Source organism: Acomys russatus, chromosome 4 (assembly GCF_903995435.1).
Source record: "Acomys russatus chromosome 4, mAcoRus1.1, whole genome shotgun sequence".
NCBI classification, from domain to species: Eukaryota; Metazoa; Chordata; class Mammalia; order Rodentia; family Muridae; genus Acomys; species Acomys russatus.
In genome coordinates, this window is record NC_067140.1 from 5,116,318 (window position 1) to 5,399,817 (window position 283,500).

Genomic DNA, 283,500 nt, shown 5'->3' on the forward strand with positions numbered 1-283,500 from the left:
CAGCAATATACGTTAACGATCAAAAATTACTGTTGTTGCCTCATTGTTTCCGTCCAGGACTCTGGTGTGTAAGGATGGTGCTCGGCAAACAGCTATTGCTGCTAACCAGTGGTGTCTGTGACCGGCCCTAGCTTGATGGGACAGCGCCCTGTGTAAATTAGTCCTGTGGAGGATCCGCCTCCAGCTGAGCTCCGGCTGCTTACATCCAGGCAGGGGAGATCCTGGAGCCGCGGGAGGGGAGAGGAAGCCAGCATCCAGTCACCAGAGGAAGCATCTTACCAACAGAAGAGCAAGAGCTGCAGCGCAGTCAACAGCTACTCAAGGCCGTTTCCCCTCCCAGCTATACACCTGCCGTTTTACTAGGAATCACACCAGAAAAACCCATTTTTCAGGGAAGGGGCATGTGCCTTGTGCAGCACTAATGGCCCCTGGCTTTACCTTGTCGGATTCTAATTTCATCAAAATTACCTCTAAACCTGGACTATAATCTCACTTACCAAAGGAAGGGGGTCGGGGGTGGGGACAGGCGTGGTGGCTCTGTGCCTAGGAGAGCTGGGCGGTCCTTACAGACGACCTGGGTTTGAGTCCAGAACCTACAACAGTGCCTCACAACCTTTCTAACTTCAGTTCCAAAAGGATCCAGTGCCGTCTTCCTGGCCCCACGGCACCAGGCCAGCCAACAGTGCATATATGTACATGCAGACAAACCATTCACATACAACATAATAAGTAAATGTTTAAAAGTGAGAGAGGAGAGAAAGAAGGGAAGAGCCTTTAGCAACTTCAAATTATATAATTATTTTTGTATGCATGTGTATGTGTGTATGTGTATGTGTGTGAGTGTGCATGTGTGTGTGCCTGTGCGTTGTGTGTGTGTTGTGGTGTGTGTGTGTGTGAGAGAGAGAGAGAGAGAGAGAGAGAGAGAGAGAGGAGAGAGAGAGAGAGAGAGATCTAACTTAGACCAGCAGAGCTGTGTGAAAGCATCTCCTCCCGGCTGAGCCATCTCACTTATCCACTTTTTGAGATGTAACTTGAGAGCCACCAAGATGGTCTACATGGTTAACGCTAAGACTGTTTAGTTGTGAGTCTCCCTTGAGGATCCCAGAGTTACTCACATATATTTTACTTTCTTTTCCCCTGGACAAGGTTTTCACAGGGTAGCCTTCCATGGCTGCCCCGGAAGCAGCTCTGTAGACCAGGCTGGCCTCGAACTCACAAATAATATCCACCTACCTCTGCCTCCTGAGTTGTGGGGTTAAAGGCAATGCACCACCATTCAGCTTCCTCTCTTTCCTTGTACTTAAGCCTACAGAAATTATCTTCAGTGCCAAAGCCATGAAGCCTGGTTGAGCCCAGATCAAGATCTCTAAAACCCTAGGGAAACCCGAGTGTCACTCCAGAGGGTGACGATGTGGAACTGGGGCCCCCCATCCCACGCACCACTGACACCACTCTCCATTCCAAATTGGCTGCTGCGTATGGATGTCGGTTGAGGGGCTCAGTTCATTCCCTCCATCCCCAAATGCTTCTCAAGCCCTCAAGGGACAGAGAAGCCAAAGCAAAGAGACGCACAAGCTCATTAGGAATCAGAGAAATGTAAAGTCAAAGCAAACCCAAGTGCCATTTTACACCACCCACCTGGTGCTACCAGGGGCTGGCAAGGATGTAGCGCAGGGAACTTACACACCGCCCGGAATGCAAATTAGCACACGTCTTTGTAAAAATTTTGGCAGCATCTACCCAATTGAAACCCATGCACCCAGTGACTCAGCAAGTCCACGCCCAGGTTCGCAGCTACACAAACTCTCCCATCTATACACAGAAAATCATGAACAGAATGCACATGCCAGCACGGTTCATAAAGTGCAGAAAAATAAATAAACCTAAGTGTCAGGATGGGGAGATGTCGCAGTCAAAGACCTGTTTGCCTTTCAATCTTGGGACCTGTGGCTGGCTGGCCAGCGGGACTCCAGCATCCCAGGAGAAAGCCCGGGCTGGCAGGGTGCACTTGTAATCCCATCACTGGGAAGCAGAGACAGGAGGGTCCCTTGCTGGCCAGGCAGTCAGTAAGCTCCGGGTTCAGTGAGAGACCCTGTCCTGATGAAAGCGCTCGCTTTGGCAGCACATATACTAAAACTGGGATGAAAAATAAGGTGAAAGGCTGAGAGAAATGGCTTAGCAGTTAAAATGCAGAGCCCCAGAACCCAGGCATAACAGCATGCCTGTAATTCTAGCCTCCGCAGGTGGAGACAGAGGATGCGCCCCCCCCCCCACACCCCGCCCTCAGAGCAAGCTGGCTAGTGAGACTAGCGTTAATCAAGCTCTGGGTTTGAAAAAAAAAATTAAATTTAGGGCTGGAGAGATGGCTCAGCAGTTAAGAGCACTGACTACTCTTCTGGAGGTCCTGAGTTCAAGTCCCAGCAACCACATGGTGGCTCACAACCATCTATAATGTGACCTGATGCCCTTTTCTGGCCTGCAGGTGTACATGCAGGCAGAGCACTACAGATACATTAAAAAATTTTTTTTTAAATTAGTTGTGGGAGGCTTGTGCATACCAGATCAGTTCTTATCCTTCCACCATGTGGTCCCTACGAAGCAACTCAGATGTCAGGCCTGGTGTTCAATGTCTTAACCTGCTGAGCCGGATCACTGGCCTCAAGGCCCAGGTGACTGAGTGAGCCTGACACAGACCAAGGGTGAAGGATGATCAAAGAAGATTCCCAGCATCAGCCTTGGGCCTCTGAATACATATGTACCACATCATGCACCCTTTCACACTCATATGTGCCCATATACATGTGAACATGAATGCACACAGAAATACATACACATATGAACAAACACAAAAATGTAAATCTAATACCAGATGAATAAATAGTGATTTATTTATTTACTTATTTTTACCTTATGCGTTATGTGTTTTTGCCCTGCATGTGTTGGTCTTTGCACCCTGTGCATACCTGGTGGCCTAAGAAGGTCAGAAGAGGCTGTTGAATTTCCTGGAGTTGAGTTACAGACTGTGAGCATAGTCACATCTGTGAGCTACTTTGTGGGAAATAAACCTGGGTCATCTGGAAGAGCAGCCAGTGTTCTCTTTTCTGTTTGTTTGTTTGTTTTGTTTTTCAAGACAGGGTTTCTCTGTGTAACCTTGGTTGTCCTAGACTCGTTTTGTAGACCAGGCTGGCCCTTGAACTCACAGTGGTCCGCCTGCCTCTGCCTCCCCGGTGCTAGGATTAAAGGCGTGCGCTACCACACCCGGACGCAAGCCAGTGCTCTTAACTGCAGACTCAGCTTTCCAGCCCCCAGTGGTGGTATACATATTAAAATGAAATATGATAAAAGCTATGGCAATAGCTGCACCTATGCACAACAAGTGAGAGAGGCAGGTTGCAGAGGACTAACGCATGCTAGTGTCATTCCCACAAAGGGGAAGATACCCCTCGATCCAGATCCTGAGGCAGGATGACACACACTTTTGATCTGGATCTTGGAGGCAGAAAGACACACGCCTTTAATCCAGATTTGAGTTGGGGAAGACACACCTTTTAACCTGGGCCACACCTTCTGCTTAAAGTCTCCAGGAAGACACGGAGGAAGGAAGCCTTCCCTCTCTGCCTGCTTGCCCTCACCTTGCTACACGTCCATTCCTCACTGGCATTGGAGCCTACTCCTTTGGGGATTCCAGCTTATACAGAAGACCAGCTGAGACATCCAGCCTTATGAACTGAACAGCTGCTAGAATCCTTGCTTGTTTGCTTGGGTTTCTTGAGACAGGGTTCTCTGTGTATAGCCTGGCTGTCCTAGACTCGCTTTGTACCAGGCTGGCCTTGAACTCACAGAGTGTGCCTGCCTCTGCCTCCCAAGTGCTAGGGTTAAAGGCGTGCGCCACCACACCTGGTTAGATCCTTGGACTTCTGTTCACAGCCAGCATTGTTGGATTAGTTGGAATATAGCCTGTAAGTCACTCCAATGAATTCCTTTACACACACACACACACACACCACACACACACACATACACACACACAACACGATTTTCCAGTGTAAAAGACTTTAACTTTATTTTTCCAGAGAGCTTGGACTATAAACTTGTCATAACACATACCCTGTGGCAGCAGACTCGGGCTGAAAATTCTATATTTTAACTGGAAAAGTTAAAGTTAAAATTGGGGGTCCATCTTATATGCCAGTTATACATGTAATTTCCAATAAGTTCTTGTGACTCTAGAGAACTCTGATTATACCACTGTGTCATTCGGGATGCATGTACATATGGCATAAACATACAGAAATGCAAAGAAATGGACATAGCCAATTTCCATCTTCATTTGATGTTATTAATTCAGGAATCAATGCAGGAAGAAGGACTACAGCTGTGGATGAGTTGATATAGTGTCGGGTACATTTGTAACAGGTCTCTTCTAGTTGGTAGAGATAATGTGTGTAGAATGTAATTCTACAAACACGAAGTAATAATTCTCAAGGCAGTTCATAATCGTTTTTAAAAATTCAAGGCAGTGTCACTGGTTACAAACTTAAATCGCTCACTTTGAAGCCCAGTGCCCTCCACCCAGAGCAAGATGCTGCCGTGAAGTCTGCAACAACAGAGGGGGGAAAGCCTGGGAGTCTTACACAGGCTGGGTTCAGAGAATGGGAGCCTGTGCAGACCACGGCGACACCAAGAAGGATATAAAGTAAAACGTTAAAATCCCTCTCCTTGGACACTTGAACCCATTCTGTTCCCCAGAGGAAACCTGAGCCATAGTCATGCTCCTGTGCATTCAAACAGACAGACAGACACATAGGAGATAGGATGACATTAGAAATGTATTGCAACACGGGGTGTGCTATGGTTTCCCTGTATTTGGTCCACATTACTGCTGCTCCCCGCCCCATCAATGTCTCATGGATCTTTCTCTGTCTCCCTGTTCTGCCACCCTTTCCCACACACAAACTATCCAGTATAAAGATGTACCATAACCTGTTATTTAAATTTCTTCTTCTTCTTCTTCTTCTCTTTTTCTTCTTCTTCTTCTTCTTCTTCTTCTTCTTCTTTCTCTTCTTCTTCTTCTTCTTCTTTCTTCTTCTTCTTCTTGAGACATGCTTTATCTATGTAGTTTGGCTGTCCTGGAAGAACCCCGCCCTCTGTAGACCAGGCTGGCCTTGAACTCACAGAGATTCACCTGCCTTGCCACTGTGCAGCTAAAATTGTTATTTTTAGTTAAACAGGAAATATATGATTATATTCTAAATATAAAATTAACCATTTAAAAGAATACATTTAAAATGAGAAAAACCCTTTACAAAATAATGGCAAACGTTTTTGCAAGATTTTCCATCCCTCTCTGCAGTCTTAGTCTCTCTCTCCATTCCTCTGTCCCTCTCTCCTTCCCTCTCCTCCCCTCTCCCCCTTCCGCTCCCCTCCCTGGAAATAAACCATTGCTTTACCTAATACATAGTCTTCTAGATTCATTTGCTCCCATACAGAAGCAGGTGTGCTCGGTTGTTGTGTAGCTGAGATGAACAGATGGTTCCGAGCTGCATCTAGTGATCTATAACTTACTGCAAGAGATATGTGCACATCATCACAACCTCATTCTGTCACTCACTTAGCTGGTGTTTATGCGTGATGTGCACCATTGGATCAGGGTAGAGCAAGATGGACAGCCTCTCTATCCCCATGGAGCTTTCATTTTGTCGGGAAATTCACACAACAAATGTGTGAATAAGTACAAATTATTCTAAGCAATATGAAAATGAAGTGGGGATTTTGCAAGGGAAGTTTTTGTTGTTGTTGTTTTTGCTTTTGCTTCTGAGTAGTATTTCACCATAAGGACTTTCCTAAATTGGGAGAGTGACTTTTTTTGTTTGTTTTATTTTTGTTTTTTAAACAGGGTTTTCTCTGTTACACAGAGCCCTGGCTGTCCTAGACTCTCTTTTTAGACCAGGCTGGCCTCTAACTCACAGAAATCCACCTGCCTCTGCCTGGGAGACTGGCTTTAAACCACTCTACTTGCTTCCTAACATAAGATCTACATTCCCACCCCTCTACCCCCCCCCCCTCAGTGAGACAAGGTTTCTGTGTGTAGCTTCGCCTGTCCTGGATTCACTTTATAGACCAGGCAGAGTGATCCCCTGCCTCTGCCTCCTGAGTGCTGGGGATAAGGCCTGTACCACTACACCTGGCTAAGATCTGCATTTTATACTTGCTGTCCAAAGCCCACCACAGAATCACGCCCGCACATCATCACACAGGAATGGATAAAGAGCATGTGGTGTATAAACACTATGGAATTCTACATAGCAAAAAAAAAAAAGGGGGGGGGGATTAAATTTGCAACATTTACAGAAAACAAATGGAACTGCAGGTCATCCTGTTAAGTGAAATAATTAGATTCAGAAAGACAAATACCACATATTTTCTCCTGTGTGTGGAATCTAGGTGTGTGTGTGGGGTGTGTGTGTGTGGGTGTGTGTGTGCGCGTGCCTGTGAGGTCGCATTTAAAGTGTAAGGGGATGGAAGGGATGGGCAATGGAAGGAGACCAGAGAGAGGAGCAAGGGCAAGTAAGACAGAAGGAGGAGGATGTCTACGAACAAAGTATAATGACATAGATGGATGAAAATGCCATAATGAACACCATCGCTGTGCATGGTAACTTAAATATGCCTAAGAGGCCAGGCATGGTGGCTCATGTCTTTAATCCCAGCACTCATGAGGTAGGGGCAGCTGGATCTCTGTGAGTCTGAGGCCAGCCTAAATATAGATAGGGGAGATCCTGTTTTTTAAAAATAGGAAAATGCATAGCCCAAAACGCCTTATTTTTCAGGGTGAACACATATTTCAGAAAACATTGCTTTTTAAGGATTGATGCACCAATTTTCTTATTCTGTTCTACTTGCTTAAAAAAAAAAAAACAAAAACAAAAACCAAAAACCCATACTATTTGTGATGTCACTGTCCACTAAATGACTATGACCTGTTTGATGCGAGATTTATCTAGATCACTCATAAATCTCTGCTACAAATTATGAGGTCCTTTATACTCACTCGTTTCCGTGACTATTTCTGAGCGTCAACCCACCCTCACCCCCGCCCCCCGATTGTGTAATTCCTACGTACTTAAAACTTCTGATAAAATGTAGGCAGTTTATCCTGGAAAGCTAAGTTCCAATCCTGGATCTGCCGTCATCCACGACATACAAACTCTCGGCAAGTCTCTACATCTCTTAGGACCTCAGTTCCTTCCCCGTCAGTAACATAATGATCTCTTACATTCTTGGAGTCGCCAAACATCGAAAACAGACGCCCCACCCCCTGACTCAGCGCCTACCGGACTTCTCACCAAGCCTTTCTCCCCCTTTTCCGCTCCTCCTCAAGCCTCGGAAGCCGGAGAAGGGAACAGGCAGGTCTAGGCAGGAGGGCCCAAGGCTGGGAGGGGCCGAGGCAAGCCGGCCCCCTAGTAGGAAATGAGACAGAGAGCAGCAACACTTTAAAAAGCCTTGCCTCTCTGTTCCTCCACACATTGCCTGGTCTCTTTGCATCCTCGGCTTCGCTCCCACCGGTGCCCGGACAGCGCCCCCTTCTCTTTGCTAATCTCAGCTTGCGGAGCGCTCAGGTAGGACCCAGCAGACTTCAGCTCCTCCAGGATGTTGACGGCGTTTTCTCTCACTGCTGCTTCCTGTGGCTGCCTGCCTGTGCCGTTTGTAATCAGGAAGACTCGGATGGTGAGTTAGGGACAGGGCTCCTGCCCGAGGGTGTTCTGGGGACTTGGGTGTGTTTGGGAACTTTGACAAGATTGTAGGACAGTTAAGCCCACCGCATGCTGGGTCATGGGCATTGGTTTGTGCTGCAAAGATATGGTGAGGGCTTTGCGGGGGGGGGGGGGGGTGCGGGGGAGATGGGAGGGGAAGGGAGGGGAAAGGGGGGCTGGTGGATGGGACCCTGTGGAGAGAGTGAGAATGAAGTGAAAAGGCAGTGTCCTGTCTAAGGAGATAGGAAAAAGGTAAGATGAGATGGAGGGACCAGTAAGACACTGAGACGAGTTTGAGGCTTGAGATGCGGAGGTTGGAGGTCGGGACGGAGGAGAAAGATTGCGAGGTGGGACGGGGCGGGGGGGGGGGCGGTGCTGGGGGGGTTGGGGGGGTGGGGGGGGGGGTGGGCTCACACCACACACTGCCGTGCCCAGCTCCCCTCCCCTAGTTTCTATAGCTTGAGTCTCCCCCTCAGAGGATCAGTGTTCAGAGTGCTTACCGTGTTTAATACACACATTGACTCGATTATCCACCACGGTGGGCAATGTTATCACATGGACGCCAACGCTAGGAATCGCACGAAATCTGTGGCTGACGCAACCCGCTCTGCCCAGACCCAAGCGAAAAGGAGGAAAGACAGGCATCAGCAAAGCGCTCCAAGGAGAAGGCAACAGAGCTGGGTCTTGAATTTGCCTGACAGAACAAGGGCAAGAGAGCAGCCAGACAGGCCTCATGATACAGTGGCCAAAAGCCACCATGAGGAGCCCCAAAGCCATTCGATAAAACTAAACACTGAGATTCACCAGAAAAGCAGCCAGGGCCAGGTCACCTTGCTGTGGATCTCAAAACTGGGGCCAGACTCTGAAATCTGTCCTATGGATAGGTGTCCTATGGGGGGAGGCAGTGACTTCAGACACAGGCGAGTAGGTTTCAGCTACCAGTAGTCAAATCTTGCCTTAAGATTCCATATACAGGGTTAATAATAGTAGCTACCATGTTAAGGCATTAGGAGGAAGGCATATAAAGTTAATATATGTGTATAAACAAACAGTGCCCAGGGCGTGACAAGCACTTCATGGGTATTAGCTATTATTATTTGGGAGGGGTAGGGTATGTCCCTGGAGGGCCTTTAAGGGCTTTGGGTCAGATGGAGAGCCAGTAAGAAGAATGAAACTGAGCCCAGTGTGTTGGCATACGACTTTAATCTCAGGACCTCGGGAGACAGAGCCGAGCGAGCCGATCTTTGAGTTGGGATGGAGGCCCGGATAGGCCGGGCTACACAGAGAAATCCCGTCTCGAAAACAAACAGACAAAAAAAAGAACGAAGTTGAGAAATGAGTATTCCGTGGCACCCCCCACGGGTAGGTAACAGTGGCCCAGGAGAAGAGGGAGGGTACATGGGCTGGAGTTGGTATCTTATCGGAGGCAAGGCTTGACAGACAGGACAGTGGGTGAAGGAGGAGGTAAAGGCACCGAGGGATGCCTTTTCCATCTGCCGACCTCTGTTTCCTCATCTATAAAGCAAAGATAATAATCCCCGCTCTCTCCTGGTAGGGTTATTGTGAGCATCAAATGGGGTCGGGGTGGGGCAGGTAGGTGAGTGTTTTATGGGACTGAGAAGTGGGCGGCAGGCTTCTGGGTAAGGGGTTATTATTTCTGGCTGTCGGTTACCCCTTCCTTCGCTGACGGTCCTGACGCACAGACTCTGCCCTCAGGCTCCCAAGGCTTGCACATGCTCCAGGTCTCCTACTTCCCAGACCCCCATCACGTGAGGCATCAGGGCAACGCCACGCTGGGGAAACTCCTGACGCACACGCTGGAAGGCCCTTTGGAAGGTCCTTTGGAAGGCCAGAGCAACAACGTCACCATCCTCCAGCTGCAACCCTGGCAGGATGCGGAGAGCTGGGCTCGTACAAAAAGCGGCCTGAAGCTCTACCTTTCCCAGTTCCGCAGTCTGGTCCAACTGGTGTATCGTGAGCGCAGGAGCAGCGTAGGCTGTGAGTCGGGGGCGTGCCAGGTCGGGCTGGGGGAGCCCTGGAGGATGGGAGGGCCTGAAGGGGCTTGCGGTGGAGCTTGTGCGCTAAGGCTAAGGTTTTAGACAGCAGATCTTTGTGACTGGGAAGGGGTGGGCGTGGCCTTTGAGCTGGGCTTCTCTGAAGAACCCTGACCCTTGGAGTTTGTTCTGTAGGAGAAAAGCAGACGTCCTAACTGTAAGAAACCTCTGTCAGAGCCGGGCGGGCGTGGTGGTTCATGCCTTTAATCTCAGCACTCGGGAGGCAGAGGCAGGCGGATCGCTGTGAGTTCGAGGCCAGCCTGGTCTACAAAGGGAGTCCAGGACAGCCAAAGCTACACAGAGAAACACTGTCTCGAAAAACCAAAAAAGAAAGAAAGAAACCTCTGTCGATAGATAGATAGATAGATAGATAGATAGATAGATAGATAGATAGATAGATAGAATCTATCATCTACTTCTCAGGCCTGCATGGCATCTTGGAGCAAACCTTCTTGGGAGACCCTTTCCCTGATCCACCTTGACCCCCAAAGTTTTACTGAAGACTGCTAACTCCTTCCCCTACCCTTTTTTTTTTTTTTTTTTTTTTTTTTTTTGAGACAGGGTTTCTCTGTGTAGCCTTGCCTATCCTGGACTCCCTTTGGAGACCAGGCTGGCCTCGACTCAGGTCGATTCGCCTGCCTCTGACTCTCGAGTGCCGAGATTAAAGGCGTGCGCCACCACACCCGGCCTACCCTTCTCTTTATACAGCCTGAGGCACCTTGCCCTCAGCCTCCACCTCCTCTTCCCACAGTTGTTGCTGGTTCACCCACAGCTCTCACAACCCCAAGTTTCCTCTCAAAGGCCCAGTTTCTTGCCTGGGAAGCCCACCACTCTTTCAACAACCCTTCTCTGCTCCTTTCTTTCCAGTAGTCCCAAGTTTCCTTCATTGGCTCCTCTTACACAGGCTCCAACAATCGAACCCCAGCACTTTTCAGACAGACCACCGCCCCCTCTTGTGTCCTCAGGCCCCCCATCCTTTCTCCTCTCCGGTTCCCCTTTGCGCCTGGTGAAACACCCCCCGCCCCCACCCGACACCTGTCACCTTCTGGAAGCCAGCACCGGGAACTGACCTGACCCTCCTCCGCCTCTTCACAGTTCCCCTCACAGTCAGTTGCTCCCTGGGCTGCGAGCTGCCCGCCAAGGAGGGCTCCGAAGAAGCCCACGTCTACTTCGATGTGGCTGTGAACGGAAGTGCCTTTGTCAGTTTCCAACCAAAGTCCGCCTTGTGGGTAACAGGCTCCCAGAAGCCCTCTGAAGCAATCACTTTCACCCTGAAGCAACTCAATGCCTACAATCGAACTCGGTACGAATTGCAGGAATTTCTCCAGGACACCTGTGTCCAGTACTTGGAGAGCCATCTCGCCACGCAAAACATGAAAGGTATGAGGGGATTCTGGCCCTGCCTGTCCCAGGCAAGGGGATGGTGGACATGAGGGATCCCTTGAGCAACAAAAGGAGGGGGTTGGAGACTGGGGAGAGGGCTCTATCACAGAGCTTAAGTCATTGGGTGAGTTCCTTTGACCTTATAGATGCTTTGGGGTTTGACCCCACACACTTTAGACTCCTTGGAGTATGCTCTTAAACTCCTTCTCTCCTGTTCTGTAGGGAGCCAAACAGGCCCGCTCTTACACCTCGCTGGTCCTGGGCATCCTGATGGGCTGTTTCATCATATGCCGGTGTGGCAGTGGGCATCTTCATGTGCACAGGTGGACGGCGTTGCTAATTACTCTCCAGTCCCCTCGGAGAAAAAGGCTGGACCGAAGGGGGCTTGGTAAGGGAAGGTCGCAGCTCATATGAAGGCAACCTGACTCCCCCGGCGGGCCACCATATCTCAGGAGGTTTAGTGCAACAAAACTTCCCTGTTCCTCCTGTGTCTGCCAAGGAAGAGTGTGAGGGAGGGATGTAAGGAGGGTATGTCGGCAGAGTAAGGACTTGAAAATGTGCATGTTTTGTGTAGCTGGTCTGAGAAGTGGGTGCTTAGCTGTGGAAATCAGAGGATAGACTAGGGGTGAGGGGGGCTGGGGGTTGTCTCTGACCTCCCTGCAAAGGCAAATTCACTGGAAACATTGAAAACATCTAGCTAAATAAAATGAGTTGTCTGTAACCAAAATAATAATAATAAAAAATATTTAATGTGTCTAGGTGTGTCCAACTTGGGAAGGGGGCACTGATATGACAGGGAAGAAAGAACCAGAGAAATGTCACGGTTGTAAGAACAAAGAGCAGGGGAGCAGTGGGTTAATAATAGATGAAATAGGGGCTGGAGAGATGGCTCAGAGGTTAGGCTCATTGGCTGCTCTTTCAGAGATCCTGAGTTCAATTCCCAGCAACCACATGGTGGCTCACAACTATCTATAATGTGAGCTGATGCCCTCTTCTGGCCTGCAGGTGTACATGCAGGCAGAGCACTATATAAATAAATAAATAAATAAATAAATAAATAAATAAATAAATCGTTAAAAAATAATTATTAAATTTCTTATTTATGTAAAAGGTGTAATTATGTCCTCTATTTTATTAAAACTTCTGAAAACAATATCCTGTTTCCTCATCTGTCAATCACTCAGTAACCAACAGCGGCATGGCCTCTCTATGAAGTGCGCAAAGATCACCAGTGGGTTGTCACGGTCACCATCCTCATCTGTAATGTGTGAGCTGGAAACCTTCTTTATGCTTCCCTTCTGACACACTGTAACTCACACACAGTGTTCTGGAACTCTTTCAACCCATCCATCCACTCACCTTGGAGATGCTGTCTTCCTCTAAATGCCTTTTCTTTTCTTTTTTTTTGTTTTTGTTTGTTTGTTTGTGGGGGTCAAACACTGACTTCCAGGCCTTCAGATATCTATTCAGTGGAGAAACAATACAATTTAATATTTAAGAATGTGTGTTCGGGGCTGGAGAAATGACTCAGCAGTTATGAGAGCTTGCTGTTCTTTCAGAAGACCAGAGTTGGGTTCCCAGCACACACATTGCCAGTGGCTTACAACTGCCTGTAACTTCAGCTACAAGGGACCTGGTACCTTCTTCTGGCCTCCTGGGGAAGCAACACACAAACACAGATATGCACAGACATACACAAACTGAATATTTTTCATGATTTTTTTTTTCTTTTTCAGACAGGGGTTTTCTGTGATGCTCTGGCTGTCCTGGAACTTACTATGTAGACCAGGCTGGCCTCGAACTCAGAGATCCACCTGCCTTTACCTCCCAAGTGCTGGGACTAAAGGCAGGAGTAACCACCCCAGGTTTAAGAACATTTTAAAATCAGACCTCAGTTTTAAATCTTGGAGGCAGGTATTTAACTTCTCCAAATCTTCCTTCCTTCACAAAAAGAATAAGAAAATATACAAAAAGGATGTAAGGAAGATATCTCCAGAAGACATTATGAGTATTAGGTAAATTAATACAAGTAAGGTAATACATGTACAGTTCATGAACACAATAGAGCCTACCACTCTAAATTTCCCAGGGAACCAACTTCAAGGCTTCACAAAGGCTAGGCAGCCCTGGACTAGCTCCTTTTATGGTTTTTTGTTTGTTTGTTTGTTTGTTTTGTTTTGTTTTTCAAGACAGGGTTTCTCTGTGTAGCCTTGGCTGTCCTGCACTCACTTTGTAAACCAGGCTGGCCTCCAACTCACAGTGATCCACGTGCCTCTGCCTCCTGAGTGCTGGGATTAAAGGTATGTGCCACCACGCCTGGCCTTCTTTTATGTTTTGCTTTGTTTGTTTTAGGCAGGGTCTCACTATGTAGGCCAGGCTAGCCTTGAACCTGTGATCCTCCTCACTCAGTCCCTCCAAGGTGTGGATTACAAGCATGCCTACGACAGCCAGCTCCCTTGAACATGGTTTCTACCTTAATATCTTGAGGATATTCAAAGTCACCATATGAGAAATCTATTTTGTTTTTGCTTTTGTTTTTGTTTCTCTGTGTAGCCCTGGCTGTCCTAGACATGCTTTGTAGACCAGGCTGGCTTTGAACTCACAGCGATCCACCTGCCTCTCTGCCTCCTGAGTGCTGGGATTAAAGGAGTGCACCTGGTGAAAAATCTATTTTACCACCTGTTTTCTCTCTCCTGTTATTATATGTCTAGTAATAGGTAAAAGAAATACATCTGCATGTTATCAATAGAGAGACCTCAGTGGTAAGCTTTATTTACTTACTTTTCTTTATTCCCACTGATGAAATAAAAATCCTTAGCATCTATTTTCTCCTTCCTCTTCTCTGTGGGAAGCACAGAAGTGTGCCACTTAGTTCAACCTTCAGACAGGCCTTCAGGGAGTACAGGCAGCAGGGGAGCCTCTGGGTACTTCAGTTCCCAAGTGTAGCACCCCCTGTCCTGTGACTGCCCTCCTCCTGTGACTGGGCACAGCAGAGGTGTAAACACTCAGCCATGCCCAGTTACCCCACAGCTCCCTGCCAGGTGGTCTGGCCAGTGTGGGGTCTGTGGCCAAGTTTGACTTTTTCCTCCACTTGAACCTGCTTCCTCCGCCAGTAAACATCCTGCATCTCCAGCTTGCTCCCTCAGCATCTGCTTCCAGAAAACTCAAAACTCAACATGCAAGTGTGCGTGCCCCTTCCCCCAGACATGTGTCTCTCCCTCCCCCACTTATCCCAAATTGAGAAAGATCCACAGTTTTGTTTTGGTTTTTGGTTTTTTTGAGGCAGGGTTTCTCTAAGTAACAGAGCCCTGGCTGTCCTGAACTCACTTTGTAGACCAGGTTGGCCTCGAACCACAGAGATCCACCCGCTTCTGCCTTCTGAGTGCCGGGATTAAAGGTGTGTTCCACCATGTCCAGCCCAATCCATAGTAATATGGACCGTGGCAAAAGCTTTCTCCTAAGTTCCTCTTGTTTATATGTTTTTCCTTGTTCTAAGTAATCTTCTACATGGCAATTAAAAAAAGTTAACAAAGATTTGAAAAGTCTGTGACGTTTTTGTTTGCTTGTTTATTAATTTCCCGTTCTCCTTGAATAGGACACACACACAGAGACACAGACACAGACACACACACACACACACACACACACACACACACACACACACACACACTGCCCAGCCACACACTCATTACTAGCAGGCATTGGTGAGAATGGTCCTGATTTCAGTTGTGGTGTTCTTAACCAGACCACTGTCTTGCAGCTGTGCTGGCAGTTGCTAGTTCTGTTTTCTAAGCTTGATTGATTACCGCCATTATCAGTTTATTTACTTACCCAGGAAATGTCCATACATAGATTTGATGCTTTGTGCATTGGAAGATACAAGAAGAAAAGACACATATACATAACCTCTGCACAAGGCAGGGTATCCTAAGGGAACCCAGGTTTAGCAAGGCACATAAAAATATCAATGCAGTTGTGATTTACAGTCCTGGCTATTGTTTATATGCTGTTTATAATTGTTTATAATTCTTTAGTGTGGATTTGTCATTTAGTACTCAGTGAGGTCTCCCAAGGCTCATATTCTCAGGTGACAGGAGGGACCAGCAGGTAAAGCTGTTTACCACATCTGTGGTCCATTTTGGAACCCATAGAAAAGGAGGAGGGAGAGAACCAACTTTAGCAAGTTATCGTTTGGCTTTCACACATGTGCCATGGCCCACCCACTCTCACACTCACATACACACACACACACATTCACACACACACACATACTCACACACACACTCTTACACACACACACACACTGTACCTACACAACAATAATAAATTAAAAAGATTTCAAAAAGATACATATTACCCTTCTTAGGAAACATGCTACCAACAATAAATAAAGTATGTGGCAAGACAGGGTTCAAGGCCATGCCCCGTGTCCTGACATTGATGCTTCTTCCATCTCCTAAAACCCAGGGAATCAGGGCAATTTCTAGAGGAGGGAACGAGGGCCTGTGAGTGTGTTCACACCCACAAGACATACACATGATTAAATATAAAATAATCTTTAAAAAGAAGAATGGCAGCCGGGTGTGGTGGCGCACGCCTTTAACCCCAGCACTCGGGAGGACAGAGGCAGGAGGAAGGCTGTGAGTTTAAGGCCAGCCTGGTCTACAAAGCGAGTCCAGGACAGCCAAGGCTAACACAGAGAGACCCTGTCACAAAAAACAAAAAAACAAAACAAACAAACAAAAAAACAAGGAAGAAAAAGGAAGAGGAAGAAGAGGAGAAGGAGAAAGGAGAAGAAGAAAAATCGCCAACTGGAGAGATGGCTCAGTGGTTAAGAGCATTAGCTTCTCTTCCAGAGGTCCTGAGTTCAATTCCAGCACCCATATCGTGGCTCACAGCCATTTATAATAGAATCTGATGCCCGTTTCTGGGGCACAGGCACATATGCAGGTAGAGCTCTCAAATATATAACACAAATAAGTAGATCTTAAGAAAAAGAAGAGGAGGAGGAGCCAAAGGGCTTTGCTGGGAGTGGAAATCCACACGTTTAGCTGCAGTGTTAAGAAGTCTCTAGCTGGCTCTCTGTGAGTTTGAGTCCAACCTGATATACATAGCAAGTCCCAGACGAGCTGCATAGAGACACCCTGTCTCAGTGCAGGAGGGGTGGGGAGAAGCAAAGGATATAAGCAGTCACTTCTCAAAAAAAAAAAAAAAAAAAAAAAAAAAAAAAAGCACACACTCCCACACCTATTGGCTAATAAGCACATGAAAAGACACTCAGCATCATTGCTTATTGAGGAAAGGCAAATCAGATCTGTCATGTAACTTGCTGCCATCAATAATGGCTATCATTTTAAAGTAAATGTGTTGGTAAAAATGTGGAAAGAGGGGCTGGAGAGATGGCTCAGCAGTTAAGAGCACTGACTGCTCTTCCAGAGGTCACGAGTTCAATTCCCAGCAACCACATGGTAGCTTATAATCATCCACAATGAGATCTGGTGCCCTCTTCTGGCCTGCAGGTGTACATACAAACAGAACACTATACATAATAAATAAATACTTAAAAAACAACAACAAGTTAACATTAAAAAAAAAAAAGAATGTAGAAAGATTGGAAACCACATACCTTCCTGGTAAAAACATAAAATCTTACAGCCAAGTTTAAATTTTTGCTTGGGGGCCTGGGTGAGGAAGTGCCCGAGCACCTCCCTGAGACAAGGAGCCAGAAAGAGCAGGAGGTGGTACAGGGACAACGGCTTTTGCTTAATAAAAAGCCACCCCACCTGAGCAGTGCAGGAGATAGGTGGGGCTGAGAGAGGGGGGCGGGGGATTCTGAAAAAAGAAAAAAGATCGCCATGCGAAAAAGGAGACAGACCTAAAGTGAAGAGAGGAAGGCCGCCATGGGTTAGCTAGAAGAGAAGCACATGGCCGGCGTGGATGGAGAATCCGGCCCAGATGAAGAACATGAACAAGGATTTGGGATTATGGATGGGAGGTAGCTTGATAGAAGTTATTAGAAACAGATGGCGTGGGATTGAGGCAGGGATCCCATGGCTGCCCCACTATGGGAGGTAGTTTAGAGAATTGATATCTGCCCTGCCCCAGGGTAACTAAGGCTATTTTAAAATAAAACAAGTGACCGGGTGTGGTGGCGCCCACCTTTAATCCCAGCACTCAGGAGGCAGAGGCAGGCGGATCGCTGTGAGTTCGAGGCCAGCCTGGTCTACAGAGTGAGTCCAGGACAGCCAAGGCTACACAGAGAAACCCTGTCTCGAAAAAACCAAATAAATAAATAAATAAAAGAAAAGAAAACAAGTGTCTGTGTCTTGATTGATCCCTAGCCGGGCCTCCAGGTAATACAGATCAATTTTAAAAACAATAGATGTCTAACAGCTGAAGCAGAGAAAGAGTTAACTCTTGTAGAACAAAGACTCCCAGATGCATATATGGATCAAATCGATCCTACAGTTGATTTTATTTTAGTCAATTTGCCTTCACCTCAATCTCCTGCTGGGCCCAGCATGCAAAGGGAAGATGCTCTTATGGAAAGGATCATCTTAGCTCATGAACAGAGTGAAAATATCTCTTACCAATGCTGAGATTATGTCAGCATGGGGGATTGGTGAAGATTGGCAAAGAGCTTGTAGTAACTACGTGGGAGAAATTAATAACAAATATCTGAAAAGCAAATGTATATAGTCTATAAAAATAATTAAATGGATTCTTCCATGTATTATAAAGAAAACACCAATTCCAGAGGCACCAACATTCTATACTGATGCAAACAGGATGGGAATGGCAGGTTATAAGTCAGACAAAATAAGTAAGGTGATCAAAAGTCCATATAACTCAGTTCAAAAATCACGATTGTATGCAATCTTTACGGCATTATTAAATTTTCCTGAATCTCTTAATATCACTACTGATTCATTGTAGGCAGAAAGAGTTGTTTAGCATATAGAGGCTGCTGAATTTGTTCCTGATAACTCAAAATTAACTTTGTTATTTATGCAGTTGCAGCAGTCCATCAGAAGAAGAAACCATCTATTATATATTACTCAAATTCAGTTTCGTACAGGTTTGCCAGGTCCATTGGCCCAAGGAAATGGAGAAATTGATCAATCATTAATAGGAAATATGTTAGAAGCCTCAAATTTTCATGAGAAATATCATATTAATGGGAAAGCTTTAAAGAAAAAATTTCTACCACTTAGCAACAAGCAAAAGAAATAATAATAATAAAAAAAAATGTCCTACCTGTTCTCTATACAACCAAACTCCTTTACCTGATGGTAGTAACTCTAGGGGTACCAAAAAAAGGAAAAGAAAAAAAGAAAAAAGAAAAAAAAATCTGGCGAATGGATGTTTTTAATTCTGTAGAATTTGGAAAGCAAATGTATATGCACCATACCATTGACACATACTCAGGAAAAGGCTACTTGTGTAATTATTGAAAATAATGGCAATTATGGGATACCTGCACAAATTAAGACTGGCAATGCTCCCGCAGATGTATCCAATAAGATGAAGAAATTTTTTGCATATTATAATACAAAGCACAGTACTGGTATACCACACAATCCCACAAGACAAGCAGTTGTAGAAAGAGCCAATCATACCTTAAAAAGAGATGCTTATTAAACAAAAAGGAGGAGTAAATACCCCCAGGGGCAGACTAGATAGTGCTTTGTTAACTCTACATTTTCTTAATGTTAGTGAAAAAGGAACAATAGGAGCTGAGAGATACTGGGTTATCAAAAAACAAAAACAAAAAAAAAAACAAGAAACTAGGCCAACCAATATACTATAAGGATGTGTTGACATTAGAATGAAAACCTACAATTTAATCCCAGCATTCTGGGAGGCAGAGGCAGGAGGATCACTGTGAGTTCAAGGCCAGCCTGGTTTACAAAGCGAGTCTAGGACAGCCAAGGCTACACAGAGAAACCCTGTCTCGAAAAACCAAAACAACAACAACAGCAACAAAATACTATATCATGACATGTTAGATGGCATTACATGGCAGGACTGTGTGCCACAGAGATCTCCCAGAGAGAGGGAAAGCAAGAGATGGGGAAAGACTCACTGTCTCATAACTGCTGCTCTCATGGGAACTAACCCACTTCTGTACAGTCTAACTCGCTCCTTGAGACCTGCATGAATCCTTTCCCGTCAACGTCATAGCCAGGTCACCTCCCACTACAGCCCCACCTACTAAAGGCTTTATAAAGCTAGGCTTTAACATGAGTGCTGGCCAGTGATCCCAAAGAGGGTCCTCGGAGCCTTCATGACCATATGAAGAAGCAGAGTCACTTCAGCAGCTCAGGAAGAAGGCTTGGTCCCTCGCCTCCTTCAGTGTCTGCCAAGAGAATGGTGGCTGGAAACGCAGCTGACATTCCTAAGCAGCTTTCGTGGCTGTGTGGCCGTGTGGCCATGTGGCCATGGACCAGCCACTACTGCCGTGGGAAGGAGCAGATGGTTTCTGTGATGTCTGCCAGCTCTCATAATCAGGGTTCTAACTGCAGATGGCTGACATTTGGGCAAACTCTTAAGGATCTTTGATGTTCCATCCATCTTCAGAGAGTGACCTCAGGATGTTTGCCTTAGGTCTGAGCCCTGCCAGCCGAACTACTGGAAGTCCAGTTGTAGTTTACATGAGAAGTAAACAACTCTGGAACATACTTAAACAAGTAACTCCTAAGAGCATTCTAAAAAACTCTCCTTCTGGGTGACCTAGCCATAGTCCCCACACCTAGCATTAAACATGGCTGTCCTCACTATACACAATCTGCCAGGTAGCCTGAGGTCCAAATGTCTGTATTCCATTTTCCCCTCCTTTTCTTCCTTCCTTCCTTCTTTCCTTCCCTCTTTCTTTCTTTCTATCTATCTATCTATCTATCTATCTATCTGCCTACCTATCTTTCTATCTTTTTTCCTAAAAAGCAGGGTTTCACTATATAGCTCTGGCTGGCCTGTCATTTGCTCTGTAGGACCATGCTGGCCTCAAACTCACCATCTGCCTCTTGAGTGCTGGGATTAAAAGTGCACCATGGCACCCGACATGTATTCCATGTTTCCAGGTTACTGTACTGCTGGTGGGGTTTGAGTCATGCTAAGCATCCTGCTGACAGCTAGTAGGGAAGGTAGAAATGGGTAAAATAGGATCCCCCTGGAAGCACTTCTAATCTAGAGGGAGAAGTCCACAAAAACAACAGAGATGCAAAGTGACAGTAGCTGCCTTCCCAGGGCAAAGACTCCCAGGAAGCCACAGATCTCATCAGGGCTTGGAAGGGGAATGATTTCCACAGTGGAAGAAGGGGGACCCACTGATCTTCGCTCATCTTTGCCTAGCACAAAAGAGTTCGGTACGCATTTGTCGAACGAATGAGTAATTAGTAGATGTTTGAATTGATGGAACAACAGCAAGGAAAAGGGAAGAGAGGAGCTAGGGAGACGGCTCCGGGAGTACACACCTGCTACACAAGTGTAAGGGCCTGAGTTCGAATCCCCAGAACCCGTGTGAAGCTAGGCACAGCGGCACACGTCTGGAATCCCAGTGCTCCTCCAGGGAGATGGGGAGTGTGAAGAAAAGAGCCTCTTTAGAAGCTTGTGGGCCAGGTAGCCTAGTGTACAGACCAGCAGCAACAACAAAACCCCAGACGGTATCTCGCGCACGATGACAGGCAAGGACCAACCCCAGGGATAGTTCTTTGACTTCCACTGTAGCACCATGGCTCATCAACACTCACGGACAGACACACACCATGCACATGGGAGGAGAAAGAAGAGGGGAAAGGAAAGGAGGGGTGTGGAGAAAGAGGGGAGGAGGTCAGTTCCCCCTACAGTGGCAACATCCAGGGTGGCTGTGGTGAGTACAGATTACATTACAAGTGGAGTGGGGCGTAAAATGGCACTAAGAGTGCTATGCTAACTCATATATACAAACAGGTTTGTGAAGACTGAAGGGCATGGCTTATCCTCATTTCCCAAAGCTCCCAGCTGTTGTTTTTTATCATATCCAGTGCCAAGGAACCAAACTCATTTTCTTTTGTCTCTCTTGTGCAACTGACACTGTTCGGAGTCTGTGTGCAGTTGCCAGGCCTCCCAGGAGTAGCTTCACTCTACTCTAACCTTACTCAGAGTTTCTTTCTTTCTTTCTTTCTTTCTTTCTTTCTTTCTTTCTTTCTTTCTTTCTTTGGCTTTTTGAGAGATGGTTATTCTCTGTGTTAGCCTTGCCTGTCCTGACTACTTTGTAGACCAGGTTGCCCTCGAACTCACAGAGATCCACCTGCCTCTGCCTCCCGAGTGCTGGATTAAAGGCGTTTTCACCACTATGCCTGGTCTTACTCAGAGTTTCTACATGTCCCCCAAATAGATGAAATTTCTGCCAGGCAGTGGTGGCGCATACCTGTAATCCCAGCACTCAGGAGGCAGAGGCAGACAGATCTTATGAGTCTGAGGCCAGCCTGGTCTACAGAGCCAGTTCCAGGACAGCCAGGGCTACACAGAAAAATTGTGTCTCAAAAAACAGAAGCTGAAGTTTTTGCAGATGCAGGGCGTCTTACCTCATGGGAAACTGAGAAAGGACCCTCACATTCTATGTAGCACAGATTTTAATCAAATTTATAAAACACTTCCTTTTTTTTTTTGTCAGGGTCTTGCTTTGTAACAGTGGCTAGCCTGGAACTTAATATGCAGACCAGGCTGGACTCAAACTTGAACTCACAGAAATCCTCCTGTCTCTGCCTCCCGAGTGCTGGACCACTTCTGTTCTTCTCCATCTCTATTGACTTTTGTTTGTTTGTTTCTTTGTTTGTTTTCTTTCACAACTTTGCAACTCTGTCCCAGAAACACAAAACCCATTATTTCCTCACGTCTCTTTTTTCAATATGTGTGTCCCTCTGTGCAAAGCAAAAGCTCCATATTTTTTATTTCTTAATTTCCTTAAATCTGCCTCTTGGTGTCTTATTCCGTGCTCTTGCTAGTGAATCCGTTTGGGGATTTCACACAGCCTGCAGCTCTGGAGGATGGGGGGTAGGGGTGGGCAGCAAACAGAGTTAATGTCATTTTCCAACACAGTAATTTAGTAACGGAACTGGCCACTTCTCATGGTTAGACACAGGCAAACACTTTCAAGTTCTGACTCTGGACAACCGTGCCCCCCCCCCCCCCCGACACACACATATTTCTAGAAACAGCCATCCAGCTTGCAAACCCTCTGTAGGTTTGACATCTTTCAGCCTTTCAGGGTTCTTTACTGCCTGTGGCATTTCACTAACCTTCAAAATTCCTCAGTTCATTATTTAAAAAAATATTTATGGAAGCCGGCGCAGTGGTACACACCTGTATTCCCCGCACTTACTCGGAAGGCAGAGGCTCTCTGATTTCTGTGAGTCCAAGGCCGGTGTGGTCTACAGAGCAAGTCCCGGGCCAGCAGGGCTGTACAGTCTCTAAACCAAAGGAAGAGGAGTGCCCTTTTCATACCAGGCATGTGCTATTTTGCTTGGTACCTTTTGATTCTAAAAACCAAACCCAGAGAAGCATGTCTTTTTTAAAAGATGTATTTTTTTCCTATCAATGATCAATACTTTTTTAAAAAATCAAAAATGAAACAAATCAAGGAGGAAAAATTAAAATTCCTAGAATCAAGTGAAAAATGAAAGTACAACTTATCAGAACCTTTGGGGTCCAGTTACGATGGTTGTTCCAGGAGGTGTGCCTGAGCTGTAAGTGAGTGAGTGAGTGCTCCCCCAAACAACTGAAGAGATCTCAAGCAAAGAATGTGAAGAGCTTGAAAGTCTCCGAAAAACAAGAACAAGTCAAACCCAGTGCAGCAGATGGCAAGAAATAATAAAGATTAGCGTGAAGTCTCTTAAACAGGGAATAAAAGAACAGTCACAGAAGTAATCAAGCAAAGAAAAGTGAAATTAGGATGTTTGCGGGAAAGTGAAAGATTCTGAACTACAAATGTTTCATGATTCTCTATGTGCAGAACCTGGGGGGGGGAAAGAGAGGGAGAGAGAGAGAGAGAGAGAGAGAGAGAGAGAGAGAGAGAGAGAGAGAGGAGAGAGAGAAAGAGAGAGTGCTGAAAAGGAGACCGGGACTAGGAGAGAAGGAAGGAGAAATCTCACAAGGGATGGGAGGCTGGAGACATGGCTCAGTGGTTAAGAGCATTTGTTCTTGCAGAGGCCACCTGAGTTTGGTTCCCAGCTCACACACCATGGCTGACAACTATTTATAATTCCAGTTTCAGATGATTCGATGCCGTCTTTTGGCCTCCACAGGCATTGCTCACACACATGGTACACAGACGTACGCGCAAGCAAAACACCTATGCGCATAAAATAAAGATAGATAGTGAGATGGTGATGGAATACATATGGTTTGAAAGCTGAAGGAGGGAGGGGAAGGAGGGAGACCAGCAAGAGGAGCAAGGGAAGCCTGTGAGAAAAGGAGCAAATAGGACAAAGCATTCTGACGTACAGAGTGCAGAAAATGCCATGGTCAAGCCCATCATTCTGTGTGTCGACTTTCAAAGTAATTTTTAAATAAAGGGCCTAAAACTCCATGATGCCAAGTGAAAGAAGGCAAGTTTTGAAGTTCCACAGTGCATCGTTCTATGAGATGTTGGGGAAGGCAGATCTAGTGAGGCTGGGTGGGTGTGGCCAGGCTAGAAGGGGAGACGGAGGCTTGGGTTCACATGATAGGGCGTGTTTTTGGAGCGTGTTTTCTACATTTTTTACTATGTGGTCACATGGTTCTAAAGCCTTTGTCAGTACCGCACTGTGTTCCCCAAACAGAAATTTCACTTGATAAAAAATTTACAAGCAATCTCTTAATATCCCAAGGAAACAGCCTCTCCCAGGTGCTGTGGATGGAGACTTACTTATTTTAGTATACTTTTAGGACTGCTATAGCTAGCCCTAGCCTTTTCTCCCGCAGGTCCCGGAAGCTCAGCTGTTGGCATTTATTCCGACTGCTCTAGCTGCCTCTTCTTCCTGGGGATGGTCCAGCTTCTGGTCCGTTGGGAATGATAAAAAAAAATACACTTTGACATTAGCACAGTCAGCATGTCAGGTTAGCTGGTAATCATAGGCTGGCGGTGAGCAGGCCTCTGAGGGGCCAGGACCCGGCACTGGGGAGGTGTGATGGGAGAAAAGGGAAGGAGGAGTGCAGGACAGAACTGCTGGAGGCCGCCACAGAAGTTGGCCATGTTCTGGGGACAGGGAGGAACTTGTGACAAGAGCTCCACTGGGTTGACCTCACAGCTTGGCTCAGGGGCTGGCTCTGGGTGTGGGCGAGTCTCCACTCCTCCTGATCTGTCGTGCCTGTAACTCACATCAGTCCTCTAGCCCACATCTTCTCCTAACTGACACTCCTGGCGCTGTTTCCTTATGCAGCACCGCAGGTTCTTTATAGCTGAGTATCTCGAATGATCCAGGGGAAGGAGAAATTGTCTTCCCTCCCAAGAGTCTACAAGTCAACCTTTAAAGAGTGCGGCCTGGGCCTTCTTCCATTGCTTATGCTTTGCTGCCCCCTACTGGAATTATAGCATAGGCACCAAATTACAAACACCAGTTCTACAGGCACCTTCTACTTATTTCTACGTGTAACAAGTAGTCACCCACAGTGTGATAGAAACAGTTCAGAAATGGTCTGTTCCCGTGGAACAGACGAAATCACACAAAATATTATAATTAAATACAGTCAGGTTATCTCTGTGAAGTAGATGGCATAGGGTATAGAATACGCTGTGTAGCCAGGTCCAGAAGTCCAGGGAGTCTGGCATGAAGTGGAATCCACAGGAAAAAGTTATTGGCTGGAAATGGGGGAGGCTAGGTGGTATCAAGGGTGCTGCCCAGGGCTCGGAGAAGATCATGCCAGATGCAATCCTGTCCCTAAACTGAGAGCGCTTAGGATGAGATGGGATTTTTGAATGACAAGAGCTTGACTTGGTCTGGTGCCATTTGGAAATTCCATGGCAGAGGAAAGCAAGTCAAGTCGGCAGCCGAGCTGCTGAGGGCATCGCTGTAGTAGAGTTGCACGTGAGCCAGTGGGAGTGGAACTTGGGAGCTGTTGTGTGTGCACAGAGGGCAGGAATGGTGTTTGAAACTGTGGTGATGGATGGACACACAGAGCAGGAAGAGGGCTTCTTTTTTCTTTTTCTTTCTGCCCCCCTTGGTTTGTTTTTGTTTTTTGTTTTTCAAGACAGTTTCTCTGTGTAGCCTTGACTGTCCTGAACGTGCTTTGTAGAGCAGGCTGGCCTCAAGTTCACAGTGATCCACCTGCCTCTGCCTCCCGAGTGCTGGGATTAAAAGGAAGAGGGTTTCTAAGCCCTCTAAGAGGTCTGGGCCAGCCTCACAAGCTTGTGATCTTTGCATTCACTGGGGTCCTATACTGTTAAAATGTTCCACTTTTACCGTCTTGAAATTCTTAGTATTTGAACTCACTTTGTAGCCAACAATGGCCATCCTCCTGCCCTTCCACTCCCAAATGATGGGTTATATTACAGGTAGAATGTGTTTTTGAGACAATGCTTCTCTTGTGTAGCCCTGGCTGTCCTGGAACTCACTTTGTAGACCAGGCTGGCCTCAAACTCAGAGATCCTCCTGCCTCCGCCTCCCAGGTGCTGAAATTGAAAGTGTGCACCACCACTGTCTGACTACAGGTGTATATCTTAACAAGTGGCTCTGGGTTCTCATTTTGCGTTGGGCCTTGTAAATCATGCGCCAGGTCCTGCATGGAGAGAGACGTAAGGCAGAAAGAAACCTATGCATGACAGGCTGCGCCTGCAATCCCAGCATTCTGGAGGCTGAAGCAGGAGGTTGCAAGTTTGAGATTTTGTATTTGGTTTTTTGTTGTTGTTTGGTTGGTTTGGATTGGTTTTGGTTTTTATTAATTGAGGATATATGCCCAAGCAAGACTGTCAAAGAGCAGTCTGGGCTAATAGAGATCCTTTTTCAAAAAGAAGGAAGAAGCGCACCTTTAATCCCAGAACTTGGGAGACAGAGGCAGGTAGATCTCTGTGAGTTCAAGACCAGCGTGGGCTACAAAGTGACTTCCAGGACAGACAGGGCTACGCAGAGAAATCTTACCTTGAAAAACAAACACGCAGAAGAAGGAGGAAGAAGAGGAAGAGGGAGGAAGGAAGGAAGGAAAGAAACAAAGAAGGAAAGAAAGAGTTCATAGCCAGGCGTGGTGGCGCACGCCTTTAATCCCAGCACTCGGGAGACAGAGAAAGGCGGATTGCTGTGAGTCTACAAAGCTAGTCTAAGACAGCCAAGGCTACACAGAGAAATCCTGTGTTGAAGAAACAAAACAAAAAAAGAAAGAAGGAAAGAATTCACAAAGACACAAAACAGTTGGTAGTAGGGCTGGAGAGATGGCTCAGTGGTTAAGAGCACTAGCTGCTCCTCCAGAGGACCCGAGTTTGAGTCCCAGCACCCACATGGTGGCTCACAGCCATCTTTAACTGTAGTGCCAGAGGATATGATGCCCCCTTCTGGGTTCCTCTGGCACTGCACACATGTGACACACATACATAAAAGGAAGGCACATAAAATAAAAATAAATCAATCGTTTTTTTTTTTTTTTTTTTTTTAAAAACGTTGTCAGTGAAAATTCTCCCTCTCATCCTGTCGTCTAGCTGTATAGCTCCCTGGCAGGACGCCATTACAGTCTACAGCTCCAGGGGCACCTTTACGGATTCTACCCACAAACAAGTAGAGGAACTCCAGCCTCTCTCCACTAGAGCACACCGTGGTGTGTACACACAGGATTCCATACCTTGGTTTTCTTCCATTCAGTATTATACTTCAGGAGCCATCAGTAGCAGCTGCAGGTCTAGACAGCCTGCACCCAGCAGGCTAAGGCTGACGTATTCAAGGCTGCTGATAGTTTGCTTTTTAAGGCTGTGATAGAAAACAGTGACCTAAAGCCACTTGAAGAGAAAAGAGTTTGTTTGGCTTACAGTTCTGATTCTAGTCCCTGATGAAGGGGAGTCAGGGCAGGAGCTCAAGTCAGGAACCAAGAGGCAGCAACTGAGGCAGAGGCCAAGGAGACATGCTGCCGACGTGCTTGCTCCTCGTGGCTTGCCCACTGTGCTTTATTATACCACCCAGGGCAAGAGGTGGCACTCTCTGCAGTGTGCTGGCTCTCCCACATCAATCGTTGACCAAGAAAATTTGGTCAGCCCAATCTGATGGAGGCATTTTCTCCCATCCAGGTATAAACCAGGCCCTACCTTGCTTAGCTTCTGTGATCACAAACCACTCAGGGTAGTATGGCTGTAGACTGGAGATGTTTTCTCGACTTAGGATTCCATTTCCCAGATGACTCCAGCCTGTGGCCAGTTGACAAAAAAACAACAACTGATAAGCTGCATAGTAAGATGTTGTTTCAAAAAACAAAACAGGCCGGGCGGTGGTGGCACATGCCTTTAATCTCAGCACTCAGGAGGCAGAGGCAGGAGGATGGATGTGAGTTCAAGGCCAGCCTGGTCTACAAAGGGAGCCCAGGACAGCCAAGGCTACACAGAGAAACCCTGTCTCGAAAAACCAAAACAAACTAACAAACAAACAAGACCAAAAACATGCTAATGCTACATTTTAAAAAGTAATTTCCTAATTAACAAAGTGCTTCCCCATTTTAAAATGGGCACATAGTGCCCCATTGTGTGTGTTCTGCTTTGCTGATGGTCTTCAGGGGAAAACTAAGCAGGAATTACCTTCAGAGCAGTTGGGCTCTGCAAACAGAAGCAGAAGATTGAAGCTGGAGGGTGGTGGGGCTCTTCCCAGCCTGGGTGGTTAATCCTTTCCTTTCCCTCAAGCCTTTGTCCTCCATATTTTGTCAATTAAAAATTCACGATCTTGAGCTGGAGAGACGGCTCATCGGTTAAAGGCTAGGCTCACAACCAAAACCTCACCATCTCTCATTGCTTGCAACTTTTAGACGCATATTCATGGTGGCTGTGTGTTACGTGGGGACGTTGTCTGGTGACACAGCCTCGTCTTCAAAGGCGCTTTCTTTTGGTCTCCTGCATTGTTCTTCAGGCAGAATGACCTCAGAGGCCTCGGAAGTTCTGAGGGACGCTGTCCTGAGCTGTGATTATGAGCCTGTCTTAGGGTACTTGGTCTTAGCCCCTCCACCAGGAGACTACCTTGTTCACCCTGTTTCCTCTCACAGAGCAGCTGTGCTCCTGACTTAGGGGGTCACAGCTTGTGTTCCAGCAAGCCAAGTTCAGTCACCCATAAAAAGCAGCTAATGCAGGCTAGTGTGGGAAGGAAAAAAATGTTCCTGGAATAAATAATGCAGGGAAAACACACACACACACACACACACACACACACACACACACACACACACACACACCTCAGTCTTTCCTCTCCATCTTTTCTTCATTTGCTTTGGGGGTAGACACCCCGAAATATACCTTTTAATCCCATCATGTTTGTCATGTTGTTACCAGACTTAGGGTTGCAGCCTGTACCCCCAACAAGCCAGATTTGGCTACCTGTCCTCAATAAGTCAACTAAAAAGGCCAAACTAATAGCAGAAAGCAAGAAAAACAACAACAACAAAACGGTGTTCAATATGGCCACATTGGAAAGATGGGAAGACTTGGGGCGGGGACCACTGCTGGCTCTCTATGCTGTCCCCCTGTCTGTCTGTCTGTCAGTGTGTCTCCCCTCCTGCCCTCCCTCCCTACTATTATTAATTTGGCTGTTGTAATTGGCTCCTTGCAGACAGGTGGCCAGGCCTGTGTTGCAGGGGCACAGCCTGTGACCCTAAGCCTGGTAACAGTTGCTTAAGTCCATTTGCAGAATTTCAAAAAATACTAATAAGTGAATAAAGGGACAAGGGCTGAGGGCACGAGCTTTGACGTCAGACACTTGGCTTCTGCTATTGCTCGCTTTCTAGGTACGTCACTGAGTAAGTCACTTCCCCTCTCGCCCTCTCCTTAGAATCCAGCACTCAGTGGAGTTGTAGGGCTGAGTGACACAATGTAGACACGTCACCTCACACACTAACACACTGAGCCCTCGTTAGCTTGTAGCTGCTCCGACAGGAATTCACAGGAAGGAAGGAGGTGGAGACGGCTTCCTGAGATGGACCAGCATCAGCCTAACCTTCATTTGTTTCCTTTCAGATTCCTAGTAAGAGCTCCACTTTTGTGGCTGGAGAGATGGCTCAGCAGTTGAGAGCGCTGGCTGCTCTTGCCGAAGACCTAGGTTCGGTTCCCAGCACCTATATTAGGTGACTCAATGACCATCTGCAATTCCAGTTCCAGAAGATCTGACACCCTCTTCTGGCCTTCATGGGCATTAGACATGTATGTGGTGCAATACATACATGTAGGCAAAACCAGTCATATATACAAAATAAAATTTTAAAAATTTACAACAAGCCGGGCGATGATGGCGCACGCCTTTAATCCCAGCGCTCGGGAGGCAGAGACAGGCTGATCACTGTGAGTTGGAGAGGCCAGCCTGGTCTACAAAGTGAGTCCAGGACAGCCAAGGATACACAGAGAAACCTTGTCTTGAAAAACAAACAAACAAACAAACAAACAAAAAATTACAACAAAATGCCTCGGTTATTACACCACCACCCCCATTTTCCCCTCCCCCTGCATGTTCTCCCCTCCCCCTCCCCCTCGGTTCTCCTCTTCCTATTTTTCTCCACACTTCCGTCTCTCCCTGTCTTTTTTTTTTTTTTTTTTTTTTTTTTTTTTTTAAATATCTCACTAGACATAAGCAGGGGGCCATCCACTGGGGTGTGGACAGTATACCAGGGGCCACACTCCTAAAGAAAATTGCCTCTCCCTAGCCCAGCAGCCATCAAATGCCAAGAGCTCCTCAGCTAGCGGTGAGGACTTCTTTTTCACATGGTTTTCTCATTTTGGCTGTTCCTTCTTAGTAGCTTTAGCTGGTTCCTCTGTTTTCTTAATTTCTGACAACAGTTGCCACAGGATTTGCTCACTGTAACTGTTTCCCTCTCTGAATGCACTAAGTCATTCCTTCTCGTCCCCTGGCTTTAAAATGTTTTTATTTTGAGACTGTCCACATCACATTCCACTCAACTTCTCTCCTGGACTGTCACCTGTATAGAAGGCGACTGTGTGCTACGCTCACCTGAGTATTTAATAGCCGTCTCCCTCTTCACACCCCCCAGATGGGGCTCTTGATAGCTCGGCTCAAGCTGTTCAAGGAAGGTTCTTTGTGTCAAATGGTGGCAGCTACATGGCAGCTGCTCAGTTCAGTTCTCTGAAGTGACTCCTGTCTCGCACCCATATCCAAAACTTCGTCAACTCAGCGTTCAAAGTCCTTTGAGAACCTGATTACATCTCACTGTTTGCACAAGGATCCACATCCCAGGTCCCGCCATCTTGTGCCTGGGTTACTGCGACGGCCAGCTCTCTGGCCTTTCTGCTTGTGGCCTTCCCAGCTGTTCTTGGCTCCATGAAACCAGTTGTTCTGTTAAGATGTCAGTCAGAAGTTGCCTCTTCGATTCTCAGAAACCTCCACTCCAACCACTCTGGGCGCCACAGCGTCACTTGACCTCTCCTGACGGCTTCTGCCCGAGTCACTTCTCCATGCTTCATCCCTTTGTTCACTCAGAAACCCATACACACACACACACACACACACACACACACACACACACACACGCACACACACACGCACACACACACATCCTTCGTATTTCAGGTCCTAACTCCCCGTTTCTACCAACAGTTACTACTATCTAAATACTTATTTTAATCGTTTTTCTTGTTGTCTGTCTCCTCTGTTTTGATATATCTTCTATGAAAACTGAGGGGTTGTTTTGTTTGGGGGAGCACACATGTGTAGAGGTCAGAGGACAGCTCATAGGACTCAGCTCTGTCCTTCCACCTTGTAGGGCCCAGGGATCAACCTCAGCTGGTCAGGTATGGCAGCAGCGACCTTTGCCCCCTGAGCCACCTTGTTGCCCCCAAAGCAGAGTTTTATTTGGTTTATTTGCTGCTGAATCATTATCACCCACAAGAGTATTCACTGCAAAGTTGGCATTTAATAAATATTCACTGAACTAAGCAAATATTTTTTAAACTTATGTCTCTCCTCTATTCATAACTCTTCAGTGATTCCCACAACAGAGTTCTTAAACCATTTGGTCTCAAGAACCCCTTTATACTCTCGAAAAGCACCGAAGACCCTAATGAGTTTCTGATATACATGTGCTGTGTGTGTGTGTGTGTGTGTGTTTATCTAAGAAATTAAAATTGAGGGTTTGGGTGGGTGTTTGGTTTGATTTGGTTTGATTTTTTTCAAGACAGGCTTTCTCTGTATACCCTTGGCTGTCCTGGACTCTTTGTACACCAAGCTGGCCTCGAACTCACAGAGATCTGCCTGCCTCCGCCTCCCCGAGTGCTAGGATTATGAGCATGCACCACGGAACCCCAGTAAAACTGAGAAATCTTTAAATGTACATATCAACCATGTAAGACGATAACGTAGGGCTCTAAGGCTAGCTCAGCAATAGAGCACACTTACCTAGCCTTTAAGGCTCTAGACTTAGCTGCTAGCACCACAAAATCTGTATATAAATAAATAATGAAATAACAACAAGTATGTTAATACAAATAAATTCTACAATAGTTTTCTAAGTAAAACATGATGAGAAGAAAAGACTGGCATTATTCACATTTTTTAAAAAACTCTGTTGCCGGGCGTGGTGGCGCACATCTTTAATCCCAGCACTCAGGAGGCAGAGGCAGGTGGATCGCTGTGAGTTTGAGGCCAGCCTGGTCTACAAAGAGAGTCTAGGACAGCCAGGGATACACAGAGAAACCCTGTCTTGAAAAAAAAATCTGTTGATAAATCTGGTTTAATAGGAGATTCCTGTGTTTCATGCCTGCTCCTGTATTGACTCTATAATATAAGCCAAGAAGCTTCTAGAAAACTGCACGGCACTGTCGTGAGAGAGTGAGAATGAATCAACATATCCACATACAACTGGGCTTCTGCACTTCCACTTCCCTCCTCCTCTACGAGGCGGGTCCTGCTGGTCACTCACAGCCCGTCTCACCTCCTGCCACCTCTAGACAGTTCATTTCCTCCCCTTGCCTCCCACAGTACACAGTGCTTTTCCCTCTCAAGGCATATATTGTGTTAGCCTCTTGTTATCTATATTAGTGCCTGTCTCCTCAGTTCCTCAGTTAACTGCCTTCCTTCAGACAGCTACCTACCCAAATCATCTTTATATCCCCAGTCCCTCCCGCAGCGTCTGGGAGTCAAGTGCTAATAGAGGTGAGGGAAGGAGTCAGGGTCTCCTTTCTCAGTGGTGACTGTCCTACAGACACATTATTTCTTCATAAGACTACAGATGTCACAGTGGTAAATATGATATGCTCAAGTGCATTACAGGTAAGTGCACATGTACGGAAATCTCATAATAAAATTATTTTGCACAATAAGTACATACTATTTGGGTTGGTTGTTTTGTTTTTTTTTTTTTTAAGGTTCCGTTGGGCATGATGGCACACCCCTTTAATCTCAGCACTGTGGAGGCAGAGGCAGTCAGATCTCTACGAGTTCAAGACCAGCCTGGTCTACATAGTTAGTTCCAGTTCCAAGTCAGCCAGGGACACATAGAAAGACCTTGTCAAAAAATAAAAATAAAAATTATCAGTCTAGGATATAACTCAGTGAGTAGAATGCTTGCCTAACAAGCACAAAGCCCTGGGTTCGATCCCCAGCACTGTATAAAGCTGATACAGCAGTGCACACCTGTACTCCAAGCTCTCTGAGGGCATGAAGAACCATGCTAACTGCAGAGTGAAACTGAGGCCAGTCTGGGCTACTTGTGACCTGGCTCAAAGAAAAAATTAGCAATTTCAATTTTTTTTCTCCTAATACTTGGTCAGTTGACCTTGCTCATAAAGTGAATCTGACCCATTATGGGGTCTTCCATAGAATCTTCCATAGATAAACTGTAGGGGGAGGGTCACAACACACTGGTTTCATGTTACAAAGAAGTAACAGGAGACTCAAGTGCCCTGAGGCACACTGAAATCAGCCACCAGGCCAGTGCTTGCATCAGGGTAGCAGACTTTTTCCATATATCCCATACCTGTCAGGGTCGTGAGAGGCTAAGAAGTCAAACAGTCCAGTGAGTACATAAGAGATTTTCTGGAGCCTTCTAAACCACCTCTGGCTTCTGTACAGACTTCACCATCCTTCCTTTTGCTAATCAGACTGTCTAAAGAATTCATGATATGCATCCGTTTGCTCTTTTTGTGTTTTGTTTCTTTTCTAATTTAAGACTTATTCTATTTTAAATCATTTGACTGTTCATGTGTGTGTGTGTGTGTGTGTGTGTGTGTGTGTGTGTGTGTGTGTATACATGAATACAGGTGCCCTTTGAAGCCAGAGGCACTGGATCCCCCTGGAGCTGAAATCATAGGTGGTAGTGGGCCACCCAACATAAATGCCGGAAACCAAACTCAGGTCCCGTGGGAGAGCAGCACAGGTGCCTCGTAGCCACCTCTGCCGGCATCCGGTTACTCTTAGTGGCTCTATCTTACCATTCCCCTGCTGCCATTCACATCCTCCATCGTGGTAGGCTAGAACACTCCACTCGGGTCATCAGTAGCCACTCACAAGGCCTTAAACATAGGCAGAGGCTCAGCTGGCTCCCTTTCTTTCCCTGAATCTTCCTTTTCTCCCGAAGCATGACCCTTCTCAAACCTTCCCAACACAGGCAACACAGGACTTTCCTTTTTTGTTTTTGTTTCTGTTTTTTTTTTTTTTTTTTTTTTTTTTCTCGAGACAGGGTTTCTCTGTGTTAGCCTCGGCTGTACTGGACTCACTTTGTAGACCAGGCTGGCCTCGAACTCACAGCGATCCGCCTGCCTCTGCCTCCTGAGTGCTGGGATTAAAGGCGCACGCCACCACTTGGTACCTTTCTCCAGCGTTTCTGCTTTCATTTCATCTCTGCCATAACTTATGTAACCTTGCTTTCCCCACCCCCCCTATCACCTCCCTAGATTGTAAGTCGTTCCATGGTTTTTTTTGCCAGTCTTCAACCTCCTTGCACTCCGGAGACTGCCAACACTTCCTTCCTTTCCCATAACTCTTCCCAATCCTGATGTTTGGGAGGTGGGGGTGTACAGTGTATATGTGGGGGGGGGTGGGGGAAAGGCTACATTTGCTCATATGGGCACCTTGGCTGTCAGAGGTGGACATCAAGATGTCTCCCTCAATCACATCTCTATCTATTTATTTATTTTTGAGACAGGGCCCTCACTAGAGCTCACCATTTTAGCTAGACTCCTTGACCAATGGGGCTCTGGGATCTACTGTTCTCTATCTAACCCCCCCCCACACACACACCCAGTGGTGCGGTTACAGACACATAACTGACTTTTAACACAGGTGCAACGGATCTGAACTCAGGTCTCATGTTTGTACGACAAACACTTTATCCACTGAGCCATCGCCCCAGCCCCAGCCCTGTTTCAGTCTTCCCCCGCCCCCCACTCCAGACTCCTTTGTAGGTTCTTCTTTTGGAAGTTTCTAGATAGGGCCCTTGGCCATTTGCTCTTTCCTACTCCCTCTTTCAGCGTCACCTGCCACACTTACTGGAAAGGTCACAGAATAGTCCTTCTTCTCCACTCACTCCTAAGCCCACCTCAGTGACCATGCAGTAGCTTCCGGTGTCCGGAAGTCTAACTCCCAACTCACTTCCCCCAAGCTACTCCTCCCCATGAGGACTCCAGTGTGTGAAGATGCCACCGCTCGCCTTCACTGGACATCACCCCAAACTCCTTCTCCCCCTTCTCCGTCGATGCCCTTCATCAAACCCCCACCGCCTGCCATCCTAGCAAACCAAATATGTTTTGAGGCCAGATGCACACTTATGAATCATACATGTTTGGCAAACATATTCAGAACCTCCACTTTATCCTAAATTGGTTTACAATAACAACCTGTTTCACAGGGCTTGTCTACGAGGCTGTGTAATTCAGTGAGGTGCTTGGTCCTGTGGCTGGCATGTAGCAGGCATTCGATAAACAGTAACTACTGTGATCTGAGTGTCCTTTTATGGAGAACTATTGAAATTCTCCCCCAATCTTCTTGTCACTCTTTACTTTGGGACTAACACTTATTAAATGCCAAAGAGCAACTGAGTACAGCAGTAAGGGCATTCATTTTATAAAAGTGAGGTGAGCCAGAGCTTGGACACAGGTCTGACTCTCACACTTGTGCCTGCGCCATACTCCAAACTACCAGACAAACACAATTTGTACATTATCCTGCTTAAGAAAACCTCCAGTCACTGCAGCATACGGGGAAAACCCAGACTGACAACTCCAACACTCAGCACCGTCACCGCTCAACGCTCAGCAGTGCTCTGTAGAAACCCTATAGGGGCCTATAGGCACTCTGCAGGACCGTCCCCAATTCCATTACACACACACACACACACACACACACACACACACACACACACACAAACACATCTCCCCTTGTTTAATTCCAGTCTTTCCTTCAGGGCTTTGCTAGAGCCCCATTTCCTCCCACATACCTTGCTCACCCCCCCAATCCCCCGTCCCCCAGCTCTCCACCCCCACCCCCACGCCCGCGCCTTGAGCCTGGACCCCTGGAATCCTTTCTGACACTTGGTAGGTAATATCCTGATTTTTTGTTTGTTTTGTGGGTTTTGTTTTTGTTTTTTAATGGCTATATTTTCTTACTAGGTATAAGGCTCTGCACCTTGGTTCGTGGGCTTTCCTTTTTGACTTAGTAGCCCAGTAGCCCAGGGCACTGCGCATAGAAGGTGTTCCATCAGTGTGGGACAATTAAGAGGTGGGTGATCACTCTCCTTCTGGAGCGTAAAGAAGCGAGCTTCCCAGGGCTATCTCCTAACCCTATTTTAAGCACTGCCCAGGTCTGTTCTTTTTGCTTCGAACCAGCACCATCCTCCGGGAAGCCTCTGAGAGCCCCCCTTCTCCCATGCCAAGCATTTCTTAGCTCATTCTCCTCCAACCCAGGCAGTCTCCCAGTCAGGCCACTTTCTCCAGCATCACTCACTCCTCAGCCCTTCTCCCAGGACTAGCCGGGACTGCAGACCCCAGGCTCTGCCGGCCGCCCCAGGGACAGCATTATTTATCTAACCTCTTCGCCCTCCCTCAGGGTTGCCCTCTTTGCACCCGGCGCCTCGAGCGAGCGCCTCCCGCAGCCCCGCCACCGCGGCCCGCAGGTCCCGCTCGGGCGCTGCCCCCGCGCCCCCGGCCGCCCCTCGCTGGGGCGGGGCGCGCGGAGGCGGGGGCGCGCGGCGGCCGAGGCGGCGGCGGCGGAGGCAGGCGGGCCAGGCGCGCGTCCGCGGCGCCGTGACTCGGCGGCTCCGCAGCGGCTGCAGCGGGAGGACCCGGCCGGAGCCGCCGCCGCCGCCGCCGCCGCCATCGCAGCCGGGCGGCCGGGCCCCCGCCGCCGGGATGCCGAGGAGCCGGGGCGGCCGCGCTGCGCCGGGCCAGGCCGCGCGCTGGAGCGGCTGGCGGGCCCCGGGGCGGCTGCTGCCGCTGCTGCCCGCGCTCTGCTGCCTCGCGGCGGCGGCGGCGGCGGCGGGGGCCGGGAAGCCGGCCGGGGCGGACGCGCCCTTCGCCGGGCAGGTGGGCAAGCGCGCGGGGTCGGGGCCGGGCAGGGGGCGGCACCGGCCGAGCCTCGTTCCGGGGGGCCTGGTGCCGGGTCAGCGCTAGGGCCGGGCGGGGCCCCGCGGGCCGGGCTCCGTTCAGCACCGCGGACAGGGGCGACGGGCGGGGGCGGAGCGGAGGGTCCGATGGCCGCGGTGGCGGCGGGGCGTGTGGCCTGCAAGGCTATGTGTGAGGGAAACCGTACGGCGCCTAGGAGTAAATAGTAAGCGCAGCCAGTGTGTTGTGGGCTGGAGAAGAAACCGAGGATGTTGGAGCTGGAGAAGGGGGAGGGCGAGGAAGGACCGGATCACTGTCTTGGTAGCTGAAGGGCCGTAGTCGGGATAGACCAGATCAGCGTGGCCTCACCGGGCAGAGCTGAGGCCAACCGACGGTGGGGGGGGGGGTGGGGGGTATGCAAGAAGGCACATTTGGGCCCAAATGCAGGAAGTTTGTAGCAATTGGAGGTGCTCAGCCAGCCCGGGAGGCGGTGAGCTGCTCATCACTGGCATGTGCAAGTCGGAGTTCCAGAGAGGATTGGACGGATGCATAACATGCATAATAACACTCATGCACTATGGGCCAGGCTTGGCGCTATGTTTGATAGGAATTAGTTCAGTTAATCCTAGCGTGTATCCTGTGAGCTAGCTGTACCACCTGCCCCCATTTTACAGATGAGGCTAGAGACCCTGAGAACTTCAGGAATTTTCCCAAGGTCACAGAGCTAGTGGGTTGACCCTCGTCTCTTCATGTTTAAGCCTTAAGTTCTCAGCGTCTCTAACCTCATCTGTAAAATGGGGGCAGGTGCTACCAACCTAGAAGCCTGCAATTCTAAAAAAAAAAAAAAAATAATGTTGGAAGAGTGTTAACGCTGCTGGAGGAAATTAGTGACTGCATGAATTACCCTGAAGGGAGAATTGTGTTTAAGTAGACAGGCTGGTTAGAAGACTCTGCCAGAACAGCAGGGTTTTTTTTTTTTTTTTAAACTGGGCAAGGGACTCAAGGGATCATAAATTCTCTGAAATTTTGCTAATTTGTGTTTATATATGAAAAATGTATGGGTTTTTTTTTTCCCTAGGAGGGAAGCTCTAGGTTTCTTCAGCCTCTCCAAAGTCAATATGTTTTTTTAAAAATTAAAATTAAAAAAAGGGGGAAAGGATGTGTGAAACAACTCTTTGCCCAGCCGACAGTGGCCTTTTAAGTGGCCTTCATAATTGTTAGCTGGCTTTCAATAAAAACTTTCTCTAGTTTGTTTGTGGCTTGAGTTCGATCACCATGCCGAAGTGATGTGATTCACAGCTTGCCACCGTAGCAAAAGTAGAATCCTTCCAGACTTCCTGAGTGTGCGCAGGGTGAGGTGCAGGAGTCTACCGTGGGGTTGAGGATGTGTGGGCTCTTGACTGACCTTGGCCACTGGTGGTTTTGTGACTTTGATCTGTCTCTTCGCTGTAGCTCTAAGCCGCCTCTGAGAGAGGGGAGGTGAATGAGCTCAGACTGGAGACCTTTTTAACGCCTGTGGCATTTTGCACAGTAAGAGGATACAGTTTGCTGAGATGGGTCAGGATTTGAAGAGAAGGTTTTGTTTTGTTTACCCAGTGCTTATCCTAACCAGCCTCGCAGGCTTCAGTTATTCCACCCCTCACAGCTTGCTCGGTTTCTAACTGAAGTTTGTCCCATGGCGAGGGGCCACCTCCCGGGAGAGTCACGTTCATCCTGGGTTTATTTTTTGTTGTTTCCTGTGGGTATCAGGAGGAGTTCATTTTCAACCTGGCCACTGTCTCCAGATGTGGAGTTCTTTCACAGAGAAAAGATAAGTTTCTTCTGTGGTTTTCGGGTCCAGCCCACACACCCTTTCCTTCCTTAGATATCCTGATCCGAGCAGATTAGGCCACGGCCTTTGGGAAACGATCCACAAAACACCCCGATCCCTTTCACGGGTCAGAACTGATAGCCTGGAACACAACACCTGCGTGTGGATTATTTTTATCTGGCTGCATTGACTTACGTTTCTCCACACTGATGTCCAACAGTGCTGCTTCGCTCCCCCCCCTTCCCCCACTCACCCCCTCCTCTTGGCATTACCATTTCCCTACCTGAAACAGTTTGAACGTGAGCTGCAGCCCAGACGTTTTGCTCTTTGCTCTACTTTTTCTGGATCACTTATTAAAAAAAAAAAAAATCCAGTCAGACGGGTCCCAGCATGCTCTCTGGGGGCCGCTTGCTCTCCTTATCCTCTCCATTCTCAGGCCTTGATGAAGGCACGGCCAGTCCACTTAAAATACCTACGCTATCAAATACGCTACCAAACACTTTGAGAAATTATTGAGATCATCTGTGGCTAATTACCCCTCACTGAACACGAGTGAGTGACATGACTGAAACTTCACCGTCGACTTTTCAGCCCACAGATAATGTTGCTCCTCTTTCTGTCTTGAGGTCCCTGGAGTCCAACCCCTCCCTACCTCCCCATTAGCAGGCCGTCTTTCCTGCCGTTCACAGACAATGCACCCTGACTGCAGACAAGCTTGCTTCTCGTGTGTACCGAGACAGGCTGCCGGGGTTCCCTGGCCATGTGTTCTTCACTGCTGCGCCCCCCCACCCCCATTCGTCAGAAGCCTTTTCTTACGGTCCCGGCTCACACCTGCCTCTCTAGAAAACTCCCTCCCTCCTCCCAGCATCATTTATTCCCCTCGGGGGAACACTTAGCGGCAGCTCCAGTCAGTGTGTCATTTAATTTTTGAAAACACACATTGTTTGGGAAGGCAGAGGTTGTGGATCTTGGGCAAGTTTCTTCCCCATCAAAATCTAACCCAATCGCAAACCTCAGACACTCATCATTAGGTTCTTTATGTCCAAGGGTTATGCTGTACTTATAGGCATATGAGTTCCAAGGCCCCTTCTAAAACCTTTCTTAGGAAATAGAGAGATGGCTCAGCTGGTAAACTGCTTGCTGTGCAAGTGTGAGACCCCAGTTCAATCCCGAGCACCCATGTAGAAAGCCTGGGGCGGCACCCATTTGTCGCCTCTGTGCTGGGGAGGAGGAAACAGGGTCCTGGGGCTTAATGGCTAGCCAGCCTATCCTGATTGTTGAACCTCAGGTTCCGATGAGAGACTCTACCTCAAAGGAAAAACCAAACCAAACAACAGCACCAACAACAAAAACAAAGACAAGATGGATGGCTCATGAGAAGTAAGACTGAAATTGAGCACATGCACATCTAAACACACACACACACACACACACACACACACACACACACACACACACACACACACGTCTGGGCTTCCCCTCCCCCCCCACCCCCGCCCCAGAACATGGCCTCACTCCTCTAGCTGTAAGCAGCAACTGCACCATCCACCTTTGAATTCTTTGGTAACTTCCTCTGTAGGATGTCATTCAATAGGGGTGACAGGCAGGGAAGAGGGGTTGAGAGGTGGCCGTCACCATGGCAACCACCCAGTAAACACAACAGCGTCATTTCACAGTTAACTTCTTCAATTGTCTTAAATGAGGTGTCCAAGGGCACAGACCTTGATTGCCAATGATTCAAACCAGAACTTGTCCCTGGCCTCCTGACTTCAAAATTGAAAGCGTTTTTCTTTACTGTCTCTGGCTTTTGATTTCCTTTCTCTGGTCTTTCATTACCAAGCCAAAGACAATTGATTCGGTTTCTGCTTTTGCTTTCTTGAGCGCTCCTTCTGCATTTTGTACGAGGGGTGAAGGAGGGGGGCGCCACCAAGCCTCTAGTTGGCTTCTTTCCTTTGGTTTACTTAAAGCATTCCTTTCTCTTAGTACTAGCCGAGGAGAACCCCCATCTAGGTTTTTGTCCTTCCTAGATATAATTTGATTTTTGAGGAAAATCAGAGTAGACAAAGATAAAGCAGTGAGCCCAGGCCACATGAGGAACAGAGTATGACTCTGAGGCTCGGGCTATAACGGAGTCCTGCCCAGGAGACTGGTTTTGAGTGATATGTTACGAGCGGATGAAAACATTCTCTTGTTTGCACCTGCAGCCAAGGGAGTGAAGAGCCCTGGGTGAGGCTGAGGCTGAGGTAGGCCTATTAAGACACACTGACAAACTCCCAAGTCTCGAATGCTTTCAGCATCATTGTAGCCTCCAAGTCATCCACTCTTGTCTGGGGGAAGAGAGCCCATTAGAAGTTCTCCCTCACCAGGTGTGGTGGCGCACACCTTTAATCCCAGCACTCGGGAGGCAGAGACAGGTGGATCACTGTGAGTTGGAGGCCAGCCTGGTCTACAAAGAGAGGCTAGGACAGCCAGGGATATACAGAGAAACTCTGTCTCGGAAAAAAAACAAAACAAAACAAACAAACAAAAAATTCTCCCTCTATGTGAACCAAACCTGTACTGGTGCCTTCTTGTGTTGCTGTGGATTTTTCTGGTGTCCTAACAGCCTCTGGTTGTGAAAGGAGCTTCGAACATTCCAGACACTGTCATGTACGTGTGGTCCTGGCAACGGCCTCATGAAGCAGCCAAGGAAGCTGTGCTCACTTTATGGGTGAGTAAACAGCGCCCAGAGAGGTGACAGGCTTCTTCTTTAGCCTCTCCAGGGACCCACCCACAGCTAATAAACAGTAAGGTGGAGACAGAGCTAGCCTCTCCGTCCTTGTGCTCCACGCTTTCCGCTCTGCACATGGCCTCGGATCTGGATTACTGGCACCGCCATTTTCCACCTTCAAGCACGCTGCACACCAGCCCTTGAAAGGTGGTAGTTTAAAAATTAGTAAGTTATACTGCTGGATGGGAACACTAACTGTATGAAATGACTTGTGTTAGGAATTGATTAGCTTTTGCAGATAATATGGAATTGTGTGAACTCCCAATGGATGAAACAGACTGAAATCATCACCCCTCGGTGCCCAGCACAGTGCCTGACACCTACCATGATGCATACTTTTAATTCTCTTGCTATGTCCCCCAACATATTCTTAGGACAGTGCTTGGTACCCAAGTATTCAGGAGTTCTCTTGAAGAATATATGTTGTCTTGGTTAGAGTTTCTATTGCTTTGATGAAACACCATGACAAAAAACCAAGTGGGGGAGGAAAGGGTTTATTTGGCTAATACATCCAGATCACAGTCCACCACTGGAGAAAGTCAGGACAGGAACTCAAACAGCACTGATGCAGAGGCCATGGAAACGTGCTGTGTACTGGCTTGCTTCACGTGGCTTGCTCAGCCTGCCTTCTTATAGAAGCCAGGATCACCAACCCAGGGATGGCACCACCGACCATGGGCTGTGCCCTCCCCCACTGATCACTAATTGAGAAAGTGTCTCACACCTGGATCTCATGGTGGCGTTTTCTCAACTGAGGCTCCTTCCTCTCTGATGGCCCTAACTTGTGTCAAGTTGATATAGAAAACCAGGCAGGCCGGGCGTGGTGGCGCACGTCTTTAATCCCAGCACTCGGGAGGCAGAGGCAGGCGGATCTCTGTGAGTTCGAGGCCAGCCTGGTCTACAAAGTGAGTCCAGGACAGTCAAGGCTACACAGAGAAACCCTGTCTCGAAAAACCAAAAAAAACCCAAAAAAACCAGGCAGGACACATGTGTAAAGGAAATATGTTCTTTTTTTATTTTTACATATGTATGCATGTATGTATGTGTTTCTTTGCTTATGTGTTTGTTTACTTATTGAGAAAGGACCTTGCTGTGGAGCCCAGACTTGCCATGAACTTTCAGTGATGACACTGCCTCAGCCTCCCCAGTGCTGGGATTACACTCGCTTTGTACTAGAGGCAAAAACAAGGTGTAGGCAAGACCTAAGGAGGGAGGGCATGCATTGACTCAGCTGAGGTTGGGGGAGTGAGCAGATGCTTAGCAGAAAACAGCAACTGAGATGACTCTCAGATGGAGGAAAGGATGGAGGGTCAGCAGTCAAGGCGGAGAAAGCCTGGAAGGAACCATAGCTTCTCCTGAGTCAGTGGCATGTTTAGGAAATGCTGGCTAATTGGATCTATCTGGGGCATTGAATTACTTGTTTCCAGTAAGAGTGAAGATGGAGAAGGGGGTGGAAAGGGAAGCTGTGAGCAGACTATAAGATTGGCTTTCACCCAGAGGCTCAGGGGCCTCATGGAAGGTATCTGAGCCGAGAAGTGGCCTGTTCAGAGCATTGTGAGGAGGCTGAGGGACCCAGATGCACTTGGCCCTCAGGTGCTCTGAGTGCTGGTTGCAGCTCGGGGTATTTTAAGCTTACTTAATAGGAGTTAGGCCTGAGTGCCCGTGGTAGGGAATGGCGTACAGATAAAAGCATGACCTTTGGCCTGCCCCCCACCATGCTTTTTCACTTCTTTATTTTGTGCTAGAGCTCAACCCAGGCCTCATGCTTGGTGCACATTAGCACTGTACCTTGAGCTACACTGCAGCGCCTGTACAGACAGTTTAGAGCCAATCGTTTTCATTTCTCTGGACTCCAGAGTTCATTTCACCCAAGTGCTGATAAGTTTTACAGCCTGACCTTGTTTTTAAAATCAACCTTGATCTATGCTTTAATAATATGTGGCAATAGCAAAGTCATGTGTGTGGATATTTGTGTACCCACAAGAATATAGGCAGATAACATTTTACAAAAGGTTATGCATGTGGTCCAACAAAGTACAGAAGAACAGACATTGTTATCCAACTTTTACTGGCAATGAATACTTTAAAAAAAAAAAACAGATCTTGCGTCAGGTTTATTGTAAAAACAGCATAGGACACTGGTCAAATGTAAATAGCGTGTAGCAGGTGTGTCACACCAGTCCATCTGTCTTCACATAGGCAGAAGCCTTTTCTATGGGGCCTTCACAGGAGCCTGGGCAGCTTTGGGAGCCTGAGCTGGGGCTGAAGCTTGGATCTTAGCTGGAGCTGCAGCCTCTGCCTTGGTTTGAACCTTGGGCTTTGAGTGGCAGAGCCTACGACCCTTGGCCATGTAGCTTCAAATCTGCTTCCCAAGATTAGGATGAGGGATGAAAGCAAGCCGGCTGAGTTTGTGGCTGGGGCCTTTGCATCTTGGGCTTAATGGCCTTAGGCTTCACAGGGACCTTAATGGCCTCTGCACGGCACTCATTGCCTCTGCGTTGTTTGCCTGCATCTTCTTCCGGCCTTTCTTGTTGTCCTTCTTGGCAAAGCGCGTGTTCCTCAGGACCTTGGGGTCAACCCCCTTCAGAGACTCGTATCTTTGTGCCTGGAGTTTCTTGATGCCATTTCTGTGCAATTTGTGGGACTGGTTGTGTGTGGTGGGGTTCTTGGACTTGGCCGCATCTGCACGGTAACCCGAGGCTCCCATAGTGCTGGAAGCAATGAATGCTTTTATTTTGTTTTGTTTTGTTTTGTTGGTTTTTCGAGACAGGGTTTCTCTGTGTAGTCTTGGCTGTCCTAGACTCACTTTGTAGTCCAGGCTGGCCCCAAACTCACAGCGATCCGCCTACCTCTGTGTCCAGAATGCTGGGATTAAAGGTGTGCGCCACCACGCCCGGCCTCAATGAATACTTTTAAATTCAATCCTGTACCACAAACATTTAGGGTTTCCCAAAGCAGGAGTGTTCTTTTTAATATTTATTTATTTATTTAATGTATACAGTGCTTTATCTGCTTGTACACTGGATGCCACAAGAGGGCATCAGATCACATCACAGATGGTTGTGAGCCACCACGTGGTTTCTGGGAATTGAACTCTGGACCTCCAGAAGAGCAGCCAGTGCTCTTAACTGCTGAGCCATCTTTCCAGCCCCTCAGGAGTGTTCTTTCACCTTGTACTCTCCCTACCCCTGCCTCATTACAGTAACAACCCTGGGCAATCGCCACATTGACTGTTTATTGCACTCAATGCTTTACACATCTACCTTAGACTAAACATCTGTCGTCTCTTATTTAACTTTAAAAACTTCCCACCTGAGCAGAAAGACCCTTCCTTAAGATAAATAAATAGATAACTTTTTAAAAAAGGAAGGGAAGGAAAAGAAAAGAAAAATCTACATGAGATCTGTATGTAAAGGCAATACACAATTCCGTGTGTATTGGCGAGTGACAGTGAGTGACTGTGAACTTTGCATGGGTCCCTAGTTTCTGTTCCCAGCACTTCATAGACTAGGTGTGGTGGCACACATCTGTAATCCCAGAACTTGGGAGGTGGAGCTAGGAAGATCAAGAAGTTCTAGATCTTGTTCATGTAGTTTGAGGCCAGCCTGGACTACAGGAGATGCCCGCCCTCTCTGTCTCTCTCTGTCTTGGTCTGTCTGTCTGTCTGTCTGTTTCTCTCTCTCTCTCTCTCTCTCTCTCTCTCTCTCTCTCTCTCTCTCTCTCTCTCTCTCATACACACACACACACACACACACACACACACAGACAGAGAGAAAGGGCAGAGACAGACAGACAGAGAAAGGAGAAATACTAAGAACAAATAAATTAAAAATTAAAATAAAAAGTAAAAAGTAAAGCCAATACAGCACGAATTACAGCCTTTCTCATACTCATGAACAAGGCTGTCCACAGCTGTCATCCCCACTGACCTCTTGCCATGGGCTTACAGTGTGGTATAAGCCATAGATATGGAAATAGTAAACACTTCATTGCAGAGTGGATGATAACTACCTGATGTTGGTTTTTATTATTTTTATGTCTTTCTGAATGTTTAGAATCTTTGGCAATAACAACAGTTTTAGTGCACTTTAATTAGACCATCTTGCTCCTACCCCCCTCTTGCTTAAATGTCTTTTAGGACAAAGACTAACCAATTATTACTAAACTGCTACTGATTTTTTAAATGATGTATTTATGTTTATTTTGTATGTATGGGTGAGTGTTTTGCCTGCACAAATGTCTGTGTACCACAGGCATTCAGTGCCCTCAGAAGCCAGAAGAGGGCATTGTATTCCCTGGGGCTGGAGTTACAGGTTGTTGGGAGCAGTTGTATGGATGCTGGGAATCGAACCTGGGTCCTCTGAAAGAGTAACTAGTGCTCTTAACCACTGAGCCATCTCTCCAGCCCCAACTGCTACTAATTTTTATTATGGAAAAATTTCAAACATGCACAAAAGTAGAAAGAACAGTGTGGTGAGCCCCTTGGGCCCAGCAGCCACAGTCAGCTACATGAGGCCTGTGAGACCCGTAAGGCCGAGTGTTTCCCCGCTCTCTTCACAGTTGTTAGACTCCAACCACCTTGGCCCACTTCCCACTTCTTTAGCCTACAAACTCCTTCTCTTTAAGAAACTGAATGGAATCTTTTTTCCTGGAACATTCACCTTTTTTTTAGTTTTCACCTTGCCTCATCTGTTCATTCACAGGTCTCCTCTGAGATGTCACATCCTTAGGGGAGGTCATCCCTGACATCATAGCCGACATCTCTGATGTGCACTTTCACAGCTCCTTGTCCTGGCCTTCCGTTCCACTTGTCACAATTGCAATGAAGTGTTTAATACTTCCGAACCTCTCTCCCACACCAGGCTGAAGCTCACAGACAAAGAGTTCAGTGGAAGCAGGGCGTGGTGGGGCACATCTTTAGTCCCAGCACTCGGGAGGCTGAGGCAGGCAGATCTCTATGAGTTCAAGGCCAGCCTGGTCTACTAATGGAGTCCAAGACAGCCAAGGCTATACAGAGAAACCCTCTCAAAAAACAAAAACAAACAAACAAATAAACAAACAAAAAGAAAACAGAGTCCAGTGGGAATGACAGGCACAGAAAGCCTTGCTGACACTACAGTATGGGACAGACCCTGAGGGATGTGATCATGCCCCTGGGAGCCCAGAGGAAGCCCACTAAGCCTGGGGCCAGTTATCTCCCTGTGGGGTAGGATGTAGGGCCATTTTGAAAGTTATCTAATAGTTCAGCAGGTCAAGGGAAATGAAAGGGAGGCTTGGCCTGCGGGATATGCTCAGGCAACCTGGGAGCTCACTGGAGCTGTAGAGGGTGGGGAGTCTGGGGACAGGTGACAAGGAAGGGCTTGGAGCTCGTTGAGATCTGGGCTTGGACTTTGCAACTGGCAATGGGGAACGAGAGGATGCAGTTTATACTCAACCCACCTGAGCTCAGATAACAGAAACTTCCTTACGAGGAAGAGACTATCCAGCTCTCTCATCTTTCCTTCAAAGAAGCAGCCTTACCCTCTGGCCTTTGTCTCCTCTCTCCTCGTTCCTTAACTCACCATTAAGCAGAGGGAGCCAGGAGGGCAATGGGGAGAGTAAGGAACACCAGGCCTCCTCCCTCCTCACAGGGGATAAGAGTATGGCCACACTCCTGGCCTTGGTCAGAGGCCTTCCCAGAATTAGAAGAGAGACATCCCAGTGCTGACCCCAAATCCCAAAGGTGCCACCTCTCCAACCTTGGTGCTTGTCTGGCTTGTGGTGGCCTCTTGGGAGTGGGCCAAGGACACTGGGTAGAGCTCCTGGGAATTCCCAGTAGTGCACTTACCACCCACTCAAGCGCCGACGGCAGCCAACAGGCAACGCTGTACCATTAAGGTGTTGTCAAGAAGCTCAGCTGGGCACTGTGGGCGATTCTGAGGTCCCTTTTTTAGACTGGCTGGAGCTGAAGAAAAAGAGAGAGAGAGGGAAAGAGAAACAACTTTTGGAAGCAGCATAGAACTAGAGTGGGGGTGTAGCAGGACAGAAGGAACCTTCCCTGGGGCCTGGGGGTGGGCCCTGGACTCCATTGCTGACTCACTTGCCAACTTGCTCTATATTTTTTAAAAAATATATTTATTCATTATTATATATACAGTGTTCCTGCCTGCATGTACACCCACAGGCCAGAAGAGGGCATCACATCACATTACAGATGGTTGTGAACCACCCTGTGGTTGCTGGGAATTGAACTCAGGGCCTTTGGAAGAGGAGGTGGTGCCCTTAACGACTGAGCCATCTCTCCAGCCCCTGCTCTATACTTTTAAAGAAGTGATTTCTCTTCTCTGCACTTCATTTTTCTCTCCCGCAAAACATGCATGTGAAGTTGCATGATCCTTTAAGTGTTCCCGAGCAGTGCATTTCTTGGGCCCTTGAATGGTTATGTATTCAGGAGGAAGTTTTTTTTAAAGGTAGTTCTAACACAGGGGGATGAGCAGCAACAGTCCTCAGTTGCAAGGCTAGAGGAGTTAATAGGACAGGAATTCAAGGGAACTGACCGAGTGACCCATCTGATCCTGGAGAACTCACCAGAGAGATTGGGACAGCAGCAGTGGCCACGGGTGCTAGTCACTGTATTGCAGAGTGTAGGCACAAGAATATGGTGACAACGCTACATATTAGTTTTCTGTTGTTACTACAACAAATTGCCACAAATTTAGCTAGTTAACATAATCTAGCTATTGGCCAGGCGTGGTATCACAGGCCTTTAATACCAGCAGAAGCAGGCTGATCTCCGTGAGTCTGATTTCAGCGTGATCTACATACCAAGATCCAAGCCAGCCAGAGCTACACAGTGAGACTTTGTCTCAATAACTATAATAATAACTATAAAGCTAATCATATAGCTCAGTTGTACAGTGCACACAGGCATTGACTTCGATTTCCAGTACCATAAAAGAATCTGGAATCACGAGTCCAAAATGGGTTTTGTAGGACTAAAGTCAAGGCATAGGCATGGCCCATTCTTTTTCGGTCTTCAGGAAAGAGTCTGTGCTGTGCTTCCTGGGTCGGTTCTCACTTCCTGGGTCTGCTCTCACTTCCTGGCTTGGGACTCTCTACTTCTCCTCACATCTCCGACTCTGGCCCTTCTGCCTCCCTACTCTAAGGATTCTCGTGGTTCCATGTCACTCTCCTTGGTGCCCCCTGCTAATCTCCCTGTTGGAAGACCCTTAACCCCACCAGGACAGTCTCTTGCTATGTGCCATTCACAGGCTTTGGGAATTTAGATGTGGCCATCTTCAAAGGCCCCTTAACAATTCTTTTTATCATCTTTTGTCACCGGATGAGGAACATGATGCACAGAGAAGTTAAGTCATTTGCTGGAAGGCCCTCAGCTAAGTTAGGTGACATTTAGTATGTGGCAATGTGTAGGTCCCAAGTGAACTATCTTCAGATAGGACCCTATCCAGCCCAAAGGTGTAAAGAGAGTTAGTGTAACTCACTGGAGGGAGCTTCCTAAATTCTAGAGTCTCAGCCAGGCACACTCCTGTAATCCCAGCACTCGGGGAGGCAGAGGCAGGCAGATCTCTGTGAATTCAAGGCCAGCCTGGTCTACAAAGCGAGTCCAGGCCAGCCAAGGCTACACAGAGAAACCCTGTCTTGAAAAAACCAAAAGAAGAGAAAAAAAATAAAGATCCCGAGTCTCTTGCATGCTAGGGACATGCTCCGCCACTGGACCAGCCCCCCAGCCCTCCTCAGTCCTCCAGAACTAGTCTTCAAATGGCCCTTTCCCACGAGATGACAACTGGAGTAGCTGGAGGACTTTGTTCTGGTCCAGAGGAAGTTGCTCAATAAACATCAGCGGAGGTGGACGGATGGTTCAGCAGTTAAGAGCAGTTATTGATCTTGCAGAGGACCCAGGCTCGGTTTCCAGCACCCACACGTCGGCTAGCCTGTAGCTCCAGTTCCACAGGGCACCACACCCATTCTGATCTTTGTGGGCTCCGGCATACATACACTCAGGCATATACGGGTGTACACTTGAAGTAAATATTTAAATTCTAAAAGATAAAAATAAATAAATATCGACTGAGCAGAAGGAAGCGGATTTGATGCCTGGGAGGCAGACCCCATACTTTTTGGTAAAACACTGGATATGAAGAGTAAAGAAGACTAAGGAGTCATGGGTCCAGTGAGGCCTCTGGTGTGGAGAACTGAGACCATGACGGTGTCATAGGTACTGTCTTAGTTGCTGTGATAAACACTGAGCAAAAGCAACTTGAGGAGAAAAGAGTTTGTTTCACCACACACCAATCACCATCCATTCAGAAGGGAAGGTGGGACAGGGACTTGGAGTTAGGAACTGAAACAGGCCAAGGAGCAGCACTGCTGACTGGATGACCCCTCATAGCTTGCTCAGCCTGCCTTCGTATCCACTCATGACCTACCCGGGGGTGGTCTCACTTCCAATGTGCTGGTCCTCCCACATCAACCAGTAACCAAGAAAATACCCTCCCCCCTGAGACTTTCCTACCCTGACTTGAATCAGACAGTTCCTCAGCTGAGGTTCCCTTTCCTCAGGTGATACTTTCTTGTGTCAAGTGAACAGAAAAACTAACAGTACAGGGGCCACAGCACAAAGGTAAACGCTGAGCACTTTAGGAGTGTGAGAAACAGGAGCCCCAGGAACGGGGAATGCTGCCTGACCACCTGGAAAGCCTCAGTCCTGCCGCTTACTAGCTTTGTAACTCTGGGCGAACCTCAGGTTTTTTTCATCTGCAATTGGGAATTGCCGTCCCTCCCTCAGGAGTTTCGACCTACTGAGTGCCAAGAGCGTCTGCAATCCTCATCAGAACTAGGCCATCTCTGACCGCCCAAAAGTTATGTCTTCTCGAGTGAAGACCTGCGCCCAGCAAGGTCTCTCATTCTGCCCTCTGTGCCAACAGCGCAGCTCGCCTTCATGAGGTCACGGTCTCCCTGAAGTCCTCCTCCGCTAGTGCAAACATCCCTGTTTGTCCTTGCAGGAAGGTTTCCCTCCAGGAGCTCCATGTGGTCTCCTTTACTCCCTACACAGATCTCTGGGATGAGACTTGAAACTCTCTTCATGAAGAAGCCTGTGCTTTGTCCCTGATGCTCACATGGGCACCAAGGTCTTGGATTTGATTGCCCAGTGTGTGTGTGTGTGTGTGTGTGTGTGTGTGTGTGTGTGTGTGTGTGTGTGTAGAGGTCAGAGGCCAACTTAGGGCATCATTTCTCAGGAGCTACCCTGTGTTTTGAGGCAGGGTTTCTCACGAGCCTGGAGCATGCCAATTAGGCTAGGCTGGTTGGTCACACACAGAGCACTGGAGCCCTGACTGTGTCTGCCTCCCCAGGACTGGGATTAGAAGCATGCATCACCACACCCAGCATTTGTACTTGGATTCTAGGAATCTAACTCTGTCTTGCTCGCCTTTACTGACTGAACACCCTAGCTCTCCAGACCTCAGACTCTTTTCTTTCTTTCTTTTGTTTGTTTTTTGTTTTTGTTTTTTTGAGACAGGGTTTCTCTGTGTAACCTTGGCTGTCCTGGACTTGCTTTGCAGACCAGGCTGGCCTCGAACTCACAGAGATCCACCTGCCTCTGCCTCCCGAGTGCTGGGATTAAAGGCATGCGCCACCACGCCCGGCTCAGACCCCAGACTCTTTGATCGCAGTCTTAGATTCTCTCTTCCTTGTTCCAACCTGGATTTTCAAATCAGACACCTTATTGTCTGGTCCTTTTCTTCTTTTTTCTTTCTTGGGGGGTGGCGGGACAGGTATCACAAAAGTTTATTTAGCAAAAAGTTTCATATGAAAATGTACATGACCCATAGCCGGGTGTGATGACACATGTCTTCAAGAGGCAGGAGGATCACTGTGAGTTCGAGGCCAGCCTGGTCTACAAAACGAGCCTAGAACTGCCAAGATAACACAGAAACCCTGTCTCAAAAAACTAAAAGAAAAAAAAAAAAAAAAAAAAAAAAGAAAGGAAGGAAGGAAGGAAGAATTCTATGTCATAATGAAGCAGGCTCTTCGGGGAGGGACGTGGGCGCCTTTGCTGAACATTGTTTAGAGTCTTTCCAAGGCTTCTAACATGATGCTGCTGTTTCCTCGGGTGACCGCCATTTCGATGTTGCTCTGTTGCCCACTAGTTGCCATTTCCACACACTCATCAATCACAAGATTCCTGAAGGGATCAAAGCCCCGCAGTATTCCTTGTCCATGTCTGCCACCATTCAATGATAACTTCTTGTCCATAAATGTCTTCAGGTTGGGAGGGTGGGCCTTGCTCGTGGCGACTCCTCAGCGGGCTCAGCACGATGGCAAAGGGGTGAGCCCACCTGGTCCTTCTTGACAGACATTGCCATTCGCCTTCCGATGATGCCGGCAGGTACTCCACTCCGCCTGACAGTCCTCCAACTCTTTCTTTCAGCTGGACCACCTGAATAGATGCGATGCTCTCAAATGCCCCCAGGGACCATCTGTTGTAACTGACCCAGCTTCTCTCCCCCTCCCCCAGGCCATCTTCGTTTTCTAGGTGCATTGCTTAGCCTCTCCACACACCCCCACCCCCAGCCCATCGCTACTTCTAACCTCACCACCACCTCTGCTGTCTGCCACTCTCTTCTCTCCTACGGCTTCATTTTTGCTCTCCTCATCCTCTGCTTCTTTCCCTGCCATCCATTCCTCAGCCCTGAGTCCCTGCGGCTGAAATCCCGCGCTGTGGCCAGCACACCGGTCACACCATTCTGTCTACGATCTCTACATCTTTGGTTCAGCCCAGCTATTTTGGTCTGCGGTACGCAATTCTTCTCACTTTGCTCTGGGTTTTACACCTCTTCTTGGCACTTGGAAGGTGTCAGACATCTTGGAGTTAGTTAACAGCTGTCAGGGTTAGCATTCTGACATGGCTGGTGATTGATTAATGGGTCAAGGTGTAAAAAGATGGAAGGTAAGGTGTCCTATTTAAAACTGAAGGAGGCTTGCTTCTTTTGGTGGGCCTTATCTTTTTTTTTTTTTTTTTTTTTTTTAGATAGGACAATGAAACCCATTGCCTCATCGGAGCAGGGAAAGCTGAGGCACGATTGATACACTTCAGAAAATAGTTTTCTACCTTTACTAGATACCAGGCTTTATGCTGGGCATCTTCACGTTCATTACTTATTAAGTCTTCTCAAGGCAAGATCCTTTTCTTGGTACTCAGACATTGCCCCCAAGCCAACTGTTCACTCATTTACTCATTCACGAACTTGGTGACTATTGAATCAGACACTGTGCTACATGCTGCAGCCGGTTTTTGTTTGTTTGTTTGTTTTAATGATAGCCTCTATTCCCCCCAGGAACTCAGTGTAGTTGGAGAAGCCAGATGCAGTCCAGGAATGGACGTGATGTGTTGTAGTAATTGCTTTTAGCTGTGTTCACAGATTACCTCAGGAATAAAGAGGGCCACCCAGCTCTACGAGGGCTTTCTAAGGAAAGCTTACTGACAGTGGGGTCACTTGAGAAAGGCCCGGAAGGATGAGTGGGTGTTTGCTACCACGTATCAAGAGAACGGGGTTTGTAGCGACCAGGAAGAGCCTGGAACTGTGAAAGGGCGGAGTGTTTGGGAGTTGGCGTGTCTTAGATCAAGGGCTTCTTCCTAGGGGAGTCAGAGGACCAAGAGAGCGGCAGTTGGGTAAGGGAGGATCCAGGCGTTCACTAGGCTCTGATCAGTGTTCCTCAGTGCTTTGATACAGGGCTTAACCTGGGGCTAAACGTTAGAGCAGGTGAGTGGGTGTGTGACTCGCCATTCCCACCTGTCAGGACTTGAGGTCTGTGACTGGTCTTGGTCCCAAAGGCCAAGTCCCAAGAGACCTTCTGCAGTATGACCACTCTGAGACTAGATCACGGAATGTTCCCCACCTCCTCCATTTCCTGCCTTCCAACCTCATCGCCTACCCTCACCCAAAGGTCTAGTCATCTATACGTATTTCTCAGAATGTGCCACTCATACCCACTAGACAGTTCAAATCTCATTTCTGCCTGGATGTCTTCCATGACCTCTTCGCCTTTCCCATCATCCCTCCACCCACTGTGAACAAGACACCGCCCCGCCCCCCTTACCCCCTGCCCCACCCCCACCCCCCCACCCCCCGCCTCCACGTAGAATGCTCTCTACTCCTGTAGTACTGTATTTCATCACAGGTTTACTTGTCAGTTTGTGAGTTCCTTTTCATTGTTGTGCCCCCCAAAACTTCGCACAGTGCCTAACATGTAATGTTTGATAATGTTCGTTGAATGACATAACGAACAACTAAAGTATATCCAACTCTGTCCTAGGCACTGGATACAGAGAAATGGAAGGAGCCTTCCCGCAAGGAGCTTAGCATCTGTAGTGATTGGACCCCAATATTATAAGATCCATAATATCTATAATAGGAGGTTTAGAGAGCACTGAGGAGAGAGAAAAATCACCTAGCCTGGGAAGTCTTCCAGAGGTAGTAATTTATGGATTGAGCATTAAAATATGAAAGGTTTTTTTTTTTTTTGCCGAACTAAGAATGCTCGGCAAAGAGAGACGTATGTGCTGAGGCGTAAGAGAGAATCGGCGTTGGGGGACTGTGAGCATTGACACTCTGCAGCGCCATTCTGAAGGGAAAACATGTTTTAGACCCGGGAGAGGGGAGGAGTCAGGCTGTCGTTCTTTTGCAGGTGTTCCAAGACTATTATTCCGGCAATTTGGCTTTTAATCAGTTTTATCACATGGCAGTGAAGATGTTATAGTCACCTTTGGTGAAAAATAAAGAGTAACTTATTTATAGTCTCCAGCAGCTGCCTTCTAAAAGTGGTCTGACTTGGCTTACAAAAAGGGACATGGTCACAGTAGAGTTGTTTGTGTAGAAACAAAACCCAGAAACATTTGGGCTAAGGATGAAGCTCAGCTGGTCAAGCGCTTGCCTTGCCCACATGAAGCTTTGGGTTCGATCCCTAGAACCCTCCCCCAAAACTAGGCATGGTAGCACGTGCTATAATACTAGCATACCTTGGAGGCAGGAGGATCAGAAAATTCAAAATCATACTTGACGACATAGCAAGCCCAAAGCCAGCCTGGTGTACACGGGAAGGGAACAATACCATTTCCCAAGGTGTCTTCCCCTGTACTCACTAATCGGCACTCAGGATGGCCCTCTGGAGGTGGGCAGAGAGTAGGATTTTCTGGCTGCAAGCCTGGCATTTGGGGATGTTCCTGATTCTAAGAATGTGGGCCTGGCGTGGTGGCACACGCCTTTAATTCCAGCACTTAGGAGGCACAGACAAGCGATCACTGTGAGCTCAAGGCCAGCTTGATCCACAAAGATAACCCAGAGAAACCCTGTCTCAAAAAACCAACAATAAAAAGAAAAAGAAAAAAAAAAAAAAGAATGTGGATATTTTCGTCGTTTTCCAGTAGACGATGTGGGACTCCTTGACTCCCATCTCTTCAGGTTCCCATCTCCTCTCATTTTGGGGAGGTGGGGGGTGTGGGGGACAGTAAGCTCTTTTACCTTGATGTGCTTTGGTCTCACTGCTTCTTTGAACATCTTCACCTAAGCTTCTTTTTGTCTCTTGCCCTTTTTATAGACACACACACCCTCACATACACATACACACGCACTCACATGCACACACTCACATACACAAACACACACACTCACACACACAAACATACACAGACTCACACACACATACACACACACTCACATACACACACTCACATACACACATACACTCACACACACTCACACACTCACATACACTCACACACACACATATACTCTCTCTCACACACACACACACACACACACACACACACACCTTTTTTTCTTTGTAGTATTTGAGATTGAACTCATGATTTTTGTGCTCACTAGTCAAAAGCCCAGCAACTGAGTCACAGCCTCAGCACTGTCACCCCCCCTCCTTTTTTTTTTTTTTTAAGAAAACTATTCCTTAGGAAAACAGAAAAGCACAAAAGAAGTCCTCCATGGCTCTCTAGCCAAAAGATACTCAGTTAGGTGGGGTTTTTTTGTTGTTGTTGTTTGGTTGGTTTGGTTTGGTTGGTTTGGTTTTTGTTTTTCATTCTTGTCATTTAATTTTGGAGGGAGCAGAGGCTATAGATGAGTAGTAACGTACATACTTAGCATACAAAAAGCCATGGATTCAATCCCCAGAGTGCGCGCGCGCGCACACACACACACACACACACACACACACACACACACACACAGGTGACATCAATTCAGGCCTTCAGGAAGTTGATAGGACCAGGACAAAGAACTGACAACCATTCCCCCCGAGTCTCCAACTGTTAGCGTTTTAACTGCATCCACGTCATCTAGCGATCTCTTTCTCTCTCTCCGAATATATTTATGCATTTATTTCAGAACCCATTAAGCACCAGTTGCAGACACCACACATTCTTATGTAAGCCTTCAATGCGTGTTTCTGAAAAGCAAGAAATTCTCTTACATAATAGATTTTTCTATGCATTTATTATTTATCTATCTATAAGAAATATGTTGCTTTGCTTGTTTATGTTAATAGTGGGTTGCCTTGTGGGGGGGGGGCAGGGTGGTTATTCTCCTGCTAACAGATATGGTGCAGTGTGAGGCTACATCGGGTTGACTTTAAGCATAATGTACTTTAGGAGGGACAGTTCCTGTGGGCTCGTCCACCTCAGTGAATTAACTGTTCCCGCGCTCCTGCATGACAGGCTTGTGCCAATGGCATGCATCAAATCCAGGAATTAAAAGGGCAGGGGGTGCCGGGCAGTGGTGGTGCACGCCTTTAATCCCAGCACTCGGCAGGCAGAGGCAGGCGGATCCCTGTGAGTTCAAGGCCAGCCTGGTCTACAAAATGAGTCCAGGACAGGCAAGGCTACACAGAGAAACCCTGTCTAGAAAGACCAAAAAACAAACAAACAAAAAGGCAGGGGGAAAGCTCTAGACATAAAGTTAGTGTCACTCTGTAGCCAGGAGAGATGCAACAAATGGTTGACTAATGGGGAGTGAGCTGGTAAGAGCTAGGTTTTCTGGCAGTTGAGCAGGTCGAGCATGGGTAAAGGCAAATCTCTGTTGCTTAGAATGGGGCTCCTCTAGCATAACTCATTGTTTTCTCTCACTTGTCTTTCAGAACTGGTTAAAATCCTACGGCTACCTGCTTCCCTATGAATCACGGGCATCTGGGTTGCATTCAGGGAAGGCCTTGCAGTCGGCAGTCTCTACTATGCAGCAGTTTTACGGGATCCCAGTCACCGGTGTGTTGGATCAGACAACAATCGAGTAAGACTTGCTTAGGGCATTCTGCCTTTGCACTTTCTGGACTCTGTTCGCATTTGTCATGGTCATGCCATGCCTATCCTACCGCCCTACACTCCTGCACTGCCACCTTGGGTTCTCTTTCTGGTTTGTCACCACCACCCTCATTTTAATTTTATGCTGTGTGACTGGAAACAAGATGCTTAACCTTGTGGGTGTGGGGGGGGGAGGGGGGAGGGGGGGAGGACGGGGACGGACTCAGTTTCCTCGTCAGGACAGGGATGGGGTGGGTGCCCTAAGATGCGTGTTCATGTCTCACTTGATACAGAGAACTCCACTTTTCCCATTTACCAGACACCTGCTGGGCGCCCGCATGTGCCAGGCGCTGTGCTTAGCCCAAGCCTCCTACTCGGCTGTTTTGTGGAAAACACAGTCATCTGACCGTGTCGTCCTAGGGCTCAGAAACACACGAACGAACCCCAGGGAGATGCTGAGAAGGCAGAACTATAAATCCAGCCACGAGAATGGTTCTCAACACTCAAGGACAGCGCAGTGGACAGAGAGAAGAGGGCTACAAGCCAGCCTAGAAGAAGTGACCAGGGAGGGGGCAGACATCATGGCAGTGGAGGGGGCATGGCCAACAGGGTTAGTTGCTGAGTGGTCCCAACAGAAAGGTGACTGAAAGGTATGGCTGGGGTTAGGCATCAAAAGCTTCTGCATAAGCTCAGGGGAATGGTGGAAACTAAGTTGGGGCAGTGAGGGGGAGAGACCTGAGCCCAGACATGGCAAGTGGTGGATAAATGTTTGAAAAGCCTGAGAACAAAGAGAAGAGGAAGAAATGGGTGGTATTCCCCCCCCCAAAGACAATGTTTTTATTTGTTTATCATGGTTTTTGTTGCACCAACCTGACAAAACTCGTTAGGTTGCTAGAACAATGTGGACTTGGTTCTCATGTTTGTGTTTACATGTATGTTCTACCATGTGCGCACACAGACAGACAGACAGATAGACACAGAGAGAGAAAGAGAGAAGCAGGGCGCTAGAGAGATGGTTCAGCAGTTAAGAGTGCTTACTATTCTTGTGACCCAGGTTCAATTCCCCTACACTCACATGGCGGCTCAACCTCCTATCACCCTGGTTCCAGGGTCCAGTACTTTCTGCTGACTTCTGAGGTCTCCTGCACTTACCTGCTGTACAAACGTACACTTGGGCACATGCATACTCCTTAAAAACACACACACACAGACAAATACTTAAAATGCAAATAAATAAAAATATAAGAAGATGAGAGCAGCTTGCTTATGTTTTAGTTTGGTTTTGCTTTGTTTCAGACAGGCTCTCTGAAACAAAGCCCAGGTTGTCCTGGAACTCACAATGTAGGCCAGGCCATCCTTGAGATAACAGATATCCTCCTGCCTCCCAAGTACCGGAATTAAAAATATCTGGCACCACTATGCCCAGCCATTTTTCTTTTTTTTTTTAATATCCATGGGCTGATAAAATGGGCCTAAAAAGTGCTTGCCATCCAGCCTAATGACCTCGGTTCAATCCCTAAGTCCCACAATGGAAGGAAAGAACCAGATCCTGAAAATCGTTTTCTGACTTTGTGTGTGCACACATACACAGTAATATAATATAAATACTATATTATCATATAATAATAATAATAACTATAAACAAGTAAAACAGCTGTAAAACTAAAAAGAAAAAATATCCATGAAAGAGGCATTCAGGCCAGGAAGGCACAGAAAGAGCAGAAGTGAATTTCCAAAGGGGGAGATAGGAGCCCACGTGAGGGTGGAAGCAGATGGCAGGGCTGGTTGAGGACACGGGAGAGCTGGCAGAAGGCAGGATGGGAAATGCACACAACTGTGGCTCGAGGAGCAGTTCATCCCTCAGACAAGTTGCTCAGCGATGGCAGCATCCCCGGCACACTCGCACACTCGGCCTGTTTATTTGCAAAGGGGAATTGTTGGGTTTGGCTTTCAAATCCCGAGTCCATTATTCCAAGCCGCAGAACTTAAAACCTGGTGATCCGTACTTCTATCCAAACAGTTCCCGGTCCTTCCTTCTCTGAGGGGCACTGTGAAATTCCCAGACAGTGCATCCTGAGGCTCCTTGGAGGCTGGAAACGGCATCCTTGGTCCCCGGCCTCCTGGGTGAGCAGCTTGTAGGAGCCTAGCCCCCTCCCTAGGCTGATGCTAATTTGAGGCTTTTGTGCAGGCTTCGCTGCAGTGTGTCCTGGGCCCTGAGCACTGGTGTCTCTGCTGAGGCTCCACCTGGCTTTGGATTTTCTCTGTTCCAGAAAGCCCCAGGCCTTCTGGACAGGCTTCAAACCAGGCAGGTGGATAAGAAAAAAGGACAAAGGAAAAGAGCTGAGGGAAGAGGCAGCGTTGCCTACCCCATTTCTGCCCACACTTCTCTTAGGAAGTTGGGAGCAATGTTCTGGACACACAGACTGGGGTGGGATGGGTAGAATTCTTAGGGCTCCACCTTAGCTCTGTGACCTTTCACGGGGCCCATCTCCTGCCATACGGCTCTCAGGTCCCACTCTGCCTTGCAGCAATAACAGAGATGGCTCCTGCCTCTCTTTCTAGCATGTGTTACTGAAAGGAACATTTTTTAAAAAATAATTTTTAGTGACTTACTTATATTTTGTGTACATTGGTGCTTTCCCTGTGTGTATGTATGTCTGTGTGAGGGTGTTGGATCCTCTGGAATTGGGATTGGAGCTCAGTTGTGGAGACAGTTGTGAGCATGGCAGCTCACAACCAAGGCTACACAGAGAAACCCTGTATTTAAAAAACAAACAAAACAAAAACAAAACACACACACACAAAAAAAAACCCCACAAAATAAATTGGGAGGAGGTGGTGCACATCTTTAATCCAGCCCTCAGGGAGGCAGAGACAAGAGGATCTCTGAGTTCCAGGCCAGCCTGGTCTACAGAACGAGTTCCAGGACAGCAAAAGCTACACAGAGAAACTGTCTTGAAAAAAACAAAAACAAAGCAACAACAACAACAACAAAACCCCACAATATAATTAACGGGTGCTATAGAAAATTGCATTCTGTGTCCTATATCCTGTTCAGAGATTTTTTTTTTTTTTTTTTTGAGTTGGTGTTGTGTAGACTAGGCTAGCCTGGAACTTTGGTCCTCTTGTCTAGACCTCCCACGTCCCAACTTTACAGCTCTGTACCTAGACATCTAGCCCTTCTTAAACACCTGTAGTGAAACAGCCACCGTCTTTTATGCTCTTCTGTTGTAGTGTTGAAGAGGTGCAATTCTCTCATTTATCCAGTCAGCCTGTTTTTGGTTAAATAATTATTGACCCCTTTCTATGTGAGGCACCCTGCCAGCCCTGAGGATACAGGCAACTCTCCTATTCTCATGCAACTCAGAATCTGGTGAGAAAAAAACAAAAACAAAAACAAAAAATGAAGAATAAACCAGAGAGCAAATGCATACATTTCGAGGATGATAATCACTATAAGGAAGCATTAAGTAAGATCATCAGTGTTGGGATACGGTTGCCCAGCCAATCAGGGAAGCTCTCTATGAAGGGCAGAGACCTTAATGAAGTAAAGGAACAAACCGCATGGCAGATTCTAGACTAGGAATGGTTGGCTGCCATTTCAGAGAACAGCAAGGCACCGCTGTGGGTAAGAAGCTGCTGGGCACATGGGCAGGGGCTAGACCCATGTGGCACACTGTAGACTGAGCTGGGGGTTAGGATTTCATTGCAGTTATGATGCTGATGAGGAAACTGGGGTTCAGGTTGGTTTGATCCCTTGCCTGGAGTCCTTGCTTGGTGAGACTAGGATTTCCCAGTGTCTGCTGGCTCCAGTCTCTTAAGCGTTTCTTAAACTCAAGGGTTTCTCCGTGGGAGTGAATGGATTCATGAATCAGTCAGTCTGTCAAATTCCCTCTGGGGGCATGCGGAGGCATGGTCCCAGAGTCGCGAAGCTGAGAATGTGCACTGCTATTTATTCTGGGGCTGAGGACTGGCCAGTGCCTTCCTAGAGTGCTTAGTAACTACAGTGTGCGTGTATGTGCGTGTGTCTGTGTCTGTCTGTCTGCTTGTGTGTGCGCTTGCATGCCTTCTCTCTACCCAGGTGGATGAAGAAGCCTCGATGTGGCGTCCCTGACCATCCCCACTTGAGCCGGAGGCGGAGAAGCAAGCGCTATGCCCTAACTGGACAGAAGTGGAGGCAGAAACATATCACCTACAGGTGCTGTGGCCCCCTCTCTTCCTCCCTGGTTTTGAACCCCACACTCAGTCTGTCTCGGGGAAGGGGAGGATCAGGACAAAGGCCAGGCGTGTGGACATCAGGGCCAGGCACAGGGAACCTGTGACCTTATTATCTTCCTTGTGACCTCCATAGGTGACCCCTGGCTTCAGGTTTCCTGGTCTTTAGTTGGGTTCTGTGTAGGCATCTACAGATTCAGTTCCTGAGCACGGGGTAGGAATTGCTTAGTTGGACTCGGCTGTGTGAAGGCCATGTTAGTGCTGGCCAACTGTTCTGCCTCAGCTGGATTCCCAGAGTCGGCCCTACAAACTTCACCCAAGGTGCTCCATGCAGAAAGAGTCTCAGCTGTCTCTGAAGGAGAGTAAGGAATGAAGACATGGGTCACAGCAGTGTCACTCCTTGTCTGGGAAACCAGGGCAGAGCAGGCTCTATCTCAAAGCCCCACAGTGACTGAGACAAGAATTTAAAAAAAAAAAAAAAAAAAAACAGAATAGCAGGGCCAGACCCCAGTGTTCACAGAAGGCTTGGACGAGGACCACGCTAGGAGAGGCCCCAATAAGTTCCCAACTCCGAGTCCATCTCAGACCAATTCCCTGGGCACAGTAAAAGGAGCAAGGATGCAGATTACTGGGTTAGAGTGAGGCTTTTCTTACTGACAAGATGTAGAGCAGGATTCCTCTCTCTCTCTCTCTCTCTCTCTCTCTCTCTCTCTCTCTCTCTCTCTGTTGGTTTTTCGAGACAGAGTTTCTTTTTGTATCCTTGGCTGTCCTGGACTCACTTTGTAGACCAGGCTGGCCTTGAACTCACAGAGATCCACCTGCCTCTGCCTCCCAAGTGCTGGGATTAAAGGTGTGCGCCACCACACCCCGCTCCTCTTTTCTTTTTTTCAAAAAGAGAAGGAAACATAAGAGGAATCTAGGTTAGACGATCCTTGGGTGTCCCAAAGACGAGGAACAGATCAAGAGAAGGGGAAAGAACCTTCTAACCCAAGTCTAGCCTTACCTTCCACTACCTTACCTCTCTAGACCTCTGCTTCCTCCCTGTGGGATGGGTAAGATGACCCACGCCCCAGGCATTGATGGGGCAGAGCGCTCATAAGTAGTAATGTTCCATTGTGGAGAGCTGTGCCCCACAGACACAGGCACCTTAAGAGAGAGCTGAATCAGGCTCTGTATTAGTTCAGGTGCTGCCCTACACTGGCCGCTGACAGACCAGCAACAGCCAGGCCCTTCCACTTGAATGCCTCTGCACTGTTTGAGTATGTTTGTGGCTTTTACACATGTACACTCCTTACATACCAGTTAGACATAGAGGAGCCGCTCTAGGATGGAGCCCCTTACGCAACAACACAAGCCTTGTCAGGAATAAAAACTCCAACAAAAATAAAGCTATCGCTGGGGAGGCAGAGGCAGGCGGATCACTATGAGTTCGAGGCCAGCCTGATCTACAAAGTGAGTCTAGGACAGCCAGAGCTACAAAGAGAAACCCTGTCTTGAAAAAACAAAAAAACAAAAAAACCCACCAACACCCTCCCAAAACAAAACAAAAACAAAAACCAAACCCAAAGCTATTTTGACTCCTGAGGTAGGGGTGGGGGTCCAGCTATTCTGACTGAGGTAGGGGTGGGGGTCCAGCTATTCTGACTGAGGTAGGGGTGGGGGTCCAGCTATTCTGACTGAGGTAGGGGTGGGGGTCCAGCTATTCTGACTGAGGTAGGGGTGGGGGTCCAGCTATTCTGACTGAGGTAGGGGTGGGGGTCCAATGCTCTTCCTTTTCAGCATATTCTCCAACCCCTGGGGCATCTCAGTAGAATTCTAGCACTCGAAATGTGAAGACTGCTGGGCCGTACTGCTCTGACATCTCTTTTAGCTCCACTCTCTCTGATTCTGTATTTCTTTCTAATGACCCCTTTCTCTCTCACCAGCATTCACAACTACACCCCAAAGGTGGGTGAGCTGGACACACGGAAAGCTATCCGCCAGGCTTTCGATGTGTGGCAGAAGGTAACCCCGCTGACCTTTGAAGAGGTGCCCTACCACGAGATCAAAAGTGACCGGAAGGAGGCAGACATCATGATCTTCTTTGCTTCTGGTTTCCATGGTGACAGCTCCCCATTTGATGGGGAAGGGGGATTCCTAGCCCATGCCTACTTCCCTGGCCCAGGGATTGGAGGAGACACTCACTTTGATTCAGATGAGCCCTGGACACTAGGAAATGCCAACCATGATGGTAAGGACATAGGGCTGGGGCTGGGGGTGGGGGAGTGCTGGGCTGTTCGGCTGTCAGGGAAAGCTGCACAAAGGAGGCATTGGCAGAACGCCATTGACAAGAGACGTGCTTCCCAGAGCTTCGTGTCTAAGAACTCAAGGATCTAAGAGTATTATCCCCTGATAATACTCAACATTCAATCTACCAGGAACAGGGCCACAAAGATGGGTGAGACCACTTAGGAGTTGGTCTGGTTGGTCTGAGGCAGGACAGCACCATGAGTAAGAAGGATGATGTTTTAGAGGCTGAAGAAACAGGTTAGAAGCCGTTCAAATAGAACTTGAGATCAGAAAAGGATGGGTCCTGGCCCTAAAGTAATTCTAAGCCATGGCAGTCACCATTCTAGCATCCTCAGATAACTCGCCCTGCACCACTGTGATTCTGTGGTGCTCAGGAAACAGCAGCAGTCAGTATGGGGCAGCGATAGCTCTCATCATTAAAGTGTTTATCCATGTGAACTCAAAAGACACTTGCTTAGCAAATGGAAAAGGACCCAGAGTTATTTGTATGTGTGCATGTTGTGTCAGTGTGTGAATGCCACAGCTCTCATGTGGAGATCAAAGACAACTTGGGGACATCAATTTTCTCCATTGTGTAGGTCTCAGGAGCCAGACTCAGGTGGTCATGCCTGGTGGCAGGTACCTTTCCCTAGAGCCCAGTAATCTATTCATTATAGTTAGTTAGTTAGTTAGTTAGTTAGTTAACACTTGTTAACTAAGTTGTACTATAGAGTTCAGAGGACAACTTGTGGGTGTCCTTTCTCTCTTTTCCACCAGGTAAGTTCCAGGGCTTGAACTTGGGTCATCAGGCTTGGTAGAGAGTGCCTGTATCTACTGAGTGATCATGCGAACTCAAGTCCATTTTTAAGATGAAGAGCTCAGGGCTCAAATGGCATAACTTGTAGGTGACAACGCTGGCGCTCAAACCCTAGTTCAACAGCGCCCTGTGTGAGGGCTAAGGATGTAGCTGAGTCTTTGCCTAGCATTCATAAATCCCCAGGTTCAATGCCCAGCATAAGTGACGGGGGGGGGGAGGGGGTGGTACACACCTGTAATCCCAGCATACAGGAAGTGGAGACAAGAGGACAGATTAGGTCATCTCTAAGGTCTCTTCCAATGATGCCGTGACGCAGAATAAAGTCCTGCAAAAGACCAAGGAGTATCTGAACATTTAATTAAGGTGGGGCAGGCAGAGTTGAGATGGCAGGTGTCTACATAGGTAACCCTGCTGAAAGCTGCAGCACGGGTGCCCAGAAAATGCAACGAGATTCAGGAGGAAGTGGGGTGGAAGGACAGAGGATTCAGCCTTTAGGTTATAATAGGTAGTAATTAGTGGGTACGTTAAGGTTCTAAGGTCCATACCAAGTGTCTTCCGAACATCATACCACAAGTACGTATTGTCACCCCCATTTTACAGATGGGCAAACAAAGGCGTAGAGAAACACTATTCTGTCTAAGGCCCTGGAGTTAGAGAGTAGTTAAGCAAGGCTTTGAGTTTGGATAGCATAGCCCTGGAGCCCATAATCTCAGCTGCCATGCTGAGCTCCCATGGATCGCAAACTACCGGGCCCATGAGGAACTTGGGTCGGCAGAGTCCAGTGTTGAGAGACATCTCTGTCCTTGACGTTTCCCTACCCAGCCTGATGGTGAGAACCACCAAAGGTCTCTTAGCACTGTGAAGTCCTGTCGCTTGAGATGCTGATCTGTAAACTGAGAAGACACCTCTTCCTGCCTCGGTGCAGCTTGTAGGTACAGGCAGGCTCTTCACAAGTCCCTCCCCTCAGAAGCTGTGTCTCGTGTAGGTAGGTGGGTTGTTCCCTTGAGGACCACTACTGTCAGGGGGACACTGACACACCACTGTGTGAGCTGGGGGTTCACTCCTCTCAGCATCTGTCCAACACTGATCCAGGAGATGGCTTGGCCAAGGTGCAGCCCGGTGCAGCCCAGAGAGTTAGAAAACGGTTCAATTTCTTTGCCCTCCTCCCTCTTCGGATTTATGCTCTGTTTCCTGTGAAGCGCGTCATCTCTCCTATGTGCTGGATAACTTTCCTGGCCTTTCATGTATACCTATTCTTCATCTTATTCTTAGTTTTGGAGTAGGTGTCAACAAATAACTGTGATGGCTGAGAAGGCATTAGGAAACAAAAAACTATCATTTTCAGGCCCTGTCATGTGCCAGGCACCATTAGCTGAAAAGGTCTCAGTTTTGGCTGTGGTGAACACAACAGGATTTTCAAAGGGTTCTTTTCCTACAGAGGCTCTAGGAAGAAATGTCCCTGCCTCTCTTTCTGCCAAGCCCCGGGGGGGTCTCCATCATCAGGCCCACTCCTGGCTTTGAATAGTTTACTGGGCTGAGTCTCCAGATACAAGATCTGGAGTATGTGGCAGGCGGAAAGGACCTGGAACCTGTGAGCGGACACCCCTGCAGCACAGCACCCCGCCTGCCGGATCACCCCATGTGTGGCAAACACCCTCCAGTTCTGATAGAAATTCCAAGAGAGCCAATGTCAGGGAGGAGCCAGTTCCCCTTAGAAGCACAGCCATAGATCCCTGGCGGCTGGGGTGAGCACGCGCACTGCCCCAAGACAGGTTTCAGCGAGTGGAAAGGAACCACAATGTGTTGAGCACCCGGACAATATGGCACCGGATTTCCACATAGGCTCAAAGAGAGGAGCAGGCTGTCCTGGGGGCTTTGGTGGCATCACTGGCTCTCTTCTTCCCTTGTGGAATATCTTCAGACTCTCTAAAGGAGGGAGACTAAGGGGTCCCCTAGAGAGCCATCGTCTGCTTCAGTGATCAGCACTGTTGCTCCCACTTACCCACCCCCTTCCTCTTTTATTTTGGAACTGAGGGTGTTTCGTTTCGCTAATTTTATCTTTATTTTATGTGTATGAGTGTTTTGCCTCCATCTAAGTGCATCACAAGCAGCATCCTCGGAGGCCAGATCAGGGTGTCAGATCTTCTGCAACTGGAATTACTGATGGTTGTAGGCTGCCATGTCGGTGCTGGGAAATGAACCCTGGGCCTCTACAAGAGCAACAAGTGCTCTTAACCACCAAGCCCTCTCTCCAGCCTCATGGCTGATGTATTTTAAAGAAAGTCCTAGCTATAAAATCATTTTATATATGACTACTTTAGTGTGTAATGTTAACAAAGGCCTAATTTTATATAACCCCCAAATCATTATTAACTTCAACAAAGTTTACAACTTCTAGTGCCCAGAGCAGTGGTAAAGTACTTGCCATGAGCTATGAAGGTCTAAGTCTGACCCTTAGAACCATGTCAAAAAGCCAAGTACGGTGTCATATGCTTGTAATCCCAGCACTGGGGAGTCAAGAGACAGGGGATCCCTGAGGCTTGCTGGCTAAGCATCCTAGCCTAGTCAGGAAGCTCCAGACCCAGGGAGATCCCCTGTCTCAAAACACAAGATGCAACAATGGCCAAGGTTAACTTCTGCCTACACATACACACACACACACACACACACACACACACACACACACATACATGTAGGTACAATACAAAAATACATATACATAATCTAATACTCAGTAGTCATCTCCTCACTTACATTAGAAGTGTCTTTTTACAGTTGTTGGCTTGAATCAGGATCCAAGCAAGATCCATACCACACATGGCTCTTTTAAAGTCTTGCGGTTTAAAATACATCCTGCCCTGACGTTTCCCTGCCTTGCACGGAAGAAACTGTCCTGAGTATGGTCATTCCACTTGATGAGTCTCAGGTTCACCTTTAACCTGTCGCTCTCCTCATGGCCCCTGAGTACTGCGGGGGAGAGTAGGCCTGGCTAGATGTAGGTTTACTTTTGGGTAGGATTTTTCCTTGGTATTGTTAAGTTCTGTTCACTACATCAGGAAACATGTATGTTTCAAGGTGTCCTGTTTAAATGAGAAGACAGACAGGAAGGAAGGAAAGAAGGAAGGAAAAGATATAGTCTATATCTGAACCCCAAACTTCCTGCATCACAATCCTCACTGCCCCAGTATTTAAAAGATTTCCTAGACTCACATCTATATTCTAGCACTCAAGAGGACGACGCAAGAAGGCTGCTGTTGTTCTGAGACCGGCCTGGAATACAGAGACTCTGTCTTGGGGGGTGGAGTGGTGAAGGACAGACAGGGGAGAAGGCTCATTGGGTAAACTGTTGGCTGTGCAAACACAGGAACCCAAATTAGGGTCCCTGGCACCCAAATAAAAGCCGGCTGTGGCAATGCACATCTGTAACCCCAAGCTGGGGGACAGAATTGGGCAGATGTTACGCGCTCACTGGCCAGCCAGGTTAGCCAAGGTAGCAAGCACTGGTTTTGCTGAGAGACCTTGTTTAAATAAACAAAAAGATGGAAAGTATTAGGGAATTCTCAACATCAATCTCTGGTCTCCACATGCATGCCCCCACAGGTAAGTATGCCTGCCACATACACAACACACACACACACACACGTGCGCTCGAGCAAAGCTCCCCAGAGGGCCGCTGAATTGTGTGTGGTTCTCATCCCCCCCCACACACACACACTGAAGAGTACAAAGGGGCAAGCTAGACCACCACCTTAAAGCCATTTTCATTAAACTTCCTCTGTCCTCATTTCGTTCAAATGAGTCAGCCAGTGAAGTCAGCAGATGCCCACTCCACCCAGCCCTCAGTGTTCCTTCCTAGAGGAAGGTGACAAACCAGGAAGAGCCTTCATGACCATCCCCGGCTTCACAGGACCAAGCCTTTCCACACTTAGGTCACTAACCCCATCCCAGCACAGGGACATGGAGGCAGCAAAGATCAAATCTCCAGTTTACAGATGATGGAATTGAAGCTCTACTGGGCGTTGAGAAAGTCACACAGCTGGAAGGCGGCAGAGCCAGATGTGAAAGTGAGATGTCACATCTTTAACAGTCCCCACAGGGGTCTGTGCAGGTGGCCCACAGACAGCACTTGGAAAACTACCCTAGTTTTTGGCGCTAGATGCTGTCACTTTACCATGTCAGACTTGGGAAACTTTGAGCCATTTTGGGGGGCTACTGTCCCCAAGAAACTCAGTCTTGGGACCGAGTATGTACCCCGTAGCTGTAATTAGTGAAGGTTGGACAGTGGCCAGTACCTAAAGCTGCCTGAGATTAAAATGCTGGCAGAGTGGAGAAGGCAGCATTCTTGGCCAGCTGGGAAAGCCAGGCTGGTTTCCTGGGAGATGGAGTGGACTTTAAAGGAAGGAGGGCGTTTAGGTGGAGGGGACAGTGCTGGGGGGGGCATTCCGGGGGGGGGGGAAGGAAATGCCTTAGGGTGATACTATCAAGAGCCAGGAACATGGGTGTCCAGTGAGGGGCTCCATCCTAAATGAGGCAAGGTCCACTGGAGTAGCCAAGCAGAGTGTCATGCTACCAGGCCCAGAGACGCCCAGAGCACACACAAGTGGGGACACTGGTCCTCTCGCCACAGCTCAACACAACAGCCAGAATGAGCGATGACCCGTCTGTGCCAGGTATGGGCATTTTGTTCACCTTGACTCATTAATCCTTGTCCCTGTTCTTATGAGGACGGCAGCCATGATTCTTTCGCTTTAGAGAAAGGGGTCGCAAAATGCCACAGTGCTGAGACATGGCAGAGCTGCAGAAACCATATTCTGATTGATGACTCTGCTTCCTGCCTCTCAGCCTCTGAGGAGTGAAGACGCTGAGGGCCTCCTCTTCATCAGGCACGCGTGGCTCTTCTCTGTAGCTGACCTCCCTCTTTACTCTGTGTCCCCTCACAAGCTCAGCGTGGCTGCTCTCCATCCCTTTCATCCCCAAAGCTCTCCTGGTTTTGTGTTATGGGATGTTGGCTTCTCAGCTTTTCTCTTACTTTCTGTCCTGGGAAGAAACCCACAGGTCTCTTTCCTTCAAGGGACTTCAATGTTCAACAGAACTGGGCACACACCAAGGACAATGGCAGAGAGTACCCAGGGGCTCCCTGGCTCCCTGATGAGGTCTCTGTGGATGATCCCAAGGAGAGGCCTGGTCAGGAGAAAGGCCCTGAACAGCTTGTCCAGGTGGATCAGCAAGTCAGGAGCAGAGCCAGGGCAGGCCGCAGGGGCGCTGAGCTGCCTTCTGGCAGCTTCAACAGCCACCTTTGTTTGCAGTGGAGCTAAAAGATGAGCTCACTGCTTCCCTGCTGCTGAAGGGACCAGGACCTGAGGAAGGAGCTGGGGGCAACCTGGCTTTTCTCCTGTCAGCCTGCCCTTCTCAGCAGAAGGCCAGCCCAGGCTTCTGGCCAACCTTGCAGTGATCTTGCCCAGCCCCCATTCCTCTCCATTGCTCAAAGGTGGCTTCATGATGACACTGTTGATGTCAACGGAGAGTTGGTCTAGATCTGGCTTATAGAGTTCTTCTCTTTTCCCAAGACCTTACTCAGAAAAGCCAGACAACTCCCACTCTCATGTGATTCTCCAGGGACCTTCATGGGCTGGCAACTCTGCCTGAGATTACTAGAGCCAGAGCAGGTAGTAAAGTCCCTGACTCCTGGTAGACTCTGAGGTAGCAGAAAGGAAGAAGACATGCCTAGGACTGGGAGATAAGAGAAAGGTCTCAGGGGGAGATAGCAGAGATCAAGCGGACAGGATCAGAACTGTTGATACAAGGCCCTGCCCAACTCCTTGGCCCTAGCATTCCTTTCCCAGTACTATGCTTACTTAGTATCCACAAATTCAGGCCTTGCCTTACCCAAGGCTTAAAAGAGAAGTTGATGATCACTGGCTTTAAGAGAATCTGGTTGCTGAAACTTGCCAACCTTTCTGGTCCATTGGGCTTGTTTCTGGTCCAGCTCAGGTGTTTTGTGTTGTAGCAACAAAGCGACCATTCCTGGCTATGCCTGTAGCTCTTCAGTCCTCACCAAGCCTTGAGGCAGGTCTGGTTTCTCCTTTCTACAAATGAGCACACTGAGGTTTGGGTGTTGATAAGTGAGGGTGAATGGTCTCGTCTCAGAGGTGCTCAAAACCACCACAGCATGCTGCCCCTTAGTTTCAGGGTCAGGATCCTGTGTTCCGCTTTCAGCACCAGGATGGTGCTCCCACCTGTTCTTGACTCCTCGATCTGAGGCAGTAGTTTCAGGCCTAGAGCCCTGCTGCCCCACATCCCGCCCTGTTCACAGCAGGCCCCCTGAAGATGACTACCAACCAGCCACCCCAAGGATTTTCTTGTCTTGTCTTACCCTCTGGCACCCTAGTATGTGCACCCCACCTTCTGAACTGGTCCTACTTTGCCTCTAATCCTTTCTCCAGTGGCAACCAGGGTGACGTCATCATGCCCCACCTCCTCTCCTGCTATCCCTGACCCCCACACCTCCCCAAGGCCAAGAAACAGATCCAAATTCCTTTGTAGGGCATCACAGAGCCCTGCCTGCCAGCCTGGCTGACCTCATCTCTCCCTGGCCCTCCCCGTGTGCTTTGTTCTAGAGCCAAGTGGAATGAACTGCTAGTCCCGGGCCTGGTTTAAAGTGGTCCCTCTGCCAGGAATGCCACTCCCTCTCTTCCCCCTAACCCTGAGTCCATTCTTCAGACCAATTCTCACCTTTCAATTCACCCTGATGGCATCTCCCACCCACCCCCCCCACCCCCGCATCTTCCTCCAATCCAAATGCGACTTAGTAGCACAGACATGCAGTCCCAGCTACTAGGAGGCTGAGGCAGGAGGACTGCAAGTTGGAGTCCTCAAAATAAAAAATAAAATAAAAAGAGGTCTGGGAATATAGCTTAGTGGTACATACAAGGCCCAGAGGTTCTATCCTTAGTTCCTTAAAAATGTTCTCAAACTTTCTACGTCTGTTAAAGCACCGAGTGCCTGAATACTGTGTAGCCATTGCAACTTCTGCATGCACCCCTCTGTATACATACACACACACACACACACACACACACACACACACACACACATACACACACACACACACACACACGTACATAAAAAGTAGTGTTTGATTTCTCTGTGTCCCCAGTGTCCAGCAGAAGGTCAGAGGCAGATCGGATATGCTAAGTGAGGGACTGACTGGCTAACACTAAGCGGGTGCCCTGGGCACCTCCTGTGTCCTCTCCACAGGCAATGACCTCTTCCTCGTGGCTGTGCACGAGCTGGGCCATGCACTGGGCCTGGAGCACTCTAACGACCCCAGTGCCATCATGGCACCCTTCTACCAGTACATGGAGACGCACAACTTCAAACTGCCCCAGGATGATCTTCAAGGCATCCAGAAGATTTACGGTGTGTGTGGTAGGGGAGAGGAGGGCCCACCATTGTGAAAATGGGCTGTGGCAGGTTGGGGGGGATCGGAGCTTCCCAATTGTCAGCATTGCTGCTGTGTCCCTATGCTGACTTTAATGAAGTCCCCTAGCACACTGGGAAACTGGAGGAGGAGCCTTGGGGGCTGGCACTGTGACTGAGAGGGCAAAGCGAGGTGAGGCCCCACCCATTCCCTCTTCTCTATCCTTTTCCACCAACCTCCCTGTCACCTCCTGTTCTCCATTGCCTCCCTCTACCAGATGGGGACCAGGCGCACTCCTGGGTGCCTCTAACCTAGGCGAGTCGCAGATGAGTAGCTAGCTTGCCGTCTTAATAAGCTATGACAGGCCTACCCTATAGGGCCATGCTGGCATGGAGGTTCTAGTCAGGTTGGTTGGAAAGGGAAGACCAGTTCATCTGAGCAAGCGCTGGTCAACAGAACACAGGGGCGGGGCTCCCTCTGGAGGAGGTGGGGCAACCAGAGCGGGAGTGGGGGGGGGGATCACAGCAGGTGAGACAGCAGGAGACAGGTGGGCAGCCAGGACTAGAAGTTATTCCAAAGGTGGGATGGACAGGATCTGCTGACAGATCAGATGTGGGATGAGGACAAGAAGGAACAGGGCAAGACATCACCAAGAGTTCTGACTTTGCTCTGGTGTAGCAGCTCAGCTGGTAAATACTTACCTAGCACATATGAAGCCCTAAATTCAACCCCCAGACCCGCAAGGACCAGACATGGCAGCTTACACCTGTAACCCCAGCCTTCTAGAGGTAGAAGGATCATCCTTTTGCGAGACCCTGTCTTAAAAACAAACAAAAAAGTGGGGGTGGGGAGCACTCTGATCTTTGTAATTGTAGAATAATAGGATTTCTCTCAGTCTGCAGTCTGTAGCCCACAGACCAGGTGGGTATTCGCTTGGGGTCTTTAGTGTATAACACATAATTACTAGTTACAAATAGCCATTGAAATGTAAATGCTAGCCAGATGGTAGTGGTGGTGGAGGAGGAGGAGGCGCAGCCATGGTACACGCCTTTAATCCCAGCACTTGGGAGGCAGAGGCAGGAGGATGGCTGAGTTTGAGGCCAGCTGGTCTACAGAGTAAATTTCAGGAGCCAGGACTGTTACACAGAGAAATCCTGTCTCGAAAAACAAAACCAAAGGAAGGAAGGAAGGACCTTTAATTTATAATATTTACACTGAAGTTTCAGCCCCTCAGCCACTAAGAACTAGTCACTCATTGTCTCTCACTGTCACTCACTGTCGTCACTCACTGTCGTCACTCAGTAGCCACGTGGGCATACAGACAGAGGCAACTATACGGACAGTGCAAACACTGGGCATTTCTATCACTGCAGTGTCAGAGGGCAGCCCTTAGGGCCTCGAGAACCAGGAACGCAGATGAGCTCCTTAGAGCAGTGACTCTCAACTAGGTTGCCCTTGGGAGTCATCTTAGGATGCTTACAGAAACACTGACACACAGCCCTCAGCCAAACATCTGAGTGAGTCCATCTGGGGAGCTTCCTGAAGCGCTGGAGTTGTAAAACTCTCCTAGGTGGTCCGCATGAGCTGCCCAAGCTGAGAGGCATTACAAAGGGAAGGAGGAAAGGAGCCCCTAAGGGTACCCTGTCTTTGGAGTAGGGTAGACACCCCTAACGATGGAAGTCAACAGAGCAGCCTCCAAGGAGCAGACAAGCGAAGGGTGCAGGGCCCTGGAAAAGGAGGAGCATGGTTCAGCGCAGATGTTTCCAAACTCTTGCTACCCAGCGTGTGGGGCTCAGGACCAGTGACATGGCTTCTCCTGAGCCCTTGAAGACATGCTGTCTGTCTCCACCCCAGACCCTCTGAATCACAACCCGCGTTACCGAGATTCCTGACGTGATTCATTCGATCCAACAAAGTTTGAGTTGATAACTCCTGGATTCCAAAATACAGAGGTCATCGGTGACCTCGCCCAGTCTTTCGGGTGGGAAACGGAGCTAAAGCTCTCTCTCTATTGAAGCTGCTACGGTGTGAGAGGTTAGGAGTAAGAGTCCATCCTGTGTGAAGGGCAGCAGCATAGGAGGATGTGGGACACTACCCTAAGGAAGGACACTGACCCTACCTAAGGGTTCTTCTTAAAAACGGAAAGAAGCCAGGCTTGGGGGTGGGAAAGCGAAGGGCCCCATCTAATGCCCACTTCCATCTATTTTCTCAAAGCCTGGGATGTAAGTCAGGAAGAAGGGAGAGGGGACAGGAAGTCAGAGGGATAGTTGGGACCTGTTGGGGCAATGGTAGATGACAGATGGGAAGGTCTGGGCCCTCCCTAAGATCCAGCCCCTCTCTCCAGGACCCCCAGCCGAGCCTCTGGAGCCCACAAGGCCCCTTCCTACACTCCCGGTCCGCAGGATCCACTCCCCATCTGAGAGGAAACATGAGCGGCAGCCCCGGCCCCCTCGGCCACCTCTAGGGGACCGACCATCCACTCCAGGTGCCAAACCCAACATCTGCGACGGCAACTTCAACACGGTGGCCCTCTTCCGGGGCGAGATGTTTGTGTTTAAGGTATGAGTAATGGCTTGGCGCTACCTAGAGCATCCCTTTCTCCGCTCGGAGCTAGGCAGACTCCAGCTCTATAAGGACCAGGACCCAGAGTCTCTACTGGTGCAAGAAAGATGCAATGACAGCTACCAACATTGCTCAGGGAAATGTTGGAGATGTAGGGGTGGGAGGGGGTGGGGACTGGGCAGGTCTGTGACCTTGGACAAGTCACTTTTCCTGTCCACACCTCAGCTATCTAACCTGGGAGAGTCATTTGTCAGGCAAAGGGTGTGTGAGGATCAGTGTCTCTGAGGAGGATGCAGGGCGGCGGCTGGTCAGGGATACAGAGTCTACAGCTCCTGCCAGGGCACGAGTGACTGGTACTGGCCAGGCTGTATCCTGTTGCCTGTTCTGAGCCTGTCATGTGGGAGCTGGCCGAGCCGTGTGTGACAGGCCAGGTCCTTGGGGAAACAGACTCCGAGACAGGGTTGGGATGAGGGGTTCTGCTTACGGAGTAAGCTGTGCACAGGTGGAGCAGGAAGCCAGTGAGGACTGAGGGAGAAGCTGAGGAGACAGAGACCTGGTGCCAACTCAGCTCCTTTATGGGAAGCGCTGGAGCCAGAATGGCCGACCAGAGTCATTCCACATTGGATACAAAATAAAACTGAATCCATCACAAAAGAGCTGAAGGCTGCCTGCTGGTACACTTCCAGCCACTAGGAAAATGCCCTTCACCAGATGGGAGCCGGAGAACAGGTCTCCATGACACTGGGTGATACCTAAGGTCTCCCCGTAGCCATGGAGGCTAGCCCCGTTTTGCCCGCCACTAAGCAACTGGCTCTAGGCATGTCCCTTGGCTTCCTAAAGACTATGCATGAGGCAGACTGACTTGACAAGAGTTGTGCAAGTCAGAGTAAAGCCTTTTAAAAACTGGACCTGAAAGTGCTTTGTGAAACACTTTTAAAATGCTGGAGCAATGCCTCAGTGGCTAGGAGCACTTACTGCTCTTGCAGAGGTCCCAAGTTCAGTTCCCAGCACGCACGTGGTAGCTCACAAGTGCCCCAACCAGTTCCAGAGACTCTGATGCCCTCTTCTGATGTCTTCAGGCGCGCGCACACACACACACACACACACACACACACTCAGGCACACACCCATATACTTAAGTGAACTTTAAAAACCCATTCTAGGTTTGCACTGTTTTCATGGGTCCTAGCACATCAGTAGCATTTCTTTGATCCTTCCGAAAGTGTTCATTTAAAAAAAAAAAAAAAAAAGCATTTTATTTAACTTTAATTTGTGTGCGTTGGTGTGAGAATGTGAGATCTTGGAGTTACAGACAGTTGTGAGCTGCTATGTGGGTGCTGGGAATTGAACCCAGGTCTTTTAGAAGAGCAGGCAATGTTCTTAACCACTGAGCCATCTCTCCAGCCCCATTTTTCTTTTTTTTTTTTTTTTTTTTTTTTTTTTTTTTTTTTTTGGTTTTTCGAGACAGGGTCTCTCTGTGTAGCCTTGGCCATCCTGGACTCACTTTGTAGACCAGGCTGGCCTCGAACTCACAGCGATTCGCCTGCCTCTGCCTCCCGAGTGCTGGGATTAAAGGCGTGCGCCACCACGCCCGGCTCCCCATTTTTCTTTTTTTTTTTTTTTTTTTTTTTTTTTTTTTTCTTTTTTTTAAACTGTGCTGGGATTCCCACCAGACCTGGGGCCCAGCCCAACTATTACCAGTGACTTTCTGCTGCCCTCCCGTGGCCACTCCAGGCCTTGGCAGCCGCAGCCTCTCTACACCTCTCCCACAGCCATCTGCTGCACCGTCTCATAGCCTCGGACAGCAGGAGGCTTAAATGAAGAGTTACATCCTGTCTTTTAAGAGTTGGAAGCAGCAGATGGACAGACTCTATGGGAGGTTGGGAGGCTGCGCCCCAGGGTTGGTGCTGGGTGGTTGGGCCTGAGCCCTGGGGCTGAGATCACTGAATTCAGAGGTAGACCTGCCACCTGCCTCTCTCCTCCCTCCTCCCAGGATCGCTGGTTCTGGCGCCTGCGCAATAACCGGGTGCAGGAGGGCTACCCCATGCAGATTGAGCAGTTCTGGAAGGGCCTGCCTGCTCGCATAGATGCAGCCTATGAGAGGGCCGATGGAAGATTCGTCTTCTTCAAAGGTAACATGGGTATTTATTTCCATGCCCCTTTTGAGGCTTCCTTTATCCTATCTAAGCCAGAAGAGGCGGGATGGGAAGCAGATGCCCCCTCCATGAACCTCACGGACACTGACTTCTAAAGGGTCAGATCCCTTCAGAGAAGAAGTGTATCATCTGGGAAAATCAAATTAAGAAAGTGGCAATGTCGATGCGGTTAAAAAAAAAAAAAAAAAATTCCATGTGCGCGAGGTACAGGGTGAGACAAGGAAGACCGGCCAGCACTCCACTAGAAGGCTAGGAAGCCGACACACTCGGCCTGGGCTAGCTCTGTTCTGAGTTGTTTCACATTGGTAACCCTGACTCGATCCTGCCTAAGCTGGGTAAGATACAGATAGTGAAATGCAAGACAGACATTCAGGGACCAGAATAACATGTCTGAATGGGAAGTAAGGTGTATGGAGGACAGTGGGAGGGCTCAGAAGCCACCTACAGCCACCCAGGCCCCACCTTGGAGAGCTAGAAGTCACATGAGGGCAGTTCCTGAAGAGTTGTGGTTGCCCGGCCAGAATTTGGTCTGGACCAGTTACGCCAAGGCCAGAAACTCACTGCAGGTTTCTGGGTAGTACAGATCCATGGGAGAGGTGGTGAGCTGGGAGGGAGGAGGGTATTGCAAAGAGTGTCACCCACAAGGCCCATGCCAGAGAGCAGGGGACAGCTGTGAAAAACCTTGGTGCCTCATGAGTGGGTGAATACTGAGAGGAAGGGAAGGGGCTCAGAGAGGGAGAAAGGTGATGAAAGCTGAAAATGGAGCCCTTCTGGTAGGATGAGGAACTCTGAAAACACAATGTTGAGCAGCCAGGGAGCATGGGAGAGCCCGGGATGTAAAGGGCTGGGGCTTTATCCTCAGAGTTACCTGTACATTACCAGATGGAGGAGTGTGAGGATCTGGGAGAGGCCTGGGTGGTGTGTAAGGACTGGGGAAGCCCTGAGTGGTGTGTAAGGACTGGGGAAGCCCTGAGTGGTGTGTAAGGACTGGGGAAGTCCTGAGTGGTGTGTGAGGACTGGGGAAGTCCTGAGTGGTGTGTGAGGACTGGGGAAGTCCTGAGTGGCGTGTAAGGACCGGGGAGGCCCTGAGTGGCGTGTAAGGACCGGGGAGGCCCTGAGTGGCGTGTAAGGACCGGGGAGGCCCTGAGTGGCGTGTAAGGACCGGGGAAGCCCTGAGTGGCGTGTAAGGACCGGGGAAGCCCTGAGTGGCGTGTAAGGACCGGGGAAGCCCTGAGTGGCGTGTAAGGACCGGGGAAGCCCTGAGTGGTGTGTAAGGACTGGGGAAGCCCTGAGTGGTGTGTAAGGACTGGGGAAGCCCTGAGTGGTGTGTAAGGCGTGGGTGACGTCCTGGGTGTGGCTGAGTGATGATATGAGCCAGTCACGTCAAAGGCCAAGGAAGTTGACAAGGGCTAAGGGAATTGGACCCATGGGAAATTCACAACTTTTTTCATTGGATCAGGCTTAGAACTGGGCAAAGCCTTGCTATGGTCCAGGTAAGAATGTTTATGAAGAATTGACCAGTGTGTGCAAAAACTAGTGACCGCAGCTTCCTCCATCCTGAGACTGCTCACCTACAAAAACTAAATCCTTCCCCATTCTGAACATAGACATGCTGATAGATAGGCTGAGGTTCTCGGGTGTCACAGAGGCAAATGCTGCGCCATCAGATACACGCACCCCACCTGACCCCAGCTGTAGGGGAACAGTAGTGTGTGTTATCACAGGAGTGCTTAAGATCACCAAAAATGAAAGAGGATTAAGACAAGTGGTTATCCAAGCATAGTGGCCACACCTGTGGCTGCAACACTCGGGAGGCAGAGGCAGGAGGACCACTGTAAGTCTGAGGCCAGGCTGGTCTACATCGTGAGTGAGTTCCAGACTAGCCAGGGATTAAAAAAAAAAAAAAAAAGACTCTGTCTCAAAAAGGAACATCAAAACAAAAGATGATGGGACAGAGGGTCTGCATAGCATGGTGCACATTGCCCAAAATCTATGATCTTCTGGGCCAAGGGCTAAGCAGACTTATATTCTGACTTTATGCGCAAAGGCGGGCAAGTGGGACCACAGCTGCCAGCACCGAGTGGCTCCTGAAGGCTGACTCTCCACTCCCTTTCCTGCAGGTGACAAGTATTGGGTGTTTAAAGAAGTGACGGTGGAACCTGGGTATCCCCACAGCTTGGGAGAGTTGGGAAGCTGCCTGCCCCGTGAAGGAATTGACACAGCTCTGCGCTGGGAACCTGTGGGCAAAACCTACTTTTTCAAAGGCGAACGGTACTGGCGCTACAGCGAGGAGCGGCGAGCCACAGACCCTGGCTACCCCAAGCCCATCACGGTGTGGAAGGGCATCCCGCAGGCTCCACAAGGGGCCTTCATCAGCAAGGAAGGATGTATGTAAGGGTCAAACTGAGGTGGGAATGGGGAGTTGATTTTATGTCATTCTCAGGGCCCAGACAAATTCTCTGGGTATCCAGATTTGAGTAATGTACGTTACTTGATAGCAGACAGCTGCCCCAAATGGACCATGTTCACATAGTAAATTAACTTGAAGTGCTGGCAATCCCCACCATGTACCATTAGGTCTCCCTACCAGATTAGAAGCGTCTCAAAGGAGGCCCATGCTTTACCAAGTGCGGGGCAAGCATCCATGACTGTCCACTGATCTGACTGAGAGCACTGACTCTTGCCCAGAGCTGCCTGGGTTCACAGAACACCCCCCACCACCACCACCACCATCACTCTAACAGTGGGCAGGTCACTGAACTTTTTGCATTCCACTATCCATGAAATAAGAATGTTCGCAGCTCTGGGCTGGGCGATACAGGATTAATAAGGTAAAATAGAGAGCGCTTAGCAGAATGCCCACCACATGGTCTGCGCTATGCCGTTTTTGTCGCCCTCCTCCTCGACTCATTATCAGTCCAGTTTGTGTCAAATGACAGGATTCAGTCATTGGCTGCATGGTAATTACTGAGAGCAAGCTCGTGTGGGAAGGGCTCAGGACAGAAGCAGTAAGACGTGCACAGTTCTCAGTCCAGTGACAGAAAATACTGCTGCAACAAAAGCTAAGAGAAACAAGGCAGACACACCACTATTCAGCGACTTTAAAATGTGAGCCTTTACACACATGGTCTCCCTCTTGGGGGAGCCTCAGAGACAGGTGACATCAAAGACCTTGACCAATGAAAGTCCTGGGGAGCCAACCAATGAGGAGAGTCTCGGTGAGCTGTCAGTGGGCTGGTTGGGTTGCTAAGGCCCGGAGCCTTAAGGAGCTGCCCAGGGTGTAATTGGCAGAGCCGCTTGGCCTGCCACCTGCCTCTTTTTCTTCCAGCCGTCAAAGCCACTAGAAGGGTCCTAAAGGATTTATATCTGTGTAGCGGAGTGATATATGCTCAGCCCAGCACCCCACCCTCCAACCAAATCTGTAATTGTGGAGTGTTGAGGAGTTGGTCCTCAGCTCCCACTGGCTCAGGGCAAGAGCTCGACTGAGGATGTAGCGCTATGGAGACTGCATGGACACGCAGTGACCATTACAGAAAGCTTGGTGTGACAGAGCTGTTTCCCGACCAAGAGTGATCCAGCCTAGACAGTGTAAACTAAAACATTTGCCAGCTCCACTCAAACTCCCTTAGTGGTTTTCCAGCACCTTTGAACTAACAAGTGGGCTGCTCCACATCCTGGGGACCCCTCTCTGCTATGTTGGGTCCTGAGCAATGGGTGGAGCACTGCACTCACCCAATCGCTGACAGGTCACCTCCCCCTTCCTCCCCCCCCCCCCCCACCGCCGTGCTACCTGGAGCTCCTCTCTTGCACAGCGCTGCAGCACCCCAGGTCCATATTAGTCCAGAGCAGGTGCTAGGAGTATCTTGGCGCGGTGGTGCTGAGCTCTTCCATCTCTGCAGATTACACCTACTTCTACAAAGGCCGGGACTACTGGAAATTTGACAACCAGAAACTAAGTGTGGAGCCGGGCTACCCACGCAACATCCTGCGCGACTGGATGGGCTGCAAGCAGAAGGAGGTAGAACGGCGGAAGGAGCGCAGGCTGCCGCAGGACGACGTGGACATCATGGTGACCATCGATGACATGCCAGGCTCCGTGAATACCGTGGCTGTGGTTGTCCCCTGCACCCTGTCCCTCTGCCTCCTGGTGCTGCTCTACACAATCTTCCAGTTCAAGAACAAGGCAGGTCCGCAGCCTGTCACCTACTATAAGCGGCCAGTCCAGGAGTGGGTATGAGCAGCCCAGAACCCTCTCTGTCTACTCAGTCTGGCCAGCCAGGCCCTTCCTCACCAGGGTCTGAGGGGGAAGCTCTAGCCACTGCCCACCCGGGCCAGCAGAGCCCGAGGCCAGGTTCATGTGTAGCTGAAGTGATGGGTGCATTGGTCTAGGCTGAGCGTGGGGCAGGGAGTGAAGGTGGCTGTGCCCCAGGTTGGGTAGCTGGCCCCAAGCTACCAGCCTTCTGTCCTGGGGAGACCACTCTCAACTCAAGGGAATAGGCCAGGCCCTGTCAGGAGGCAAGGATCATGCCAGGAGGTGCCCCCCGAGGTCACTGCATCCCGTGGTGTCTGCAAGGTACCGCAACTCCAGTCCTGGTTGGGACCCAGCTCTGTGAGGCAAGCCGGCACTAGCTCTCAACCCCCTTCCTCCAAGATGCCACCAATCCCAGTCCCCTCTGCCAACACCTGCTGGTCAGATGTCCCCTCCCCCAACCCCCACTATCCTCCAAGGCTGCAGTGCCCCTGCTGCCAACACAGTGGGCAAAGGCCTGGGTTTCCCCTGCTAGCCAATAGCAGATTCCTCAGGAAACCTGTTCCACTTGTCAGGTCTCCTCTAAGACCCAGGATTTAGGGTCACAGGCTGCAGGCAAGGCTGTGGCCCAGCTGGATCTCACAAGGACCCAGCTGTCATGTCGTGAATAGTTAAATGTCCTGTCACTACTGTTTAAAGTCCCATTTTGCAAAGGCTACTTGAGGCTTTAGGTCAACTAGAGGTGACGGTCTTGGTGATGGGGTCAGTGTGGTGGCCCTTCCCCAGGCACTAAGGACCACGGTGCTGCAAAGGCCACTCTAGCACCTGACCCTAGCAGTTGTCCTGCTCAGGAGTTCAGCAGCCGGGGCAGGAGCTGAGCCTGGTTCTGGAGGCAGATCCATGTTTGTGACCGTCCTCTACCCCCCTTCTCCTCATGTTGTCCCTGCTCCAGCCCTGGGGGCTCAGCCTGACTAGTTAGGTATAGCCGTGGTGACTCTAAAGCCACCACTGTTATAGCCTCAGAGTAAGAGACCAGGGCAGCCTTTCAAATCCTCTGTCCCCATCCCCAGTGACCCTGAGGCAACTCAATCTCTCAGCCTGGAGGCAGTGTTTGTGCTCCAATCTTGACCCTGGCACGCCAGCTCACTGGGCCCATTTTCCTACATTGCTCTTAGGAAAAGGGTACTCCAAGCTGGTAGCAGCCCCAAGCTTAGGGCCTTCCCCTCGCCCCCTACCCCACCCTTTTTTTTTAACCTGAGGCCCTTCCCCACATCTGACAGGTGTCCCTAGGTCTTGGCTTGACTGGCTCCAACCTGGCAACTATGCTTGTCACTAGGCAAGGAATGCTCGCTGGCTCTCTGCCAAGCCCAAAAGTGGTAAGAGGCAGCTGTGGGGGTGCTAGTGGGTCACAGACACCCAACCCTGCTCTCCAAGCCTGCATTGGCCTTGCCCCTGCCCTGTGGCCTCTGGCATTTGGGTCAGCTTGCCCTGTAGCACAGACATAGACTCTCGCTGTCCTGGGAGCTGTTGAGTAAAACCTCTTGTCCCAGAAGCATTTATAGGGGTCCACTGTGTCCCATCCTCACCATCCTGTTTTTTCTCATTTCGGCCAAGGGCAGGCTCCCTGGGGCGGGCAGGCGGGGACCAACTGCAGAGATTTAAGTGATTCAACGGTTTGTACAGTGTTTTATACTTTGCAAAGCACTTTATTAGCTTACACCTGTCCACTTACATGAAACCTCCGTAGGCCCTGAAAGGCTGAGGGCAACACTCACCCTGCCCAGAGGAAGCAGAGGTCCTGGTGCCTGCCCCTGCCATCCAGTGGCCCCGGCTGGGTCTCTGTCCCCATCTGCGGCCCTTCTAGGGTCTGAGATAAATGTCTCTTATAGCCCTGTCCTCCAGGCTTCCCTCCCCCACTCTCCCTGCCCGTCTCCTCAGGTTGGTGCTCTCACTCCCTGAAAGCTCTAGGCCCCGCAGGCTCCCTGTTGGCTCCTGGTACTCCAAGGCAAGTTGAGAAAGAGCAGAAGATGGAGGCAGGCGGCCCAGGCTGCACATGTGAGGGATGCAGGGCCGGGCCCAGAGAGGGCTCAGCCTAGAGGCTTCCAATCTCAGATTCTTCTGCCTGCAGTCATCTGTCTGTCCATTACCCCAGGTCAGAGCAGTCAGAGGGGCAAAGCACGGGGCTTCCTGAGCTCAGCTTCCCCTCAGCCTGGGTGACATCACAGCATTTCAGTGTCGGTCACATTTTAAACTGATCAGCCTTTGTACAATGTTTTTTAAACCATTTCTAAATAAAACAGAAATACAGTGTCTTTTCCCTGGGGTGTGTGCCTTTAAGAGGCTTTGGGGAGAAAAGGGTGCTTTGGGGGTACAATTCTACAGTTGCGTCACGATCTTCTAACCAGCAATCAGCTGTCCCCCCACCAGGCAGGAGTGTGGGAGGGCCACTGTGGCAAGGCTCCTCTGGAGACATGGGCCTTGACCTGGGACACCTGCAGCAGCAGGTCCGTTCTAGCAAGGGGAAAACCAGAGTTCAACAAGCCCCAGAATCCTGCCCGAGGCCTGTGTCTGGTCTTGGTCAATCTAGTTGAGAAAGACTGCCCCAGGACAGAGCAGGGAAGAGGCTTGGGTACGGGCTGGTTTACGGGCTGGCGAAAAAGGGAACGAGTCTGAGGTTGGGGAGCAGTCCCCCTGAGGTGGTCCTAGGGGGCTTTCAGTCTCCAGGATCTTCCTTGACTCTCTGCCCAGAGTGAGGGAATAAGACAGGAAGCCATGGGGAGAGGAGACAAAAGCCAGGCCAGGCCCAGGAAGCCCCACAGCCAAGGGTAGCCGGGTCAGTACCAGGACGTGCAGGCGATTAGAAAGCGCACGTCGTCCAGCGGCCCCCACGGGCCTGGTTCCGGCTGCGGCTGCTGCGGCCCCTGCGGTGCCGGAGGCTGGGGCTGCGCGGGCTCCGGGCCATCCTGGCCGCCACTCAGGAGAGCGCCCATGGTCTGTAACAAAAGGCCATCAGGTACCAGGCCAGAGAAGATGGCACCCCACCCACCACCACCACCACCACCACCCCGCCCTCACCTCAGGCAGCAAAGCGAAAGCGGATCCGCCGCGGCGCGGGAGGAGCAGCGTTATGACGCAGCGAAGCCAGAGGGAGGCCTTCGCACGCCAGGGGCGGGCCCAGAGAGCACGGGAGAGGTCCTGCGACTGGCCAGCCACGCCCAGGGCCCCAGGCTCCGCCCACACACGGCGAGGCCCGGTTAGAGGCGGCGGCCTGGCTACCTCCAAGATAGGTACCACATCTTCTCAAGGTCAGACAGGGCCCGAACGCACTGAAGCTGTGTGTCTGTGGCCTCACAAGGTGCTGGCCCAGGCAGGGAGAAGGGTAGTCTCACTGTGAAGCCAGAGGCAGAAGCTGGGTTAACATGGAACCCCAGAGGCCGGCACAACTTCCTCTTGTTCATCTCTTTTCCTTTTTGAGAATGAGGGTTAAAGTCTCACTATGTATCCCTCCCTACCTGTCCTAGAACTTGCTATGTGAGGCCGGGCTGGCTTAAACTAGAGGGCCACTCTGCCTCTGGGAGTACAGGTGTGCACCACCACACCCTGCACGGCACATCACCCCCTCCCAAGTTAGCTTCCAAAAGACCCAGGCCCAGCTGGGCAGGTGTTGCAGACTGACAGCGCACAGCGGATGGTGGGAGGCAGTCCTTTAATGGGTGGGGCACAAGACGAGAGAGCTTTCATCCAGGAGCCACAACAACTGAAAGCCAGGGTGACATGGCAGGCTTCTCAGTAACAATCGTCAGAAAATGGCACAGGTGGAGACGGGCTGGGCACGCCACCATTCAGCTCTGTGAGCTCTCCGCCATGCCCTGCTGCCAGGATCTGGTACAGACTAGCTCAGACATGGAGTAAGAGCCAAAGTCCAGAGGCAGGAGCCCACACGACAGCATGGAAAGTGACTCATGTGAGGCTGCAGAGAGAAGAGCGGATTATCAGTAACTGTTTGCAGAGTGCAGCCCCACCCTTAGACCTGGTTTGGTTCAGTCACTGAAAAGCCAGCTTGGAACTCCACCTGTCCCCACCAAGGTTCCCGTTAGACTAGACCCTGCGTATCAAGGTCTAGTCTAAAAATCTTCATGTTTGAAAAGTTTCTCCAATTCATTCAGTTACTGATCATAAACTCAAACCTCCGAACGTAAGAGATAGGAGCAAGGAAGGTCAGAACAGGATGTGCCCAGACCAAGCCTCTCAGAGGCCAGGCTGAGGCTAAAACTTGGACTTCCCTTTCCAGAACTAGAGTTACTGCTGATACAAAAAGCCATAGATACTAGGCTGGAAAACAGATGTGCTAAGGACTGAGTGACATCACTCGTATTGGGGGTGGTATGACAGTGACCTGCTTATTGTGTGTGCGAGCATGTATACAGCCCAAGGTCAGTTGCTTCGCCAACTTATTTTTTATTTTTTTGGTTTTTTTTGAGACAGGGTCTCTCTGTGTAGCCTTGGCTGTCTTGGACTCGCTTTGTAGACCAGGATGGCCTCCAACTCACAGCAATCTGCCTGCCTCTCAAGTACTGGGATTAAAGGCGTGTGATACCACCACCCGGCCCGCCAATTTGTTTTTTGAGCAGGGCCTCTCACTCAACCTGGAGCTCACCAATTCTGCTAGACTGACTGGCCAGTGAGCCCCTAGCACTAGGATTACACACGTGCCTCTGAGCTCAGCTTTTATGTGGGCGCTGTGAATCTGAATTAATCATGTCCTCACCCAGCACACATCTCCCATGCCAATCTGGCATCTTCACTGTCAAGTCTTATGAGCACTTCCCAACATGTCTAAACACTATAGGAAGCTGACCGAGCCTTCCCTCCTTTCCCATCCCCTGCCCCGTCTCCCATCCACAGCACAGCATGACTGCCAGACACACTGCGCAGTGACTAGCAGTTCTGCTGAATTTTAGGAGTTCCTATAATTCATGATATTTTGCTATCGTTTTTGATAGGTGTCAATTATTAGGTTATAGGTACTTTTCAGTTGTGACTAGGAAGTTTGTGGTTTTTAAATGACCAGCACTGTCTCCTTACAAAATTCCAAGTTCCAAAAGGGTGGGGCATGTTTTGATCATTTCGTTAATACTGGCTGGCACATAAAATGCTGTCAGACAACTCTCAGGCTGGGGTGTAGCTCAACAGAACAGTATTTGTCTAGAGTGCATAAACTCAATTGTTCACCGGCTCTGACAGCAAAGTTAGTCTGGGTAAGTACCAAAATGTCCTCATCAAAATTTCTCAAACACACGCACAGAGCGAGGTGTGGTGGCACACGCCCCTGCTCATTGCAAACAATCAGCCCGGGTCACACAACACAATCTTTTAAAGGCCCAAACACAGAATTGGACTGCATGCATTCCACCTACAGTCAGAACCTGGGAGGTTACACCAAGGATGTCCACACACAAGCAACCCAACAACCACCAAAGCTCAAAATCTCAGGCTAACAGTCAGAACTTCCTGATATGGGGATTTGAAGCCCACAGCACTACAACAAAACTTCTATCCTTCACATACTCAGTATTTTCCCATCTCTCTGCCTCCGGGAGGTTGTTCCTCAGTCTTTATATTAAACACCTCCTCATTCCCTGAAGCAGACTAAAGTCACTCATGAAACTTCTATAATCCAGAAAATTTCTCACTAGCTTCACAAGCTGCCCACATGGAGACAATTAAGGAACTGCTTGTTTCTCCTTCAACAGCTACAAAGTATACATAGTAACTTTATCTCCCGTGTACACTGTGAACCCTCAGGGGTGGATACAGAACTACTTGATTGTCCTCAGTACAGCCTTGTCCATGGGCAACAGTGCAACTATAACAGGATAAAGGGACGACGGAGTGCTTCCACGGTGAGCAGATGAGCTGTGACCTGGCACACGCTCTACTCTGTGGCTTCTATCCTGTCTGTTACCTGGGCATGGCATGCCTAAGGCTGGCCCTTGGCAGGCTGAAGAAGGCCAGGAGACTCAGCATCTGCTCCTGCTCTCCAACCTCCCATGTGAGGAATGAGCAGTCACGCCCAATCCACCAAAGTCTAGAGCAGTGGTTCTCAACCTTCCCAGTGCCGTGGCCTTTTAATACAGTCCTCACGTCGTGCTGACCCCAACCATAAATTTATTTTCATTGTTACTTCAGAACTGTAATTTTGTTACTATTATGAGTTGTAATAGGGTATCTGGTGTTTCACCTTCTGAAACAATCCATTCAGGCCTCCAAAGAGGCCCTGACCCACAGGCTGAGAATGGCCTGTTTAGACCATGATACTGATACAAAACACACCCTTAGCAATCTGCAGTCTCCTCGGTGATTACGGCGCCTTCCCACCTTCCCTAGCTCTTTTCTAGCTCAGGTCTAGGCATTAACTGGAGACAGTAGCACATAGGAAAATACAAACTGTATAAAACATGGTCAGTGATCAGGTAAGATGGATCACAGGGAAGGCCTGCAGAGAGCTCAGTCTTCAAGGAAGATGTCAAGTAACACCTGTGGCTCTAAGTCAGTATGCACATCCACTCTCACACGTGGGGAAAACCTCCCAGTGCACACAACATGGCTCCCCTTCAAAAAACCATCTTCTTCCTCTCCCCTCACAGGCTAAAATGAGCCAGACATGGTGGAGCACACCTGTAATCCCAGCACTCGGGAGACAGAGGCAGGCATACTCTGCCTCTCTCTGAGTTCGAGGCCAGCCTGGTCTACAGAGTGAATTGATTCCAGGATAGCCAGGGCTAACAGAGAAACGTTATCGTGAAAAACAAACAAGCAAACAAAAAGGGGCAAAGTTACCTGTCGATGAGGGAGTCCCGCATGCTGGTGGCGATGGTACTAGGCTTGGCTTCGTTTAGCTTGAACACGCTCTCCACCACCGACAGCTCTGTGCTGGTCGTGTCCAGACCACAGAAAGCACACCAATCGTTCACTACCATCCCAGCAGCAATCACCTCGCTCCCTCGGTTCACAGTGCCTGCCTGCAGATAAGGCAGGGTACCAAAAGCAAATTCTTGAGGACTCTTCCCCTAAAGTCTGTTCCATGTCTCAAAGTCCCAGTCCCAATCTGGGGAAGGTAATGACCCAGATTCCCAAGGCCTGACAAAAGAGGCTCTATAGACAGGGGTCAGAAAGCAGGGATGCTTACCACAAGGGGGACCTGAAGAAGGGAGGACAGCTCATCCTGGTCTTCAATTGAAGTTTTAGGGTGCACCAGACCTCCTTGATTACTGAAGACACAGTAGCTTCCTACTAACACCTGGTCAGCAACTGTCTGTCTGAAGACTTCCACCTTGAGCACATCAGCCAGGATTTCTTCTGTCTCCTGCTGGCCAAAGGAACTGTGTCAGGACCCAGAACGTGTAGGCCACATATCCAGGGGCTAAGGACCAACCACCGAGACTTGGCTCCCTGAATGCCTTTTGATTACATTATCTGCCCATGGAAGCCTTACTAAGCAAGACATGGGTATGAGGCTAAGAGTCTAGGCCCAGCCTGGAGCCCCTAAAACTTAGGCAAACACCCCAAAAAACTGAGTCTTGGCTCCATGTCACCCTTTTCACTAATACACACCCTAGTTCAACCATCAACCATCACAGCCCAGTACCCTATAGGCCAATCTCCCCAACCCTGAAGGGTTAATTCCCTCCCCAGCTTGATGCTGACTCACAAAAACCTTACTACTCCTATGAAAGTAAAAAACTGGAGTGCCCAAGAGAAAACACAAGTGAAGCGCTAATTCCTGCCTTGGGGCAGTGATAGCTAACCACCAACTAGGCCAGTCCTGGAACTTCCACACCAAGCTGCCACCTCACCCTGTCCAAGTCTGGGTGGACCAAGGCCACATAGTCATTGCAGGTGGTGACATTGCCGAGGGCCGAGAGCCGCTCCTCCACCCGCCGTATCTGCACGGAGTCCGGAAGGCTGTTGCGGATGTGCTGCAGCTCCTGGTCGGTGGTGTTGTTGGGTACCAGTAGCCCATGCCTGTTCCCTGGAGAAAACAAAATTGCACAGTGGGATAAAGATAAGCCATGAGTATAGGGAAGGCTTTCTAGGACATCTCCCATTCTAGCCCAATTACCTTTCCTAGGAGAGCTCTAAGTTCAACCTACAGACTCATAAATGAACCGTGGGTTGCGGAAACAGGCCTCGGATGCCAGGAATCTCTCCCAGCAAACACCATGCACCTCATTATTACCAGCTGGGGCAGGGGACGTTCAGACAAGGAGGAAGGCCCTTGGCATTAGTAATACATTTTGCTAACAGTACACACCTACATAAATAGCTAAAACTCCTTAAAGGCCATCAATATCAAGTGTTAGCAATAATACATAGAACTACTAAAACTATGCTCTGACAGGAATGTAGCAGCCATCCATTTCAGATAGCCACTGGTAACATCTGCTACACTCAGTTGTCACGTATACCCTATGACTATTTCATTCCATTCACAGGTATAATATATCCAATAGAAGTATGTTCATATTTAGACAGCAATACTGTTCTTAACACACCAAACTAAAAATTATCTAAATGCTCATTAGAATGATGTGTTTATACAAAGCATTCAATAACATGCAGGAACAAACTACATTACATTATGCCAACTACAGCTAAACTTCTGCCTAGCCTTATTAGCCACAGTTCTGACCTTTTTTTTTTTAAGATTTTATTTATTTGTTATTCATACATTATTCTGGCCCCATGTGTGCCCATACACCAGAAGAGGGACTAGCTCTCCACATCTCACTATGGATGGCTGTGAGCCACCATGTGGGTGCTGGGAATTGAACTCAGGACCTTTGGAAGAAGAGACAGTGCTCTTAACCTCTGAGCCATCTCTCCAGCCTTAGTTTGAACTTCTGAACCTCATTACCTTCATTAAAACAGACCAAAGGCCAGGGTAAATGCCCCACATTGTGTCAGAATTTGTCTCATATCCTAAGGACACGGTTAAAGATCAGGGTGTCGTACTATCAGAGGAAATAAAAACTATGCAGAGACACCATCCATGCTTCACACTAAAAAAAAAAAAAATTGTTTTTAGGTAAATACATAAAGGCCTGAGTAACCTCAACATGCAGAACCAAGACACAGAGAGTGGCAGCTATGGCACATAGCACCAGGTTAAAGGAAGGACTGCTTAGGCCTGATGGTACACACCTGCTAACCCCAAAACTTGGGAAGTGGATGAAGGAGTATCAGGAATTCTAGGTCATTCATAGCTAGGGACTGTGCTGCTGAAGCCAGCATGGGGCTTGTGGGGGAGGGGGAGAGAGGGAGGGGAACATGGAGGTGGGAGTGCAAGGGTACTTTAAAGTCGGGGACACTCAGCCCTGCTTAGAGGTCCAAGTGTAAGGATATCACTCAAGAATTTCTGTATTTAGAGAATGTAAGAGTTAAACGTAGATGCCCAGGAGGACCCGAGAGACCTTAGCTATTTCATTGAGGGAGAAATCGATGCTCAAAAGCAGGATGCAACTTGTCCATAATCAGAGGCAGGAAAGAAATGAAATTTAATTCCTCCTCCCTAGGTGTGGAACTTGGTGAGTCACCTCGCATCAGTTTCCTCAATAGTCAAACTGGGACAATCCCTACTTTCCAGTATCGCTGTGAAGGAAAAATGAGGCACTTAACGCTAGTTTACTATGACCATTCTCAAAGTCTTGATCTGCAGGTAGACTGAGTCCCACCCACCCCTGACAGATTCCAGAGTCCAGCCTGACTGAAAACCTGGGAATTCCCCGATCCCTGGGGGTAAGCTCTGGGAGCTAATGACTCATAGTGTTTCCGGGCTCCATTCGTCCCTCGGCGTCTCCCACCTGCCTTACCCACACACATGCGCCCGATGATTCGGCAGCCGGCAATGGACGCGTGCACCACAGGAATGGTTTCCGAGAGCTCGCCCTCGAACACACTGTAGAAACATGATTCGCTGGTTACCGGGGTTCCTCACTCTTCCAGACCTCTCGCTCCCAGCATTCCTTCCTTTCCCCGCCGCCACAGGACCAGAAAGAAACTCGTCTCACCTGTAGAAGTTCTCTGACCCTCCGATGGCCACCAGGCAGTAGGTGTTAGTGAGTTTGGCAAAACAACCGACCTCACAGTTGTTCTCGAACGACGCTCTGACCGCCATGAGAGAAGCCTGGGGGCTGCACGACTTCGGGTTCTGGGCCGACAGATCCTCCCTGGAGCTTGCTCAACCTCCTCAGACCCCACCCTCTCGGGCCCCTCAGATCTCAGGTCGCGCCCACGGGATCCCTCCTGGCTCTCCTGCCGCCAAGTCCTCCCGCCTCGAGGCCCGGAACTGACCGTCGCCGCCCTGCGTCCCACCAGCTCAACAAACGACTCCAACCTCCACACGCTGCAACAACTTATCCTGCAACCAGCTTTCCGTTTCCGCCTCCTCCCAGCCTGGCTTCCGGGAGCGCGGGGGAGCCAAACCGAGCATGCGGCCACTCTAGCCCCACCCTTTGGGAGGACTCTATGGTTGCTAGGTTGCTAGTGGTTAGGTTTGGCTCCGCGCAACCCCGCGCCTGCTGCGTCTTTTCTCGCTTTCGGCTATTGGGTTCTGCTCACTATTGGTTCATTTTTAAAAGGAATAATCATCCAGACCTGAGGCTGGGCAAATGAGAAGGTTGAGGGACGTAGAAACGGGTGTTGTTTGGCCAAAGATGGGTTGATGAGGCATTTATTTGTCGAATAAGGCCGGAGAAGAACAGGTTTGAGAAAGGGGACGGTCCCGGAAATGCGAATCTGGAGCCGAGGCTAGAATCCAGGGCCGAGGATTGAAATTTGGGCAGGGATCACCCAGAAGCGTGTCGGGTCGGGCAGAGGGTGGGGGCGGGGAGGGGGCGGGGAAACGAGACCAGAACAAAGTGTTTGGAGGAGACGTGCCGAGAAGCATAGGAAAACAGGCTGAAGAAGATAATGGGGCGAGGGGAAGATGGTATGAAGTTGAGTGTGAGGGAGGAGAAAGGGACAAAGATGTGAGAGCTGACTTGCTTCCTTGATGTGTTCTCACGTACACATTATCACCCCCCTCAGCAGCTACCATCTGTCCTGGGGAGAGCCGTGTGGCCTGTTTTCATACACAGAGCAAGCCTGGCTCAGCTATGGTAGAATATACAAAAGTCCCCGGGTGTGTCAGGATGCCACTGTGAGGGTGGGCGGAGCTGAGACCCCTTCCCTCAGACCCTCTTTGTGCCGTTCATTCTTCCCCAAGCAACCCTATTCATCTGAAAGAGGCCAAATGGTGCCTTTTCCCCAACTCCATCAAGCAGTCTCATAACTTAGAACACATCGGATTGCTGCTGGGTCTAACCATAACTGCCTTTATTGATTTGCACCATGCACGGTCTCAGGCAAGTGTTGAGTTCAGAGCAAAGGCCCACGGCCAGCTGTAGCCTGAGCTTCAAGAGACATTCAGCAAGGTGGCCTGTGTATCTGTGTCTGGCTGTCCATCCACATGCTCTGCTTAGCTTTCCCCTTCCCTGAGCCCTCTCTCCATCTGACTTACTCTGCCAAGAATTCTAATTCCCCCATCGGCCTCTTCCTCTCGCCCCACCCGCCCCACCTGCCCCTTCAAGACCTGCCTCAAAGTCAGCCTCTCTCTGGTAAACTTTCCTGATCACTCCACCATCGTCATGACCCTCTGTCCTGGTACACTTTTCAGTTGACACAGCTATCTTGTTCTCCGTGGTTTATGCATTTAAGCTGCAGCTTAGGTTGGGAGTCATATGTGTGCGCAGTTTGTAAATCTTGAGGGGTTCCCGCTGTTTGCACTGGATGCTTGTATTTTCTGTGGCCATTCATTTAAGCAGACGAGATTGGTTATGTACCTGCAACTAATGTTCTGTTTGAATGAATCACCTAGAGCCATGTGCACTCATTGTGTGTATCTATGGGTGTATCTAGTCACTGCCTTATGTATACTGTATGGGCACTTGGGGCATCCTTGTAGTGTCTGTGTCTTATGTACATAGGAACACAGGAACTTCAGACACTGGGTGCAAAACAAAATGCATATTTAGAGCCAGAGAATACTGGACTGGCAGAGTTCCCAACACTGCCATTTGCTTGGGTCTGCCTCCAACTTAGCCATCCAAACTCGACTTTACTGCCCACATTTATAACATGGGAAGAATGTCCCCTGGTCTCTTTGGCCTCTGGACATAATCAAGATGGCAAAAGGAGCGTCATCCTCCGGAAGGCCTCATGATAATATATACACCATGGACTAATATATACAACTGTGGCTCTAAAGCCTCCCACCTTCAGAAGTCAACCTGTGTGGCCAGTGTGGCTGCCCTGCCGCGTGCAAGAGAAAGTTTAACATGTGCCAAGGCTAAACGTGTCTAGTGCAGATTCAGACACGCTACGGTGAAGGAACAAAAGCCAAGAGGGCAGCTCTTGCAGTGTCCCATTCATCCTGGGGATCTCAGTCACAAAATAAACGCTCTGGTTTCAAGAACTTTTTAAGACTGGGAAGAATATAGTAGCTATTTGCTGACAAGAGGTCCAGAGATGGAGAATGAGACTAGCTGGTTTGAAGTGCCCAACTCCAATGACATTCAGAAAACACTCGGTAACTCTGGGTTCTGTTTGTGTCCGTGTGTGTAAAAGTTTTGAGCCCAGAGAGTATCTGGCTTGGGCTGCTAGGTGCCTCTCCGATCTTTACTACCCCAGTTTCATTCTCTCTCTCTCATGAGCCAGTCTTGAACCTCAGTCTGTCAGCTCTGGATGGATTCAGGCTCTGACCCTGCTAGGAGCAGGGCTAGGACTCAAAGCGACTACGGAGCTGCTTGAACTTAGACTTGTTGTGCTTAGTGATGAGGTCCAGTTTGCTGTGGCCCAAGGTCAGTCGTTTCTCAGGAGCAAACAAGTCATTGCTACTACCATTCTGATGGCCGCTCAGGGGAGCTCCCGAGAGGCCCGGCTCTGGTCTCTGTCTGGCACCCTGCAATTGGTGATACTTGGTGATGAGGTCGAGTTTGCTGTGTCCCAGAGTCAGTCGCTTCTCCTCTGCACAGCCTGCACCAGCCATGGGAACTGGGCTTGCTTCTGGGGGGCCACTGGGTCCAGGGCCCTCACTCCTGAATGGGCCAAACTTAGTGATGAGGTCCAGCTGACTGTGACCTAGCGTCTGCTGTCGTTCATCTAGACTCTGCTTGCCCAGCCTGGCTGAAGAACTGACATCGGAGGGTATTTTAGAGGCCTGAGCCCTGAGGTTTTGTGGCAGGAGGTCCAATTGGCCAGGGCTCTGGTTTAGGGACAGCTTCTTGTCCTCTAGACCCAGATGGCCAGGTCTGAGGGAACCTGACTCAGGGCCACCCTGACCCTGAGACAGGAGATCCAGCTGGCTGTAACTGTGGCTCAGGGACAACCTCCTATCATCGGGAGCCTGCTCACCACGCTGTAGGGAATCTGAATTGGGGGTGACTCTAGAGCTGTGGCCTCCTGCGTCTCCTGCTTTAGAGAAGGGGACAAGGCGATCCAGGTGATCGTGACTCTGGCTTAGAGACACTTTTTTCTCTTTCACTGTCTCCAGAGCCATGCCAGGTACCCAGCGGCCTCGAGGAAGGAGAGGCTCTTGACTTGCTGGAAACCCGTTCTCTGGAAGCCTGGACAGTGCTGAGACCCCCCTAGTAAAGTGGAGGAGAGGGCGGGAACAGGGGAGCAGAGGTGACCCCACTGCCAGGGTCAAGGGAGTAGCACTACTGTGGTTGAGGGCGGGAGAGGATTGGGACCATGGAGATGCCCCCAGCTTGCTTAGGTTTGCCCTATAGGGCCCCGGAGCGGAGATACGGTTAGGATCTGAATGCTGACGGTACAAGGATGGGTGGCCACCAGCATCGTGGTGGGCAGGACCTGGGGATGAAGACCCCATACCCATGTCGCTGCAGCCACCGCCTCCCGGTAGAGGGAAATAGGAAGAACGGCCCAGGAGAGGCGAGTGCTTGATGCTGCTGAGGCTGTTGCTGGAGGGCGAGGAGCCTGTGGCGCTTGGAATTCCAGGTCCGAAGGCCAGGGTCACAGGGGGAGGACGAGGTCCCCGGGAAACCAGCAGATCCTCATTGCCGCAGAAACCCTCCACAGGCTGCGACTCGGCATACAGACATCGGAATTCCCGGTCAAAGTCTTGCACGATGTGGCCCCTCAGTTGTAGCACCATGCTGGTGTGGGCGTGGCTGCACAGCCAAGTGAAGCTGGGGACAGAGGGAAAGAGTCCAAGGCTCAGCAGGACTCACAACTAGAATCTGGTGAAGGGTGAGGGTCTCCACAAAGTCCTATTCCCCGCGTGCAGTAGTTGCTTTCTACGCCAAGGCACGCCCTGCCTGGTGCCCAGCACACAGCAGCTGTTTAAGCAAACGAAAGCCGTTGCATCTGAGATGACCCCTCTCCAGATCGCAGCGCAGCGCCCTTCTCACCTGTAACTGCCGGCCACCACCTGTTCGCAGTCAATGATGACAAACTTCTCCAGGGCCTGCCCGGTGAACCGGCGACCTGCCTTGCTGCAGTACGTGTCTCCACAAGTGCTCCGCACACGCATGTTCTGGGCCAAGAGTAGCGGGAGATTGGTGGGAGGATGACCTTAGGGAGGTGGAGCTCGGGGCTGGAGAGATGCCTCCTCAGTAGTTTAAGAACACTCTTTCAGAGGACCTGGGCTCTAGGCCCAGCTCTTTCTGTGAGGTGCCTCACAGTTTCCTGTCGCTCCAGCACTGGGGCAATATGACGCCTCTGGCCTTCAGGAGCTCTGGCACTCACACACACATACACACTTCAAAAAAAACAAAAAACAAAAAAAAAACCCACCCAGCACTAGGGAGGCAGAGGCAGGTGGGTCTCTGTGAGTTCTAGGCCAGCCTGGTCTACAAAGCGAGTCTAGAACATCCAGAGCTGTGATACAGAGAAACCCTATTTCGAAAAACAAGCAAAAAACAAAAAATAATTAATTAGTTAAAAAAAATAAAAGAAAGGAAAGCAGCACCTAGGCCATGTTCATGACCCAAGGAGCATGTGGTCCCACATAGCTGAAGGAACCTCGTGTCCCCACTCCCGCTGCTCCCCTAACACTCACTCCTGCCCTCCCATCCCCTTCTCTTCCCACGTTTGTAGCTCTCAGCCCATACTGACCAGCAGGTGCCCCCCATTGAGGTCCATCTTATAACACATCTCTAGGAAGTACTTCAGGTGCTCCTGAGCCAAAAGGAGGTAGACGGGGACACCACGGCGGCTGGAGGCCTCCATAAGGTCACACAGGAGGTCCATGTCCGTGAATATGTCCATCACCACAGCCACCACCTGACGGAGGAAGGATGGGGCAACACTGGAATCAGACGAATATGTCTGCATGACAGATATTAATGCGTGTGTGTGTGTGTGTGTGTGTGTGTGTGTGTGTGTGTGTGTGTGTGTGTGTTTAAGCTAGGGTCTTGTTCTGTAACCCGGTAATCCAAGCTGGCTTTGAGCTCACTCCTGTCTCAGGCCCCTGATGATTGGGATTCTAGGCATGTGCCGCCATGCCTGCCTTAGCCTAGTGTTCTTGTTTTTCTCTTTGTTTTTTCGAGACAGGGTTTCTCTATGTAGCCTTAGCTGTCCTGTACTCGCATTGTAGACCAGGCTGGCCTCGAACTCACAGGGATCCACCTGCCTCTGCCTCTGGGATTAAAGGCTTGGCCCACCACCACCCAGTCAGCCTACCATTCTTAGCCTGGCCACAGGGAGAACTGACTGCCCTGAACCACTGGCTGTTGGAAAGTCTTGGAGGACTTTCTCTATGGACAGTGTCTGGTTACAGATTCTCAAAGATGTCTGCTCGGCTCTTTGGGGACTTGGAGAAGGCAGGAGTCAGAAGCAGACCCCTGTCTCCAGGCTGGTCTCCCATATTTCTCATTGGCGCCAGCTCTGCTCTGGCCTAGGGACTGTCTGTCTGAGGCTCTCGTACAAGGAAGAAACAGCTTCCCTGCAGTCCTGGGGATTTCCGTGTCTCCTGCCAACCCTTGCTTTTGAAGCTGTGGAGGCCCGGTGTGATAGCCATCACTCAGGACCTCCTTTATTTCCGCCCGTGTGAAGTGGAGCCAAACTTCCCACTCAGTCGAGGGCTGAGACTGTGCGTGTCTGCCGTGAGAGCCTTCTGTTCTACAAAACCACCAGTGCAGCGTGGAGCCAAAAGGTAGTGGGTTCAAATCCACATTCCTCCCAGAAATGGAGTCTCAGGCCCACCTAGGGAGCCTCCGCACCCTTGTCCGCTAAATGGAGTGCGTCCCATAGTTACAAGGGATAAATGTAAAAATGGCTGGGCTGGTGCACAACAGAAGCTCAGTAACCGTGCCTTTCCCCAGAACCCGGTGTTCTCCTTTTGCTGAGAAGGGAGCTGGAAAGGTCACTCTGGGAATGAGTGGCAGCTGAGCCCAGTGAGCCTGACTCTTAGCCCAGGGCCAGAGAGGTCTAATTGGAGGTGAGCAGGCAGGCCACCAAGGCTGCTCTCATACTCAGCACAGGTCTGGCCAGCATGGGGGGAGCAGGCAGGCAAGATCAAAAGGGGGCAGTGATGACAACAGCAACAAGCTCGCTAATTACCCCTCAGTGCTCGATGCCAATCAAGCTCAGTCCTCCTGTGCCTGGGGCGCAGGCAAACTTGCTAGCCAGGCCGTGGAGGTGCTGGTGGGATCCTGGCTCTTCATCTCTGCAGAAGTGTACCCCTAGCTCAAATCCTGACAGGGCTTTTCATCTCTTCCCTCATCTGAGTAGGAGGAGCCAGGGCATCACCAGCCAAGCTATACTGCTATGAGGCTGGAGGCTTCCCAGGTGGGACTTAACCTCTCTCTAATGTCCCCAAGCGCCAGTGGCTTCCACTCTTCAGTCCTCTTTTGTGCCAACCTAAAAACTTAGCCCGTGCCAAAAGCCATGCACCAGCGCCCACGGGCCCTGCTTGAGGCCTAGCTGTTGATGTGCACAGAGGGTTGCTGTGTAGCTGGGGCTATGCTGATCCATGCCAGAGCCAGAGGCTTTCCTCCCTCCTAGGCAAGTTCCTTCCAGCTCCTCTCAGGCCTTAGCTTTTTCCTTTAGAAGTCAAGGTTGTAGCTCCTATGTTTACAGTGGTTGAGCCTTTAGTCTTGGGGGATGGGGGGGGGGGATCTTAAAACTTTCCGAGAGAGTTCAGTGGTTATAGACAGGCACTGGCTGCTCTTCCAGAGGATGGGAGTTCAACTCCCAGCACACATGGTAACTCACAACAGTCTGTAATTCTGGTTCCAGGGTGTCTGTTGACACCAGGCATGCACACGGCACACACACACGCAAGACAGGCAAAACATACATGAACATAAAAATAAAATCTTAAAATAATTTTTTTCTGATAGTCTGAAGAAAGCGATAGACTCCTCCCCAAGAAAGAGAAGGTAAGGACCCCTTCTAGTAATTCCACAGGCACTTCCAGGGGTGAAGTCCCAGCCCTGTGCCCTGTTGTATGCTTAATTAGTGTCCATGAGTGCCAAAGAGTACCAAAGACAACAGAGCACTTGCCCATCCTCTAGCAGCTAGGGATCTAACAGAGGGCAGAGACCCTAGTCCCAAGTGCCAACCCTCACCCCTACCCCCACCCCTGCCCCCACCCCTGCCCCACTTAAGCTTCTGTGTAGCTCCAGCTCATCCCCTCCCCCCATGGAGCCCACATCTGTGAAATGAATGAAACGGTGGGTGAGCCCTTACCGTCTGGGCCTGGCTGAAGAGGAATCGAAGCAGGTCCTTGATGCTCTTCCCTTTGTCCCTCTGGAAATGAACCATTGCCTGGGTGGGGCTGAACCCTGTGGCCTGTGGCACCTCGGGCCAGCCCAGGTCCAGGTCCGGGGGATCTAAGTCAGAAGCCATGGGGAAGTAGGTGCCTGAGGTAACTTCCGAGAGCATGCTGAGGCGGTCCTGCCCTAAGGTCTCAGCCCCCTGGGCCTCACTGGGTTCGGGAACCCCACGCACATGGCTGATCATGTAGTCCACATCGAGGGCACTCAGGAAGGGCAGCTCCCGTTCCTCAGAGATGACCTGAAGGTAGGCAGCCTCGCCCCTCTCCAGGAGGGCATCTGTTGCCAGCCTTGCAGCCTCGCTGTGCTGGAGCACCAGGGGCGAGCTCTCCCTCCACCAGGGCCGTTTCAGCTCTTCCACCCGGCTCCGCAGGGGTCCTGCCATGCCCTGGGCCCCTCCAGACTCTAGACTGCTGAACGTGTGCGTCCACCTAGTGCCCTACCCACCTGAGGCTCCATGGCATGGTACCTGGGTTGAATGCTATAGGAAGAAGGTACTGCCTCCAGCTTGCCAGCCCCGCGTGTGTGCCAGGGCCCCCAAACTGTTGCCACCCTAAGTCTGAACCATGCTCCGCCCCATTGCCCTTGGCCTTGAGAACCTGTCAGGTCAGCCCCACCTGTCTGTCTGCTGTTGGGACTCGCCTGCTCAGGGAAGTGGCAGTGCCAGGCCCTTAGTGAATGCTGCTGGATCCTCTCCAGGCCATCCCTACAGGGAAATGCAACTACAGGCCTGCAACCCTGACCTCTAGCAACCTGCAGAAGTTAAGTCAGTCTCTCTGTCTCTCTGTCTCTGTCTCTGTCTCTGTCTCTGTCTCTGTCTCTCTCTCTCTCTCTCTCTCTCTCTCTCTCTCTCTCTCTCTCTCTCACACACACACACACAGTGGTAGGGTGGGGTGAAGTAGGGATATTCAGTGACACACACATGCACATACATGCAGACCACGGTAGATGAATGATTCAAGACGCACAAGCAGATCTGCCAACACATTGACAACTGACCGGCATGTACAGGTTCACACATGCATTGTGATCACACACATGTAAACAAACCCAACACAAACGTAGAGACTAGCCATAAGCCCAAACATACCACTGTAGGTAGAGCAAATGCCTTAGGCCCACAGACATGTATGACCCCCAAAGAGGATGGAACGACGACAGAATGACTGCAGGAACAGCAGCACTTGTCTGTCTCCCATGCCTGCCCTTAGCCACTGTGCCTCTCTCTACCGCCGCAGCCACAGTGTTCACAGCATCTTCAGTGCAATTCTGAGCCCATCCTCCAAGGACCTGGATTAGAAGTCACTCTGCCCCCCAGGAACAGCCAGAGACTGTTAATACGCACATCTTCCATGTCCCACCCATGCTGACTGTGCCAGGAGGTCTGAGACTCGGGCAGAATCTGAAGTGCGCCTTTATATATATTGGATTTCCAAGCAGGGTCTCTCTGCGTAGCCTCGGCTGTCCTGGAACTCACTTTGTAGTCCAGGCTGGCCTCCAATTCACAGAGGTCCACCTCTCTCTGCCTCCTGAGTGCTGGGATTAAAGGTGTGTGCCACTACTGCCTGGCTTCTTAATATTTTTAATTGGCATATATTCATTGTACATGCTACTGGGTTTTGTAAAGATATTTTTCCACTGAAGTTGGAGCATACCTTTTTTGTTAAGACAGTCTTGGGCTGGAGAATTGTTAAGACAGAATCTTGGGCCTAACATCTTACATGGGTTTATTTCCCAATACCCATGTGGTGGCTTACAACCATCTAACTCCCAGTTTGAGAAGCTCTAACACCCTCTTATGTTCTCTATGGGAGCCAGGCATACCCATGGCACAAATACATATACATATGCTGACAAAACAATTTTGAAAGAAGAAAAACAGAGTCTCATGTAGCCCAGGCTAGCCTTGAAGTCACTATTATAGCCAAGGATGACCAATGATTTCTGGTGCTCCCGCCTCCACCTCGACAGGGCTGGGATTACAGTGTGCATCACCATGCCCAGTATACACAGTGCTGAGGTTCTAACCCAGGGCAGCCATGCTTGGAACCTGCCCTTTTAGCCAGTGCTTTGAGGACTGCGCCTGTGCACTGAGCAGTGGGCTAAGGTAAGCAGCAGCACACTTCCAGAACCCTGAGCTCCAAGGGTGCTCCGAGCCTGGTAAGACCCAGGCTCCTCTCCACTGGAGCTGAATATTCAAAGGTTGTTACAGAGAAGGGACGGACAGACCCACAGCACAACCAGAAGGAAAACAGCAGGCATCTGCCTCAGTGAGAATAGCAGCTCCAGGCCATGTGGGTCTGTCCTCAGAGGAGAGGGACGTAGAGTCGGGGTGGCAGGGGTGGGGGGGGGGGGGGTAGGATAGTTATCACCCACTGCAGGGGGGTGAGATTTGATGATGTGGGTGTTGGAAACCAGGCGCCCCTAACGCCTTACGGTTTATCAGCTCTATAAAGTGGGCTCTTCTGAGCGAGAAGCCAGGGTGGAGGGGATGGGTGGAAAGGGCAGGTAGGACATGGGAAAGAGAGGTGACGGCCCAGGGCATAGGGGAGCCCCAGGTGCAGAGGCAGAAACCAGAGCACCAGGTCCTCTAAGGGCCCTTTCCCTGGGGGTTGATAGGCTACTAAAGTGGTAAGAAGCTAGCTAGGTAAACAAAGTCAGACCGTGGGAGGGTGATGAGCTGTGGGGGCAGCAAGAGCAACAGAGCCCTCATTAGGACCTTATCTCTAGGTGTGTCTGAGGGGAGAACCAGGGCTCCCAGGGCTCCCAGAGGCAGGCAGGCTCTTGAGCTGGCGGCTGCTGTGTTTGTCTCTGGCGCATATTTTGTTTACTACCTTTTAAATGTATTTACTCTGTGTGGGTGCGCGCGCGTGTGTGTGCGTGTACACACCATAGAACATATGTGACAGAGGACAACTTTAAGGAGCCGGTTGTCACCTTCTACCATACGGATCCCAGGCACTGAACTCAGGTCAGCACCTTTGCCTGCCGAGTCATCTCACTGCTCTTGTTTACTGTTTTTGTTTTTTTGTTTTTCCTGTTTTTGGTTTTTTAAGACAGGGTTTCTCTGTGTAGCCTTGGCTGTCCTGGATTCACTTTGTAAACCAGGCTGGCTTCGAACTCAGAGATCCACCTGCCTCTCCAGGTGTTGGGATTACAGGCGTGTGCCACCACACCTGGCTCTGTCTACTACTTTTAATTATGGTAAAAATACACATATAATTTACTATTTTTTGTAAGATTAAAAAAACCTACTGAATGCTGGCAATTTTATAACACTCAAATGAGTATATATGCATATCTAAGCACAACTGTACCCGTGCGTGACTGTATGTGTGCACACTGTAATATCTATGGGATTGTCTCACATATTTGCCTGAATGCCACATGCTGGTGTATCTATGTCCTACTGTGCATGTCTGTGTCCTACTGTGCGTGTCTGTGTAAAGATCTGTGGTTACTGAGTGTCTTGGCAAATGACGTAGCCCTTCACTCCAGTATGTGGATTGTTTTTGTTGTTGTTGTTGTTGGTGGTGGTGGTGTGTGTGTGTGTGTGTGTGTGTGTGTGTGTGTGTGTGTGTGTGTGTGTGTCTTAGTGCAAAGGGGAAGGGCGAGAAGATGAGGTGAAAGGAAAATGGTTCCAAGAATCCTTGGCATTCTGATAATAATAGGCAATTCATCAAGCCTAGGTCCCCAACGTGTAAGCGGCTGCTCCTCCCTTTGCCCTGAGTGGGTAAAGGGCAATGGGTGGGTAAACAGGCGATACCGGCCTTGGGGCTGGACCTTGAGCTGCTGGCCTAGGGTGATGGGAGACACTTGACACACCAAAGCCCAGCCTGTGGCTGCAGTGTGTGTGGCACAGGCCCTTTAATGACTGTTATTAAGAGGGAGGAAAACATTTTCCTGTCCAGGGGGGTGTCCGGCGCCTCCCTGGCAACGCTTGGCCTTCCTGGGGGCCATTTAGTCTTGTCTGTCATCTATCTTAAGCTGAGTGGCGCCTGGGCAGGTGCCTGTCATGTAGGGGTGGGACAGAGGCTGGCTGCAGTCCTCCAGTTGCCAGCTGTTAGCACTGTCACACAGTGTCATCGTGGCACTTCTGGGTCAGGGGAGACAAGGTTCTGGAGCTGGGGCAGTCGAGAGCTGGGGAGGCAGGGGGAAAATGGGGGTGAGTCCTGGAGGCGGGCTGGAGCTGCATAGTAAAAGATGGGGTGATCTCTGCCAGGTGCACCCCTTAATAGTGCCCCCCCACTCAGGAGACTGAGTCAAGGAGACTGAAACTGAGGCCAGCTGAACTACATAACACCTCGTCTCAATAAAAAAAAATTACACACACACACACACACACACACACACACACACACACACACACACACACACCTTTAGTCTCAGTTCTTGGGAGGCAGAGGCAGGGAGATAGATATCCGAGTTCGAGGCCAGCCTGGTCTACATGGAGACTCCACCTCAAAAACAAATAAATATGCACTCAGCCAATGCTGAATAAGAGCAAGGCATTCCAGGCTGGAGGAGGAAGGCCAGGACGGCCTGGAAGCTAGGTGGGGTCTGAGGAGCCTAGCAAGGGATTAAGGACAGTCCCCAGAGCCACACCATGAAGGACCCTGCGGGCCTTGCTGAGGAGGGTGCTTAGGAAGCCACACAGTGTGTAAGAGTGAGCTGAAACAGCTCAGCTAAGGTCTGTATGTACCCACTCAGTATAAGCTCACAATGGCACCTGCCTCAGCCACGAGGGCCTCTGTCCTAACCCAGATGCTTAGTTCTGAGGGAATAGTAGCAAGTTTGTTTGATGCTCATCAGTGATACTAGTAAAGCCGGCCTTTCTATGCTCCTGTCTGATGCCTTATTTCTCAGGAGGAAAACACATTATCTCCTGGGCCTTTCAGCCCCTGCGTGACTTATGCAGTCACTTCTCCCAGACCACCCCTTTCCTCTTCCCTCAATCCAGTCCCCGCCCCCCCCCCCCCCCCCCCCCGCCGTGGAGTCAGTGTCTGCTGTCAGCTAGAACTGGGGTAGGGGGTTCCCAAAGATGAGTAAGAGTCCGCGTTGTCTGCCCTGGAAAAGCTCAAAGATGGGCGAGGAAGATAGACTCATAAATAATTATAAACCACGGATTAAACCAAGTTATAAACCAGGTGCTTGGGGCTTAGCGTCCATGACCCGTTCTGGAGCTTTGGAGAACCAGGCTCCTTGGCACTTTTCTCCTTGCTCTCCCCTCCATGTTCTGAGGCCTGATTTACCCATCTGTAAGACCAAACGCTGTGGTTTGGTAGGCAAGGCATGATGGGCACAGTGGGGTGGGAGAAGCTGGCTGTGGGCAGGAACAAGGAGGCAGGGACAGCTGTGCTATTCCCAAGGGAAGAAGTGAAACTATTTGCAGCTATCCCATTTCCTCCCAGTCAACCCATTAGCCCCCTTGCTGGACTACCTCTTCCGGATGGTGAACAAACTATAGGTTCCCTGGGCATCACGACCAGCCAGCCTGTGCTCTTTTCCTTCCTCTCCCAGGCTCCTTTCTTCAGGAATCCTGTGTCTCCCATCTGTCCTTGCAATCTTTAGTCTTTTTTTTTTTTTTTTTTTTTTTTTTTTTTTTTTTTTTTGCAATCTTTAGTCTTAAGAAAGGGCTCAAGGGGCCGGGGGAGGTGTCTCAGAGGTCAAGTGCACTGACTGCTCTTCCAGAGGTCCTGAGTTCAGTTCCCAGCAACCACATGGTGGCTCACACCTGTCTATAATGGGATCTGATTTCCCCCTTCTGATGTGCACGAAGACAGAGCGCTCGTCTACATAAAACACATGAATAAATAAATAAATAATAAAAATGGTCCAAGCAGGGTGATGAGGGTAACATGTCCTTAACACCAGCACATGGGAGGCAGAAGCAGGTAGATCTCTGTGAGTTTAAGGCCAGCCTGGTCTATGTAGTGATTCCCAATGTGGGAAGGAATGTAAGCTTTATCACAGATGAAAGCAATCTTGGTGGGCTTTGCCCTTGGACACACCATGGATACCTTGAGATAGACTGGGTGGAGCCATCCTGGGCCTGGAATTCAGGAAGCGGACCTGGAGACTCCACCTGGACTATTGTTTTTCTAATCGACCTCAACGGGAGAAGGAGACCGCTCTTCACACGTGAGGCAGGCAGGTGGAGAGGAGAGAACAACAGCAGGTTCAGACCGGGCTTGAGCGCACGTGGATCAAAAGGAGGATCAGCGAACAGGCCGGATCAGCATGCAGACCAGAGACATCTAGGGACCTGTCCGTGGAAGGGATACCGGAAGGTTCACTCTTCTTTCCCTTTAACCATTTTTCCCTCTTGTGTAAGCTAGTTGGGTTGTATAATAAAGTGTAACTGTTAAAAAACAGAGCCTACATCCCAAGCCATCCTGGGCTACACAGTGAAACCCTGCTGGAAAGGGGTGATGGGGATGGGCCGAAGAGATGGCTTACTGAGTAAGAGCACCGGCTGCTCTCTCAGAAGACTCAGCTTCATGGCGGTACCCTCAGAGTGGTTCACAGCCATCTGGCCCTCCAGTTCCAGGTGACTGAACGCCTTTTTCTGGCTTTGGGCATTAGACACACATGTGGTACACAGACATACACACAGACAAAAGACCCCTGGCCACGATTCTCCCTCTTTACAGCTGTCCTTGGGGCTCACTGAGGCACTGATGGTGAGTCTAGGACCCAGAACTCACCTCAAACTCACATACACATAAACCAAGTTTTTTAATTAATTATTTATTTATTAAGAAAGGGTTCTTTCCACCTTGCCAAGGCCAGGTCTTGTTCTTAAAGCCAGACTTCCATTTTGGAGCGGGATTAATGACATCGAGTCCTTTAACATTCAAGGAAAGTCCTTACCATTCAACCAGGGGCGATTTCTTCTCAGCTCACATCTCCAAAGACTCAAATGACCCATGCGCTGCTGTTGCCTCTGGTAGTCTGCATTCTGTCACTGGTCAATCATGTTCCTAGAATACTCTGGAGCCCTTAAACCTACCACAGCTTACTCTCTGGCCTCTACCCTTCTAGCAGCTCTTCCCATGCCCTCGGCTTTCTCTCCACGTCCTGCCTCCGTGCCCGTTTTTGCTCTTCCTACCACCTCTTTCATGAGCTGACTCCTCCCTGCCCCAGCGCACCCTGGGAACTCATTCACATGAGTTCTCTTTATACCCAAGACAGACTCAGAATCCTCATCTCTGTTAAGACAGGGTTTCTATGTTTTAGCGCTGGCTAGCCTGGAACTCTCTGTGTAGACAGGGCTGGGCTCGAACTCAGAGATCTGCCTGCCTCTGCCCCTTGAGTTCTGGGCCTAACGTCGTGCGCCACTATGCCCAACAGCCCCACTCATCTTAAGGTCTCTATTCCCGCCTTCCCCAGAGCATCTCCACTGCCCAACTCTGCCTCTCACTATCCTGGATCCCAGCTACCTGAAAGTGCATGATGAACAATTGGGGAGAGCCCAGAAGACATGTCACTGTCCAGTCTGCTACAGCGTCACCTTGCACGCTTTCTGCTCAGTGGACCATTTCCCTACTGTTTGACGGGGTGGTAGCATTCAGAGTGCTATAATTATCATGTGGCTAACGCTCAACCGAGAGGAGGCTTTCCCAGCTTGTCTGTCACCAGAGCCCAGCAGCATGGCATCTTAGAGCTATGACTTTTCTACTTCTTCGGTACCTTGAGCAACCCCAGCATCAGGACCTGGCGAGCATTCTCTGAAATGTCCCTTTGGATTCCTTCTGCCAGTCCCTAGGCCAGAGTCCAGATGGGTAGACCCCGTCCTGCATCTCTGCTCTTGTCAAGATGCAATCCTTACTGAGAAAGTGGGGCATGGCCCAGACTCTCCCCGAGGCATCAGAACTCCTTTCTTTCCCAGGCCACGGGTCCACTAGTCTCAGGAACTTCCGGTTCCGTGCCTTTACCTGAGCAGCCCCTCACTTCCTGGTTGTCCATCCTTTCTGCCCTAGCTGGCCCCCACCTTAGATTTTCTGATTTCTAATTCCCTTGTATTTTCCACTTGTGCATATGCACATAAAAGCCCATGAAGCCCAAATGCTTTAGCTTCTAAATACGAGGGCATCTCTCTAGCCACTTCTGTGTGATTTTTTTTTGTTTGAGACAGGACTTCTCTATGTAGCCCTGGCTGACCTGGAACACGCTCTGTAGACCAGGCTAGCCTCAAACTCTAGAGAGGCACCTGTCCCTCGGCCTTTTGAGTGCTGGGACCTGAAGCAGCGCGCCAACCACCATGCTCAGTCCTCCTTTTCACTCAACTCCAGCACATAGGCGGCTTCATCCACAACGCCCGAGAACTAAAGTGGATGGCCGGAGTATCAGGCACATGCCCCTGAGAAAGATAAACTTTGGCCTTTCCAAGCTTCTGTCTCCCTCAGCTGTAGCATGAACCGACACCTCTCAGAGCAGTCGACGAGGCTTAAATTATATAAGATGAAAATAGGTGACAGATGTGTTGGTCGCAGAGCAGAAATTAAATGTTTTTAAACTCTATGGTCCACATCATCGATCAGTGTTTCTCAAATTTGAAAACCTCTAAGGAAAATGCTGTCTCCTGACACACTAGTAGATGGGATGGAGGGACCACTGTGATGGAAGTTTTGGTTTCTTCGTAAACTCAGTTGTGTTATGTAAATGTTTTTGTTTTAATCCCAAGCATGGGGTTTTAGTTTGGGCATTAGTTTGTCCACAGCTGTTAACTGTCTTGTGTGGGGCAAGGCTTTTGTCAGCTGGTAAGGCCTTCCTCAAGCAGCATGGAGAAAGAAGGGCGTGGTCTAGGGCTCTGATGATATAAATGGGGGTAGGGTGGGCTGCACTGTTGGCGTGTGGTGTCTAGCAGTTTGAAGAGACCAGAGACAGACTGTGTGGTGGTTCACTTCTGGGCGCAGCTGCTTAGAGACTGCTGGCTGCATCTGCTGTTGATGGAGATTGGTATAGACACAAAGACCCTTTGACCCTAAACAGCCAGGAGGAGTAAAAGGGCCCCCTCTCCCCAGTAACCTTCTCTCTCCTATGTAGGGCTGGGAGGTGGGAAGGGAAGTTGAGGGCTAAACACCCCAAATAGAGTTTTTTGTTTGGTTTGGTTTGGTTTTTCGAGACAGGGTTTCCTCTCTGTAGCCTTGGCTGTCCTGGACTCGCTTTGTTGACCAGGCTGGCCTCGTTAAAAAATTTTAATTTTATGTGCATAGGTGTTTTGTCTACACATATGTCTATGAACTACATACATGTCTGGTGCCTGCAGGGGCCAGAGAGGCATTGGGTCCCCTGGAACTTGATAAGCAATGGTTGTGAGCTGCCATAAGCGATGGGAAACAACCCAGGTCCTCTTTCTCGCCCTTAGATGTTCTAAGACTGAGTATTCGACACCTACTCTGCATTTTGACCAGTTATGAGCCTCTGCAGTCACTCGGCCAGCTTCTCTGACCAAGGCTGAGAGTAATACTAATCTATGAGCGTAAACGAAGTATTCAGAGGACAGTTTGACAGCAAGTCCATTTAGCAAAACAACAGCGGCTTCACCCTAAGGCCTATGGCCTCCTCAGCCATGGGCTTTTGACCAGCTTTAGAGAAGCAGACATGTGTGGATTGAGTCTCAAATCCAGCCAGAAAGCAGTTGTTACCTTTGTAACAGTCATGCCACTAGTGCACAAGTGGGCACATCTCGCCCGGCATCGTGCCTCACAGGATGAACACTGACCTCTCACCTGAAAGCCAGGAGCAGGAAGGCCGCCTCTGGCTCTGCTCTAGCTTGATTTCCCTACGTCCTGCAACTGAAGTGTGTGGTGTCGTTGGCAACATGGTCTTCCGTCTACTTCTGATGGACAATAGGAGGAAGAGCTCTAGCCTGTGTTGTCCTGGGGCCCTCTGGGTAGGATTTCAAGGGTATTTTCCCTCTTTCCTTATAATACTTGCATTTTACATCTTTACATTTCAAGCTTTGCTTTGCTTCACAATTTCCTTTCTTTTTGTTTTGTTTTTCAAGACAGGGTTTCTCTGTGTAGCCTTAGCTGTCCTGGACTCACTTTGTAGATCAGGCTGGCCTCAAACTCACCGTGATCCACCTGCCTCTGCCTCCCAAGTGCTGGGATTAAAGGCGTGCGCTGCCACCACCTGGCAATTTCCTTTCTTTTATTTATTTTTCAAAACATTTATTGTGTGTGTTGGGAGCTCACCTATGCCATGGAGAGTGGGGGGTCAGACGACAACTTGCAAGACTCAGTTCTCTCCTACTCTGTGGGGTCCCAGCAACCTAAGTCAGGTCATTGGCTTCAGCAGCAAGCCATCTTTACCCACTGAACAGCCTCGATGGCCCTTTCTTTTATTGAGATATGGTCTCATGCTGTAGCTCAGGCTAGCCTCAAGGCAGTTATGCCTTAGCCATACCTAGCTTTTATATATAAACACACACACACACACACACACACACACACACACACACACACACGTGTATGTATACATCTGTGTCTCCTAACTTGTTATTTTCCCGCTTCTGGGAGTAAATCAAAAGTGACAAGCAATCTTCCCAGGGACAGGAAATACTTCCCATCTCTTTTGTCTAACTTTTCTTTTAAGGCGGGGCTTTTGGGTTTGGAGCTGCTTGACACTGTGGCACCACTGCTGAATAAGCTGAGGCTAGACAGGGCTTACACTGCAACGAGTGACTCAGCTGTTCCCTTCACGCTCACTCATTTCTCAAGGTGCACACAGACGCTGCAAGACAGCGAACAGTGAGTGACCTAAGGGGACAGCCATTCTGTATAGCAGTATGGAAGGAGGATCTGAACACAACAGCAGCGACAGCAACACCACCAGCAGCGACAGCAACAGCAACAGCAACAGCAGCAGCAGCAGCAACAACAATCACCCAGTGTTTTTAGAGAGGTGCTAAGTTTAGAGAGGACACCTTAAGGAGCATCCTGGAAAGCCTGCCAGGGTCTGGGGGGGGGGGGGGGGGGGGACACTCAGGGAGTTTAAGGTTTCTCTAGCCAACACCAGGAGGAGTGAGGTCCAGGTAGCAGAAACACAGTGTGGTCCCTTCAGATAACTCCAAGTGACTCAGTGTGTGCTCAGGGACGAAATGGATGAGAGATCTGTGAAATCAGGCTGGAGTGGAAGTAGGAATCAACCAAAGAGCCTATGGCCTATAACGCACCCGAGCTGTATGCTGGAAGTTGCGGTGCGGCAGCTGATGAGGACGGCCGTGAATAAGGACCCTGAAAGTCATGACAGAGTTCCGTGGTTTTCCTGCTTCGGGATTCAGCTAAGGTCTGCGTGAACGGAGAACCTACAAAGGGTGGGCAAAGGTACTGGGGGGGGGGTGAGGGGGGCCCCCAAATGACCTTTAAAGTTGCTAGCAAATTCGAGGTTCTAAGACACTAAAGCCCAGTAGCTGAGCTGGTGCTGTGGGCTTGGGAGCTGTGGCTGGGGAGCTGCCCTAGGCAGCAAATGGGTTAACGCTCAAATAACTTTTATATATGAATTAATGTGCAGGGTTAGGAGCCAAAATCTGTTCCATTAATTTTTCCACCCATCCCAGGAGCAGCTAGGTACACACAGTAAAGTTTATTTTGGTGCATGGCATACTTCACTCCATTAAAAATAAATTCATCAGCAAATTCCTGCCTGGCTCGCCTCTGGTTTATGTAAATAGTGCCCAGATGTAATGAGTTACAAGGTGTTATTATCTCACACTCACAGAGGACGCTTCGCTCCAGAGCCCCGCGTGCAACAAAAGCATCTTAAATAAACCGAGAAGGCGGCTTGATTTGTAATGTTTTCACAGAAGTGGCGTATACCTCACAGTATAGAGTTTCTTTATATGACTCATTTTATAGCGAGTTCAATGAAGGAAGCAGGATGGGGGCAGGAGGGGCGAGGCGGGTCCCACCCTCTTTCCTCAATTTCAGAAAACCTTCCAAGAGATGACCCAAACTCTGAGAGGAGAGACTAGGCCCCTCAAGTGCTCAGACCGGGCGCCCCTTACAGCACATGCTTTAGAAGTTGGGGAGGGGGTGCAAGTTGGCTGCGGCTGCTGCTGGGGATGGTACCCAGAGGCCTGGAAGAATGTCCCCTTCGCCACACTGTCACACGTAAAGGGAGGCCAAGAGAGGAGAGACCGTGTTCACCGTGGGTTACAAAAGGGACTTCTGTTCTTTCTAAATGACTTAGGATGTGACAAGCCCCTTGGTCCTCAGAGACCTCCAGTCCCAGAAAACATGCCTGGCAGCCTTGTGCCTTGCCCAGACAGAGACTCCTCTCTGAACTGGAGACAGGAGCAGCAGCAGAGAGCCCCGAACCGCTCCTTCTGCTGCCTCTAGCTGAGCTAAGCCTTGAACTTAGAGCATCCCACTGTCTCTCCTGTGTTTTCTTTTATTTCCTTTTTTTTTTTGAGTCAGGGTTTCTCTGGGTATCTCTGGTTATCCCGGACTCGCTTTGTACACCACCTGCCTCTGCCTCCCAAGTGCTGGGATTAAAGACGTGCGCCACCACCGCCTGGATCCTGAAACAAAGAACAACCGTGGCAGAAATAAGTCTCTTTCTTTAATGGCTACTTCAACCCCACAGCTCAGAGCTGCGGCTCACAGTATATGGCCACCCATCTTGACTCAGTAGCATCATAAACTGCTCCAGGCACAGGGAGCCCTGGGTGAAGGCGTCCCTTTTCTAACCTGCCCATTCCTTCCTCAGCCTTGGAAAAAGCTTTCAGTCATGAGTGTTGCTGGAGGGTCTTGGGGAGTGTGCTTGGGGCTTCTCCTGAGGGAACGCGTCAGAAGAGTGAGAGGACCTCCCAGCAGTATCCCTACCAGATCTCTCCTGGAGTCAGGAAGAAGAAACTCAACACAAATGGGCCGAGTATTCAACAGGTGCTGTTCAAAAGTCAGTTCAGGCCACTTTCTTCAGGGTCCTGGGACAAACAGGCACTTCTTCCATGGAGGTTCCTCAGAGCCAGCCAGCCAACTAGTCCAGCGGGACTAGTCTCTCAAAGACCCTCATCATTGTAAGTAGGAGCATGGGGCTTCAAGATGCTTTGCGGATTCTTCTCCACCAGGGGGCGCCATCTCACTTCCCCTGTCAGAAGCAGATCCTCGCCGTTCATGGAATCCAAGTACTGCATCTACAAATAGAGAGCAAGGAAACAGAAGATAGGGGCTCGTGGGATGGGGGTGGAGGCACAGCCTCCCCAAGGAAAGGAAAGGGACAGAGGTGGAGGTGGTAGTAACTTGGAGAAATAATTACCTAGGGCAGTGGGCCTCAACCTGTGGGTTGCGACCCCTTTGCAGTCAAAGACCCTTTCACAGGGTTGCATTTCTGATATCCTGTACCCACTCCACATGAGGACCGTTCAACCCCACTACACCCTCATGATAAAGTTCTTGCAGACCAAGGAGTCAGAGCATATGATTTCTAGACGTTACCCTGTCTACCCTCTGTCTTTCCCTGGTGGCACTGCACAAGGTAGCCACTTTTGAAACTTCTGTCCCCTTGTCTGAGAGCGGCTGGAAACGCGTATCTCATGGTGCACGGGGCGGGTAAGCAGCAAGGTGTACGGAAAATACCGGCACACCTGGTTTTCTAATACCACTGTCCTTTAGTGGGCCCCGGCCCGCAGGGCAGGCTCCCTGATTGGGAGAGGAAGACCAGGGGCTTCATCATAGGTCTTGGACTGTCCCCTTCAAAGAGCTCACTGCTTCTGTTTCGTTTCATTTCATGATGCCTCCTGAACTGTGCCCCAGCCTCTCGTCTGAGGGCAGCTCGGGGAAGCAGTTCAGCTCAACCTCGCCTCTTTCTAGCTCCCCCTGCTTCTACCCTGAATGCTACCATTCGGCCTACCTTCGGCTTGTTAACCTCAACATAACTTCGGTTGGTTACTAAATAGTAGCAGGCGTGTAGCACAGGAGACTGCTCAAAGCCCGGCTTCCCGGGCTGCCCTGACACAACCAGTCAGAACATGCCTTTCCCTGATCTTCCCCAGCATCCTCCTGGATCTCACTCCGGATTGACAGGCTGCCTCCAGGCCTGCCTGGGTACCTGTCTGGCTCCTCAAGGGCGGGACTGAGTCCTTCATTTCTACTTTCAGTCAGGCGCCACATAGCAGGTACTCAAAGGCCTGACAGAACTGGGTCCCCATTAAAAGTTCCCACTGTTGCCCACATCTTTTTCTTTCTTTTGTTATTTTTTGTCTTTGTTTTTGTTTTTGGTTTTTTTTTTTTTTTTTTTTTTTTTAAAGAAAGGATTTCTCTATGTAGCCCTGGCTGTCCTGGACTCACTTTGTAGACCAGGATGGCCTTGAACTCACTTTTAAAAATATGTAGTATTCTGTCTGAATGTGTGCCTGCAGGCCAGAAGAGGGCGCCAGATCTCATTATAGATGGTTGTGAGCCACCATGTGGTTGCTGGGGATTGAACTCAGGACCTCCAGAAGAACAGACAGTGCTCTTAACCTCTGAGCCATCTCTCCAGCCCCTTGTTGTCCACTTCTAATGGGGCCAAATGTGACTCCTTAGGACATTATGGCAAACTCTTCTTTTTGGGCCCCTGGCGAGGTCCTAGCTGGGCCTTGTCACGGCCTTTGGCACAAGCACACCAGGACAGAAGGGAAAACTGGGTGGGTCTCTCAAAAGACAGTGTTGACTTTGCCAGTTTCAACTCCTGTCTGAGGGTGAGGCTCTTTAGCTGCAGTGCTTTCTCCATGGCGCTGGCGGATCCGAAGGACAGTCAGATACACAGCAGTCTTGTCTCCGGGAGTTCCCTACCGTCTGGCTACATACAGCTTCAGCAGCTAGTCTGCTTCTCGCCAGGCACCCAGGTGGTCCTACCAGCCCCGTGCACTCTCGAGCTGGGATCTGACCTTCCCCTTCCTGGTTGCTGAGGGCCAGCAAGGCCATGGAGGTGAACTCAAGAATTACTGTGGCAGGATGCCCCTTGGGCTCGGGAGGCCAAGGCCACGAAGCAGAGGTGTGACTCACAGACACCTCAAGCTGATGAGCTGTCTGCAGCAGCTGTGGTGGCCTCTGGTGGTTACATGATTCACCCAGCTGGGGTCTGAGGCCAGTCGTGCAGGGTGAACCACGGGGAGACCCAGGAAAGGCCTTCACTTTCCACCTCAGGATGAGTGAATCATTCATCTAGAAAGCATGAGTTTCCTATCCAACCAGGATCCCAGGGCAGGAGATCAGGAGACACTTCTCTGCTCAGGCTTGGGGAAGGCCTGTGCCCAAGCAGCGCTTCCCAAAGAGCTCTCTGGAAAGTTTAGAATCAGGAGCCCTGAAAAGCCAGAGGGACAAGGACCTGACACGGGGACCCTGCCTGACTGTGAGGACAACTAGAGCTGTGTTTGTTAGGTGTTGCCTGAGGCCTGGCCCTGCCAGGAGTCAGGAGCAGAGGGATTAACGTGAGCATGAGGTGGGCACAGCGGGAGCCACCACGCCTCATGCTACCTCTTCCAGCACTGAGGGTTTAGTTCAGCACAGCACCCGGCACCAGGAGAAACAAACAGTGAACACATAAGCACAACTTTCTGAAAGCGAATGCTCTTCCTTTCTGCTCTATCCCCATCCCCGGGGGCCTTGGCCAAGGTCACAGCTGGACCCAGAACATGCGCATCCTTTGTTGTTGTTGTTTTGAGATAGGAACAGTTTTGAAAAGACAAGAGAGGCCTGGAACTCTATATAAATCAGGCTGGCCTCGAACTCAGAGATCTGTCGGCCTCTCCAAGTGCTGGGATTAAAGAGGTGCACCACTCACTATGTATGAGCCTGAAGACGCTGTCATTCTTAAGCTAGGCCTGGTGGCTCACAGGTGGAGGTGGGAGGGTCAGGAATCCAAGGCTAGCCTAGGCTACATGAGACCTTGTCTGAAAGAAAGGGAGGGAGGGACGGAGGGAGATGCTTTGTCTTCATCAATGCTTGCAGTTTATGTGATTGGGGCAGAAGCCTTGAAATTACTCCTTGTAAGTCTGCCTCTTATGACCCAACAAGATGCTAACACCGTACACTCAGGGGGACTCAAATGCGGCCAGATTTGCACAGGGAGAAAGACGGGGCTGACCTGCTTCCTCACGTACTCCACCAGCAACTCAAGCTGTCGAGGGTCTTCACATTTCTGGTTGAAGAAGGTTCTCCAGAGGGCAGCAGCCAGCCCATGGTCATCCGATAGGATCCCCTGGAACACACAGCAGGAATGCCTTGCAGAGCCACAATATGAACGTTGGGATATGTGAACAAGACAGCAAAGGATTCGGAAGGAGCGAGAAGGCGATGGGGGCGGGGGGGCTCATGAGAACACCTGGCCTGACCTTTTTGGGGGGAAGGGGTTGCTGAGACAGGGATTAACAGTGTAGCTCTGACAAATCTGGAACTCACTGTGTAGACCAGGCTAGAACTCACAACGCTGCTTCTGCCTCTTCTTTTTTAAGGTTTTTTTTTTTTTTTCCTAGACAGGGTTTCTCTGTGTAGCCCCTGCTGTCCTGGAGTCACTTTGTAGACGAAGCTGGCCTCGAACTCACAGTGATCCGCCTGCCTCTGCCTCCTGAGTGCTGGGATTAAAGGCGTGCACCACCACGCCCGGCATTTTGTCTTCTTTTTTAAAAAGTAAACTTTATTTTTATTGTATGTGTATGAGGGTTTGGCCTGCATGTGCACCATGAGTGTGCCTGGTATCTACAGAGACCAGAAGGTGTCAGGTCCCCTGGAACTGGAGTTACAGGTGGTTGTGAGCCATCGTGGGGGTGCTGGGAACTAAGCCCAGGTCCTCTGGAGGAGCAGCCAGTACTCTTAACCACTGAGCCGTCTCTCCAGCCCCTCAACCCTTCTTTTTATACAGAAGAACATGGGACTCTGAGGGTCAAGGCACTGGCGGACACTCATGTTTGGTGGGCCCTTCCAGGGATGCGCTCACCTCTACCACACTAAGCCTAGACGATGCATGTCTGAAAGGACCAGCAAGGGTAGCGCAGCAGCCATACTTCCGCTTCTGTTCACAAGGTGTGGGCTGTCAGCACTGCAAGTCCGTGTTTGCCTGGGCTTGGGGATGGGTGCGGACCGCTCCTACTGGCTTGGTCCAAAGTCCCACATCTGCAAGGTGGCTGCCTCTTTGGGAAAGAGAACTAGGTAACTTGCCTTCACTGTCACCCATCTGGCCATGACGGACCCATGGCTCTCCCTGAGGAGAGGAACGGGCTGTTTATTAGGATTGCCACGGGCCATAGAGGGCCACAGGGGGCCACAGCAGGCAAGGCTCAGAGCCTGTCTGTGTGCCCTGGCTCTGGGAACCCTGCTTGGAAGCCCAGATGTTATAGAGGCCAATTATAGCCATTTTCTAGCTCAGACCTCTAGGGCAGGGAGGATGAAGGCAAGTGAAGGGAAAGGCCCCGAGAAGTGCTTGTCTTTGTGCCAGGGGCGGACGAGGACTCGGAAGGCTGGGCCGAGTCTGAGCTCTGTCACCGTGAGGTTCAATGGTTACGGCTAAGCCTGAGTCCTGGGCTTCTTGGATACTCAGCGCGATGAAAACGTTTGCCCTAGAATGGGTGTGGTGCCTCATGCCTATAACCCCAAGACGTGAGCAGTGGAGGGAAAAGGAAATACTTGCTTTACCTATAGCACTCTTGAATTACACCATGAGGTAATGTGGCCTGGGGGTGTGGCGGGTCGGCAGAGTGCTTGCTCAGGAGCTTCAAAGCTCTGGACTCAATTCCTAGCACCACCACACAAAAAAAGTAAAGGCTTTTAAAAATAATTACGTTGACTGATGTTGCATGCGTGTGGGTTTGGGTGTGCACACGCCACGGAGTGCGTGTGAAGGGTAGAGGACAGCTTGCAGGGTTTGGCTTCCCCCCTTTGACCATGTGGGTCCACGAGATCCAGCTCAGCTCCTAGGCTTGGTGGTAACTTTCTTAACTGAATGAGCTCTCTCCAGCACAGCTTTTTCGTTTATTTCGACAGGGTTGCCCAAGGCTGCACTCAAAACTCTCTAGGTTGCCAAGGGAGGCCTTGAACTCCTGCCCCTATGCCTACACTTCCCAACTACTAAAATTACCAGCGTGTGCCACTGTACTCAGCTATGAAGCCATTTTAAAAAGTAACTATATTGGGCACAGTAAATAGGAGCATGCTTTAGTGAGCAGCTGATACATTTGAGACGAGAGTAGGCTCTGGGAGGCATGTCACCCAAGTTCAATGCTAGCATTGTCACCTGACAGAAGTGTGGCCTTTGAGAAGCTCTTAGCCCCTCTGGAGCCTGAGCATCTCATGAGACACGAAAGGTCCCCTATGTAGTAAAGATGAGAAAGCCGCAGGGGCATTTAGTTCACGTTACACAGTGGTCTGGCCTCACGGGCCCCGTGGGAGAAGAGGCTGATTCCAGGTCAGCTGTGTGACAAAGGCTCAGCCACAGCCTGGGGAGTTAACTGACAGGCGGGAAAACACTCCACCTGCTCCAGAGGCCTTCTGCTAAGCAAGCCCCACAGCTCTACAGCTGCAGACTGTCCTGGTGTGATGGCTGAGCTGGAGAGATCCGCTTTTTCTAGCAGGGGGCAACGAGGGCCAAAGACAAGCTCAGACACGTCACCCTCCCGCGAGCTCTCTGCTAACAAACACAACAGGCCGCCCTGTGTGTGAAGTGCCCTGGGCACAGGCGGGCTGCTGCTGGCTGAGACCCACTTCTTCTGTGATATGGGAAGGAGTGGGTGGGAGTGTCACAGGGGCTTGCCGAGTAAGCTGAGCCCAGCAAAACGAGAGCAGGGGAGCCATGGCTTGTTACAGTCAGAGATCCCTGGAGAAGGGGGTGATGGCTGGGACAAGGCGAAGTCATACACAGGGGTCCCAAGCAGTTAGAGGAAAGGCGGGTGCAGAAGATGCTGGCCCTGCTAACAACCGCTTCCAGACTACCAGGTTTCTCTGCCAGCTACTGTCTAATGACTACTTGTGCCACACAGCACAGCTATCATTACCCCCCACTTGAAAGATAAGGTCTGAGGCTCAGAGGTTAGTGAGGTACCTGGTGTTGAAAGAGGAGCCTCCCTGCCCTGCTGAGATCAGGGATGGTGCCTGCCTAGCCATCACACAGCATGGTGCATAGTACCAGCGTGAAAAATGGCAGACTCCAGCACCAAGCCCAGCGGTAGCCTTCTTTCCATCCGTCTGCTAGTAACTACTCAGTGAAAGCAAGCAGGAGACTCTTCAAATGTGCGAGTTTGAAAGGAAGGAGGAAGAAGAGGAGAGATACTCAGAGCCAAGCATTAGGGTGTGGCACCAACTTCCCACAATCTCACAGGGCGCCCACTGCTTACCCCATGGCATGAAAGAAGGCCTTCTTTAGAAAATTAGGGTGTCTAGGTTTGGAGTAAGAGATAGAAAGCTATGGCACATCCTGGACTGATGACTACCACTACGTGCTTAGCCCAGGCAGATCTCTGTGAGTTCAAAGCCAGTCTGATCTATAGAGCAAGCTCCGGGACAGCCAGTGTGTGTCAAAATAAATAAAGAAGCCGGGCATGGTGGCACATGCCTTTAATCCCAGCACTCGGGGAGGCAGAGGTAGGCGGATCTCTGTGAGTTTGAGGCCAGCCTGGTCTACAAAGAAGAGTCCAGGATGGCCAAGGCTATACAGAGAGACTGTCTTGAGGAAAAAAATGAATAAATAAACAAGCAAACAGATGCGGCTGCAGAGACAGCCCAGTGGTTAAGAGCACTCGCTGCACTTGCAGGTGTGAGTTGGGGTGCCAGCACCTATCTGGTGACTCACAGGCGTCTGTCACTCTCATTCCAGGAGATCTGATGGCTTCTCAGGCATGCATGTGGTACACACATAAACATCAGGCAGATATAGAATAGGCACACAAGTGGGGAGGGTGCGGAAAGCTGCAGGACAGAGAAAAATGCACGGGACACATACAGATAGCCACAAGTGAACTCAGTGGACAACAAAACAAGAAACAGAGCAGATAAAGTTGGGAGAAGTGGAGGGAGTGGGGACAACGGGAGAAATTGCAGGAGAGGGCACAGAGATGGATTTTCAAAACGCATTATATGCACGCATGAAATTCTAGAACAAAGAAAAAGGAGAAGGGAAAAAACCTCCAATGGACTAGAGACATAGCTAATTTGGCAGAGTGCTTACATAGCACACAGAAAGCCCTGAGTTCAGTCCCTAACTTGAATAAATCAATGATATTTATTGATTTATAAATCTGAGGTTTTATATATATATATAAAATTGATTTATAAAGCTGAGGTTATAGGCATGTGCCACCATGGCCAGTTCCATTCAGTTCAGGGATTCAAACCCAGGGCGTTGTGAATTCTGGGCAGTAATCCAGCAACTGAGGCCGGCCCCAGCCCTGCTCCATACATTCCTTCCTCTCCTCACCATGCCAGACACTGTGTTAGACATCAGAAACACACTGGGCACAGTCCCTTCCCAGAAAACAAGATCTACACCCAGCCAGGCGACAGCCAGTCAATGCTAGGAAGTGTCATAAGCACCCAGGGCAGGTGGAATGGGCCGAGCCTGGGGAAGGTTAGGGACCCTCCCCCACACCCCCCAGCGGTGGTGCCTGCATTAAGTCAGGAGGTGACCGCAAAATGAGCTTAAAAGCACATCGTTTATCTAGAAAGAAATGGGATATAGTGAGTGCTGTTGAGTGTGTATACAGCGGCCATCACACCACCTGCATAACTGTTCTCCATAATAAAGTTGGAGTGCTGGAAAACGACACAGAAACAACATGGATGAACCTGGAGACGCCCTGCTCGGTGAACTAAGCCAGTAACACAAGAGCAAACACTGTAAGATTCTACTCACACGAGTTCCTACCAAAATCCAAGAGTCAGAAAGTAAACGGGTGGTTTCCAGGGGCTAGGAGGAAGAGGAGGAAGCGGAGGAAGCGGAGGAAGCAGGGAGCTTGCATTCAGTGGGACAGGGTTCCAGTCTGAGACTGTGAATGTCCCACGTGTAGCTCTGTGCATAGATACTTTGCAGAAAGTGCATAAAGACGAGAAACTGCTGTCTACACACAGGCTAACACCGGGAGGGGACTCGGCGAACAGGTCTTTGTACTTCAAGCAGATACACACACAGCTTTGTGAGCTTTAAAAATGGGTATATGCAGCAAGTGTGGTGGCACACACCATTAACCCCAGCACTTGCGAGGCAGATGCAGAGGCAGGTGGATCTCTGTGAGTTCGAGGCCAGCCTGGCTTGTCTACAGAGTGAGTTCCAGGACAGCCAGGGCTACATGGAGAAACCTTGTCTGGAAAAAATAAAATAAAATAAAGTCCAGCCTGGTCTACAAAGTGAGTCCAAGATGGCCAAGGCTACACAGAGAAACCCTGTCTTGAAAAACCAAAATAAATAAATAAATAAAATAAAATAAAATAAAGTGAGCCCATGGGTCGCTGAGAGATGGCTGAGTGGCTTTCGGCATCTGCTGCTCTTGTAGAAGATCTGGATTCAATTCCCAGCTTCCACATGATGGCTCAGAACCAGCCTGACTCCAGTTCCAAGGGACACACTGCCCCCTCTGACCTCCACAGGCACCAGGTGCTCATGAGGCATGCACACATACATGCAGGCAAAAAGTTCATACACATGAGTACGTGCCGCTTTAAAATGAAAAAGAAAACAGTATACATTTCGTGCCACAGCCCGTGCTGTTTACTGAGAGTGTCTTGCTTCCTCTCGGAGAAGCTGTGGCTGTGGCCCCCATCCAGCCCCCACTGGGCACTCAATGCTAGCTGGTTGAATGTCTGAAGAAAGTATATGATGCTCTTTCCCCAGCATTTGATGAAGGGGAAGAAATAAATACTAAGCACTAATGGCAAGTAGAGAATACAGTCCTCACAGCCTCCCTCACACGCTCTCCTCAAGGGCTCTATTGGAAGACTAACTGGAGGGATATGAGGGCTCAGTGGCTACAGGCACCTGTGCTCTTACAGAGGAGTTCCAGTTTGGTTCCCAGCACCCATGCTGTGTGGCTCCATGCCCTTTCCTGGGCTCCACAGGCACTGACACGCACCCTCACACACAGTGGCAGACACTCACACAGACACACACACACAGAAATGTAAAACATATTTATAAAGGAAGGAAGAGGAACGGGACGGAGGAAGGCTGGTGGGCTTTTATTGGGGATGACCGTTGCTGCCTAAAGCAAATGACTCTTACCTCATCATAGCCCAAGATTGCCGCATAGAAATTGTTTGTCATGAGGGCCAAGTTCTTCTTCAGGATATAGGAATTAACCTACAAAAACAAAAGTATGAAAGTAAGAAAAAGCATGACGTCTCTGAGCTGTTAGGCTGTTAAAACAGAGACAGGAACTCAGTCTAAATTGCTGCTCCCGCAATGAAGCTGCCACTACGTCTTACTGAACGGACCTTCACCTGCACGCCTGGTTTTGTGTTAGTGCTGATGAACACAAAGCATCAGAAACAGTATCTGATTACAGGTGCGCACAGCCTAGCGTAGGAAAGCATTAAAAACTACCTGTGGGTGCCCTAGCCCACTCCTGTAATCCCCAGCACTGGGAGGAGGCGGGTGTCAGAGGACCAGAAGTTCAAGGTTCTAATGCGTTTGAGACCAACCTGGGCTACATGAGACCGTGTCTGAAGAGCAACTAAAAGGGCCACTGAGATGGTTTGGCAGGCCAAGGTGCCTGCTGCCATGAAGGAGAGGTAAACCTGTTTTTTAGGATCCCTAGTGTGGGACTGGAACGGTCTTGTAAGAACAGGTGATGTTAATCCACTCCTGCGGGAGCTTGATTGTTGCCAGCTGAAAAGATCCCGTGACCAGACTCTGGGAGGAGATTTATAAATGAGCCCAGAACTGGAGGCGGGGCCTGTGGAGACTTTGGATAGTTTTGGCTGCTCATCGCTCCACTTCAATACGCTCCTAGAGAGAACCACTCGAGGGAAGGCTTCGGGGCTCTGGCTCCTGCTGAGGTTCCAGGGTCTGGCTACTCCAGGTTCCAGCAGAAGAAATCCTGCTGCTTATGCCAGGAGAATAGTTCCTCGGAACTGATATCCTTACGCTTTTGTTATTGTGTTCGTTAATCCTCTTTTACTATTGTTTTGGTTAGTCGGGTTATAAGTGATGTATGGTCGGTCACTAAGTTGTAATAAAACATATTGGTTAAAAAAATTGAACTTACACTGCCAAGCCTGAGAACTGAAGTTTGGTCCCCACGACCCATGTGATGGAAGGAGAGAAGTGACACTTGCAAGTTGTTCTCCAACCTCCACACGCACACACACACATAAATAAGTGTAATTTAAATTAGCATTATCCTGCTATGTATGTATGCATGTATGTGCACTGTCTATGTATGCATGTATGTGCATTGTGTATGTATAGCCCAAGGAGGCCAGAACAGAGCATTGGATCCCCTGATAACAATTGTCATAGACAATTGTGTGGCACCACTTAGGTCTTATCACTGAATCACCTCTCCAGCTCCAATAATTAAAATCTTATTTTATCTTATTTTTAGACCTTATTTTAGGGTCTCTCTATGTGCCACTGGCTAGCCCAGAACTTATTATGTAGATGAGGCTTGCCTGATCTCACAAAGATCTGCCTGCCTCTGTCTCCCAGGTGCCAGGATTAAACGTGTGTACCACCACACCAGGTCTAGAAGTTTTTAGTGAAACAAAACAAAACGACCACCACCCAGTAGCTCAAATCCTATTACAAATGTGCAACTACGAATGAGTTTCAGTGCAAATGGCCTCGGGCTGGAGAGCTGAGGAAGAGTGGCCCTGAGGGGGGCTGCAGGGCTGGCCCAGAAGACAAGAGAGAACAAGGCTAAGACTCAAGTTTCTCTGGCCCTCATGTGAACAACCGCACCCCGCCCCCATAATTAATTTTAAAAAATCCTTGGGGAAAGGAGTCTGACAGGATAGGGAGAGGCTGAAGAGAGGAGGCATTTGAGACAGCAGAAGCAAGGTATGCAGAGGTGAGGGCATGGAAAAGGAATATTGGGGCCATCAGACATGGTGACCAAGGCAGGGACACTGTCCCGCCACGGTAGGGAATGTCTCAAGGGCTGCTGGGAAGACAGTGACATACAGAAGGTGGGGAAGAGAGGCAGGACCGCATATGAGACGCTGAGGAAGAAGAGCCTTGGAGGCTGCAGGAGTAGGCAATGAGATAACCCTCTAGAAGTGATAGTTCTGGGAGACATATGCCGACTAAACTCCTCAGACGGGCTGGGCGTGGTGGCGCAAGCCTTTAATACTAGCACTTGGGAGGCAGAGGCAGGCGGATCATTGTGAGTTTGAGGCCAGCCTGGTCTATGAGTCTAGGACAGCTAAGGCGACACAGAGAAACCCTGCCTCAAAAAACAAAAAACCAAAACTCCTCAGACACCTGTAGTCTTGAGCGTGCAGTGTACTGAGTGTCTTGAAGAGGTAAAACTCGGATACCAGGTGGCAGTCTACTTGGGGGCAGGGGCCATGTGCTGTCCTCTGGGATCCTGGCAGAAGGCCCATCACTAGAAACGTGGCCTAGGGACTGTTACTTAACCTGGGCTGAGTAACTGCCAAACACCCTTCAGAGCCTCATATGGAGGATAAGAGCCCTGATAACAATCCTTTCCACACCCACATGGGCTAGGTGCTTTATGGACACCGGCTCCTCTAGTCTTCACCAGAACCCAGATGTAGCTGGGCTACAGTCACCACGACCTGACTGCCCGAGAGACTGAGGAACAGAAGTGAAGCGCCCTGACACTGACAAAACTAAGCTCATCATCCATTCAAAGCCAAGCTCCTCACCCTCCACAGGCCCCTGCATTTCTAGGACACTTCACTTCGGATCACAAAATAGTCACGTTCTTATCTCTGGGATAAAATGTCTGAAAGAAGTTACCTCAGGGAGGAGGGGGTGATTTGGCTCACAGTTCTGACAGGACACAGTCCATCAAACAATGGAAGATGTGGCTACAGGCATATGGCGGTGGTGTGTGTCTGTGTGTGTGTGTGTGTCTGTGTGTGTGTGTCTGTGTGTGTGTGTGTCTGTGTGTGTGTGTGTCTGTGTGTGTGTGTCTGTGTGTGTCTGTGTGTGTGTCTGTGTGTGTGTGTGTCTGTGTGTGTGTGTGTGTGTCTGTGTGTGTGTGTCTGTGTGTGTGTGTGTGTCTGTGTGTGTGTGTGTGTGTGTGTGTGTGTGTGTGTGTGTGTGTGTGTGTGTGTGTGTGTGTGTGTGTGTCTGTGTGTGTGTGTTGCTTGCTTACAACTTGGTGGATCAGGAAGCAGAAAGCTTGGACCAGAGATGAGGGGACAAAGCCTGCCCCCTGCAACACACTTTCTCCAGGTAGCCCCACCTCCTAAAGATCCTGCAACCTTCCTAACCGTCTTATCGCCTAGAAACTAAGTGTTCAAACACACGAGCCTATGGAGGACATTTTACATTTAAACCATGACATAATAAATCAAAGGCTAAGTAATTTTTATCCTGGGCTTCAAAACTGATCTCTGGAGGTCAGAAGAGGCAAAATGATTTGGGTTTATAGTTTCATAAAACCCGGATTCAAGTCAAAGCTCTGGTATATATTTTGGGTGTGGTCTTCAGCAAGCCAACCTCTGAGGCTGTTTGGTCTTTTAAGTGCTCTGCGCATCAGAACTATTTTCAAGAGCACATGAGTCCGTGTGCATTCGCTCCTTAGGTTAACAACATGCCCTGGAAGTCCTGGTAAACAGCAGCAAGCTCTGCAAACACAAGGAACTGTGAGTAAGGCCCGGTTTGTTTATACAAAACTAAAACTAAAACCAGCCCCTGTGCTTTACAGTCATGGACAATTTTCAAAAGTGAAGAGAGAATTGTGAAGTTGGAGGCTGGAAAATATGAGATTGGTGGTAGGGAGCTGGGAGGGGAAGCCGTGACCTTTCCTCCCACTGCTCTTTTGTGCCTTGAGCGCTGTGTGTGTGTGTATGTGTGTGTGTGTGTGTCTGTCTGTCTGTCTGTCTGTCTCTGCCAAGGTACGCAGTATGGCTGGAGCGGCTTCTGTGCCTGTCTCTCCCACCAGTCTGTGAGCCTCTCAAGCTGGGGTCACAGGAAGCAGGACTGAGGCACTCTGGCACCCAAACACCTGGCCTGGGACTAGACCAGATGTGCTGATAATGAACCCCTAAGGTTACCACACAGGGCTGGGAACACAGCTCAGGTCTGAGTACTTACACAGCTAGCATGAGGCCCCCGGGCTCAGCCCCCCAGACACACAACCACACAAGCAAACAAACAGGCGCAAGGGCCACTCACAGCATGTTTCATCCAATGACACAAATTGTTTTGTTTTGCTGAAAAACCACTTCCGTGTTTCTGTAATTCCACAAATATATGCTACTGTATTTGTTTCCACTGTTTCATCTAATATGCTGGGGTCAAAGAGTCAAGCGAACAGGCCGGGAGTGAGAGAGGGTTCACTCCTTCTGTCATGGGAGGATGAGAAGAAACCCACTTGGGTTCTTTCTTACTTATGTACTGGTTGTTCTAGCTGTACAAGACAATCAGAGCCAAAAACTGCACGTCAGGGGTGCCCAGCAGTAAGGCAAGGCACCACTCCTGGGAAAACACTTCTGGAACCTGCCGGGTCGGCAGTTAGCATCGTGCCAATAGCTTGGAGGCTGGAGGGACCTTCGGGGATCACCTGGCCCAGTGACCCCATGGGAAGAAAGGGATGGTGAAACGAAGCCCAGACTTGGGAAGAGACAGTCCCCGGGTCACACAACAAGTCACCATCAGAGCAGGGTTAGAGGGGAGCGGATGATGCTATTTCACCACCTGAGGGGTACTTCCAAAGATCCCCCAGACAGTATTCTGCAAAGCTTGGTTCTTGTTTTCCAGAGAGGCCCGGGCAGCCTCCCCACGGCTGCTGAACGCCTGAGGACAATGGAGTCAGGACAGAGCTTGGTGTTAGCCAGGCTCTGCCTCCGGCATGCTCCCCATCACCTCTCCAGAGAGAAGGCAGGCTGCCACAGTACGAATGGCTTTCAGGATCGTCACTCAAGCTACAACAGATCATGAAAAAGTCCACTTCTGGAAGGCAGGGCAGGCGCTGTCACTGCAACACACGATCTGCAGGCAGTAGCCGAAGGGACTGACAGCAACATCCTAAGCTCTGGACTCACCCCACTGGGGTCCTGGGGCTGGAGCCTCCCTGTGCTGGACCACTATCATGCCCATTCCCTTACTTAAGCATTTGTCTGCTGGTGTGCACGGTCCTGTCTCCCCAGTGCCAGAGTGTGTTGTCTATGAATACACAGACCTCCCCCACCCCCCAGCAGAAGATGGTGTTGGGCTGTTTGCTTATTAAAATCTTATCCTGTCCACAGTGCTTTGCTTTTTATAAAAACCCATACATACTGAGCCACCACATGGGAAAGGTTCCCTTTATATCAGTTACTCATATTTTCCCATTTATTTAAGCTATTAAAATTCATGCAGATATTTTATAAGCCATCAGGATTCGATGACTGCTCTTACTGAATGTTTAATAATAAACTAAACAGAAGAAATCAGAGGGTTAAATGATGACTGCAATTCCTGTAATGACTTAATTAAATTTTTATTGAGTACATAAACTATGATGTCACTTCTAGCCAACCATGGCTCTGCTTTCGCAGCATGTCACAGGGTGGGAGCACTCAATAGGAGGTTAGGCTAAATGAGCAGCAGGTCTCTGCTGAAATGGGGGAGGGAGCCAGGCTCAGGTAACACACTCAATAAATTATCCCTTCATTTTTAAACAAAGTCCGTGAGTTATAATATATTTGCCATGCACTTTTTATGACATAATAAAAATGTTACCTTAAGGATTACTTAACACATACTACAAATGTTATAGCAGAGGCAGGCACAAGGGGCAAAGAAAACAAACATGAACAGGCCAGGGACGGGTCCTGGAGTTTATGTCCCGGGGGAACAGCTCAGTATATTAAAAGGGGAATGCAAAAAACAGGGGGTGCAAGTGTTCAGGGTTACTAATCAGCAGATTAATGAATGAGACAGCCAACGGGGAGCACAAGCAAGAAGCGATCTCGCAAGCACATGTTTAATTAATGGGAGTATTCTCAAAGAGGGACACAGGCTTTAAAGAGAGGCCAGTTCACTCGAGGCCAGTTCACTGCCCCTGTCCCCTTCTCACTGCCGCAGCCCTTAAAGATGTTTATGTGACTGCATAACAGGGTCCAGACTGCGGTGCAGACTGAAGGAGATCACGGCTTAACCTCTGTGCGCACTGAAAGGGGCTTCAGGAAATTTCCTAGGCCGTTTTTCTGACCTCACTCCCTTCTGTCTCCCCATGTTTGTTTTAGGCCTTGGTCAGAGTCAGCTCCGTCATTTCCCACGGCCGTGCTCCTGTTCTTAGGACACTAACGGGAATGCATCTTGTCTTCACTAATGGAAGAGAGGTGGTGCCTTCTCAGCTTCAAAGACCCAGCCTCCAAAGCACCTCTTCTCCCCAGTCTACAGGGGCCCCGAATGACTCAAGGCCAGGAACAGGTCACAGGACTAGCTATCATCAAGTGCTAAGTGTGCTAACAGCTTTATGCATATTAGGTCAATTAATCCTTCCCAAAGAACCCTAGACAGGGCATTATCTTATCTCCATTTTTTAAAATTCCAGTTTTGCTAGTTGAGATCTCTATATTTAAAATCCAACCTCCCTGAAAATGCACTGAAAAGCAAGGTCGGCAGTAAGAGCTACGGAGCTGGCAGCCTTAATTTCTGAATGGTCACACAGTATAGCAGGCCTTTCCTTAGGTTTGTTTAAAAGCAAGGCAGATCAATCAGAAGGTCAAGGTCAGTTTTAGTCTACAAAAGGAGTTCGAGGCCAGCGTTGGGGGTGTCTCGAAATCAAACAGACAAATCTACACAAATGGTTGGCCTTGGAAATATCACTGTGTATCCAGTTGACCAGCTGAAGGGATACATTAAGATCTTGAGACAAAGCCAGGCAAGGTGGTGCACACCTTTAATCCCAGCACTCGGGAGGCAGAGGCAGGCGGATCGCTGTGAGTTCGAGGTCACCCTGGTCTACAAATCGAGTCCAGGACAGCCAAGGCTACACAGAGAAACTCTGTCTTGAAAAACCAAAAAAAAAAAAAAAAAAAAAAAAAAGGACAACCAAACACCACCTTCTTCAGGTCAGGACACACACACACCTTGGAAACTTTGGACTGCATCTTGTTTGACAAGTTTTATCAGAACAGAGGTGTCAATACCTGGCTTGGTACTGTAATACAGAGTTCAAAAGGAAGTGGGTGTGAGAGCTTCTATTTAAAATCTGCATTGATGATGGAAGTGGCGGGAAACAATGTTTCCATCTCACATTTGATGTGATAACATTTTCGTGCTTAGGTCTTCTGTATGCCCCACAGTTAGGACTGTTCACGAGTGGCACACGCAGCCAAACTCCCACTGAAACGTGAAGAATCACACAAACATAAAGCAAAAGCCACTTGTTTCTGTACTTTGGAAATAGGGGGAAAATGAAAACAACTCAAAATTACCAGAGAAATTGTCACAAGGACAAGAAAAGATTTGACAAGGTCAAGGCAGAGTCATTTGTAAAATAAACAGATGGAAGAAAGGTTTGACTAAGCAGATGCCAGGGTCCAGGGAATCTCAAATCATAAAACAGGAAGCTGAGGCAGGAGGATCACAGATTCAAGATTCAAGGCTGCCTGTGCTTCTGAGCGAGCTCAAGGCCAACCTGTGTAACTTCACTGTCTCCAAGTAAAACACAAGCTGGGGCTGGAGCTCGTTAGGGCCCTGGGTTCAATACCCAGAACCACAAACCAAACCAAAAAAGCAAAACAAAAACCCACCTCGCTTTTGATGGTCAATCTTTACTGTCACTTGCCTGGACTTATAACCACCTAGTAGTTTCTAGGTGAGTTAAACTAAGGAGGGAAGGACCCTTGCTGGGACCCTTGCTCTGTGTGTGCATGTGTGCGCGCATGTGTGCGTGTGTGCTGCCATGGGCTGGGGTCAGACTGAAGGAAAAGGAGCAGGAGGGCTGAGCGCCCGCTCACCACTCTCCTTCCTGAGTCAGTCATCTGGCTCCGCCCCGCCTTCTTTACTATGATGCTTTTATTGGGTGCCATCGCAGCCAAAATAAAAGTAACAACACACTCCCAGAAGCCAGAAACGTCACAAGATAACCATAATTAGACATATTTTAAAAAACCAACCACATACAAAGGTAAAAATATATTAATAGAGGCATGAGAGGTAGCTCAGCAGTTAAGAGCGGGGCTGGTTAAGAGCAGGATTCCCAGCTCATAGCTATCTGCTAAGCCCAATCTCAGGGGATTCGATTGTACTCCTTTGGCCGCCACAGGCACCTGGCACACAGAGATACACATGCAGGCAAGATCCTCACACACACAGAATAATATTAGAGTAATGATTATGATGTTAAATGTTATATTGATAATTAAGGTATACTTTCATTTGCTGTTGTCATTGCAGCTTACCATACGTAAGAATCAAACTTATGGAAAAAGAAATATTAGTGAAGAGCAGGTAAGGTTACAAGAGCTAAGACTGACCTACTGGCTGGGCGTGGTGGCACATGCCTTTAGTCCCAGCCCTCGGGAGGCAGAGGCAGGCGGGTTGCTGTGAGTTCAAGGCCAGCCTGGTCTACAAGATGACTCCAGGACAGCCAAGGCTACACAGAGAGACCCTATCTCGAGAAACAAACAAACAAACAAACAAACAAAAACAACCCCCCCCCCAAAAAAAACAAAAACAAAACAAAGCAAAACAAAACCTGACCAACTGATGAGGACACTCGCTGTTATTTGAGCAACAGAATCATTCAGAAGTTACTTAACAGATTGGCCAAGATGCTTCCCTCATCAAACTCAAAGGACCAAGAGATTTACTTATTCCAGTAACATCATCGCTGAGATGAAGTTCTCTCCTCGCTCTGCCTTCCCTTAGGTCAGAATCTATTCTGCTTTCAAAGGAAATTGAAACACTGCAGATCCTAAAACCCTGGCCTCTCCCCAAGACGGGCACACAGCCCAAGCTGGTTTGTTAAATTCTTGTTTTTCTCTCCTCTCTCTCTCTCTCTCCTCTCCCTCGCTTTCTCTCTCCCCCCTCCACACTTTTTATTGTGAGCCTAGCCTTTAATGGCTAAGCCATCTCTCTAGCCTCCCCCCCCCACACTCTGTTTTTTTCAAGACAGGGTTTCTCTGTGTAGCCCTGACTGTCCTGTCCTGGGACTCACTCTGGCCTCAGACTCACAGAAATCCAGCACTCCATGCACTACCATCTGCCACATTCTTGTTTCTAAGAACAGAAATAAAACTCCACTACAGTTGGGTGACCCCAACATTGCACGGAGTCTCTCCTTCCCGTGGCCTGTTGTTAGCAGTCCCCTTTCCATTCTGTGAGGCTTCGTTACCTCCCAGGGAGTTTGCTCCCGGGAGCCAAGGCTGGCACCCTGTTGCTCACAATCAGGTCTATGTTCCATCATTCACCAACTCGTTAAAACCAGATGACCAAGCATTTGTTGAATGCTTACGAAGTGCTACAACCTGTTCTGAACTTCCAGTGTGTTACCTCTTCGGCATTGCTGTCCCCGTTCTGTGGAGGAGACGTCCCCTCTTGTTTCTGGGAAGCTTTTCAAGTCTTCCATGCTTGCTGCCCTTCCTTCCTGCGAGTCTTCTGCTTCCACCAGGAGCGCTCACTACGCTACTCAATGATCTGCTTACAGGCCAAGCCCAGCGCACTGCAGTAGATGGGGCGCACCCTGAAGGCAGAGGCTGCTGCTTAGCACAGGGGAGCTGAGCCAGCCGGATGTTCTGCCACAAATACTCCTTGACGCAGCGGTTTCCAGGCACCTTTCCTTCTTAAGAAAGCTCCCTGAGCTGGGCAGTGGTGGCACATGCCTTTAATCCCAGCACTTGGGAGGCAGAGGCAGGTGGATCGCTGTGAGTTCGAGGCCAGCCTGGTCTACAGAGTGAGTCCAGGACAGCCAGGGCTACACAGAGAAACTCTGTCTTGGGGGAAAAAAAAAAAGAAAAGAAAAGAAAGAAAAGGAAAGAAAGCTCGCTCTCTGAGAACAAGCGTATTTACAGCCATGCTCGCAACTTTGCAAACACAGCTCCATTCTAGATGGAGACCCAGCTTCCGTCCTCACACGTGCCGCTCCCAAGCCAGCATCTTGGCTGAAGCAAGTCTCAAGGGCATCTTCTCCATCAGGAGCACTTGCTGGAGCTGCAGTCGGAGCTCTCGATAGAAAGCCGAGGTCACACAGGGGAATAGCCTGCTCCTCTGAAGTGTGTTTATCAGTCACCCTTTTACCTCCACCTGTTCAACAGAGAGAGCTACGAAAATAACGTCAAAACTTCCCAAGCAGCGCTGAAAGCAGTTTATTGGGGAGTCACTAGTCCCCGATAATCAAGGCCGAACCAACGAGCAAGACAATGCCGTGAAATACAAGCAAAGGACAATTCCATTCATTCCTGTAAGGACAGCTAGAATTCAAAACGCAGAGAAAACAAAGTTGGGACCCTCCCGGGAGAATGCAAATTGCTGCGGGCACTGTGGATATTAATTTAGTAGTTTCCCTTAACGTTAAATACTGAACCACAGTGGGACCCAGCAAGTCTATCCACAAAAAGAGTGCAAGTACAGACTAGACACACTTAAAATGCCGTGTACAATAAGGCAACGGTGTGGGGCTTAAAGGCTTCAGAGAAGAGGAGGAGTTCCTATTGTGCTCCAGAGTATGTACAGGTATGTTCAGACAGAAAGGGCGGCACGTGCAAAGCCACCGAGTGAAGAGTAAGTGTACAGCAGGCTGGCCTCCAACTCAGTGATTCTCCTGTCTCTGCCTCTTGAGGGCTGGAGTTTTAAAGGCACGAACCTCCACGTTCAGCTTCAGAGCAAAGTTTGTAACAACAACAAGAACTTGGGGGGGGGGGGGGGAAGTGGCGGGGGGGGGGGACAGGAGGGATTCAGGTGAGATGGCTCAGAGGGCAAAAGCACTTGGCCACCAAGTCCAATGACCTGTGTTCAATCCTGGGGGTCCACATGGTAGAAGGAGAGAACCGACTCTCACAAGTTGTCCTCTGACTTTCACATGTGCCATGATGCATGTGGTGTGCATGTGTGTGTGTGTGCATGTGTGTGTGTGCCTGCGTGCCTGCATACAGAAAGGCACACAGTCTATATTGCCTGTAAATGGCCTGAGTGCCACAAGGAAGCTGCAAGAACACGTTTATTTTCTAGCAGTATGGATGATAGAGTTGGGCAAAGGACCAGAGGCAGAAATCACAGAGGAGGTTGTGTAATAGGCCAGGTGAGAGTGAATTAGAAATAGAAACTCAGTCGGTGGGAGCTGAGACTGGAAAGACACAGGAATGCACCGGAAAGAAGTGCATAGCTGCACGCAGAGGCACATGCCTATAATCCGAGCACTAAGGAGGCAGAGACAGGCGTATCTGAAATTCAGAGTTAGCCTCTACTACATAGTGAGTTCAAGGCTAGCCTGGGCTACATGAGACCCTGCCTCAAGGGGGTGGGGGAGGCAGGGTCTTTGCTGTATAAGGCCAGATCAACAGCATCAAGTTATCAATCGATGAGGGAGAAGGGGTGAGGCCCGCTATCTGCAGGCCTCACTGAAGGAAAGCAGAGAGAGAAGACTAGAACCAAATGGAACCACACACGGATGACTTCCCAATGCTGGCAGCCCTAAGTGTGGACAACTCGTCATGCAGGGTTGTAGCAATCCCTGTGCCCTTAATGTCTCCTGTGCTGTGGTAATGGAAAATCTTACTTGGATAAGATGTAATGTGAGCAAGATGTGTATTTAGCTTGAGCCCAGCGGGCGTCTCCGGGGAAGTAGGGGTGCAGCACGAGGGTACAGCTTTAGGAGCCCGAGCTGCCTTCTTGGGAACTTGTTCACTACAAGTCCATTGCTGCCACGAGAACTGATGACGGTCAGCAGGTTGGTGAGGACACACACGGGCTTCTAGAGACACTTACAGACTGCTAACTGTGCCTGGGGCCTCATGACTACATTTATGAGTGTGAGGAGCTTCAGGCACAGCTTTGCTTTTTAAATGATTTTTATTAAACATGGGCAGACAAGGTACAACGGAAAACCATAAGATGCCCGTTCCTTATCGCAATTAGCCACCTCAGATACATAAACACGGTCCAACAGGCAAAAACAGACAACCGACAACTCCGTGAGCCCTTAACTAGGAAAGTCAAGGTAACGGATTCTGGGGTCAAAACAGTGTAGAGGGCCCAAAGGCAATGCGGAGGTCACTGGCCCCACTTCTTGTCCCACTCGGCACTCCTTATCCAGACCCAGGACACTGGCCTAGCAATGTGTCCTTAGAGAAGCCACTACCGAGCTCCTTGTCATACTAAGAGGGCCCTAGCTGTGCCATCCTCTTCAGGTAGTCAAGTGGGGCTGTCCCCATTGAAGAGTTACACAATTTAATTGCTGACTCCACCTGGGCCCAGACTAAACAGTAAAGCAGACATTTCCCTTGGCCACACGCTGTTTCTCTTTCACCACTGTGTCCTTATTGCTTACTGTTTGGAGTTTAAATTTTCCAAGTGACCAACCCACTGGTAATCTGAGAAAGAGGTCATTCTCCAATGCAGGAGTGAGGAAACAAAGGCTCAGACAGCCCAAGGGACCTGTCCAGTTATCAGAGCCCAGCTTGTTTGTGAGCGGCAGCAGCGGCAAGGTTTCACTGGTTTGTTTAAGAACTCCTTCCGGGACGCAGGTGATGCTCCTGACTCCAGCCTCTTCAATTTTGGTACAATGTTCTTTTAAGGTTAAGAGAGACTTGACATTCAGTTGGTATCTTACAGCTTCCTATAGAAGTACCCTGGGACAGGCTGAACTGGACTAAGTGTGCAAATAGGACCACTCCACCCAGGGTAGCTGAGGAGCATACTTTGAGTGCCCTTTAAATGGAGCTGGCATCTGGTCTTCTAAGCTCCAAGAGTGGGTCCATCTCTAACGAGTCTTATTGTCGTCCTTTGGAAATTTATACTGATTTTTTTTATTGTATGAATATTTTGCCTGCAAATATGTCTGTTTGCTAAGTGTGTGTCTGGTTCCTGTGGTGGTCAGAAGAGCCCATCGGGTTCTCTGGACCAGGAGTTACTGTGATCCACTGTATGAATGCAGGGAATTGACCCCAGGTCCTCTGCAAAAGCAGCCAATGCTCTTAACCCCTGAGCCACTCCAATAACCTTTTTTTTTTTTTTTTTTAAGTAGAATGTTCTGTAAATGGTATTTTATCCAAAGAAAAGGGAATACCTTGCTTGGGAAGAACGCTGTATCTGGTAAGGATATCTCTTTTGTGTTCTGTATTCAAGACAACTAAAAAATTGTACTGTTGTCTAAGCAAAGTTTAAGCCCCAATAGCCATTTCCTCACTTTGTCAGTCTGGAAACAAAAATCACTATTACAACATATTAACATGTGAGGCAAAAATGTTATGTTTAACAACAAATAATAAAATAAGTATCCACTTCCCAGCACCGTTTAAAGGTCTCACGTATGACCTCACTTGACTCTCACAATACTATCTGAAAAGAGGCTGGGTACCGTGGCTATCTCCATTTTATAGGGGTAACTGAAGCACAGAGATTATGCACCTTGACCTAGGCCCCCACCCACCCGTTCCCACCCCCACCTCCGGAGGCAGCACTCGAGCACGAAACAGTCTGGCTTGTGCCATAGCTCTGTCAGCCACTCTGATAGGCCTCGGATAGGAAGTTTCAAACTCAGCCTGTTCACGCGCCTGGAGGAGGGCGGTTGCACTCTCTGTCCCACCCTTAGCACCTGCCCATCCTCCTCCCTTCACACTCTGCCTTTGCTAGAACAGTTTCTCCTGGAAGCTTGCTGCAAAAGCAAAACAACACAGCAGGCGGGCTCGTATCTCTCCTGTTTATTTCATTTGGAACTGAACCCAGGAAGGGATCCATTTAGCTTACTGGCATTAAAACCGTTTGTAAGCCTGTAAGGTCACTTTTCCCTGGAATAATTTTAGCCAACAGTGGTTAGGGGGTTAGCATATGGTAAGGAATGGACAAAGATGTTCCTTCAATAAATGAACGAAACTTTATTTTTTTCTTGTTTTTTTTTGAGACAGGGTCTCAATAACACAGGCTGGTCTGGGATTCAGCATGTAGTGGAGAATGGTTTGGAATTCCAGATCCTCTTGCTTCCATCTCCCACGTGATGGCGTTTTAGGCATTTGTCACCGTGCCCAACTGTATGGAAGACTCCTTATACCCTGAGTTAATAATGAAGGCAGGCTACTGGGGACGTGAGTGCAAGTGAGAGCACTGGCTACTACGCAAGGCAAAGCCAGACATCTTCCTTATTCGCTCTTCACCTTGGTTTGTTTTTGTTGTTGTTATTGTTGTTTGTTTTGTTTCACTTCTGAGGCAGGGTCTATCGCTTACTGACTGGCCACACTGGCTGAGGCAGGGTCTCTGGCTTACTGACTGGCCACACTGGCTAGCCAGCAAACCTCTTCCTTCGTAGTATTAGAATCCTGGAGACTTGCTGGTGTGCCCAGCTTTTTATGTGGATGCTGGGAATTTAAGCTTGTGGCAGGCACATTACTGACTGACCCATCTTCCCAGGCCAAGTGAACGCTTCATGGTGGGATAGGGCATCTGGAACAGAAAGGGATGGAGCTCAAGGAGCCAGAGCCTCACACGCACCACAGGCCTCTACATGTACCAAGCTGGATGAGCCAGGGCAAGCCCAGCCCTCCTTTCTCCAGAGAGGCTTCCTTTGGCAAGCCACTGGCTTTGGGATCTAAGAGCAGGGGAGACAATAGAAAGTGTCTATTTCTAAGAGAGAGCAGAAAGCTGTGTGCATCTACACAGGATGCCAAAGACAATGGCATATTTGAAATCCAAAGAGCCTTAGCAAAGGGCACAGGGCAGGGTTGAGGGAGGGAAGTGGGGACCTATAGAGAGCCACCAAATGCTCAGGGGGAGCCATCTTTACCCCCTGCCCCAGCCACGCACAAGCCCAAGGCTCAGGAAAAGGGCCACAGATAGTTTACACCTTTTATTATGCCCATAGAAATGTCTCTCCCGGGAGCAGGCAGGGGTCAAAAGTCCAACACCAAAACTATATATCTTTATAAGTCATGAGCAAAAAAAAGCATTACAGCAGACAGTTATTAAAAAAAAAAAAAAAGCCACAGTGAACAGCCGAGTAGGAGGTGTTAGAAAACTCACTCCAAATAATTTATTCACCAAGAACCACAAAGGGCTTTCCCAAGAACAGCAAAAACACCATTCATTTCCCTAGGACCCTCCCTTTCACAGGGCTCCAAACACCACACATTTCGTATTAAATTGTCCTAAAGTCTCCAAAATAAGGGGTTATTATTTCCCTAAGTACACATGTAGAAACTAAAGCATCCGTGCCCACCATGCTCGGCCCAAGCCATGCTAAGGGAGTGAGCTATGTGCCCGATCCAGGCCTCCTGAGAGGGTTACAGAAACCCAAAACATCACCCCTATCCCCACAAAGACGCAAGACAGGATCTCTCTCCTCTAGAGCACCAGAGTCCAGTGGCGCACGGCAGATGTGCACACGTCCCTGTGTCTGTGCTTATGTGAGATGCTACCGCAAAGGTTCCTATACAGCCTGGGCGGCTCCCACTTCCCAACACCTTATGTTCTCAGCACTGAGCGCTGTACTAAGTTATACTGTCCAAGTCACCCAACAGTGTGTGACAAACAGAAGAAGGAACGGAGGCAAGAAGAGGTAGAGAGATTCGCCATGGGTCCTAAGGCCACCTGGGGCAGTGACATAATTAGAACCCAGATCCTTCTGGCCATGGAAATCAAGGAGCTGCAAGGTGACCGGAACCTTTGGGCTTTTCAGCACCTATTGCCTACACGGTAGACAGACAACAGGCGCACACAGACTCCTCCTGGGGCAGGGCTGGGGTAGGTGATCCCTGAGGAAGGGCCCAGCGTGATGACAGCCCTGCAGAAATCACCCAATGGCTGTAAGCTCTGTCTGTTTTGCAAAAGCTCTGTTTTGAAAGCCAAGAAAGAAAATGCCAGACTTAGAGGAAAGAACGCAACAGGCCACAGTCCCTGAGCTAGAAAGACTATGGTGGCCAGTCATGAGGACTGCCTGATCCGAACATAGGCCGGGGAGACAGATGGAGGAAGGAGAAGGCCCTCCATATCATGAGAGCAAGGTTGAGCCTGGAACTAAGGAACCCTAGCTGGCTAGTGGCCAGCCTAGCACCCTCCTCAATTTAACCCCTAATGTCCGTCTATAATTGTTTGCTTTTTTTTTTTTTTTTTTGGAGACAGAGTCTCTCTGTGTAGCCTTGGCTGTCCTAGACCTGCTTTGTAGACCAGGCTGTCCTCAAACTCACAGCGATCTGCCTGCCTCTGCCTCCTGAGTGCTGGGATTAAAAGGCATGCGCCACCACACCCAGCCTATAATTGTTTTAAAATCTTTTTTTTTTTTTTTTTTTGGTTTTTCAAGACAGGGTTTCTCTGTGTAGCCTTGGCTGTCCTGGACTCGCTTTGTAGACCAGGCTGGCCTCGAACTCACAGCGATCCGCCTGCCTCTGCCTCCTGAGTGCTGGGATTAAAGGCGTGGCTGTTTTAAAATCTTAATGTCAGCCTAACAGGATAGGAGCTAAAGCCTTTGGTGGGTCCAGCTTGTATTCACAGCAGCAGCCTGTGGTGTAATCTTAGGATGAGTTCATGTAGCCACTGACATACACACGGTTCCTTCGTTTTGCACTATGATTATTACTTGTATATATGATGGGTAAAAGGGCGGAGGTTTTGAAATGGTCAGATCTGGCCTGTGACTCTACAGTGGCCACAGGCTTTGCTCTTCTTCCGAGGTCACTTCAGCTGTACCTCAAGGAGGCATCCAGGCTTCCCCAAGCTCATCTGTAGGGATTAAGTGAGAGGACAATGTCTGCAAACTACCTGGCAAACAGTTTGGCTCCTACACAGTATACATCTACCTAAAACAAAAGCCAAAGAGGTAAGGGATGGAGTGTGCCAGACAGAGGAGCCAGCGACCAGTCCTAAAGCGCGTCAGGAGAGAGACAGCTCTGAGTAAATGCAGTTGAGTAAATGCAGTGTGTATATGTACACACACACACACACACACACACACACACACACACACCACTTCTCCCGCCAGCTGGATGAAGGTGAACGGCCCAGGGTCCCGCTGCCCCTCTGACACCACAGCTGCTGCCTCCAGTGAGGAACTGCAAGAGTTAAAACACTTTTGTGCCAATATTTTAAGAGTGCAGAAGGTTCCAAATTACATGTAAAATAAACAATGCCAGACTGTGAAAACTCTTGGCTGCAACGTTCTCTGATGTTAACAAGAGTTTCTTTATTACTGTAACCTTTCAGAAGTGAATAAAAATTATTTCTCTGCCCTAGTTTTGCCCTCCAGTAAAAGTGAAGAGAACAGCGACCATGGAAAGAGCGGCACGACGGCCCCTCCTGAAGGCTGGGGGCTGGGAAGGCGGCGGCTGGAAACAAAGCCTTCCATATATATTTCTTTTGCAAAGTAAAACAAGCATTTTGTTTTGTTTTGTTTTGTTTTTTTGGAGAGTGTGCATGCATGTGTGGCGGTCAGAGGACAACTCAGGCTCTGGTAAGGAGATCCACTGACTACTTGAGTAGTCTTAGGTAGATCAGGATTTTCTTCACATTAGCTTGGGTTGGGATTCCCCAGGTGCTCCCTGTGCCTCCGAGTGTTTTAGTTACGTACAAATGTCAGCAATGTGACACTGTACAATATGACGACCACAGCCCAAACTAAAATGTGAACACCTGACTGGAAATGCATATGGAAGACCAGGCTGGTGAAATGGTTCAGTGGGTAAAGGCACTTGTCACCAGGCTTAACGACCCGAATTCTACCCCTGATTCCACATGGCAGAAGAAGACTGCTTAACATCTCTAATGTTTAACATCTCGAGAGAGAGAGAGAGAGAGAGAGAGAGAGAGAAGATAAAATTTTGTACCTGATGAACTGCTGCTATAAAAATAAAACTAAAACCAGGAATACAAGCTCTGGAACTTAACACAAGGCAAGCTTCTTAGTCCTCTCAGTTGCAGAATATTGAGTTTGGAACAGAATGTGGAGATTATCTAACTCACCTCTCAGAGACTCGACTTACTCAAGCTGCACCCAGAAAGTAACCAGGCTAGCTAGAACGCCTTCCTTTGCAATATAGCCATATCAATCCTTTCATTAGCCTGAAACGGTAGTACAAGTGTAGGTAGGATGAGAAATGCGATTTAAACTGCATACTGTAAGAATGTTAGTTCAAAATAAACCAATGGGAGTTGCAGAAATGGTTCAAAAGTTAGGAGTGTGTGCATACTGCTCTTGAAGAGGACTGAAGTTTGATTCCCAGAACCCACTCTAGCAGCTCACAACCATCTGTAACTCCAGCTCCAGGAGGATCTGGCACCCTCTTCTGGCCCCTTTTGGTACTTCACTCAAGTGCACATACACACAGACACATAATGTTTTTAAAAATCTGTAAACAAACACACTATAGATATCATGCTAGTAATCACTTGATATAACAATATTTGGTTCCCACTAAAGCCAGCTGACAGTTCCCAGTAAACGCAGTGGATCCCAAGAGAATAGAAACATGTTTAGACAAAAACTTATCCAAAGTCCCATGTATAAAATAGTGTGAGCTGATTATTCATAAAGAACAATAGCAAAGCATGCTACAGCACAAACGGACCTTGAAAAGATACTCAATAAAGAGAGCCAAATATCAAAGGCTGCATATATTATATTATTTTGCTGGTTCTGAGATGAAAAGCTGAGAATATATGAATAGCCCAAAGAGATGGCAAGGGGGTAGGGAAACAGAGAAATGGAATGATGGTTTTGAACATAGGGTTTCTGAGGTAATGGGAATGTTCTGGAATTAGACAGTGGTGCAGATACATAACACTGGGAAGTAAAACCACTACTTATTCATTGTGCGTGCGTGTGTGCGTGCATACAGGCACATATGTGCCACAGCTACGTGTACCTTGCAGAAGTCAGAGGATGACTTGTGGGAGTCAGTTCTTTTCTTCCACCATGTATGTTCCTGGGATCAAACCTTAGGTCACCAGGCTCAGTGGTTGGGGTAGCTCATCAGCCCCCCAAAAACACATTTAAAATGTTGAATATTAGAAGAATTGTATCCATTGTTGTTTAATGAGAAAATGGAATTTCTCGTTCTAGGAGCCAACAACCTAACGGGAGGAGCCAGGAGCACTGGGCCCAGATGGGTAAGGACCAGCGGCCTCAGTGGCATGCGACATGAGCTCTGGGGCGTCAGAAGAAGAAGCAAACAAGGTCAGCTATCTTGATGCCAACGCTACAGCTGCCGCTTTCAGAGCAGGGCTGGCGGGGGGGGGGGGTGTCGGTGGTGGTGGGGTGTCGGTGAAGCATATGCCTATAATCACCGCACCTGGGAGACTAAGTGTGGTCAGTTTTGGGATTTCTGTGCACACCTGTCAAAGTTACCTACACGGTTAACAGTCTTCCAGGAGATAGCTGCATCCCTGTTCCTGGAAACTGTTAATATTGCTTCATATGGAAAATAAACAAAGATCAATTTGTAGACATGATTAACGATTAAGACTTTTTTGTTACAGCCGGGCGTGGTAGCGCACGCCTTTAATCCCAGCACTCAGGGAGGCAGAGTCAGGCGGATCGCTGTGAGTTCGAGGCCAGCCTGGTCTACAAAGTGAGTCCAGGACAGCCAAAGCTACAAAGAGAAACCCTGTCTTGAAAAAAACAAAAAAGAAAAGAAAAGACTTTGTTATTGTTGTTTTGGTTTTTTTTTTAATGTATTTATTTATTATGTACACAGTGTTCTGCCTGCATGTACACCCGCAGGCCAGAAGAGGGCATCAGATCACATTATAGATGGTTGTTTTGTTTTTTGAGACAGGGTTTCTCTGTGTAGCCCTGGCTGTCCTGGAACTCACTCTGTAGACCAAGCTGACCTCGAACTTAGAGATGCACCTGTTTCTGCCTCCCTGAGTGCTGGAATTAAAGGTGTGTGCTACCACCTCTGCCTAGCTCATGATTAAGACTTTTAAAATGTTGAAGTCAGTTAAAATATCTGGAAAGGCCTAAATGTATTTGATCCATCCTTGTAAGAGAGGGGTAGGGGCTGGAGAGATGGCTCAGAGGTTAAGAGCACTGACTGTTCTTCCAGAGGTCCTAAGTTCAACTCCCAGCAGCCACATGGTGCCTCACAGCCATCTATAATGAGATCTAATGCCCTCTAATGGCATGTGGGTGTACATGCAGATAGAGCACTCATATACATTAAATAAATAAATAAATAAATCTTTGGGCTGGAGAAATGGCTCAGAGGTTAAAAGCACCATCTGCTCTTCCAAAGATCCCGAGTTCAATTCCCAGCAACCACATGGCGGCTTACAACCACCTGTTATGAGATCTGATGCCTTCTTGTGGTGGGCAGGCACACACGTGGGCAGAGTACTGTATAAATAATAAATAAGTCTTTTTTAAAAAGAGAGAGAGGGAGGCTGAGGGAGATTTGAACTAAAGAGAAAAAGAGAGCAGAGGCAGAAACAAGATGCAGCCACAAGTCAAGGAATCCTGGCAGCCATCAAAGGCTAGAAGTGTAAGGAGCAGCCTCCTCCAGAGCCACCAGAAGGAGCACGGGTCCACCAACATTTTGATCTTGGTCCAGAGAAATAATAATAATGATGATGATGATGATGATGATGATGATGATGATAATTATATAATGTTTATTATTATTATTATTATTATTATTATTATTATTATTATTATTATTATTATTATTATATCTCTAGGTATTAGAGTATGAGAGATGTGTGAGAGAATACATTTCTGTTGTTTCAGGCCAAGTTTGGGATAATAAAAGTTATAGCTGCTACCGGAAACAAATACATTAGCCTCCCTGGTCTCCGGTTTCCTCATCTGAATATGAGAGTGGAGTGCTATCTCACAGACAGATGGTTAGAAGATGGTAAAAGCCACAGTAACGTGCACAGCAAAGAGAAAGCACTGCGTGAACGAGCCTGTCACCCCTGCACATGTTCCCAGCCATGGCATGGCATCAGTGTGTCCACACTTCACCCTGCTAAGCAAGGAGAGCTCTAAGGACTGAGAACCAGACAGCCTGGCTTCCTCAGACAGCTCTGATTTATACTCATCTGTCTGTGTCCCCATTAGGTAACAAACAGGGTCAGACTAGGAAGAGTGGTTCTGAAACAGGAAGGCTAACAACAATAATAATTAATAATAATAATAATAATAATAATAATAATAATAATAATAATAATAATAATAATAGCGCCCTGCATTACTCTTCTATTACACTGATAAAACAGTGACCAGAACAACTTATACAAGCATTTGGGCTTATGGTTCCAGAGGGTCAGAGGTCATGATGGGGCAGCAGACAGAAGGCATGCTGGCTTGGGTAACAAACAAGCTGAGGACTTACTTACATCCTGAACTGCAAAGAGAAAGCAGAGGAAGCAAATCTGGAATGGCAGATGGCTCTGAAACCTCAAAGACAGCCATACTGACATACTTCTTCCAGCAAGGTCACATCTCCTAAACCTACCCAAAAAGTGCCACCATCCAGGGACCAAATAAGTACTCAACATCTGAGCCCGTGGGGAACATCCTCACTGAGACCACCACAGGCCCACTCACAGACCCACTCACAGAGTTGATTGATCCAGTTGGTTTTGTTTTGTTTTTCTTTCTTTCTTTCTTTCTTTTCCCCCCTGAGACAGGGTCTCTCTGTGTAGCCTTGGCTGTCCTGGACTTGCTTTGTAGACCAGGCTGGCCTCGAACTCACAGAGATCCACTTGCCTCTGCCTCCCAGGTGCTGGGATTTAAAAAATGAGCCACCACTGCCAGGCCTTGTTTTGTTTTTCGAGACAGGGTTTCTCCATGGAGCCCTGGCTGCCCTGGAACTTGTTCTGTAGACAAAGCTAGCCTCGAACTCACAGAGATCTGCCTGCCTCTGCCTCCTGGGTGCAAGGACTAAAGGCATGCGCTACCACTGTCCAGCCCCTCCTGATGATTCTTAACAAATCCCCTGATGCCGAGGCTTTAGGTGTGGGAGCAAAAATCTGAGACTCTGACCAGCTCACTCAGCTTGGCGTCTAAGTTCCCCAGCAACATTCTATGGGGGGTAGCACCCACGCACAGGCGAAAGTGGAAATAGCCTTGGGACCAACTTCTTTTCCTAAGAAGGAAGGGTCTAAAGAGATGACTATGAGGTACGTGGTCCAGACTTTGTTTTTAACTTTTCAACTACGTAGAACAAGAACTCTGAAACACTGCGGGAGCAGGTAGAGGTGGTCCCCTTATCCAGCAAGCTGGCCCCATTTTATCTTAATCCCACCTTTCTGCCTCTCCACCAGGCCCCTCCCCCTCATGTCCCCCTCTAGAAACACATCCAGGTATCTCTTGGATTCATTTATTGGCTTTGCCATGAGCTGCATAATACTGCCTTTGTTAGTCTCTGGGCCCAGCCCCTTGAGCCTGTGTTCAGCCTCCCTGCTCTGCTCCTCTTAAAAAAAAAAAAAAATACACACACACACACACACACACACACACACACACACACACACCGAGGAGGCCCTGAAAAATAATTGTGAGATCAACTGAGGCAAACTCACATGACGTGGAGACACCAAAGAAGACGCTGGGAAAGAAGGAAGGTCGCCGTGCTCGCTGGCATCTGCACCTGCCTTTCCCCCCCTTAATCTCCAGCTCTGAGTAGAAGCCTGTGCTGTGCTGGATTCGAAATTCCAAATAAAAGGGGACGTTAGCCTTGAGCCTTCAAAGACACAGGTATTTCCAGATTCAAGAAAAACTCCTTGTTGGTCTTTGGTAACAAGACAGATGGGGAGGTGGCATTTCGGGGATGGTATCAGGGAATACTGGGACCAAGACTGTCATAGCTGTGGTCCTCATGCTAATGTGTGCCCGCTGTGCCACTGCACATTACTGAACCTCACTTTCCTTGTCACAGAAACAAGAAGGGACTGATCCAGATCTGTGGTATTGAAGCAACAATATACATAATCTTCGTGGATTGAAAAATCAGCGTTAAAGCATTTCCCAGGCTCTCGCTCTCCAGCCTAACAGCCTGAGGCTCATTTTCCCTATAAAGCAGATTCAGAGTACAACCACAGAAGCCATGAGGTAGGGCGGGGAGGGAGAGAATAATGAATCTTTTGTTGGTGGTGATGGTGGAAGGGAGAAGAGCCTCAGACCACGAATCCAGGTATGACCAGAGAAGCCTGTTAGCCAGGAGACAATGGTACAACCACAGGCCTGTGCTCACCCAAAAGGAGCAGCACTGGTGACAGCAGGCACCCTGATGCACAGAACACTAGGGACACTAGGATCCTTAGCCCAGGTAATGTGAGTTACTTGCATAAATCAAGTATGGCACACCACAAAACGTTCTAACCCAAAAACTTGTAGCCGGGCACTGTGGCACATTCCTGTGATCCCAACATTCGAGAGGCAGAGGCAGGCGTGTATCTGTGAGTTCGAAGAAGCCAGCCTGGACTACATAGCAAGTCTAGGACAGCCATGGCTACACAGAGAAGCCCTGTGTCGACAAAACAAAAACCAAAAATTGCACAGAAGGCACTAGAGATGGCTTAGCAGAGTAAGACCACTGGCTGCTTTTGCAGAGGACTGAGGTTCAATTCCCAGCACCCACACAGAGGCTCCAGGTCCAGATCTGATGTCCTCTTCTGGCCTACTCAGGCACGAGGCACACACATGGTGTATAGGCATGCATACAGGTAAAATACATACAAAATAAAATTTTTAAATCTATTTTTAAAAAAAGATCTATAAAGGGGCCAAGAGATGGTTCAGTCAGAAAAATGCTTGCCATTCTAGCAAAAGGACCTGAGTTCCACCTCAGCATATACATTTATCATTTTAGGTTTAAACACCTCCCTTTTGTTAAGTCATTTGATAAGCTGCAGATATCAAAACATCCTAGGGGGTCTAGGAGGAGAAAATGATGTAATTACATTTTAGTTTTTAAAAACTGCAAATAAAAAATTCAAACATTTTAATAGTTTCTTTTTTTTTAAATATATATTTTATTTAATTTTTTTTTTTTTTAATTTATGTGCATTGGTGTGAGAGTGTCAGACCTTGACGTTACAGACAGTTGTGAGCTGCCATGTGGGTGCTAGGAATTGAACCCTGGTCCTTTGGAAGAGCAGGCAATGCTCTTAACCACTGAGCCATCTCTCCAGCCCCCAATAGTTTCTTTTTTTAATCTAAACAGTTCAATGTTTTATTTTTAAAACAGACAGCACTCGTTAGGCAGGGTGGTGCACGCCTGTAATCCCAGCACTAGGAAGGCAGAGGCCGGTGGATCTCTCTGTAAATTCAAGGCCAGCCTAGTCTACAAAGCGAGTCCAGGACAGCCAGGGCTGTTTCACAGAGAAACCTTGTCTCAAAAAACAACAACAACAACAACAATAAAAGACAGCACTCAGGAAGCAGAGCCAGGAGGATCTGAGAGTTTGAAGCCAGCCCAGTCTATATAGCAAGTTCCAATAGCCAGGGCTACACAGTGAGACTGTCTCAAAAAAAGAAAGAAAATAATGAATATGTTGGATTATATACCTCGATAAGGTTCTAGACACACTGCCAGGATGTTTACATTTTGTCCCCAGTGGATGAAAGGATAAAAGCACTCAGAAGTTTCTAGCAGGAGAGGGATATGATCAGATGCAAGACTTAGAAAGAAGGCCTCTGGCAGTTATACGACAGGAGGGCTGCCGGGAAGGGGACAGCCACAGATTGCTGCAGGAGTGACTTGCAATAAAGCAGAGATATGCTGCTGGAGTGAGCCTAAGATGCAGAGATGTAACCAGCAAGCCAAGGAGGCTGAGAATGAGGCCGGAATCGAGGATAGCTCAGCTTAGGAGGCTCAGTTAGTGGTGGTGACATCAGCAGTGCGACAGGAAGGACGGTTTGTGGGGCTGTGTGTCCTCTGCCTCCTGAGAGGGAGACTTATTTGGAAGCAGCATTGGCGGCCTGAAAGGTGAACTAGAATACGACTCTGGAGTGCACCATGCGCTCACCTCCCAACATGCTGGGACTGTGGGAACAGCGGGTAGCAGATGAAAGAAGGCAAAAAACACTCAAGAGGAGCTGCTAGGAGCAGCCGGCATGAGGAGCACTCAAGGAGGGGTGCTGTGGAGTAGGGGCTTGTAGACAAGCACCCCGCCCCACCCCGTGTGTGTTGGGGTACATGTGTCTATCATGGCTTCCATCAGCTGTGGGTAATGCTTGGCCAACCCCGTGGGTCCTAGGGTTAGAACTCCAACTGTGTGGGTTGGCACCAAGCACCCTCGTTTGCTGAGCCCTCTATCTTCTCACTGGCCTCCAGCAAAGGCTTTGAAAAAATAGAATAAGGTCACTGTTCCTTTATAGAGATTCTATGGAGCACAGCATCCAACTAAAGAAATGTAATTTAAAAGAAAAGCATTTCAATGAATTGAAAACAACAAACAGACCAAATCCAGGATTTTCTTTTTACCCACTTGGTAAAAGACTATGATATCCAGAGCTCCATTTCTGACTCTTTAGAAATACTAAGACCCCGGGAAACCCGCAATCTGTAACTGGAGGTAAAAACAGCACTGGAGATAAAGGCCAAGCGCACAGGGAGGTTCCCAATGCATTCTATCTCAAATACAGAAAGGCTGATCAACCTTCACCCAAGGATTCCTGGTAGAATAAAATGGGTCCGGGTGAGCCTGGTGGTGCATGCTCCCCCAGATGCTGAGGCAGGGGGATCAAAGAGAAAGGTCTAATTGGGCAACTTAGTACGACTCTGTTCTAAAAAACAAAAAGCAAGAAGGAAGGCTAGATCAATGGTAGACTCAACTAGCATGCTCAAGGTACTAGGTTGGATCCCTAGCACTGGGCGGGGCAGGGTGGGGTGGGGTTGAGTCAGAGAGCCACTCCGGACAAGTGACTGGGCCATCAAACTAGTATTCCGGGTCTTGTGTGTAGGTGCCAGATTGGCTGGCAGCCTACCTACTTGAATGCCCCCTTAAACTCATACAGATGGAGGGTGTACCTCTTGGGGTGGGGACACATCGTCTGTGGACTCAGCTCAAATTCATGAGCCAGTCCCCAATGAAGAAACTACTTTGCCTTCTAAGAATTTAGCTTTGGGGCTAGAAAGATGGCTTAGCGGCGAAGAGTGGCCCTGCTGCTTCAGAGGACCTGAGTTTGGTTCCCAGCACCAAGCCAGGCAGCTCACAACCACTTGCTATGTAACTGCAGGGGATCCGACGCTCTCTTCTGGCTTCTGTGAACACACCTGGCACAAACGCACCCCACACACTCTCATACACTCACACACACACACACACACACACACCTAATTCCTGATAATTGAGTATCCAATTCCTATAGCTCAGGTCATTTAAAACCCTTCAGGGAGCTACTGATTCTAAGAACATACACTCTTATTATTTTTATGGCCTCCAACTCAAAGCGTTTTTTATTACACTCACACATTCATACTTATGGTTATAAAAACTATCTTTAAAACAGTTCTTATCTTTCAAAACCTTTGACACTGAGACGCAAAGCACAGCACAGTAAAATAGGAGTTTCAGGGTTTTTCCCTCTTTTGTTTTACGTGCTAGGGCTTATGCGTAAGTCCACATGAATTCAAGGCAAGCATTCTGCCACTGAGCTACATCCCGAGCCCTCGTTGGAAATCTTTATGGGGAGGGAGAGCATGGGGGAGGGGCTAATTGAGACTTGGAAGGTTGGAAGATTTTCAGAAAATCTAAAGCCTTTGCTAATATTAATATCCAAATCCCACTTTTGAAATAAGTGCCCTATTATAAGCTAGGGTTTAAGAATCAATCAATTCCAGTAGAAAACAGGCAAGCAAAGAAAACAGAAACATAAAAATTGACAGTAGGGAAGCAGTAAGACAGCTCAGCAGTACGTGGATTTGCTGCCACGCCCAATGGATGACCTGAGTCAGGTCCCCAGGACCTACAAGGCATGAAGAGAGAGTTGAGTCCTGAAAGCTGTGCTCTGACCTCCACACACATACAGTGGCATGTGCACACCTGTACACATATGCACAGGCACTCACACAACTAAATGTAATTTTTAAAAAACTGACAGGGGAAATCAATTTTTCTCCCAATATTTAAAACACGGCAGACTAATATCCTCAGAATAGAAACGGGTATCTTGTTATCCCATTTTCCCCAATACCTAGCCCAGGCCTCCAGAATTGTCTTCTTTCGTTCTTCAGGTAGTCACTATTTAGCCAACAGGCAGTTATAAGCACTGTGGAGATTACAAAGAGATACATATGGTCCCGACTCTGGGGAATTCATCTAGAAGACAGTCAACATGCATGAGCCACCATGACATAAAAGAGAAGGAATAAAAGTCCAAACAAGGCTACAGAAATCATTATGGCACTTACAGCGAGGGAGAATCGATTGCCCCCAGGCTCATAAAGGCAATGGGATACGTATGAGGACACTCTGGGGTACACACCGGATGCGGATGGCACAGACAGGAACAGCAGGCATTCGGCTTGGCTGGAGGAGCGGGCGGAATGAGAATCTCACTGAGTGCTTAGTAAATGCCAGTGTGCTAGAAGCTTCATGGGCTTGGAGTAAAGAAGCATTGTGGGAAATGAGTTTGGCATTGACAGAGACTACAGGGTGTGACCGGGGAGGATCTTGCAATGCAATACACCAGGCCTGATAAGCAAGGCAGAAGTTCACGGAAGAGACCGGTTTGTACCAGCTCTGCCCTCTGCACCGTCTCATCAAGCGCCTCTGCTACAGAGCAGGGGACCAGGAAGCCACAGGACGTTTATTCTTACTCTGGAATACCACAGGCAAGAAGTCACCTATCTAACGGCTTACTAAGGCAACCTGCGTGCGGGACCCACTGATGAGAGAGAATAAGTTGTAATTCCTTATCCCCATCCCTTTCCACCTTGGCTTGGAAGCTTAAACCTGCTCCTTGTGAGCTGAAAGGTGGAGATGTCTGGCAGAGCAGAACTGACAGGAAGTCGTTGCACCGGCCTAAGGTTACCGTCAGCCACTGCCTTGAGCTGACTCTTGTTTGTTTTTGAAGTTTGGTTGAAATGTCACAAATGGAAAAATTAAGTAAAGCACCCAGTTAGCCCCAAGACTGGACACACCTGGTGCAAACCCCGCAAAAGAAACTTACTTCATTAGCAGCAGAGGCAGGGTGAAATTTACATCTGAAATTGCCTGCATCAGGAGAGAGTGCTGGGGCCAAAGGGCTGTCTGTTTTTACAGCTGTGTCAGGTCCCAGTGCTTATTCGTACCAACACTCAGGAGCACCGGCAAGAGCCCAAGAAAAAATGGTCTCCAGCCTCTTCAGCTGCAGCTCAGCTCACAAAGGTTTTTAAGAACCAGTTAATGAAATAAAACAAGACCAGATGAGGTGATATAATGAACTTTATTTCCACAGCTAATTTATATGTTTAAATCCCAAATATTGGCTTTTTTTTCCCTTTAAAAAGTCAGAACACTAAAATTATTGATGTGATTTTTGTAACCTCAAATTTAGCAGTTGCTTTTTGTACTGGCTTCACCAATGACACATAAGTCTGTGTCATGTGCCACAACACTTGGGCTTCTTAGAAGCCGACGAAAAGCAAAATTTCCCTCTTGCATGAGACCAGAACTCGAATACTAAATGAGTTCTTGATAGGAAATCAAGTTTCAAAGGAATCCTTGATTAAAAATTCTGGTTCGTCATCAGTTTGCAGGAGGCGAATTTGGCTCTTGATCCTCACCACACCCGTCCACTCACAGTAATGGCTTCTAAGAATTCCTTGGCATGAGAAAACCACCACAACCCTGGCTGGCTTTATAAGTTTTACTTTTTCTATGACTTTTCTTACAGAGGTATACCTGGAATGCCAAATAACACAGAAAGATTTGCAAATTACCACCTTTGAATCTTTTTTTTTTTTTTTTTTTTTTTTTTTTTTCTTTTTAAGCTAAGGAGAAACTTGGCAGGCACGCAGCTAGCACCCTGGAGCTGCTTCCATGTCTACTGAAGCACAGGGAATGCTTGTCCATTGTGGGAGGACCTGGCCAGCCGCTGCTCCTTCCATCTACTGCTGTTCTCAAGTCACATGTGCCACGGCTACAGGCTGCACACTGACAATACACCCCTATACCTGTACACACACACACACATACACACACACACACACACAAGTTACAACTGTCCTTCCTACAGAAAAGGTGGTTTGTTTATATCATTAAGTTGGAGGCGGGGAGGGTTGTGTCAAATATAGTAAAAAGCAAGAACAGTAAGAACCCAATTCTTCTAAATTGCTATTTGAGGAGCCTACACTAGGGGAGTCACTAACATGTTGCCATTTAAGGTGCGGCTGCCACCCCCCACGCCCTGTCGGTACAGGCGTAGCCTGGACTCCTGTGAGAAAAGCTGATGCTCCAAACTGGATGTGAGGGTGGACACCTGTAATCCCAGAACTTAGGACATGGAAGCAAAAGGACCAGATCAAGTACGATTTATCTAATAAGTTATCTTAAAACAGAATACACGGACATGACGATGCACATCTTCAATCCCAGTGCTTGAGATCTCTGTGAATACAAGGCCAGCCTGGTCTACACAGTAAATTCTAGGCCAGCCAGAGCCCTATATGTAAAATGAGACCCTGTCTCAAACAAGTAACTAAATAAATAAGTAAAACCAATGGACTATACCAAAAGCTCATGTTTAATTTATGCACCCATTCAACTCATCCTATTTATCCATTGGTTGTTACCACATAAGCAAAAAATAGAGGAAGACAGTTTCCTGCTTTCAGAGCGCACACAGAAGTAGGGGGGAGATTTCACACAAAGTACCACAGAGAAGGCTCAAAGTGTCGACTGCTGTTATATATGGAAGAAAAAAAATCTGTGGGAGAGGGTGTAATTAAAAAATTCCTGTGGTCTAGAAGTCAGCAATTTCTGGATTATTAGGCTGTTTGGGACGGGACAGCTGTGATTCTAGTAGTCCCATGGCCAGCAGGGCGCAGTCAACAGAGATAAGCAAAACATGTTCATCTAATGGAAGAGCCGCTAACGCAATACCTGGCAGCCAGCACAAAGGGTATTACCGGTCATCATTAGTAGGGTGATCTGAGATGCCAACCCCAGCCCGAGTCCAATGTGTGCCGCCACAGAACTGAGGAGTAAACACTTGAGGATGTAGAAAACCCAGCTGTCTGAGTCGCTTAGTCAGCTGACCTCCCTCTGGACCACAAAGAGAGCCAGAAGGCCTGACAGTGGGAGGAATGAGACAAGAACCAAAGAGCACAGTCCTAGAAGGAGCTCAGTAAGGCAGAGAGATAGCTCAGTGGTTAAGAGCGCCACTTGTCTCAAAGAGGACCCACACGGTGGCTCACAAGGGGAGTACAGGGTTCTAACACCCTCCTCTGACCACTCTGAGCTTCTGCATGTACGTGGCACATGCGCTTGCGCACACACACACACACACACACACACACACACACACACACAGAGAGCTCAATCATGACTTCAAGGCAGACTGGGTGACAGCAGGTACAACTGATGTTTCGCTTCCTTAGAATGAAGAGATACGCCAATGGCATGCGTGCTGTCCCCACAGACTGCCATGCAAATGTCCGTAAAGACCCATGTTTACAGTGCCTCCTATACTACAGTTCCTTCAAAGACATGAGGAAACAAACCATCACCGACATGCAGGGCATGAGTCTCAAAGGTTGCAATTTTATACAAAGAAAAAGTAGATGGTATTGATAACCATCAGCATGGGATGTGTGAAAATGTGAGCAATAATAAAGGTATGCCATGACCGAGCACCCACTCAGCAGTTGGACCTCCAAAACATCCCATAGTGTGAGGAAAAGAGAGTTGTGGGGAAGTACATGAAAAATGAGATCATGTATAATAAAACACACACACGCATAAAACCCGGAACTACATATTTTCTATAGCTAGCAGAGTCATTTTATGCACATACATACACGCACATGCGTGTACATCTGCACACACACTCGCACACTCCATAGTCTTCTTTCTTGGGCTAACTACTGAATTTACTAAGGTATTTATTTTCAATGGATATTTTGCCAAAATCCTCTAGGTAGCTAGTGACCAGAGTTTTCCTTAGTTCCTGAAGACTAAGGCCCTATAGCAGGGACTTCCCCTAAGGTCTAACTCAGAGAACCGGGTCTGATGGGTATGACAGCACATGCCTACAGCACTTAGGAAGCAGAGGCAGGAGAATCAGGAGTTCCTAAGGTACATGAGTCCATGTCTCAAAAACACCAAACAAACAAGGGGCTGGAGAGATGGCTCACAGGGTAAGAGCACTGATTGTTCTTCCAGAGGTCTTGAGTTCAACTCCCAGCAACCACATGGTGGCTCACAACCATCTATAGTGTGATCTGATACCCTCTTCTGGCCTGCAGGTATACATGCAGAAAGAACACTGTATACATAATAATAAATAAATCTAAAAACAAACAAACAAAAACTAACCAATCAAAGGACTTAAAAGGGGCACTAATTCAAATACTGAATTAATACCAAAGGCAGTCTCCTCACACTAGATTAATATCTGGTTCCCCATCTCATCTTCTACATCGCCATAATTCTATCCACTTCTGTGTACAAGACGTCCTCATACCAACAAACCACAATAATGCGCACAAGCCCGTAAAGCATCCGTGGTATGTCAGGCTTCCAACAAGCAAAAAAAAGTGACTGTAGCTGACCTGCCTCTTGGACGTTGGGCAACGTTTCACAGAGATGCCGAAGCCATTCTAGAGCAGAGAAGCCCACACTCGGGCCAGACCTTCTGGTGACGGTTGTCCAGGCCCAGCATCTGCAGGCAGCACTTACCCCCATGACTCGGCCTCGCTGCTCCACATCTTCCCACATGAAATGAACTATGACCCGGCACATGTACTTTCCAGTGCGGCCTTCCTGCTTCATTCGGACCAGACACATCCTGAGTGGAAGCAAAACGGAGTCACTGCACAACTGCATTTTCTGTGAGTTCACACACTTCATAGAAGAGTGATTTTTAGCGCAGCACACTGAGTCAAACACCCAGAAGCGACCTTATTGTCTTTAATATCTTTGCTATGTTAAAGCTATAATTTTAACACAGCTATAACACAGTTGCTGTAAAAAAAAAAAAAAAAAAAAAGTTCATCTCAAGTGTGCAGCTTGAAAAATGGTTGCATATTACATACATAACGTAAGCTCCGTGTGCCAGGGTACCTCAGAAGACCCCACACATGGAAGAAATCACAAGTAGTTGTAAGAAGACAATCAGATCTTGAGCCTCCATTCAACTGGGGAAATATCTGTTCACCACTATAGGATTTTTTTAATGTGGGCAAAGAATTTTCCTGTTCAGTATAGTAGCCACTAGCTACTTGTAGCTACTGAGCATTTTAAATGTAGCTAATCCAAGGATTTCAAAGATACAGTAAGAAAAAAAAAAATCACATTCCTTATATTGCTGTCACATTGTAATATTATTTCAGATAAGCTTAAATGAAATCTATTATTGAATTAGTTTTAGGGGGCGGGGCAAGGCTTAGCAGGTGGGAGCACTTACTCTACAAACATAAAGAACGGAGCTAGAATGGCAGCACCCACATACAAAGACACACGGGTGTGCCTGTGCCTGTAGCCTTAGGGGTGGAGACAATGAACACAGAGTGCTCACTGGTCAGGCAGCTGAGCCCGATCAGGTGCATGGCAACAGAAGGCAGAACACAGCATCTCCCTCTGGCCTCCCACACGGGAGCATGTACCTCTACGGTCATATGTGCGCTGCCCACCCCCACACACATTAAAAAACTAGCATTCTTTTCGAAACCACCTCCTACTTTAAAGGTGTAATTAGAAATGTAGAAATTTTCCAATTACATTTGTGGCTTGCATTCTACTTTTCTCGGCTAATATTTGTTCAGCATACAGACACTGAGAATATTATGATTACATTTTTATAATTATCAAACTGTTCTCCCACTAGATGTAAATTCCTCCAAAGGCAAAGATCAAGCCTGCTTTTGTCTGTGTTTTGTTTTCTTGTGAGACAGGGTCTCAGTGTGGAGCCCTGGCTGTCCTGGAACCCACTCTGCAGACGTGGCTGGCCCAACTCAAGAGATCCATCTGCCTCTGCCTCCTAAGTGCTGGGACTAAAGGTGTATACCACCACACCCAGCAAGAATAATGTCATTTTTATTGATTTTAAAATATATTCAGGATAATCTCAGCATTCGCAGAGGCAGGAGCTCTGTGAGTTCAAGGCCAGCCTGGTCTACAAAGCAAGTCCAAAACAGCCAAGGTTACACAGAGAAATTCTGTCTCCAAAAAAACATAACAACAATATATGTGTGTGTGTGTATGTATGTATATATATTATGTATATATATGTGTATGTACGTAGACATATGTGTATATTTGTATATGTGTGTGTGTAGGTAGGTCAGCCTGGTCTACAAAGCCAAGGCTATACAGAGAAACCCTGTCTCAAAAAAATATAACAACAAAATGTTTGTATGCATATACATTCATACACACACACACATACTTTTTTTTTTCAGGAGTGGGAGAGAGGGCTTAATAGCTAAGCACATACTACTCTTCCAGGGGACCCAAGGTCAGGGTTCAGGTCCCAGCACCCACATCAGGTGGCTCACAACCACCTGTAATTCAAGCTCCAGGCATACCTGAGGCTTCTGGCCTCCTCAGATACCAACACCCCCAAGCACAAACCCACACACAGGTGCACACACATACACGTAATTACAAATAATAAAAACTGGGGCTGGAGAGATGGCTCAGTGGTTGAGAGCACTGGGCTGCTCTTCCAGAGGTCCTGAGTTCAATTCCCAGCAACCACATGGTGGCTCACAACCATCTGTAATGTGATCTGATTCCTTCTTCTGGCATGTATGAAAACAGAGCACTCATATACACATAATAAATAAATTAAAAAAAAAAATAACAGGGCCAGGCGTGGTGGCGTACGCCATTAATCCCAGCACTTGGAAGGCAGAGGCAGGAGGATCGCTGTGAGTTCGAGACCAGCCTGGTCTACAAAGCGAGTCTATGATAGCCAAGGCTACACAGAGAAACCCTGTCTCAAAAAAAATCCCCAAAATTAAAAAAAAAAAAAAAGAATATATATATATATAAAATAAAAACTGTTTTAAAATATTGTATTTCATTATAAGAAGAATATAGTCAAGGTTACTAACTTTTCAAAGTAGTTCCTAATGTTATTCTTATGACCATCTGATTTCTAGTTTTGAACTAGATATTAAGTGACTGCAACAGACTAGTCACCTGAAGGACAATTCCTGCTACAATTACAGAATCTTATCTAAACTGACAGTTCTATCTCCATACAAATCCTGCCCATTAAAATCAGATAGTAAGGGGCTGGGGAGATGGCTCAGCAGTTAAGGGTTTATGTGTGTGTGTGTGTGTGCATGTGTGTTGGGGTGGGGGGTGTTGATCTGAGAAAGTCCTGAGTGAATGTGTATTTTGACATGGGAATGGCCACATCTTGAGATTCCCCCAAAGCCTCAGACCCATTGGATCTCTGTTAAGTTCAAGGTTAGCCTGGTCTACAATAGGGAGATCCTGCTGGAAGAAAGGAAGAAGGAAGAAGGAAGGAAGGAAGGAAGGAAAGAAGAAAAAGAGAGAAAGGGAGGGAGGAAGGAAGGTAGAATGAAAGAAAGGAGAGAAAAGAAAACCAACTCGCAGGTTCTTATTCAGAGCAGGCTATGAGGACACACACATGCAAATCCCAGGACACAGGAGGTAGAGGCAAGAGGACCGGAAGTTAAAGACTAGCCTGGGCCACAGAGCAAGACCGCATCTCACAACCCTCCTTTGTAAAAAGAAAAATCTACAAGCAACAATGGAATGATTCCAATCCGACGAGCCTCAACATCTCCATGACCAAAGTGGGGAAAACACACTTATCAAATGGGCAGCTGACAAGCTGGGCAAGGGCACAAATATGCTACATGACCCAACCACAAACCAAAAATATCTCCACAGTCTGTCTCAATGGGCTGCGGCTCACAGGAGGGTGATTAGGGAAAACACAAGCACCTGTACTTGGATAAAGCTCCATGGGTCCAGGGTACATGCACCACAACTACCTATGTAAAAAATGCCTTAAAAAAGAAAAGAAAAATGGAAGGTAATAGAACACGCTCAATGCAAGTCAAGAGGACACTGATGCTAATCCCAAATCAATGTGCTTTCACATAGTGGAGTGTGTCTCTTAATGTGCGAAGGCAGACACTGAGTCTGCCTGGAACAGCGTCATCTACTGATGGCAATTTTGAACATCATGTCTGAAGAGACAAGAGGCTCCATCACATTAAAGAGTTAGTCTGTCTTACCGCACAGTAGTAAGACTATAGTTAACAAGAATGTCATTTACTTGAGGACAGCTAGAAAAGGAGATTTTGACTATCCTCACACCACAAAAATAATATATGAGATGATGGGCATGCTAATAACTCTGGCTTCATTAAAACACAATGTACATGTTTGTCAAAATAGTGTATAATTTATAAGTGTGTACGGTGGCCAGTTAAAAAGTAAAAGTAAAATTAGGAGAAGAAGCAAAAAAGAAGATCAGAGAGCAGGCTGGCAAGGTGGCTCAGCAGGTAAAGGCACTTGTCACCCAACCCTGATGACCTGAGTTTGAGTGTACACACACACACACACACACACACACACACACACACACACACACACACACACGTATGTTTGGGAGGAGGACCAGAAGACATCTAACTTGGAGAAAAACAGGAGAAGGGTCTTATATTTGTCTATTCAAATATTAAAATCAAAACCATAGGTTGAGCTGCACCAAGAGAAAGATTTACTGAACAAAAGTAAACAAACTGTTCAGCAGGAAAGGAAGATCTAAAGATTTAAGTCATAGAAAGGACAAGTTCAAAATGTAGAAAACTAGCTTGTTCGTGTAAGAATAAATACTTGGTGAGCATGCAGCTCTTATTATTTTGTTTTGAATTCTGTGTGTGAGTGGTGTGTGCACATGAGTTCACGTGCCCTTGGAGGTCGGAGGCACTGGATCCCCGGAGCTGAGTCACAGGCAGTTGTGAGCAGCTCAAGTTGAGTGCTGGGAACCAAACTCAGATCCTCCATAAAGGCAGTACCTGCTGTTTGCCACTGAGCCACCTCTCCAGTCCCCGAGTGTGAAGCGTTCCGACTGAAGGTTTGCTACTGATCTCAAGGGCATTTGCTGGTATTTTCGTTCTTTTTGTTTGTTTGTTTGTTTGAGACAGGGTTTCTTTGTGTAGCCTTGGCTGTCCTAGACTCACTTTGTAGACCAGGCTGGCCTCGAACTCAGAGATCCGCCTGCCTCTGCCTCTCAAGTGCTGGGATTAAAGGCGTGCGCCACCACGCCTGGCTTTTCCTTCTAATTGTTAACATCTAAACCCAGTTAGTACTTAAGATGTAATACTTGGAGACACTCAAACAGGCAGTGATAAAAGATGGGGGCTACAGCACGAGACAGAGAACAGATTCAAAGTAGAAATGCACAAGTCAAAGTTCAACAGTGTTTTTTAAATAAGTTAATCAAATTGCTCCTTGTCAGCCTCTCACCTGAAAAGACACAATGTGTTTTGATGCCTAAGTGTCATGGGAGGCCAATTCATCAACAGCAATAGTGAGGTAATGGAATTTATTTCAAAATTCTGTAGTCTGTCAATCCACCTGCCTACTGAGGTTTAAAGGGCACAGATTTTTTTTTTTCTGACCATAAACTTTCTTAACTATATCAACATGAGACGAGGTGTGTGGGGATTCCCAGCACAGCTTGTCTGTAGCCATCAGAAGACAGTGGTCGGCTCAAAGGGCAGCCGGGCTAGAGAGGTAATACAAAATGAAGGCGCTCTGAAGCTGGCTGGCAGTTTACCCAGTGACCAGAAACTGAGCTCCTACTATGCGTAGATATGTGGCTGAATGAGTGAGTGGGTGTTACACTGATAGCAAAGACACAAATGAGTCCAGCTTTCAAGCCATGGGTCTCCTAGGAGAAACAAGGCACAGACAAACAGCGGAAAAGGGCCAGTGAGAACCTCAGTGAGAAAGCACACGTGCTACCAAACCTGACTCTCTGGAACCAACATGGCAGAAGGAGAGAACCAACTCCCAAGAGCTGTCCTCTGACCTACATTTTCACACCATGGCACATTCGCACACATGTGTACATACACACACGAAAGAAATAAATACACGTAAAACAGAAGAGGACAGTAATGTGCAATGGAGTTTGAAAGATTACTTTGGGACGGATGGGATCTGAGAAGGCGTGGTGGGAAAGGAAACATTACACCTGGGGTTTGCAAGGATGAGCGGAAGTGAAAAGAGAACAGAAAGTAAAGGCCCCCCAACAGACAGAACGTGGAAAGCAAAGGCAGGGCCCGGGGAAGAAGCCAGCACGCATTAAAGGAACAACAAATTCCTACATTTGTGACAGGGTAGAGTGTGAGAGGCAGGCAAGTGAGGCCAGAGAAGTCATAAGTGGCCTTTTTTTTTTTCTTTTGTTTGTTTTTCCAAGACAGGGTTTCTCTGTGCAGCCTTGGCTGTCCTGGACTCCCTTTGTAGACCAGGCTGGCCTAGATCCGCCTGCCTCTGCATCCCAAGTGCTGGGATTAAAGGCGTGTGCCACCACCGCCCGGCTATAAGTGGCTTTCAATGTCATGCTAACAAAGTCTGGACCCCATGGACTAAGCAGACAAGGGTGGGCCACTGAGAAGAGATTAGCGTGTTGGCATCTGGAGCAGGTGAGTGCTGAGAGGCTAACTCTCCCTTCCAGCAATTAAATATCAATGTCTCCAACGCTAGAAAGTGACAACTGGGAGGAATTCTTTTTTGTTTTGTTTTGTTTTTTGTTTTTCTTTTTTGTGGGACTGAGGTCACTGTCCGGTGCGGAAATACAAGATAGCACTGCCCTTTGAGGGAAAGGTAAACAGCGACATTCGCTCTCCCTAACCTACCGAACCCTCTACCTGACACCGGTGCTCCTAAGGGTTTAGGAAAAGTGGATTGAAGGCTGTCAACAAAAGGAGAGAAATTCAAACTCCTCCCAACGCACTGCACCAAGCTAGTTCAGTGGATACGTGACCAATGCAGAGCACTGTACAATATAAAACTCACAGGAAGTCTCTCCTTACGAAACCAAGAATCGGTTTGCCTATCAGCGCATATCCTGAGGGTTCCTGTGTTGTCAGGAAAGTGTAAGGTTCTGATGCACAGGCCTCTCCAGCTCTCAGCACTAACTAAAAGCTCACTGATTTGCCCTAAGTTCCTGAATCAAAGTGAAGGACAGAGTAAAAATCCCATTGTAAAGAACTTTGTCCTAACTCTTTCTAAAAGGCCACGCCCACATGGTGAACCTGGCAGCTCCAAGAACAGCCTTCTTGAAGCTCATCACAGTCAATTCTACTTCCTCCACTGCTTAGTAACTTCTGAACAGACAGTACAAGGAATGAGAAGGAAGACCAGCTCCTCAGAAGGGCTTCCGCATAATCTACACATGTACACACACACACACACACACACACACACACACACACACACACACACACACACACGCTCCAATGTCTAGGTCTCCCTTCCTACACACGGTGCCAGCTTTTCCTTTCTTCACCATGGTAACGTCTACATACACCAGCCCGACACTGAGAAGCAAGGAGGAGAATCCCCAGAAACCCACGGTCCAGCCTAGGCAGCACAACATCCGGGGGACGCCATCTTAAACAAGACACAAGGTGAAGACCAACACCCAAGGTTGCCATTTGACCTGCACATAGGCCCTGTGAAATGTGTCCACACACCAAACCAACAACCAAGCGAACAAACAAAATCACAAGCAAGTTAGAGTAGTACCTGACCTAGGCAGAATTCAACTTATCTGGCTGTTTTTAATATTCTAAAACTGATTAAGAAAGAAAAAAAATGAAATAGCAAACAAGAGCAAATGCTGTAAGGAGCAGCTGATGGTACTACACACAAGGCCCCCGCTAAGTGCTGTGGAGGCATTTCCTTCCTGCTCTCCTCCTGCTTCATAGTGGGCACATGGCTGACACCTGTAACACCAGTACGCAGAGGCTGAGGACGGCCTCCATTAGTTCAAATTCAGGGCTAGCCTGAACTACATAGTGAGCTCCAGACCAGCCTGGTATGAGACTTTACCACACAGTCAGACAGACAGACAGACACACACACACACACTCTCTCTCTCTCTCTCTCACACACACACACACACACACACTCACACACACATACACACACACTCACACACACACACACACTCTCACACACATACACTCACACACAACATGTACAGACATATAGGTAAGCAAAACATGCATACACTTAAGTGAAAATATTTTTAAGATTTTCAAAGAACAAAAAAACCCACGTTTAGAACATGACCCACCCAAAGTTACAAACCTATGTCAACAGAGACCTGTACCTAGAATTACACTGAAGTTTGTTTGTTTGCCCCTTTCAATGACCAGAACTCTCTAGAATCTATTGGCTGTTTGTCCTTTATTCCTCACAGGGCACACTTCAAGTTTTACAACTAGCATCACATTACAAAAAGCGTATTGAACCATGGGGGAAGGGGGATGACACACGTCTATAATCCCATCACTTGGGGAGGCAGAGGCAGACGGATTGCTTTGAGTTTGAGGCCAGTCTGGTCTACAAGCAAGTCTAGGACAGCCACGGCTACACAGAGAAGCCCCATCTTCAAAAAACAAAACAAAACAAAAAGGTGAAATTGAATCTTCCCTCACCACAAAAACAAACAAACAAACAAAAACAATGAATGGCAGACAGAACTGAAACTACCAAGTGAGGCTCAAAGACAAAACACAAGTTGGAGGGTAAAAGTAAAATTAATGAAACAAATTCAAAATGGCCCACCTAAAGACTGGATGATTCTAGGGTCTACAGTAAGACAAGCTAGCATCTGCCACATCTTTGACTGTGTGATACAAGGCATCATGAGCCGGTCTGCCTCCGAACAGCACTGCCCTAGTCCTTAACTGACACTGTTGAGTGTATCCCTCGCACTAAATGCTCACGTGACATGGCTTTTTGTTTTTTCTTATTCTTTCTTTTAGCCAGGGTTTTATAGCTCAGGCTAGTCTTGAACTCCTTGATCCTCCTACTTCTACTTTCAAAGTCCTGGGATTACAGCCCTGTGCTACCCTAACCCTAACCCTAACCCTCCTACTTCTACTTTCAAAGTCCTGGGATTACAGCCCTGTGCTACCATACCTACTGTGTGTGCAGGCTGCTCCTTGTGTGAGCTGTGCTGCTGTATAGCCCACTCTACACGCTCCGCCCACAGCAGCTCGACATGCTCCGCCCACAGTTGCTGATGTTCTTACACTTGCAATTTATTGAGGTTTTAAGCCTCAACACTATCCCTGTCTCTCAGTGATTCCAGGGGCTCATAAATAATCTTGATTTCTTTTACATATAAGGAAGGCAAATATCCTAGCCAGCTAAGTAAAGAAGAAAGGAGCGCCCGAACCCTCCTCTGATGGCTGCCTGGTGTCTGTAAAAGGTCAGCCCAGAGACAGCAAAGGAGGAAAAAGCCACTGAGCAGGAGTCTCAGATAAAGGACTAAAGACACCAACTGCCTCGTGGCTACCACGTTCTGCAATAGAAGACTTGATGCCTCTCTACCCATCACCTTCCTCCATTTACACAACTGTAGTACAGCTCTCTGCATTTCACAGAAAACTCACACTTTTAAGCAAGCTAAGGTCACACTGTGGAGAAGAGAGGCGCTTTCCCCGAGCCAGGGCCTCCCACACTATTCCTTCAACTCAGTGCCGGCCCAGCTCACAGCCTTTTCCTGATAAGAAAACATCCTAGTCTGCACAGTCAAAAGCAACAGGAGCCTCTCCTCTCCTCAGGCCAAGGAGAAAGGCCATGACTCTTCTCAGCAGAGCGAGAGGGCAGAATCCTTGAGTCGGTCCTACACTGACCTCCTGCCACATTCTGGCAGCTCTGACCGTCCTGCCTCACTCAGCCATGTTTAAGATTTGCCCTTGTTCAGCCACGTCACTCACTGTTGAGGGGGATCTGATTCTGAACGCCGTGACTGGCGGGCGGGCAGGTGGGCAGGGCTGTCACACTGGCCGCTATACAGGGATCTCACGTGGGATTTTCATAGTTTGTCTGCTGAGGCCACGAGAGCAGGCCCAACATGGCCATACTCAAGCCTCTGAGCTTTCTAATGAGTGCTCTAGTTTTGGTGAGCTGGTAGACTGGCCCTTTCCCGGGGCCATACGCATGCCTACTTCTACCTGATTTCCTAAACTTCCTCCCTGGGAAATCTAAGCTTTCTAGGGGTAATATGGGAGCCCCCAGACATGTCTGTGGCAAAAGAAAGCGGGGCAACATGTTTCCTGAAACCATCTCACCAGACGCGAACCGCCACTAAGCTATGTATGGCCTGCAGCCAGATCCATAAGATCAAAGTCTTAGCTGACAAGTACCAGAGCACTAAAGGCCATACGTGCTGATTAAAACTCTGCTGCGTGGGCTTTTGGTTTGAACAGAGCAAAGCAACACAACAACCTATACGTGTGGGCGTGTGACCAGAGCCTCTGGCTGGCGAAGGAGGAAGAAGCTGTGCACACAGCCAGGGCACACCATACAGAGTGGACCTGAAGCTGCTGAGACGCAGCAGGAGCCCCACCCCCCCACCCCCAGGACACGCTACAGCTGCACCACACAGTGGTTTTAAAGAGTTGTTGGCAGGTGCTGCCAATGCTTGCCACGGCCGTCCTCTGGCTGGACCGTGATGGGGGAAGGATGCTTTCCTGGCCCTTTCCCATCGGTACCTCCTTCCTCTGCCTCTTTGCAAGTCTCATCTGGCTTTGGCAAGTGAAACTCCTTTTTACTTCTTGTCCTAACAGCTCAGGCCCACCCTCTGGCTCTGGACCCCTGATGGCCCAGCCATTGCTGTCCTTAAGCATCTGCCATTTCCAGGGATTCCCAGGACACAGACAGTGAATGCTAAGAAAAGCAGAGCTCACTTTAGAGCTGGTGGCCACTGAGTCGTGTCCTTAGCTAGCTAGTTGTGTTCAGAAAAAGAGACCCCTGTCCCCTTGGTCACCAAGAAGGGACACTAAGTCACTAACAGTTCACATAGCAACAGCTTGGGGTTGGCCTCAGACTCTCCACTGCTGCTGTGGGACCTGAAGTGGCCTGTGGCAAATGTCATAATACCCCCAGAACCACCTCCCCTTGAGGGACACAAGGGGACTGAAATAGACACGCGGCTTTGAAATCTGCCTTCTGGTTTCCACGAAGCCGCTTGGTTCCTTTTCTGCAGGCATGTTTCACAGACAGGAAGTGGCCCGGTCATTCCCATACACGTCAACCTAAGGAGCAATCCCTTCATCCATCTACACAGTGTGGCTAAGGAGGAGATTCACTGTGTGTGAGCACAGGGCTCAGCACTTAAGAGGGCATACCGATCTTGCAGAGGACCTGAGTTCCAGGATTACAAAAAAGTTTACAATGAAACAGCAAATAAAAAGATTTATAAAATTGAAGCGAGTTTAAATAGTACAAAATGATCTTCTTTACCATCATCATCACCATATTGATTTGTGTTTGTTTTGTTTGTTGAGACAGGGTTTCTCTATGTACCCCTCGTTGCCTGAAACTCAGAGATCTATCTGCCTCTGCTTCTGGGATAGAAGGCGTGCACCACCACTGCCTGGCTTAGTGATTATTATTATGTTGGAAAGTGATAAAGGACATCAGACACTCTCCTTTGGCCTCTCCACACAAAAACACATGCAGACAGACACATACTTGTGTGCAAACACAAATTACATAATGTGTATATGTATGTATCAAAATATTATGCTGCCCTCATTAACATGTATATATTTATGTTTTTACGTATCAAAGTTTTAAACTTAAAATTGATTAAAATGGGGCTGGAGAGATGACTCAGAGGTTAAGAGCACTGGCTGCTCTTCCAGAAGTCCTGAGTTCAGTTTCCAGCAACCACATGGAAGCTCACAACCATCTATAATGCAAATACACATGCAAATAGAGCACTCATGTGTATAAATTATATAACTAAATAAATCTTTTAAAAATTGGTTAAAATGAGAAGAGATATCGAAGGGTCACCAAAGAACTGCCTCAGATGGAGGTGGGGGCTTTATAGTGAAAATAATGCCTTAATTAGATATCCAGGAGAAAACATGAGTATGTCCAGTAGTAAGGAAGGCAAACACTAAGACAGCACAGAATGGCAGCAGACAAGAGCAGTAAAGATCCAGGCTGCATCTTCTACAATACTAAGAAACTTGAGAGCAGAGGTGGGAATCAGGGAACTAATTTGGTGGGTGAAACCTTCAACTTCTGAGTGCAACTAGTTCAAATAGAACACGAAGCATCAGGCGTTTCCTGACAGGCTTCACATATTTGCACATAATGCAAGCATGCCTACTGGATACAGGGCAAACTAACCTGTTATCGCTAGCTCAGGGGCAAGAGTTTGAGCCAGGGAACTAGTGACAGACCAGGGGAAAGAAATGAAGGAAACATCAGGAGGCACTCTTAGGTCTCTGACCCCCAAATGGACTCACGATGCTGGCCGGAATAAAGTAAAGCACAGGACGCTGCTTTACCAAGCTGGTGTCGGGATGCTGGGGAAGCCTAACGGCATTTTTTTTCCAGCAGCTGCTGTCAATACTGATCTCGTTCAGCAAAGACAACAGCCACACAGTCAGTGCCACTGCAGGTTCACTGGATACACAACTAACAAAGGTCTTCGAGGAACAGAAGAGGGTCTGCAGTCTTAAATCTCAAGTCACAGAAAAACTGTGGGATGCAGGAGAAGTGACACCATCAGGAATATACAGGACGGCTGGCATCCTGTTCCCATCCCAACTGCCCAGGACCTGTCACCTAGGGAACCCATCACCTAGGGAACCCAGTCCACCATCAGGGTACTCGCCTTTGCTAGGAGTCTGTCTGCTTTGGCTTGTCTGGTGGGATTACAACTGCTTCCTGAGCCTCCAGGCCTCCTCGCCTCCTTGCTTCCCCACCACCTCTCATGGTTGCCACCCCAAGGGTGTCAACGCTAAAAGAACAGGACTGAAGAACCTAACTTCTCTCCAGACTTGGGGTAGATCCCTCCCTCCCTGTTTTTACCCCTTAGGAGAGGGAGTTCCCCAACTCACTGCACATCTGGGCCCAAAACTATTTCTCTACCCCAAACCTGCCCCAATCACTTCGGCCAGCCGGCTGCCCTCCCCCACTCCATGCTCTGTGGGTACAGTCTTTCCCTCCCACCGCTGTGCTTGAATTCAGAGCACCATCTTTTTCCATGACAGTCATTTTACTTGCCCGTCATGAAATCCCTCGACCGTTCTTTCTCCCAACGCTGTCTCCACTCCTGCCACTGAAGTCAGACTTAGTTCTAGCTCTCTGCAGCATCCCTCTGGGCTTTGAGCCAAGCACTTAAGTACCATCTATTATAGACAACCACACCCAAGGCCCATTCCCCACCACCACAGTGTCTTGAATGGGTGCACCGTATCGCAGCCTTCCCTCCATTGCCCCATGGGTGCCGAACACACACACAACAAGTCCTTGACAAGGATTTGCTGATTCGAATAACAAAGCTGCTAAGACATTCTACCAAAACCTATATGGCTCATGAGATTAAAAGTGAGGAAGAGGCTGGAAAAGTCAAAGAAGAGATGGCCTCCCTCTTCTACTTAACTGGTGGTGGTACACGCCATCCCTCTAAAAAGTTAGCTTCAGCAAGAAAGGCCGAGTAGACAGAATTTGGAAAGTTTACAGAAATACAAGTAATTTCAAGGCCCTCTCGGCTATTAGTCAGGCATTGACCTTGGGATGTGATCACGGGGATTATATATTTTATTTTGCCGTCCACTCCCTCTAGCACTCTGATACCTCTTGCTATATGGGCAATAAAAAGTCTTTCATACCGGCTCTGAATATTATCTTTGAGCTCCTCTGGGGACCGCTTAGCCTCTGCTCAACCCTCCTACCTTTCCAATGAGTAATTCCACCATCCAGGCCTCAGCTCTTTAAAAAAGTACTTTTCTTCCCAATGTATTCGGTTCCCCTCCCTGCACCCTCCTCTCCTTACCCTCCACCACGGATACCAGAGGCAGACAGTGTGCTTCTCAGCTGCCTGACAAGCAGCCACAGTTTATCTCCGAATCTAACCATGCTAGGACGGGTTTCAACAGTTGTAGAGTCCGCTCCAATCCTGTAAGCACCACTTACAAAGACTCTGGAACTTAGCAGTATAGTTTCTTTTAAATTTATTTATTTTTATTTTAGCTGGAGTTACAGACAGTTGTGAGCTGCCGTGTGGGTACTGGGAATTGAACCTGGGTCCTCTGGAAGAACAGCCGGAGCTCTTAACCTCTGAGCCATCTCTCCATCCCCCAGTAGTATAGTTTCTAACTGGCCATTTTGGTGTCTTATCTCCCTCACTGGGCTGAGCTTCTTGAGAACAGGCCCTAATCCCCAGCAAAGTGCCCAGGACACAGTGCCCCTTCTATCAACTACTGGTTCAGAGGGTTTAAAAAAAAAAAAAAAATCCATAAAATAAACTGCCCTTTCAGGCTCCTTAGCCAAACTCGGTAACGATGTGAGTTTGGAAGAAGCACTTCAGACGCAATCAGAACCAAAACATCTTTATGTGGTAGCCAGGCCTATGATGCAAGGCTCGGCTAAAGACAGTCTCAAACAAGGGTCCTTTGACAGGCAGCCATCCCCCACCTGCCTTGGAGAACTCACTATGGTCAGCATAGTAAACCCAGTTCTCCAGAGTTTACTTGCTCAAGACCTGGCCACTCCCATGGCCCCCACCCCCACATGACTGACTCCTATATAACCCTTTGACCTTTAATGCTATGCAACAGTAGAAGAAAGATGGATTTCTTTTTTTTTTTTTTTTTCCTTTTGGCTACTTCACAGCTGAAGAAAAAATATACTGTTTAAGGTGTTAAATATTTTCACATACAACAAATCTGGCTTGTGTCTAACCTGCACACACACTCAGAGGCACGGGCATAAATGTCAGTGGTATAATTTGTTATAGGTTTCTGATGACCAGCGATGAAAATGACCACGGATTCTCACAATTCAAACCACTTTTACGTAAATGTGAACTTTCCTAAAACAGCCAAGGGAGAGAACTTTTCCATCCAGCCTCAGAGAGCCTCTCAGAGATAGTGATAGCATTATTCATGGGGTTAGGTGCTCTTTGAAAAAAAATATTACAAATATTAGTTTCTTTCTGGGTTTATGCTTTGACCTTTAACAAAAATGTGCTTCAAGGCACCAGTTATGGAAATGAGAGAGACAAGTTTTCATGCTTGAACAAGCGGCACTTATATAATCAGACCCAATAAGAGCTGTGCCTTACAGTGCGCACACATGCATTTGGTAACCTTACTTAAAATGGCTAACTTACCAGACATGAAGCAAGGTTATAAGAAACCAGGAGTTGAATGTGTCAGGCATCTGGCACCCTAGAAAATAACAGTAAAGTATAAATACGTAAAGGTGTTGAGGAGGAAAAGTGACTCTGTTTTAACCACTGGTGGCTGGCAATCTGTTCACCGAAAATATAGATGTTTCTGATTATGCTACTGTAGAAAAGAGCGCAGTCAGCCAGCAAGCTAGCACCTTGCAGCCGTGGGCAGACTGCTTCTTCCCTGAGTCTCACATTTCTCATCTTAACATAATGTGACGCAGATGATCTCTTACATTCCTTCCAACTTGATGAGATTTGGTGCTAGTCTTGCTTTCTGGGCTTGAAATCTAAAAAGCTGAGCAAACACCATCTCCCCTGCTCCCCTGCTCTCCTATGCCCCTTAGCCTCAGCCACTGTGATCATTTGAGCCCTGGTGAAAAGTTAAGCCTTCTGGTGTCCTTTTCCAAGCTTTTTAAGACAATTCAATGTGGTATGACCTTGGGCATGCCGAATGCTTTACCCAAATGACCAGGAGGGACAATAGTGGAACTCTCAGGAGCTAGGGCTGAATAGGAGAGTGGACTGCAGCCACTGAAAGGCTAAGGCTAGTCTTCAGCCCCTGGGGATGACACTGGGCAAGGCCTACAGATCAGGTCTCAGTTCAGACATCCAAGCCTCTGAATCCTCACACTCCTAAGAGATCCCTCTGGTTGGCTGAGGGATCACCACTACACCTATCCTCCTTATTACATCACAAGGAGCAGGAAGCATAAATGAAAGAAAATTAGCAGCCAATGTGAGTCCTTTTAGAGTTAAAAAAAAAAAAAGGGAGGAGGTATATAGTTCAGCGAGATAGTGCCTACCTAGAATTCTAGCACACTGATCCTGTGAAGTAAGGGAAAGGCTGCAAATTCCAAGCCAGCCTGGGCTACATAAAGTCTGTACCCTTACCCCTGCTGCACGCTCCCCCCACCGTCCCTGGCAAAAGAAAAAAAAAAAGTAGCCTCTGCCAGTCAACATTCAGTGACATGGGTCACTAGGAGTGAGCACACAGGGCAGGACCCTAGGAGGGAGGACTATAGCCAGTCCTAGTAAGGGAGCCCTCACTCCTCCTCCTCCTCATCATCATCATCATCATCATCGTAGCCGGGCTTATAACAATGCCAGACCTAGCAAGTGCTTCACAGCCTTCAGCTCAAAGAATCTGCCCAACACCCCTCATAGGCAGGCACTGCTACAACAGGTGAGGAAACTGACAGTGAATCAAGGCAATTGCTCAAGGCTGCAAGAAAACACAAAACCATGAAACGAGGCACCTGGGATCCAATTCCGACTTCCTTGATTCTGTATGCAGTGTGTGTGGACTGCTACCCAAGCAACTCTCTAATGCTAAGATGCGGAGCAAGGGCCATCCTCCACGCCCAGTACACTACTAATATACTCTCTTATACAGGAGAGCCATACGATAATCCTTCATTAGAGGTAAGGAAACAGAAGTTAAGCTAGAGGCAAGGCTTGGGTTTGAATCCAGGCCTGTCACAAAAGGACACCAGAAAACTCGGGTGAGCTTACAGGGTGGTGCCCAGCAGCTGTCAAGTGGACTTCCTCTCTGAGCTCAGCAGGAGGGAGCTGGAGGCTGGCCTGACCAGCCGTCCAGCTCTTAAGACTATGCCATCTGAGAGCAGGCCAGCTGCCCTCCGCCTAAAACAAGAATAGCCTGGAGAAACTCTCAAGCCGGGATCTCAAGTTGGGTCTTTTTTTTTTTTTTGGATGTTAGAACAAAACACTAAAAAGAAAAGTTTTCTTGGAAGTCTGTCTTTCAGTCTGGAGAGCGAAAGCTGGCCGCTTCTACAGGACACCCTGTCCAACGGCTACCTCTACACCACAGCTTCCCAGCAGCCTCCAGGAGCCTGTCCAATGTCCTCAGGTGGGAATCAGTTCTTGGGCTGCAAAGCACAGACAGACAGACAGGTCAGCAGCTGGCCCTGGGTCACAGTTTTCCCTTCTGGGGGTCATCTCAGGGCTGATGAGAAAAGAGCTGGCACATGAGTAATTCCCTGTGCCCATGGAGGTCAGAACAGAAACCCACAGAGTAAACCTCAAAAATATCAAACCAACTAGCGAATGTTGACTATGAGCAACACAAAAATACGATTCTTTTTTCTTTTGTTTTCTTTTCTTTTTTTTTTTTTTTAACGAGTCTTGGAACTCAGTCTCTCTGTAGACCAGGGTGGCCTCAAACTCAGAGATCCTCCTGCCTCTGTCTCCCAAGTGCCGGCAAAAATACAATTCTTAGCTCAACAAAATGTGTTGACATACTTAAGGGCTAGACGCTGTGACACTTTGCCATGATCACACTCTTACTCCAATATACACTAAACATATTCTTTTCTGAGGCTAGACTCTCCCTTGACACAAAGTTCAATAAAATTAAATAATTCCATTACTAGTCGGGTGATGCACACCTTTAATCCCAGCACTTGGGAGGCAGAGGCAGGCAGATTTCTGTGAATTCAAGGCCAACCTAGTCTACAAAGCAAGTCCAGGACAGCCAGGGCTTTGTTACACAGAGAAACCCTGTCTCAAACAAACACACACATAACAACAACAACAACAACAACAATAATTCCATTACTGTCGCTGGAGAGTGATATTATCACATTTTAATATGAGATCAGGTTACTTAGATCTAGGTGATGCTTCTGGGCTTCTCAGAGGCCCAGTTTTCCTCTCTCTCTAAATCAATGGGCAGAATAAGAGGGCCTACCTTAGAGTTTCTGTGATGGTAAACAAAAGATAAAAGGCCTACAAGATGCTTAGCAAGGCCCAGGAGTGGTAGTGCCACGCCCAGGAGTGGTAGTGCCACGCCCAGGAGTGGTAGTGCAAGCCTCTAGCCCAAACACCAGCACTGAGGAAGCAGAGGAAAATAGATCTGTGAGTTAGAATCCATCCTACTCTACACAGTGAGTTCAAGGCTAGCCAGGGCTGTATATAGTAAGACCATCTCAAATTTTTTTTTTCCTTAACAAAATGACAGCCATTTAAAAGAGGGACTCAATATCCACTATTGTCATTTTCCAGTGAATTAAATAATATGGTTCAAATTGTCTTTGAAAAGCTTCACCAGTTACTTAAAATTGTGTCTTCTTTAAGGAGCCTCCTCTCCAAAGAGATCAGCTGCTTAGAGGCAAAGAGACTCACAGACAAGAATTCAGAATTGAGCACAAGCCTTGCTAACTGGCTACATCTGCTCCAAAACATCAGGAGCAAACTACATAACCCAGCAGGCATGATCACGTGACGGGCAAGGGCCTCCCATAAACAACAGCTGGCAAAGCACCTGACCACTCTTGAGTGCAGCCTTTAAACTCTGGTATCTTAGACAGGACTGCCCCAGAAGCTGACAAGCACAGCATGCTATGACCCAACAACTCACTCGCATCAGGCTCACTTTAGCTGGGGAGAATGACACTTGCCATATGCCCAAGGCGCTCTGTCCTCAGGACTCTTGTAATCAATCAAGCCCTATATTGAAGACCTAAAAAGGGCATGGCCACTTTAAAGGTATAAGCCTAGGAAATTCCCTGATTTTATTCCAAACTCTTCTAAACTCCTTAGAATCCAAGCCACAAGAAAGTCAGTCTCATTGGTTTGCAGATTTTTAAAAAACATTTGCCTCCAGCTGGTACCTTCCAAATCTGTTCCCTTGTTCCCTAGCCACACTTTGGAATTCCTTTGATTATAAAATGTAAACCTAGCCAAGAAAGAAAGAAAAAAACAAGGATGAAGGGCCACAGTCGAGCAAATAAACATGCCATCGGTTGGATTGTTTGTGACAGGGCTTCGCTGTGTAGTCCTGGCTAGCCCGGAACTCGGTATGCAGAGCAAGTTTATGGCAATCCTCATGCCTCTGTCTTCCGAGTACTGGAATTACAAGTCTGTGCCACAATGTCTACTTATATTATAGGTTCTTGTGATGGTTTTTGTTTTGAAACAGGATCTCTCAATGTAGTCCTAGCTAGCCTGGAGCTGGCTATATAGACAGGCTGGCCTCGAACTCACAGAGCTCTGCTTGTCTCTGCCTCCTGAGCGCCACCACGTCCAGCCTATGCCATAGGGTTTAATAGGCAAATGCCTAATTAAGTCTTAAAAAGGGAGAATGTGATCACCAGAAAACTCATTGCCACTTATACTAAAGGCCAAAACCAGGGCAAAGCTCACCAAGAGACATACCATTGGGCTAGGCACGGTGACATATGCCTTTAATCCCAGCACTCAATAGGCAGAGGCAGGTGGATTTCTGTGAGTTCAAGGCCAGCCTGGTCTACAAAGAGAGTCTAGACCAACCAAGGCTACACAGAGAAATCCTGTCTTAAAAAGCCAAAAAGCAAACAAACAAACAAAAAAAACAAGATTCATAACTTTGTGTGTGAACATCAGTTTCCAATACTAACATAACACCTCACAAAGGGAGCTCTCAGCAAAAGAATGCAAAACCCAAACTATTAAACCACGATACAACTTCTAGTTTGTGGTTGCATTCATCCCAAGGCAGCACACTGCAGTGGGAAAATCCCTGAGGGGTAAGCCAGACAGCACAGGTGCAAGGCTTGGCGAGGCAACCCTGGGCAAGTCACCGAGCCTCTTAAAGCCTCAACTGTTTCTAAACACAAAACAAAAATACACAATAATACAAGCACTTACTATGCCACAAGATTGTGAAACTCCTAAAGGGACAAACATGGAAGCAAACCAATGTGAGCTATTAATATATAATTGTAACTTTCAAAAACTATTCTTAAGTTCCTAATCTGCAAGCCATGAACTCAAATATAAATTTTAACTATGTATGTAATAACTGCCTTTTATTTGATACTGTAAGATTAATACAAACTCAAGAATCTTCAGTAGGGGGCTGGACAGATTTCTCAGTGGTTGAGAGCACTTACTGCTCTTGCAGAAAGCCCAGCTTTGGCTCCCAGCACCCTCACAGCAGCTCGCAACCGTATGGAACGGCAGCTCTAGAGTTTCCAATGCCCTCTTCTGGCTCCTGTGAGCACTGCATACATGTGGTGCACATACACACATGCAGACAAAACATTCATACATGTAAACTAAAATTTTAAAAGGGGGACGCTTCAATAACAAGGAGTGAAAACAAGTAAGCCTCTGTCTAAAATAATTATAATAAATATGAATAATTAATTGAAGCAAGTATTAATATCTGGTGATAAACGTTTGGTTTTTCTTTTCTGTCTGTGTGTGGTATGTACGTGTGAGGTACAGAGACATGACTCTTTGAGTTCACCTGCGCATATGCAGGCAGACTCTGGAGAATATCAGGTGTCTCCCCCTAAGGCTCCCTACCTTATCCCTCTGAGACAGGGAGAGCTCACCATCTTGCTGACCAGTAAGCTCCCAGGACCCACTAGCTGTCATCTCTCCTCCCCCAGTGCTGAGGTTACAGACATATCTGGCTTCTGTGTTCTTGCATGGCTCAAGGGACTTCCTGGATGGGAGTAGGGAGGTAATGAAGACAGAGGGACACATGGGCACAGACAGAAATGTTGGGTTCAGGTGGACTGAGGGCTTAGATGGAGCAATCACAATACCCCAGGAGCTCAGTGTTTAATAGATAGATCTGAACAGGAGTTAGGGCATACGTCTGAACAAGGAGGCAGAGTTTAAGGCACACAGATGGCTCAGGGAGACAAGCCTGGCCAAGCCCAGCAGATGCTGTCTCTGCTGGAGCAGTCATCAAGCTGTACATTTCTGGGGGGGAGAACGCTATAGCGGACATTTCCTACTAATGTCAACACTTGTGCTCAGACCCCGGAGGAAAGCTCTGCCATCACTCTGAGCCTCATCCTGTGAGGCTTTGCTATTTTCCATAAGTCTGAAGCTATGGGGTCCTTAACATGGCTGTGCCCATGTCAACGACACACATTCACCTGGGACTTCCCTCATTCAAACTCAGGTCCCTATGCTTGCATAGCAAGTGATCTTACTCCCTAGCCTTGATGATAATGTTCCCATGAAAAAAGAGATGGTGGGAGGCCGGGCGCAGACTTTAGCCGACCTTAGCATGGCTCTTGTGTGGAAGACATACCCAGAACTGCAAACAGACAACCGTGAGGTGGATATGTTGGGTGTGTTGGGGTATCCTACCTGCACGGATGTTTGTGTATCACATGTATGCTGTGCCCACAGAAGCCAGAAGACGGCATCAGATCATCTGGAACCGGAGTTATAGACAATTGTGCTGGGAACCAAACTTAGTTCCTCAGGAAGAGCAGCAAGTGCTCTTAATTTCTGAGCCATCTCGACAGCTCCAGATATGCTTTTTGTTTTGCTTCGCTTTGTTCGGTTGGTTTTTTTCCCTCTCTGTCTCTCCTCTCGCCTCCTCCCCTTTCCCCCCCTCCCCCCGAGACAGGGTCTCTCTGTGTAACCTTGGCTGTCCTGGACTCACTTTGTAGACCAGGCTAGCCTGAAACTCACAGCAATTCACCTGCCTCTGCCTTCCAAGTGCTGGGATTAAAGGTGTGTGCCACCAAGCCCAGCTTGTTTTTGTCTTTTAATGTTATTTTCTAAATAAAAAGTATGCTTTAAAAAAAAAAAAAAAAGGTAAGTAAACTAAAAATATAAAATAAGAACACCAGGGGAAATACACATTGATGTAAGAAAGCACTTAAGAAAAAAAAACTCAACATTTTCTTTATCATTTAAAGAAGGTATACTTTCTTATTTTGTACTAATTTCTTGTATAATAAAAAGCAGTTTAGGAACAGTTCGGGAGGTAAAGGTGTTTGTCGTCAAGCCTGACAACTATAATATGATCCTCAGAGTCCACACGGTAGAGAGAACCAACTGTTTTTGTTTGTTTTTTGCTTTTCAAGACAGGGTTTCTCTGTGTGGCCTTGGCTGTTCCGGACTCACTGTGTAGACCAGGCTGGCCTCGAACTCACAGCGATCCGCCTGCCTCTGCCTCTGAGTGCTGGAATTACAGGTGTGCGCCACTGTGCCCAGCTGAGAACCAACTTTTATAAGTTGTCTTCTGACCTCTACATGAACCCTGTGGTATGTGCGCTGATATACATGTGTATGCATGTGAGCACACACACATGCACACATGCAATTTTTTAATTAAATAATTAAAAACTGCTTGTTTACAAAGAAGCAGAGAAATTTTCTTTCCTGATGAACAAGAAAATATAAAGTATTTTTTTATTAGAATTATAATTCCGTATAGTATTTTAAGTCCCTAACTAATATTAATCTGCTGAAACAGTGAAGTAACCAAAACAAATTATATTTGAGATTTAAACAACCAATATAGTTATTAAGCAATCAAAACTGCGTCTAATATTCTTTGTTAAATTATTACATACAGATACTTGTTTCCAGAGTAAAGTACAGGCCATAGGAACGCGTTAGGCACCTGGGTCTATGCCGGTATGGCTGCTGCTGTAAGAGCAGAGCACGGGTTTCCTTCTAAAGCAGTGGTTCTCAACCTTTCACAAGGGTCACCTAAGACCATTGGAAAACACAGATATTTATATTATGATTCATAGCAGTAGCAAAATTACACTTATGGGGTTACAACGAAATAATTTTATGGCTGGGGGGATCACCACAACATGAGGAACTCTATTAAAGGCTTGTGACATTAGGAGGATTGAGAACCACTGATCTAAAGTCTGTGGACATAGAAATGGCTTAAATTTTCCAGTGCCTTTACAAATACCTATTTTAGGGCTGGAGAGGTGGCTCAGAGGTTAAGAGCACTTGTCTGCTCTCCCAGAGGTGCTGAGTTCAATTCCCAGCAGCCGAATGGTGGCTCACAACTATCTATAATGAGATCTGGTGCCCTGTTCTGGCAGGAAGTCACACATGCAGGCAGAACACTGTATATATAATAAAAATAAATCTTAAAACAAAAAACAAATACCTATTTTAGTTAACTATGTCAATAATTAGAGTTTACAGCATCAAAATGACTCCTATATTGATATAATCAACTGCTACTAGTGATCTAAACCAGTAAAATCTTGGAAAGAATTCACCAATGGGCTGTAAATAATAATATTATATAAGCCTTTGGAACCAATAGCCCTTTAATAAAAAGAAGAATGCCAGGCCTCGTGGCGCACACCTTTAATCCCAGCACTCAGGAGGCAGAGGCAGGAGGATCTCTGAGTTTGAGGCCAGCCTGGTCTACAGAGAGAGAGTTCCAGGACAGCCAAGGCTGTTACACAGAGAAACCCTGGCTTGAAAAAAAAAAAAAAAAAAAGAAGAAGAATCATGAAATTTATTTTAGGATTAACTAAAACAACCAAAAACTAGATACAAAAGAGAAATGATTGACAAAAAAAAAAAAGTCCACATCAAATGCTAAGCAGACATAGTGGCACAAGCCTATAAGCCCAGTATGTAGGAGGCAGACAACAGGATCAGGAGTTCAAGGTCACCCTTAGCTGCACAGTAAGTCCCAGGTCAGAATACCTCAAAAAATAAAAATAAAAATAATAGTAATAGTGGGCTGGAGAGATGGCTCAGTAGTTAAGAGCGCTGCCTGCCCTTCCAGAGGTCCTGAGTTCAATCCCAGCAACCACATGGTGGCTCACAACCATCTATAATGTGACCTAACACCCTCTTCTGCAGATAAAGCACTCATATGCAATAAATAAAATAAATAAATCTTTAAAAAATAATAATAGTAATAGTAATAATAATAATAATTTTTAAAAGGCTAGGGAGGTGACTCAGTCCATGAGTGCTTGCCCTGCAAACATGACCACCTGAGCCAGACCTCTAGATCCCATTAAAATGCAAGGCATGGTGGCCTGTGCTTTAACCCCAGCAATGGGGAGGCAGAGACAGGAGAGGAGGATCACGGGAGCTCACTAGACATCAAGAGAAACCTAACTGGTGAGCTCCAGGCCAGTGAAGGACCCTGTCTCAAAGGATAATGCCAAGGTGGACCTCCGGCCTATACTTGCATGAATAAACACACACACCATACACATACAAAACAAATGTTTTAAAAAACAAAACAAAACTTAAAACCCACAGTCACAAAACAGTAGATCATTTCCTTTCGGAGCAATCAAGAGTCACTTACTCAGAAAGAATTCCTCAAAGTCAGTTTTCTCCACACAGCTTGTGTACATGCGTAGGGCTGCGATCTTAATCTTCTAGACAAAAAAAATAAATAAAACCAAACTCAAGACGTGACCAAGAAGATGTTCTGACGTCATTAGATATGGACTGCAGATCTCATATTTCTTCAGTTAGAAGGAGGAGCATAAACCTATCTGAGATCAATTTATTTTGTTTTGTTTTTGAGACAAGACCTCATGTAGCCCATGTTGGCTGGAAACTGGCTTGTAACTCAACTCAAATTCTCCATTTTTAACTCCGGCTTTAACAGTAAAAAATTTAAAACCCCAGAAATTCTTTACTCTTTCCTCAGAGGTCCTACTAATTAGCCTATGATTGGGGGAGGGGGGGCGGGGGAAGGAATGGGGCCGCTGCATGTCCTTTCTGCAGACTCACAGAACCTGTGTGCACAAACAAAATTCTCTAATAAACACAAAATACTTTTCACTATGCCTCCAAGTATTAAATGTGAAGTATTTAGTATACAGCATTAAATTTCTTGCAAAGGACCAGCACCCACAGGAAGGCTCACAAGGCTCTGTATTTCCAGCCCCAGGAGATCTGACATCCTCTTCCGCCCTCCCGGGGCAACGGACACTCATGTGACGCACATACTGCACTGACGTGCTGTATTTTATGTATCATCACTCTATCCTAAGACCAAATCTAAAAATTAAAAATCAATTCTTAAAGAGTTGAGCTGATTTGCAGAACAAGCCAGTAATACATGAACAGGTGCATCAGTGACCTTCCAAGGTGAATAGACCAGTGCATCAGCAAACGGCTTGTACATGTTTCTTCTTTTTAAAATGACAGGGCAAGCTGAACAGAGGCCCTGCCTGTCATCTCAGCACTCAGGGTCAAAGCCAGTCCGCACTGCAGGTTTCAGGGCAGTCTGAACTACAGTGCAGGACTCTATCTCAAAAACAAACAACAAAAAGAAAAGAAGAAAACAAAACAAAACAAAACAACTTTAAATGGGGGGTGGGGGGGTGAGCTTAGCAATTAAAAGCACTGGTTGCTTGCTATTACACAGGATCCACTTCCCAGCACCCACATGGCAGCTCACAATCACCTGTTAACTCCAGTTCCAGGGGATCCAATCCCTCTTCTGGCCTCCACAGGCACCAGGCATGCACACATACACAGGCATACATATACACAGATGAAATACTTTTTTTTTTTTTTTAAAGATTTATTTATTTAATGTATGAATGTGATGTACACCCACAGGCCAGAAGAGGGCATCAGATCTCATTATAGATGGTTGTGAGCCACCATGTGGTTGCTGGGAATTGAACTCAGGACTGTTGGAATAGCAGCCGGTGCTCTTAACCACTGAGCCATCGCTCCAGCCCCCACAGATGAAATTACTTTTATACCTAACAAAAATAAATAACTGAAACAAAAGCTATATATATAATAAACAAGTAGGCGTCCAGCATGTGGAGGGCAGAGATGGATCAGAAGTTCAAGCTAGAACCACATGAGACCCTATCTCAAAATAAATAAAGAAAAATAAATAGAACTCATCAAGAGTAAAGGAGTATAACTCACTACAGTAAGAGAGATGTATACAGAAAGGCAAAGTTGAACACAACACTGGCAAATCGGTGTGGTTCGCTGAAGAGGGGATGAGGGAGGAAGAGCTGCCTGTCTGTTGCAACTTGGTCTGGAGCTGCTGTTAATTGCTTGTCCCCTGCGATCTTTACTGCTCTAGGACCAAATGCTCGCACACACCAAGTGATGCTGTGTAACCTTGCCTCCAAATTACTCCTGACTGGCCTACACCTGGCTTGGGCAGGAGAGAGGTGGACAGAGCTAATGTTTGCGGGCTTGGGAGAACAGAAGGATCATGGGAGAGAGGGAAGAGAGAAGGAGGAAGGAGAAAGCAGGTTGCCATGGGTTAGCGAGAGAAGCTGGCTCTGAGGATCGGCGTAATGGAGAGGAACAGCCCCACTTGGAGCATGTGCAAGTGTTTATGGGATTTTAACTGAAACAGAAAAGATAGTTTAAGGGGACAGTCTCTGCCCAGTTCCAGTGTACAGGCATATGAAAAACGTAACAGCTTTCTGTGTCTTTTATTTATATAATAGCAGGAGAAATAATAACTGCCATCATAATTATATGCAATCAATAGTAAATATTAATAGCCATCCTACAATACTTGTCAATCTTTAAGAACTCTGATTCAGCCAGGCATGATCCCAGGAGGCAGAGGTAAGCAGATCTCTCTGAGTTTGGGGCCAGCCTGGGCTACATAGTGAATTTGAACAAGTTTATCCATGGAACAGAGTGGACTTCAGAAGGCATGGAGCTACACATCACCAGGCTAATGGCAGCCTTCTCCTGATCCTGTTGACTCCAGCAGGCCTTCTCCTATCCTGGAGGAGGTGAAACTTTAGGTTCAGTCAACACTGAGTACCACAATCCTGCCATGGAGCTACAGGCTATGGCTAAAAGATAAATAAAATGGACAAAACCTCCTGGCCTGGCTGAGCGTATGGCCCAGGTTACCTATTGACTTATCTATAATTTTAACTTGATTCCCTGCTCCCCAGTGCTTGTAGTTCCTTCAGGTTCCTCTATATGAACTCCTCTTAGCTATAATCACTCTGCCCCAGGAAAGGCGGACTTGTCTCCAAGGCCTGGAACTCCAAATATATCCATGGAAAAGCATCCATTACAAGCAAGGACTACTTGACTAGAAAATACTCCCATGACAAGCTTTCACTACAAATAATAACTACCTGACCCGATCGCCAGCATCTTTATACAGTGCTCAGTCCGTGGCAATCAGGGACATTTTATAGTTCTTTCCTTTTTCTGTAGCAAAGCCAAGCCTTTATTCTTGGGTGAGCCACTTTCCTGGACACAGCTCTAAAGCAAGTCTCTGAGGACCATCATGCTGGGACTGGAAATAACAACTGGAAAGAACCTCTTTGGGAGCCATGCATTAATGTGAGTGAAGGAAGGAGGCGGCCTAAGTTTCCAGTCAGTCAATACAGGCTGTTCCGGTCCTCGGAGACCTCATGTTTATATCACTCTCACTTTGGGAGGCTTCTCCATGCCACTTGTCGATGACAGGAACACCTAGGCCTGCTCTCCCACACACTGGGACATGTGTCTTGTCCTACAAGACGAGAAGTGGACGGAGTAACTGCCTTGTACTAATGGCTGTGTGAGCGCTGCACAGGGATTTTTATTTTATTTTACTTTTGTCACTTAAGCCTCCTATTCTTTGCTGGAATTTATAAACATTCTTGACTTGTGGTCAACAATCTGGGCCCCTGTTCAAACAAGAGCACCCAAATGCTAGGCGGTGGTGGCGCACGCCTTTAATCCCAGCACTCAGGAGGCAGAGGCAGGTGGATGTCTGTGAGTTCGAGGCCAGCCTGGTCTACAAAGTGAGTCCAGGACAGCCAAGGCTACACAGAGAAACCCTGTCTCAAAAACAAACAAGCAAGCAAACAAGAGCGCCCTTGCCAGGCTACCTATCCTGCGGGAGGGCGCTCACTACGCACTCTGGGTGCTGCGAACAGCAGCTCTTCATTCACGTGTTGTTCATTTGTCCCTGATACTAAGAGAGCTCATGGTGTCTTCTCTTTTCTACACGAAGCCTTGGTTTTCTTTCAATAATTCTTTTCTTTTTGGGGAGCGGGGGAGTGGCTAGGGCTTTACTAAGTCCCCCTAGCTGGCCTAAAACTAGCTATGTAGACCAGGCTGGCCTCAAACTCACAGAGATCTGCCTGTCTCTGCCCACCAAGTACGAGGATTAAAGGCGTGCGCCACCATGCATGGTTTTCTTCAGCCATTCTTTAGTTCTTACATAATGCTGCTATGTAAACATAAGGGGGAAAGTGACTTCAGAGCTAGGCATGGGGGGCCTCATCGACCATTACTCCAACACTTGAGAGTCAGAAGTAGACAGATCTTTGTGAATTTGTGTCCAGTGAGGGCTATAAAGAGACCCTGTCTCAAATAAAACAAAATAATAAAACAAACAAAAATTCTTATTTCAAGATGCTCAAATAAGTAAGGAAAAGATACATTTAAAATCCATGGTAGGGGGTTGGAGAGATGGCTCAGAGGTTAAGCACACTGACTGCTCTTCCAGAGGTCCTGAGTTCAAGTCCCAGCAACCACATGGTGGCTCACAACCACCTGTGAGCCTGGCCTGATGTACGTGCAGACAGAGCACTGTATACATAATAATAAATAAATCTTACCAAAAATCCATGGTAGACTGATTGCCTAGCATAAGAAAGTTCCCAAGCTAGATCCTAACAGCAATAAAGTCTAATATGATTCTATAGGAATCTATACATGAAAACGTAAGAGCAAAAATAGAGAAAAGGTAGGATATAAGCATCAATACACAAATACACATTTTGCTCTCTAACCAAATACATGTGAAAATACAAATAAAGAATCTTGCCCATGCAAGTGTCTGGCCACAAATCCTGAGTTGACAGTGCTGCAAGGGGCCGCTCTATAAACCTTTCAAAATGGAAATTCAGAACTACATTTTCCCATCAACATCATACCAGAATGCCATACTATGATATTTTTTTTTTTTTTTTTTGAGACAGGGTTTCTCTGTGTAGCCTTGGCTGTCCTGGACTCACTATATAGACCAGGCTGGCCTCGAACTCACAGAGATCCACCTGCCTCTGCCTCGCAAGTGTTGAGATTAAAGGCATGCGCCACCACGCCCAGCTCCACACTGTGATATCTTGATGTGACAGATTTTAAAATGAAGACTACAAAAACTGCCACATCAAAGCTGGGCAGTGGTAGTGCACACCTTTAATCCCAGCACTCCAGAAGCAGAGGCAGGCGGATCGCTGTGAGCCCGAGGCCAGCCTGGTCCACAAAGTGAGTCCAAGACAGCCAAGGCTTCACAGAGAAACCTTGTCTTGAAAAAGCCGAAAAATAAAATATCTGCCACATGAGAAAATATTTTTAATGCAAATATTTAGTTGAAGTCACAAAGGGAATCAAGAAAAAGCAGAGGCTAACCTCAGCACGAAGAGTGAGTATTCTCCCACTGGTTTCACAATCCTTCAAATGATGGCTAATTTGACCCCTGGCATCACTTAAAAGCAACAACAAAAACTCAAAACCTATAAGTCTAGACAAAGCATATGGAAGCAACCAGTGGAATCCAGTCACTAAGACACGAATAAAAGAGTTACTTTTCCCATCTATTCTTTCTTTGTTTCCATTTCCTCCTCCTCCTCCTCTTCCTCTTCCTCCTCCTCCTCCTCCTCCTCCTTCTTCTTCTTCTTCTTTTTTGGTTGGGAGTGGGAGGTAGGCTGATGAGTTAGCACATGCCTTTAAGCCAAGCATTTGGGAGGCAGAGGGAGGTGAATCTCTGTGAGTTTGAGACCAGCCTTGTCTAGAACTTGCAGAGATTCATTTAGGATTAAAATTTTGCATTACAAATGGCATAATCACAATTTTCTTTTTAAGTGGAGGGAAGGATCAGCAGGACAGCCCAGAGAATACAGGGGCTTGCTATCGAACTTGAACATGTGAGTTCAATCCCCAGGACCACATGGTGGAAGGTGAGAACAGAGTCCCTTATGTCCTCCACACACCCTCCACTGCATGCATGTGCCTACACACACACACACACACACACAGAGACAATTTTACAAATTGTAAGTGAGCCAGGAGTGGAAGTGCACACCTTTAATCCCAGCACTCAGGAAGCACAAGCAGGAAAATCTCCAAATTCGAAGCCAGCCTGGTCTACCGAGTTCTAGGACAGCCAGGGCTGCCTCAAAACAAAACAAAACAAAACAAAACAAACCATAAACTGAAGGAAAAAAAAAGAAAGAAAGAAAGAGGCCCTGTCTCAAAAGGAAAAGAAAAAACAAAAAAAAACTAATTAAAATTTAAAACAAGGAGAAAAGTCTGGTTAGTAATCAAATATAACAACAATTTATCAATTGTCAAGACTTTTGCACACACACTTAAAACTTTTATGAAAACAACTATTTCCTTGATGATTTAGAAGAGACTACAGGGTCTCTTAGTGTATACTTGAAAGCCATTGTCAACACAGTGTACCATCAATGCTGACTTTTCAGAACTTGTGTACAGGAGATTTCAGACAGACACCTGTCCTTGCTGCCATGAGGACTGCTGGGAAAATAAACTAAGCTAAGAAAGCAAAAGTAGCCAGGCATGTGCATGTGACGTGCCTGTAATTCAAGGGGCGCACGTTGTGAAGTGGGAAGGGGCGGAATAATCAGAAGTTCAAGACCAGCCTTGGCTACAGTGAGTTCGACGGTTCACATGAAAGCTTGCTCAAAGAAACAAAAAACAAAAGCAGAGTATATTGTAACACTGAAAATCTAACTTGAATTCATCTTGTTAAAGGAATATATCTGGCTAGACATGGTGGAACACTTCTTCAATCCCAGCCCTCAGCAGGCACAACTCTGTGAGTTCAAGGCCAGCCTGGTCTACAAGCAAGTTCCATTCTGGCCCAGCCAACGCCACGAAGTGAGACCCTGTCTCAAGTAACAAAACACCAGAGGTGTGTGGCACTTTCCTCGAAAATCTCCCCTGGTGCTTTGTATTCACTTGTGCTGACTGATAACTTTTAAATTATCGGGGTAAGTCCAGCATCTTAACAACCCTGGAAGGCATTAAAAGACACTCCTCTATAATGAAACAGGAAAATGGCCATACTAGGGGAGACCACAGCTCGAGTAAGAAGCAGGTCAGTGCTGTGCTGGGAGGACAGAGGTTCATATAGAACCTTCTGAATAATAGACAATGTAGGAGACCACCACAGCTGACTAGAGATGACCAGCTAGCTAGGAAATAGCCCTTCACAATATGGTTTTTATTATTAATTTTTATTTTATATGCATTGGTGTTCTGCCTGTTTGGTGTTTGTGTCAGATCCCCTGGAAGTGGAGTTATAGACAGTTATGAGCTGCCATGTGGGTGCTGGGACTTAAGCCCAAGTCCTCTGGAAAAATAGGTCCTGTTAGCCACTGAGCCATCTCACCAGCCCTCATAATACGTGCTATGGCAAGTCGAGGGTTCAATTATTTATTTATTTATTTATTTGTTTGTTTATTTATTTATTTTATTTTGGTTTTTTTGAGACAGGGTTTCTCTATGTAGCCTTAGCTGTCCTAGACTCACTTTGTACACCAGGATAGCCTTGAATTCATAACGATCCGCCAGCCTCTGCCTCTGAGTGCTGGGATTAAAGGCATGTGCCACCATGGCCGGTGAGATCAATTTTTCAGAAATGCTTATTTATAAAATTTTAAAGACAGTCACTAGAATGGCCTATTAAAAATCAATGATGAAAACAAATTGACCAGGGAGCAATGTCTCCTGAGGAACACAGCCCACGGGAACAGCTGGCGGGAACAGCTGGCCCGTCTGTCCCTTTAAACTCATCTCCATGCTGTCATTGTTGTGCAAAGAAGCAAAGGCCTGAAAACTTCACCTCACACCCTGCCAGCTCCTGGGGACACGAGCAAAGCATCAGGCTGATGGGGTACACCTTGGTCTTATCTACCTCATAAATTTAAATGGAGGGCAGAGGGATGCATTCTGAGGGAATTCTCAAACTAATGTATGAATTTCACAGTCCAGAAGCTTTAAAACAAAATCTATGAGCAACAGTAAGAACAGACCCAAAGGAATGTAAAACGCTTTACCCATTTACTGTATTTCAATGGCCCAGTGAATCCCATGGCTTCTATGATCTTCGTGAAGGGACCAACCTTCTCCTCAACAGGCTGCGGGAAATCCTGGGTAGTAGGGAGCTACTTAACCAAAAGGAAAGAAATCAAAATTAGTTACAAGAAATTTTCTAAACAGAATGCTTTCATTTATTCGTTCTAAGGACATTTTTATTGCTTAGGTCTCTTTTCACTTTGAGTTCTTTTCTGCCTGACCTCTTGATTTCCTTTCTTTTCTTTCTTTTTTTTTTTTTTTTTTTTTTTTTTTCCCCGAGTCAGGGTTTCTCTGTGTAGCCTTGGCCATCCTAGACTTGCTTTGTAGACCAGGCTGGCCTCGAACTCACAGTGATCCGCCTGCCTCTGCCTCCCGAGTGCTGGGATTAAAGGCGTGCGCCACCACGCCCGGCTAAGACTTTCTTATTGGGCGAATAATCTACTTTTCTTTGGAGAGGTGTTAGAACAGGTTTTCCTGGGCTTTGCCCCCTTCCTCTCTCCTTCCTCTCCCCCCTCCTCTTTTTTCTCACTTTTCCCTGTCCCTTCCACTCACCCTCTCCTCCCCGCCCTTTGCCCTTCTCTTACATTTCCCTCTCTCCCCCTTCCTTTCCCTCTTAGTTTTTATTTTATGTGTAATGAATGTTTTGGCCTGCACATATGCTTGTGCACCATGTGTGAGCCTGGTGCCCTCAGAGGCCGGAAGAAGGCACCATATTCCCTATAAGCAGTTGCTAGCTGCTCTGGGGGTGCTGGGAACTCAACCCAGGTCCTCTGGAAGAGCAGCAAGTGTGGTTAGCCACTGAGCCACCTCACCCTTTTCCATGTCACGTGTACTCTAACACCTCAGGGCTGCTCTTTCCTGACTGTGGGATCACAGGTGCATGGTGGTGGAGGTGGCTGTGTCTTGCTTTATAATCTGGAAGGTGTCTGTTAGAAACTGTTTCAGATGTGTTTGCACCCTGAGGGCTCAGAAGTCCTGGTTTGATCCCTAGCACTGCAGTAAAACAGAACAGAGCACTCAAAGCAAACAAACAACCAAGTCCCCCAAATCATTAAAAAGAAATCAAGAGGAGCTGGTTTTTAACTTGTACAAAATCTATTAAAAAAATTGTTTACCTCAAAAAAAAATTGTTTACCTCTAAAATACTTTCTAGACAAGAGCCTACAGTGGAAGAAACTCAGATATAAGCTCAGATGACACAGGTTCACATCCTCAGTCAGTTTGTCTCTTACCACCTCTGTACCTTGGGTAAAGCCTGAACGTCACCATCTACACTCACTTAAGGCAGTCGACAGCAGAGAACACGCTCACCTTACTTGTGGTGTGGTACTTCCTACTCTGTGGTGCATCAGGTCCAACAATGTGTTCTGATCCCACACAGATTTGAGACTGACTCATCTGGGGCAACTGGAGGAAGAACAGACAGATCTAAGCAGCACTGAACATGACTCAGCAAAGTGAATACACCTGGAGCTGCTCTGGCTGGTCCACCCCGACCTTGCTTAGCCTAGCTTCTGGTAAGGGATCATCAGGAGGACCCAAAATCAGCAACCAGCATGGTGTCTACATGGCAGGTGTTCAGTAAATAGCCATTAAATCTGTGAAGCTGGATGTGGTGGCTCATACCTGTGACCTCTGAAAGGCTGAGGCAGGAGGATTGCTGTGAGTTCAGTACCAGCCCAGAGAATACCGTGAGACTGTCCCAAAGAACAAAATTAAATAATAATTATTATTATTATTGAAAAAATAAAAGGATTCAACCCTAGAAATACATTAGACCAAATCTGAGTCTAATCAGAGAAATAAAATTATAATAGGAAAGAGAACTGTAATACGTTTCCATGTAGCCGGGCCTGATGGTGCATGCCTGTAATTCCAGCGGATCTCTGTGAGTTTGAGGCCAGCCTGGTCTACAAAGTGAGTTCCAGGACAGCCAGGACTACACAGAGAAATCCTGTCTCGAAAAACCAAAATAAACAAGTAAACTTGGGTGGGACTGGAGAGATGGCTCATCGGTTAAGAGAACAGGCTGCTCTTCCAGAGAACCCAGGTTCAATTCCCTGCAACCACATGGTGGCTCACAACCGTCTGTAAGTTCTAGAAGATCTAACACCCTCACACAGACACACATGCAGATAAAACACCAATGATTATCAAATAAAATAAATTTTAAAATAAAACAAGGAAAACAAACAAACCCTGCTTCTGCCGCCTAAAATCTCAGTAGCTACTGACACCTTGCTGCACTTTGGTTATGGTGAGGCCCGAATGGGAAAAGTATGGAAAGTGCATCCCCAAAACAGGTACTCATTAAGTAAACGAGGTCACAGTCACCACCAGATCACAAGTGCCTTCCTTTCATAGTCACACTGCCTTTGGCAACAATGTGGCAGTACATAGCCGATTATGGTCATGTGCCAGGGCTACGCTAAATGCTTTACATAGATTTTCTTCTTTAATCCACTCTACAGTTCTATTCAGTTAGTATTAATATAATCAAGGATACAGTTTGAAAAAATAAATTTCTAAAGAGAAAACTACATATAAGCTCTATAAGAGTAAAAATAAAAATAGCCATTAAGAGACAGTAAATTAAGGTACAATCACTCGCAAAAATAGAAAAGTGCGGACCAAACCCAGGGCGTTGTACTTGTAGGCCAAACCATTCTGCCCTGGACAAAATTTTCAAAATCTGAGATTTGAATTGAGGTCTTGCGAAGCTGCCCACCCTGTGCTACAACATGCCATTGATGGCTGTCTTTATTTTTTATTTATTTTTAGAAAGGGTCTCATGTGTGCCAGACTAGCCTCAAAGTCACTAGGTAGCTGAGATTACATTTGTTGTTGTTGTTGCTGCTGCTGCTGTTGTTGTTGTCGTGAGACAGGGCCTCACCATGTGCCTCTGGATGTCCTGCCCTTGAACTCACAGAGATCCCCCTGCCTCTGTCTGCCTCCTGAGTCCTGAGTCCTGAGGCCGCCACATCCGCCTATACTGTTATTTTTAATATGGTTTTAGGTTCATAGCAAAACTGAGCAGAAAGCACAGGGTACCCATATACATTTTCCTCCTTTTCCACACATACTCTCTCCCTCTGCCTGCATCCCACCCCAGAGCGTACTTTATTTATTACAACGACCTACTTTGACTGTCACCATCTGCTCAAAGTCCACAATCTATACTAACAACTAACATGAAAAGCACAACACTGTTTAATTTTAAAAATATAAGTAAAATTACGAACAAAATCATGAACACGTGTGGGTAAATCTAGGGAGCCACACAGAAATGAAAGGGTTCTTCGGTTAAACTGGAATTGTGGGTAGCAGACGAGGAGTGAAGCTCAGTAGCAGACCGCTGCCTAACATGGCCAGGCCTTGGGTTTGCCCTCCTGTACCACAGCAGGACCAGGGAGGAGGGCAGAGGGAAAGGAGGGAAGGGAAGAACGAATTATGGGTAAGTTTGAGAACTCAATGTCCAAATTCTCAGTAATGTTTTAATTGCCTTTACAGCTAAAAGGGGCGGGGGGAGGGGGCGGGAGAAGCAGGGCATGGTGGTATATGTCTTTACTCCAGGCACTCGAGAGACAGAGAGGCAGGTGGATCTCTGAGTTTGAGGCCAGCCTGGTCTACATGCATAGCAAGTAATAGTGAGGACATTGTCTCAAAAGAAAAGAAAAGAAAAGGGAAATAAAAAAAAAAGATGGGAGGGAGTAGAGGGTTAATCCTTCAATTCTGGTTTATTCCAAAGAGAGAAGGGATAAATAGAATTAACAATGATTTTCCTGTTTTATTTTAATAAAGGAAAAATAGTTTCTCATTGTGGAATAGTACTATTTGTATTTCTTTCCAAACAAGGATATAAAAGATTAGTCAGAACTCCTCTGCAGTCCCAGGGACACTTGGGCTTTAATTCTCAAGTACCAAGCAGGCTTTGTGAACTACAGACTAAACACAGAGCACCTCCCATGACGTCACGTACATCAGCGTAATGGCCCATCTGAACACAAAGCCCTTACACTGCCTCAAAGAATGTGGAGGGTGGAGCCTGAGCAAGCGCTGGGCTGCCCCAGCAGTGTGGTTAGACATCCTTCTCCATCCCCAGAGCTCCACAGTGGTCAATGGATTCCTTCAACCTACTTTACTGAACTGCTGAAGAATCTGTGCAGTGCCGGGAACAGCACCTTCCTAATGCCCTGCACATCCACAGACATACATGTACTTTTCAGACCATCCTTCCTGCCTTCACTTCCTTCAAAAGCGACCTTGGAACACCTCAATGTTTTACCTTTCAAACTAAAGAGATAATAATAAACAAAATTGCCCAGAATAATGGAATATTACTTTTTCTTTTTTTCTTTCTTTCTTTTTTGGTTTTTCGAGTCAGGGTTTCTCTATGCAATCTTGGCTGCCCTGAACTCACTCTGTAGACCAGGCTAGCCTCGAACTCACAGGGACCCACCTGCCTCTGCCTCCCGAGTGCTGGGATTAAAGGCATGTGCCACCACACCGGGCTGGAATATTACTTTTTCAAAGAGGCCTTCTCTGCCAGGCAGTAATGGCACAGCCCTTTAATCCTAGCACTCAAGATGCAGAGGCAGGCAGATCTCTGTGAGTTCAAGGCCAGCCTGACCAGGACAGCCAGAGCTATATAATGAGACTCTAGCTCATAAATAAATAAATAAAGTGAGTGAGTGAATGAATGAAAAGGATGTAAGATTTCACACAACAGGAGCAAGCGGGCTCAGCAGGCAGAGGCCCTTGCACTCAAACCTGAAAACCTGAATTCAATCAAGATCCCACAAGGTGGCAAGAGTGAACTCCTGAGAGCCGCCCTCTCACTTTCCCATAACTGTGGCACATGTACACCTGCACTCACACACACAGAACAAAGTGAAAACTAAAAAGCAATTCCACAGTTATTTCCCATTTCCAAAAAGCCTTAGGGCTGGGGCTGCTTGGCTAGCTATGTAGGAAGCCCTGGGCTCTGTCCTCAGCATCAGTCACGCAAGGCTGGCGTAGTGGTGCAGGGCTATAAAGGCGGGAGTCAGAGACGGAGGCAGGCACAACAACAGTTCAAGGTCATCCTCACCTATATGATGAGTCCAAGACCAGCCTGGGACACATGAGTCAACAAATAAATCATGAGTAAGTAAAACAACAACAACCAAAACGGTCTGGAAAACGAGAGGCCTCCATGCTTGGGGGGTGCAGTGGGGCAGACACAGGCTCAGGCAGCTCTGAATGCTGTGGGTACGTGTGTCTCACAGTTGAGCAAAAATGTAAGCTCCACCAGGGAACAGCCCACTTAAGACTCCTTTATTCTCTGCCCCAGTGCTCAGCGCCATTCTGGGCATGGAATCAGTACTCAATAAAAACTAGGTAGATTTTTTTTTTCTTCTACTTTGTTCAAAGAGAAGGACAGCCTGGCAAAGGTCCAGAAACGAACCACAGCATGATCAAAGGGAGGAATAAAAGGTCCTAGTGGAAAGGTTAAAATGAACTCAAGTTGTTTAGCTTGGAGAAAAGGCAACTGAAGAATTAAGGAGTAACTTAGAATAACACTGAGGCTGGAAGACGCTACAGAGGTCTCCTGGTCCAACTTTTTCACATCATAGATGAGGAAGCAAAGAACCAAGGGAGAGGTTGCAACTTGGTGAAGGTAGCTTAGGCAATTTTTTATTTTTTTTAATTTTCGCTCTGTAGTGAGACTAAAATTCATAAATAGTAATAAAAATAGCAGTTACAAAGCTGGGTGTGGTGTCACACGTCTCTAATCCCAGCACTGCAGAGGCAGAGGCAGGCGGAGCTCTGAGATGAGGGTTGGCCTGGTCTATAAAGTAAGGGCCCGTCTCAGTAAATAAACCCTCAGTCAATAAATGTAGGAGAAGCCACAGAAAGAGGAAACCAATCCAAGCAATAATGCTGTAATGATTATTGGAGTCAAACACCATCAAGAGGATTATTACATAATCTAGCAATCTAATTTGAACACACATCCAAGTCTCAGAGAGATCTTTGCACACCCATGTGCACTTCAACATTATTCACAACAAGAAGCAGAAGCTACCCAAACAGCCAGTGAATCCATGGATAAGGAAAATATGGTACATAACGGACTGGAGGCCAGCCCGCACAAGATGAAATCCTGTTCCTTACTACTGTATGAATAAACCTTAAAAAAATCTTAAGTAAAGTAAACGAGCCAAAGAGTACTTGACTACACTTCTATGTGATAATTAGGGTACTCAAACTCCCTATTAAAAATATGGAAAAAGTATACTGGGCATGGTGGCATTATCCCTTTGATCCTAGTACCAGGAGGCAGAAGGCAGGCAGATCTCTGAATTCAAGGCTAGCCTGGTCTACAGAGCTAGATCTTGGACAGCCAAGACTATATAGAGAAAAGCCATCTCAAAAAAAAAAAAGAAGAAAGAGAAAAAAAATATGCTAAGAAACATAATGCCAAAAAAGGAAATAACAGCCAGGCATGGTGGCACATGCCTTTAATCCCAGCACTCGGGAGGCAGAGACACAGGCAGATCTCTATGAGTTTGAGGCCAGCCTGGTCTACAAAGCAAGTTCAGGACAGCCAAGATAACATAGAGAAACACTGTCTTGAAAAACAAAAACAAACAAACAAAAATTTACAAGTTCAATAACAAAGAGTATTTTTGTTTAGTTGGTTTTGGTTTTGTTCCCCCTACCCCCCCCACCCCCCACCCCCGCAAGACAGGGTTTCTCTGTGTAGCCTTGGCTATCCTGGACTGCTTTGTAGATCAGGCTGGCCTTGAACTTACGAAGACCCGCCTGCCTCTGCCTGGGATTAAAGGCATGCACCACCACGCCAGCTAACAAAAACTATCTAAACAACATAAATAATGCCTGTTTTAGGAAATAAAAAGCCACCAGAATATATAATTCTATGCATATTTGGTATTTGTTAAGGTACTTAACTATTTTTATTTCCTTTTTTTCCAGTCTCCCATGCATGCAAGAAACTGAGCCATACCCCAGCCCTGTCAGGGTACTTAAGGGAGAAATTAATATACACACATTTCCATAAAGAATGGAAGAGACCCAGCAGAGATGAAAATATTGACATTTTCAGATTTGAAGTAACAGGTGATTTTTATTTCCTTTATTACTAAAGTATTATATGACTAAGCCAGGCAGTGGTAGTGGCGCACACCTTTAATCCCAGCACTCAGGAGACAGAGGCTGGTGGATGCCTGAGTTAGAGGCCAGCCTGATCTACAGAGAAACCCCATCTTGAAAAACAAAAAACAGGGCTGGAGAGATGGCTCAGAGGTTAAGGACACTGACTGCTCCTCCAGAGGTCCTGAGCTCAATTCCCAGCAACCACATGGTGGCTCACAACCATCTATAATGTGATCTGATGCCTTCTGGCCTTCAAGTGTACATGCAGACAGAGCACTGTATACTTAATAATAAATAAATCTTTTTTTAAAAAGTGTTATATGACTGACAAAATAATTAAGAAACTAAAACCCTTTAAAGAGCCCGAGGTTCAAGGCATCACAACAAACCATATGGTCAATGGAACTAAGGCCTTAAATAACTGTATCCTGGATTTTATGTTCATAAAAAGAAAAAAATATTTTGTCACCCAAGGAAAAGTAGCACATAGTAATTTCAAAAAGAAAACTGAGAAGTTAACTAAGATGAATATCTGGAAAAAGTCCCTGACAGTAAAAACCATCAGACTGTGACGTGGTATCCTAGGCTGAGCTCCACTGCTGGGGATTTAGAAGCAACGCCCTGGACACCATAGTGAACAGACCACAGAGACTCAGAGTGGTCTCCTGGGCCTTCTCCATCCACAGTGTGGTTTGCACATAAATAATAGGGTCTCATACCAACTGAAAGAACAAAATTTACCTGGGATGTGCTGACAGGAGTCCTGCCCCACTGTCTTTGGGCAAAAGATACTGATACCAGTTGGCTGCATATTGGAACCCACTGGGAGATGCTAGTCTGGTTCCTCTAGAAAGAGAAAAACATTATCAGGAATCTTTATCAGAGTACATATGTAGAAAGCAGAGTGTACCACTGACATGGCGAAACAGTATGAATTACACATTTGACCAGGGTGGTAGCACACTCCTTTAATCCCTGTATTTGGGAGACAGGAGTGATGGGTTTCTACAAATTTAAGGCCACCCTGGGCTACATAATGAGACTTTGTTTCCAAGGGGTTGAGGGAGAAGAAATAAATATTTAGCCTTGGAGTCTGGCTCCTGGAAAGAGTTCCTAAACCCCCTGGCCTTCAGATAAGACTGTTTTGTCCTTTGTAACAACCGCTTTCAATCTCCTGAGCTATGCTAATGACTCTGAGGACAGACTGGCTGGGTAAAGGAACCAACCACTTAATCAGCTCAATTGCCAGAGTGCCACTGAGTAACCTAGGTGTGCTGTTACCACCCTGCTTGTACAGAGAAATATACACGTGTATCAACAACCTGACAATGTCACAGAGTTAATAAATGGCAGACTTAGGAGCAATACTGGAACCCAGGTAGCTTATTGCGGGCCAGTAAGATGGCTCAGTGGGGAGAGAGATGACGCAAGGTTGAACCTCAGATCCCACAAGGTGGCAGGAGAGACCAGCTCCCAAGACCAGACACACGTATGACACTACGTGTGTAAGTACTCTTAAGTACCACGTGTGTCTGCACACACACACACACACACACACACACACACATACACACACACTTAAAAAAAAAAAAAAGCAGAGTGTGGAAAGTCCTTGGAGTCAGAAAGCACTGAGTCCACTCTTGGCTCCTCTAGTCAAAACCACATGAAATACCACACTCTCTGAGGTCTGGTTGCCTCTTCTATAAATTAAAGATAGACCCCACTGCCACAACTGCACCTTGTGTTACTAAGCCGCACCCAACCCCCACTTCCTGGAGGGCAGGAGAGTCGGGGTGAGCTGGAGAAAGTCCTAAGAATCTTAAATCTTCAGGTGCTTTTTTTAAGTGTTCCATAAGCTCATAGGCTATGTTCTAAGAGGCCATTCACAGAGCCATACACAGATGAGGAAAGGAAGCCAGCTGGGCAATGGTGACACGCATCTCTGGTCGGTTCTCTAAAGGGAGGCTGAGGCAGAAGGATTGCGGGTTCCAGGGAAGCCTAAGCTACACAAAGAGACCTCCTTTCAAACAAATTGGGGGAAAATGCTTTATTTGAACTAAAGTTTGAGCTGTTGAAGTAGTTTCCAAATGAGAGATGGCTGCTGGTGTTTTGTTTTATTAAAAATGATCATTTTGGGGCCGGAGAGATGGTTCACCAGTGATGAGCACCAGCTGCTCTTATAGAAGACCCAGGTTCAAGTCTCAGTACCCACCTTGTGCCTCATAACCATCCTTAATTCTAGTTTGAGGGGATCCAGTGATCTCTTCTGGCCTCTGTGAGCACTAGGCACACACATGGTGCCCACACACACACGTGTGTGCATGTGTGTGTTTATCTATACATACATACATGCAAGCAAAGCACCCATATATTCAACATCAAATAAATATTAAACAAAACAGCCAGGCGTGGTGGCGCACCCCTTTAATCCCAGCACTCAGGAGACAGAGGCAAAGGGATCACTGTGAGTTCGAGGCCAGCCTGGTCTACAAAGCGGGTCCAGGACAGCCAAGGCTACACGGAGAGATCCTGTCTCGAAAAAAAAAAATTAAGAAAGAAAAACAAATATTAAACAAAACAAAACATGGCTGGAGAGATGCCGTAGCAGTTAAGAACACTGACTGCTCTCCCAGAGGTCCTGAGTTCAACTCCCAGCAACCACATGGTGGCTCACAACCATCTATACTGGGATCTGATGCCCTCTTCTGGCCTGCAGGTGTACATGCAGATAGAGCACTCGTGTACATAAAATAAACATATATTTAAGGCGGGTGTGGTGGCACACGCCTTTGATCCCAGCACTTGGGAGGCAGAGGCAGTCAAATCCCTGAGTTCCAGGCCAGCCTAGTCTACAAAGCAAGAAGGCAAAGGCTACACAGAGAAACTCTGTCTGGAACACCCGCACCCCCAAAAAAGATACATCATAATCAAACTGTCAAAAGACAAAGAAAAAAGTGGCGTTGACAGCAACAAGAGAGAATATATTATACACAAGGCCCCTCCCTAACACTGCGTTGATTTATGCTCAGAAACTGTAGCAGCCAAAAAAGACATGAGAAAAAAACCTTGAAAAGTTAAATGAGAAAGACTCATAGGCCAGGCATGTTGGGACACAACCTGTAAAGCGCACTCAGGTGCCTGAGGAAGGATGAGCAGTATCAAGTTTGAGGCTTGTCTAGGTTGCAGTAGGACCCTGCCTCAAAAAGGGGGGGGGGGGGTCACCAATAATAAAACCCGGCAAAACTATCATTCAAGAAATGGAAGGTAAAACAAAAACTTAAACCAGATAAACAAAAGCTGGGAGAATGAGAGACAGCAAACACAGCCTACAAAAAAAAGACTCCTCCTTCAGAATGAAAGGAAAGGATGCTAGGTGTGCTGGACAGATGGCTCGGGAGTTAAAAGCACTTGTTGCTCTTGAAGAAAACCTGGGTTCAGTTCCCATTGTCCACATGGCAACTCATGGCTCACTGTAATTCTGACCATGCATGTGGTGTGTACACACACACACACACACACACATATATACATACAGGCAAAATCCTCATGAAACCATAAGATAATAAAAAGATATGCTAGGGCTGGAGAGATGGCTCAGAGGGTAAGAGCACTGGCTGCCCTTCCAAAGGTCCTGAGTTCAATTCCCAGCAAGCACATGGTGGCTCACAACCATCTGTAATGAGATCTGGTGCCCTCTGTACACGCAGGCAGAACACTGTATACACAATAAATAAATCCTTTAAAAAAAATAAAAAAATAAAAAGGTATGCTAGATAATTTAAATTTACATGAGGAAATAAAATATACTGGTTAACTACTTAAGTAATTAGATTTTTTTTTTTTTTTTTTTTTTTTTTTTTTTTAGGTCTCTGGGGTTGCCAGGGGGCACTTCAAGACAAGGTTTCTCTGTGCAGCCCTGGCTGTCCTAGAACTCACTTTGTAGACCAGGCTGGCCTCGATCTCACAGACCTACCTGCCTCTGCCCCTGGAGTGACGGGATTAAAGGCATGAACACCACCACTTGACTGTAGGTCTCAATTTTTTAGTTTAAAATATGATAAAAGACGATTATAACCCTTCCATACGCATATTAAAAAGCTGTGATCTGAATGGCAGTAGCATCATGAAAGAGGAGACAGAGCTATATAGAAGCATGGTTCCTTATATCTCTAAAGTCAAATTGATATCAACTCAAACCAAGTTGTAATAAATTAGGGTGCTAATAACATCTCCAGTATAATCACAAAAACTATGCTCCTCCACCCTATCCGCAAATACTAAAAAACCTTTACCATGGGCTAGGTCTTATATAGCTCAATGGCAGTGCATCTGCCATCACCACCAGGTATTTAAGGCCAGCTTCTGCTACACAGAGTTCAAGGCCAGCCTCTGCTACATAGAGAGTTCAAGGCCAGCCTCTGCTACACAGAGTTCAAGGCCAGCCTCTGCTACAAAAACAAAAAACAAAAAAAAATCAAAACAAAAGAAACAAAAAACAAAAAAACACCAAACAGGTAAAGCATAATGTTTTTTAATCCCAGCAATTAGAAGGCAGAGGCAGGCAGATCTCTGTAACTTTGAGGCCAGTCTGGTCTACATAATGAGTTTCAGGACAGGCAGGGCAATGTAGAGAGACCCCATTTTAAAAAAAGAAAAGAAGAAAAAAAAAAAAAAAACACAGGAAGATCAACACAAGTTCAAGGCCAGAACGAGCTACAAAGCGAGACCTCATTTCACACTCAAAAAACCAAACACCTTGGTCATTTCTCCAAAGATATACAAATGACCAAGTTAGAAGCACAACACTGATAGTCGCTAGGGAAATGCATATTAAAAGCACATATTGCTTCCCACCCATTACATTGACTGGCATCCAAAACCAAAACAAACAAAAATTAAGCTGTAGAGAAACAGAAAGTGTTTGCACGCTGGTGGTATACATGTAAAACGGCACATCAGCTGCCCAGCTCCCAGCTCACGACCCATGTGACTCCAGCCCCAGTGGAGCCCACAGGCCACGCACTCATTTGTGGTGTGTCTGTGCCATGCACGCACACGCTTAAAACCGGGCGTGGTGGCGCACGCCTTTAATCCCAGCACTTGGGAGGCAGAGGCAGGCGGAACTCTGTGAGTTCGAGGCCAGCCTGGTCTACAAAGTGAGTCCAGGACGGCCAAGGCTACACAGAGAAACCCTGTCTTTAAAAACCAAAAAAACCAAAACAAAACAAAAAACAAATGAATGAACAGCTGGAGGTGGTGGTACGCCCACCTTTAATCCCAGCACTTGGAAGGCAGACACAGGCGGATCTCTATGAGTTCAAAGCTAGCCTAGTCTACTGAGTGAGCTCCTGGACAGCCAGGGATACACCAAGAAACCCTTTCTGGAAAAACCAAACCTTAACTACAGGGATGTAATGCTGTTGGTACAGTACTTCTATGCACAAAGCCCTGGGTTCCAGTCCTCCCACCACATAAGCCAGATATGGTGGCGCACAGTACTCCCAGCACTGAAGAGGTGAAGGAGGATCAGAAGTTCAAGTTCAAGTCCAGCCAGGGACACCGGAGACACAGTCTCAAAAGAGGAGGAAATCATCATCACCAGAGAAACATAGATTTTATTATTGATTCTCTGACCAAACCTAAAAAGCTACTGATTTTATAAATCTGAGGTCAGATTTCCTTCCTTCTTTTTTTGGTTTTTTGAGACAGGGTTTCTCTATGCAGCTTTGGCTGTCCTGGAATTTGCCTTATCGACCAGGCTAGCCTTGAACTCAGGGATCCAAGTTATTTATGTGTGTGGGTGTGCACGCGCCCAGACAGACACACACACACACACACACACACACACACACACACACACACACTGAACGAGGAGCTCAAATGGCAACTTGCAAGAGTTCCCTCCTCCACTGTGGATCCTCGGGATGAAATTCAGGTCATCTGGCTCCCTTTTCCCAGTGACTCATCTTTGGGAAATCTGGGAGAATTTTCATAGCTTTATCAAGTTACAATACATAAGACACCGAATGTGAAAGAAATTTTCATGCATTTTTGTACCAAGAGATAAAACAGGAAATAGAAATATAGGCCCAACTACTAGAAAGTAGATGAGAGGTGTTTTTTATTTTGCTTTGTTGGGTTTTTGTTGCCTTTCGAGACAGTATTTCTCTGTGTAGCCTTGGCTGTCCTGGACTCTGTAGACCAGGCTGGTCTCGAGCTCACAGCGATCCACCTGCCTCTGCTTCCTGAGTGCTGGGATTAAAAGTGTGTGCCAAGCCGGGTGTGGTGGCGCACGCCTTTAATCCCAGCACTTGGGAGGCAGAGGCAGGCGGATCGTTGTGAGTTCGAGGCCAGCCTGGTCTACAAAGTGAGTCCAGGATGCCCAAGGCTACACAGAGAAACCCTGTCTCGAAAAACCAAAAAAAAAAAAAAACAAAATGCCATTTAGCCGGGCGTGGTGGCGCACGCCTTTAATCCCAGCACTCGGGAGGCAGAGGCAGGTGGATCACTGTGAGTTCGAGGCCAGCCTGGTCTACCAAGTTGAGTCCAGGATGGCCAAGGCTACACAGAGAAACCCTGTCTCAAAAAAAAAAAAAAAACAAAACAAAACAAAACAAAAGTGTGTGCCACCACGCCTGGCTGAGAGGTGGTTTTTATGGATGCTACCAGCAAAGAAAAAATAAAGCTGTAATAATCCCTATGCTCGGGAACAAGAAATTTAAGAGAGCTGTCCGCTAATCCCTAAGTCTCTAGCTCATATGTTGTTTGTCTTCTGTTTCCGCAAAGTATCTGCCTTAAAAAATAATTTAGGGGGGGGCTGGAGAGATGGCTCAGAGGTTAAGAGCACTGTCTGTTCTTCTGAAGGTACTGAGTTCAATTCCCCAGTAACCACATGATGGCTCATAGTAATCTACAATGAGATGTGGTACCCTCTTCTGGCGGGCAGGCACACATGCAAGCAGAATATGTATAAATAATAAATAAATATTTTTTAAAAATAATTTAGGGTTCAGCATTAAATTCCTTATCTAGCATGCATGAGGCCCTGGGTTTAACCCTCACCACACACACACACACACACACACACACACACACACACACACACACAAACACACACGTTCACACATAAATAATTTACAACAGGCCAGCTGCCATTTCTCCAGCTGTCCTGGGATCTTAATTCCACTTCTGCCTTGGTTAGCACCTGTAATTACTTCAGCAATTGAAGCCTTCTCGGGGTAACAGGAACAGGCCTCAAACAAAACTTCCTGAGTAGCAATTGAGGGTTTCTTGACTTTGCGAGGGTGGCAAGGAACGTTAAGTAGAGTGTAGTGGGCCACACATAAAATGATTAAACACACGGAAGATAACAATTCAAAAGATAGCCAAAAACAGTGCTCTTGACGGAGTTTTGTAAACACCTGATTAAAATTACAAGATGTCTCATCCCTTGGTGACTAGGAGCCTGATCCGCTCTGTCATTTTCCTAACCCTTCCCTAAAGTCAAGAGTGACCCTGGAGAGGATTTAAGGCCAAATCTCAAGTGGACCTAGACAGAGCTACCCTCACCCCTCACGGATTAGAAAAAAAGTCTAGACGTCTTCCCGTCTTCCCTCCTTCCCTCCTTCCCTCCTTCCTTCCCTCCCTCCCTCCCTTCACTCAACAAGTGTTAGGTTGTGCCAAATACTACAATACTACGCTGGGCAAAGTGACAGCCACAGGACCATTTCTCCTGAAGCTTATGCTCCGATAACTTCTGCACTTTACTGAACTATACAAGTAGAAATTCATTTTAAAATCTCTAAAACAAACTAAAAGAACCTCCGAATCCAAGGGGACTGCGAGAAGACAAATGTCCTCGTTTTTTCCCATGAACCTGGGACCCTCGGTGTCTTACTCAAGGTCACATTGTTACAGACATGAACTAGACTCTACCCCCCCCCCAGTACCCCCACCCCGACCCCCGACTCCAGTCAGTGCCCCACGTGCTCCTGTCCCAGAGAGAGATCCTCATCACATAAAGATCCGAGGTCACTGCCCTCTTAAGTGGAGTAGCCAAGGCCAAGTGAGGGGTAAGAAGTGGGAAGCTGCCTCAGTTTCCCTGTGGAAAGGCCACCACGCAACCGAACTACGGCACAGGCTCCCCCACTTTTCCCCTGCCCCTCCCGCCCCGCCCTCTCCAAGCCCAACCTGAAGACGCGCGTGCGTGTATAGAAAAGTATCCCTGCACTCACAAGGACTCGCACCAGCAACGCCATGTTCCTCCACAATCATTTCCGGGTGAAGGGTGGGCTTCCGGAATCCCGATCGTCACCCCACCCCCTCAGGACGCTGTCCTCTTGCTCTCGGTAGTCGGGCTCCGGCGGCGCAGGCGTAAATGTCGCAGTGCGAACCCGCGCTTTTCCCGCCGTGGATCTGAATGAGGTTCCAGGGCGCACAATTCCTCGCCGGTCTTCCGTCCCTGCTGCGCGTCACAAGGCTCACGTTCTTCCCTTACATCGCCTCCTGGGCCCGGCCTGACACACCCCGCTCACACTTCGGCAACCGCTTGGCAGCCATTCCTTTCCTGACTTTAACCCCCAGGAGACTGAAAGGACGGGACTGAAAGGAACAGGACTTCTGATGTCCCAGTAGTTAAAACAGAGCCAGAGAAGAGCATAGTCCAGGAGTGGCTGTCACACGCTGACCTGCGACGCCTGGTAGAAGAGGGGCTTGTGGCTTGTGCCTGGCTAATGAGAGCATCTTTAAATATTGATAGGAAAGAATTAACAAATGAACAGCCGGGCGTGGTGGCACTCGGAAGGCAGAGGCGGGTGGACCCTTGAGTTCGAGGCCAGGCTGGTCTACAGAGCATGTTCCAGGGCAGCCGGGGCTACACAGAGAAATCTTGTCTCGAAAAACAAAACGAAACAGTTAGTAATTGAGGAGCCGGAAGGATGAAAAGAGTTGCCAGTGGGGATGGGAGAAGACATTGCCACTTCAGGGACTGACCAGGAAGTTGAAGCACTTTCTGTCCCCGCAGACAATAAAGACCCACTGAACCTTCAGCATGTCCCGAACACTAGACAGGTATGGGTAACTCTGTGGAGCTCATGAGCTGGTGGGGCAAGTACGGGTAGGTCTGGGTAGACAGCTCATTAAAAAACAACAACATAAAAAGGAACCAATAAATAGCAAATACAAACAATATGGGCAGATATTTAGCCAGCTAGCCAGTTAAAGCCTAACTGAGGAACTGATATGTAAGATGGGATCCTTCCCTCCCTCCCTCCCTCCCTCCCTCCCTCCTTCCCTGTCTTTTAAAATCTGGTGTAGCCCAGACTGACTTTAGGCTCTATGCAGCTGAGGCTGGCCTTGCAGGCCTGAGACACTATGCCTCTCAATTTTCTTTTTGGCTTTTTTTTTTTTTTTTTTTTTTTTTTTTTGGTTGGTTGGTTTTGTTTTTTGAGACAGGTCTTCTCTGTGTAGCTTTGACAGTCGTCTTGCTTTGTAGACCAGGCTAGCCTCACCGAGATCCACCTGGCTCTGCCTCCCGAGTGCTGGGATTAAAGGCGTGCACCAGCATGCCCAACCTTGAGCAGATTTTACTGTGCAGCAGCGGTGACTGGCCTGGAACTCACTGAGAACCAACTACCTCTGCCCCCAGCTGCTACCAAACCTGCAAAAATTCTGTATATTTATGAAGTTTGTGGGTTTTTTTTTTTTTAATGTTTACACGTGGAATGACCAAATTAAGCTTGTGACAGAGCAAGACAGTGCAAAGGTTCCTCCGTCTTGTATTCTTGCTGAGGCCATTTCAAGTTAAACTAGAATTTGATCTCCTTAATGAAGAATCCAGTGGTACCCAGCTCTATTCTAGGAACCCAAGGTCAAGATGCCCTAGTCAACCTATTTCAGCTTCTGTTAAACTGCCTATTTGTGCAGACCTCGCCCTCCCGCTAACTGCTTATCTTGGCTTCCATTAAATTGCTTGCTTACATGAAGCCCCTGCAGCTGCCACTCTTTGCTGACAACTCAGTTCTACACATTGGATCTGAATTCCTGAGTGTAGTCCTAGCTGGCTGGAATAAAGATTTTCAGTTTTCATCTCCGGTGGTCTCCCCATAACAAGCTAATTAGCATATATGTTAATTTTGTGTCTTGAAAAATACTCTTTAAGTGGTATTCAAGAATACTCCAGGACAGCCAAGGATACATGGAAAAAACCCTGTCTCAAAAAACATTAAAAAGAGAGAGAGAGAGAAAGAGAGAGAGAGAATATAGTTCAAAAAATACAATTCTCAGCAGAGCAATGGTAGTGCACACCTTTAATCCCAGCACTCAGGAGGCAGAGGCAGGCGAGTCACTGTGAGTTCAAGGCCAGCCTAGTCTACAAAATTATTCCAGGGCAGGCAAGGCTACATAGAGAAACCCTGTCTCGAAAAACCAAAATAAATAAATAATAAAATAAAATAAAATTCTCCAGGTAGTGGTGGCACACACCTTTAATCCCAGTACTCAGGAGGCAGAGGCAGGTGGATCTCTGAGTTTGAGGCCAGTCTGGTCTACAGAGTGAGTCCCAGGACAGCCAGCGCTACACTGAGAAACCATGCCTCAAAAAAAGAAAGCACGAGAGAGAAAAAATATATATATATAAAGAGAGAGCACAATTATTAATTATAATCACTAAAATATAATAGATCTCTTGAATGTATTCCTCCTCTCTGAGTAAAATGTTGTGTCCTTTGACCAGCATTGCAACCTGGACTCCCTCTGAGCTTCTCATTGCTACCATTTGCTCTTCACGTCTGTGAGTTCAACATTTTTAGTTAAAGTATTTGTCTGTGTGCCTCACTTACTTCCCATACAATGCCTTCCAGCTTCGTGCATATCACCCCAATAGAAAGAATCTTCTTCTTTTTGTCTGGCTGAACAATAGTCTTTTATGAATATAAACAGTTGCTTTCTCCACCAATTGACGGACACTTGGATTATTAATGCTATGTGTCAACAGTTGTGATTAGTGGTGTATGTCCATGTGAGTACTGATTGTGTTGCCTGCAGATAGATGGCCAATAGTAGGATTAATAGATGACGTAATTCTGCTTTTAGGTTTTTGTGGGATCTTCCCTTTTGTCTCCTCAGCTGCCAGTCTAACATATTCATACCTACAGTGTTTCCTTTTCCTCACTTCCTCATCAACACTGGCTACAGTACCTGGCCTCAAGGATGTGATATTGTGTTTTCAATTTGTACTTCCCTGATTATTAATGATGAAGTGTTGTTTTAAATGAAAGTCCCAAATGGTCTAGTTTGCCAATAAAGATTCAGGAGCCTGATGCTGGGCCTAGCTCAGAGAGGCAGAGAAAGCACCCAGCTGAACTTCCTACTCAGCTCACGTCCCGATGGAGAAGGCCCAAAAGGCTCACTAGCTCACCTGGCAGCCCAGGAGGAAAAGGTCACAAAAACCAAAAAATGGCCAAGGAGCTCAATAGCTAAAGGCTCCTTCTACTTCTACACGTTGTCTTAAGTACCCCTCAACTCAAAGTCCCTCCTATTTTTTTTTTTAAGATTTATTTATTATGTATACAGTATTCTGCCTGCATGTACACCTGCATGCCAGAAGAGGGCACCAGACCATATTATAGATGGTTGTGAACCACCTTGTGGTTGTTGGGAATTGAACTCAGGACCTTTGGAAGAGCAGTCAGTGCTCTTAACCTCTGAGCCATCTCTCCAGCCCCATCCCTCCTTTTACTTAATCTCTGTCAGTTGCTTTCTTGCTCCACCTCTTGACCTAGGATTAACTTCATTAAAATCTGTGTACAGAAAGCTCTTGGAGCCTGGCATGGTGGCACACACCTTTAATCTCAGCACTAAGGAGGCAGAAGTAGGCAGATCGCTGCAAGTTCAAGGCCAGCCTGGTCTACAAAGCGAGTCCAGGACAGCCACAGAGAAACCCTGTGGGGGTGGGGGGGAAAGAAAGCTCTTGGGTTAAAGGTGTGTGTTAGGGCTCAACTGCACCAAACAAAAGACAGGTTTTTACAGTTCACAATCTCAGGGATAACAATGGGATCAAATATCCTATAACACTGATTTTTTTTTTTTTTCTATATGCCTATTGGCCAATTATACATGTTTTGGGGAGAAATTACTATTTTCAAAAAATCCTTTGCCCATTGTTGGGGGCCAGTGTTGGCTTCTGATTGGGTGGGTGGGTGGGTGGTTTGAGACAGGGTCTCACTAAGTAGACCTGGCTGGCTTGTAATTTTATATATTTTGCATATCAGATGTATGATTTGCAAGTACTTTTTTCCATTCCATAGGCGTCTCTTCACTCTGCTAATTGTTTCTGTTTCTAGATTGAAGTAGTTACAATTGTATTGTTTTTGGTTTTGTTGTTTCTATACTTTGGAGATCATAAAAAAAAAAAATTGAATAAAATTTTAAAAACTACTAGGGTTGGGCATAATGGTGCGTACTCTTTTTTTTTTTTTTATGGTGCATACTCTTTTTTTTTTTTTTTTTTTATGGTGCATACTCTTAATCCCAGCAGATCTCTATTAGTTAGAAGCCAGCCTGATCTACGTAGAGCCATGGGTTAGCCATGGCTATATAGTGAGAATCTCTCTAAAAATTTAATAATAATAATAATAATAATAATAATAACAACAACAACAACAACAATTGTTGGAGCTGAAGAGATGGCTCAGTGTTTAAGAGCAAATACTGCTTTTCTGGAGGACCAAGTTCTAGTCCCAACAGCCAATAGGGTGGCTCACAGCCACTTGCAACTCAAGATCCAAGGGGATTTGATGCCTCTGGCTTCCGTGGGGAAGCACACATGCACCGGCAAAATTTAAAATAAACCACAACAAAAAAAAAATTAAAATAAACATTTAAATACATGTGTCGGAGCCGAGTATAGTTGGAGCTCACGTGTAATCCTGTTAGTCAGAAGGCAGAGGTAGATGACCTTTGTGAGTCTGAGGCCAGGCTGGTTTACATAGTCAGTCAGACCCTGTCTCAGAAACACAAAGAACTATTGGGTCAGGACAGTGGCTCAGTGAGTAAAAGTGCTTGCTGCATAAACTGAGTTTGATGATCATCAGAATCCACATAAAAAGCTGGGTGGGTGGCGCACATCTGTAACCTCAGCTCTCCTCAGAAAGACAAAACAAAGACAAAAGAATCAGTGAGAAGCTCTTGTGGGCAACACAGTGTTTGTTCTCTGACCTTCAAGAATGCACCACGGAGCATGCATACTTTCTCTCTCTCTCTCTCTCTCAATCTCTCTCTCTCTCTCTCTCTCTCTCTCTCTCTCTCTCTCTCTCTCTCTCTCTCTCTCTCTCTCCCCTCTCTCAAATAAAGCTGTCTTAAAAAATATTACCCAGGCTGGGCATGGTGGCACACGCCGTTAATCCCAGCACTTGGGAGGCAGAGGCAGGTGGATCTCTGTGAGTTCGAGGCCAACCTGGTCTACAAGTGAGTCTAGGACAGCCAGGACTACACAGAGAAACCCTGTCTCAAAAAAACCAAAAAACAAAAAAAGATAGATATATTACCCAGACAAATGTCAGAGAACTTTCACCTACTTTTTATGCAGCAGTCTTTAAGTTTTAGGTGCAATGTTTAAGTCTTCAATAAGCTTTTGCTTTGAAACAAATTTCATAGTGTGTGGGTACGGCTGGTTTCGAACTCACAGAGACCTACCTGGCCCTGCCTCCTAAATGCTGAGGTTATCAATAAATTTTAAGTTGATTTTGTATGTCGTGTTCTTTTGCATATTGGTATACAGCTGTCCTAACATGTTCTTTCACCATTTTGGAGTGTGTGTGTGTGTGTGTGTGTACACAACGTTTATCAGATTAAGAAATACTGATTATGCTGGGAAACAGAAGCAGGTGGATCTCTGTGAGTTCAAGGTCAACCTGGTCTACAAAGAGAGTCCAGGACAGTCAGGACTACAAAGAGAGACTCTGTCTCCAAAATAAAATAAACAAACAAAAAAGAAATATTGATTCTTATTGTGTTGAGTTTGTTGACGTGGGCATGTGGTGTGCCCATACGCATGGAGGCTGTAGGTCTGTCTTCCTCAATCACTCTCCACCTTATTTTGCAATTCTTAATTTATCATTATCCTTTGTGTGTGTGTGTGTGTGTGTGTGTGTGTGTGTGTGTGTGTGTGTATGTTGGCAGGTGTGCCACAGAAAATGTGTAGACACCAGAGGACACCACCCAGCCCCACCTTGCCCCTCTATGTGGGTTTCAGGAACAAAACTTGGGTTGTTCGAATTGTTTTTTTAATACACTAAACCTTCTCACTGGCCTTACCATATTTTTTGTTTGTGTTTTGAGACAGGGTCTCTCTCTATAGTCCTGACTGTCCTAGAACTATCTATGTGGACCAGGCTGGCCTCAAAATCACAGAGATCCTCCTACCTTTGCCTTCCAAGTGCTGGGATTAAAGATGTAGGCCACCATAACAAGCTCTTACAGTGTTGTTGTTTGGTTTTTGGCTCTTTTTTTTTTTTAGTTTCTTGAGACAGTTTTTCTGTGTAGCCTTGCCTGTCCTGGAAATCACTTTGTAGATCAAGCTGGACTGGAACTCAGAGATCCACCTGCCTCCTGAATGCTGGGATTAAAGGCATGTGCCACTATGCCCGGTTCTTTTTTTTTTTTTTTTTTTTTTTTTTTTTGTCTTTTACACAGGTTCTCTCATTGAACCTGAAGGTTGCTAATTTGGCTAGACTGTCTGCCTAATATGCTCCAAGGGAGAGGGTATGTGCACTGCCGTCTGTTTCCCATGGATGATGAGATCCAAACTCAGGCCTGAGCTCTCTCCCCAGCCACCTCTCCAGGCCTTTCTTCTGGGTCCCCCCCCCCCTCCAGGTATTTTGTACATTTTCTTTTTCGGTACAGGAGCACACCTGTAATCCCAGCACTCAGGGAGACAGAGGCAGGCAGATCTCTGTGAATCTGAGGACAGCCTGGTCTACAAAGCGAGTCCAGGACAGCCAAGACTACACAGAGAAACTCTGCTTCCCCCCCCCCCAAAAAAAACCCAACAATGACAAAAAAAGAAAATGTATCATTTTGGTAGATGTGGTTTGGTTTGGTTTAGTTTGGTTTTGAAGTAGTGGAAGTCTAATCAAGGGTTGGCAAATGCTAGCTATGCAGTATACCCGGGGTCTGCTTCATCTCCTCCATAGTGCTTTTTTTTTTCTCTCTGAGATGAGGTTGCTATGCTGATCTCTTGGACTCAAGTGAGCCTGATGCCTCTGTCTTTAGAGTTGTTGGGCTATACACACGCAGCCATGCCCAGTTTTAAGTTAAGAAGTTTAGGGGTGAAGTGTTTCCCTTCTCCACTTTGTAACTCAGGATCCGTTTTTGCGTGTGGTCCCTCCTCCAGTGTCTTCCTTAACCACCACCCATGTCATTCAGCCGTCAGCATGCCCATCCTACTTTCTTGTCTTGGCCAGCTTGTCTCTCCAAAGTTGGTTTAACTCCAATTCCAGTTTCCCAAGTCATATACAAGCTCTTCATGACCACAGAGGATTGGTACCTTACCTCAATTGTCTTTAGTCTTAAAAGTCATTTAAAAAAAAGCCAGGCGTGGTGGCTCATGACTTTAATCCCAGCGCTTGGGAGGCAGAGGCAGGCGGATCTCTGTGAGTTCAAGACCAGCCTGGTCTACAAAGCAAGTCCAGGGCAGTCAAGGCTAACATAGAGAGACCCTGTCTGGAAAAAACAAAACAAAAACAAAAAAGTCATTTAAGCCAGGTGTCATGGCACACATAATCCCAGCCCCAAGGATGCTGACAGAAAATGCTTGCTGTGAGTTCAAGGTCCATCTGAACTGCTACGGTGGGAAATCTTGTTTCAAAAACAAAAGAAACACCAGGGGATAGACTAATATGCTCAAAGTACATTATATACTTTTATAAAAATGTTTTCATAAAACCCCACCATCATGTGTGGTGAAAATACACCAATAAAAATTCATAAGCTTTAACAAAGAAAAACAGCTGGGCAGTGGTGGCACACATCTTTAATCCCAGCACTCGGGAGGCAGAGGCAGGCAGGTCTCTGAGTTTAAAGCCAGCCTAGCCTACAGAGTGAGTTCCAGGACAGCCAGGACCTCACACAGAAATTCCATCTCAAAAGGAGGAGGAGGAGGAGGAGGAGGAGGAGGAGGAGGAGGAGGAGGACAAGGACGAGGAGGAGGAGGAAGTGGAAGAGGAGGAGGAAGTGGAGGAGGAGGAGGAAAAGCATCCCAAACCTTCCTAGGGTACAGCAGCTATGTCATAGGGTTAGTTATGAGAATTATGCACGGAGGGATTTAGCACCATCCTTGGTCCCATTAGCAGCACTGGATTCTCATCTCTTAGTGCGCTGTGCTAGTGTCAGGAACTACACTTCTGATTGCATCTCTTCTACCTACAAAAGGCCTGAGGGTTTCAATGTTTCCTCAGTGCTGCTCTCCTCCTCCTCTTCCTCCTCCTCCCCCTCCTCCTCCTCCCCCAACTTTATTTTTTTTTTTTTTTTTTTTTGGTTTTTCGAGACAGGGTTTCTCTGTGTAGCCTTGGTCATCCTGGACTCACTTTTGTAGACCAGGCTGGCCTCGAACTCACAGGGATCCGCCTGCCTCTGCCTCCCGAGTGCTGGGATTAAAGGCGTGCGCCACCACGCCCGGCTTCCCCCAACTTTATAGCTCTAGTTTCTTCAACGCACTCTCTTAAAACATCATTCCTAGGCCTCTCACTACCACATCCTCCTCTCTGGCCCAGGCCTTTGGTCCCAGCACTCAGGAGACAGAGGCAGGCAGATGATCTCTGCGGGTTCAAGGCCAGCCTGGTCTACATAGCGAGTTCTGGGACAGCCAGAGGTACAAAGTAAGACCCTGTCTTTTAAAGCAAAAGTCATAAAAATCTGTAAAACAAAGCCATACTCATATAATGGTTACTGTTTTCCATTTTCCTTTTTTCTTTTTGCTGTGTTGGGGCTCAGTGCCAGAGCCACGCACTAGAGTATCTGTGAGCCGTGAACTATTGTCCCAGTACTGAAGCTCACACTTGCGTTAGCGCTCAGGAAGCCATGTTATAGTTCATTAGCTCCACGGGCTTCACAGCCACCTACGCTGCCATTTCCTTTCAATCTGAAGTTGGCATAACCACATTTTTTTTCATATTCTATGCTTACTTATGGAGATGGTTTCATGGATTTAAATGGATAGGTGGGGTCTTTTTTTTTTTTTCCTATTCTATCTCATCTCGTCTCATCCAGCCTTCCTTGTTCCACCACACTTCGGGTTCTTTGTCTTCTTTTCCATTTATGCACGCATCTTGAGAACACTGTAAGTAGGAAATTTCCCATAAAGTGCTAATACAAGAACCTAGACATGGCAAGCCCTTGGTAAACATCTTCAATGCCTCTGACTTCCTCATTCCAACACTCAGTACAGTGTCTGTGCCTGACTAGATCTTCAACAACTATTAATTAATCAATGAATGAATGACTAGATCGAAGACTGGTGAAATGAGTGCATACCCTTGCACCCTGAATCTGAGGACTTACACATTGTCAAGATTCATAGCCGGGACTGGTGGCACATGCCTGTAATCCCAGCACTCAGAGAGGCAGAGGCAGGCAGATCTCTGTGAGTTCAAGGCTAGCCTGGTCTACAAAGCCAAGGCTACATAGAAAAACCCTGTCTAAAAAACAAAAAAGATTCATACATATTTATGTCATGTGTATGAGTGTTTCCATGTATGTATGTATGTGTGTATGTATGTATGTAAGTCCACCATGTGTACCACATGTATGGATGGTGCCCACTGGACCACAGAAGGGTGCTGGCTCCTCTGGAACTGGAGTTACAGATGGTTGTGAGCTGCTATGTGGGTGCTGGGAGCCAAACCTAGGCCTTCTGCAAGAACAGCGAGTTTTTAGCAGCCGTCTCTCAAGCCCCAGATTTATAACTTTTATACTATCCCCTTTTTTACAGACATGGAAACTGAAGCTTGGAGAGGCTAGCTAACTTGGCCTGGGCCACTTGCCTGGACAGTGGCAGAACCAGGGCTGGAACTCCTGACTCCCGTTCATGTGACTAGCCCTACTGCGCTCCAGCACACGTGTGTGCGGATCAGGAGAGCCAGCTGAGCTGGAGTGAAGGCTGTAAGGCTTCCCAAGGTTGCCTGTCCCAGTCCTGGACAAGCTGTTTCTCCTGTTGTGACCCTGGGACACAGGATGTGGAAAGGGCCCTGCGATGAGGAGTGCAGTGCTGGACGCCTCCTTCCTTTCCTCCCCTCTGGGCCTCTCATGTTTCCTGCCCTAAACTCTGCTCTGCTATTTTTCCCAAGGAACTAACAGCACGGTGGGTCCCTAAGGAGATACTTTTGGGGCCAGGGAGCCAAGCCAGGGAGGTGACTCCATTGCTGTCCAAAACAGGGGTCAGTGGACTCAGGAGTCCAGAAGAGCGGGTAGAAGAATAAGGAAGTCTGCTGGAGGCATGTGCTTGCCCCTCTGCCACCCCTCTGCACGTCAGCTTCCTGTCTGCAGAAAAAACAGAAGTCAGTGGTCCTCTTAGGAGTCTGAACACGGTGACACGCACCTTTAATATGCACTAGGGAGGCAGAGGCAGGCAGATCTCTGCAAGATCAAAGCCAGCTTGGTCTACATTGTGAGTTCCAGGATAGCCAGAGCTACACCATGAGGACCACACACATACACCCACTGTTTAAAACACACATGCGTGCGTGCATGCGTGTATGTGTGTGTGTATATGTGCGTGCATGCACACTCATTTGTATGTATTCACACATGAATGCGGGTACCCAAAACGGCCAGGAGAGGCCTTCAGATCCCCCAGAGCAGCAATCACAGGTGGTTGTTCCCAGTTGCTGTGGGTGCTGGGAACTGAATTCGGATCCTCTGCAAGGACAGCAAGTGCTCTAAACCACTGAGCTGTTTCTGCAGCCCCCAAGACCTATAATTGACAGAAGATAAAACTGACGTTTGAAGCTACACAACATTCTGAACCCTTCAGAGCCGGAGAAGTGTGGATAGGAGAGTGTGAACTATGGAGTAGAATGGAAACCCTACATTGTTGGTGTGTTTGTGTGTGAGGGATGTGTGCATTGTGTAGCTGAGCACCCAAGTGTACATGTACCTGTGTGTGTACATATGTGTGCTATGTGTAGTCATGTAGAGGCCACCAGCGAATAATGTCTGGTGTCTTCCTTGGTCGCTCTCCACTTTTGTTTTGAGTCAGGGTCTCTCACTGAACCTGAAGCTCAATGATTCATCTAGGCAGACCGGCCAGCAAGCTCCTGGGATCTGCCTGTTTCTGCCTCCCCAGCACTGAGATTACAGACAGGTATTCTGTACTCTGATTTTTATGTGGGTGCAGGGAATCAAAACTCCAGTCTTCACGATTGTGTGATAAGTTCTTTACCAAACGAGCCATCTCCAGAGCCCCAGTAAGCTCTTTGAGCAATAAGGTAGTTAGGACACAAGTGCACAGCTCCCTGTGGCTATAGCCAGATGTGGTGCTGAGGAGAGTTCTCCAAGGAGACCAGTACCCTGATCTGCAGGCTGGCATGGAAGGGCTCTTGGGATGGAGCCTTAGAGTTGGGTGAAGGGGACTATATAATCTGAGTTGCTCCTTTGATAAAAAGAGTTCCAGGGCAGGTTTGGGGGCAGGGGTAGGGAAGAAAGCTCTTGGGGCATCCAGCCAGAGCTATGACCACTCACTCAAAGCTTAGCCCTTCAACAGGAAGAGCTCTGTGACTCATGTGATGCTCTGGTGGAGCTAGGCAAGGAGCACTGTCCAAGAAACGAGAGACACAGCCCAGGAAATAAGTACCTGGGGCAGCCAACACCACCTGTGACCCCTTCGTGCTGCCTCTCTGCACGAGGTGGGTTTCCAGCCATCTCGATCCTTCACTGCTCTCTTTGTAACCATAGTTGACTCCTTGGCCTCGCCAGCACCTTCCTCCAGGCTCCTTCTCCTCTCTCACACACGGGGCCTCTGTCTGCTGTGGCAGCTCTTTTGTTTACTTCCAGAGTTCCCAGGCTCAAGACTAGCCAAACACAACGGAAGCCCAGCCAGAGGGAGCTCAGTTCCAGACTCACTCTGGCTCCTCTGGGGCAAGTAATGGCCTCCAAACCAAGGAGACAGCTTAAAAGAAAGTTGTCCCCCCCCCCACACTGGGCTCTTGCTTCAGGTCCTGACAACCCAAAGGGAAAGGACACAAGATCTGCCCATTGTTGGGCAGGGATCCCTACTCTTGAGAGACAGCTTTGGCTGGGAGCCTTGGGAATCAAAGACCCAGCTGGAGAGAGGTGGGGCAAAAAAATTGAGGCCCTCTGTATGGGAACCAGAGACTTGGATTTCTCCTGGTCCTTGTGTGTCTCTTTAGCCAGGTAGAATCTGGCCTTGAGTCCTCTGCTCTGAGATCCAGGTGCCTAAATTTCACCACTGGAAAGAACCGTCCTCTCTAGAAGTTCATGCCCCACACCTCCCCAAAGATTCTAGCGAAAGGAAATGAGCATTTACTGTGGGCCCAGCGCCAAACAGGAGGCATCGTGAGGATGTGCCTGGCGTTCTCTGTCTGCCTGAGGTCAGCAGGGAGATCGATGACCTGTGTGTAGTTAAGCACTTACATAATGTAAAGGAGGGGCCCCACTTCAGACTCTGAGCTGAGTGAACTGTGAAGTGCTGTGATCACACAGCGCCAGAGACCCGCGGGGTTCCAGACCAGATCATGGCAGATCATGGAAGGAACAGTGTGGTCAGTGGGAGAAAGGAAACGCCACCATGGGGAGGAGTTGGAGACCCTCGGCAGCCCAGATTCCTCAGTGGGAAAAAGGAGAGGACCCTTTCAATGGGGCCCGGTCAACCCTGTGATTGTGGAAGAGCAGGGAGCAGGGGACTGGGCAGATGCTGGTGAATGAGGTAGAGATGGTTTTAAAGAAAATCAGGGCTGGAGAGATGGTTCAGTGGTTAAGAGCACCAGCTGCCTTTCCAGAGGTCCTGAGTTCAAGTCCCAGCAACCATGTAGTGGCTCACAACCGTCTGTAATGGAATCTGATGCCCTCTTCTCGTGTGCGTGAAAGCAGATCACTCATACACATAAAATAAATAAACAGATGTTAAAAAAAAAAGAAAAAGAAAGCCAAGCCTCCCCACCCCCAGCCCCCACCCCAAGGCTTCATTTTGGAGACAGTGCGCTTGATTAAGGAATATAAAACTCTAGCTCGTAGCTAGGCCCCAATGGAGTAGAAGGAGCTGGGGACCAATAGGCCTTTGGAAGGATCAGGAATGAGGGTAGAGGTGAGCACTGGCCCTGACCAGCTGTACTCTCTGCCCCGGTCTGCTTCAGTTCCCAGGAGTGGGGGTAGACTCCAAGCCTGGGAAAGAGTTTGTACCTGAGGTAACCCACCCTCGCTTTCAGGGGCAGCCGTTCTATAAGAGGTCTGGGTCCCCCGGAGTAAACCAGAAATCTGCCACGAGGGGAGGCATAAAGAGTCAGCTTTTTATGGCATCAATGTACATTTTAATCTAACAGTCTAACAGGCTCATAGTCTTCACCCCTGCCCAAGTCCTTCGGCTTCCTGCTCAGCCCCGGCAATGAACGCGCCGTCTGTTCTAAGAGCAGAAAGTCACCAGGCACAAAGGTGATTCAAAGAGGCTACGGCACATGTGGCTCTCCCATGACGTGCTTAGGACACAGCTCCAGCTGTTCTGCAGAGTCTGAAGACTGAGGCGGCCCCCGGGCCAGAGAGACGGTAGGCTGAGTCTCATGGAGGAACACCTCTCCTGGGCCTTAGTCCCACAGATAGTCTCTTCCTTGGGCGGGAATCTTTAGATTCGGGGGGGGGGGGCGGGGAAGGGGGGGCGGCGGGACTCTTCAGTCCAGATCACACCCAGAGAATAAGCGTGCCAAAACCTCTTCTCTCGCAGGCTGCTGGGATATTTCCCATCCCCTCTGTGATTCCAGGAGCATGTGGAGGGGTAGTTCTCTCTCTGGATGTGCCACCCCGGAAGACAGAGGGCCTGCGCTGCTACCTGCAGCCACAAGATTCCACGACCATGTCCTCATATTGTTTATACACCACGTTGTTGGCCGAGTCAATAAAGAGGATGCTGATGGGACTCAGGCGCGTGGGCACACAGCAGGTGGGGGGTGTGGATTCCGGGTCCATAGAGTTCATAAGCGTCTGGATGACCGCGTGGTTTGTGGGCTCCAAGTGGGAGCGCAAGGGGAACTCGCACAGTCCTTCGCAGTGAAAGGCCTCATACTCAAGGGGTGCGATGATCCAGTCGTCCCAGCCCATGTCCTTGAAGTTGACATGCAAAGCCTTGCGGCTGCAGCGAGCCTTGAGGTTTTTGCTGGGTCGCTTGCCCTGGCGATTGGCCAGTGGGGCCCGCCGTTTCCTCCTCTGGCTGAACAGGTATTCATAGACAGTCTTGTCATCCTGACCAGAGCGGGCCTTAATCTCATTAAAGAACAGGTCCCGTTTCTTGGTACGGCCAAACACCAGGAACAGGGCCTTCTCGTGGACCTGTCGGGCAGCGCGTTCAAAGCCCAGGCCACGGAGGTCCACCGCCCGGCCCCGTTCCCAGGCCTCTAGTTCCAGGCACAGCTGTGCCGAGTTCTTAAAATTTCGGAAGAGTTTCCAGATGTCGAACACCTCCCAGCCAGATCCATCCAGGCCTGGCACGGAGCGCACATCCAGCAAGGCTGCCGGCTGCCGGCCGCTGGGGCAGCTGGACAGCTTCAGCTGGGCAACCCGCCCGCTACTGGGGACCGCTGGCTTGGCCACGTCCAAGATCTTCTTCCGTAAGATCCGCAGTTCAGCCCCCAACAGCCCATCCTTTTCCAAGGCACTGATGTCAAACACGTACCTCTGCTTCCTGACCACAGGGCCTCGGTCATCTAGAGAAAAAAGCCAGAAGTTAATTCCTGTCACTTCACCAGACAGCCTACCACTTCTGGGCCTCCAGGGAGGACCTAGCTCTCTCCCACTCAAAACCGATTTCTCTAACCTCTTCCCCACTATGGCCGAAGCCAACACCCAAACCACCAAAACCCCCTTTCCAAATAAAGGTGGGTGTGTTGCTGTGTATTATCCGAGTGCCCTGGTGTTTGTGTTGAAACGTATTAGTCATTAGCCTTACAACTGCTTTCTACCAGCGCCCTCCCCATCCATGATCCAGCACCATTGTCTCCTGTAAATAAGACAGGTGGTACGTACACTTAAATTGCCCACTTTTTCAGAGGAGGAGCCTGAAGCTCCGAGTAATTTAGGGGACTCATTCAGTGTCGTCTAGCTAGGGGAAAACAGAAATAGAACTTAGGAATTTAATGCTTCTTCATGAGCTCCATCCACCTTAAAGATCTCGCTGGTCTTGTTATGGCCAGGGCACAGATGGGAGAGTACACTGATGTAGGTAACACAGCAAATTAATAACAAACCCAATCTGCAACTCGGTTTCCCTGGTTCCCAGACTAAAGGTTCCGTGTACATGAATGTTCCAGTGTGTGTGTGTGTGTGTGTGTGTGTGTGTGTGTGTGTGTGTGTGTAAGCTCAGTGGTATCTCCGAATCAGCATGCCCTCCTTCCTAAATGCCAATATGCCATTAGGGACCATTCAACTATTGCTCTAGAAGGTAACTAATTAGGCCTTTAAACTCTCCATCTCCCCCTCCCCAAGCTCCCTTAGTGCTGGGGGGACATGAGGACTTATTTTATGAGCCCTAGAGGGGTCACAGCTTTCCCTGGCTGGGCAGGCTGCCAGGCCACCTCCCCCACCTCTGCCAGACCTGCTGCCTCCGTTCCTTCCCCCACCCGAGTCATTCCCCTACAGACCAGCTCTAATGAGGAGCCTCTCCCACTCTCTGGCCCCTCCCCCACCCACCCTGCCAGCCACAGTCCCAAGCCTCAGAACCAGAGCTGCAAGAAACCTTCCTAACTAACTGCCAGCCAGCGGCCCAAGTGTCTCTGCACTGTGGAGAACCTGAGACTCAGAAGGGAAGGGATTTGCTGAGAACGCACAGCAAGTGGAGAGGAAGAGCCAGTCACACTAGGTGGGCAGACCTCCAGAGAAGAAAGACAGACATGTGTTAGGCTAGGACACAAGGTGTTCCCACTCAAAACACTCTCACGTCGCCCGGTCCAGCGCTCTTGTAGTATACATATAGAAAAACAGACCCCAGGGTCGAAGGGGTTTTCTCAGGTCACAGTGTGAGTCAGACCCTAGACCAGCTGCCTCCCTCTGTTAACTCCAAGATGAGGCAACTGTGCTCCTTCTTCACAGACCCTGCCCCTTTGCCCCCCAGCTGAGGGGTAAAGTTGAAAAACCACAGAGACCTAAAGTTTCTTCCTTTCTGCTATCTGAGGAAAAACCTGAAACAGAAACTTCAGGCAAGCTACACAAAGTGCAGAGTATGCCCCAGTACTCAAAGAGTGGGTCTTGGAGTCCAGTATGCAATTAGCAGGGCTTGGGTCCTCTCTGCTCTCTACTGCCCATTCTGCACCTTGCAGAGGTTGAACTTGGTGATCCCTAGGCATCCCTAGTCCTGGATCTGGTACGTATGAGATAAATCCAAGATTCCCACCTTAGGTTGGATACACACACACTGTCCCCCACCTGCACACTCCAGGACTTGGGGACTCCTGGGTCTGTGCAAACGCCCCTCCCTGCAACCCCCTCCTCTCACCTTGCCCTTTGTCAATAAAGCTGGTAATGGTGTTGGCCAGGCCAGCCTCCAACTTCATGCTGCTGTTGCCTCCCTTTCTGTCAGCATCGGACAGAGTCCTGTACAGCGAGAGCATGTATTCGTGGGGTGTGATGGGGGGCGGGCGGAACGGCTCCTTGGGCTCTCGAGGGGTCCCAGGCTCCCTGGTCTTCTTCAGCAGGAAGGAGCTAGGGGCAGGTCCTGCTTTTGAGGATGCTTTGCCCCCAGGAAGCTGTCCTTTTGGGGTTACAGTCCGGGCTGCAGCCTGCCTCGTTTGGGGAGGGGGTCCTGGCTTGGTCTCAGAGCCACCGGACCTAGGGGGCATCTTTTTGGGTTCTTCCTTCTTGGCTTGTGTCTGCCCAGAGCTTCCCTTTGCCCTGGCATTGGTGGCCCCCACCCCATAGCTGTGACCCCCTGGCCTAAAGATATTCCGAGCCAGGGGTGGCCTCTCCTTGGCCTCTGCTTTGGCTAACCCTGGCCTGGCCCCTGGGGGTCTCTGGCCTAAATCAGGGGCACCCAACACAATGCAGATGAATTCCAGGTCCAGCCAAGCCAGGTGCCAAAGCAAAAAAGTGAGGAGTTTGGGGAGTCTCATCCTCTGGCCAGCTGAATGGCACCACAGAGAAAGGCAGCAGCAGCGAAGGTGTCTCTGGCTTGGCAGGAAAAACCATGAAAGGAGTGGGTTTTCAGAAGCAGCGGAGGCAGCAGTAGCAGCAGCAGCAGCAGGCAGGGCTTTCTCCTCAGTCTGAGCGTCTTGAAGTCCGCCGGGCGTGTGTCTGTATCCAGTCCCATAGTGGAAATGCTCCCGTGTCCAGACGTGCACCGTCTCCAGTCAGCAGCTGAAAATAACTCGTTCTTGAAAGGAGAAAGCCGACCGCCCCCTTTCTCCCGCACAACTGACTGAGGGCTTGAAGGAGGCTTGTATAAGGCTGAGAGATTTTTCCAAGAAGGAAGAATGGCGTAATGCTGCCTGTGCGCTCCAGTTTTTTTCCCTCTAATTTTGAATCCTTTCCAGTGAAAATACTTACACACACACACACACACACACACACACACACACACACACACACACACACACACACACACACACAAACCTGCAGGTGCTCAGAAAAATCTTTTACAAACCTGAGCTCAGGAATTGGAAACGGAATTCCAACCCAAACCAATTTAATTACTCTCTGATGTCATGCTGTCTAAATTCATTTAAGTGCGATATATTTATGTGAAAAAAAAAATCACTGCTGCCCTTTGGAGGCCATGGCTCACGGGGGCTCTTGGCTCAGAGCCCCATAGCAGGACTCAGGCTTAGACGGCCTCCCATCCCAGAGCAGACTCAGGGGTCTTCACCTCTGCCTCCTGGAGCAGCCCACCCCACCATCCTGAGCAGAGATGTTGAGGAGTAAGTGCAGAGACCTGCAGGAACTAATTCAGCATGTGAGCCAGCTAGGTTTTCAGTGAAGTCCTTGGAGTGTCTGTAAAGCAGTCACAATCCCTCTGTCTAGTCTGGGACCTGGGGTGTGTGTGTGTGTGCGTGCGTGTGTGTGTGTATTGACGGACAGCACAGATGGCGGCATTTACCCAGTTTCTTGTATCTTAATAAACTTATGACCCAGAAACAGGAAAAAAAAAAATCAGTGCCCACTATACCACCCCCACCAAATGCCATTGGCTAAGCACTGCCATCCTGTAGCCCCCTCGGCTGGAAACAGGTCCAGGGTGTGCGTACTCAGCAATGACGCAGGCAAAGACCGCCAGTTTTCTTGGAATAGGCTGAGGCCAGAGGCAGCAGCCCCAGACTAAGGCAGCAGCGACCCCTGCAGGAGGTTGGTAGAGCAAGCTGCTTTTCTAGCACCTGTGAAGAAACCTGAATTTCTGCTCAATCAAGAGTCCCTCTCTCTCTCTCTGACTCTTCTTCTTCTTCTTCTTCTTCTTCTTCTTCTTCTTCTTCTTCTTCTTCTTCTTCTTCTTCTTCTTCTTCTTCTTCTTCTTCAGATAGGGTCTCACGGAACCCACGCTGACCTCAAATTCACTATGTACCCAAGGCTGGTCTTGAACTCCTGACCCTACACTTCCCAGATGCTGAGATGACAGGCACCTAGCATCAAGGGTTTCTGTAAATAAAGTGCCTTGCTAAAGTACTTAAACATCCTTCCTTTGGATAGCTTGGGCAACTCACTCAGGGTCATGGAGGAGGCGGGAGCAGCTTCTTAGCCTTCTTGTGGCATTGAGAGTGGTGGTGGTGGGGATGAAACCCCACCTCAGACACAACAAGCAAGCGAATACTGTGCTGCTAAGCTATCCTCTCACCCACCCCCAGCCCCACCCCACTCAAATACTCTTCCTTTCCTTTTCTTGGGACAAAGTCTCTTTTAGCAAAAGCTGGCCTTGGACTTGCAATGTAGCTGAGGCTGCCCTTGAGGTCCTGATCCTCCTACCTCCACCTCCTTGGTTACAGAGTGGGATCACCTACCTTCTTAATCCCCGTTCTCCCAGAGCTGACCTAGCAGATCCATTTATATGCTAACGCTGGTTTCTAGAAGCTCTCTGCTGGAGACGTGGCAGGTCTAGTGCTCGGTTAGCATGCACAAAGCCCTCACCAAGACAACACCAAACAAAGTCCTCACTCTGGATAGCTAGGTGGCTGCATGTTTGTTTGTTTGTTCTTTTTAAACGTATTTATTTATTTTGTCTATGTGTATGTGTGGAAAGATGGTGCCAGAGGAGACCACAAAAGGCACTAGTTTCCTTGGAGCTGCAGGTGGCAGAAGCTATGAGCCACCCTGATGTGGGTACTGGGAGCAGAATTCTGTCCTTCCCAAGAGCAGCAAGTACTACTTTTCCCCCTACACTGTTGCTTCTAGGTTCAGTGACTCTCAGCTGGCCACTCCAACCTTCACTGATAGCTCCTAGGTCTGAAGAGGCCCACCTCAAAGGACCAAGGCACCACCCTGAGTTTTTTTTTTTTAAGATTTATTTTATTTATTATGTTTACAGTGTACACCTGCTCACCAGAAGAGGGCACCGGATCTCATTATAGATGGCTGTGAGCCACCATGTGGTTGCTGGGAATTGAACTCAGGACCTCTGGAAGAGCAGCCAGTGCTCTTAACCTCTGAGCCATCTCTCCAGCCCCACTTCAGTGAATTTTGAGGACAGCTTGAACTCATTACAGCCCACTCTCGCCTTTGCTTCTGACTTGTCTCCAGCATCTTCTTCCAATTTCTCTGTTATTGTCCGGTCCTCCTCAACCTTGACCCGCTACAATTTCCTTAAAACTGCCCTCTCGGCCTCCAGCGTCTCTCCATCCCAACCCCCCCCCCCCCCCCCCCCCCCCCCCCCCCCCCCCCCCGGCCAAAGCCTACTGACTGAACAAGAGCTGACCAGCTGTGCCAGCTGCTGCACAAGGCAGAGAGGTCTAAACAGCTGTCACAGGCTCTCTGTGCTTCTTCCTGCTCTCAGAGTTCAAATCCAGCCTCAGGCCCGATCTCTAACACAGGTCAGTTTCTCCAGACTGTGTCTATCCCATTATAACTACACTGTACCGTATTTGTCTTTCAATTATTCCCAGGGCTTGGCACAGAGCCCAGCATATAGCAGATTCTCAGAGTGTGCTGTAAGAATGACTCTCAAACTGACCCTTTTAAAGAAACGCCATCTTTTTTTTTTTCCCCCTTCAAGACAGGGTTTCTCTGTAGCCATGGATGTCCAGGAATTCACTCTGTAGACCAGGCTGGTCTCGAACTCACAGAGATCCACCTGCCTCTGCCTCCTAAGTGGTGGGATTAAGTGCCTGCACCAACACCGCCTAGCCATCATTTTCTTTATTATCATTTCTGTTTTAAAATTAGAGCACATAATGGGTTTCATTATGATATTTTCATACATGCATATTATTATACTTTGGACATATTGACTCCCTTATCACCTCCCCCCTACCCAGACCCCTTCTTCCACCCAAGTACCCTTTCTACTTTCCTGTTATAGCTCTATATATTTTAATACACGATAATTAATGCTCATGGCCCAGTCTTTCAATCGCTTCCTGTTCCCGTCTCTCCCCATCAGCCTCTTCATTCTCCCGGCAGCCACTAGTCCCCATTCTACTTTCAGGCCACAGATATAAATCTAGATGCTTAGTCAGGCGGTGGTGGCACACGCCTTTAATTCCAGCACTCCGGAAGCAGAGGCATATGGATCTCTGTGAGTTCGAGGCCAGCCTGGTCTACAAAGTGAGTCCAGGACAGAGAAACCCTGTCTTGAAAAAACAAAAAACAAAACAAAACGTCTAAATGCTACATACAAGAGAAAGCACGTGCTATTTGTTCGCTGTGTCTGAAAAGCCATCATCCTTAAACACATCCTGCCTTTCCTACTAGATTTTTGAGTACCAAAAAAGGGAAAGATGCCACCTTGTTACTGGGTATTTTGTAAGCTCTAGCCACTGAATAAACAAAATTATGAACAAGTCAACGCGGAATTCCAATACACAGTTTGATAAAGATCAAGGGCTTTGCACTTGGCCACCCAGCGTGTCTTCCATTGCTTTTAAAATCTTACTTCACAGCCACGCCCCACTCTGAACAACCTTTCGCTGGAGGTACTTTTAGCCTCCGTCCCCCATTTTACACGTAAATACATTGATATTTTAAACATTTAAATTACATTTTGAAATCATTTACTTTTTTACTTATTTATTTGTGTGTGTGTGTGTGTGTGTGAGACGCCCTTTAGAGGCCAGAAGGAGCTCCAAGGAGCTCAATTTGTAGGCAGTTGTGAGCCTGATGTGGGTGCTGAGAACTGAAATCAGGTTCTCTGCAAAAGCAGGAAGTGTTCTTAACTGTTGAGCCATCTCTCCAGCCCAATTAAAAGACTATTTATTGCTATTACATCTGTGCACACCTGGGCACATGAGCCTCACCACACACGTGTGCAGATCAGAGAACAACTTTGTGGCATCTGTGGCCACCTTTGCTTGAGAACCAGGGATTGAATCAAACTTTTGTGACAGTGTCTCGCTGACCCAAGTTACATTTCTCTTTCTTTTTTTTTTTTTTTTCAAGTCAAAGTTTTTCTGTAAAACCGTGACTGTCCTACACTCTCTTTGTAGACCAGGCTGGCCTTGAACTCACAGAGAGATCTGCCTACCTCTGCCTGTCAAGTGCTGGGATTAAAGGCGTGTGCTACCACCACCTGCCTCCTTTTTTAATATTTTAAAATTACATTTAAGAATTTTATTTCTCACCAGGCAGGGTGGCACACAACTATAATCCCAGCACTTGGGAGGCAGAGGCAGGTGGATCTCTGTGGGTTCCAGGCCAGCTTGGTCTACTGAGTGAGTCCGGGACAGCCAAGGCTACACAGAGAAACTCTATCTCAAAAAAACAAAAGAAAAAAAGAAAGAAAGAAAAGAAAAAGAATTTTCTTTCTCTCTCCTTTTCTTTTTCTTTTTTTTTTTTTTTTTTTTTTGGTTTTTTGAGACAGGGTTTCTCTGTGTAGCCTTGGCCATCCTGGACTTACTTTGTAGACCAGGCTGGCCTCGAACTCACAGCGATCCGCCTGCCCCTGCCTCCCGAGTGCTGGGATTAAAGGCGTGCGCCACCATGCCTGGCTCCTTTTCTTTTTCTTTCTTTCTTTCTTTAGTTTGAGACCAGGTCCCACTCTGTAGCTCTGTCTGTCCTGGACCTCACTCTGCTGACCGAGCTGGCCTTGAACTAAGATCCACCACCTGCCTCTGCCTCTTGAGCGCCAGGATCAAAGGTGTGTGTGTCATTATGTCTGGCTTACACTTGTATTTCTGTTGGTGTGTAATGGTACAGAGGTCAGAGGACAACGTGGAGGAGCTGGTTCTTGCCCTTCTACCACATGGGTCTCCATGATCAAACTCAGATCACGCAGCCAGCAGCAGGCTCTCCACTGAGCCGTTTCAACGGCCATTTTCAACATATTATACCAAGAACTGTGCTGTAGATGTAATGGACTGTGATAAGGTGGTGTGGTGGGGGGACATGAGGGAACTCTAACTTTCAGCCCAGGACTCACCCAGTGGTGTGGTCTGGACCGTGAGGACATGAAGAATCTCAGACAAGGGCTGTTGTCTGAGGACCAGGAGGCTCCTAGGAGCTGGGTAGGAGCAAGGAAAGAGACTCTGACTTTGGATGGAAAGGCCTCTCCAGGGAGGGGCCCAGAGTTCCTGCCTGGCTCTTACTATAAAGGTGACTAATCACTTTGGTCCCCTCTGGTAATTGCAACCAGATGCTGCTGCTGGCTGCGCTTCAGTCCCGACATGTTTAATTACTGGGACACAGAGTCTCTGGGTCCCCTGTGGCTCCTTTCCTCCCCCATTCCTGTCAGCAATATTAATGTCAAACTAAGGTAGAGGATGAGAGCCCTGGGAAGCCACTGGCATGGACGTAATCTTCACAGGCCTTCCCACTAGGCAAAGCCTTTGACTTGTTTAAATGTTTCCCCATCCGTTATCTCATTGGCACCTCACAAAACATCCTTATAAAGCCAGTAAGCTGAAGTATTTGCTAGACAAGCAGAGCAGACGGAAGAATAATAAGCTCTTGTCTTATTCCAGTACTTAGGAAGTGTGCAAGCCATCTCATATTCCTCACATTCTCTCAACCTGCTGAGGTCAGGCAAGGCTGGCGCATGCCTGAAAGGCAGACTCGGAGGTGCGTAGGACACTTTTTGTCCCAGCTCTGCCACTTACCAGTTAACTGACCTTGTGTATTTATTCATTTATTTGCTTAAGTATGAACACTGGCTATATAGCAGTGGACAAGGCATCATGGTCTGTGTTCAAATTCTAGCAAAAGGGACAAAGAAACGCACACTTTGAGGGAATGCTAAGTGCTGTGTAAGAAACGAAACAGTCAATTAAGGTGCCTGCTTTAGCAAGGAGTGCCTCATGGAAGGGTGACATTTCAGCAGAGACCAAGATAGAGTGAGGCACCCTGAGGCCTGGAAGATCAGGTCACTCCAGGTGGAAGGCACAGCAAATGCAAGGCTGTATGCTCAATTTTCTTAACCAATATATTTTATTAACAACTTAGCGACCGAGCATAGGTCACTTATAGCCCGACTAACCAAAACAATAGGAAATGAGGATTAATGGACACAATAACAAAACCGTAAGGATATCAGTTCCAAGGAACGATTCTCCTGGTACAATCTGCAGGATTTCTTCTGCTGGAACCTGGAATAACCAGAACCCAGAACCTCAGCAGGAGCCAGAGCCCTGAAGCCTTCCCTCGAGCGGTTCTCTCTAGGAGCATCTCGAAGTGCAGTGATGAACAGCCAAAACTATCCCAAGTCTCCAAAAAGCCCCGCCTCCAGTTCTGGGCTCATTTATATATCTCCTCCCAGAGTCTGTTCACGGGATCTTTTCAGCTGGCAACAATCAAGCTCTCACACAAGGTGGTCAGTCTTCTAGTGGATTAACCTCATCTGTTCTCTCACAAAACCGTTCCAATCCCCCACTTGGGATCCTAAAAAACAGGTTTATCTCTCCTTCACAAGGCCCTGAGGTAGGAATGTGCTGAGCTCAAGTGAAAAATCAAGGAAGGTTGGTGTTGCTGAAGCAGAGGGAGACCAAGTCAGACAGTGCCAGAACCGTGGCTGTGGCTTGGTACGCTCCGAACACCGAGTTCAGTGCCCTGGAGAAACAAAGGGAGGATTTTAGGCAGGTGAGATGTCATATAATGACAATTCAAAACGACCAGCCTTTTTATAAATCTCGGTTCTTGATTTACTGTGCAATCTCAATGAAATTATTTAATTTATCTGTGCCTTAGTTTAGTAATATTGTATGACAATAATAATAATAAACTCTTTTGGGGCCTGGAGAAAGGGCTTGGTAATTCAGGTGCACGCCTGTAGTCCCAGCACTCGGGAGGCAGAGGCAGGCAGATCCCTGTGAGTTCGAGGCCAGCCTGGTCTACAAAGTGAGTCCAGGACAGCCAAGGCTGCACAGAAAGACCTTGTCTTGAAAACCCCTCCCCCCCAAACAAACAAACAAACAAACAAAAAAGAACCCCCCCCCAAAAAAAACACAACAAAGTATGGCTGAGCTGGGCAGTGGTGGTGCACGCCTTTAATCCCAGTCCTCGGGAGGCAGAGGCAAGTGGATCTCTGTGAGTTCGAGGCCAGCCTGGTCTACAAAGTGAGTTCAAAACAGTCAACGCTACACAGAGAAACCCTGTCTCAAAAAAACAAAAACAAACAAACAAAAGACAAAATATGGCTGCTTGTGCTCATGTACACCTCTAATCCCAGCACTCAGGAGGCAGAGGCAAATGAATTTCTGAGTTCGAGTTCAGCCTGGTCTATAGAATGAGTCCCAGGACAGCCAGGACTGCACAAAGAAACTGTCTCAAAAAACAAAGCAAAAAAAAAAAAAAAAAAAAAAAAAAAAAAAACCTAAAGAGGAAAAAAAAAAAGGAAGGAGGTGGGAAGAAGTGTGATGTGGGATCCGGCCTGGTGTTTTTAGGGTCTTGGCCTCTTTTTTTTTTTTTAAAGATTTATTTATTATGTATACTGTGCTATGCCTGCATGTACACCTGCAGGCCAGAAGAGGGCATCAGATCACATTAGAGATGGTTGTGAGCCACCATGTGGGTGCTGGGAATTGAACTCAGGACCTACTGAAAGAGCAGTCAGTGCTCTTAACCTCTGAGCCATCTCTCCAGCCCCCTTGACAGGGTCTCTTTATTGTAGCCTGGCTGATCTGGAGCTTGCTATGTAGACCAGGCTAGCCTCAAATTCACAGTGACTTGTCCAGACTCTGCTGGTATCAAGTTGTATACTCCCATACCCTGTGGGTCTTAGCCTTTTGATAAAAGGACTGAGATAAAGGCTCACACCAATTGCAAAAGGAAACTTTTCAAAACACGGCAATAGAATAGGTCAAATGCAGTGTCAAGAGTGATGGCTGGGGGCCACTGGGATGGTTTAGAGCTTGGTCAAAGCACTTGCTGGGCAAGCCTGGTAACTTGAGTTTGACCCCTAGGGCCTGCATAAAGGTGGAAAGAGAGAACTGGTTCCATAAAAATTGTCACCTGTCCTCCATGTGGGCACATAGCCCTTGAGCCTCTCGCCCATCCTGTACACACTGTGGGCTTGAGCCCCTTACCCATCCTGTACACACTGTGGGCTTGAGCCCCTTGCCCATCCTGTACACACTGTGGGCTTGAGCCCCTGGCCCATCCTATCCACACTGTGGGCTTGAGCCCCTTGCCCACCCTGTACACATATATGCATACATTATTCAAAGCCCGTGCATAGAAAGCTATATAAGACCTTGTCTCAAGAAAGTAAAGAAACAGGGGCAGGAGATATGGCTCAGTGGTTAAGAACGCATACTGCTCTTTCAGAGGACCTGAATTCTATTCTTAGCAAGGATACCCAGGTGCCTCCCACCTGCTTGTTAAGGAATCTGGTGCCCTCTTCTGGCTTCCAAGGACACTGCATGCCAGTAGTGCACACTCCCTAAAAAAGAAAAGAAAAAGGAAGGAAGGAAGGAAGACACAGACAGACAGACAGAAAAAAAGAAAGCATGAGGGGGCTGGAGAGATGGCTCAGTGGTTAAGAGCACTGTCTGCTCTTCCAGAGGTCCTGAGTTCAACTCCCAGCAACCACGTGGTGGCTCACAACCATCTATCATGAGATCTGGTTCCCTCTTCTGGTGTGCAGGTGTACATGCAGGCAGAACACTGTATACGTAATAAATAAATAAATCTTAAAAAAAAAAAGAACGAATGAATGAATGAAAGAAAAAGAAAGAAAGGTTTTTGTGGGTGGTTGGTGCTCCCCTTCCTCCACTAGGAGTCCTGTCTAGTCAGAGGCAGCCCCTCCAGTCTCTGTGATCCCTGCTACTAGGAGTCTGAGTCACAGCTATATCTTCCCAGAAGCCCGCCCTGTCTTAGGTGTCCAGCTTGTCAAGGAGATGGCCCGCCCACAGCTTCTCTTCTCCCTATAGGCTCTCTGTCCTGCTGCCCCTCTTCTCCCCCCTCATGTCGCTCTGCACTCCCTCCCTTATCTTGCTCCCTCTCTTCAACCACGTCTTCTGTCTATTTTATTTCCCCTTCTCAGTGAGATTTAAACATCCTCCCTTGGGTCCTTCTTGTTACAAAAACTTCAACCCAAAATTTACCCTGCTTACAAAGATGTACAGGGGTAAAGATGGAGCAGAGATTGAGGGAATGTCCAACCAATGCCTGGCCCAACCTAAGACTTGCCCCATGGGCGGGGGGGGGGGGGGAGGGAGGGGACAGCCAACCTTACACTGCTAAGGATAACTCTGCTATGCTCACAGATAGGAGCCTAGTATAGCAGCCCTCTACCCAGCAGTGCATAGAAACAATTGCTGAGCCTCACAGCCAAACATAGGGTGAAGTGTAGGGAGTCTTGTGAAAGAGTTAGGGGAAGAATAGCAGGGCCTGGAAGTGGTAGGAAGGCCACAAGAAGACCAACAAAGCCAACTAACCAGGGCACAGAGAGGCTTTCAGAGACTAAAGCACCAACCAAGGACCGTGCACGGACTGGACCTAGGCCCCCCACACAGATGTAGCAGATGGGCGGCTCAGGATTCACGTGGGTCCCCTAGCAAGGGGAGAGGGGCTGTCTCTGACATGGACTCTGATGCCTACTTTTTGATCACTTCCCACTGGCAGGGCTGCCTGGACAGGCCACAGGGGAAGAGGATGAGCTCAGTCCTGCTGTGACTTGATGAGCTGGGGTGGCTGGGTGGATGAGGTGGGGGCTCCCCTTTTCTGAGGAGTAGGGGAGGGGTGAGAGGAAGGGAGGGTGGGACCAGGAGGAGAGGAGGGAGGGGGCTACGATCTGGATGTAAAGTGAATTAATTAATTAATTAATTTTTAAAAAGAAAGTAAGAAACAAAGGAAACAAACAACAACAAAATCAAAGTATCCTGGCATGGCTGTGTGAGGCAGGATGATCCCAAATTGAAAGCTAGTCTATACAGCTGAAGCAATGTTTTTTGTTTGTTTGTTTGGGGTTTTTTGCTTTTTGTTTTGTTTTGTTTTGTTTTGTTTTTCAAGACAGGGTTTCTCTGTGTAGCCTTGGCTCTCTTGGACTCACTTTGTAGACCCAGAAAAGCATGATGAGAGAAAACATAAGGTAAATTTTACTTTTCAGCTGGGCAGTGTGGTGCTTGCCTTTAATCCCAGCACTTGAGCGGCCTGCTAGGACTAAAGGCTGACAGCCCGCTGACTAGTTCTCTCGGATTCACATAACATATACATTAGTTCGCTCAACACTTGCTGGGTATCTGTTTTGGGCCACGCTTTGTACTGGGTTCTGGAGTCAGATACGCCCAAGAACTGCCCTGGGTCCTCATGGTGCTCAGTTTCCACAGTGTACAGTTTCCCTTGGTGTACTGAGTCTTCAGGGATAGAATCTAAGTGTATACTCAGAAGTTCCATTTCTTTGTTTCTGTTTGTCCTGTCTCGACTAAACCTCGAACTGGAAAACAGACAAATGAAATTTCAACACTAAGAAAATACGTTACTAACGTATATACAGTATTATGAAAATAATTCTTCGTTCCTAGAGGAACGCAGTCGCATAGAGGTAGTCACAACTGAACAAACTGTAGGCTTCTTGGCACTTAAGCCATTCCAGCAAAGCAACACTGTGCAAAGGCTTATGGAGTACCGAGTAATCCATGCGACACTTAGTCGTTTGTAGATGTCCTGTTTCCTGAGGCTGCGTGGAGGATCAGGACAGATCGAAAGCTGACAATATTAAATATTCGTTCGCCCAGATTTAATTACAATGATCCTTTCACGCAATTACTACACGCGGCTTTGTTGGTAGAACAGTGCGCAGGTGCACCTAAACCTTGGTTTTGCGCATGCGCATTACTTAACTCTGAAGCCACAGGCGGAAGAGTGAGGACGAGTGTTTCTTCTCCAGTTCAGAACGTTCAGTGCTAGAATTCAGAGACGGTGGCTGTCTATTTTTGGAGGGCGATCGTGTGTTTCACTATAACCCCACCCCCTTCCTTCTGGGCCTCTCCAGTAAGTTGGATGCCAGTACCTAAGATGGCGAGTGGCGAGGGACTTGCCCCCCGCCCCCCCCCGCCCCCGTCGCCTCGGCTGGGCGGCCCCCCACGAAAGGGCGGGAGTTTGGGGGGGCGGGGCCTGGCCGCCGGACTGAGGGCCGTCCTGGGCCTGGCCTGCTGCTTGCTGAAGCGCTAACGGTAGCTGAGGAGCGCTTCGGGATCCCCGGAAACCGACGGTGGTGAGGTGGGGCTGGGGCAGGTGGGAGGTGCCGAGCATAACGGTCCGAGGCCCAGAGCCTGGACACCCGTGGACATCTCGCCTGTGCAGCGGCTTTTGGTGGTCCGGGGCCCAGAGAGGGGCTGGGACCCGACCTAAGGGTCCGGGCGGGGCTGCCTCTGCTTCCTGCTGCACCCAACGCTCTGGAGACCTTCACTCCCGGGTGTCCCACAGCCGTTGCCCGGGGCTCCCTGCGGATCTGGCTCCGTGCACCCCGGAGCTTTGCAGCTCCCTGTGCGCCTTTGCACATGATCTTTCCCAGAAAGTTCAGTCCCAGCCCGCTGCTCCATCATCAGAACTCGGGTCCTTGAGGATCCAACTCAAAGATCACATCTTCCATAACCTTTTCCCAGAGGCCTGCTCCAGGTTCAGCTAATCTTGATTCTTGGATTTTGCCATCTTTGCCCAAGTCTGTCTGCCCCTCCTTCATGCTCTGAGCTTGTTAGAGTCATGTCTTTTTTCAACTCTTATGACCCATGATGGTTACTGGTAACTAATGCAGTTACTGAATAGCCGAAAGATGTCAGCTTTACTAAATGCATTACCTGCAGAGGCCCCTTTAGTTCACACAGCAATCTATGATGTAGGCTCTGTATGTTTCGTTTTATGCATGAAGAAATAGCACTCATAATTAAGTTCCACAGTGAGCTTGAATCTCCTCTGTACATGATGACTTAACTAGATTGTGAGTTACTCTTTGATCAGGTTTACAATTCACATTTTACTGAAAGGGCTTTTTAACTTAATTTATTTATTTTTATTTTTACTTTTTTTGTAACGAGAATTGAATCGAGGGTACTATGCCTACTAGCCAGTGTTCTACCACTGAATTAATCTCAAGCCCTCTTTTTACTTTATATTTTAAGACAAAGCCTTACCAATTTACCACGGCTGGGTTTGAACTTGATGTCCTCTGGTCTTGGCCGCTAGAACACTAAATCCATAGTGTTCTTAACAAAAAAATCAAGGCCAGAGCTGGGTGTGGTGCAAAGTAAGTCCAGGACAGCCAAAGTTATTACACAGAGGAACCCTGTCTCGAAAAAACAAAACCAATCAATCAATAAATCAAGGCCAGATACACCTACTAGTACACCTACACCCCGGGTTCCAACAGGGAGAAAGAGAGGGGACTTCAGAGAGAGCAGTGCAGAGGGGCGCAGTGCCACAGGCCTGTAATTCCAGCACAGAAGGCAGAGGCAGGCAGATCTCTGAGTTCAAGGCCAGCCTGGCCTACAAACCAAGTCCAGGACAGCCAAGCCTACACACACACACACACACACACACACACACACACACACACACGGAGAGAGAAAGGGAGGTTGATTGCTTGATTACTGGGAAAGTTTTACAGAGAGAGGTTGAAGAGAGAACAAGCTAGACTCAGGAGAAAACAGAAGGAACCAGAGAACGAGAAGGAGCCAGAAGATTCGAACAGGTTGTTAGAGTTAGTTTGGGGCCAAGCAGAGCAATTCTTCCAGAAGCTGAGAGAAGCCAGTTTGAATCAGTTAGCTTGGAGAGGCATTTGATCCAGAACTGCTGAGTTGAAACAGCTAGCCAGAGTTCAGAAAGAGCTAGAAAGGGTGAGCTTCTGAAACGGCTGAAAACATTCTAGGCCTAGATTAGATTGTACAGAGGCTAGAAGCTTCCAGGACTAGGCCTAGGTTAGCAGAAGAAGGCAGTAAGCCTCTGAGACAGTTACATCAGGGGAATATAAGATACTTCTACAGACCTGAGTTGGAGGTAGTTGGTAACTGCCCAGAGTAGGAGAAGAGAACTGATTTTTTTTTTTTTTTTTAAAGTTTAGTTAACAGGTACCAAGGCCCTGTACTCTTTTTTTTTTTTTTTTTTTTTTTCTCCCTTCATTTTTGGACTCCTTATGTAGTCCTAGCTGTCCTGGAGTTTGATTGTAGAATTAGATGGCCTTGGACTCACAGAGATCCTCTTGCCTCTGTCTGAGTGCTGGGAATAAAGGCCTCTGTTGCCATGGTGCCCTGAGCAATATGGCCTCAAACTCAGATCCCCTCCTTCTGCCTCCCAAGTGCTGAGATTAAAGGCGTGGGCCACTGTGACCAGCTCACACTTCCACTTTTTGAATCCTTGTTTTCTTTCCTTTTCTTATTTTTTAGGATTTTATTTATTTCTATTTTATATGTAATGAGTGCTTTGCTTAGATGTGTGCATATGCGCCATGTGTGTGCGTGGTGCCGTCAGAAGTTAGAAGAGGCCCTTGAATCCTCTGGAACTGGAGCGATAGATGGTTATGAGCCGCTATGTTTGGTGCTGAGAATTAAACCCAGGTCTTCAGCAAAAGCGACAAGTGCTCCGAACCACACAGTCCTGAATCTTGAGTTTTCTTCATTGTAAAGTGAGGACAGTAATCTTAATACATCTAAGGGTTTCTCTTTGTGGTCAGGAAGGTTGCAGCTGACTAAGAGCCACACACTGTACACATCATACATGGTCTTGCCTTTGCTCTATGAACGGTTACAGAGCTGCCAGTGTTTTGTAAAGCTGCGGTGGTGACCATAAGGATCATGCAGCTGAATGTTGTCCATCTGTCAGTCAGAGCTAATGGGCACTTCATACACTGCATCTGTTTTAGGAGCTGGGAATGCAGCATTTACTCAAGTACCGTAGCTGCCCTGTGTATGTGTGCTCTTTCTTTGTGTGCTCGTTTTTTGAATGTTTTTGTTTGTTTGTTTTTATTTACTATTATATATATAGTGCTCTGCCTGCATGTACACCTGCATGTCAAAAGAGATCATCAGATCACATTATAGATGGTTGTGAGCTACCATGTGGTTGCTGGGAATTGAACTCAGAACCTCCGGAAGAGCAGTCAGTACTCTCAACCTCTGAGCCATCTCTCCAGTACCTCGTTTTTTTGTTTTTGTTTTTGTTTTTTTAAGATTTATTTATTTATTATACATACAGTGTTCTGCCTCTAGAAGAGGGCACCATATCTCATTTTAGATGGTTATGAGCCACCATGTGGTTCCTGGGAATTGAACTCAGGACCTTTGGAAGAACAGCCAGTGCTCTTAACCTCTGAGCCTTCTCTCCAGCCAGCCCTTGTGTGCACGTTTGTAATCTTAGTACTTAGAAGGCACTGAAGCAAGACACTGTGTCAAAAACTACAGAACCCAGTCTTTTTGTCCTGGAGGGGTTTGCATTTGTATCAGTTGTTAGGCATACCTAGAGGGAGACAGACTTTATAAGTAGCAATGCCAGTGCATATGTCTGGGAGTGGTGGTGCTTACCGAAAAGGTGACATTTGATCAGAAACCTGGTTAGGGAGCAAATCACGTGGGTAACAAATGAGTGTGGCCCGAGCTCTAAGCACACATGAGGATGGACCGCTGTGTGGCTGGAGGAGTGTGAACAAAGGGGGGATGAGTAAGAAAAAGGGTTAATTCATCTGGCTAAGATGGGTCAATTAGGACTCCGGGCGATTATAGAGATTTTCATTAGCTCTAGTTGGCTGTTATCTAGGGTGTGTGGGTTTTGAGACAGGGTCTCTATATGTAGCCCAAGCTGCCTTCAAATTTACTATAGCCTGTAGAAGAACCTCATTCACAGCAATCCTTCTGCCTCAGCCTCACAAGTGCCGGGATTTAGGCATGACCTGGGTGTTTATGTCTGTCTGTTGGTTTTAATTCTGTGTGCTATGTGCACGCAAGTGTATGGCGCAGTTTTCGGGTTGTGGTTAGCGGGCGACTTTTACAGGCTGTTCTCTCCTTGTACGCTGGGTTCTGTGGACTGATCTCAGGTTATCAGGACGGCAGCAAGCACCTTTACCCCTGGGCCACCTCAACAGCCATGGCTTGTATTTGAGACAGGGTCTCTCTGTGTAGCCTTGGCTGTCCTGGACTCACTTTGTAGACCAGGCTGGCCTCAAACTCAGAGATACTCCTGCCTGGGCTTGGGGCTAAAGACATGCGCCACACCACCAGGCCCAGCTCCTGGTTTATATTTTAAAAGACTCCTCTAACTGTTCTATTGAAGAAAAAACAAAACAGAACAGAACTTAGGAAGTCTCACCCACACCCGGGAGCTTTGGCGGTGACCCAGATGTGTTGCTGTACAAGGAGTTATTCCAAGTTTAGTATTAAACAGCAGTTGGTTTTATTTATTTATTTATTTATTTATTTATTTATTTATTTATTTTTATTTATTTTTTTTTTTTTTGGTTTTTCGAGACAGGGTTTCTCTGTGTAGCCTTGGCTGTCCTGGACTCACTTTGTAGACCAGGCTGGCCTCGAACTCACAGCGATCCACCTGCCTCTGCCTCCCGAGTGCTGGGATTAAAGGCGTGCGCCACCACGCCCGGCTTCAGTTGTTTTTTTTTTATCTCACATTCGCTGTGGATCAAAAATTGGGAGCAGATCAGCTGGTGTTTCCGGCTTAGGAGGTGCAGGCAAGGCCGACAGGGATCAGAAGCTTTCCACCAGGGGCCGAGAATCTGCTTCCAAGATGCCTCATTCACAAGGCTGTTGGCAGAAGGCCCCAAAGCTTTCTCCTGGGCCTCCTCAGGTACTGTGTGTCCTCAGGACAGAGCAGGTATTTCCCCAGAGAGGCTGCTCAGCGAGCAGGCAAGCAACAAGGCATAGTACCTTCTGTGACCTTGTCTCAGAGTCATTTCTACATAAACATTTTTAACGATTTATTTCATTATTCTACGTGTACGGATGTTTTGTCCCCACGCGTGTGTGTGTGTGTGCACTACATTTGTGCTCTTAGAGGTTAGAAAAGGGTGTCAGAGCCCTTGGAACTGGAGTTATAGGTGGTGTGGAGCCACCATCTGGAGACTGAGAACCAAACACTGGTCCTCTGCAAGAGAAGCAAGTGTTCTTAACTGTGGGGCTGTCTGGCCTTAGTCATTTCTACTTCGTTTCATCCTACACTCAAAGAGAAAATTCTGCTTCACTTTTTTCTTTTTGTCTAAATACAGGATTTCATGTAAGCAGGTTAACTTTGAATGCGCTGTGTAACTGAAAATGACTTTAACTGCCTGGATCTCCTGAGAGCTAGTTCTTGCCATTGGCAGTAAAGGCAGGCAAATGCTGATGGTAAAATGTAATGTATATATATATTTTTAATTTATTTATTTATTACTTATACAATATCCTGCCTGCATGTGTGCCTGCAGGCCAGAAGAGGGCACCAAATCGCATTACAAATGGTTGTGAGCCACCATGTGGTTGCTGGGAATTGAAATGAGGACCTCTGGAAGAACAGGCAGTGCTCTTAACCTCTGAGCCATCTCTCCAGCCCCTAGAACATATATTTTTTAATATAGGTGAATATATAGAGACGATGTGCGTGTATGTGTGTGCACATGTATAGCTGTAAAGATGAACTCTTCAAGGCTTCCTCTGGGTGGGCGGGACAGGAGGTAGACTGAGCCGTGCTATCCATCATATTTTGGTACATGAACTTCTGTTTGTGCACATGCCACATTGTATTTAATTGTTGTGCCATTGTCTCTGCCAAGCTAACAACACCTTCCCAACACTCAGGAGGCAGAGGCAGGCAGATCGCTGTGAGTTCGAGGCCAGCCTGATCTACAACGTGAGTCCAGGACACAGAAACCCTGTCTGGAAAAAACAAAAACAAAAACAAGCCAGGACCTTTCTGATTCACTCCACAGACTGCTGTGAGTCAGTGTGCTAGACAGAGGGCTGCAGTGGCAGAGCAGGGAGCCTTAGTTCAAGGCAGAGTCCTAAAGGTGCTCATCATAGCTCCTTTTAGAGGCTAGAGTCCATCCTAGTCTGAAGAGGGGACTGGAGAGATGGCTTGTGGGTTAAGCGCACTGGCTGTTTTTGCAGAGGACACAGGTTCAATTCCCAACTTACTGCTTCATAGGTCACAACCAGTTGTAACTCCAGTCCCTGGGTTTCGATGTTCTTTTTGGCCTCTTCTGACACCAAGCACACCCATGATGCATATATGTGCATACTGGCAAACCGCATATACACATAAAAATATATAAGTATTAAAAAAGAAATTCTGAGGAATCCGGTAATACAGTAATTTATTTAGTTCATTCAGCCCAGATTACATTCCACTTAAAAAATGTTTTCTGAGTAAACTTGAGAAATCTAGCCTTTTCAGTTTTGTTATGTTTTGGTCCCTAGCTCAAGAGGTCTAAGACACGTAGAACCATGGTGAGACACCCGGCTGCAAGCAACCTATAGCTACATAGAACCCGTGGCCTCGCTCTTTGATGCTCCCATGGAGACAGGAAGCCCCGGCTTGAACATGAAGCCCCAGGCACTGCAGCTGGTGCTGGAGGAGCAGGTGCTGGCGCTGCAGCAGCAGATGGCAGAGAACCAGGCCGCCTCTTGGCGGAAGCTGAAGGACTCCCAGGAGGCCCAGAAGAGACAAGCAACCCTTGTGAGGAAGCTGCAGGCCAAGGTGAGGCAGGCAGATGCCCTCTGGGGAAGGGAGAAGAGGGGAACCCCCCTCCCAGAGTTGGGGTGCTAGAGTGGGATAAGGGCTGGAGGAGAGAGAGAGAGAGACCATGGAGGACCAAACGTCCTGGTGAGGATGCCCCAGACGTTCTAACTTTCAGCTACAGCCCCTCCTTTGATGGTCACAGCTGCTCCAGAGTCTGGATTATGGTCCTTCCAAACATGGCAGGCACAGTAGTTAAATTAGTTGCCTCGGTTTGTTCTCTTAGTCCAGAGCAGTGGTTCTCAACCTTCCCCATGCTGGGACCTTCTATACACCCTAAACACAAAGTTATTTCCATTGTTACTTCATAACTGTAATTTTGCTACTGTTCTGATTGTAATGTAAATGTCTGTGTTTCCCTGATGGTCTTAGGCGACCCCTGTAAAAGGGTTGTTTGACACCATTCCCCAACCACTAGTCTAGAGCTAAGCCCAAACCCTAGGGTTTCTGGTTCTGTCTTTCTAATATACAAGACACGTGTGTGTGTGTGTGTGTGTGTGTGTGTGTGTGTGTGTGTGTGTTCAGGTGCACATAAAACTGAGTGAATAAGGAGGCCAGAGGTCAATCTTGAGTATCTTCTATCTCCACCTTACCTCTGACCTATTGTTTTTTGAGCCGGAGTCTCTCACTGAACTGGAGTTCATAGATTCAGTTGGCTTGCCAGGGAGCTCCAGGGATCTGCTGCCCTGCCTCTTCAGCACTGGGGTGCTTGGGTGCTAGGGATCTGAACTTGGGTCTTGATGCTTGTACAGTAAACAATTAAATTTAATTAATTAATTAACTAATTAATTAGTTAATTTAGAGACAGGATTTCTTTGTGTAGTCCTGGATGTTTTAGAACTTGCTCTGAAGACCAGGCTGGCCTCAAACTCAGGAATCGGCCTGCCTCTGCTGGGATTAAAGGCGTGCAGTACCACTGCCAGGCACATTTTACTGACCAAGCTATCTCACAAGCCCCTAAGAAATACTGATTTAAAAAAAAAAATCTTTGTGAGTGTTAAGTGTGAGAATATAAGCATGTGTGTACCTGACACATGTGTGGAGGTCAGAGTACAATCTCAGGTGTCAACATTGCCTTTTGCCTTGTTTGAGATAGGGTCTCTTTTTGTTTGCCACATTATTTTTCAGGCTAGCTGGCCAGTGAGTTTGAGAAGTCTCTTCTGTCTGCTCCCCATCCTGCCTCAGGAGCGCTGGACTGTGGGCACATAACACCATATCTGGCTTCTCCTGAGTTCTGGGGATCTGCATTCAGGCCCTAATGTTTGTATAGCAAGTGCATCGTGCTGAGCCGTCTCCCCAGAAATTATTATTTAAACACCCAGATAAAAACTCTTACATTAAGCCGGGTGTGGTGGCGCACGCCTTTAATCCCAGCACTCGGGAGGCAGAGGCAGGCGGATCACTGTGAGTTTGAGGCCAGCCTGGTCTACAAAGTGAGTCCAGGACAGACAAGGCTATACAGAGAGACCCTGTCTCCAAAAACAAAAAACCAAATAAATAAATAAATAAAAAGAAAAGAAAAAAAAACTCTTAAATGCTCTGACCTTACTTCACTGTCACCGCCCATGTTCACAGCAGATTTGCCCAAGATCCCTGGAGCCTTAGGCTTGTGCTATCCATGTGCGCTGCAGCTGAGCTCAGGCCTGCTCTCTTTGCTTTAGGTTTTACAGTACCGGAGCTGGTGCCAAGAGCTGGAAAAGCGGCTGGAAGCCACCGGAGTAAGCGAGATTGTGTTCTGGACTTCCCCTGAGTCTTCAAAGTACACTTGTTTGGCTTTATATGCTGCTTAAGGAAACTGGGGTATACAAGATGTCTGATAGAAGTCCCTCTGTCATCAGCTCAAAGAGCTCTGTCAATATGGCCTTCTAGAGATCCAACTCATGGTGTTCCACAGATAGATGCAGTTTCTGGGGACTTAGCTTGGTAGAATGGGCATGTGGAATTAGAGGGAAAATTCATTTTTCATCCAGCAGGTGTCAGTTTTTTTTTTTTTTTTTTTTAAGATTTATTTATTATGTATACAATGCTCTACCTCCATGACAGAAGAGGGCATTAGATCACATTATAGATGTTTGTGAGCCTCCATGTGGGTGCTGGGAATTGAACTCAGGACCTCTGGAAGAGCAGTCAGTGCTCTTAACCTCTGAGCCATCTCTCCAACCCCGCAGATGTCAGTTTTGTCAGGAAGATGCGCACCTCTGCAGGCCTGTAAGCCTATGTGCAGCAGAGGGATGCATTTGTTGTCTGGGTAGGACTGCTTTGAAAGAGCCTTTTCTCATTCTTTGTTTCAGTGCCCTTAGGCACCTTCTCATTCCCCTTAGAAAAGTTCTCAGAAGAAGGAAAGAGCCATTGGGCATCTTCCTGCAGGCCAGGGCACCCCTAGACATTTTGTAGTGCCACTTCTTTGAGATGAATGACAGTCATCATCATTTTGTGGCTGGATGTGATCAATACGTCCCAAGGACCCATGATAGTATAATGGACATTAAGGCCCCTAGTGAAGGATGCAGTTTCCATCTCTCAGGTTAGATGCCCTTTACCCTAAATGCCGTCTCTAAGAAGAGGTGACGGGCCACTGTCAAAGGGGACCTCAAGGAATTGACCTGGGTGACGTTTTTTTTTGTGCACATTATAAGGCCCATCTCTGTCTTACAAGGGGCTGGTCCCTCAGCGGTGGGAAAGTGTGGAAGAGCCCAACCTGGAACAGCTGCTGATCCGGTTGGAGGAGGAGCAGCAAAGGTGATGGACCAACTTTCCTGACCCGAGTGACTGCCCAGGGGGGCAAAGGCTGATGGGAAACTCTGTTCCAAGAGTGAACACATGAGTGGGAAAGGGCTGGGCATGGTGGTTCATGTGCCTCAGACAGGCAGAAAGCAGGGAGGGAGGAGGGAGAGAGCCAGATGGAGGGCAGGTGAGTGAGCTCTTGGGGATTGTGTGTCCTGAGGGCAAACAAGATCCCAGTCCTGTAATTCTTGCTGATGGAAAATTCTGTTCACTGTCTTACTCCCAAGAGGCCCAAGGGTGGGACCAGACTTTTATCTTGCACTTGTTCTTACCGGTGCCCAGTGCAGGTGTGAGAGTCTAGTGGAGGTGAACACAGAGCTTCGGCTGCACATGGAGAAAGCTGATGTGGTGAATAAAGCCCTTCAGGAAGATGTGGAAAAACTTACAGTGGACTGGAGTCGGGCCAGGGACGAGTTACTGAGGAAGGAGAGCCAGTGGCGGGTGGAGCAGGAGGTATGGAGACTCTGGGTGCTGTCCTGTCAATGCTGAAAAGGGTTAACTTTTGGACATGGGTGCAAGCTGATCTGATTAGCCCTGCCTGAGCTGACAGCTGGGCCCTGTTTCAGCTTTCTGCCTGTTTCTGCTTTGGTGGCAGGTAGCAGCATAATGCTCAACTCTTGCAAAAGTGAATGGCTTAGGTTTCAGATGCATCTGAAAATTTACTGCCTGCCCTCGTCTGGAGGGCCACATAGCTAGATGCTGAGATGGTAGCTGCTGGATGGAGTGGAGTAGAAAATGGTACGGGCCCTGGGACAGTTTCCAGTGACAGCTATAGAGAGCTGGGTTCCAGGCCTGGGTGATTTGCATGCATTAGAGCACCCAAGTCTCCCATCTGCGGTAATAAGTCCTGTTTACCAAGCAGCTACCATACATCCTTTTCTGATCTAGCCAAGTGGAAGGCCACTTCTCATCCAGGGCCCCTTGACCTCAAGAACCTCACTGCCAACTTTATTAACCCCCTCGGTAAAACCTGCATATAGACCCCATTCATAAGGTATCTCCTCGAAGTCCTATCTCCCTGCCCCCTTCCCCCAGCAGCCATGAGGAGTCCAACTCTTGTGCTGTTGTTGCAAGGTCCCCTGCCCTTGGGTATGACTTGGGTTTCTGAACACACAGTTCTTCAAGGGCTATCTGAGAGGTGAACATGGGCGTCTTCTCAGCCTGTGGCGAGAGGTGGTGACCTTCCGACGTCACTTCCTGAAAATGAAGTCTGCTACTGACAGGTCAGTTTGGGGATAGGAGGAGAGGTTTGCCCCTGCTGATTCTGAACTTAACCCACACTTTGTAGAAGAGGAAGGGGGGAGGGGGCGGTGGGAGTGGCTGGGAGGGAGATTTGCTGTTACTGGATACAGATGACTTTCTCAGACCCACCCCTTGTACTTCTTGGGCCTTATGGCCAAGCTGTCTTCCTTGGTTCTTTGGTGTCTTCAATCTCCCTTCCTGTGCTCAGAGATCTGACAGAGCTAAAGGCTGAGCACGCGAGGCTCTCAGGGTCCCTGCTGACCTGCTGTCTGCGCTTGACCGTGAGAGCACAGTCCCGGGAATCCAGTGCATCAGGGAGAGTGGGTGAGAGTGAGCCAGCCCAGCTGCTGCTGCTGGTAGCTAAGACCCAGGCGCTGGAGAAGGAAGCCCATGAAAGGAGCCAGGAGTTACTGCAGCTGAAAAACCGAGGGGACCTGGAGAAGGCAGAGCTCCAGGATCGGTGAGGTGACACGTGGGCCTTGGAGGCCTGTACCGAGGGAGGGCTGACTCCCCTGGAGAGCTATGGGTGGGCAGAAGAGATGTCAAAGACACCCTCGCCCTGGCAGGGAAAGGAAATGTGCCGTCTGAGCCCAGCTGGGCTCTGTCACTGGCTACCTTGCAGCTCAGTCTCTTTCCTGGCAGTTTGTAAAGCTAGCTGTTGTCTGTCAACAGCAGTGTCCTTGCAGCCATACTCTTCCTCAGTTCCCTGTCTTCGTGTCTGGTAGCCTTAGCCTGCAGTGCCTCCTTCCTTCCCCCTGTGCCTTGCCCTTAAGGTAGAGGTCACGTGTCACCTCTTTTGTGACTCTTCTGACTTCAATAGCTGATAGTCCTATGAGTTTTTCTTTTGCTGATTACAGCACTAATCTTACTGTATCTCTTTAGTTAACCGATTCTTCGTATCCCTTTGGAGGGGGCAGCTTAGGCTTGTTTTGCTGTGCTGTGAATTGAACGTGGCCCTGCATATACTAATCAACCATTCTACCATTGAGCTCTCCCCATACCTTGGCTGTTTTAAAATTTGAATTATAATTAAGTATGATTTTTTAAATGACAAGACATGAGCAGAGTCCCACTGATTATCAGGGCAAAATCTGTGTGTCATGGCCAGGGTTCTGTCTCTACCTACTTATTGATGGGGTACATAAGTTGGGGACTATTTATTTTCTTTTTGGTTTGGAGACATTAAGAACAAAGATCATATCTTAGTAAGCTGTGTCTCTGGTGTTTTGAATTTTATCTCTTGAACAGATAATTATTATTTCTTTTTTTTAATAATTTATTTATTTTTATTTTATGTGCATTGGTGTTTTGCCTTCATGTATGTCTTTGTGAAGGTGTCAGATCTTGGAGTTACAGACAGTTGTGAGCTGCCACGTGGGTGCTGGAAATTGAACCCGGGTCCTTCGGAAAAGCAGTCAGTGCTCTTAACCGCTGAGCTATCTCTCTAGCCCCTAATTATTATTTCTTGAATGATATAATAATTAAATAAAAGATAATACAATGGAGGCCAGGTGTGGTGGCGCATGCCTTTAATCCCAGCACTTGGGGAGGCAGAGGCAGGTGGATCACTGTGAGTTCGAGGCCAGCCTGGTCTACAAAGCGAGTCTAGGACAACCAAGGCTACACAGAGAGATCCTGTCTCAAAAAACAAACAAGCAAAACAAGATAATACAATGATTTAGGCCCCGAGAGGTGATTCATAATAAAATTATTAAGGTTTAAATTTTTCTTTTAGTCAGGTATGGTACTCATCACTTTCTTTTTTTTAAGATTTTATTTATTTATTATTTATACAATATTCTGCCTCCATGTGTGCCTGCGTGCTAGAAGGAGGCACCAGATCTCATTATAGATGGTTGTGAGCCGCCATGTGGTTGCTGGGAATTGAACTCAGGACCTTTGGAAGAACAGCCTGTGCTCTTAACCTCTGAGCCATCTCTCTAGTCCTGTATTAATCACTTTTAATCCTAGCTCTTTGGAGTTATAGCCAGGTGGACATCTGTGAGTCCAAGGTCAGCCTGATCTACCCACCAAGTTCTAGGCCAGACAGGGTTATGTGGTAAGATCTTGCCTCAAAAATCAATAACTGAGTGAATGAATCAAGAAGTAAATAGGGGGCTGGAGAGATAGCTCAGTGGTTAAGAGTGCCACCTGCTCCTCCAAAGGTCCTGAGTTCAATTCCCAGCAACCATATGGTGCCTCACAACCGTCTATAATGTGATCTGATGCCCTCTTCTGGCTTGCAGGTGTACATGCAGACAGAACACTGTATGCATAATAAATAAATGTTTTTTTTTTTTAAGTAAATAGGAGCCAGGCGGTGGTGGTGCACACCTTTAATCCTAGCACTCGGGAGGCAGAGGCAGGCAGGATCGTTGTGAGTTCGAGGCCAGCCTGGTCTACAAAGGGAGTCCAGGATAGTCAAGGCTACACAGAGAAACCCTGTCTTGAAAAACCAAAAAAAAAAAAAAAAGGAACAAAGGAAAGAAAGCCATGCATGTAATGCTAGGCACAAAGCCCTGAGATATGCTGCTGCTGATATGGATGCTGGGGATTTTGCTAGACGTCATTTAGCTATGTTGTCTCCCAAGTCACCTGTCCTTTTTCCCTATCAGAATCAAAACCTTGGGCTGGGGGGACCTTGGCACTATGCCCTGTGGCGATTCTGATGTTCTTATTGGCTTCAGGGTGCTTGACTTCACAATCAAGCAAGGCCTGGAAGGGCCTGGGCCAGGGCTTCCTTCAGCTCTCAGGCCCTCCAACCCGCGCTCCAGTCTTGAGATGTGGTAAATCCCTGCATGTGTCTGAGTGGCTTTTGGCTTTCCCCTACCAGATCAAGAGTGTAGAATCACATGATGTCCAGGGAGTGCAAAGGACTGGGCATCCCCAAGGGATTCTGGGGGCTGCAGGGAGAGTGTCCATGTTGGGGGCTGAGGTGTGCTATTGTGTGGCTCTGCCTGTGTCCTTGGGCTATCCAGGTTACAGTGCTGTGCTTTTCTCCTCAGAGTGACAGAGCTCTCTGCTCTGCTGAACCAGTCTCAGAAGCAAAATGAGGATTATGAAAAGATGGTAAAGGCTTTGAGAGAAACGATGGAGATTCTGGTATGTGGTCCTCTGTCTTGCCAAGGAGCTAAAGTGGGTTGACAGGTTCTTTGTCCTATGTGGACAAGTGGTGAGTGATGCCAATTAAATGGTCCTTGATGAAATTCTGCGAATCGGAAAAGTAAACATTGGCTGAATCTGAAAATTTGTTAATTTGTCCATTTACCTGTTCAATAAAACACTAATAAGTATCCACTCTTGTGACTGTATTCCTGGGTAAGGTGCAATGGCATACATACGCATAGGTATGGAATATGTTCTTATCAGTGAGAGATGACTTGTTGTGGTAAACTTGAGGCCAGTGTGAGCTATGTGAAACCCTAAAAAGCCCTAAAAGGTGGGCCTGAGTAAGGTGTCAGCGAAGGGAATCTGTGGAGAGATTAAGCCCATGTCACATGGAGACTGCTGAGGAGTATAGCACTGGTTAGCCTGGAGCGAACTGATACGAGGAAGAATGCTGGCCCCTTCACCTCTCTGCGAGTGGAGTTGATGGGGAAAGTGAGTTCAGCCACCGTGGGGGGCTCTAAGTTAGAGACATGGAGCTGTGCACCTGAACAGTGTGTGCTTGTGAAAGAGTGAGGTAGTGCTTGCTCACCTAAACATCTGTCGGGGTGGTTACAACAGTGATTCTCTAAGATGGGATGTCAGAATCCCTGGCTCAGTTACGTTTTCTTTCATCTCAGCACATTTTCTGGTCTCTGACTTTTGGCAGCTCCTGAACCTCAACTCACATGTACAACACCCCTAAGTCTTATCTATGTTGGAGTCCACTGAAAAGCAGATGTGTTTGTGCCCCTTTAATTCCCTCTTGTCAGGAGTTTGCCAATGCAGACATCCATAAGGCTCACGTAACTTAAAAAGAGTGCAGTTGGACTGCAAAGAACTCTGGTTTCCCGGAGCTGGCGCAGCATTCACTGCGGAGAGAACAAGAAGTGGACCTAGGCAGTCGTTTGGATTTCCTCACTTATCCTGGGCTTTCTGTTGCCATACTACATTGTTTCCAGACTCCTTGGGAAACTATGGTCGACAGAAAACAAGGAATGTGTCTTTGACTGATTTGGGGACAAGAACAATGACTTCTCTTTTGAGAGTTTGGCTTTCAGGCTCTGTTTTGTTCTTTTACCAGGAGACAAATCATGCAGAGCTAATAGAACACGAAGCATCTCTCAGTAGGCATGCTCAAGAGGAAACGCTGTCTTTGCAGCACGTGATCAAGGCTATAACCCAGGCGCTGGTAAGCCTCTTGGCCTATGTCCACTCAGCTGCCTTGGTTTCTAGTCTGAGGTTTGGACTAAGGGTCATATAAGGGTATGTTCTCTCTGTACTTGACGATTGGACCCCTGAGGTGTAGTAAACATTTGTGTAGTGGACGGGTTGTCTAACTTGTTGCCTGTTACGGTCTTAGACCATAGGCTGAATTCTGTCTTTGTCATTACAGTAGCATTTTCTTCTCTTCCCCACTCCCCTGTTGCCCCAGAGAGGATTCTAGCCTCATTGCTAACTCTATACTTGAATGGCCAAGTTTTGCTCTTAGGTTCCCTTCCCTGTCCCTCCCCTGCCCCTGCCCCTGCCCCTGCCCCTGCCCCAGGGGGAGGGCCTGTGAAGGGAAACCTTCAGGCTCCTCTGCTCTCCGTGCAAGTCTCTCAGAGACACTGGGTTGCATTGCAGGCCACAGTGGAAGAAGAGGACACTGTGACCCAAAGCTCGGGCCATGAGAGCTCATTGCAGCTGGACTGTAGTGACTTCTCCCAGTTTGATCCCCATGACCCAGACAAGGCTCTTACTCTGGTGCGTTCAGTGCTGACTCGGAGACAGCAGGCTGTGCAGGTAAGAACCCCCAGAGCTGCTCCTCAGCCGCAGAGATGGAGCCCCAGGCACACCTCTAGCCTGAATTATCCCTTTCAGCTGGCCACTGATACGTTACTTAGTTGGCACCCCAAAACACACATTAATCTCTCTGTTTACCCAGTGGTGTTTGTGGCTTACAGGTGTGTATATTCTCCACACCAATTGCATGCATGTAAGTTTTGAGTACCGCTAAGCAGAGTCCTGGGAAAATGTGAATGTTCCCCCACTCCAGCAGCTCCTTATGATTCCCTCATGCGCTGCACCTGCAGATGATGGGCTTCAAGGCTCTAGAGCCCCAGGGCCTATAACCTCTGCTTCTCTGACATCTCAGTGGGCCACAGCTGTGTTCTCTGCTGCGTGTCGTTCCATTGTCCTCCGCTCCGCTCCCTGGAGTCATCCCTTTGCTTTAGGCTTCCTGCTTATCACCTCCCTTCTACTCATCTCTTCCCACAGGACCTCAGGCAGCAGCTTTCAGGCTGCCAGGAGGCTATGAGCTTCTTGCAGCAGCAGCACAGTCAGTGGGAGGAAGAGGGAAAAGCCCTGAGAGAGAGGCTGCAAAAGCTCACTGGGGAGCGGGATGCTCTGGCAGGGCAGACTGTGGACCTCCAGGGAGAGGTGGACTCTCTGAGCAAGTGAGTGGACAGGCTGTTCGTCCCTCCCTTTCATGTCTGGGATTTTTGTTGTTGTTTGGCTTTTGTTTTTGTTTTAAGATTTATTTATTATTATGTATACATTGCTCTGCCTGCATGCCAGAAGAGGGCATCAGATCACGTTGTAGATGGTTGTGAGCCACCGTGTGGTTGCTGGGAATTGAACTCAGGACCTCTGGAAGAACAGTCAGTGCTCTTAACCTCTGAGCCACCACTCCAGCCCCATTGTTTTGTTCTTTTAAAGGAAAGAAAAGCCTTCACAATTTTATTTTTGCTACATGTCTGGTTTTACTTACAGTTTTAAGGGCTGGAACCAAACCCAGAACCTTAGGCATATTAAGAAAGCGCTCTTCTGACTGAGCTACAGTCTCAGTTCCCCAGTGTCTGGCTTTAATCCTCACTTAGCCACTTACCTATCACTGTTCTGAGGTTTTTAAGACTCTTCCTGCTGTCCCTAGACCCATGGATGCTTAAGGCTACATGGATTTTCATCCTGTTTTCCACGGGGTTGGGGCTTTAAGATCATATAATAAATGGTCTTTTGTTGTTTTAAAAGAGTGAAAAGCCCAAATGTTCTCTTTACCAATGAAGACTCAGGAGCCAGATGCTGTGGTGAAACCCTGCTAGCTCAGAGAGACAGAGAAAGCACCCAGCTAACCTTCCCACTCAGCTCACATCTCAGAGGAAAAAAACCCAAAAAGTTTACTAGCTCAGCTGACAGCCTAGGAGGAAAAGGCCACAAAAATCCAAGGCCAAAGGCTTGCTTGCTCAATGCTCAGAAAAGCCAAAAGCCCACTTCTTCTTATCCATGCTGCCTTAAATACCCTTCAACTCAAAGTCCCTCCTACTCTATAATCCTTGTCAGCTCCACTTCTTGACATAGGGTTAACTTTATTAAATCCTGTGTAGAGAAAGCTCTAGGATTAAAGGTGTGTACTAGGGCTGGCTGAACCACACCACAATCACCTGTTTACAATAAACATAAAGTTCTTTGATTAAAGGTGTGTGCTAGGGCTAAACCACACCAAACAGGAAACAGGTTATTTACAGTGTATGATTTCTGGTTCACAATGGGATCAAATATCCTGCAACAGTCCCTTGCTTGAAAAAGTATTATATAGGCACAAATATGTGATGATGAAAGGAAATAAGCTTCTCTTGCCTTTTGCTCTATGAGGTCTTTGTCCTGGGTCTGCTCATCTCTGATCTCATTTTCAGGGAGCGGGAGCTGCTGCAGAGGGCCAGGGGAGAGCTGCAGCAGCAGCTGGACGTGCTGGAGCAGGAGGCATGGCGCCTGCGAAGGATGAACACGGAGCTGCAGCTGCAGGAGGACTCCGCTCAGGGGCAGAGGCAGGAGCAGCAGGAGGAGCTGCACTTGGCTGTCCGCGAGAGGGAGCGCCTGTAAGTGGAAGCAGGCCTCCCCTCACTAGGGCCTGGCCGCCATTCCGGCCAGCACCTTTCCTCTCTTTTAGAAAGTGGAGAGCCTAAAGCCTGCACATGGTGGGGCCACAGCAGCTTACTGCCTCTTCTCATGTAGCAAGATAAGTTCAGAAAGTTCAGCTAGAGCCCAGTGGTCCTCAGCCTTCCTAACGCTGCAACCCTTTAATACGGTTCCTCGTGTTGTAGAGACTCCCAACCGTAACATTATTTCATTACTTCATAACTAATTTTGCTGCTGTTATGAATCGTAGGCATCGTTGAGTCCCTGCAGGGATGATAGACCGTGAGGGCTACAAAAACGAGTAAGATACTGCCCCTGATCTCCAGCAGCTTGAACTCTAATGAGAAGTCAGGCAAGCAAAAGCAAAGCTGTGGCATGAGGCTAGAAGAAAAGCCTCACTGGAGTTCAAGCTTGGTGTTTGGCGTGCACAGGAGCAATGGTTAATTACTGAGAATTGGGAACAACTCAGTGGAGGAGGGGTAGACTCTGAGTGGGGCTTTCATCTGTTTTAGTTGGCAGACAAAAGGATCAAGGGGACAGAACAGCAAAGGAAAGGAAGTAAGAGTTCCGTGCCATGCTCCGAGTTAGCTGGCTGCTCATGAAAAGAGGTCCAGGGCCAGGGCCCCAGCTAACCTCTGCACTGGGTAACGCCTCAGGAAGGGCAGGGACTGAAGAGCAGAACAGAGGCTTGCTGTAGGGTTTGGCTTTGCCATCAGGACAGATAAGTCGCTTGGCAAAATGGCCATGCTGTTTGAAGAGTTATTGGAAAGATAAGGTAGTGCTTCATAGAATGCTAGCAAAGGGCTGTCAAGACGGCTCCCAAAGATACCCTGGCATCTTTTTAAATAGAACTCATTGTAAATTCAGTCCTCTCATGGCTTGACCACATGTGTATCATGGTTCCCTCTCCATACACAAATAAATGTAGTAACGTTTTCTTTGCTTGCTTGTTTGGGACAGGGTCTCACTGTGTAGCCCTGGGTGCCCTGGAACTCGCTCCGTAGACCAGGCTGGCCTCAAACTCAGAGATCCACTGCCTCTGCCTCCTAAGTGGTGGGATTAGACACATGTGACACCATGCCTGGCTTGAACTCACCTTTTAATGCTAGCAGAGAGCCTTGTCGCAGGTTCTTGGTATGCTCCCCTCCTCTGTGCCTTATTCCTTGCACCTAGTAAACAGTGGAAGCCCGAGGAAACCTAAAGGTCTGCCAGGGGGTGGGGCCACGCCTTGTGTCCTGCAGTGAGGGAAGGGCAGTCAGCCCACACACATACATGGCTGTGTAAAATATTTTTTTTTTGTTTTGTTTTGTTTTTGTTTATTGAGACAGGGTTTCTCTGTGTAGCCTTGGCTGTCCTAGACTCACTTTGTAGACCAGACTGGCCTCGAACTCACAATGATTGACCTGCCTCTGCCTCCCAAGTGCTGGGATTAAAGGCGTGCGCCACCACCGCCCAGCTGGGTGTTTAAATTTTAATCTGTCTGACTCAATAATATACTTTGGTAAGTCAAAATCCAAAGCTACTTAAAAAGATACCAGTGTATATTGGTTTACACCTGTAACTCCAACACTTGGGAGACTAAGGCAAGAAGATTGCTATGAGTTCAAAGCCGGCTTGGGCTGCAGAGCAAGACCCTGTTTCAATAAACAACAACAGGGCTGGAGAGATGGCTCAGAGGTGAAGAGCACTGACTGCTCTTCTAGAGGTCCTGAGTTCAAATCCCAGCAACCACATGGTGGCTCACAACTATCTATAATGTGATCTAATGCCCTCTTCTGGCCTGCAGGTGTACATGCAGGCAGAACACTGTACTTTTTAAAAAATCTTTAAAAACAACAACAACAACAAAACCCCACCTATTTAAAGAGATGCATATGGGAAAGTCTCCCCACATCTCTGCTTCTCTGTTCCATTTTTCTTCCTTCCAATGGTAACCATTCCGTTAACTTGTTGCTTATCTTTTTAGTCCACTTCATGCAGATTTTCTGCTCCCTCTCACTCTTCTGCATGAAAGGCAGTTCTCCAACGCCCTGCTATGGACACTGCTTTTTTCACTCACTCTGTCTTAGAGAGCTGGCCTTCCCAGTTTTTAGAAACTAATTCCACTTTTTTTTTTTTTCATAGAAAAAGTAATTCTATTCCTGACTCTGGTTGGGATGTGGCCAGTCCCAAATACGTCCCCTAACCCCCTGTCCTTCTCTTCTTAGTCAGGAGGCGCTGGTGGGCCTGGAAGCCAAGCAGTCAGAGTCACTAAGTGAGCTGGTCAAGCTTCGAGAAGCCCTGGAGTCAAGTCGCCTAGAAGGAGAGTTACTGAGGCAAGAGCAAGCGGGAGTGACTGCAGCCTTGGCCAGGGTATGTGGCCTCTCACGGGCTTGGAAAGTATGTTCCCAGGAAAGGGGTTTGAATTACTAGTTCGCTTCTGGGCTCTCTCCCTCCCAGCATACCCTCTGCGTTAAAATTCAGTGAGTTGTTTGGTTTGGTTTTGGTTTTTCGAGACAGGGTTTCTCTGTGTAGTCTTGGCTGTCCTGGACTCACTTTGTCCAGGCTGGCCTCTAACTCACAAAGATCCACCTGCCTCTGCCTCCCGCATGCTGGGATTGAAGGCGTGCACTGCCACGCCCAGCTTCAATGAGTTTTCTCAAGAATAAATTTGGTTGTTACTCTCTTAAAACCGTCCAGGGGCCTGGAGATGGCTCAGTAGTTAAGAATGCAGACTGCTCTTGAAGAGGACCTGAGTTCAATTCCCAGCACCCGTGTCAGGTGGCTCACAAGTGCCTGTAACTGCAGGGAATCTGACATTCTCTCCTGGACTTTGTGGGCACTGCACTCATATTTGTACGTTTATTAATTCATTCGTGAGAAAAGATTCAAAGACACACATACATATACACAAGATTTTAAAATATAAATCTTATCTGTTTTTGGTTTTTCGAGACAGGGTCTTTCTGTGTTAGCCCTGGCTGTCCTGGACTGACTTTGTAGACCAGGCTGGTCTCGAACTCACAGAGATCCGCTTGCCTCTGCCTCTCGAATGCTGGGATTACAGGTGTGTGCCATCACGCCCTGCCTAAATCTTATCTTTTTTTAAAAAAAAATTAATGGCTTTTCAATCTGGTACCACATTCAACACCCTTTGCCATGTCCCTCTGTTCCTGGCCTGCCCATCCCATGCCCACCCTAACTCCAGCTGCTCTTTGCTGTTGCTGCAAAGCAGCAGCTGCATTCTCAGGCTGTTTTCCTTCATGATGCTAATACATTGTATACACTTTCCTCTGGCCCTGACTCCTAAGAACCATCTCTCTGTCGGTATTCCATTGTCAGCCCCTCTCCCAAGCTGAACTGACGCCTCCTTTGAGTTTTCAGGTGCACTTACAGTTTCTATAGAGTCATGAGGATTGTCGTTGTTTGCATATCTTCCTTTGTTTCTATGCTGTGAGCACCTGTCGAATGAATGAATGAAAAACTTGTTTAGAATGCATGGAAGAGATGGAGTGATAGTTTAAAATTAAAAAGCAGTTATTGGGAATGTGTACTGTTTACTGTTCCAGAAAAACTCAAAGCAGGAAACACTGTACTCCTTCTGTTTTAGGCAGAACAATGTATTGCAGAGCTGTCGGGTTCTGAGAACAGCCTGAAGGCAGAGTTAGCTGATCTTCGAGCTGCAGCTGTCAAGCTTGGGGCCTTAAACGAGGCTTTGGCTTTAGATAAAGTTGGGCTGAACCAGCAGCTTCTCCAGGTGAGCAAAGATGTGATTCCCAGGGCAGGGCGGGGCCATATCTGAGGGTTCACCATTGGCAGACAAAGCAGAGCCCTCAGTCCAAAGGCAGGTCAGCTCCCAACTGTAGCTAGAAGAGCAGAGCGACATTACAGTACAGAGGAGAGCGCAGGTTAGAGCGCAGGGGTAGCAGCCTCCCCTGAACCTGCCACAGAACTTTTGAGCAGTGGGTACTATCACTGGGGAAGGGGCCCTGTCCCTGGGGGTGAGACTGAGTATTTCATCCTATTGGGTGAGGCAGATCTGCTGAGTAGCCCAGGTTCCCTCAAAATCATCTCTGTTGGGTAAAGTTCTTTCATTTGGTTTGGTTTGGTTTGGTTTTTTGATACAGGGTTTCTCTGTGTAGATTTGGCTGCTCTGGACTCACTTTGTAGACTAGGCTGGCCCTCGAACTCACAGAGATCCGCCTGCCTCTGCCTCCCCGAGTGCTGGGATTATGGCACCCTGGCTCTGTTGGTTAAAAATTTAACCTGCCGGCTGCGCGTGGTGGCGCACGCCTTTAATTCCAGCATTCGAGAGGCAGAGGCAGGCGGATTGTTGTGATTTCAAGGCCAGCCTGGTCTACAATGTGAGTTCAGGACGGCCAAGGCTACACAGAGAAACCCTGTCTCAAAAAAAAAAAAAAAAAATTAACCTGTCATGCCGAGCATGGTGGCGCATGCCTTTAATCCCAGCACTCAGGAAGCAGAGGCAGGCGGATCGCTGTGAGTTCCAGGGCTACACCGAGAAACCCTCTCTCGAAAAACTAAAAAAAAAAAATTTTTTTTTTTAGTAGGGCAATCTTGCTTCTAAATCTTCTGAGACCCAGAAATGTCTCTATTTCATTATTCTGGAAATATTGTCTTATTTTGTGTTTTTGAGACAGTGTTTTTCATTCAGCCTGTCCTGGTCTCCATCACCTCCCAAGTGCTGGGCTTATAGGGCCTGCACCACCACCTGGTATTACTCTGAATCCTTTGAAAGCAAGATTTTTTTTCTCTCTTTCCCAGAATCAGGCCCCTCTAGTGCTTAGAGTACAGACAGCAGATCAAGTGAATGGTTCTCCCTTCTTTTAAAAGCACTCCTGTGTCCACCTGTACTTCAGGAGCACAGAGGACCTTTGCTATCTGCCTCTGATGCCCTGCACTCCCTTCCGTTTCTGGCCAGTAGTTGGAGCAGGAGAACCAGTCTGTGAGCGGCAGAGTGGAGGCTGCAGAGCAGCTGAGCAGTGCTTTGCAGGCGGACTTGGCAGAGGCAGAGAGCAGCAGGGAAGCCCTGTGGGAAAAGAAGACTCAGCTGGAGGCTCAGCTGCACAAGGCAGAGGAGACAGGGGCCGCGCTGCAGGCAGAACTGAAGGGCGTCCGAGAAGAAAAGGAAGAACTTAAGGAGAAGTTAAGTGAGGTGAGAGGACAACTGGCCAGAGTCACTCGGTGTGTGCTACAGGCTTATTGTAAGCAGAAAGGGCTTGGGGAGTGCAGCAGCCTTGCTTCTCAGGAGTGACTTGGTGTGAGTGAGGTTCCTCCCATTGTTCTAGAGAATTTCTGTTGGAGTCCTTCCCTGACTTCCTTGGTGCCTTTCCTAAATACTCTGCTAGCACTTCATACTTAGTCCAAACATCCACAGTTCTCGTGCTATAATTATTTGTTTGTGCCTCTTATTTATTTATGTGTTTGTTTGTTTGTTTGTTTGTTTTGAGACAGGGTTTCTCTGTGTAGCCTTGGCTGTCCTAGACTCACTTTGTAGGCCAGGCTGGCCTCGAACTCACAGCGATACACCTGCCTCTGCCTCCCAAGTGCTGGGATTAAAGGCGTGCGCCACCACGCCTGGCTTGTATCTCCTTTTTAAAAGAATTTATTTTTATTTTATGTGCATTGGTGTTTTGCCTGCATATATTTCTGCGGTTATCAGATCTTGGAGTTACAGGTAGTTGTGAACTGACATGTGCGTGCTGGGAGTTGAACCTAGATTCTCTTGAAGAGAAGTCGGTGCGTTTTTAAAAATATATATTATTTATTTATTTATTATATATCCAGTGCTCTGTCTGCATATATTCCTGCACACCAGAAGAGGGCACCAGATCACATTATAGATGGTCGTGAGCCACCATGTGGTTAGTGGGAATTGAACTCAGGACCTCTGGGAGAGCAGTCAGTGCTTTTAACCTCTGAGCCGTCTCTGCAGCCCCTTGTTTGTATATCCTTAAAAGACAGCCTATTTCATTTGTTTGTTTGTTTTGTACTTTAGAAAGAGAATCTATGTATCCCTTAAGTGGCCTGGAATTCACTATGTAGACCAGACTGTCCTTGAACTTAGAGTGTTCCTCCTGCCTCTGCCTCCTGAGTGCTGAGATTATAGCCACCGTGTACAGTGTCTATCTGCCTTTCTGTCTGCTTTTTGAGGCATGGTCTGTCTGTGTTTTTCCTGGACTCAGAAGTTTGCGGGGATACAGTCCATCACAGTGAGGAAAGCATGGCAGCAGATGACTCTGTGGTGGCCAGAGTTTGTGGCAGATGCTCGCTTGTGTCTTAGTCACCAGGAGACAGAGAGGGGGCAAAGGGGTGTTCGCTGGGCTTTCTCCTGTTACCCTTTTTATTGACTTTAAGACTCCAGCTTATGAGATAGTGCCATCAAATTCAGGTGGTTTCTCCTCATTAAACCTCTCCAGAAACATCCTCATGGACAGGCCCAGAGGTCTGTCTCCTAGGTGATGCTAAGTCACCAAGTTGACAGTGACACTTGATCATAACAGTCACACTTTCCCTCTCATTGCCCTAATACTTAAACATAATTCATTCTTAGAGACCCTTCTCGGTTATGGCTGCTTTCTTGGTGTATGAATGGGTCCTGCTGTCTTCAGCACAGTGTCTTCCTCATAGGAGAGCTTCCTTTCTGGCCTGGGGCCTCTTGGTTGACTGAGGAAATGAATGGCAGTTGTTGCGGAGTTGCCAATGCTTGGAGCTCAGTTCAGAGTTCAGCATCTCTGAAGACCCATCAGCCCCGACTTGCAGCCCTGGGATTCTGCCTTACCCTGTAGCTCGTCACTTTCTGTCCATCAGGCACATCACCAGCAAGAAACAGCCGCAGCTCAACTGGGGCAGCTGCAGCAGGATGCAGAGCGACAGGAAGAAACACTTGCTAGAGTGGTCCAGGAGAAGGAGGCCCTCGTACGGGAGAGGGCAGCGCTAGAGGTGCGCCTGCAGGCTGTGGAGCGGGACCGGCACGACCTCGCTGAACAAGTTCTGGGGCTCAGGTAGGGTCCACACTTAGTTCAGCCAAGCATAGGGAGCTTTGCAAGGCCAAGGGTAGCTAAGCTAAGCTCCCTGTCGTAAGTTTGTGCATTCTGAATGAGCTGTAGGCAGATAATTGCCCCGTAACTTCTCTGAGTAGCCTGTACTTACACTCCAGGCCCCGATGGGCTAGGACTTCCTGCTTTCTAAACCTCACAGGTCAGCCAAGGAGCAACTGGAGAGCAATCTGTTTGAGGCCCAACAGCAAAATTCGGTAATAGAGGTCACCAAAGGGCAGCTGGAGATCCAGATTCAAGCTGTTAGCCAAGCCAAGGAAGTGATTCAAGGTGAGACATTCTGGGGTGGGGCATGCTGCAGAAGGCAGGGGAGAGCTTTCGCAGCCAGCCTCAGGATCTCAGAGATGGAAGTTGCTCATGAAGTGGGTGGGCAGGGAGAGTATTATCAGGTAAAGCAGTGGGGCGCAGGCTCAGGGACGACTTGGCCTGGCTTCCTAGGGGAGGTGAAGTGCCTGAAGCTGGAATTGGATGCTGAGAGGAGCCGCGCAGAGCAGGAGAGGGATGCAGTTGCCAGGCAGCTGGCCCGCTCTGAACAGGAGGGCCAGGCAGCCCTGGAGCGACGGAAGGTGGCCCACGAGGAGGAAGTGAACAGGCTCCAAGAGAAATGGGTAGGTGTTGGGTGTGCCTGGGGACTGGGAGACATGGCCGGCCTCCCTTTGGGGAGTCTGCCGCCTACTGCCTGTTGGTCCAGCTAGTGCTGCTTACAAGAGTGGAATTTGATCACCTGGGTATAAAGCCAGTTTAGTAACCCTCAGTCCCAGAATGCCTGTCCCTGTCTCTACCTTAGTCTCTGACTTTGACACAGGCTATCTCTGTAGCCTAGAGGGCTTCAGACCTGAACAGCTTATAGCTATTAAGTGAGTTAGCATATGAAGAAACACTGGCATAGTGAGTTCTATATTCATAACCCCCCTCCATGTGTGTGTGTACACACCCTGGGAATAGCCCTGGCAGAGCACAACTGTTATCTCAGCCTTCAGGAGGTAGGAGGCTTGTGAGTTCAAGGCTACCTATATTACAAAGGGATGCCCTTTCTCAAAACACAAAGAGTCTTCCAGGCATGATGACACGTGCTTTGTGTGTTTGTTTGTTTGTTTCATTTGTTTTGGTTTGATTTTTGAGACAGGGTTTCTCGATGTAACAGCCTGGCTGTCCTGGAACTCTCATTGTAGACCAGGCTGGCCTTGAACTCAGAGATCCACCTGCCTTTGCCTTCCAAGTGCTGGGATTAAAGGCTTGTGCCACCACCACACCCAGCCTTCTTTTTTTTTTTTTTTTTTTTTAATGATTTATTTACTATTATTTTATGTGTGTTGGTGTTTTGCCTGCATGAATGTCTGTGTGAGGATGTCAGATCCCCTGGAATTGGAGTTACAGGTAGTTGTGACCTGCCATGTGGGTGCTAGGAATTGCATCCAGGCCCTCTGGAAGAGCAGCCAGTGCTTTTGACCACTGAGCCATCTCTCCAGCCCCCAGCACATGCCTTTTAATCCCAATACTTGGGAAGCAGTGGCAGGCAGGTCTCTGAATTTGAGGCCAACCTGCTCTTCAGAGCAAGTTCCAGGACAGCCAGGACTAAACAAGGAAACCTTGTCTGGGAAAAGAAAAAAAAAAAACTGTTTTCTTCTGCCTTCTAATTAGTTAATTAATTTTTTTTTTAATTTTAGACATATGTAAATTTATGTCATGGTTTTTTATGACTTTGGAGCCTGAGGAACCTACACGCCTAAAGAAAAGTATGGTGCTTATATGAACGAGTGCTTAGTATCCTGTGCTACTCTGACTAAGGCGAATACAGGCACTAGATAGAATAGAACATACATATATCCCATAAAACACTTTTCTGCGCTGGCATAGTGGTGTGGACAGCCCTAGCTGTACTGGACCTCACTCTGTGGACCAGGCTGGCCTCAACACTTGTAAGCTGAGGCAGGTGGATCTCTGAGTTCAGTGCCAACCTGCTCTATGTAGTGAGTTTCAGTATTGCATAGTGAGACTCTCTAAAAATTTATCTAAATTTTTAAAAAAGTTATGAGAAAGCAGTCCACCCTTTAATCATCAGGGAGATCATAAAGCCAGACAGTCAGAGCCTGGGTTATCTAAATGTGTGGAAAGGGAGAGAGATAGCAATCATCCTGACCTGGGTGTGACCGTGACAGTCACTCCTTCCAGGGAAACGAGGCTTTAGCTCAGCACGCAGCTGCTCTCTAATCTTTTGCTTTGGGGGTGTCCTGAGGTATTAAGCCTGGTTCCTGGTGGAGGAATGCCTGTGGACACTACTCAACACGTGTTTTCAAACACCCACTGTCATCTAGGCACATAATTCTAAAAATGGGCAAACTCTTGGCTGCCATCTCGCCCACAGACTCACTGTAAACATATTCAGGGCCTAGAGAGATCAGCGGTTAAGAGAGTCTGCTCTTCAGAGGACCTGAGTTGGATCCTGGAACCCACCTCAGGTGGTCAAGGTTGTCTGTAAAGCCTCCCTCTGGCCTCTGTGCACATACATACATATGTGGCACACGTACACACTTAAATAAAAATAAATATTTTAAAACTAAATAACCAACAATCACAGAGAATGCCTAGAATCCAACAACCTAAGAGGCAAACACTGCTCTTGCAGAGGACACGTGTGCGGCTCCCCACACCCATGCTGGTAGTCCATGAGCTTCGGCAGCTCCAGCTCCACGGGGTCCTTCCTACTTTCCTGAACTCCACCAGTTCCTGCAAGATCAAGTCAGTTGAAATTCAAGCTAAGGGGTCATTAGCACTTGACAGCTTTTGAAAGTCGGTTCTCCCCTTCCAGTGTGGTTCTGGGGATGGGACTCAGGTTGTCCGGCTGCGGCAGCGGCTGCTTCTACATTCTGAGCCGTCTTGCTGGCCAAGAATGTGGCACTTTGAATAGCAAAACACTGTGCTCATAGTAACCAGCAGGGACAGACTATTGCTTTCTGCTTTGACATTACACAATTAGCTCTCTGGTGGCCATACATTTATATGGAGCAAACAGCTTAATTTTGTTTTAGATTTGTTTGTTTGGTTTGCTTTTTGTTTTTTCAGAGCAGGTTTCTCTGTGCCCTAGCTGTCCTGCAAGTCACTCTGTAGACCAGGCTGGCCTCAAACTCAGATCCACCTACTGCTGCCTCCCAAGTGCTGGGATTAAAGGTATATGCCACCATGCCCAGTTAATACATTTTTTTTTCTAAATAAATCTCATTTAGCTCTTAAATTTTAGTGAGACAGATAAGGCAGGGATTGTTTTGTTTTTTTTGTTTTTTTTGTTTTTTGGTTTTTCGAGACAGGGTCTCTCTGTGTAGCCTTGGCTGCCCTGGACTCGCTTTGTAGTCCAGGCTGGCCTCGAACTCACAGCGATCCGCCTAAGGCAGGGATTGTTAAATCGCCCTTGAGAAGTGAGTCGCCAGGCTCAGAGCAGTGCCCTAGTCACAGTGAGGCAGTGGAGAGATTCGCATCGCAGCCAAGCTCTCCTGCCACCTCTGCTCACTCACTGGTTCTAACACCGTGGTTTTCTTCGCATGCTCAGGAGAAAGAGCGGGCCTTGCTTCAGCAGGAGCTAGATAAGACCCAGGAGACCCTCGAGAGGGAGAGAACGGAGCTAGAAATGAAGCTGAGAGAGCAACAGACAGAAACCGAAGCTCTCCGTGCACGGAGGGAAGAGGAACGAGCCCAGGCCGACAGCGCCCTGTACCAAGTAAGCGGCCTGCAGCAATAGACCCTCGTGATCTTTGACTCCCCCGGTCTCCTACCGCTTACTTTTCCATTCCTAAGAGCAGGGCTCAAGAGGGGCTTCCTGAAGAGAGTGTAGCTATTGCTCATATGCAGTTAGCTGCAGCAGGCAGTGTGTCATACTTCCTGAGGGAGGGCCAACATTTACCACATCCTGTCAGCTTGCGAACCAGCGGCAGTCTTTGCACTTCCTGGTTCTAAGTTAATGGTCCTAGACTCTCCTTTGCCCTCGGCCCGTCATCCTATTTGTTGAATGTACTCAGAGCAGGTGTGATGTGCTATGGCCTCCCAGGTCAGCGTGGTAACTGAGAGCCATGATGCTCTTGCTCCCCCTGCCCTTCCACAGATGCAGCTGGAGACAGAGAAGGAGAGAGTGTCTCTCCTGGAGACGCTGCTGCAGACACAGAAGGAACTGGCAGATGCTAGTCAACAGCTGGAAAGGCTGAGGCAGGACATGAAGATTCAGAAGTTGAAGGAGCAGGTATGGAGGGCCATCCAGGCTCTGGTCCTTCTGTTCCCACCTCCGCAGTGCAGGTAGTACAGCTGTGGACATAGCACCAAGTTCTTTGTATTGTTAGGGACCGAATTCAGGCCTTCATGAATGCTAGAAGGAGGCAGTTTTGTTTTGTTTTTAAATTACGTGTACTTATCCCGTGATTATGTGTACATGCATGTGCACATGCCATAACATGCATATGGAATTCAGCCTTGGGAGCTGGTTCTTTGTTTCTGCCATATGGGACCTTGGAATTGACCTCAGGTCATCACCCTTGCAGCAAGCACCATAAGCCTGTGAAGATAGTGTTTGAAGGACACGTTAGGCCCAGGAGTCACTGTCACGGGGCTCTGTAACAGACAGAAAGAGGCTTAGGAAATTGAAGACAAATGGAGGGGCTTGGCTAGTGTGATAGCCTCGGGGGTAAGAACAGCAGAGGGGGGAGAGGAGGAAAGGGGGCCTCGTTAAGCCGTACTGGGAGCTTGGGCTTTGTTTTGAGGGCAGTGAAAAACTGGTGAGTGGTTTGTTTGTTTGTTTGTTTGTTTTTTCTTTTTTCTCTTCTTCTTCTTCTCCTTCTTCTTCTCCTTCTCCTTCTCCTTCTCCTTCTCCTTCTCCTTCTCCTTCTCCTTCTCCTTCTTCTTCTTCTTCTTCTTCTTCTTCTTCTTCTTCTTCTCTCTTTTTTTAGACAGGGTTCTTTGTGTAGCCTTGGCCATCCTAGACTCACTTTGTAGACCAGGCTGGTTTCAAACTCACAGAGATCCTCCTGTCTCGGCCTCCCTGAGTGCTGGGATTACAGGTGCACTCCACCACTGCCCGGCTGGTGAGTGGTATTTTAAGAGCAGGGGAAACACATGATTTTTCAAAAAGATGTATTTATTTGTATGTTATGTGTATGAGTGCTTTGCCTGCCTCTGTGTGTGTGTGTGTGTGTGTGTGTGTGTACACATATACACACACCATGTTTGTGCCTGGTACCTCCAGAGGCCAGGAGAGGATGTCAGATCCCCTGGAACTGAAGTTACAGACAGTTGTGAGCTGCCATGTGGGTGCTGGGAACTGAACCTGGGTATTCTGCAAGAGCAAAGAGCAGCAAGTGCTCTTAACTGCCAACCAGCATGATTTTATGTATTTCTGTATACATATTTAAATATTTATTTTTTATTATTGTTATTATCCTTTTGTGGTTCTAGGGATCAAACCTGGAGCCTCGTATATGTTAGGCAGTTGTTCAGCTACTAAATTACAACGCCAGACTAGAACATCTTTTTTTTTTTTTTTTTTTTTTTTTTCAAAGCAGGATCTTTCTATTATGTAACTCTCACCTGCTCCTGCCACCCTAGTGCTGGGATTAAAGGCATGTGCCACCATACCTGGCCAAGTGGAATCATGTGCATGTGTCTGTGCAGTCAGGTGGAAGTAGGGAGATGTTCAGGAGGCTGTTAGGTGTCTGGGGACAGTTCCTAACTCTTGGGCTTGTACAAAAAGGTTGGCTGAAGCCATGCTGTCATGTGGAAGGAGGGACAGTAGGAGCTGAGAAGAGAGGGGGGGAGTGGGGGGACAGCATGCACTGCTAGTTCTGCCTCAGCTTTGCCCACTCAATAGAAACAAACAAATGGTGCGTGCAACACAGGCTTCTGGAGCTCGCCCCTGTGGCGGCTTCCTGCGCTCACTGACTCTCCTTCTCCCGCAGGAGACCACAGGCATGCTGCAGACCCAGCTGCGGGGCGCGCAGCAGGAGCTGAGTGAGGCGGCCCAGCAGCACAGGGACCACCTTGCTGCCTTCCAGAAGGACAAGATAGGCCTGCAGAAGCAGGTCCGTATCGTCTACCTGCCCCACAGCCCCTGCAGTACAGCCGGTCCTTCTGACTCCCTGCCGCAGACAAGGCGAGCCTGGGGCCTGCTCCTTGAACACAGGAGGACAGGGCTAGGCCACAGAAATAAGTGCAGAGTCGAAGGGTGTTCAGGTCTGAGCGTGTGCCTCTCAGAGTTCTGGGACTGTAGTGTTAGCACTCCTTCCTCCCAGATTCTACCAATAGCTAATTGAAAATATTGGGAAGACATTGTACTGTAAGCGTACAGACTTTTTCTTGTTTTCTAAATAATAAATATCAACTGTAACATTGCGTTAGGTACTGCTTACATTGTATTAGGCCTGGTAAGTAGCACGGAGATGTTTTAAATGTATAGGAGGATGTGACTAGGTTATACTCAAGTACTGCGTAGTAGTTTAATCTCAGCACTTAGAGGTTGAGTTTGAAGTCAGTCTGAGCTACATAGTGAGATTCTGTCTCAAACACAAGAGCAGGCTAGGAAGATGGCTGGGTGATAAAGTGTCTGCCGCATATGTGTAAGGGTCTAGTTCAGATCCCCAGCCCCACGGGCAAAGCTGGGTGTGCTGGCATGTGCTGACAGCACTAGGGCTGAAGAGACAGACAGGAGGGTCTCCGGAGCTCACTGGTCAGCTGCTCTGGCTGAAAGTCAACACCAGACTCAGGGAGAGGGAGACCCTGCCTCAGAAGACGGGAAGACAGAGAATGATACCAGCCGCATCTCCTCCTCCTGGGCCTATAGCAGAGGATGTTCTGAGGAGTCGGTTGGTTGGTTGGGTTTTGTCCTGTTTTGTTTTTTATGAAGACAGGGTTTCTCTGTGTAGCCTTGACTGTCCTGGACTCACTTAGTAGACCAGGCTGGCCTCGAATTCAGAGGGATCCACCTGCCTCTGCCTCCCAGAGTGCTGGGATTACAGGTGTGTACCGCCATGCCTGGTTCTGAGTTTTCATTTAAAAAGAAAAAAGTGTGTGTGTGGTCACTAAGGTCTTGCCTGCCCATCACGTAGCCTTTTGGGATAGTTGTATTCAACCAAGATTTTTTAAAATTTATTTATTTTTTAATTTTTATTTGTGTCTGAATTTATGTTGTTTTTGTAAAGCTATGAAGGCAAATGTGCTAAAGTGTTTGGGAGATGGGAATGATTAAGAATGGGGTGTGTGGGCTGGAGAGATGGCTCAGTGGTTAAGAGCACTTACTGTTCTTCCAGAGGACCCGGGTTCAATTCCCAGCACCCACATGGCAGCTCACAACTGTCTGTAACTCCAACTGACACCTTCACACAGACACACATGCAGACAAAACTCCAATGCACATAAAATTTAAAAAGTAAAAAAAAAGAATGGGGTGTGCAGCCAGGTGTGGTGGCGCACGCCTTTAATCCCAGCATTTAGGAGGCAGAGGCAGGTGGATCTCTGAGTTCGAAGCCAGCCCAGTCTACAGAATAAGTTCCAGGATAGTCAGGGCTACACAGAGAAATTGTGTCTCCCCCCCCACACACACAAAAAAAGGAGGCGGCGAAAAAGCTGCAGCTGTGTGTGTGTGTGTGTGTGTGTGTGTGTGTGTGTTTGTGATAGTTCAGAACCAACTCTTAGATACTGTCTACTGACCTCCACACATATGGCATGGCATGTGGTCGAGTGTGTACGCACTCAAATAAATGAATAAACAAGAAAATGTGAAAAAGAAAACAAAACAGTGTAGGGATGTAGGGACTAGTGAAACCTCTAGAACTGTGGAGACAGCCACTGACCAGTACTGCTTACAGGAGCCTAGAGCCCCAGGTTAGGAGATCTTCGCACTTGGCCCCCTGGGCTTTGCCACCGCAGCCGCACGCTCTTCACCCTGCAGGTGGAGGACTTGAAGTCTCAGCTGGAAACCCGGGATGACTCCCAGAGGCTGGTGAGACTAGAGCTTCAAGAGAGGGTGAAAGAGGCTCAAGAACGCAGCCGGGTTCAGAAGGAGCTGGAGAAGGAGAAAGCCAGGTAGGCTGGACGCCGGCGGGTGCCTCCTGCCTTCTCCACAGCCGTCACTGTGCACTGACCGTGCTGTGCGAGCCTCGCTCTGGGGTACACAGCTGCAGCACACACAGCCCCCGCTTCACATCTCACGCTTGTTCATTTATAGATATTTAGAGAAGACAATTCATACACCATTGCCTTATGATAATGTGGGCCCCACCGCAATAGAATTTATGTACTGTAGTGAAATTTTTAATCGACCTTTTTTTTTTTTTTTTTGGTTTTTCGAGACAGGGTCTCTCTGTGTAACAGCTCTAGCTGTCCTGGAACTCGGTTTGTAGACCAGGCTGGCCTCGAACTCACAGAGCTCCACCTGCTTCTCTCTGCCTCCCAAGTGCTGAGATTAAAGGCATGTCCCACCACCGCCCAGCTTAATCAAACAATTTTTAAGACAAATTGTTACACATGGCATGGAGGAAAGAAGCACGGTGATATTAGAGAGAGGGGGACCTGCTATAGAAAGGGGCAGGAAAGTCTTTCCCAGGAAGTTGCATTTAAACTGAGTGTGCTGGTGAATACATTTAATGCCAGCACTCAGGAGGCAGAAGCAGGCAGATCGCTGATGCCAGCTAAATCTACAAAGTGAGTCCAGGACAGAGAAACCCTGTCTTGAAAAACCATAAATTAGCCAGGTGGTGGTGGCACCCGCCTTTAATCCCAGCACTTAGGAGGCAGAGGCAGGTGGATCGCTGTGAGTTCGAGGCCAGCCTGGTCTACAAAGCGAGTCTAGGACAGGCAAGGCTACACAGAGAGACCCTGTCTTGAAAAACTAAAAAAAGAAAAAAGAAAGAAAGAAAAGAAAAACCATAAATAAATAAATAAAGATTTAAAGAAATAAACTGAGTGCTAGGGTTGGTGAGATGGTTCAGCTGCGAAGCCTGCCGACCTGAGTTCCATCTCCAAGAGCCACACGATGGAAGGAGAGAATCCCCTCCTGAAGGTTGTCTTTTGACCTCCCCATGCCCCCTCCACACACAGCAGACACATGAACTGAATGCTGAGAGAAGAAATGGAGCCACCCATGCGGAGGCAGCCCTGAGGCAGAGGAAAGGTGCAGAGTGTCTGATGCCCAGAGTGTGGCATAGCCATTGTTTGCAAAGGGGCTCTAGGGAAACTGCAGGGATCCAAGTAAGGAAATTAACACATTCCAGTCTCTGCGAGTTAGAAGGCACCGCAGTGGTCTGAAGCACAGGAAGTGTCACAAGCCCATTCAGAGTGGGGAGCAGCGGGCACTCAGTGCCCCAGGAGTCTGAGAAGGAATGGATTTCTCAGAGTGACACCTGAGTCCTAAAGACAGGTCAAGAAGACCCAGTTCTATGTAGTGGTAAATTGGGTGTGGGCAGGATGAAGGGGGCACGGAAATGGTCACAGCTTCCATACTGTCACACTCTAGATGAAGGAGCCGTGCCCAGAGCCAGGGCACAGAGTGAAAGATAACTGGGAGGGGACTGGAGAGATGGCTCAGCCGTTAAAGGCTCGGCTCACAACCAAAACCATAAGATGATTGGGTGGGAAATTGGAGGCACAGAGGCATGAGAAGTTTGAAATAGGTGCATCTATATGTATGAAATTTTTCAGAAAAGATAAATCTGAGCTGATATGAGTTCTCAGGCATAAAATTCCTAGGAGCCCTTGGTAGGTGTTGAATAAATAGTGTTTTTTACTGTGACCCTCTAATCACCATTACTGTTTCTATTTTAATACACTGCCATGATTCATCAGGTGAAGCTTGCTGTCTCACTCCCTGAGAGAGTGACCCACCTCTCTAACCTGTTTTCAGCCTGGCTCTGTCACTGGTGGAAAAGGAAGAAAAACTCCTTGTCTTACAAGAGGCTGACTCCGTTCGACAGCAGGAGCTGAGCTCCTTGCGCCAGGACATACAGGAGGCCCAGGAAGGGCAGAAAGAGCTCAGTGTACAGGTACCCCCACTACGCCTGGGCCCCGCTTTCTGGTGAAGCTGCTCTTAGAGGGGCTGGTGAATTGTTTTTGCCCTAAGAATAGGATAGGGCTGGGCACAGTGGCACACGCCTGTAATCCCAGCACTCAGGGAAGCAGAAGCAGGCAGATCGCTGTGAGTTTGAGGCCAACCTGGTCTACAAAGCAAGTCCAGGACAGGCAAGGCTACACAGAGAAACGCTGTCTCAAAACAAAACAAAACAGGAGAGGTTGGGACCTCAACATCGCTGGCAGTAGGCCGTGGGACCCTGAGCCAGAGATGAGAATGTCTCCTGTGGGGATGCTGATGTCCTGAGCAGAGACAGAGTGTCCTTGTGGGCCTGACTCACGCAGGCACTTGCAGACATGCTTTCTCTGCTTGGCAAAGCACAGCAGGGAAACTTGGGGGTGTCAAGAAATAGCTGCGATCAGGTAAGCACCAGCGAGAGGACTTCCATACTCACTCGACTCATACTGACACCTGGGCCTGAGCCTGGAGAAGAGATGGAGGTGGGAGGGGGACAGAAGGAGCCAGACACTGGCAGGGGCACGAGTCTATTACAGTCTCCATGCAGTCTGACTAGGTCCATGTGAGGGTTTCAGGGCAGAGTTCTAATCACAGCAGGGGCTGCCATAACCGTCTGCCTGGGAACCGGGGCCAGGGCCTGTTAGTGTACCCTGGGCCCATGGGCCAGGTGCTGGCCACCTCCAGTTGTCAGAACAACTCATGTCACCGCCCTTCCTACCTGCTGCAGAGCTGAGCCTGCCGGGCTTCTCCCCACTTGGGACGATTGAGGCAAGAGTGCCACTTCCTCCTGGCAGGTGGAGCTACTGAGGCAAGAGGTGAAGGAAAAGGAAGCTGACTTTGTGGCCCGGGAAGCACAGCTGCTGGAGGAGCTGGAGACCTCACGGATCACAGAGCAACAGCTGCGAGCTTCCCTGTGGACCCAGGAGGCCAAGGCAACCCAACTCCAGCTGCAGCTCCGCAGCACGGAGAGCCGCCTAGAGGTGCTGGCTGCAGAGCAGCAGCCGGAGAGCCAGGCCCAGGCCCAGCTGGCTAGCCTCTACGCTGTGCTGCAGCAGGCCCTGGGGTTTGCATGTGAGAGCCGACCTGAGCTGAGGGGTGGGGGCGACTCTGCTCCCACCCTGTGGGGCCCTGAGCCAGGTGAGGAGGCCAGAGGAGAGCTAAATCTTGTGGGCCATAGCTGGGGGAGCAGGGAAGGGGCTGGAGTTCCTCTTGTGAAATAGCATCAAGGTTGAGGCCACAGGTGCTGCAGCTGACTGCAGGTGAGTTGGACTGCAGGTGTCCGTATGGTAGCAGATAAGTCAACTTGATTTTTCTTGACTAAAAATAAAAGTGTTAAAAGTCCTATTTTAGAATTTTTTTAAAGATTACAAACATAAAGAGGTAGGCCAAATGTGGGGTGCTTGCCTGTAACCCCAGCACTTGGGCACTGTAGGAGTCTTAAGTCACACCTGCCCAAGCCACACATGAGTTGCTGGGCATGAAGATACCTGCTTGCGGTGTGAGTTTGGACAGGAGGGTTAAGAGTGCACAGTCATAGTACATAGTGCATAGTGCATAGTACATAGTAAGTTCCAGGCCAGCCCAAGCTACATAAAACCTGCCTGTAAAAAATAAAAAAGATAACCCATTGATGATGGCACACGCCTTTAATTCCAGCACTCAGGACACAGAGGCAGGCAGATCTCTGAGTTCAAGTCCAGCCTGGTCTAGAGTGAGTTCCACCCAGCACTCAGGAGGCAGAGGCAGATGGATTGCTGTGTGTTTGAGGCCAGCCTGGTCTACAAAGTGAGTCTAGGACAGCCAAGGCTACACAGAGAAAAACCCTGTCTTGAAAAACCAAAAAAGCAAGCTCATAAATAAATGAAATTAAAAAGATTGAAAATTCTGCAGCTTGCACTTGAATGCCTAGCAGCCTACAGCCTACAGCCTACAGCCAGCATTATCTAATGGAAAGTGTGGGGCTGGTGAGATGGCTCAGAGGTTAAAAGCGCTGACTGCTCCTCCAGAGGTCCTGAGTTCAATTCCCAGAAACCACATGGTGGCTCACAACCATCTATAATGTGATCTGATGCCCTCTTCCAACCTTCAGGTGTACATGCAGGCAGAGCACTGTATATATAACAAATAAATAAATAAATAAATTCATCTTAAAAAAAAAAAAGAAAGAAAGAAAGTGTGTGAATGAACCACAGAAAGGATTCCTTGGAGAGAGGGGAGCTAGTGGGAAAGCCAAGACCCTGACTGGGAGGGACAGCTGCTGCTTATTGCGGCAGCCAGGTGTGAATTTTCTTCTTCTCTTCAGATCAGAATGGAGCTAAGAGACTCTTCAAGAGGGGGCCCCTTCTGACTGCACTGTCCGCTGAGGCTGTAGCACTGGCTCTCCAGAAGCTTCAGCAAGATCTGTGGAGGGCTCAGCAGACCCAGGTGTGTTGTCTGCGGAGGGCTCAGCGGGCCCAGGTGTGTTGTCTGCGGAGGGCTCAGCGGGCCCAGGTGTGTTGTCTGCGGAGGGCTCAGCGGGCCCAGGTGTGTTATCTGCGGAGGGCTCAGCGGGCCCAGGTGTGTTATCTGTGGAGGGCTCAGCGGGCCCAGGTGTGTTCTCTGCCCTCCTCCCTTCCCTTGCATTATTCTGTGAAGCTGAAACAGACTTGTAACATGGAGGAAGATGACCCACTCGTCCTGAGCTGTGCCTGTCCTTCCCCTATACCTTCCCCTATGTCCTGCAAACATACCTGAAGCATTTGGATTTCCTGGGCCTTGTGCTCCCCTTCCTCCACCACCCCCACCATCACACACCCCACCCCACACCCCCATTGCTGTGAGTGGGAGTCTTGAAGGAGCCCTGTGAACTGTAAACCCTTCAACACAACACGTAGGTGTTGTTTTCTTCACTTCCTCTCATCCAAGAACGTATTCTTAGTTTCAAGTCCTCTGCGAAAAGTCAAGTTAGCTGGGAGGTGGGAGTGGAGGTGTCACTGTTTAAAAGAACATTCTAGGGGGAAGACCGAGCTAACTCCACCTCACCATACACCTGCCGTCAGTACTGAGAGCTGCCGCCACACCAGCTGGTGAATCAGGAACGTAAAGCCCCAAGCTGTCTTCAGGAAGCCCTTCCTCCCCCGTGAAGCCCAAGCTGTATCTATTAGCAGAGCTGACAGAAGTGACTGGATCAGACGTAGCTAGAGCACTTGGACCTGGGGGCCCGGGTCGGGGGGGGGGGGTGTCAGGGGGAAGAGGCGACTGCAGTCTAAACTGGAGGGCAGGCTTTGGGGAGGGAAGGCGTGGGCCCTGCAACAGGACACTGAACGGTTCTTTCAAAAGAAATCACCCAGGTGTGATGGCACACGCCTGTTGCTCACAGCACTCAGGAGACTGAGGCAGGAGGATTGAGAATATGAGACCTGCCTAAGTTATATATTGAAACCACATGTCTCCCTGCCCCGCTGCTCCAGAAAAATAAAAATGTAAAGATTTGGGCAGATAGCAGGTGTGGGGCCTTGAATGTCTGCAAGCCCAGACGTGGGAGGTAGAGGCAGGGTGATGACCAGTTCAACAAGAACAGCCTAGATTTTTGTAGTCAGTTTAAGGCCAGCCCACATGGGGCTGTCGGAAATAACAACAAAAGCATCGGCCTGAGGTGGGGCCTTCCCAGCACCCAGCAAGTTCACCCTCCATTCAGGGAACTAAATGCATAATAGTTTAGAGCAGAGGTCATCAACCTATGGGCCTCTATGCCTTTGGGGGTCAAATGACCCTTTCACAGGGGTCATCTAAGACCATTGGAAAACATTTTTACATTACAATTCATAACAGCAAAATTACAGTTATGGCTAGGGGTGGTGGTACATGCCTTTAATCCCAGCACTCGGGAGGCAGAAGCAGGCAGATCTCTGTGAGTTCGAGGCCAGCCTGGTCTACAAAGTGAGTCCAGGACAGCCAAGGCTAGACAGAAACCCTGTCTCGAAAAACAAAACAAAAATTACAGTTATGAAGTAACAACAAAATAATTGTAGGGTTGTGAAGGTCACCACAGCCTGAGGGGGGGGCGGCTTAGAAGGTGACAGCATTAGGGAGGTTGAGAACCACCGGGTTAGAGTAGGGTCATAACAGCAGGGAATGCAGGGGAAGGACAGTGACTGAGCTCCTGTGGGATAACTTGGCACCAAGAGCAGGAGCTTACCCCAGTCTTCCTGTCCCAGGATGACCTAAGGGACCAGGTCCAGCAGCTGGAGCAGTGCCTGAGCGACACAGAGGCCCAGAAGAGCCAGGTCCACTCGGAGCTGCAGGATCTGCAGAGACAGCTCTCACAGAGCCAGGAAGGTGAGACGCTCAGGTGGGTGGGCTGAATGGAGGGGAGAGCTGGTGGCAACTGGACCCGGAGACAAGCAAAGCAGCTGTAAGGGCAGGGGAGGACAGCAAAGCACCTGTAAGGGGCGGGGCCTCTTGAGATTTTTCCTTCTTTGCTTAGCTTTTGGGGCCCATCCTGGAGGCCGGAGTTAGAAGAAACAGCTTCTAATTCTTCAGGGAGGTTTTTCGAGACAAGGTTTCTCTGTCTATATAGCCTTGGCTGTCCTGGACTCTTTGTAGACCAGGCTAGCCTCAAACTCATGGATCTGCCTGCCTCTGCCTCCCGAGTGCTGAGATTAAAATCATGTGCCACCAGTTTTTTATTTTTTAGAAATGCACTTATTTAGAGAGAGAGCCAGAGAGAGAGGGAGAGAGCGCACATGTGTGTGCATGCATACCATGGCACACATGGAGGTCAGGGGCAATTTGTGGAAATCAGTTTTCTTCTACCACATAGTTTCCTGGGATCCAGCTATGGGAGCCAGAGCGTTTCCCCTCCGAGCCATCTCACCAGCCCAGGCAGGAGGCTTTTTCTCTAAAGCACAAAATCCTAGCAACCCCAGGCCAGAACTACCAGAACATAAATTATCATTTATTCATGATTTTTATCATTTGCCAGTATACCCTCAAAACTAGCCTTTGAGGCCAGAAGGATTATAAACTGGCTGTGAGAAAGGCCAGGAAGGAGAACGAGGAAGAACATCCTGTCATGTACCTTTGCCAAGGGCTAGAGGGGCGGGAAGGAAAGGAGCCTCGAGACTACTAAAGAAGGAAAAAGTCCTTGGGTGGGTGGGTGGGTTGGAGCCCTTTTTAGGCATTCGAGGGTTCCCTGAGGTCCGTACAGACAGCTGGCTCTGGGGAATCGTCAGACTTGAGGGCCTCTATCAAAACCTGGGGCTGTCAGCTAGCTGCCATCTGGAGAGAGATCTGAGGAGTGCTGGGTGATGAGGATGAGCAGGTGTTAGGATGGTTAGCAGGCTGCGCTGTGCCAGCAGACACAGGTGTGAGGCTGGACGCAGCTGCTGGCAGGTGGGTGATGGCACAGGGCACTGGCTGTACATCTCTCTGAATCTGATCCCTGTCTTCCGTCGTCTCTGTTCTTTTCAAAGAGAAATCCACGTGGGAAGGGAAACACAGCTCCCTGGAATCTGAGCTAAAGGGTTTGCATGAGACTGTGGCATCCTTACAGAGTCGCCTGCGGCAGGCGGAGCTGCAGAAAATGGATGCTCAGGTAAACTGCTGTCTGGGGAAGGGTGCCTTGGGAGTGGTGCTCCTGATTCGGGCCCATCTCGGCCCGCGCCATACTTCCTTCAGCAAGTCCACAGCTCCCCTTGCATCTCCCACGTCCCTGTTATTGAGGTCATAGCCAACCTTCCTCTAATTTTTTCTGAATTGATTGAGACTATTGTTCCTTGATGTGCAAGATCGGGTCTAAAATGTCTCTTTGCACCAGGCTGTCTCCCCTGGACACAGAGGAGCTTTGGGAGGTGGTAGGGACACGTTTTTGTTTGCTTGATATATATATTTGTTTGTTTGGTTTTTTGGAGATAGAGTTTCTCTGTGTAATAGCCCTGGCTCTCCTAGAAATCTCTTTGTAGACAAGCTGATCTCCAACTGTAAGCTCAACAACTATATTTTATTATGAACTTATTAAATGACCCTATCTCCCTCACAACCTGACTAACCCAAACAATAGGAAAAGGAGATTAAAGAACACAATAATGAAGCCTTAAGGATATTAATTCCAAGGAACGATTCTCCTGGTATAGTCAGCGGGATTTCAACAAACCAGCAATCCCACCAAAGTTGCTGCTGGAACCTGGAGCAACCGGCACCTGAAGCCTCAGCTGGAGTCCAAAGCCTTGAAGCTTTCCCTGGAGCAGTTCTCTCTAGGAGCGTCTCTTGAAGTGCTGGGATGAACAGCCAAAACAATCCCAAGTCCTCTCTCTCAAGCCTCTTGGTTTGGGCTCATATATAGCTCCTCTCAGAGCCTCTATTAGGATCCCCCACGAAGTGGTTCGACTTCTAAGGGGATAAACATGCCGCTCTCTCACTAGTCTGTTCCCCACCCCACACTTGGGGTCAACACAAACACATGTTTATCTCTCCTACATTGAACCCACAGAGATCTGCCTGCCTCTACCTCCTGAGTACTGGGCTTAACGGCCTATGTCACCACGCCCAGTGGAACACACTTTTATAGCGTCACCTTAAGTGGAATACATCACTTTAGTCCTTGTTAAGGCCTGGTCACTGCTGGTGCCATAAAATAAGAAGCCAGTGTTGGAGTGACAGTATCAAGAAAATAACCCTGACCCTGCGATGGTGGTGCACGCACTCAGGAGGCAGAGGCAGGCAGAGCTGAGCTCACGGCCAGCCTGGTCCACAGAGCAGGTTCCAGGACAGCCAGGGCTGCACCCTGTATTGGAAAACAAAAAGAGGGAGGAGGTCCCCTTCTGTCACAGACCTAGTGGAAGGGAACAGGGTGAAGGAGGAAGGAGGGAACAATAGGGATGTAATTCAATAAATTATTTATTAAAATTAAAAAAGAAAAAGATAAAAAGAAGCAAGTGATTTTGTCTAAAGGTACTTTGCCTCTTGTTTCCAGAATGATCGAGAGTTGCTTCAGGCATCCAAAGAGAAGCTGTCAGCCCAGATTGAACAACTACGAGCAAGTGTGGCCGAAGCTCAGGCTCAGGCGAGTGCAGCCAGCGTCCTGGAAGAAGATTTGCGCATGGCTCGCTCTGCGCTGAAACTGAAAAACGAGGCAATAGAGAGTGAGCGGGAGCGAGCCCAGGCTTTGCAGGAGCAGGGCGAGCTGAAGGTGGCCCAGGGGAAAGCTCTGCAGGAGAATCTGGCCGCGCTGGCCCACACCCTGGCTAACAGAGAGCGGGAGGTGGAGACGTTGCGGGCTGAGGTTCAGGAACTGGAGAAGCAGCGGGAAATGCAGAAGGCCGCCCTGGAGCTGCTCTCCCTGGACCTGAAGAAGCGGAGCCAGGAGGTAGACCTGCAGCAAGAACAGATTGAGGAGCTGGAGCAGTGCAGGGCCGTGTTGGAGCACCTGCCCATGGCCTTGCAGGAGCGTGAGCAGAGGCTGAGCGTGCTGCAGGACCAGATCAGAGAGCTGCAGAAGGACCGGGAGAATCAGGGCAGTGTCTTGGAGCATCAGCTAATGGAGCTCGAGAAGAAGGCTCAAGTGATTGAGTCCCAGAGGGGACAGATTCAGGACCTGGAAAAGCAGCTGGTGACACTGGAGTGCCTGGCCCTGGAACTGGAGGAAAGCCGTCACAAGGTGGAGGGCCAGCAGCAGGTGATCGAGGAGCTGGAGGGCCAGAGGGAGCTGCAGAGGGTGGCGCTGACCCACCTCACACTGGACCTAGAAGAAAGGAGCCAGGAGCTGCAGGCACAAAGCAGCCAGCTCCGCGAGCTGGAGGACCACAGCACCCGGCTGGCCAGAGAGCTGCAGGAGAGGGGCCAGGAGGCCAGGGTCCAGCGCCAGCAGATGGAGGATCTGCGGCAGCAGAAAGAGCAGCTGGCCCAGGACCTGGAGAGGAAAGGCCAGGAGCTGCTGCTGCAGCAGGAGCGGGTTCAGGTTCTGGAAGATCAGAGGACACTGCAGACCAAGATCCTGGAGGAGGACCTGGAACAGATCAAGCATTCCTTGAGAGGACGCGCCCAGGAGCTGGCCTCGCCGCGGCAGCTGCTGCGCGAGCAGGCGGACGATGGGCAGAGCCCAAGAAAAGCGCAGCGCGGGAGCCTGGAGCACCTGAAACTGATCCTGCGGGACAAGGAGAAGGAGGTAGAATGCCAGCAGGAGCGCATCCGGGAGCTTCAGGAGCATGCGGGCCAGCTGGGGCAGCAGCTCCAGGGCCTGCACAGGAAGGTGGGGGAGACCAGCCTGCTCCTGACCCAGCGAGAGCAGGAGACAGCAACCCTGCAGCAGCACCTCCAGGAGGCCAGAGCCCAAGGGGAGCTGAGGGAGCAGGCGCTTCGGGGTCAGCTGGAGGAGGCCCAGAGAGCGCTGGCACAGAGGGACCGAGAGCTGGAGGCCCTTCAGCAAGAGCAGCAACAGGCCCGGGGCCAGGAGGAAAGCAGGCAGCAAAAGACGAGCGCTCTGCAGGCTGCCCTGGAGCAGGCCCAGGTGGCACTGGAGGAGCGCCAAGGGGAGCTGGAAGAGCACAGGGTACAGGGGCAAAGGCTCCAGGAAGAGCTGGCAGCAGAGGGGCGGCAAGTGCGGGCCCTAGAGGAGGTGTTGGCAGACCTAAGGACTGAGTCTCGGGAGCACGAGAAGGCCGTGCTGGCCCTTCAGCAGCGGTGCACCGAACAGGCACAGGAGCATGAGGCAGAAGCCAGGTCCCTGCAGGACAGCTGGCTGCAGGCCCAGGCCACACTCGCAGAACAGGAACAAGAGCTAGCAGCTCTACGAGCAGAAAGCCAGTATTCCCGCCAGCAGGTGGAGGCTCTTCAGGAGGCCCTGAGCAAAGCCCAGGCTGCCCTGCAGGAGAAAGAGCAGAGTCGGCTTGAGCAGGCTGAGTTGAGCTGCACTCTGGAGGCCAACACTACCGCCTTGCAGGCTACCCTGGACACCTGCCAGGCACGTGCCCGGCAGCTGGAGGAGGCCCTGAGGGTTCGAGAAGGTGAGATCCAGGCCCAGGCTCTGCGACACCAGGAGGCTGTGCAGCAGCTCCAGCAGGAACTTTCCCGAAAGGAAGAAGAGCTGAGGCAGCTGCTGGAGAAGGCCACGGCCCAGAGGAGTCCAGAAAACAGGATCCCAGAGCAGCACAGTCAGGAGCGAGAGAGAGGAGAGGACATGGGCAGCCTTCTTGAGAGCCTGAGGGAGCTACAACTGACGGTAGCCCAAAAGGAGGAAGAGATTCTGAGGCTGAGGGAGGCCCAGCAGACTCTGGAGGCCTTTTCCCCAAGCCGCAGAGCCTCCCCAGGAGAGAAGCCGTCTCCACAAGTGTCCCCAGTGCAGCAGGAGTTGGAGAGACTGCAGAATGCTCTGAGGCAGACAGAGGCCAGGGAGATCGAATGGAGGGAGAAGGCTCAGGACTTGGCACTGTCCCTGGCCCAGAGCAAGGCCAGCATCAGCAGTCTGCAGGAGGTCGCCATTTTCCTACAGGCATCAGTCCTAGAGCGGGAATCAGAACAGCAGAGGCTTCAGGTGAGTCACTCCGTGGGGGAGGAGCAGTAGGGGACAGAGCTCGTTAGCTGAGCTCAAGGCCTTGCCTGCTGTGCTACCTCAGAGACACCCTGCTTCCTGAGGGTAGGTGCCAAGTGGCTTCCTGGTAAATGTGCTGTTTAAGCTTAGGTAGGAAGGTAGCCAGGCTCAGTGTGGATGGGACTTTCTTGGGGAAAAGCAGAGGATATACAAGGGACATCCAGAGGACCTGGCAAGGAGGCTCAAGTCACCTGGGACATGGGGTGTTGCCAAGAGGACAGAGGGCAGGAGAAACCATGCCACTCAAGACTTCAAGGACAGGGTCACTAGTGGGAAGTGGATGGAAGATTTAGGGCAAGTTCAGAGAAACTTCTCAGGACAGCATGTGGAACGACAGCAGACTTGGGAAGACTGAAAGGGACTGACAGAAGTCCACGGAGAGGTGGAGACGGGGGGGGGGGGGGGGGGGGGGGGGGGGGGGGGGGGGGGGGGTGGCAAGTGCGACTACAGGAAGGACAAAGGCAGCCCCAGGCTTTCTGCCTACCGAGATTAAAAAAGCAGGCTTGAGGACGATGAGCGTGGTTTGGAGTGGAGCAGGGCACCTGGGACACCAGGGGACACTCCAGCAGGTGGCTCAGTGGAGGCCCTGAGGGTGGAGAATGGATGGGATGCGCCCCCAGGGCTCCGGCAGGAAGGATGTGGAGCTCCAGAGCCAGCGGGTTGATTATAAGCAATGCTTCTTAACCTGTGGGTCGTGGCCCCTCTGGGTTTCCAATGATGCTTCCCCAGGGGTTGCCCAGGACCATCAGAAACCTCAGATATTTACGTTATGATTCATAACAGTAGCAAATCACATCTATGAAGTAGCCGTGGAAATAATTGTATGGCGGGGTCAGCACAACATGAGGAGCCATAGTAAAGGGTGCAAGACTGTGCGATGGGCAGTGCGGAGAGCCGCGTTACTGCTGAGCTTACACAGCGTTTCTTTCTCCAAGACAAACTCAATCCACTTTTCTTTCTTTTCAAGATTTATTTATTTATTGCTATGTACACGGTGTTCTGCCTGCATGTGCACCTGCAGGCCAGAAGAGGACATCAGATCACATTACAGATGGTTGTGAGCCACCATGTGGTTGCTGGGAATTGAACTCAGGACCTCTGGAAGAGCAGCCAGTGCTCTTAACCACTGAGCCATCTCTTGAGCCCCAGTTATCTATTTATTTATTTATTTATTTACTTATTTATTTATTTTTTATTTTTTTTTTTTGAAGACAGGGTTTCTCTGTGTAGCCTTAGCTGTCCAGGACTTGCTTTGTAGACCAGGCTGGCCTCAAATTCCCAACGATCCGCCTGCCTCTGCCTCCTGAGTGCTGGGATTAAAGGTGTCTTAGTCCACTTTTCTAAGGAAACTGATTCTGTATTTTGATCTGTTGAACCCCAAAGCAAAAACCCCATCCTCTGACCTCAGACACACAACTCGGCCTCGTCTTCCGGGGACTCACAGAGCTCTGCCGTCCTGGAAGGGCAGTGTGTGGAGAAGGAGACACAGACAGATCTTGAGTTGGCTTCCTGGATTTGAAATAGATTCTGTAATTCCCTGGCTGTGTGACCCTGGCTGAGCCTTCCCTTTCCAAGTCTGCAGTTCTAGTGGGCGTGTAGAGAACGGAGGCTGTGTGTGGCCAGTGCTCTTTAACATGTGAGGGGAACCTGTGTGCTGTGACACATGTGTGGGCACAGGCCGTCAGGCTCAGGGACAAGCATCTTTACCCACCAAGCCATCTTCCTGGCCTGCAATTCCTGAGAGCTCTCTCAGCAGCATAGTGAGGATCAGAGGCACTTTTAGGACCTGCCCCCAAACACTACAGAAGCATCCTTTCCAGGCAGCTCTTCGTGGTGCTAGGCCTTTTGTTGTTTTTGTTTGTTTGTTTGTTTGTTTGTTGAGACAGGGATTCTCTGGGTAGCCCTGGCTGTCCTGGACTCACTCTGTAGGCCAGGCCTGGCTGGGACGAAAGGCGTGCACCACCACTGCCTGACTGTTGGTAATGTGTATGTGCGTGTCTGTGTGAGTGTGTGCCGCGTGTGTGCAGATGCTTTGGAGGCCAGAGAGGGTGTTGGATTCCCTGGAGCTGCAGCTAGAGGCAGCTGTGCCATGCTGTGTGGGTGCTGGGAACCAAACTTGGGTCCTCTGGGAAAGCAGCAAGCTCTTTCTTTCTTTCTTTCTTTTTTTTTAAGATTTATTTATTTATTTAATGTATATGAGTGTTCTGTTTTCATGCACACCAGAAGAGGGTATCAGATTCCATTACAGATGGTTGTGAACCACCGTGTGGATGCTGGGAATTGAACTCAGGACCTCTGGAAGAGCAGGCAGTGCTCTTAACCGCTGAGCCATCTCTCCAGCCCCCCCCCCTTTTTTTTGTTTTGTTTGTTTTGTTTTGTTTTTCAAGACAGGGTTTCTCTGTATAACCACTCTGGCTGTCTCAGAACTTGCTCTGTAGTCCAGGCTGGCCTCGAACTCACAGAGACCCACCTGCCTCTGCCTCCCGAGTGCTGGGATAAAAGGCGTGTGCCACCACCACCTGCCTAGCAGCGAGCTCTTTTTACCACTTAGCACTTTACATATTCTGAACATTTTTATCTGCAAAGTTCCATTATTTTCATTTTTTTCACTACCCTCAAAGAAAGAACTGATACTATGTTCACTGTATAGTTGAAAGTGGCTGAGACCTCAACGTATGCAAAGGCGGACATCTGGATGGGGTGGGCTGGCTCTGACAATCTGACTAGGGCTTAGGGCTCGAACACTTGGCTTTTCCAACCACACACCACACACACACACACACACACACACAGCTCTGTCTCCCTTCTTAAGCATGGCTTACTATGAAGAAGGCAAAGGATGAGACAATTTTGGACATGAGTTTGTCCCTTACTCTGTACCCTAGGAGGAGTTGGTGCTCAGCAGACAGGCTCTGGAAGAGAAACAGTCACACAACCCACACTCAACCAGCAGAACAGACGAGGGACCCAAAGCTGAACAGGGCATACAGCCTGGAGAGGTGAGCTGGGCCTGGTGGCACAGGAGGAGCCCTGCCGGCGCCTTGTTCCCTCCTTTGGGAATGGTTTTCTGAATCCAAACTGCCAAATTGGTCCCTGTGCCCTCCGTGTCTGTGGGGCTGCCCAGATGAGCATCATGGGTCTCCCCTGCAGGCTGGAGTGGAGGAGAAGGAACAGTGGAGACAAAGGCTTGAGCGTCTGCAGCAAGCAGTGGCACAGCTGGAAGTTGACCGGAGCAAACTGCAGCGCCACAACATGCAGCTGCGGACCACCTTGGAGCAGGTCAATAACTCCTGTGGGCTCCTGTTGTTGTAGTTGAAAATCCCAGATCGGTCTAGTTTACCAATAAAGACTTAGGAGCCAAACCCTGCTAGCTCAGAGAGGCAGAGAAAGCACCCAGCTGACCTTCCTACTCCGCTCTCTTCCCCATGATGGAAAAGGCCCAAAAGGTTCACTACCTCAGTTGACAGCCCGGGGAAGAAAAGGCCAAAAAAACCCAGGGCCAAAGGCTTGCTAGCTCAAAGGCCAAAGAGCTGAGGAGCTAAAGAGCTAAAGACCCCTTCTGTTTCTACACACTGATAAATACCTCTTAACTCAAAGTCCCTCCTGCTCTTTACTCCCTGTCAGCTGGTTTCTTGCTCTGCCTCTTGACCTAGGGTTAACTTTATTAAGTTTTTACAATTCACAATCTCAGGGATCATACTGGGATCAAATGTTGCCTGCAACAGTTACCCTATGGGGCCCAGTGGACTTGCATGGCCACTTTTTTTTTTTTTTTTTTTTTTTTTTTTGGTTTTTCGAGACAGGGTTTCTCTGTGTAGCCTTGGCTGTCCTGGACTCAGTTTGTAGACCAGGCTGGCCTCGAATTCACAGTGACCCACCTGCCTCTGCCTCCTGAGTGCTGGGATTAAAGGCGTGCGCCACCATGCCCGGCTTAAAATACCTCTGCAGGTCCCACCGAGATGCATCTCCACTTCCTATGCATGTTTCTAAGACAGTTTTATTAGGGGGCTGGAGAGATGGCTCAGCAGTTAAGAGCACTGGTTGTTCTTCCAGAGGTCCCAAGTTTAATTCCCAGCAACCACATGGTGGCCCACAACCATCTATAATGACATCTGATGCCCTCTTCTGGCCTGCAGGTGTACCTGCTGACAGAGTACTAATATACATAAAATAAATAAATAAATAAATCTTTAAAAAGAAAAAAAGTTTTCTTAGATTACAGCCATGCTTTGTCTGTGGCGCTTGCTTGCCAAATGAGGGAGCAGGGCTGGAACAGCCCACAGAGCTGGCCTCTGCTTCCAAGACCTAACAGCTGGCCTGCCTCCTCTGCGCCAGGAGCACTTCCTTGCATTCTCCCGTGCGCCCTCCCAGCCCAGCACGCTTACTTGCTTACTTCCCGTGGCTTCCAGCTCTCTGTGCTCACCCCCGCATGTGTGGTTTCTCGCTGGCATGTTGGCAGGTGGAACGAGAACGGAGGAAGCTGAAGAGGGACTCCATGCGTGCATCCCGGGCAGCGTCGCTGGAGACCAGAGAAGCTGTGACTTTATCCCCCGTACAGCAGGTTCACCTGGTTTTCTCCTTTCCTCTTTCTTCCTCGACTTAACTCAGTTCTCTGTAGTGCAGATCCCAGGCCACTCTTAGATTTAGAGACGGCCACTCTAGCTGATCTAGAAAACCCCTCCTGGCTTGATTCTGCCTCGGAAGGAGGTCTAACATCAGTAGGTAAGTGTGTATTGATGATAGTGAGCCTGCATTCCCTCCCCCCTTCTTTTTCTCTTTTTAAAATATTTTTCAAAACAGGGTTTCTCTGTGTAGCCTTGGCTGTCCTGGACTTGCTTTATAGACTAGGATGGGATTACAGGAGTGCGCCACCATGCGAGGCTGTGGGCCTGCATTCTTAGGAGTTCAGGCCCACTGAGGCAGGCGCCTCACTCAGGCTCACCCTGATTCAGGCAGAATCGCTGGCATCCAGGGCTTATGTTCTGCTTCCCAGGTCTTGGCTTTTGATGTGAGCTTCGCAGCTCTCTTGGTGCCCTTACTGCTGGGTGTACAGAGTTGGGGTTCTTGACATCTCCCTGGTTCTGAACATCTCCAGCTTCACCCATTTCCCTCATGACTGTTTCCCAAGGCCGCCCCAAAACAGATCCATAATGAACCATTACGTTAAATAAAAACGTTCCTCACAGAGGTTGCTGCCCTCTGTGCTGCTGTGGTGGGCCCTCCTGGGCCTCCCCCAGCCCTGAAACCATACCCATGGAGTGTCAGTCTGAGGTCAGGTACTTGTGGGCCTCCAGATGTTGCCTACACCCTCAGAAGTGGGATGAAGAGCACAGCACTGCCTGCTCAGCAGCTAGAACCCCTGGAATCCTAGCGAGCTGCAGGATCCAGAGCAGGGCAGCCCAATCTTATGGGATCCATGTTTGTTTTCCGTAGGATGGAAGAGGTCAGAGGGGTTCTTCGGACAGCATGCATGTGGTTGAGCTTCAGAGAGAGGTATGTTCTGGAAGGTTCCATCTTCTCTTCCCTTTTCCCTCTCACTGTACTCAGGCAACGAGGTTCCATGTTCACTGTGTACTTGGCCCCGTGCATTTCCAGCCTCGCCGTAGCTCTGGTATTCAGAGAACGTTCATCTTCACAGGAGGCAAATGGCGCACCCCATTCATCCTCACAAAGGGCCAGAAGCAGCAGGAGTCTAGAGCAGAATGGAGCAGGAAGCACTGGCTGGCCTCTCCCCCGCTGCAGGATTTAAGATTTATTTATTATTTATACATATTCTGCCCACATGTCTGCCCGCACACCAGGACACCAACTCTCACTGTAGATGGTTGTGAGCCACCATGTGGTTGCTGGGAATTGAACTCAGGACCTTTGGAAGAACAGACAGTGCGCTTAACCTCTGAGCCATCTCTCCAGCCCCCAGGCAGGACTTTCAACAGCAGAGGCAGAGGGACCCAGACACAGCTCCAGCAAGCTGCCTCCTGTGTCTCAGCTATAGGCCCCACCCTCTTTCTCCTGCTCCTCCTCCTCCCACCTTCCTCCCTTCCCCCTCCCCATTCCCCTCTGCCTAGGTGTGTTGAGAAGTCTCCAATTTGACTTCTGAGCGTCTTTCAGAAATCAGTAGTTACTACTGGCAGGGCTGGCTCTCGCACTTTGGCTGTTGCTTTTTATTTTGTTAAATTTATTTGAAGCAATCCCTCACTCAGCCTGAGACAGAAAGGCCCTGGGATTTTCTTTTTCATTGTGTCCCCCTTACATCTGCTCTCAACTGCTCTACCTCCCCTAGTTCTGGACAGTCCTGATACTCCAGTCACTTCACTGTCTGCTCATCTCTCAGTTCCCATCTGAGGAATGGAAAGTTTCATAGATGATTCTCAACCTCAGCTGGGCTTTAGAGCCACCCTGGGGAGGAGCTATGAAAAAATAGTGATGCCTGGGCCTCACAGGGTTCTAGTTAAGTTGGAATGTCTCCTTCCAAAAGGTACAGTTAGGACCTTTTTTTGTTTTGTTTTGTTTTTGTTTTTATTTTTCAAGACAGGGTTTCTCTGTGTAGCCTTGGCTGTCCTGGACTTACTTTATAGACCAGGCTGGCCTTGAACTCACAGAGATCCACCTGCCTCTGCCTCCTGAGTGCTGGGAGTAAAGGTGTGTGCCATCCATCACGCCCGGCTCAGTTAGGGACTTTTACCATGACTAAAATGCTCTGTGTCTTGACAGGATTGTGGTTGTGCACAGACGTATCTATTTATCAAAATAATCAAAAATAAAATAAAATATATAATTATCTCCTGACAAAAGCAATGTAGAAGAGAAAAGGGCTTATTTTAGCTCACAGTTTCAGGTCACAGTACATCGTAGCAGGGAAGTCAAGGCTGCAGGAACTTAAAGCAGCTGTCACATCCAGTCTGCAGCTGAGGGAGAGTGCATGCATCCATGACTACTGCTCGTTCACTACAGGCCACAGCCCAAAGCCAAGGGATGGTGCCACCTGCATGCGCTGGGTCTTCACAGTTTATGTAGACAAGACAATCCCTCAGAGACATGCCCACAGGGAACTGTTGTAGATGCGTGCTCTCGCTCTCGTGCGCTCTCTCTCTCTCTCTCTCTCTCTCTCTCTCTCTCTCTCTCTCTCTCTGTCTCTCTCTCTCAGAGTCTTCCCAAGCGACTCTAGACTGCTAAGTTGACCATTAAACCATCATAACTGTGAAGCCAGCATCGAGAATAACAGGATTTGGCGTCCATGGGGCCCTTCTCCCAGCCCTAGAGCCTGATTTGGAGATTTATAGATGTAGCAGAGTTGATCCCAGTGTGGAGCCACAGCCATGAGAGCACAGAGCAGAAGGGCTGGGATAGCTTCAGAGCTCTCAACTGCTATTCTGCTTGCTTTTCCTGTCTACCAGGTAACCCTGCTGCGAGCCCAGCTGGCCTTGGAGCGAAAGCAGAGGCAGGACTACATCGCGAGATCAGTGCAGACCAGCCGTGAGCTAGCAGGCCTGCACCACAGCCTATCTCACTCCCTCCTCGCAGTGGCCCAGGCCCCCGAGGCCACTGTTCTGGAGGCTGAGACTCGAAAGCTGGATGAGTCCCTGAGTCAGAGTCTGACATCCACAGGGCCAGTCCTGCTACGGCCTAGTCTGGACAGTACTCAAAATACCCCCAGGTAGCAGCCATAGCTAGGTGACACACCTCGGATGACTGCAGAGGGGCTCACAGCCCCCAGCTACAGGCTTGCCAAAGGCAAGATTTAGCTGTTACCCAACCTGGGAGACCCAGGTCAACTGACAGTCCCAGGAAGAAAATGGAACCCCTCTAGGCTGGAGATGGCCCCAGCTCACGTGGGATTGAAGCAAATCACATTTGCTTGCTAACCCACTGTTACCCAAGAAGTGCCTTGCCCTAAATTTGGGGCATCTGTTGTCTTTCCACCCCACGAAGCAACCACAGTCTACACTGTGCCTGAAGACTCACTTGGTACCAAGAGCATGTGGGTAATCTGTCCTGGGCAGGAGCATCCTGGATGCATCAAGTACAGGGAGCGTCCACTACTATTCTTCAGTGTCTCCCTCACCTTCCCCCTCAACAATAAATCCTATGTCTTTGCATTAGTCCTCGGCTGCTGTCTCCACTCATGTAGATGGACAGAAGGAGGACATCATGGAATTAAGGAAGATTTTCTCCTGATTCTTGTAAGGTGGCACGAACACACTGCACAATGTGTTATCTAGCTGGGCAGTGGTGGCATACCCCTTTAAACCCAGCACTCAGGGAGGCAGAGGCAGGTGGACCTCTGTGAGTTCGAGGCCAGCCTGGTCTACACAGAGTTCCAGGACAGCCAGAGCTACACAGCAAAACCCTGTCTCAAAACACCAAGGAAAAAAGGAAAAATCCTAGGCTAGCCTGAAGTGTGACTGATAAGAACCATGTAGCAAGTCTAGTGAAATGGCTCAGCAGGTAAAGGCACTTGATGCCAAGCCTGACAACCTGAGTTCTATCCCCTGGTCCCACAAGATAGGAGAATAAGTTGCCCTCCGACCTCAACAGTTGCATGGTAGCACATACATGCGTGTATGTACACTGTAAACAAAACAGAGCCAAGTAACACATTAACAAGTTAGAGACAGAAGCACCACAGAGCATGGGGGTCACCCACTAATCCTTGAGGGATGGACGAGTTGTGAGCACTGCTAAGCACACCGGTGAGGAACTGGGCTATCTGTGGCAAAGGATGGGACCGAGGCTAGAGGCTGGATTATGGCAGACCTAACCCAGACAGTAAGCAGCCAGCCGCGTTCTTTCCTGAAATCAAGCTCTTTAACCTTTGGCTAAAGTCAAAGTCTTGATTTGAGAACTCCATCTGGCTTTGTTCCCATAACACATGGGTGTCTGCCTGAACATCCTCGGGTGTCCTCCCTGGGCACGTCAACTGGAAGTGACTCTGGCCCCTAAGTGCAACATGTGTCAAGCCAGTCAGCGTTCACTGGCCAAACCTGTCACAGAAAGGGCCTGGTAGGTGTAGACTGGAACTCACAGGCCTAAGACCATTGTTGGTGACTTCCTCAATGACTAAAAACAGCAGTGCCCCTCTTTTTCCCCTCCCCCCTTTTTTCTTTTCTTTTTTTTCCTCCAGTGTTGGGGATAGAACCCAAGACACCAGGGATGCTAAGTAGGAGTTCTGCCATCAAGCCATGTCACTATCCCTGAAAGCCGTGTTCTTGTTCCCAGGGTCCTATGCTTGATCTGAGCGTGCTGTGCATTTATTCGTGAACTTTGTTTTTTGACAGTTAAGTGTATGTGTGTATGTCCATATGTCCACACATATATTGCATGTATTAGTGTCCTGTTTCGTCTTTTAGTATGTGCATTTTCTTCTAGTTCCCTGTACTGAAGAATCCCCTCTGAAAACAATGAAACTAACGTGTTTGTTCATGCTGCTCAGTGTAAGAAATAAGGTGAACAAATCCAGCACTTGGGAGGCAGAGGCAGGTGGATCTCTGTGAGTTCAAGGCCAGCCTGGTCTACACAGTGAGTTCCAGGACAGCCAGAGTTGTTACACAGAGAAACCCTGTCTTAAAAAAAACAAAAAAACCACAGTGAACAAATGATTTTATTGGGGTTATTTATAGGAGTATCGGCAAAGGATACTTACAGGAGTAGAAATGACCCAAGACAGCTGCGTGACCAAAAGCCCGCCCCACAATAGGTGACACTCACAAATGCTGGAAACTTTTTTCTGCACGTGTGGTTTTCAAGCCAAGGTTTCTCTGTGTAGCCTTGGCTGTCCTGGAACTTGCCTTGTAGACCAGGCTGGCCTCAAACTCAGAGATCTGCCTGAGTGCTGGGATTAAAGGCGTGCACAACCACACCTGACTAATGCTGGAAACTACAGATCACTACACAACTTACAGACAGCTCCATAGGTTGCAGTCTTTTTTTTTTTTTTTTATTAATTTATTCTTGTTACATCTCAATGTTTATCCCATCCCTTGTATCCTCCCATTCCCCCCCCCCCCATTTTCCCATTATTCCCCTCCCCTATGACAGAGTCTTTTCCAGGCAGTTCAATTGGTCTCTGCCTCTTTGCAGGCAGCTGGGCTTGTCCGGGAGTGGATCTCTGCAGGCCTCGGTGCTTATGTACTTACAAGGTGAAGGGTCTTGTGAATCTGCTCAATTTCTGGGACATCCTGAAGCTTTTGAGTTGTCCATGTGGGGAGCCTCCCGGAAGGGTGGAATTTTTACCTTCCCTTACATCCTCCTGTGTCTTTTTGTTGTTTTGCTTTTTTTTTTTATTATGTATACAATGTTTTGCCTGCACACCAGAAGAAGGTACCCGATTTCATTATGGATGGTTGTGAGCCACCATGTGGTTGCTGGGAATTGAACTCAGGACCTTTGGACGAGCAGGCAGTGCTCTTAACCTCTGAGCCATCTCTCCAGCCTGTTGTGTTGTTTTTCAAGACAGGGTTTCTCTGTGTATCCCTGGCTGTCCTGGACTCACTTTGTAGACCAGGCTGGCCTTGAATTGAAATAGATCACCTACCTCTGCCTCCCCTAGTCCTGGGATTGCAGGCCTGCGCCACTGTGTCCAGCTTCTCTCCTGTGTCTTCCAAAATGAAAGGTTTTTGTCTTATAGGAAAATACTATACAACATTGGGCAAGGAAGTGCACACCTGTAATGCCAGTCATCAGAAGGCAGAGACAGGAACTGACTCTTCCTCCCCAGACACTGTGCTTGTAGATAAGATGACCAGACCAAGATTTTATTCAGTACCAGACTGATCTTCCACCATTTTCCTTTTATCTTTACCCACGAGTATCTTCACAGTACGTGGCTGTTGTGATCCTAAAGCTCCAGCATTCGGGCCTCAGCTGGTTGTGGCTTATGGACAGTGGTCTTGTCTGCCCATCTTAGCTGAAAAGCAATGTCCATATCTGCTTTCCTCATCCATGTGCACAGGTCCTTCTGGGGCCTTCGGTCTGATTATTATTCTGTTGGTTAATAGGACACTTTGTTTCCTGTTCTGATCCAAATCCAGAGTGGCCTAGCATAAGGGAGGGATGTGCGTGTCAGCTGCCAAAGTCCTGTCCTCTCGCCCATGGTCCCCTCTCATCATCTCGTGCCAGGGTGTTGCTAGACCTGGGAGAGAGTAGCTTCCATTCTCTGGGGAAGACAGACTCAGCAGGGGTGACATGATAAACACTTGGA

The 283,500-nt window shown here is 48.3% G+C and overlaps 10 protein-coding genes across 12 annotated transcripts in view; 3 read left to right on the top strand and 7 right to left on the bottom strand.

Moving 5' to 3' along the window:
* The first annotated feature begins 7,264 nt into the window (after nt 1-7,264).
* LOC127188349 (endothelial protein C receptor-like) lies at nt 7,265-11,653 on the top strand. Its single transcript, XM_051144831.1, is given in 7 exon segments — nt 7,265-7,410; nt 7,604-7,728; nt 9,471-9,752; nt 10,904-11,188; nt 11,414-11,427; nt 11,429-11,479; nt 11,481-11,653. Coding segments are annotated over 7 exon segments (954 nt in total). The 3' UTR covers nt 11,532-11,653.
* A 25,018-nt stretch (nt 11,654-36,671) lies between these two features.
* On the top strand, nt 36,672-81,679 carry Mmp24 (matrix metallopeptidase 24). Of its 2 annotated transcripts, none has more exons than XM_051143603.1 (9): nt 36,672-36,845; nt 56,588-56,736; nt 60,829-60,945; nt 62,888-63,192; nt 71,305-71,466; nt 73,812-74,026; nt 76,023-76,161; nt 78,306-78,572; nt 80,085-81,679. In XM_051143603.1, the coding sequence occupies exons 1-9, from the start codon at nt 36,672-36,674 to the stop codon at nt 80,420-80,422; spliced, it is 1,866 nt and encodes a 621-aa protein (XP_050999560.1). In that variant the 3' UTR covers nt 80,423-81,679. The 2 variants fall into 2 exon arrangements, with proteins under 2 accessions (XP_050999560.1, XP_050999561.1); XM_051143604.1 differs by lacking the exon at nt 36,672-36,845 and adding an exon at nt 37,025-37,089.
* Nucleotides 51,509-51,724, bottom strand: LOC127187579 (small nuclear ribonucleoprotein G-like). Its single transcript, XM_051143605.1, has one exon. The coding sequence runs from the start codon at nt 51,695-51,697 to the stop codon at nt 51,509-51,511; it is 189 nt and encodes a 62-aa protein (XP_050999562.1). The 5' UTR covers nt 51,698-51,724.
* A 1,376-nt stretch (nt 81,680-83,055) lies between the features above and the next one.
* Mmp24os (MMP24 opposite strand) lies at nt 83,056-83,545 on the bottom strand. The gene is made up of 2 exons (XM_051144943.1): nt 83,510-83,545; nt 83,056-83,427 (listed from the first exon to the last, which is right to left on the bottom strand). Exon 2 carries the CDS (start codon nt 83,422-83,424, stop codon nt 83,269-83,271), a length of 156 nt encoding a protein of 51 aa, XP_051000900.1. The 5' UTR covers nt 83,425-83,427; nt 83,510-83,545; the 3' UTR covers nt 83,056-83,268.
* A 665-nt stretch (nt 83,546-84,210) lies between these two features.
* Nucleotides 84,211-90,873, bottom strand: Eif6 (eukaryotic translation initiation factor 6). Its single transcript, XM_051143606.1, has 6 exons — nt 90,505-90,873; nt 90,307-90,392; nt 88,291-88,466; nt 87,624-87,800; nt 87,275-87,456; nt 84,211-84,404 (listed from the first exon to the last, which is right to left on the bottom strand). The coding sequence occupies exons 1-6, from the start codon at nt 90,609-90,611 to the stop codon at nt 84,395-84,397; spliced, it is 738 nt and encodes a 245-aa protein (XP_050999563.1). The 5' UTR covers nt 90,612-90,873; the 3' UTR covers nt 84,211-84,394.
* Nucleotides 90,874-93,206: 2,333 nt separating this feature from the next.
* On the bottom strand, nt 93,207-98,789 carry Fam83c (family with sequence similarity 83 member C). The gene is made up of 4 exons (XM_051144944.1): nt 98,189-98,789; nt 95,612-95,779; nt 94,906-95,030; nt 93,207-94,683 (listed from the first exon to the last, which is right to left on the bottom strand). Exons 1-4 carry the CDS (start codon nt 98,657-98,659, stop codon nt 93,252-93,254), a joined length of 2,196 nt encoding a protein of 731 aa, XP_051000901.1. The 5' UTR covers nt 98,660-98,789; the 3' UTR covers nt 93,207-93,251.
* Nucleotides 98,790-110,795: 12,006 nt separating this feature from the next.
* LOC127187581 (ubiquinol-cytochrome-c reductase complex assembly factor 1) lies at nt 110,796-199,453 on the bottom strand. Of its 2 annotated transcripts, none has more exons than XM_051143607.1 (10): nt 199,306-199,453; nt 191,813-191,917; nt 185,225-185,320; nt 183,895-184,002; nt 176,160-176,232; nt 167,036-167,093; nt 152,344-152,452; nt 120,466-120,543; nt 114,352-114,465; nt 110,796-111,418 (listed from the first exon to the last, which is right to left on the bottom strand). In XM_051143607.1, exons 1-10 carry the CDS (start codon nt 199,327-199,329, stop codon nt 111,284-111,286), a joined length of 900 nt encoding a protein of 299 aa, XP_050999564.1. In that variant the 5' UTR covers nt 199,330-199,453; the 3' UTR covers nt 110,796-111,283. The 2 variants fall into 2 exon arrangements, with proteins under 2 accessions (XP_050999564.1, XP_050999565.1); XM_051143608.1 differs by having other exon boundaries at nt 199,262-199,360.
* Nucleotides 199,454-213,084: 13,631 nt separating this feature from the next.
* Gdf5 (growth differentiation factor 5) lies at nt 213,085-218,364 on the bottom strand. Its single transcript, XM_051143610.1, has 3 exons — nt 218,266-218,364; nt 215,778-216,634; nt 213,085-213,993 (listed from the first exon to the last, which is right to left on the bottom strand). Exons 2-3 carry the CDS (start codon nt 216,388-216,390, stop codon nt 213,119-213,121), a joined length of 1,488 nt encoding a protein of 495 aa, XP_050999567.1. The 5' UTR covers nt 216,391-216,634; nt 218,266-218,364; the 3' UTR covers nt 213,085-213,118.
* A 15,326-nt stretch (nt 218,365-233,690) lies between these two features.
* Nucleotides 233,691-280,336, top strand: Cep250 (centrosomal protein 250). The gene is made up of 33 exons (XM_051143611.1): nt 233,691-233,756; nt 234,238-234,517; nt 236,218-236,274; nt 237,213-237,295; nt 237,628-237,793; nt 238,457-238,563; nt 238,791-239,042; nt 241,588-241,684; nt 242,811-242,918; nt 243,353-243,511; nt 243,986-244,164; nt 245,401-245,583; nt 247,831-247,975; nt 249,213-249,359; nt 250,548-250,778; nt 252,434-252,627; nt 252,824-252,951; nt 253,120-253,289; nt 256,226-256,393; nt 256,775-256,909; nt 258,615-258,737; nt 260,603-260,736; nt 262,553-262,691; nt 263,530-263,872; nt 265,038-265,159; nt 266,932-267,052; nt 268,189-268,310; nt 269,688-272,243; nt 275,186-275,299; nt 275,430-275,579; nt 276,760-276,861; nt 277,734-277,793; nt 279,698-280,336. Exons 2-33 carry the CDS (start codon nt 234,335-234,337, stop codon nt 279,959-279,961), a joined length of 7,242 nt encoding a protein of 2,413 aa, XP_050999568.1. The 5' UTR covers nt 233,691-233,756; nt 234,238-234,334; the 3' UTR covers nt 279,962-280,336.
* A 3,025-nt stretch (nt 280,337-283,361) lies between these two features.
* C4H20orf173 (chromosome 4 C20orf173 homolog) overlaps nt 283,362-283,500 on the bottom strand; it is a 2,213-nt gene continuing 2,074 nt past the window's right edge. Inside the window, exon 4 of the mRNA XM_051144832.1 lies at nt 283,362-283,455. Coding sequence (XP_051000789.1) covers nt 283,362-283,455 — 94 coding nt within the window. The remainder of the gene's footprint in view (nt 283,456-283,500) is intronic.

Excerpts from the sequence above, each read along its gene's own strand:
- Cep250 (XM_051143611.1), top strand. The coding sequence starts at position 234,335 with ATGGAGACAGGAAGCCCCGGCTTGAACATGAAGCCCCAGGCACTGCAG. Across the intron at positions 263,873-265,037 it reads CCTGTGGGGCCCTGAGCCAG|ATCAGAATGGAGCTAAGAGA; the intron begins GTGAGGAGGCCA and ends TCTTCTCTTCAG. Across the intron at positions 268,311-269,687 it reads TGCAGAAAATGGATGCTCAG|AATGATCGAGAGTTGCTTCA; the intron begins GTAAACTGCTGT and ends TCTTGTTTCCAG.
- LOC127187579 (XM_051143605.1), bottom strand. The coding sequence starts at position 51,697 with ATGGACAAGAAGTTATCATTGAATGGTGGCAGACATGGACAAGGAATA.
- Gdf5 (XM_051143610.1), bottom strand. The coding sequence starts at position 216,390 with ATGAGACTCCCCAAACTCCTCACTTTTTTGCTTTGGCACCTGGCTTGG. Across the intron at positions 213,994-215,777 it reads CTTTATTGACAAAGGGCAAG|ATGACCGAGGCCCTGTGGTC; the intron begins GTGAGAGGAGGG and ends TTTTTTCTCTAG.
- Fam83c (XM_051144944.1), bottom strand. The coding sequence starts at position 98,659 with ATGGCAGGACCCCTGCGGAGCCGGGTGGAAGAGCTGAAACGGCCCTGG. Across the intron at positions 95,780-98,188 it reads TCTTCAGCCAGGCCCAGACG|GTGGTGGCTGTGGTGATGGA; the intron begins GTAAGGGCTCAC and ends TTCCTCCGTCAG. Across the intron at positions 95,031-95,611 it reads TCAATGGGGGGCACCTGCTG|AACATGCGTGTGCGGAGCAC; the intron begins GTCAGTATGGGC and ends CTCTTGGCCCAG.
- LOC127187581 (XM_051143608.1), bottom strand. The coding sequence starts at position 199,345 with ATGATTGTGGAGGAACATGGCGTTGCTGGTGCGAGTCCTTGTGAGTGC. Across the intron at positions 185,321-191,812 it reads CTCCTGTCAGCACATCCCAG|TTGCCCCAGATGAGTCAGTC; the intron begins GTAAATTTTGTT and ends TTCTTCCTCCAG. Across the intron at positions 111,419-114,351 it reads TGGAGTACGTGAGGAAGCAG|ATGCAGTACTTGGATTCCAT; the intron begins GTCAGCCCCGTC and ends CTCTATTTGTAG.
- Mmp24 (XM_051143603.1), top strand. The coding sequence starts at position 36,672 with ATGCCGAGGAGCCGGGGCGGCCGCGCTGCGCCGGGCCAGGCCGCGCGC. Across the intron at positions 36,846-56,587 it reads ACGCGCCCTTCGCCGGGCAG|AACTGGTTAAAATCCTACGG; the intron begins GTGGGCAAGCGC and ends CTTGTCTTTCAG. Across the intron at positions 78,573-80,084 it reads CTTCATCAGCAAGGAAGGAT|ATTACACCTACTTCTACAAA; the intron begins GTATGTAAGGGT and ends CCATCTCTGCAG.
- Eif6 (XM_051143606.1), bottom strand. The coding sequence starts at position 90,611 with ATGGCGGTCAGAGCGTCGTTCGAGAACAACTGTGAGGTCGGTTGTTTT. Across the intron at positions 90,393-90,504 it reads GGGTCAGAGAACTTCTACAG|TGTGTTCGAGGGCGAGCTCT; the intron begins GTGAGACGAGTT and ends ATGTTTCTACAG. Across the intron at positions 88,467-90,306 it reads CATCGGGCGCATGTGTGTGG|GGAACAGGCATGGGCTACTG; the intron begins GTAAGGCAGGTG and ends TGTTTTCTCCAG.
- Mmp24os (XM_051144943.1), bottom strand. The coding sequence starts at position 83,424 with ATGGGCGCTCTCCTGAGTGGCGGCCAGGATGGCCCGGAGCCCGCGCAG.